This window comes from Pelodiscus sinensis, chromosome 2 (genome assembly GCF_049634645.1).
Source record: "Pelodiscus sinensis isolate JC-2024 chromosome 2, ASM4963464v1, whole genome shotgun sequence".
Taxonomy (NCBI): Eukaryota; Metazoa; Chordata; order Testudines; family Trionychidae; genus Pelodiscus; species Pelodiscus sinensis.
In genome coordinates, this window is record NC_134712.1 from 198957174 (window position 1) to 199245531 (window position 288358).

The 288358-nt window shown below is 42.7% G+C and overlaps 3 protein-coding genes, 1 long non-coding RNA gene and 1 other non-coding gene across 9 annotated transcripts; 3 read left to right on the top strand and 2 right to left on the bottom strand.

The window, feature by feature from the left end:
* Positions 1 to 25477: 25477 nt before the first annotated feature.
* IGF2BP3 (insulin like growth factor 2 mRNA binding protein 3) lies at positions 25478 to 202823 on the top strand. Its single transcript, XM_075922211.1, has 16 exons — positions 25478 to 25781; positions 26390 to 26567; positions 28174 to 28234; positions 56557 to 56605; positions 139098 to 139149; positions 139241 to 139304; positions 152389 to 152673; positions 156888 to 157022; positions 158629 to 158751; positions 163601 to 163736; positions 167892 to 168023; positions 188930 to 189049; positions 191805 to 191879; positions 195644 to 195775; positions 197927 to 198040; positions 200259 to 202823. The coding sequence occupies exons 2-16, from the start codon at positions 26393 to 26395 to the stop codon at positions 200358 to 200360; spliced, it is 1755 nt and encodes a 584-aa protein (XP_075778326.1). The 5' UTR covers positions 25478 to 25781; positions 26390 to 26392; the 3' UTR covers positions 200361 to 202823.
* A 2072-nt stretch (positions 202824 to 204895) lies between these two features.
* On the top strand, positions 204896 to 205087 carry LOC112543914 (U2 spliceosomal RNA). Its single transcript, XR_003087212.1, has one exon. It is a non-coding gene; the product is annotated as a U2 spliceosomal RNA (small nuclear RNA).
* Positions 205088 to 205549: 462 nt separating this feature from the next.
* MALSU1 (mitochondrial assembly of ribosomal large subunit 1) lies at positions 205550 to 219431 on the bottom strand. The gene is made up of 4 exons (XM_025179087.2): positions 219204 to 219431; positions 213399 to 213577; positions 209739 to 209820; positions 205550 to 206266 (listed from the first exon to the last, which is right to left on the bottom strand). The coding sequence occupies exons 1-4, from the start codon at positions 219379 to 219381 to the stop codon at positions 206109 to 206111; spliced, it is 597 nt and encodes a 198-aa protein (XP_025034872.2). The 5' UTR covers positions 219382 to 219431; the 3' UTR covers positions 205550 to 206108.
* A 7953-nt stretch (positions 219432 to 227384) lies between these two features.
* Positions 227385 to 269480, bottom strand: GPNMB (glycoprotein nmb). Of its 2 annotated transcripts, none has more exons than XM_075922212.1 (12): positions 269291 to 269480; positions 261109 to 261261; positions 259891 to 260034; positions 257086 to 257259; positions 254721 to 254879; positions 252647 to 252955; positions 248240 to 248299; positions 244207 to 244329; positions 243100 to 243202; positions 240960 to 241165; positions 235839 to 235926; positions 227385 to 231432 (listed from the first exon to the last, which is right to left on the bottom strand). In XM_075922212.1, exons 1-12 carry the CDS (start codon positions 269370 to 269372, stop codon positions 231279 to 231281), a joined length of 1755 nt encoding a protein of 584 aa, XP_075778327.1. In that variant the 5' UTR covers positions 269373 to 269480; the 3' UTR covers positions 227385 to 231278. The 2 variants fall into 2 exon arrangements, with proteins under 2 accessions (XP_075778327.1, XP_006138417.2); XM_006138355.4 differs by having other exon boundaries at positions 235839 to 235932; positions 269291 to 269479.
* A 1419-nt stretch (positions 269481 to 270899) lies between these two features.
* LOC106733019 (uncharacterized) lies at positions 270900 to 284179 on the top strand. 4 transcript variants are annotated; one of them, XR_003087199.2, is made up of 5 exons: positions 270900 to 271027; positions 273861 to 273983; positions 274949 to 275071; positions 282942 to 283050; positions 283826 to 284179. It is a non-coding gene; the product is annotated as an uncharacterized LOC106733019 (long non-coding RNA). The 4 variants fall into 4 exon arrangements; XR_012901089.1 differs by having other exon boundaries at positions 273861 to 273979; XR_012901090.1 differs by lacking the exon at positions 274949 to 275071.
* Positions 284180 to 288358: the final 4179 nt, after the last annotated feature.

The following is a 288358-nucleotide window of genomic DNA, read 5'->3' on the forward strand; positions in this document are numbered from 1 at the left end:
ACCGGACCCTCTCCACATCTATGGGCCATCCATTTGCAACTCCCCGAAAAAGAGTGGGGAAACCTTAAACACCAGAATGGCCATATTGGGTCAGATAATGATCCATCTAACCTAGTATCCTGTCCTCTGACAGTGGCTAGTGCCAGATGTTTAACTCTTTTGTCAAACATAGTAGAATTATCTAGTGTAGATACAGCAGCATATAGTCCCAATTTGTGAAAGCGGTGTAAAAGTATAAACTACATGCATATTACTGGTAGGAGCTAATCCCCAGAAGCCCCGTGTTTTCAAAAATACAGAAAAATATGTAATATGGTAATTTCCAGCTGTATGATATTACTGCACAGCTTATCAGAATTAATAACTTGCTTTTCAATGTTGGCTTTATTGAACGTCTAAGGCTAGCTAGCACTCTAGAGACCCTGTGCATCATTTACACTGGGTTGGGATTCAGTTGTTTAGCAGACGAGGAAATACTGTAACAAATGCAATGACTAATATTTAATATTAAGAAAGGGAGAAAATGGAGGTCTTAAATGAGGTGGGCAGGCAGATGACCATAGAGAAGTTGTTTCAGGCACTGTAATGGAGCAGGCACGAGTGAGATGAAAGAAAGGTACTGCCAGATACATGGGCAGGGCAAGAATAGCCTCATCCTTTCCTTGTGGCACCTCACACAAATGTAAAGTCTTCTTGTCTATTTCTCACTGCTCCACTGTGGCCTGATTAACACATTGGCTCCTCTCCCTCAATGATCAGGTACTCGCTTTGAGGGCAATACGTACAGATGTAGTTGCCCTAATTCTCCCTGCCTCTCCCATTATGGAGACAGAGAATGTGCAGGGGGAGTATTTTTACTTTAGTTATGAGTGACTCAGCACTGAACTGCCACTGTTTAGTGCTCTACATGTCATCACTGGAATAATTTTATCCCCTGCCTCAGCCTCTCATTAAGAAATAAGAGCAAAGTATGTCCCATCCCTAAATTGAATGTAAACTTTATCACAAATTCAAATTAAAGCCAGCTTTAGCTTGTATTCTCCTTATCTAAGCATCTGGCAACACTGACAGCTTTCTTCTCTCTAACTGATGCACCTGGCCTCCCACCTCACCAAAAAAGAATAAAAAGTCCTTATCAAACACTGCACACTAGTCAGAGATGTGCTGTGACAACAACCAATAGTGTTGCTCCATCCATTTCCCCTGAAAACATCATCGGGCTTTTACCGCGGTTCTGTGGAAGCAGAGGATGCAGGGAAACTGTTGCAAGTTCTGCTGGCCCACTGGAGATATTGGCTTTGAATGTTGGGAGACCCTGCAAAGTGGATGCTAGCAGATACAAACAAAGAGAAGCTGAAAACTATCTGGGAATTATATTTATGTAACGTGACAGTTCCCTCCCAAATGGAGTATTTGGACCTAAATCCACTTTAATCCAAAATACTTGTGATTTGTCCTTTTCATATGTATTCATTTTTTTTTAATTGTATCCTTTGGTATACAGGCAGTCCCCGGGTTACGTACAAGATAGGGACTGTAGGTTTGTTCTTAAGTTGAATCTGTATGTAAGTCGGAACTGGCGTCCAGATTCAGACACTGCTGAAACTGATCAGTTTCAACAGTGGCTGAATCTGGACGCCAGTTCTGACTTACCTACAGATTCAACTTAAGAACCCCAGGCATCCCCAAGTCAGCTGCTGCTGAAACTGATCAGCGGCTGATTCCAGGAAGCCCGGGGCAGGGGCTTCCTGTAGTCAGCCACTGGTCATTTTCAGCAGCTGCTGAGTAGGGGACACCTGGGGCAGAGCAGCTGGGGTGCTGCTGGGTTGGTCCAGTGGCACCCAGAGCGGCGCTACGGGACCAACCGGCAGCGCCCCAGCTGCTGTACCACAGGCGTCCGGAGCAAAGCCGCGGAGCACGGGGGCAGCGGGACAGCCCAGACGCGCCGTGGCTATCCTGCTGCCCTCGGGCTCCGTGGCTTTGCTCTGCTTTGCTCCCCGTCCCCCTGGTCTGCAGACCAGGGGGACGGGGAGCAAAGCGGCGGAACACGTGGGCAGCGGGACAACCCAGACGCGCCGTGGCTATCCTGCTGCCCTCGGGCTCCGCGGCTTTGCTCTGCTCTGCTCCCCGTCCCCCAGGTCTGCAGACCAGGGGGAGGGGGAGCAGAGCAGAGCAGAGTAGAGCAGAGCGGCGGAACGCGCGGCCAGCTGACAGCCCAGACGCGTCTGGGCTGTCAGCTGGCCGCGTGCTCCGCTCTGCTTCCCCCCCCCCCCATGGTTTGCAGACCAGGGGGAGGGGAAGCAGAGCGGAGCAGAGCAGAGCGGCAGAACGCGCGGCCAGCTGACAGCCCAGACGCATCTGGGCTGTCAGCTGGCCGCGTGCTCCGCTCTGCTCCCCCCCCCCTGCAGATCAGGGGGAGGGGGAGCAGAGCGGAGCACAGCAGAGCGGCGGAACGCGCGGCCAGCTGACAGCCCAGACGCGTCTGGGCTGTCAGCTGGCCGCGTGCTCCGCTCTGCTCCCCCTCCCCCTGGTCTGCAGACCAGGGGGAGGGGGAGCAGAGCAGAGCGGAGCAGAGCGGCAGAACGCGCGGCCAGCTGACAGCCCAGACACGTCTGGGCTGTCAGCTGGCCGCGCGTTCTGCCGCTCTGCTCCGCTCCGCTCTGCTCCCCCTCCCCCTGGTCTGCAGAGCGGGGGGGGGAGCAGAGCGGAGCGCGCGGCCAGCTGACAGCCGGGCTGTCAGCTGGCCGCGCGTTCCGCCGCCGCTTTGCTTCCTCTCCCTGGTCTGCTCGAGACCAGGGAGAGGAAGTGCCCCGTTCGTAACTGCGGATCCGACATAAGTCGGATCCGCGTAACTCGGGGACTGCCTGTATATGGTTGTGACTATTTTCTTCCACTATTTGATCTGAGGAAGTGGGTCTGGCCCACGAAAGCTCATCTAATAAACCATCTTGTTAGTCTTTAAAGTGCTACATAGTCCTGTATTTTGTGTTAGTCTGTAACTTTAAAAACAACTTTTAAAAATGAGTAGACCTGTGGCACTTAAGAGACTAACAAAAGATATTATGAGCTTTCGTGGGCAAAACCCACTTCTTCCTGGGTAATGTTGGCTATGTCTATTTCTAGACTACGGGGTTTTTCCAGGATACCCTGCGCTCCCCAGGCAATTGCCCTATCCTCTAGAACCCATCTCACCTCCCTACCTTAAGGACATCCCTTATCCTGCCTTTCCAATACCACAGCCTGCTCCATCCCTGGGGAAATGTTTTTTCAGAGGTATCCTGGAAAAACTCCTCCGCATCCAGGGAATGCGTCTGCTCTTCCACTTTTTTTGGGGGGAAGAACAGACGTGCTCTTTTGGAAGCCCTGTCTTCCTCCTCCCTCAAGGAAGAAAGACTCTTCCGAAAGAGGGTTGTTTTTTTTCCAAAATTTGTCCCAGTGTAGACGAGCCAAATTTTGGAAAAGCCTCTTCTGAAAAAAATATCGGAAAAAGGTACACAAATTGCGGAGCACAATTTGCATACCTTTTTCCAGTAAAGCCCCATCATGTAGATATAGCCTAAATCACAGAAGTCCAAAGCGGTTAAAATACCCCATCTGTAAATGGGGATACTAACTTACTTCAAAACTGAGATGTAGGGATGTGTGCTATAGCCATACAGTATAGTAAGTCTTTTTGAGGAACTGGAGTGGGGAACTATGGGTAGGAGCTGCTTGTCTTCCAGTCCCTCTCAAACATCCCACTGAAAATGCTGAAAAGGGAGAATTGCAGTTGACTTCAGATTGTTATGACATGTGCACATCATGCATTGCAGGTTAATAAAAGAAAGGAATCCCTTCTAGTAATCCAGGCTATGTCTACACTATGGAGTTTTTTTTCCGGGATACTTAAATTCTGCCGTATCCAGGGAATGCATCTGCTCTTCCAAAAAAAATTTCGTAAGAGCAGACGCGCTCTTTCAGAAGCCCTGTATTCCTCATTTTATGAGGAATAAAGGCTGTTCTGAAAGAGGAGGTTTTTCTGACATTTGGCCCCGTGTAGACGGGCCAAATGTCAGAAAAGCCTCTTCTGAAAAAAGAATCGGAAAAAGGTACGCAAATTGCATTTTGTGTACCTTTTTCCAATCCTCCCCTCCCCAGCAGTGTAGACATAGCCCTAGGGGCTCAGACTGATAAACACATATGACTCATGAGTAGTCCACTGACTTCAGTGGGACGTCTGTGCATAGTGTGTTTGTAGGACATACATAAGGAAAAATTATACCGAGAAGTTTCAAACTGTAAAAGAGCAGCTCCGAGCTTTTATGCTTCTCCTTGTATAGTCTCCTTTTTTCACTTATTCTATAAAAAGTAGAAAGAGAACAGCAGTCATTTGAAAGTGTTTCTAGAAAGATATGTCTTTACATTCTACAGGGAGAATTATTGTTTAGATTTAATTCGTGCCTTCTCCCTAACATACTCCCTTTGGTTGGCGATGAAAAAGCAGTGGTTGTCAGGGCAAGATTTGGATCAAAAGGAATAGCGCCAATATTCCAGGCTATAATGGGGGGAAAAAAACACTCCTGGCTACTGTGGCACCTTAAAGATGTATTTGGTCTTAAACTTTTCTGAGTAAAAACCATCTGACAAGTGGATTTTACCCATGAAAGCTGATGTCCATCTAAATCTGTTAGTCTTTAAGGTGCCACAGGACTCCTCGGTGTTTTTACAGATACAGACTAACACAGCTCTGAGTCTTGGCTACAGCTGCTATCAGAACAGCCCATGGCAGCCATACCACGACACTTAGCAACTACCCCTGTGGTTGTGTCAGGACAGCTAACAATAATCTGGGCCCTGTCCCAGCCAGGAAATGAGAGAGTCTGTCACCCACACCATTTAGGGCTGAATGTAGCGGTGATAGAGGCAAGTGTCAGTCATAAAATGGAGGTAGTCAGTCTTTCCTATTCGCCTCACTCTGAGCAGTTGAGGTACCAGAATGGAATCCTGCCCACATAAGAAATCCTTTGGGACTGAAGAGCAACTAGGACATTAATCCAATACCTTTCCCTGCACTCTCTGAGAAAGAAATTGAATTTACCTACAATTGTCTCCTTTTGTTTTCCACATCTGCCCTTTAGCTTCGCACAAGCCACTCTCCTCACAGTCCCCCTGGTAGATGCCTGAGGCACAGACCCTTACTCCTGGAATCCACACACTGTGTTAGTATTAGTAACAACACCAAAGGCAGTTAAAGAATCAGAATGGCCATTGGATTTTTGTTCAGTGCCACAAGTCAGTCCACCAATAAGACTCCATGCTCAAGAATAAACCAGGCTAGTAGGAGCCAGAAACAGAAGATTCCAATAACTGCCAAAGGTGCCATCGAACACCCTCTTCAGTGTCTTCTCCTCAGAAAGAAAGGCGAGAAACATTTGCAGTTGTCAAGATAATACTTAGGTAGCCATTTCTTACCAGCTGCTCAGTTAAGGGCTGCTGCCACTTTGCCTTCCAAAAGAGAAGCCCTGATAATCTCTGCACAGAGTCTTCCCACAATTTTTTTACCAAGCAGGAAGATCATAAAGGTCAAAATGTCAAGTCTTAACCTAGACCTGCCAAGATCTTCCAGAACTTCACAGAGTGCAATAGATCAGACGTAAGCAGGGAAGACTGCTTTTGTACCTCCTCCCAAGCATGGTAATGCCCTGCTGCCACAAAAAGGGTCAATGCAATCTGCATCAGAATAATCTTACATACAAAGTGGCTAGAAAATTCCCCCTGTGAGAGAAATGGAGGGAAATGTTCTTATTTAGAGATGGGGAAGGGAAAGAAACAGATGGGGTTGGGTAACAGGGTGGATGTAGGGGAAGAAGAATTGAGCGCGATTTAAGAGTGACAGGGAGGATAATGGAATTTGACATTTATGAAGGGAGGAAGGAGACGGTAGAGGAGGAGATCAATGTTTGCTGTGCTGAGAGCGGACGTTGGGACATTGGGGGCGGGGAGGGTTGGAGACTTGAGACTGAAGGGAGGAGTTGGGAAGATCAGAGGTAGGTTGGGACGTCCCCAATACCGCTGTAGGCATGAGAAAAGAGGACGTTTCCAAAGGTTAAAGTAAACAGGGGACTGAGGGATCTGAACAGATTGTCGAGAGGGGTATGGGAGCATTTGAAGAAGCTGGAGAAGCAGAACCAGAGTGGCAGGTTTGTAGAAATGTTGGTGGTGCCCAGCACAGGCCCAAGTCCCCCCATCCCAACCTATCTCAGGCTCTGAGAGGAAGCCTGAGTGTGGCAGGGGTCAGGGGTGCAGGCTCTGGGACAGAGTTTAGGTGCTGGATGCAGGCTGTGGGCTAGGCAGGGATTGAGGTGCAGGAGGGAGTTCAGGCTCTGGGAGGGAGTTTGGATGTGGGAGAAGGTCTGGGGTACAGGCTCTAGAATGGCTTTTAGAGGCTGTGGCAGGGGATTGCAGTATGGGAGGGGCTCTGGGAGGGCGTTTGGATGCTGGACACAGGCTCTGGGCTGGGGTAGAGGGTGGGGATGCAGGAAGGAGTGAGGGCTGAAGGCTCTGGCTGGGAGTTTAGGGGCAGAAGGGATTGAAGAGGCAGGGGTGGAGGTGGAACTTAGCTGAGGCACTCCCCTCTGGCAGTGGCTCCTAGGCAGTAGGGCAGAAAAGTCTCAACGTGCTGCTGCCTGCAGACACTGTTCCTGCAGTGCCCACTGGCCACAGGAGCACTCAGGGGCAGGGGCAGTGCATGGAGACACTCCTCCCAGAAGCACAGGGATATGCTGGCAGCCATGTGCAGAGCGAGAGCAGGCAGGAAGCTGTTCTAGCCCCATTGCAGTGAGGTGGTGGCAGGGCCCCCAGGCCCTTTTAAATCACCCAGGGGTGGCAAGTGGGGCTGTGGGATGCATGAGGGGAGGTGCACAGGAGCAACAGGCTGGGCCGGGGGAGAGACCCAGTCCCAGACCTTTACTGGAGAAGGGGCCCCAGGCCAGGAATATTCCTGGAGCCCAGGCACCATGGGTCTATACAACTTGCCTCCCCTGCCCAGGAGAGTTCAAGATCATAGCAATCTGAAGACAGGAATGGTAAATCATGGAGATTTTGGACTCTTCTTTGTTCACTGGGTATTTTGGAAAAGCGACTGGCTGCGATTATGCAAATGAAGCACGGGAAATTCAAATCCACGCTTCATTTGCAATTTCGTTTGTCCTCGAAAGAGAAATGCAATACTCTTTGGCTACGTCTACACTGCAGGCTTCTTGTGAAAGAACTTGAAGAGCATCTACACTGCACATGCATTCTTAAGCAAGTAAATGTACAGTAAAGCGTCAGAACAGAGGGCTTCTTGTGCAAGAGTTTTTCCTCTCCCCATGAGGAATAAGCCCTCTTGTGCAAGAGCTCTTGCGCAAGAAGGCAGTGTGGACGGGCAACAGGGGTTTCTTGCGCAAGAAACTCCTGGGGCTAAAATGGCCACCAGAGCTTTCTTGCGCAAGACAGCGTCCACACTGCCATGGACGCTCTTGTGCAAAAGCACATCTCTTGCACAAAAGCACGTGGCATTGTGGACGCGCTCTTGTGCAAGACATTTTGTGCAAGAACTCTTACTCAAAACAGTTCTTGCGCAAGAAGCCTGCTGTGTAGACGTAGCCGTTGAGATTAAGGGAAAAGATGAGAGCAGAAAATGAGGCTACATCTAGACTGCAGACTTCTTTTGGAAGAAGCTTTTTTCAGAAGAGATCTTCTGGAAAAACTCCTTCCTAAAGAGACCATCCACACTGCAAATGTGAATTGAAAAAGCGATCTGCTTTTTCGAAAGAGAGCGTCCAGACTGAATGGATGTGCTCTCACATGTAAGATGTGATTACTATGGACGGAATGGTCATCAGGGCACCTGTGCTTTTTCCTCTTTCCTCTTCTTCTGAAAGAACTCCCTCTTCCCCATCCACATGCGCCTTTTTGAGAAAGAGCTGTTTCGGAAAAAGTCTTCTTCCTTGTAGCACGAGGATTACCAATGCCGGAAAAGCTCCTGTTCTTTTGATTTTCTTGTGGAAGAACGCAATTGCAATGTGGACATTCCTCAAGTTTTGTCAGAAAAATGGCCGTTTTTCCGACAAAACTCTGTGTGTAGACATACTCTGAGGCAGAAAATGAGGAGGTGAAAAAAGAATAGACTGAGGAATAAGAATCTGAGAGTAAGAGAGGTCTCTCAGGGTAAGAAACGCTCCAGCTAGAAGGAATCAATTTTTCCTGGAAGAAACTGGCACGATCCTAGATAAACAGGTAAGTATCACAGATATCGAGTACAGAGGAGGATGTCAAAAGCAGAGAAGAGTTGTATGGGGTTGAAACTACAGGAGTCAGACAGGAAAAGCGAAGGTGCTAAAGCAGCAAGATGACAAAGGGGAAAGCACAATTTGTTTTTACTGCAAATCGCATACTGTCCCTTGCTTTCATGGGGAGGAGTCTGTAACTAGAAGAGAAAGTCAGTGGAATTGGATGCAAGAGGAAAATGAAGGAGGTCTTAGGGCTGCTGTTGTTTGTGGGTCAGATCTATGAAGCTCAGGAAAAGAAGTCAGGGCCATCTCCAGGAAACCATTCTCAAAATGAAGGTCCCTTCTCTTACAAGCCACCCAGCACACGTTGTGTACCTACATGTGTTCTACAATGGAATCCCACCTAAATCTCCATTTGCAGCCAGGCCAGCCTACTGCAGCAGCAGCAGAAGTCCTGAGCCCTTTAAATCACCACTGGAGCGCCGTGCCATGCACTCCAGGCAGCTTTGAGGGCTGGGGGCAGCATTCCACGTTTTGGGTGGTGCTGAGAGTTGGTTGCCCTAACCCCACCCCTTCCACCTGAGGCCCCACCCCTTTCAGGAGTGCAGCACAGGCCTCTCCACACCTTGCCCAGAGGGGCAGAGAGGCTGTTGGCTCCCCTGTTTGCTGCATTGCCCATTGGGGCAGGAACAGACTTCTTAGTCTGTGTTTGTATAGCGTGTATATAGCATATCTCATTTAACAGTCAAGTGTGGTTGGTAGCCCATTTTCACGGCTAATCATTGCAGGTATAATGGAGGCCTATTCTGAGAGTGCCTGCCTATACCATACTCACTAAGCCATGAAAAACCCCTCCTCAGGTCCACCAGTGCCTGTTTTCTCTAGCTCTCCTTATCCCCATTTATCTTTCCAAATTTCCTCTCTTCTTAAGTTCACCCCCATCTCCTGCCTCTAAGATCAATCCCTCTCTAAAGCCTCACTGTCCCTATCACTTCCCCATTATCATGGTGGAAGGAAAGGGAGAACATTCAGCTGAGGCCTTCCCTGGCTTTTGCTCTCAGTTAGTTCAAGTAATAGGGCAGGGCAAACTATTTTTCAGAAAAGGACGAGTTGCAAAGAAGTACAAGAGCACTCCCTGGAGTTAGGAGGCTGCACCATAGCAGTCTCCAACATTTGCGCACATAATTTATCAAGCCAACTGCTGTGAAGACGTGTTTGGTATTATTACAGCTGCAGCTAAATTAAGGTGTAGGTTTTGCCCTGTAATGCTCTAAACAGTTTGGATTCTTTGTGCCATGGAGGATTTGCGCCTCCCTTTGTAGGATACACCATACTTCAGTGGCAATTAGCTGAGATGATGTGATGGGGCCCAAAGTCCCTGAGGATCAGAACTCCTCAGTGTGGACTCCTCTAATTTGGAAAGCTTGCCCAAGTCTGCTGGAGACCACAGTTCAGGATCTGGTGAAATACTGGGAGCTTCTCTGGTGGGATGGATGTTTTATGGGACTGATGGGTTAATGAGGGTTCCTGAACAGGTAGAAGGGAAGTACTTTGTTTGTGCAGGTGGGAAATCTTTAATGCTTTGGTATAACACCAGTACTGAATACAATACATCTTATACTTTCTTGCAGACTTCACATCTTAATAAATAAGTGTTATGCTTATGCCCCACTCCCTCACTAATTGCCACTCAGCCTCTCTTCAGCACTATGAACCCTGTCAGCTAACATCTCCTCTTAGACCCCACTTTCTTATTACAGAAAGCAGATCCCTAACAAACCTACTTTAAAGTTTTCAGCTGTACCTTGGCTCTTATATAGTATATTGAATGCTATCAGTTGGACAGGTAGCTAACCCAAGGCCACCACAGTGGGGTGAATTTTTCATTTTATTTCATGTTCTTTCCCACTGGCCAAAAACACAAGGTTCTACCAATAGGGTGGTCAGCTAGGGCATCTCTACCCTGGGGAGTTTATTTCAAAATAACAAGGCAAGCATCCACATTACCAAGCCTGTCATTTTGAAATAATGGGCTTGTTATTTTGAAATAACTCCTGCTTTTGAAAAGGAATAAGCTTATTGCAGAATAGTTATTTTGGGAGTTAATATTTTGAAGTAACCTGGTAGTGTACACATAGCCCTAGGGTGCTACACTACAGAAAGTGCCCATGTCCCCCTGCAGGTTTATATACCCTTCTCCTCTTGGCCTTACTGATTCCTTAATCTTTCTCTCCTATTCTGCTGTGCACAGCTGTAGCAAGGCCCTGGTGGTCAAAGGGCAGCCAACAATGGCCCTCCCACCCATTGCTGGCTGCCCTTCTGCCTCCCAGTCTGTGAAGGAGAACAAAATAACTTTCTGCTCCCTATTGCTATAGGGCCCCCACATGCTGCTTTGAATCCCTGCTCAGTGCTATTAGGAGTGTAGTAGGCGTTGTTGCCCACAGAAAGAAAAAAAATCTAGAAGGGATGAGAGGAAGGTGGGAAAGGATGCTTAGAAGTTATTGGAAGGGGGCAGACAGTTTAGAGAGAGAGCCTGAAAGGGAAATCCTGAAACGCATCATCTGTATGTGCTCTGGTAAGAGACCCGTATTTATTTCCTGGTCTCAGACAATAGAATTAATATCCCCAGTCACCCTCCATGTATCTATTACACAAGCTTAGGGGCATGGAGGAACCCTGTTTAAAAGGAAAAAAAAAAAGATAGTGAGCTGTTGGAGGACAGGAATGTTACCCAGTAAAGAGGAAAGAATATAAATTACATAAGAATGGCCACATTACTGGGTCAGACCAAATACTGGAACTGGGGCTGCTACTGCATCTTCTGGCTTGAAGCAGTTTCCATTATATATAGGGTTTATAGTTTGGTTCATTGACTGTCAGCATCTCCACTATAAAAACTGTTCCAGCACCCCTGCATCCAGCCTGGTATCCTGTCTTTTGCCAATGGCAGGTGCTTCAGAGAGAATGAACAGAACAGTCAATCATCAAGTGATTCATCCCCTGTCCTCCATTCTCAGCTGCTAGCAAATAGAGGCTGAGGACACTTCAGACCATGGTTTTGCATCACTGCTCATCCTGGCTAATAGACATCGATGGACCTATCCTCCATGGCTACACGTCTATACTGCGCTCTCTTGCGCAAGAAAATATTCAAATGAGGCAAAGCGGTAAATATTGTCGTGCCTCATTTGCATACTTAATGAGCCACCATGTTTGCACAAAAAGGAACTGTGTAGATGGCTCCTTTTTGCACAAACATGGTGGCTCATTAAGTATGCAAATGAGGCACAGCAATATTCACCACTTCACCTCATTTGCATATTTTATCACGCAAGAGAACACAGTATAGACCTAGCCCCAGAGTTCATTTAGTTTTTTAGTGATCTGGGCCTTCAAAACATCCTCTGGCAAAGAGTTCCACTTGTTGACTGTATGTCAGGTAAAGATACGCATCCTTTTGTTTAAATAGGCAGAGGCTTTAAAACAATTTGGTGATACCTAGTTCCTGTGTTATGAGGAGTAAATAACACTTATTTACTTTCTCCACTGTCATGATTTATATCTCTCCTTAGTTGTTTCTTTTCCAAGTTAAAAAGTCCCAATCTTATTAATCTTTGCTCATATAGAAGCTGTTCCATACCCTAATCATTTTTACTGTCCTGTCTCCAGTCCCAATATATCTTTTTTGAGTTGGAGTAATCACATCTATATACAGTATTCAAGATATAGACAGACCATGGATTTATATAAGGGCAATATGATATTTTCAGTTTTATTATCAATCTCTTTCCTAATTATTCCCAACATTTTTTGACTGGTGTTGCACATTGGGTGGATGCAGGAGTGGTCCGAGGCCAGCTGCGGCAGCTGGCGCCCCAGGTGAAAGGCACAATCGGCGCCCCCGCCTGCACGGCCGTCAATGGCCATGACGTAATCACGTGGCACCCCAGGATGGGTGTTTTCAGAGAACTATCCAATTCTAAGATCTTTCTTGGTTGTAACAGCTACTTTAGACCAAATCATTTTATATGTATAGTTGGGGTTATTTTTCAATGTGCATTACTTTGCACGTGTCAACACTGTGAGAAGGGAGAAATAAGAAAGATTGGAGAGTGGATAGCAAAACTTGAGAGGCAAAAATCAGCAAGGGTCAAATATTAATAGACGGGTGGAAGAAGAGAAATGGAAGATGAAATACAATAAGTGTAAGGAAAATAATAGAATGGAGTGAGATCTGGCAGAAGGGTGAAAAGGATAAGAAAAAATTAAATCACATCTTTCACATTAATATTTAGTTTATATTTGCATGAATGCATACATGTCACAGTACAAAGGGCCATCTGTGCTGAACAACAAATAGATTCTTTTACCTGAGAGTCTACTTGAATAGGGATAGTACAGTATAGAGAGAAACAAAGCGGAGCAAACCTGCACTGGGCTGTGGTAATTTATTGATGTTCATTCCAATCTGTGTATTAGGGGAAGGGCTCATGAAGAGATGATATGTTTTTAAAAATTGTTGACTACTTTCCCTTCACCTTGTCTGGGTAGCAGGAAAATGCTTCAAAAATACTTTCTGAGAGTACCATTACACAAAGTTTGGTTTGCCCAGAACAGGGAACAAATGCATGACATTTGCCCCTCTGCCTCCTATAAGGAAGGGAAAGAAATAACATTCTTCCCTCCTCCCCCAACTTTTTAGGGCCTGCCAACAAAGAGAAAAGAACTTTTCCCCAACCCCTGCTTGAGAGCAAGGAAAAGAGAAACTCCAAGCACATGCTTTAAAAAACCACCCCTATTTAAATACCAATATTGCTTGTTAATCGTGCATGCAAAATAAACGCATAAAACAATCACAGCGGTCTGGGATGGTTTAGATTGTCCCTCACCTCAGGCTTGGGGCTCCTCTTGTGTGGTTGGTTAGCGGGGAGAAAATATTAGCAATTCCTCTTCTTCTGAGGCTTGGGAATGGGGACGTCTCTTGTATCTACCTGGTCTTATGTGACTGCTGCAAATGCACCTCACATAAATTGCGATTTTGCAACAGCCACTGGAGAACAACCACTCCCTCCAGCCCCCACTCCTTTTGCCCTTGTTTAAACAGCGAGGGCCCCAAGAAGTGATTTGTCTCCTCTCCTCTGTCATAGCATAAGGAGTCAGGGTTGGGAGAAAGGAGATAACAGAGCATTTCTATTGGGTGGGAAGGGACAGTTGGCAGCTCAGTGGGGGAGGGGAGGGTTTTAGGCAGCTGAAAGAGAGAGAGGGTAATGCACTGGGAATATACACATCTCTATTGAACCGCACTTGCAGACCACTGGAGATCTGCATCTCACAGTACTTAAACTATTCATGCTGCCACTAGTTAACAGAGGGTTTAAAGTTTCCTCAGCTATAATTATAGGATGATTTTTTTTTCAAACTTATGTCATTTGAGAATAAAGTGTGGCAAACTTGGTTTTAAACAAGCAGGTTTTGAAGTTATAAGGTCACATTTGTTATGAATATAAACAAAAAAATGTTTTTGGGCTCCAGTAGAACAACTCCCCATTTAACAATCTCCCATTTTCAACCAAACATTTGCCTTTGTGATTAAACTGAACATGATATTTCAGTTACAAAAAGGATTTTTTTGGGGGGTGAGGGGGAGGGGAAACAAGATTTTGGAATGTAAACTTTCTGGAAATTTTGTCTCTCTCTGATAGTGGTGTCAATCTCATTTTACTAGTAACTAGTGCTAGTTCTAGCTTCTACCCTCTGCATGTTTCCCTCCTGGGTTTTGGTGCCTTTCCAATAAAAATGATTACATTGTTAGATGCCCACAGTTTTGCATAATTTAACTCTGCCTTTCCCACCCCTCACACCAGCAGATGAGCAGCAGAAGAAAGTGACTTTCTTGTTTCCCAAAGCTAGAAGTCTAACAATTAAGAGATACCAGAATACAGTTGTATTTTAAAAGCAGAGGCAGAAAAGAGTCAGCTCTTAAGTAAAAAACAAACAAAAAAGCCTCCCAGTTAATTTTGTGCACTGTATCATCATCATAAATGCACCATTTACACAAATGGATTTAGATTAGAAGTCCAATATATGTTCTTTAAGGGAAATGTATTCCACCACTGCCCTTAAGTTACGTGCTAGATTGATAAATCGGAGGAACTTGTTTTATGAGCATGTGACTGTCATTAAATCTATTGGGTTAAATAACTGATTCCTATCCAACCTCCATTCTGTAGATTCCACAGTATGAAACTGACAGCTATAGTTTTATAGATAAAATGGTGTATATGTGGCCATCTGTCACCCATAGCAACAGTGTAGGTCTCTGACTAGTAGAAAAAAAATAAAAGCAGTAACTTTACACTTACTGTAAAACAGAATACAGGCTAAAATGATTTGTTCTAAAGTTTTCCAAAGGACAGTTCTATCTCAGATAGGGTTGCCAGATGGTTTCAACAAAAATACCGGACACACTTGACATTACATCACAATTGACATTACATATTATTTAGAAAATACTGGACATTTATATTTTCTCCATTTGTTTCCCGAACAGAAAGCTCAAATACTGGACTATCTGGTTCAAAACTGGACACCTGGCAACCCTACCTACAGCATGCAGAGTTGGGGTGCATACAAGGTCAAATACCTCTAATACTCATCAGTCTAAAAGGCATTTATTTCCTTTTCCTTCCACTATCCTTTGGTACAGCCAAACACATTGCACAGTATTAGCTAGTGTATTTCTTAACACTATTCAACAGATTTGCTAGAATATGGGTGAAATTTGTCAGAAAGTACTGTGACATTTATTATAAAGCAAACAAATATTTGTGAGACTATTTTCTTTTACAGTAAAGAGACAAGACCAGTGACAGCTTAGTAAGGTAAAATAGATTAATTTTCTTATATTAATGCAAATTTCAGTTGTATCCAGCTGAAAATGTGTCAGTACTTAATTGTACTGAAACTAATAGGTAACTAAGCATTAAAGTCTTTTCTGTATGGTGTGGAAAATAAAGATGTTAAACTGTCACCTGATTGCAGTGATAACCATAACTGATGGCCACTCAGAAAACTTAATTTGTGGCCATGTTTAAACCATTTCGCTAATTTTACAGGTACACTGCAAAGGAAAAAGAACTATAGCAAAGTAGGCAGAGATCAGTTTGAAAATCTTAAGTGCAGTGTCTCAATATTTAATTTCAACAAATGCCTCCTCTCACATAGCAACATCATATCATTATTCTATTTCATTGACAGTATGAGAGAATGCGTAATATTTTGGTTCTAAGAAAGCTTTATATCCTCAACATGTATGATGACTAAAGAGGGCAATAACGAAAAGTCTATAAAAACAACCCACAGCAAAAAAGGAGGAAATAATGCTTAACAGAAATGGTGGATGTTCATGGAATTATGTCTGTAAAAAGTCAAATTAAATACTACTAGTAAAATAACTTACTCTAATGTAACAAACATTTAACTAGACAGAAGAGGGAAATAGAAAAACCTCAATCTAGTAACCTCCCCTCTCAAACTCTAATAAAAATCTAAAACCAAAACAAAAAAAACTGCTTTAGTTTAGGAAAACAGTAGTACTAAAAAAGGAAAAAAAATAGTGTAGATTAAAAAAATGTTGCATATTGAGCTATGTACATGTAACCTTAGACTCTGGATTAGTGATTTGGTAAGACGACTATTGACTGCTAAACACCATTTGACCCACAACTTCAAAATTGCAAGCAAGCCCTATCTTGTTTTATCATCTCACAACAAACCATGAATGACTTACCCAAATTGAGCATGTGTGTACACTAATTCAGTGTTGCATTGTGGGTAACAAAAAAGTTAGGCTGCCATTTTTATTTTTAGAAGATGAAAACCCAGATGCTCTTTGATAATTTTTATGGTGGTTTCATTTATAATCTTCCCATCTCTTTTAATCACTCAAAAGTTTGAGAAAGTTATTATTTTAGGATAACGTTTTCATGCTTATTTTCTGCTTTAAAAATGACAAGTTGGAGGTATGTGTGTGTATATATATGCGCACATATAGGGAAGGAGTGGCACTAATTAAAAAATGGTATCCTCTCAGCCCCAATAATTAAGATAGCTAAAATCTGATACTTGACAATTAACTAGTTCTTGCTGGAGTACATCCATGAACAAGCAGTCCTGTGGCACCTTAGAGACTAACAAATTTATTAGGTCATGAGCTTTTATGGGTAAAACACATTTCATCAGAACAAGTTTGTATTAAAAAAACAAAACAAAACCCACAATCTAGAAGTTAGTTGTGAACATCTGAAAGTTACTTACTGGACAGGGAAGACAATGTCACTAATTCTGAGAATTTGCACTTAAACAAAGATAGTGTTTGTGCTTTTTTCAATAGTGAGCATTTAAAAATGAACAATAATAGCTACAGAGTAGAACTTCAGTTAGTCAATATGTTCTTTGGTGAGGAACTGAGTAGGCACCTGTTGGCCTCTGACTTATTTGAGGCTGCTTTCTCTTATCAGTTAACACTTTTGTCCTATTCCTACTATTTTTAGTTACCACTCTCAGCCCCACTACTTTCCCTCAGCAAAACAAAAACACAAAAACTCAACATGACCAAAAAATTCCCAACTCTCTATAGAAATATATTTATATAAAACAGACTATACATACTCAAAAGATTTAACACAACATTAAGAACTCAGAATTAAAACTTACAAGATCAGGATATGAACGAACTCAAAGAACTAACTTAATTTGATCATGTTATTAAATGTAGTGTTTTCTGTACCTGTTTTTTCTTAACTATGTAGCTTAATGAATGTATTTTGATATTTTAAATCTTAGAAGGATATGCACTTGGGTTACCTTCACAAAACCCTGTGAACTCTAACCTCAGTTATCTGATTTATAGTTTAAATTAGGCAACTTTAACACTGTATTAAATGATGTTATTTTGCATTTAACTTACATTAGTACAGAAGTCAACATTTTAATTTCCTATTTTGAAAAAAGATCAAGATCTTAGTTTGCCCATGATCTTATGATTTTAGCTCATTTTGATTTTAGATTTGACTATTATTTAACATTTCAATCGAAACAGCTATGCCTCTACAAAATAGTGATATAAAAACAGATTTTCTGAACCTTCTTGATGCTATTATTGAATGTTAAAATGAGTAATATCCAATGTTTCAACAGCATCATTCAAGGTCTTGCTTTAAGACAAAAACAAAGAATAAAAATAAACTGAAGTATTAGTATGACTTTGTAAAAATTAAGTTGTTTTAGCATTGTTAAGTTACATCAAATAATGTAGACACTATTCTGCATTTAAACTGCCACACATAAAAAATGGTCACTGAATGTTTACATATAGGTTGAAGTTTTGTAACAGGTCTGATGCAACAAAACTGATTTCCCCCCTGGCCTCTGTGACCCCTATTATATTACTTTTAATGTGCCTTCAGTGACCTTATTTTTAAAAGTGTGAATCACAAACCCCATACAAGTTCACCATGCAATAACAAAATACAATGAATACAGTATTAAACTTCTAGCCTTGTCTAAAAATAGTTTAGTTTTTCTCTGTATTTTATTGTTGCTCACAGTTCCAACTTTAGTTCACAGGAGTCTTTAAATATGAAAGACACATGGGTAAGCTGTTTCATTACTTATACTTTAGAACATAGGTTTCATCTCTTAGATTAGACATTTTAAAACAGCCTTTAAGACAACACAACTTGGATGTAAATTAGAGGTTTTGAAATAAAAATTAATAAGTTCAGGAGTAGCAGTATTTTCCCTTACCATATTAAGTTATAATTTGTGGAAATACATGTAATTATGATGATACAGGACACTTTTTGATTATGGGACTTTTTCCTTCAGTGACAAAGAATTATATTGTTGAAACATTGGTTATCAGTCTAATGAAAAAAAATCTTTGTAGAAGTCTTAGTTACTTGGTTGGACCAGATGAAGTTTCTGAACATCTGGAAACATAAATAAATTTATTCTGACTACTTAACACTTTCAGTTCCATAACTGAGTAAAAAGGATGGTCTATGTAGTTTCATTATATATTATTGTGCAAATTATTTTATGTTTACAGTGGTTATATGTCTACATCATTTGTAGCTGGATTTTCTTAACATATTTTAAATAGCAACCAAAAAAGCTAACCAGTTACTGAGGAAATAGTTATGATATAGGTTACATGAAAAACAGACAACTGAGGACAATTTGTTTATAACTAGGCAAAGAACAGTGAAGTGACAAAAAATTACTAAGGGTATATAAGCATTGCTGTCTTCAGGAGGAACCAATAATATTGCAACTCAGTTTTTCTAGTGTATTTAGATTACCACATATCCTATTATGTATAATTTCAGCTCTTCTGCTAAATTGTGGTAAGAATTGAAGAGCAACACAATTGGATTGCAATTTAAATTACTTTATGATTTTGAGAAAAATAAAAAGCAGGAAGTAATGAAACCCTAATGCATTTTTTAAAAGTTATTGATCAAATCTTTAAGGTGTAAAATCATAAGTAACTAATTTTATCTTGTAAAGAACTATTTTGTTATTATTTCCTGGAAATGTTTACAGTTCAGTCCAATGAAATACAACTGGTAAAAGAGAGAAACAAAATCTAAACTAAATATTAATGAACTGAAATACTCTTCTCTATCTCAGTCTACAGATCAGTTACTTATAAGACATAGGACTAATTGAAAACATTTTATTAGTACTGTAAATCCTAGAAAACTTCCCAACATTAGTAAGTTTACCATTTCTTTTGTTGACCTCCCAGAACAGAGTACTATTACAGGTGTAAGTCTTCTGGAGTTTTGTCAAAGACTGGCACTACATCAAATTTTTCCCACAAATCATGAGCTACATTTTGAAAATCTTACCAAAAGAAATTTAATCTATAGCTGTTGGTTGTTTAGACAGAAAGAACAGACCAAGATTCAATCATAAAGCAGTATTAAAAAAATAAATGTAAGGCTCCCTTCCTATAAGCTATGGATATTGAACAATATAAGGGCTATGTTCATCAGGTACCTCTGATGCTGAAGGATAGCTGAAAACATCAGAATGTGTTTTGCTTTACTAATATGATAGTGCAGAGCAGCTTCCCATTGTTCTCTCCAGTGGGATTTCATGCTTGGGTTGCTGTCCCATTTTATTTCATTAGTTAATACATTTTTTCCCTTGGCAACAGATCAAATGAGTAACAAATAAGAAACATACTTTGACTTCTCCCAAATGAAAAAAAAATATTTAAATTAGGACAATCATTTTTATTGTCTGTGAAATAGATACTTAATTTTCAGTTCTTGATTTCTTATAAAGGGTTCAAATACCCTTTATTATAGAGAGGAAGCCATATAAACTATTATTATTGTCACTTGATCAAATATATCTTTGCATTTTCCTGATTTTTTTAATAGATGTGTGTTACATGAGGTTTATAGTTTCAGAGATATATTTTCAATACAATCACTATCTTCCCTCCTATGTAGTATCTATAAATTACCTACAAAATGTTAAATATTAACACACTAAACATTTTAAAGTAATTTTGAAACTCAAACTTTAAATCCATTTGTGCCATGCAAATTAATCTTGTGTGCATATCTACATGTATATTTACATGTAAACAATGTTGTATGATTAGGCTACATTTATATTATGTAAACACACAAATATAATGAGGTTTTCATTTTACAAGATCTATTTTGGGAATGTCTAAATTAGTAAATAGAGGAAACAAGTTGCTGTATAAAAATATTCTTCCATGAAATGTAAGAGCAAGTTATTTAATTTTCCATCAAAATATATTGCACTATGACTACATTGCAATTATTTCTTTCAGATGATATTGAAATATTTATTTTGTTTCTACCATTATATTAAATTGTCTTTACACTCTTCAACAGTTCTTCTTAGCATTACAAATAAAGAGAAAAATAACTTAACTTTTTGGTATATCAATCCACAGGAGTTAATCTCCATATATTTTTATTCAGTGAAAAATATAAACAGATTTCTTTGTTATAATTATTTTACCCTAATCACTAAAGCTTGAGATAATTGAAAATTATCTACCTCGTTATTAGTAAATAGAGCACAGTACTGGTTTTGTTCATTCACTTATTGTTATGGATTCAAGATTAAAACTTCAATAAAATAGTTAACTACATAAATGTACTTCTGTAAATAGTCTAAAGAATTTCAATACTGTTGTAACTTTGCTAATAGTTAACACCAAGAAAGTGTTACAATGTATTTCATCCCAGTTCACTACGTACGATATGACCAGTTTCTACTATTTATCTGGATTTCATATTTATTTAATTTAGGTAATTTTCTTACATGTTTTTAAATAGCTATTTATACTAGTATAAAATACATCATTTAGCTCTCACTGGAGGTTTTCATTCAGTCTTACTAGCAACGCAAATCAGTATGACAGGTAATGTGACCAGTGTGATTATTCCAGTTAAAACTGGGAAAAAGCTTGTGTATGCTTATATGCTTGATGATTTTGGAATGCAAGTACTAGCAATATTGATCAGATATTGGACTGTTATGTAATGGAATGATAACATGAACTGCAGCATTTTGTTGAGTGCACTTTTTCAGTCTCTCTGCTGCCCATCTTGAAGAGACTTCTGTCATTTGTTTTCTAGCTGGATTTGTTTTTATCTTAACACCCGACAATTTTTTGCAAAATTTTACAAAATTAGGCTGCATCCTCCATCCTAGAACTAGCTGTTCAGCCATAAAACTGCAGCAACCTTACCTATCCTGTAACTGTTTCAAACTAACAAAAAAAAAAAAGAAAAAAAAGAAAAAGGTTTTATAAAAGTATTGTATCCACTAAAAATAATTATGTACTGTGCTGTTAGTCTCTTTCGGATTTTTTAAAGTATTTTAACATTTAGCTATGGAAACTGGGGAAAGATACCGGTTCCATTAGAAGCGTTTGAATATTAGCATTAGGCATTTTAAAAGTATTCTAAATACTATCTTAACGGCTAACGCAGTCAAAATGTAAAAGAGAGGCACACGACAACGGCGAGAAGCGTCACTGCTTTGTGTTGCAGCGTGGTACAAACTTACACGTTTACAAAGCCCCCAGCCCCAGCCGAACCCTCCATCAGACATGAGGGTGAACGAATCGCAGGGAGATCTACACATTGTGTCGCTGCATCCTACCCAGTAACACTTTGTTTCCTTTTTTTTTTTTTTTTAAGGGGCCCAACGGAACAATCAGAGGAAAGAAACAAAAAACACTCAAGACAGGAAAGGGGACTGTTTTCGCGCCACAACCCCTACAGCTGCAGGGAATGCGCGCAAGAGGCCAATGAATGGGGAGAAGCGCAAACAAATCAGGCAGCCAGTGGCCCCAGCACAAACGAGGCTGGGAAAGCTGGTAGGTGCAGCTCTTAGCCAATAGGATGCAGCGCTCGCTCACAGCCTCAGAGTCATCGCTGTGAGCTCAATGCCCTGCTTACTACGATTACTACGGCTGCTCCCTCCCAGGCGCCCTGCGCTTGTTGCTAAACTGCAACCTTGCGCCTTTGCTCTACTACGTGCTGAGTTTGCTCAACTGGCTTTTGTAGCTGGAGGCGGGCAGTTTCCAGCTGGCAAAGAACTTCTGCACGATCCAATCCGTTGTCCTTATAATTAATTGGATCGTAACAATAAGGTTGTTTAATATTTATATATAGCATATATGTCTTCTGCAGCTCGATTCGTCTGTTTCCGTGTGAAATAATGTGGTGCTGCGGCAGGCAGTGAGAGATTCCCCTCCCCTCTTCAACTGCCTTTGGGGGTGTCCTCTTCGTCTAGGGTGTTAGCTTCATGCACGACTCAGTTATGCATCCATGTTCAAGCCAATTAAAGCTCGCTGCAAGCTGTAGGAAGCTTTAGTTGAGGCAAAGACAAGGCAGGGCCTTGAAAAGGGTGGAGGTGTTCAGAAGGGGGAGGGAAGAATGAGAAGGCACCAGAATGCTGACCCATTGAATTATATTTCTAACACTTGCTAATTGTGGTTTAGAGTCAGTACAGTCTTCTTCCCCCTCTCCCTAAAATTCTATGCACCTATGTTTCCTTATTTGGGGCCTAATGAAAAAAAACCCGAATCCCCTTCAATGACCTTTCAACTTGTTGCATTATATAAGACACTGTTATATTCCTAAAACAAGCACATAACCTATTCTTCACACGATTATGGATGCCAGATATAATCTTATATTCTAACATTTACCTAATGTAAATTGAACTCTGTCTAAACAGTTAAGAGTTTACTAGATCATTTGCAGGCCCTTGAAATACCTTTCTCCAATATCATTTCTATTTTTTATAACAGAGCTCAATATAGTCCTCAGTGTTTCTTTTAAAATAAAAGATTAAACAATGATCTATAATTATCTACAGAATACATACACACCTGTATCTTAAAAAAATTAACACCACCCAGTGACAGAAAAGTGTTAAAAAAATCCACATCTCATGGCAAATGCTATTGCTTCATATAAATCTATTGTGGGTACTAGTATTATGAGGAAAATAATTTCCCCAACAGACTTGTTTTCTTGATATCTATAAAAGGTAGCACGTGTTTTGTCATTGAGGGAGGGGACTCTTTAGATAAATGATTACACTTTCTGCAAGTGATAAAAGTTTAGTACAGATACTTTTACCTTTCATTTTCCTAATAAAATATTGTTTTGAAAGGCAATTGTACCAATTAAACGTTAGTCTTGTTCAGTTTCCCCATATGCGATAAAATTCAGTAACTTACATTTTTCTGTACATACTTTAAAAACATGAAAATTAACAGCTCAAATGCTTTGAATTTGGTAAAACTAGATCCAAACATTTTTAGCATAACAGATTTGCTAAATGTATAGTTAACTACGAAAATCATACAATATTTAATTTGGGCTTAATAAATAACACATCAAATTATGAGTTCTGTCAAAATATGGTCAATTAAATTTTAGGGTGCTAAATTAAATTTGTGTATGGTAATCAGAAGAGTCCCATTTATCTAATAGCACAAACAATGATTTATGTTAATGTTTAGGATTTAATTTTAAAAACACTAGCCAATTCACTTCTTTGTATTACAAATAAAACAATACAATATAGTTCTGTATAAACACGTTAAGCAGTTTTTGCCCTTTGTTATAAAAATATATTTTCAGTACATGTGGCTGATGTTAATATGCAGGCTCCCCCTCCTAACATTAGACAATTAAATATTTATCAGTTGTTGGACAACTAGTGTGTATAGACAGACACATTTCCACCTCTGACTTTAAAAAAAAAAAAAGTGGGCAGCAAAACAGATTAGCAAGTTAGAAAATTAAATAAAATGTACAGATACTACATTTTAACAGTGTAAAGAGAAAATATTTGCACTGTGATTTTTAGACCACACATGTAGAAAAGAGCACATGGTGATGAATGATAAATTCAGTACAAATCCAAGTTATAAAGAAAACTAGCCAATTTTAGAGAACGCTAACTACTGTATAGTTTTGATTAACAGATAATTTAAAAAACTCCTAAAATGCATCTGTTTTTAATCAGACTATACAAGATAATATAATAAAATACAAGCTCATTTAAGAAAAATGTCTCTTCCAGAGCATAGTGCTGTAAACTGGTACTGTTGCATGAAGATTAGCTACACTAATGAACTATTTGTCCATTTTCTACAAAATGGAAATTGTTTAAAATCTAAAAGAGTGGCACACACAAATTCCTTTTATCAACTACAAGTAAAAGTCATAAAATTAACATTAAACATTGATTAAAATTATACAGACTACTTTCTTGATAAGCACTAGTAAAATTATGCATACTAGCTTATGACAAATTATTCCTTGAAAGTTACTGAATGTAACAATCCACATGTGTTTTTCACATTAATATTCCCATTTTAAAAAATGCCACATTTAATTATTCCACTCTATGCTAACTCTTCAATAACTATCTTTGCTGTGCCTTTTGTAAATTAATGTCTAGTAATACATACTGACTGTGGTGTCCAAAGTACAAACAACAAAAAAATTGTCAACATTCATCAACAACATATTTTCAGGTTAAATTAAGTTACATATATTTACTTAGTTTGTAGACATGAAGTATAAAACCAAGATATTTCTGTTTATGAATATTTCCATATAAAATACAGCTCATGTATATTTTCATTCACTGTTAACTAATACACACATTGAACTATTTTCCATGGAATGCCTATTAAAATCTACCATGGAATAAATGAAACCTTCAACTAAAGTGCATTGAATTATTAAACAAAACCTACTATTTTGCTATATTAAATACAGTGCTGGCTTTCATTTCCATATCCTTTCTTCATCTTCAGGCAACATTTTGTTTGCACTGGAAAGGCTCCACATACCCAAACCCCTCCCTTCCACAAGCCCACCATTGTACTCTTTACAAATGTTGAAAATTATGAATGGTTCTTTAAACCAAAAGGGGGAGGGGGATATCGCAAAATCGGAGGGTAACGCTGGTTGGCCAGTCTTCACATTTTCTAAGATCAGATCCACCATTAACTAGATTAAAAGAAAGGAGGACACATTTTTTTCCTTTTAGTAGAAAGGAGAAGAGCATGTTATTCTCACTCTGGACTCTCCCACTTCTTAATCATTTTCCAACTGTCCTGCGTCCCACCCCTTTGTCCTCTTCTCCGTACAGCTCCATTCCACATACATTGCAACTCATACTAATCAACCCACCAGAAACATTACCAGATGGGGGGCTCCTTCTAGGCTGGAAAGACCCTCATTTCCCCCTTCCCGCTCCCCTCCCTCATTCAGTCCCTTGTCTTTCCCCAGCGCTCAGCCAATTGCAAACAAGAAACCAGAAAGCCACCAAACATGAAATCGCAGGCAAAGGTGCTGCGCATGGAGAGATCGCTCAGGGAAGTGCTAATAAGAATATTACCCCCGCAGTTTTCCTAAGTACCCCTCCCCTCCTCGCTGGTGAGTCACCCTCGCCAAGGGCTCGAGCCAGCTTGCAGGGAGAGCAGAGTTTGCACGAACGACCCCTAAGAATAATACTGGTGGCTTCGCATCACGGGGGAAGGGTGGGGGGCGTGGGCATTATAATGGCATGTTTCCCTCCTTCCTGGAATCCCCTCGGCGATTGCCCCCGCCCCGAGAGAGCGTGCGTCTTCTCCTCCCGCAGCTGTTTGTGCTCGCTCGCTGCTTGCCGAAGAGACAGAGTTGGCCGCAGCAAAGCGAGGCCGGGCGTTATTTGCGAGTGGGCGTGTGCTCGGGGGAAGGGCCGAGCCGCCGGCCGCAGCCTGGAACAGGGGCTGAGAGGGAACACGCGCTCGGGGCCAGCGCCCATCAAACTCCCGATCTCCCTCTTTCTAGTCCCCAGCCCTCTTCAACTTGTCCCTGTGTGCTGTGCGCAGCCCGCCTCTGCCTCCTCCCCCGGCCTGTCCCTCACCCAATCTCTCCGCCTCCTCCGGTGAGTGTGTGTGTGTGAGAGCCGCCGAGCTACGGCCGCTATCTAATTGAGGAGCTGGGATTCCTCACGTGAGAAGTTGATTTGTAGTTTGAACACGTGGCTCATTCAAAAAGCCGGAATATTCAAGTAATTTTCTTCCTCCCCCCTCTTGGTTTTTTTTTTTAATTGAGAGGCGGCGCCTCCATGCACGTAGTGTGACATTTTCGTAGCCCGCCTGCTGTCGCCGTTGCCAAACGGGCTTGGGGGCAAGACAAAAAAAGTAGTTTATCTCCCCCTCCTCCTCCTTTCTCAGCCCGCCATCCTAGTCCCCACGCTGGGTGTTTCCCCCTGGCCTCCCCTCCGCGCCCGGCTCACGCAGCATTCACTCCGGATTCCGATTTGGAGACAGTTTTTTTTTTTTTTACCCCGGGAGAGAGCAAGCAAGGGAGGGTGGGAGGGACTCAGGCTGCAGATCTGATTTTTTTTCCACCTCGCTCTCTCTCGCTCGCTCTCCTCCATCGCATTTTATTTTCTCCCCCCCCTCCCCTCCTCACCTTATTTTTGCAAGCCCGGGCTGTAATTTGTTGCGCGTGTGTGGATTGTGGGTGTTTTTTTTTTAAACGAGCAAGACCATGAACAAGCTGTACATCGGCAACCTCGGCGAGAGCGTGAGCCCGCTGGACCTGGAAAGTCTCTTTAAGGAGTCCAAGATCCCCTTCACGGGCCAGTTTCTGGTGAAGACGGGATACGCGTTCGTCGACTGCCCCGATGATAACTGGGCTATGAAGGCCATCGAGGCACTTTCAGGTGAGTCTCTTCAGGAACCCCCCCCCCATCTCATTGCCCCCCGGCAGCTCCTCTTCCCTCACCCACAGAACCCCCCTTATCTCGCCGCTTCCACGCCGGGGAGACCCCGCAATCTGTCCCTGCCTTGCCAAGGGGGTGGGGGCGAGGTGGGTGCGCTGGGGGCTGCAAGGCAGGAGCTGGGGGGGGCTGCGGCCCCCGGGCACGGCGGCAGGTAGCGGGCACGCCGGGGTGTGACATCCCGCTGCTTTCTGGCCTCCGCAGCTCGGGGCTTGCGTTGCAGCCGGGGGGCCATAGGAGGGGGCCGGGGTGCGCTAGGCTGGCTCTGGCGGCGCGGGAGGTGGCCAAGGCGGCGTTTTCCCCCCCATCGCTTCCAAGAGGCCGGGGCAGAGGCACCAGCCTGGGCCCAGACACCTACCACGCCGGGGCTCCCATAGTCCTTCCCCCGCCCCGACGGACAATCCTGGCTTCCCTGCGAGCGCCCGGGGACGCGGGGGACTTTGCAGCAAGGGGAGGCCGGGCCGTGCAATGGTTTCGGGGGGCCACGCCAAGGTTAGGGTGCGGAGGGGAAACAGCCCTTCTTCCGGCATAGTGCGCAGGGGCGGCGGGCGAGCCCTGCTCTGTGCACACAGCGCGCACCCATAGGCGCTCCCTGCCCAGCGTGTCGCCCCGGCAGCCGGGCTGCGGGCTTGGCAGAAGCCGCCTTCTGGGTGCACTTGGAAGGAGTTGGCTGGCGAAGCTCCCGGCCCCACGCGGGGTGTTGCACGGAGCCGACGCATGCTCCAGCCTTCCCTGCAGCACTGGAGAGTAACCCAAACTCGGGAGAGTAAAGGCCCCCACCCCGGGGTGAGGAGCTGGCAGGGCTCGGCGCTGGAGGGCTGCATTCCTTCGGGATTATTTATTTCGCTTTCCCTTTGCCTGCCTCTCCCGCACCCCCCGTCACTTGCAGCAGCCAGGCCGCCTCTCTGTCTCTACATCCTGTTTTTGTGAAAAAAGCAATGTAGCCTGCTTGACTCGGTTTGCAGAGGCTTGAGGAGGGGAAGCTCCTGGGGCTTTGAGGCCCCCTCTAAAATCCTGTCTTTTCATCCATCCCTCCTCCAGAAAATGCCATGAAGTTTAAATCGAGGCCTGTCGCCCTGTGGGACGCGTTGGAGGTAGCCGAGGGAGGGAGGGGTGCCCAGAATAGGCAAGTAGGGGAGACACAAGCGTTTTCACACAACCCTGAAGCATTCCCAGTGTCTTCTCTCTTTGAGCTCCAGGGCTTTGATCAGCTCATCCCAGCGAAATTTGTATCTGTATTACAGATCACTTCGAGAAAATGGGTCAAATACACGTAGAGGTACCTTTTAAAACAGCGTCTTTCACTTACCCTTTCGGCCAATTATTGTGCTAAAGGACGTATTAAAAGTGAAGTCTCTTGGCTTGTGGTTGCAATTTGCCACTATACTGTTGTTACACCAGTTATTAATAAATAAGCGAATGTGTTGCACTTTTAATTTCCTGTGCTGTTTTAAAACACCACATATTCAATTTGAGAAGAGGGGGGCAATGAGAGAGTCCTTCAAACACATTTAAAAACACTTTCCCCTAATTTTGTTTTTATTTTCAGGTAAAGTGGAACTGCATGGTAAACTCATAGAAGTTGAACATTCAGTCCCTAAAAGACAAAGGTAAATATTTTTTTTCTTGCCCTTGTCTGCTACAGCAAAATCAAAACAAAATGCTTAAGTTATGTTTGTTTCCTTGTGGATAAATGAACTACTTTATTAAATTAGAAAACCACTATTGATATCAGAAATAAATCCAGAATAATCTCTTTATATTTTTAACATATTAGTCTGCAGCCTATAGAAGCCAACCTCTTCATGGAGGAAGCAGGTTGTGATTGAAAGACTAATAATTATTACCAATGATAAATTCCTGAGAAGTGTTAAATTTTGTACATTTGCAGGAAGTGAAATGGGATGTTTTGAGCTGTGTAACAGGCAAGCACGTGAGCTTTGAACAAAGCATCTTGCAAATATACTTGTATAGATATAGTTTTTTGATCCTGCCATGCTGGAGGCTGCAGCATTTTATAGTTAAGTAGTGTAAGTTTCGTCTAGATTTAAGGAGGAATTTTCTTTACTGTTTTGATCTGGCATGTACAGACATATGAGGGAATGCTGATTTCTTTTTAGTAAAGGCATGATTTATGCACCCTTTTTTAATGTATGTGTAATTTTTGAAAAGTGAGTACTTCAGGGCTCAGTAGCATGTAGGTTGTGGGCCTGATATAAAGAACCAACACTCAGATTCTTGCAGCAAAGCAGATTAATAATTATTTACGGACTGTAGTGTTGTGTTCTCCTTCTCTCCGCCCCCCCCCCCCCAAGAAATATTTAGATTATAGTGTGCTCTAAGTTTTCTAGAGAGTATTAACAAAATAGATTAAACTTTGCATTTACTTGTCCCTACTCTTCATTATACAAACAGCCATACTTCCTAGATAAAATAACTTTATTTAAAAAGTGCTCCTAACACATCCGTTATACTTTTACGAAAGTATAAATTTCTAAAACAGTTTTTTAAAAATGTGTGTATAAATACTAGTGGCTTTATTGTTGAGATTCTGATTGTGGGATTCATCTTTATTTAGCAGTGAAGGGAAGCTTCACTTAAGAATGTATGGTTGTTGGGTTTTTAGTTGGTTTAATGCTAGTAGGAAAATCTTTAAATGTGTGTTTATGTTGTCTGGTTAGTTTTGTTTGATCATTTTTTAATGTAGTATTATATGCAATGTTATGCAATTTGAATGTGTCAACAGCAAGTTACAGTAGCATATTTTTAGCTTTTTGAATGTATAATTTTAGTTAAGTACTTTCTTGTATACTTAAAAGGTTATTGGGGCTAACAGAAGAAAATGCAATGGCAAATGCAGGAATTCATCAGTCTCAAAAGTACATTCTAGTTTTTGTAATATATGCCAACATTGCAATTAAGTTGTAAACAGAAATTTATTAATCTGAAATACATAGAGTACACTGATACATACACTATATTAAAAAATGATTTTATGATCACAGATGTAGCTTAAAAAACTTTCTGTACCATTTTTTTATGTGTTTAAATGCATATTTCCCTGATATTAATAGAATTCAGCTGCAAATATAAAAAAACATTGTTCTTTGTGTTGGGGTTAGGCATGTTTTCATATTTGTGAACTAGCACTCTCTCTTCTAAAACTCATTTTTTTTTTTTTGGTATGTAATTCTGTAAATTGTCAGAAACAACGTATAATACTGAGACTGAACTTAAGGTTCCAAAATATGTTGCAGAGGTACAGGTACACTCCTATTTTTATATTTATGAATATTTAGTTACCAAAAATTTCCCACTGCAATTAATGTTCGTTAAACATCATACAAACATGCTGTGTCTGGTCAGAGTATCTCTGAATTTTTTTCATAGAAAATTTGATTGCATTTCTCATAATTGTAAATAGATTTCTGCAGGTGAGAATTTTTATTTTCAAGTAAGTCAGTAACATTCATACAAAAGTAGTTTTCTTTCCTTTCAAAGCTGTGTAGTACTTCCTTTGCACCAGCTCAACAAGTTTGTTCCCCGCCCCCCCCACCATCCTTCAGTGGATCTTTCTAAGTATTGTCTACTTGTTGTGTTTCCAGAGTTACTAGATGACTTTAAAAAGTTAAGTCTTAAATGTTGAGCTACATCAGTAATTTAGGGGAAAGGAAAGTTATTTACATGTGTTCAAAAGTATGGATGTAAAAGAGAGATTTTTAAAAAGCCTATATATCTATATGTGGTAAATATGGCAGATATAGTTACAATGAGGCAGTGTAGTCACAATTCTGTGGAGAATCCTGTGTAGGGGTGTTCAAAAGACCTATCCAGTTTGTTAGTAGGTTGAAAGTGTAGGGTTAGTTTTCTGTGGAGCCCAACTTCTACCATTGTGGGGCATTTGGTTAAATAGATGTTACAGTAAAGAAAATTATGTGAGCTATAGGTCATATCCTTTTAGCATACATAGCTATACAGTATGATAAAATTATTTCTGCATAAGAATAACAGCAAAAGTTGTTTGTAATGCATTTACATTGTTCAGTGTATACTGATGTATTGACCTCTATCACTATGTAGTGGCCGAGTGGGAAGTTTGTACTTAATTTTTTAAAATATGCATTTTTGCATTTGTCTACATTTTCCTCCCCACCTTCTGGGGTTGGAGAGACTGTGAAAAAAGGGTGAAGATAGGGAGCTGGTAATGCATAACCTAATCATGGAAAGGAAGGTCAAGAGATGGTGTCAGTTAGGGTTGTCATAATATTGTGTTGAGTCCAGAAGGCTAGTCATTGTGAAGTGTGATTTGTTATTCCAAGTGAAATTCTTAGACTTAGTAGTCACTGTGTTTCAACCTTTGTTGTACATTCCATTCTGAAGTGAGCACACCCACATTTGCAAAAGTTACTTTTATACCTGCTGTGAAAGGCAGGCTGGGAATATGGTACTGTAGAGTGCCTATTGGAGCGTTAAGACAGATCATGGTTACATTCCAACTGTAGGTAGTGTGTGCGGTGAGCTGGTAAAGGTTTACTTGCAAGAAGAGTGGAGATTTTTGTGTGTGAGGTGTCTACTGTTGAATAAGCCAAAAGTTGATCTCTGTTTTACTACTGAAATCTCAAGGGAATGTGAAAGGGCAATGTGGAATTTTTGCATTCAGACCTTATGAATCATGGAAGACTGTTGCAGTACTTCATAGAACTTTAGGTCACTTCATTCAAAACTTGGAGAAGGCATTGTAACAATTTTGAGTGCTAGTCCTGCTTCCCAAGAGAATGCAAAGCATTGTGAATTCTGATAATCACCTCACATTAATTTGGTGTTGAGCAGCAAAAATGCAGCAAGATTGATATACATGTACACTTACGTTGGAGCCCTGCAGTGACCCCCTTTCTGTGATTCAAAAGCAGCTGGTATCTAGTGGGGCAATGTACATGCTGCAATCTGATTATTCAGATAGCACTGATGTCACTGGTGTGATGTTCAGATTCATGGCAGGGGGAGGGTAGGAAGCTGACACTAGCCACTTGAGGACTGAACATTGAGTCAGTCCTTTAAAATTTCTGAGAACATTCTTAAATCCCTGTAAAATGTGTTGATCTTACTTTACTTAAAATTGTTTTGTTTTTTTTTGCTTGCTGTGACTTCCTTTTTAGAAGCTTAAAACGCTTAGTTTACACTTCCAACTCAGATGATATGATACTAGTGAGGCATTTTCATAGCTTGGAGGTTAGATACTGTTCCTAACAGTTTGTTTTGTTTTTAAAAACAAATTAATTATCTTTTCTTTTCTTTTTTAATTTTTTGGTATTGGGAGAGAACTGATGAGGTACAAAAGGTAGATCACATTGCATTTTAATCAGTCATTTTGACCACTTGTTACAGGAAATCTAAATACGTTTCTAATTATACTTCATCTAAAGTCCCAATATGAAGTTTGGTTTGAAAAGAAATATACTTTTTTAATATAATTGCTTAGTGAGATGCATATAAGCTTCTGTCAATTGTGGATTAAAATTTGTATAGTTTTAACATGGATGTGGTAGGTGTGTTGGGAGGGAGGGAATGAATGATTTATGTTTCAAATGCTAATGGGTGATTGAGCTGTATGTGGTTATTATTTGTGAAGTGATCACATTTTTAAGTTAGGGAACAGAATACTTATGGATTTTGAGAGAGCATGTGAATATAAGGCAGGGTATGATCACCATGCTAATGTCACATGGTGTTAGTACACTACATAAAATAGCAAAATACAGAACATTATTTTTATGGACATATTCATGATCTGTTAGGCACAGTGTCGTGTTAGGTGGAGCAGATGTAGCTGAATCTCACTCATTTTGAGCTATGATAGATAATCTGTTGGAAGAATTAAGACTCAAAATTCTGCTTAACAACTCTGGTTCTTTGTGTATCATCTACATTTGTTTTTGCAGATATGAACAGTAGTGTGTTTTTTTAAGGGAATCTAATTATTAATAGTAGAAAACACAAATTTGGTCAGTTGTGGCTCTTAAACTTGTAGTATGTAGCTATAGTGAATAGAGATTATATACCCAGGTTGTGGAGAATTATATTGCGAGGAGCTACAGAAATGCAGTTTCCTACAATAATAAGATGAAAGAACCCCTTTTGTAGCAGTCTCTTAAAGTGGGGTGAAGTATAAAAAGCACATGGCTCTTAAAGTTAAGCTTTAAAGGGTTTTTTCTCTCTAAGCGGCATATAGACTCATTACTCTGAAGGCATGCTAAATGTCAATCGTTTTAAGTGAAGCATAATTGAAGGACTGTAAAACATGGTCAGGGCGTGGTTAATCAGACTTTTTCTATTTCATAATTAAAACCCTTGAAAACTACTGCAGTGAGTTCTACATGGGGGTACATTTTAGATGTTCCAGAAGCTGAAATTATTGCAGAATATTAGTGCTTGCATAGAGAGCAAGTTATTTCAGCACTACAGTCTTTCCTCAATTCCAATTAAACTCCACCCAGAAACTAGGTGGTTTGTTGTGACCTATAAATCCTTAAATTATTCGGGACTAAACTACCCAAGAAATTACTTCTCTTTTTGTGATACCTCTCCTGGTTGCAATCAGTGATGCTAATGTACCTGCAGTTTAGAAGATGAAGGGTGCCTGGTGGCAGAATATTTTCTGTGGCAGATCCTCAACTGTGGAAGTTGCTCCCCTCCCTGGCTCAAAGATTACTTCATTTTCTTTTTGGCCTTTTGCAAGGCATTGTGTGGAGATAAAGAGATATCAGAGGTCGTGTCATGGTTTGCAATTTGGGCAAATATGACATGTTGGGTGTAGAAGATTATTGGGGTGTATACACTGCAGTAAACACTTCTGGGTGGCCCAGGTTGGCTGGCCGTGTCAGATAAATCAGGCTCATACGTATGTAAAATTGCAGTATAGACGCTTGGGCTCAGGCTGTAGCCTATGCTCTGGGACAGTCCCTCTTGTAGATCCCAGAGCAAGGGAGGACTGTCCCAGAGTCCAGCATGCAGCCTGAAATAAGATGTTGACATCACAGTCTTACAACCTTGCAAACCAGGCCTTATGAGCCCAAGTCAGCTGACATGGGCTAGCCATGAATATTCAGTTGCAGTGTAGATGTATCTTTGGTATGTTTTATATACTTAAAACTTTGTTATGTAAGAATACTTAGACTGAGAATTAGCCATTCTAAAAAAGGTAAATAAATGAAAATTGAAACTGGCTACAAAATATTTGATATTATGAAGCAGAAATAAGGACATTGCTTTTCATTTTTTTCTGATAATAAGACCTAGGAATATTTGAATGCATGACAAATATTTATAAAAAGTTTACATTTCTATAATACTTCCTCAAAAACCCTCAAGGTACTCTCAGTTTTATGGTTTCTTAATTTCTATATGCATAAAAATCTATTCATGTTTCTGAGTCAGTTAATTGTCTACCACTTTATGCAGATTTGACAGTTAACTGTTGTTGAAAACTGGTATACAAATGTGACTTTTGTTCCTGCCTCATTGCTGAAGGAATGAATTTTTTTTAGAAAACTGGCCTTGTCAAGTGGAATATTTAGGAATTATGTTTATACTTGAGCCTCACGGGTCTCTTTGTGTATCTTGCCAGTTGTCAAGCATATGTATTTGTCTTGCCTTCTGTTCTGTGGTTGTTTCTGTTTGTGAACCTTCCTCTTCCTATCTGAATAGGGCAGAAGATTTCAAAGAGCTGCAGCATATAATAGAATTTAATATAGTCTTGCATTGAAGCTTATGCTGGAGATGGAGGTGATAGTAAGTAGTTCCATACTTACCTGTGTCTCTGACTTCCAATTCACCTGTTCACTGAGGCAACTGCTGTTTCCTTCTCTAAATTCATCTACTGAAATGACCAGTTTGGCTTCTAAATACTGCTTGGACAGTAAAACTTCTGTTTTACTTTTGGCAGGTTAAGACACTTGCCACAGCTTTTAAAATCCATTTAACCAGACTTTTTTTTCTTCAGTCCACTTAATTAGTTAGTCAAGATTTGAATCAGCTAACTAATAAACACAGGAAATCTTAATGTGTACTTACTTAAGGTGTTTGTGTTATGAATCTGTTACTGGAGGCTGCTAGAGATAACCTGCATTATGGGTTTTACACCTATTATGCTTTAGTGGCAAGTGAGTTATGTTCCTCTGTATAAGGGGATATTCATCATGTTTACAATAGAAAATTTATAGTATAAGCTAAAATAAGTTATATTTTTGTCACTTTGCTTAAGCTATTTCCCCTTCAAAATGGATGTGACAAAAATCTGAACTACTGAATGTAAGTTACCTTGTGTTCTGTGTAGTTTTTTTTTTAGGAATCTTCCATATTCCCCTTTGTTTGCATGCCTACTGGTTTTAAAGGTCACTTTTTCATTTTAGAGGGTATTAGTTGAGTAAAATCCCTCTAAAAATGGCCTTTTGTAAAGATATATATGGCTATATGAAATTGCTCAAAATAAGATGGTCTCTTCAAAATAAGTATTTGGTTCTAATACTTGTAATTGGACTTTGGGTGGAGAAGTAGATGTGTTAATGTATGCTCTTGTCAAATTATTATATATGTTACACAAAATATAATTCCTTTTTTATTAGAAACGGAAGTATTTCCACATTCAGACACATGAAAGAATTTAAATAAATGAGAACTTCAATTTCTCATTTAATATTTGTTTTGGTGTGAGATGTTTGTGATTACAGTATTTCAAAGCAATCAGACAATATGCAAAACAATGTTTCAGATAAAATGCCTTTTAATCGAGGTGACATCATAATAAACCACTTGCTATTATTTAAGTAGAAAATGGTTTAGTGTCTAAAGAATTTATCAAAATTTCCTTTCTTCAGTATTAGTACAATTGTAGTTGAATATTCACTTTTGAAAGATTAATTTTCATGCTCAGTTGAACTTGTGGAATGCTATTTTAATATCAGTAAGCCTACTTTGCGTCCAATACATATTTTCCCTCTGGAAATAGCTAATTTTTTATTGTTTATGAAAGTAACACCTATTTACCAATTATGTATGTGTAGGTAAAACTCAGAAGTGGTATTTGCTAATGGTGAATTCAGAGAATTCGTATACTGCATTACCGAGTTCGTCTACTGCATTGTCAAGTACAAACTGAAAGTCTGGTTATGGCAAACCTGCACTTATGGTGTTCCATGAGCAACAAGATTTCATTGTCATTTTATATCTACAAAACTTGGTTTTAGTTTTGTTCAGTTTAAATGTTCAGAAAGGCATTTATCTGAAATGTTCGCATAAATACTTTAAAGCTGAGTTTATTTCTTTGTAACAGTTCTGTATTTATGGTATCCAAAAGGAATTTTAATCTAGCAAGGCTAGAGGACCAGTTGAAGGAAAGTGTGAGATACACAAACACTATATAACAACTTTCTCATAATGAGATCTGATCTTGCAAACCTTTTTTTCCAGCTGTGTAGTCTTCATGTGACTTTGAAGGCTTTTAGAGGAGTATGAATTGTGTCCTATCTTGGGGACTATAACTGCACAAGAAACCCAGGAAAAGTAGCCAGAGTTTTAATTGTGTTTGGTCCCCACAGTTGCCTGCTTCTTTAGAAAAAATAAAAGTTTAAACTGTTGTGGACGTTTATTTTCAGGGTAGAGCTGTTTGCTTACAAATCTTTAGTGTTCATGCTTTGAATGTGTTTTGGATGTGAAAGCAACATGATGGTTTGCTCCTTGTGAACAAACATTTCTCTTTCTCTTCCTTTTAGAATTAAGAACTATTCCAAATTAACATTATTTACAAGAAAAGAATTTTTAGTCCGTTAACTGACTTTCCTTAGCTACTAAACTTAAAACATGCTGATATCAAATACTTTTGTAATTTATCCTTCATTTTTCAGGTGAGTATAGCTACTCACCTGAGTAAAGAATGTAAGTATAATTCTGGTGGAAACTGATGGTGGCTGTTGCAGCCCTGAAATAGCAGAAGGAAACTTAAAAAAAATCCCTTATCTTTTAGAATCATATTACTCACTTTGAAGTTGTCTTCCAAATGTCTAGTTGCTAATATCGCATGTACTGTCCACAGTCTGACTTCTTGCTGTATGTGTTGCTTTGCTGCTGTACAGTACAGAACACTTAAGCTTATGCCATCCTTCTCTTCCACTGAGTTGATTCAGATATCTTGACAATGACAGTACATACGCTGTGTGAGCTTGATTTAAAAAACAATATTCCAGCATGTGGAGAAAGCTCTTCAGTGTGTGGTCTTTTTGTTAGTGTAAATTTTGTTAGATTTTCTTAAAGCTTAACAAGTGAAAACAATTCAATATTAAAAGTATTTTGCAGCAATGCTAGTCTCTTAAAAATAAGATATTGTGTTTAAACCAGTTCATGTGACCTGCTTCACAGAAGTGATTTCTTAATGAATGTTAAGATATTTTCTCCAATTGTATAATTCAGTGACAAAGAGAAAATTTGCCATCCTTAATCAAACAAGATTCTGTTGAAGTCACCAGAAGCTTTTCTTGATTAAGGATCGTAGAATTTGGCCCTAAAAGAAACCATTTTATTTAGAATTTGCATTTGATTATATTTCATCATATATGTGCAGAAGTTCTTAACCTAGAATACTTGTAAGGGAACTAGTCATCTTTCTGCCAGGTTGGTACTTAAGTAAATATGTACCGATTTAGATTTTTATGCCCTATGAATTGCATGGTACCATAAACTAAGTATGTAATTGAATTGTCTGAATATTGGATAAAAGTTAAAACGAGGGGATCCAGAAGTGTAAGTCTGTATAGCAGAAAACAAAAGTTACAAATACTGACTTCATTATATGTCAAATCAGACAGATGGGAAATACAGCAAGCATTTTGGTTGCCTTTTTAATAAATCATGGCATTATTTTCTTAATTTATGTTTTGTCTACCAAACTGATAATTCTCTCAACTCCTGATGAGTTGAATCCCGCTTCTCAAAGAGTCAATAGCAGAGTGATATAAAGAGATCTCAAATTGTGAAGTCTCACTTTTACAAAACAAACATTTACTAGTATACTAAGTATTATTAAAGCAACAGTAATCTACAATTTTCTGAAATACAGAAGTATTACACAGTACAAGTGTGTATTACTGGTTCATTTACTCATCAAATACCCAAATTTGGTGATCCTCAGAAGTCTTTTTAGCCATTGATGGAAATTTGTAAAGTTCTGCTTTACTTCTCAATAATCTCATTTTAGATTGGCTATTTTGTGCTTGTTGGCATAAGTCTACCTGCCTTTAAAAAAAAAACAAAAACAAAACAAAACAAAACACAACCCCCAAACATTTTTGGTGGGTTTGACCAATATTCAGTTTGTCTAAATATCTATGTTGTGGTATTTGGCTACTGTGGTGCAGTGTTTATTTTGCTGTTGAAACATTCTGCAAACCTTGCATTAAGTACAGAAATGGAAAGTGCCCTCTAGTATAATTTGTGTGCACGCATGTGAGTCTGCAGTTAGAGTACCGCTAAAATTGAGCCATTGTCATCTGCATGGGACAGTATTACTAAGATACGCTTCAAACATAAAGCAGTTGAATAAGTAACAGCAAAGTGCTTGGCAAAATAATAATTATGGCAGCTGTTCTAGAACTAAGATTAGTATGTTGACCCTTTTAACTACATAGATATTGACTAGTAAAGGTAACTTTATGCATGTGGCTTAGTACAGAAATGTGTTTTTTATATACTCTATTTTTCTTTGACTTCCTCTCTGACCAGTATCTTTCTTGAACATTGTTTTTTGTTCCTGCTTCCCCATTACATCATTGTATATACACAGTTCATTTATTGCACATCTTAATACTGCTGCACACGTGGGATTAAATACAGTAATTTAGCATCAGGGATGCTACTTTTCAATGCATGATCAGTAGTAGAGGTCTGTTTTACTACCAGGACTACAGGCAAATTTCTGCTGTATACCAGTGCTATGTTTTGAGTAGAAGCTTTTCAAAATGGCTATTGAAATTAACATTAAGCTATTTTGACTTTCATTAGCTGTTGAGAGTTGCTTGAAATCATGTGCGGGGTCCTGTGTCAATGAGGATACTTGTTGACTAAAACTGACTTGGATCATTATAATTTTGGGTGAGACCTCAGGGAAGGTGGGCATGTAAGATGCTGTCCAAAATTTAATGATGCTTCAGCGCATAAAGTTCCTGCAATCCTGAAAATTTAGTGAGACACAAATGGCTTAGAATGGCGTCTAATTTTTTGAAGTCTGCTATGAGTGCCCTGTCATAGGCAATATTTAAACTTAAGGTAGATAAAGCTCTTCTGATGTATTTAGTTAAGGAGAATCTTGTCTAGTTCTAAAGGACTGATTAGAAGACCTGCCTATATCTTCCTTCTTTAACATCAGTTCTATACACTTTACTTACACTCTATAGATAACATGAATTCTGTTCTTTAAGCCACTTATTTTGAGATCACTTTCTCTGTATTGAGGTTGAAAACTATAGTTCTTATTACTGCTAATTTGATTGATTGATATTGCCTTGTCAGTACATGGTATGAGTAGGCATTCATTGTTTTGAAATACTGTAAATATAAATATTTAGTTATTTTTTATGATGCAAACTAATGTAAAAATTGGATAGTAACTCCTCGTAAATACCGATAGCCTCATGTCTGGATTTTGAATGTTATTAGATTCTAATATAGCATTCCTCATGATGATCTTGGGTAATCCTGTATTTTAGTGCTCTCTTGCCTTTTCATAGTTAATAGTTTGAAAAGGCACTTGATTTTATTTAGGTCCTAACTTTTTTGTATTAGGGTGAACAGCTGATTGTCAAGATTTTAAGTGTGTTGTATTTACATTATTGTGCAAATTTCTGTCTCATGAAAGATGAGTGGAATTGTATCTTGTGGTATGGAAAGTAAGCAGTTTATCATCTTTCTATGGAAATAACACATTTTGTTAATAATGGATCTACTGAAATTATAATGTGACAAGACTATATTGTGTTGTTGGAAATTATATCTTCTCTATGTGGTAGCTAAGATCAATTTCAGTGTTCCTTTGATGTTATCTTTGAGGGCAACACAGGTAGAAATGTATCATTCCTCTGAGTAGCGTAGTTGTCAGGATAGTAGAAACATACGGTAACTTTTGGTGTGGTTCTCTGATTGTACAGTAGAATGCATGTCCTAGGGTTATGCTGTACTGTAACATGAAAAATCCTTACTTTTTTACCAGTGCAGTATCTGTTCTTTTAAAAGTTATTTGTTATAATGTCTTCAAAACATTTGTTTTCAGGCAAGTAGAAAAAGAAATAGCTTGTTTGAAAGTTTATGGTTTGGAGCTTAAATTATCTTTGTCTAAGTAACTCTTTAAACTCCATGGTAACTTTTCCTAGTCTTGTGAAGCCAATGGATGAAAATCTTTACCTTGTAAAATAAAATTCACAGCTTTTGTGCGTTTAAAAAAAATACCACACTTATATAATTTGTATATATGTAATCTTACTGTAATATATAATGTTTTGGAGCGACATCTTAAATATTATGTAGAATGATGTACGACTAAAATATCAGAATTAAACTTTTGTGATAAGTTCAGCTTATTGCCAGTGGAATGGCATATGTTAGTGACACTTTCTGTAAGGCTTGATGTAGATTTTCAGTGAACATCTTTACAATGTCTGTGAGTTAGAATATTGTTTAAATCAGTGGCATAAACAAAGCTTATGAAAATGCAGCATAAAAAGTAGAGCACTAAGTTACAATAACTTTTGTCATATCTGAAAAATACTATTTCTAAAAATAGTTTTACATGCTTACTGAAGTAAGCTACCTTATGTATTACCTTAAAGAAATATATTTGGGGGACATGATTTAAACACAACTTTTGTGCCAGTGCAGTTAAAGCAGTAAGACACATCTTTCTTGCCACAGTGTAGGCACAGATAAGTGTTACTTCTTTTAGACTGATTAAATCTTATTCCCCTATAAGAAGGGGGAATAGTTAATATTGGTATAAATGCATCCATGCTAGGAGTTGTACTGGTATAAATTATTTAGGGAAAGCGTGTTGTGTCGGGGATTCCTCCTTGGCTTATATGCAATGTGCCTTAAGTGGGGCCAGATTTGGTCTACTAGTTGGATTGATAGCTTCCCTTTGTCAGCGACTGACATGATGAAGTGTGAAAACTTAAAAAAACAACAAATGCTCTAGCAACACCTTAAAGACTAACAATACATGTAGATGGAATCATGAGCTCGTGTGGATACAAATCACTTGTTCAGATACAAAGAAATGTGAAGGGAACACTCATCCATGTGCTGAGGGACGTCTAATACAAAAGGTTAACATTGATACCAGATATTGTGTTGGGGCCAGGCCTTATTGTATAAAGATTTTATACGTATTCCATATATTTAGAAGTGCAAAATTGTTAGATATTGGTCAACTTGCTGAAGAAGAGAGTGTATTCTCTATTTTTAAGATGATAGGGAGTTTATTTCCAATCTGAAAGCTCTTGTTCTTTTGCCCCTTTTTGTAGGAAAAAGGAGGCAATTTTTTTTAAATCATACTCTTTAAGTAATAGAGGGATTATAGATATGGAACTAATTCCAATAGAATGTTGTTAATCTGCCCTTCCCATAATTCAAACACAATCCAGGTGAGGTTTCTAACCAGAAAAAACATTTAATGGGCATTTAAGGTAAAAATGACACTGTTGTTTTAAAAACTTGTAGGTAGTTTTTTGATAAGCAATCCTTAACTATTTACTATTTAAAACTTAGTCTAGAGAATTATTATTTTTGCTTAATTTTATATGCTCCTTTTGAAAGTATTCTGTAGTTGGGAGGTAGCAAAGAGACATGATTTAAGTTAATTTAAAAATAGATTTCAGTTTGGTGATACAATTGAATTTGGCCCTATAAGCTGTTGCTATTTCCTCTTACAGCTATTTAGCAAATTATTGTAGAAATACTAACATCTACAGAACAATTATTAAAGCATTATCAACTAATAACTAAAGTTGCCAAAATATATGAACCATTTATGATGCATTGGCTTGTCTTAATATTATTTGCTTACTGAATTTTGTAAAGTAGCAAATAAAATAGTTCTCTTACTGGTTAGTGTGAATTCGTAATTTTCTGCTGTGCTGAATAGTTTGAATGCAAATAAATCTCTGGGTAAAACTTGTTTTAAAAAACTCAAACTTGATAATGGGAATCTTCCTGTTAAGTTTACTAGGCAATCTCTTCTGTTTTGCAGGAGAAGTGAAGTATAAATTTACTTAGACTTGTTCCTGTATAGTGTCCTAGATCTAACAGTAGTCTACATCATTGTTTATTTTTTCTTCTTGGAAAGTTAGAGAGTATGGGTGAGAAGGACAGGGGGATATTTAACTACTACCAAATATAGCTTAGACAGTTAATCTCTTCTAGAAAGAAAATATTGTATAGAAATATTAAACTGTGACTTCTGTACAAATGTGTAACCATTAAATCATTGTCCAAATATAGTATATTTTAAAATGCACCACTAGCATAAATTAGTATGAAGTTACTCTTGTAGTTAGAGGGAGGTTTTTTATTTAAAAAATAATGTGTGTAAGGTGTATCCATACAACTACACTTCCACAGCTTGTCTCCATTGGTCAAAACTTTCAGTTGCCAGAGGTGATTAGATATGGATAGAACCTAAAATAGTCATTATTCATGTGACAGTACTTTAAATACAGTGTTTGAAGAACTAAGTGCTCTTATACATTCAGTTTTTTTTGTGGGTAATACTTCCGTGTTTAAAAACAATACTTCCAAGCATTAAAAGTGTTCAGATTTTTATCATCTAGTCAAAGAAAGTAATCTGAATCGGGGGCTTCCTAATCAAATTAGAACTTTTCTCCTGTATCAGAGGTAAAAATAGCATTAATTGCACGTTTTCCAAATTGCCATTGTAAACACAGTACTCTCACAAATGTGAATTTCAACTTACAGTTAAGCTTTCCTGAATGTTCACCAACTTCTGTTATAACACTAAGATTTGTTTATCTTATGTGTTTTCCCACACTCTGTATAGTCAAGTAGAGTCCTCTGGTCTTCCATCATGGGGCTCATTCCAGTATCAGGGTCTTATTTTTCCCTCTTTGTTACTGTCCATCATATAGCAAGATGTGAGAGATTTTTTTTTTCTTCTGGAAAAGGAAAACAAGCGTGTAGAACAGTAATACTCAAACTGCAATGGTTCTGTAACCAAATTAGTTATCAGCATTACTAAAAGAACCTCAGTAGTATGAATTCATTCTCTCATTTACTGAAGTATTATATATTCATATTTAAACAGCATGATGTAATCAAATATTATTTTATTAATTATGATTGGTTAATGTACTAAAAGCATCCTCGTCAGTTAATAATTAAATCAGTGTTTTAATGTCATGTGATGCAAAGAATTGCAGCCCCACACACATTGAGAGGTGGCTTGTGGCTCCCAAGTTTCAGTCAGACTATCACTGATGTATAAAAACAAACCTCCAACTACGGAACAATTGTGTGTGTGGGGGGAGGGGGCGCGTTTTGGGACAAGTGTGCTACTTTATATAGACCTGTTTATTTCAAGGTCTAACTCTAAAAGTTTGAATCAAATTTGTATTAGCAAAGGAGATAGATCAGGATAACTTTACTTGCTAACTTTATGCTGTGGAACCTGAAGAACAGATCAGCAGAGTGTAATCAATTTTCATGATTTTACTCTAAGACTCACAGTACTGTTTTTTTCAAAGCCTTGGATACTGGCATCCTGTGGCTTGTGTGAATTTAAGATTCCATTGAAAAAAGTTTCTAGCCCTTAAAATTGTGGAGAGAACCTTGAAAATGTAACCTTAAGGGTTAAAAAACAAGAAGGCAAATGTATTTAAGCTCATCTCATGACTTTTGAATATATCTGGTAATACTTAGAAGAGAAGCACTCACTGATGGTTCAGCAGTCTTCGGGGCAGTTCAGTGACTCATCCTTCCTGGGTTAACTCTACATCATCTCTCCTTCTCCTCCTCCCTCTTTTTTTTTTTTTTGCCAGTTTTTACCACTATTGTCAATGAGTTAGATCAATGCATGCTTACTTCAACGAGGAGCTACTAGACATAGTCAAAACATCTATTTCATAAATATTCCCAGAAGTTATGGCATGTGTGCTGCCCTTTAGCTAGAAGCTGAATGTGAAGTAACTGTTAGACTTTTAAAATTACAGGCATTAGTGCGTGTATTTGCCCACAAATTGCTTTAATATATGCTTAGATGACTCTTCTTTTTCCCTCTTGTAGTGTAAAAAGAATAGAACTTGCTAGTGAATATTGTAAATGCCTCCAAACTGGCTACTGTTTCCAGTAGAGACTCTATATACACAAGTTTCAGCTTGGACCTGTTTTTTATGGCTGACTGGTGAAAACTGGTTTGTAATGGAAACGCTGATATCCTCAACATCAGCAGCACTGGTAGGCACTCAAATATTGGAGGAAGTAGAAGAGTTAATAACAATGTTGGTGTTTAAAAAAAAACAAGGGGAGGGGGAGGAAGAGGGTAGAGAAGATTAACGTGTTGTTTTTAAGGAGTTTGACATCTAGGCTGTTCAGATAATTCATAAACTATTCTTTTACATGTTTGAAAGTGTCTTTCTGCTTGGAAAAGGAGGTGTTTGGTTCTTTAGGTGGATATCTTACAGTGATCCGGATACTAGTTGGTGGGGAGTGAGAGGAAAAGTAGCAAATGCTTGTATTATTTCAATACAATGGCTCAAGAAAATGAGCTTAATGGTGCTGTTGTTTGAGTGGGGGTGGAACAGGGAGAAACAGTAACTTTCAGTAAACTTGCAGCTTCTATGAAAGTGTAGTGAATGGGAATAAGGGTGAGCTGTAGAGTACAGGTTGGATAAAAGATTTTAAAATGGGATTTTTTTGTTCAAATCATCAATAAAATACAAAATTTCTCATTTAAAAGTAAGTTACAATTCAATCTTATCACAAACATGCCAGCCCTACTTAGTCTCATAAAAATGAATTAATGCCTCTGGTCTGTCCAGCTTAACTACCAGCTCTTGTTTCTTGACAGTTCTGGGCTCTCAATTTCTGTTGGTCTCCTGAGAAACGTGCCGATACGGACTGAATAGGATTGTTTTTGTTCTGTGCTTATGTGGTGGTGAACTTGGATCAAGTATAGCAGAGTTAGGTAAGACATTGTCTACAACCAGAGACAATATATAGACATTTATGGAGGCAGAATAGGAAGGAGCGTTGGAGTGAACTGGAAAGAAAAAGGAAGACACACAGTTTCCTATATTCTCCCACGTTTTTGCCACAGAAAAACTGTTATGACTTCTGGGTGTAAAAGAAACCCTATTTGGCAATATTTCGAAGAAATTCATTCTCTGGGTATAAAAAGAAAACATGTCAAGTGTAAGCAGTGCAAGAAGATGGTGCAGGACCTAGCTGTAAGAATCAAACAACATAAGGAAAACTTCTTATTGGGAGAAAATGATATGGCTATATCTGAAGAGCCATTTGGATCAACTTTGCAGTGCCTCATTCTTCAAGACTCTCTGTGCCTTTTAGAATAAATAAGATTTAACAAGTAAATTCCTAAGCTGTTTGTTACGTTGGATGTTGCTAGAAAAAAAAATCAGCTTAGTTGATCTTTATGGCTTGTATAATTAGTTAACTAGGGTTAGAATCTATCACCCAAGTATACAATACAGAACGCTGCAGTAAGAGCTACCTAGAGTTGCCATTTGCCACTAACTGTGGCTTTCATGGCCAGAGAGCCTGATCACGTCATTCTGTTGCACAGCAGGAAAATCTTTTTTTAATATATATAGAGAGAGACAAGCCTCTCTCTCCATCACAGACCATAATGGTGATGGCATAAGTTTATTCCCTATTTTACTTCAGCATAACCCAGCTTTCCAAAAGGAACTCCATCGTATATATGTTTTCAATAGGTCTTAGCCCTCCTCTTTTTCCACTCAAGCTCATCTGAGGTGGGTTTTGCCCACAAAAGCTCATGATACTATATGTGTTTGTTAGTCTCTAAGATGCCACAGGACTACTCGTTCTAAAATTAATTACACTTTAAGCACGGTCTTAGCTTGTTTTGATAACTTGGAATCATATCTGCATCAAAATGACAGTGGAAGTGGGAAGATGAGAGCAAGTTGTAGAAGTTTTAAGGATACCGTATATTTAGTGTTCTGAGGACTTGGATCAGAGATAATAAAATTTGAAAATTATAAGGACAGCCATGAGCTAGCAACTCAGGAGACTGCTGCAATTGCAAGTGCGAAACATGTAACATTTAGGGATGTAAGTGACTATTCGAATAGTCTCATTGGGTAGTTGAGTCATTACTTGACTAGTTGCTTGCCCCCCACACTTGTTGCCTCTATCGGAGAGGCAGTAAAGTGGGGGAACAGGAGCTGGTGCTGGGGAGAGCTGGCTTAAAAGCCAGTTCCTCCCTCCCCCCAGCCTTGTCTCCACAGAAGGAGACAGGGGAGGCAGAGGTGCAGCAGGGGGACTCAGCTGATTCCCAGCTCAGCCCAGTCCCCCTGCTGCACCTCTGCCTTCTAAACGTATTAAGAGTCATCAATGTTTAAAAGGCAGAGCTGCAGCAGGGTTAGCTCCAAAGGCCGGGAGCTAACCCCACTGTGGCTCTGCAATTTCCCCACTTATTGATAAATTCCATCCACTACTTGATTAGCTCATTAAACACAATTTAACATCCCTAGTAACATGTAAGAATTTGTTTAATAAAAGTGTGTGTGAGTTCTTACTATTCCTAATGTACTGCTGCTGTACCTGCAACTTGACACCAAGTTTATGTTGGTGTAAATGTTGTAAAATGCTATCCTTAGGTGTGAATTAACATATTTTAGTAATCAGATTTGCACTATTGTCTGAAGAAATATGTGAAGAAGTATAAAGGGGAAACTTGATTTAAATCAATCATTTTGTTTTAGCGATTTAAATCGCCTTGGTTTAAATAGGGATGTGAATGAGTAGTCGGCTACCTGATAAAGCAGGAGCTTATTGGGTAGTATCGACTATCACACATACACCACATCCTCCCCGCAACTGCTCTGCACTCTTAAAGGGCCTATGATTTGAGTGTCCACTATGAGCTATTTTGAACAAGTTGATCAATAATAACTTCTACATTTCATGCATTCCAGCAACTCCCACCCTCAAAAATCTAGTCTATAAAGCAGAAGGCATGAGAGAGGCGTTGCCTTTCACACACCCAAAGATTTCTCTCTTCTAATATAAATCTACACTGAAACTACATTTCTCTGCTAGGGTCAAGTAGTGTGACTGGTAAATTGTGACATAAGAATGGAGATATATAACCTTAGCCATACATGTACTTCATAGTTATTCTTAAAGTCTTTGATAGAGATCCACACACATTTAGGTATTGTGTACATCTGAGGTGTGGGGGAAATGATCTCTCTCTCTCTCTCTCTCTCATAAAGAAGAGGGGTAATGTCTCTTCAGGTGGTAACATAATGGCCACATTTTCATCTTGAGTGCTGCATATATAGGTATACATCTGTCCAAAACTGCCTCTGTAGTTAGGTTTGTATGTGCAGAAGGAAAATGAGAGATACATGATGCATCATGTCTGAGGGCTTGTCAATACTGGCAAGTTTTGTTGCCATAAAACCCTTCTTGGGGTACGTCTAGACTACATGCCTCTGGCGACAGAGGCATGTAGATTAGGCTACCCGACAGAGTAAAATGAAGCGGCGATTTAAATAATCGCCGCTTCATTTAAATTTACATGGCTGCCGCGTTGAGCCGACAAACAGCTGATCAGCTCTTTGTCGGCTCAGCGCGATAGTCTGGACGCTCCCCTGCCGACATGAAAGGGAGTTGTCGACAACCCAGGTATGCCTCCTGGGATGAGGCATACCTGGGTTGTCGACAACTCCCTTTGATGTCGGCAGGGGAGCATCCAGACTATCGCGCTGAGCCGACAAAGAGCTGATCAGCTGTTTGTCGGCTCAACGCGGCAGCCATGTAAATTTAAATGAAGCGGCGATTATTTAAATCGCCGCTTCATTTTACTCTGTCGGGTAGCCTAATCTACATGCCTCTGTCGCCAGAGGCATGTAGTCTAGACGTACCCTTGGTGACACAATCTGGAGAGCATTCACATTGCAACGTGACAAAAGTCTCCCCAAATGCCCAGTTTTGGTGACAAAAAACTTCTACCTCCGTTTGATATTTGTGTGTGTGTGTGTGTGTGTGTGTGTCTGTGTCTGTCTGTGTCTTCCCCTCACCCTCTACTGTTAAGTCATGCACTGTGTACTACAGTAGTGTGTTTTTTTTTTTTTTTTTTGGTCACGTTCATTGAACTCCAGAATGTTTCCCACAATGCCTGATGAGTCACTCTGGCCAGCGCTTTGCACTCTGCTGCTCTGCAGCCATGTAAACAGATACGCCATTCTCATCTGTAAACTCTGGTAACTTTTAAAATACATTTCCTGCTGTCTGGCTTATTGTGTAGTGAGCACCCAGGAGATTTTGAATTTTATCAGTGTATGGGATGAAGAATCGGTGCACAGCTTTGTGTGACCCTTTATGTGAACCGGTATGATCGAGACACTCTATAGGTTGAACCTCCCTAGTTCAGCACCCTCGGGATCTGAGCGGTCCCAGATGAGGGAATTTGCTAGATCAGGGAAGGTCTCCTGCTGGCTGGGCTATACAGCTGCCCTGGACTCGCTGCCATAACCGTGGCTCCAGCAGGCCTGGCATAACTCAGCTGTGGCCCCACTGCTGGCCAGCATGTGGCCCCAATTGGGCTGCCGACCTGCTGTGGCCCCAGCTCCGCTGCCACAGCCCAAAACAGGCTTCCCTTGTGGGGCAGCCACAGCCAGGTTGCCATGGCTCTGTCCCCACTGCTGGGCCAGCACGCAGCCGCCATCGGGTTGCCACAGCACAACCTCAATGCTGGGTCAGCATGCACAAGTTGTTCTGCCCCACCTTGCTACCACCAGCTTTACCTTGCCTGGGGCTTTCAGCTGCTTGCCCTCCTGTCCAAGAACTCTCTCATTCAACAACATCCATGGTGCAGTTGCCGGACGGACGAGAGTGTCCCGGTTTAGGGAGGTGCAACCTGAACGATGCAGTGCCAGGATCAAGGAACTCCAGCAGGCATAGGAGAAGGTAAAGGAGGCAAACAGCGGTCTGGTGGCTCACCCAAAACGTGCTGCTTTGATCAACTAGACTCAGTCCTGGGTGGGGGCCCTATGTCCACAGCCAAGGAACCTGTGGATACTTCCTGTAGCACAGTCAGAAACAGGACTTAACCTAGAGGCTCTCACATTGTCATCTGCATCCAAGACTACTTCCTCTGGTACTCAGTGCTTAAGTACCTCTGCTGCAGTGTATGACGTCCTGAACGCACTGAACACAATATGGGAGAGAAGTCTGGAACCCGTGATTTCTCACAGCCTCACTCTCCATCTCTCACAGATGGAGTGTGCAGCAAGGGCTGACGCTGGAATGGTGCACAAGTAACCTGGAAGCCCTTGGAGGACTGGGGAGCAAATAGGTGGCTGAGAGCATGTTTTACACATTCCCAAAATGCCTAGTGTTACATGGCACATTCCCCCAGTACTCAGTGACTGAAGGTGGTGCCAGGCACTGTGGGATGCTTACCCACGTTGTTGTATTCTTTCTGTCGATGGGTGTTAACCGTGTGGCCATGATATGTTGAAGGAGGGTGGCAGTGTAAACATGATTTGGTGACTTTCTTTTTGGCAACTTATGAATGTAGACAGCACTTTTGTTGCCAGCTCTTTCCAGTGTAGACATAAGCCTGAGATAAGAATCAGATCCTCCAATTTAAATCTTGCATGCTTTGCATTTTTAATGATTTCCCTTTGTTGAAAATTTAAAACCCTTCCTGTTCTGCATATAGTGATGCATGGAAGGGTGTTAAACAGGGGGTAGGGTGGGGTGCAGAAGTGTGCCATCTGTGTGTGTAACACAGCTTGTTTTGTAGGCCTCCATTTGTGAGAGTGATAATATTAGCCTGAATTGCAGCAGTAGGATTTGCAGTTCAAGGTTGTCTTCTACAGTAAAATAAAAATAAAATGGTGTATCTGTATTTTGATATAAGCTATTTATACTTAGCAACTATCTCTCTTTGGGCAGTTTGATTAAACTTGTTCATCTAGCATTTTGAGGGGAAATACTTAATTGTTTCAGGAAAAAAATCTTCATCTGAAATACTAGTAATAGTATAATGTAGGCAGCTTAAGTATTAGAAGCCTGTTCCCCAGTATTTCCTCTTCTAGCAAGCATGTTGGTTGGTTTTACAAGCTTACGGCCCAAATTAAGGTAAAATATGGTAGTTATTCCTCTTAATGTGTGTTTCTTTAGAATGCATTAGAATTTGCTTAGCTTTTTATAGAAATAATGTGAAAACTTCACTAGCCATTTGTCAACTCTAAACATAGTTTCCAGGGTAACAATCTCAAGTGTGTGTATTTTTAAAAGCTACCCAGTGTAATTCTCCTTTTAGCAAAGAGAGATGAAAACAAAATTTGGTTTTTAAAATATTTTTTCCCCTCAGAATTTCTCATTAAGAGCAAATGAACTACTATGGCCATAATTTTATTTGGATCTCATAGGTGACTTAAAATCAGAGTATTTATTCAATGTCTTTGTTAAAATGATTTTGTTTCTTGTGTGTTTCTTATCTGGTTAAAATTTAATCCTTTTTTTTTTTTTTTTAAATCGTTCCAGTCTCTCAAAATCACTTACTCAACTTAACTGGCAAACAAGTTGACTGTAATGAACGTTAGTTATTCCTTTGCTAGCTTAAACCCTCTCTTCCCACATTGTGATGCTACATTGGTTAGTGTTTGGTGTGACCACTTTATATTTGCTACACAGAAAATATCGTGTGTTCTTGTGAATAACTAATTTTTGTAACTGCTGAATGTGGCCCTGATTCTCCCTCTCAATCAGGAGTAAATCTGTCATAGTGGCTGAAATGATCATGGGCAAAGCATAGGTGCTGTAATGAGTAGCCTTTAAAAGAACTCTACAGAGTGAATTAAAATGGTTATTAATGCAGTTTTTTGTTTTAGGATTAAACAGCAGGTGTAATAAATAATAAAATAAATATGTTTTTCCTGAAAGCAGCAACCTGAAAGCAGCAAAATCATTTGAAATCTGATTCGTTGACAGGAATTTGCTATATGGGTAGGTGAGTGGTTAGCTTGACAATCATTGTGTCTGGAGAATCCAGTTTGAATATCTGGGTAGCTTTTTATCTACTTCAGTCCATCATTACACCACATGCTATTTGTAACAAATCTCAACTTTACATTTTAAAATACCGTTATTCATTGTCTTTTACCAAGTTCAATTTAAGTCATTAGTCAGCATATGAAGACATGGGAGGTTGCCATTTACCAGTTCTAAGTAAGCATATCTGAAATGAAATATCTTTGCATTCTTCACAAAGTTCTTACCTGTATAAATCAAGATGACTTATTTTCAGCTTTGTTTGAAGCTGAAGCTGTTGCAGGTGAGTTGAAGTAAAAGTGTAGATAGTCTAGCCTTCTGTGACTATTTGTGACCCTTTCAAATGTATGAAGTGATTTCTGTCCTATGTGAAAACCATTTTGTGTATTCTTATTCTGTATGGCTGTTGATCAGATTGAGTAGATGAGCACTGTACTATAGCTACAAACACACAACATAATTTACAAAACAGTTCAGATACAAACTCTTTGGGATAGTGAATTCATCGCTTTTTGGTGGAAGGGGTTTGTAAAAAGCTATGTGGACAATAGCAGTATATAGCACAGTCTTTTTTTAGTTGCTATAAAATGCTGGATATAAAGATTAGGAATCCTGAGCAAAAGATGGATATGTTTTTGGTATTCCCTGTAAACACATTTGCACATCAACATCTTAATCTTCCCTTCTCCCCTTCCTCTGGAAAAAAAAATTCTGTGAACTTGTTTTGGCCAGATACTACTCATTTCATCATACAGGAATGAGAATGCTGGAATTTTATTTAAGATAGAAAGCTGTGCATGACCAGAGTTTGAGCACCTTCACCACACAATTAGTTCTTGAGAAATGATAAAAGCCAATCATTTTGGTATTTCCTTTCCTTGCCAATCTCTTAGTGCTACCCTAAACCTATAGAATTCTCCTTGGCCACAAGCACTGTGGGGTCACAAAACATGTTTTGAATATACTCTCATTCATGAGTTTGTTCTAAGCTATAGAAAAATAGCTTTATAAATTTAGTAATCTGTATTGCACTCCTTTAAAGAAATGAAGTGCAATTTTCTGTCTGAGCACAGTGAAATCTGGGTAAGCATATAAAATTGATGTGGGCGCAGGATAAATCTGTTAAAAACCTTCTTCAACTCACCATTGATCTTTGTATTTGGATCCAGTTTCCAACTCTGCACCGAAAGTACAATTGAAATAAAACTATTAAAAGTTATCCTCCTCTTTTCTTCAGCTGCAGTTTTAGAGCAAGTCTAGTGCAGGAAGTAAAATACATATATATTTCATCTTGTCCAGTAGAGGGCTGTTGTGTGTATTTTGAGAGAGAGAAATGAAGGCAGTTTACATATGTCTAACTTTTGAAAAGTAACTGAACATTATTTAGAATCAGATTCATACAATCAGATTGCAATAAATATGTAACTCAAGTGAACAAGAGAAAATTGGTCACACTGACTACATTGATTCTTAAAGCTCTATTAAGATGCTCATGCACTCTTAATGTCAGGTTATCAGCAAAAATTTCATTCAATAAGCAAAACCTTAGTGTCATTTCTTTAAGTTATGGGTGACTTGCAATTGGCCTAATTTTTATAAATTATTAATAAACATAACAAAAGTAATTGAGCAAGACCAAAGAGCACAATCACATTGTAGTATTAAGCCTAGCATGCTATACATTGCCAAAGAGAGCAGTAGCAGTTAGAAGGTGTGGATTTTCATGAGCTAACAGTTAGTGAAATAGACAGTGTCTCTGGAATGAGGTTTAGATTTCCATCCTCCCAGGATTGAGGCATCTTTTTTTAAATGGGAATTGCACACTAGGGATGTGACAGGTTTACTGGTAAACATCAACCTTAATGAGTGATGCTTTCCAGTTCCTGTTAACTGGTGGGGGCTGGAGTAAGGATGCAAAGTGATTAGTCGACTATCCGATAAGCATATGCTTATTGGATAGTTGACTTGACTAGTCACTTCCCCCTCTCCCCCTGCTGCCTCTATTGAAGAGAGGCAGCAAGGTGGGGAACAGGAGCCGGTGCTTGGAAGGGACTGGCTTAAAAGCTGGCTCCCCCCAGCACTGTCTCCGGGGGGAGCAGGGGTACAGAGGGAAAGTGGTGGTGCTTCTGCCTTTGAAATGTAGCAAGAGCAGGACTCTTGCTATATTTCAAAAGTAAAGCGCATGGGGCCAGCGGGGGACTGCTTGAGTCTGCAATGCCCTGCACTGGTTGCTTTTGAAATGTACAAGAGCCCCGCCCAGAGCTCTTGCATATTTCAGAAGCAAACATGGGCATAGACCAGCTGCTTGCTCTGTGCATGCTTTGTACATTTCAAAGCGGGAGGGGGGCAGCTCTTGTACATTTCAAAAGCAGGGAGCATGGCAAACTGCTTGAGTCCCCTGCTGGCCCTGTGTTTGCCATGGTGCTTCTGCCTTTGAAATGTAGCAAGAACCAGCAGGGCTCTTGCTACATTTCAAAGGCAGAGGGGCCTTTATTGACTAATCAAATAGTTGATGCAAATTGCATCGACTATTCAATTAGTTGATTGATCTAAATTTAACATCCTTAGGCTCTCCCATCTTTGATCCCTTAACCTGTTTAACATGTTTACCAAGTTAACAAATTAAATGGGATATTACTTCCCTATTCCACATATTATACACTCTAAGTGCATATTTTCTAAGAATAGAATCCTGCTCTCATAAAAGCTAAAATCAGTAATTGGGAATTGTCCCTTACTATGTACAGTATTAACAGATTTTGCATGTAATATAATTCATGCTGCTTTCTCAGATGTTACTGAAGTAAAGTTTCATGGTGATCCTGCTTGGGTATGTGTATGCAGATCTGATTAATGTAATTAAGTAATATTTTATTGGCATGACCAGTTGTACGATATTAAAGTACAACAGCGGTGGTAGGTGCTATCCTGTCCAAATATGAACAGCCTAGGGCATCAGGCATTCATCATGGGTGTACATTCTTGATCCCTCATGAGCTGCTATAAGGCATGATAAAGCATTGCTCTCCCACTTTTTTTTCCATATTGCTTTTTGGTAAAAAGCCTCAGATGTTTTTACTTAAAAGAAATAATCTTTGCACTCTTTCTACATTGTAGTAGAAAGTGTCTGCGTCTTTTCTGTCACGTTAGCTCTTGATGGCTCTGGGTTTGGACTGAAATTTCTGTGTTCTAATTGCATCTACTACAAAACAGTAATCGGAAAGGATTCCCCCACCCTGACCTTTGTACTTATATTTTTGTGATTTGGGAAGAAAAGCTAGATGATGTAAAAGCATTTTTGGCATTCCCACAAATTATAGGGGATCTAGTCATTTTCTAATGTCTTTTTTTTAAAATGCTTATATCTATGTGCTAATAAGTCAACTTTTTTTGTCTCTAGTCACTTTAAAAATTGAGACTTGGTACAAGAGGTCATGAATAAAGAGAGAAAATGAGTTTTATTATGTGTCTTGTGCTTTGAGATGAAATTGAAGAAACACGATTTTCTTGCTAGATGAAATAGGAGAAGGGAATTGGGGACATGAAATTCAGCAGCTGATATGCATTCATAATTATTGCCTAGTTTTTTATCTGGTGTTGAGCTCTTTCAGTTAAGCCTGTTGATAGCATGTGGTGTGTCTTGTCAGTACATTTAGATCCTTTTGTTGCAAGTGGTGACACTCACTTAGAACACTTTAGTGAATTTTAATTGGAATCTACAAATGAGCAAGATTATAATAACATACTTTGAACCACACTGAATGGCATTTAGACTGGTACTTTACCTTGAAATGTTCTAATGCTTCATACTGTGATTACAGACTTGACTGTAAATATACATTCATTGAGTTTTAAAGTTGGGGTGATGACTGAGAGAATAGTTTGAGAATGCAGGACAGGATAGGACAAATGTGGACTTTTTAATCTCTTAATGAAAAGCCTTTAACGTGAAAGTTGCCAGTTTGCAAAGATGTTCCAAAAAGATTCATACTTTTCACATTGCTCCTTGGGCTAAAGTAGCTCCAGACTATTGCCAGTAGATTTTTTTAATTTCCAATATTTCTAAATTCAGGAGTCTGATTTATTTTTTAATTCACTTATTTTACTGAAGACCACTTTTATTTTGTCCACTTGATTGTGAGCTCCACCATGAAGTGATCAAATGTGTGTTGACCTAGTTAAGAAAGTTGGCATATATAAAATCCTTATACAACTACATTGCAGTAGGTATCTATTCATCTTCTCCATTAACTTTTGAGATGATAGCTGCTATGTTAGTCAATTTAATTGCCTATCAGAAATGGTTTATATGGAAGTGAGCTGTACAGCTAGAATACTGGGGCTAGGAATTAGCTACTGAGGAGAATGTTCATACACCAAACATGCTAAGGATACAACTGGAGTTTGGTTTAAGACAAAAGTCCTTTTTAGACTCAGTATTTCAAGATGCAAAAACTAGCCTGGAGTGGTGAGGGGGAGAGAAATCCATTCTAGCAGAAATGGTCACAGAGAAAAAGAATGCCTTCCATGCTATTGTTAAGCAAGTCTGTTCATCATAATACACTACTTGCCAGTCTGTTTTAATTGTTACTTTTTTGCAAAACCATACAGTTTTTACACTGATCACATTCTTCATAAATAAACTTTGAACTTTTAAAGCATTGAAAAAGCAAAATTGTATGTGCTTCAACCAACTATATTGTGTATTCTGAGACAAAGTTTCTTCAGCTATTTTTAGCCACCTAAGACTTAAAGCTCGTGAGGGATATAGAGTGAGACTAAGTGATACTTTTTATAGTACAGTGTTATCAAATGTAGTAATATTTTTTTTACAATGCTAGCTTACACATGCACACACACACTACCTGAGTACAGCTAGCACTGTGTTAAATCTACACACATTCTTAAGAATCCCAGGGGCTATGTGGCATCTCTGGCATTTATTTGTTCTCTTGCTTTGGGGGAAGGAAGGAGACAAAGGATTTGGCTGTGAATCTAGTCAGAATATCACTGGACTTCACTATTGTTCTAAAAACTAAATATTTTGACTGAAAACTAAGATCCATTTGAAATGAAAATATAATTAACTAATTTGTTGATTTCTACTGTGGAAGCAAAAAAAGTCAGGAATTCAGGTGTTAAAATGTGATCAATTAGGCAAGTCTTTAAATCTCAAACCAAACCTATTTATTCTGTGTGTTTTTTGCAGAGGCTGTACAATACAGTAAATATTTGAAATTTCTTCTTGAAAGTGTCCTGGTATTTAAAAAAAAAATTCTCAAAAAGAGTGAGGGGTGACAAACTAGTATTTTTGTCTATGCTTTTGTGTATAGAGAGCTAGATACTTGTGTGTCTTGAGAGGTTTAAATGAAAATAGCTTTCCACTACATGTTTCTATGAAATATCATAGCTGCCAAATGTAAAACAAGTATTACTGTAACAGTTTGGACTTAATAGGGTTTTGATCAAATTTCCTCCCTTTGTTCTTAATTGTTTTGCCTTTGAGTTTTGTGGATCTGGTTCTGCCTAATTTGTTAGAAAATATGCTTAAATGTACATTTTTTTGCTGTTAATATTTTTCTGTTAACTATTTTCTTTAATTTGTCTGCAGGAGTCGAAAACTTCAAATCAGAAACATCCCACCTCACTTGCAATGGGAGGTATGAATTCACATTTTTAAATTAAGACATCCGTATCAAAAGCTTTTTCTCTTCTCCATATGACTTCATCCCTTCCCCCATCCTTCGTTGGCTTCATACATGCTGCATTTTGTTTTTGGGGGGGGGAGGGGAAATCTTTTGAAAGTGTGAACAATAGTGCCTTCTAAGCAGTTCAGATAACTGCGTTCATTTCTTCTCTCTGAGTTAACATAAAAAATGTTGAAATAGATTCTTAGATGCATGCAGACTTCCTGATTGTCTCCTTGACTGAAGGTTTGTCTGTTCCAGTATTTTCTGGTATAGGAATTCAGTAATCTTATGAAAGTTTAGATTTAAATACTTTGGTAAAAACCTTTTAATAGCAAAACTTCAATATTAGGTCTTTGTCTTTCAAATATTTTTTTTCTTTTCCATCAGTAGCATCATTATGGTAATTCTACAAATGGGAACTGTAGTTTTCTAATACAATTAAAACATTCACCCTGTCACCAATCCATTTCCATAATAATTGCATATGATGCCAATGGATAACGTTTTACAATAGGTTGTCCTGAGGAGATACCCATCAGCTAATCTAGGACAGAGGGATACTTGAGAAACACTTACTTTTTTTTTGTTTTGTAGGAAACTGTAGTAAGTCGTCATGCAAGCAAATGGAGACATGGGGGTAGAAAGAATAGTATTTATAACGTCTTCATCTGATGAAGCAGGTTGACCAGGCCTGTTGGGTTGTGTCTCTGCAGCTACTTCATCTACAAAACATATACTAGGTTTTGCCCTGGATTAGAAGAATGCAAACACAGCTCTCTCCAGTTCAGGTTCCACACTTAGTGCTTTGTGTGTGTGATCAACACAGCCCTGTTCACCTAACCCCTCCTTCTGGTTTTCATTGTCAAATCTGGAAGTTGCAAAATAAAATATGGCCCAACATTTTGATTTTAAAACGTGTCATTATCCACTGATAAGATTTGCAGACAAATCAACTCAAACTGAGGGCGTAGTAAATAACAAGGAGGATAGGGCACTGATACAGAGCAATCTGGATCTCTTGGGAGACTGGATGCAAACAAATATGGAGTTTAATACAGCTAAACATAAATGTACGTGTCTATGAACAAGATGGGGTGTTCTCTCGAAGATTTGAGGCTTGTAATAGATATCAACTGAACTTGATCTGCTAGAAGAGGTCACGTGATCTATAGGTGGACAAACAGGAATCTTGTGTAGGAATAGGGAGGTTATATTATCTTTGTATTTGGCACTGATTTTGCTGCTGCTGGAACACTGGAGTCCAAGGCTAGTGTTGAAAAATTGGAGAAGTTTCAGAGAAGAACTGAGATTTAAGGATTGGAGAATCTGCAGGACAGTGATAGACTCTAAGAGCTTGAAGCATTTATTTTAAGAAAGAGAAGGCTATGGGATGACTTGGGGGGAACAGATACCCAATAAAAATGGGCTCGTCAGTTTAGCAGAGAGAGAAGCTTTGACATACTGCATTGGCTAGAAGTTGAAGCTAGACAAATTCAAACGGGAAATAAGATGTAAGTTTTTAACAGTGAGTAATTAACAATATGAACAACTTACCAAAGGTCAAGAGAGATTTTCCATTACTGTCCACTTTAGAATCAAAATCACAGGTGCCAGAACTAGAGACGCTGGGGGTGCTGCTGCACCACCTGACTTGAAGAGGTTTCCATCATAAATACGGATTGCAGTTTTGTTTAATGGGTCTTACCATTCCCGCAATACAAATAGTTCCAGCACCCCGATCAAGATTGCTTGTTATTGTAAAAGAGATGCTCGAGGAATTACTTTGGGGAAGCTCTGTGGCCTATGTTAATGCAGGAGGTCAGACTATAGAAGATGATTGCAATGGTCCTTTCCGGCCATGAAATCTGTGAATCAGAATATCCATCATAGGTCGCTCCTCTGTTTCTGCCAGTAGCCATCTGGGTACCTTCGTGTGTTATACTACCTCTATCATTGTGGTGACGGCTTTCCATTTAAAGGCATTAGCAACAGTGAATTCACTAGTGCAGGGGTGGGCTGATGGGAGCTGCGATGGTAGGGTAGTGCACAAAGTCCCCTCCCTCCTTATTCCCGCATATGGTGTAGAGAGTCACACGGAGCAGCCAGCTGCTTTGAGCAGTCTGGGGCTATGGTACCATTGGGCTGCTCACCTGAAGCCACCAGTGTTTAACACCTCTCGGCCAGAGCCTGCCTTTGGCACCCCACCCCCTCCGACATGCTAACTCCCTGCCTCAGATCACCAGCTGAACCCTCTGTGGAACCCGCTCTCGCTCCTCCCTGCGTTGCAGCTCCCTCCCTGACACTGCACCGCATCCTGCATCCTTCCCTTGAGCCAGAATCCTCTCGTGGACCCAGGTCCTGCAGTCTAATCCCCTGCCCCATGTTCCAACCCTCTCCTTCACCCAAACTCCTTCTCAGACCTCACATCCTCTCCTGCACCTCAGTCCTGTACCCTGAGCTCCCTTCTGCACTAGGGATGTGACAGGTTACTGGGTAATGCTTACCGGTTCCAGTTACCCGTTAAATGGTGGGGGCTGGGGCCAGCAGGGCTGGAGTGGCCTCCCCACCTGCTTCCCTTTTAACCAGTTAACTAATTAAACAGGATTTTACAGCCCTATTCTGCACTCAACTTCTATCCCAGACCCTACAACCCTCCACAGAAAAGTGCAGCTCTTGGCCACTTGCCAACATCTTAAAAATTATTGCTCACCTTTGTTCTAATGGACTTTATGGATTCTCTGACACTGCTATTTTGAGGGTAAAAACTCTGCCTGGGAGGGAAGGTAGGGTTTTTGGCTTTGAATGTGTGTCAGTGTTCTGAGGTTTTTTAGTAGCTTGTTGTTGTTGTTGTTGTTGTTGGTAATACTTACTAAGTAGAAGGTGGTGTCAGTATTGTCATTTTTCAGTGTCAAAACTTTTCCCCGATTTCTGAACTTTGTCATGCTGGTTGTGTCCAGTTCCTTGAAATGCTTTTATGTACCTCCATCTATTCATTGATCTCTGATTCTGGAAAAAGATAGATGTTGAACCACTCTGGTCCAGCAACATCCATGGTCTGACATGATTTTAGTTAGCTAGATGTCCACTTACCATGGATGTGGCCAAGTTTCCTGTGGTCTCATAAAGTGTGTTTACAGCCACCAGTCCTGGCTCTCTGTGTTCTGTGCTGTTACTTAGCTCTAATTTATCTCAAATGTCTACTAAGAGCCCAGTAAACAGTGAAAGTGTGGTAATGCTGCTGGAGAATATTAACCTCCCGCGGTTCAACAAATTCTCTGGTTAGGCACCAGTTGGTCCCATTACCGTCGATATTTCTAACATCACTGATAGATATCTTTCCTCTTTTTCCCTCAACTTCTAGTATACTTGATACCCCAAAATGTTTGTAACTGTTCTATGAGGGCATTTTGGGTGCATTTCAGTTAAGGTGAGCTGCTTTCTGTATGGGTTGCATCTTCCCAAAAGGTTCCTAAGGCCAGATCTACATAACGAACTAATATCTGTATAACTTCATCACCCAGGGATGTTAAAAATATACATAGCTGAGCAATGAAATTACAAGTTGTACCTCCCTGAACTGGGTCTCTCTGTAGGACCACAGATGTTCTTGGACCAGGGAGCCCAGGTATAGGGAGGTTGTGCCACGTAGCGGGGTGTGTGTGTGTGTGTGAAGACTCAGCTGGGAGCCAGGGTGTAAAGGGGAGGGTGGCGCAGAGGGAGTTCTGGGCTCTGCAGCTAGGCAGCAGCGGAATTCTGGGCCCGGCTGCAGAGCTTAAGGGCCCACAGCAGCAGGCAAAGAGCTGTGGCCCTGGCCATGGAGCTCGTGGTAGCAGTAGCAGCAACCATGGAGTTGGGGGACAGCAGCTGCGGAGCTCTGGCCCCAGTGGCAGCCAGGGACCTCTATCCCTGGCTGTGGAGCTCTGACTTCAGCAGCAGCAGTAGCTGGGCAGGAAGGAGCAGGGCTAGGCTAGATCCTTACTGGGAAGTAGCAGGACAGCACAGGCCGTGTTGGGAGGGTCCTCCCCTGTTCTAGCAAATCTCCTTGTTTGGGACTGGTCAGGTCCCAAGGATGCTGGACAAGGGAGGTCCATGGGAGGGGAGGGGTAATACTGGTTGTAGACAGCCTTTGGTCTAAGGAAGAGCTTCTTCTCTTGTCATAGAATCTGTTTCACAGGGAGGTGGATTAACTATGACCAGGAAGAAGCTCTCCCATTGACAAGCATATGAGCATGTTCCCTAATTGTAGTGCTATATGTGAAGACAAGCCCTGAATGTCCAGTGACTTTAAACCCTGCCTATTTAACATCTCTTATTCACATGTTGAGACGCCGAAATCCTCCGTGTCTGTCTGGCTGTGTGTGTGTAGAAGCAGAAGCATGCAGGAGAGATACTTGAAGGCTTTGTCTACACTGCAGGGTTATTGCGCAAGAAACCTTTTGCGGAAGAGTTCTTGTGCAAAAACTTCTTGTGCAAAAGTGCATCCAGACCTCAGAGCACATTGCACAAGTGATGTGCTTTTGCACAAAAGAGTGTTTACACTGCATAGGCATTCTAGCGCAAGAAAGCTCTGATGGGCATTCACTGAATGGCCATCAGAACACCTGTGCTTTTTCCAATAGGGGTGTTTTGCACAAAAACCCCTCTGTAGCGTCCACACTTGCCTGTTTGCGCAAGAGCTGTAGCACAAAAAGGAGTTATTCCTCGTGGGGAGAGGAATAACTCTACCAGCAAAAGCCCTCTGTTCTGTCGATCTTCTTGCACAAAAACACGCTTGAGGTGTGGACACTCTGCTGGTGTTTGCACAAAAACAACTGTTTTTGCTCAAAAACCTTATAGTGTAGACATAGCCTAGAGGTATTTCCAGAACATGTCTATTATGTGTTCTATATCATTAATGGCCAATATGCTCCTTTTCAGTGCTTGCTAGAAGCTTTTTTTATGGGACTGAACTTGCCCTACCTTTGTGCAAAGCTTGTACGTTGCAGAGTGGTTCTCAATTGCCATGTAGTAAGCAATCATTGTTTCTCTTGATTAACCTCCCTGTCACTGCAGTCTGTTTAGATCTGACGACAATATCCCTGTGTCATGAGGGAGGTCACTTTTTGGGTCTCATTAAGGTAAATTTTTTAAATAGTAGAAGAAGATAGGGCTAAGCCTTCGCTTTAGATTATTGTAGTCCATGGGAGCCAACCTAGTGCTAAAAGCCCTTGCCAAGAGCGCCCTTTGAGTTCTGTTGAAAGGGTTTTGGATTTGTTACACTTGAAACTGCTTTTCTTGTGGCCACTTGCTTGGAGAGGAGAGTAAGAAGACTTTAAACCAGGGTTGGGGAACGCTTTTTGAATCAGGCTGCTGACCAATAGAAAAATCAGTTGGGGCCGCACATAAGTGAGAAGCTGGAGGCGTGTTGGAGCACCAGCACGGGCTCCCTAATGCTGAAGGAGAACCCTGAACCTCAGGGGGCAGAACCAGGCAAGCCAGGGGCTGCATCTGGTCCCTTGGGCTTAAGGTTTCCCACCCTTATTTTAAACTCCTTTGTCTTCATAAGGGCAAGTCTTTGCATGACTTTTTTTCTGTAGGTAGCCCTGTATGCTGTGGGCCACAAGTATCCATTGTTTCTGATGAAGATGGTCATTGCTATTCAAGTACCTGTTCTTTGAGCTGGCATAATGGAAAATGGATCCGTTTTACCTATTATTTTTTCTTCTCACAGTTGTTCTGTGCTAATCTATTTATTTTACCGTGCATATGTTGCATTGGTAGAGTTGGGGCTGTTTTAGTTCTTAGGGTTATTTTAACATGAAAATATATTGCTGGTGAAGTTTCTAACCAGTCAGCCCTTGTAGAAAGAAGGTGACAATATACAAAATCTTTGCTTTTTCCTATCTCCATAAGCTGGTGAGAGAACTCAATCGACTGCTTGCAGTGGCATAGAGGGACTTGGAGAAATGAAGTTACAAGGTAAAAAATTAATATTAGTGTGTGAATTGGTCTGTTTGTAACAAAGTTGTTTTAAGGAGGTTATTACCCTATATTGTTTTCTGTACTAAAGTCTTTTTTCAGCTCCCTTGAAAGGAAGGAATCCTGAGGGATTTTAAAAATAGGGCTGCATTTTACATGAGGAAACCCAGTCCAGTGTACTGCTGTATTGAATGGTTAGTGTACTCGTGTAGTACACTGGCGTCTTGTAGTTGGCTGTTGGTAAGTTGTATTGCGGTGATACCTAGACCCGTCAAGGATCAGGGCCCATTGGACTTAGATGTCCTTTCCCATACACCTCCATACGCCTAAAAACACACAAACTTAATTGTTTACATGCAGGTCACTGGAGTTGTGTAATTGGTTTTGTGCTAGGGAGATTTGGAAGAAGGCTCTATGAATTTATGCATTTAGGCAAACACTTGAAAATGGCTTAAATGAAGGTCATGTCTCTTTATTGTCTGAATGTAATGGCGTTACATTGTTTGAGGCCGCAATCTGCCCAAATTCAGGTCTCTGCAGGGAAGATCCTAGTTTTGCCTCCTCACTACACCAGGTTGGACATAGATCAAGTTAGAGAACTCACCAAAGATATGCAATTATTTAACCTGAATATATGCATGTTTGTATTGTGGTAGCATCTTCAGACTTCAACAAGTCAGGCACCTTTGTGCTAGACTATGTAGAAATTAGGATTGTTAGAAATCGTTTAATTTAGTAATCATGTAACTGCATCAATTCTTAGTGGTTATGTGATTTAGGAATGTTAAATATCGGTTAATTGACTACTCAATTAACCTAATGAATTCTTCTCGACTATTCTGTAGGTCCCAGGGGTGGGGCCAGTAGCCAGTACACTCCGACCCCATTCCCGAGGAGCCCTCTGCCTGGGATGCCAGGCAGAAGCTGGTCTGCGAGGGCAGCCATTTCAAAATTCAGCTCCCCTTGCATACTGGCTGACGTGATGCTGCTTCTGATACAGAGGCAGCAGCGTAGGGTGGTAGAAGCCCCTTTCTGGGGCTGGTCTGAATTCCCAGACCCTGTGCAGGCTGGAACTGAGCTGGACTGCTTGCTTGGCTGGCTGCTAAGACACTTTGTAAGACCATAAGAATGGCCATACTGGGTCAGATCAACAGTCCATCCAGCCCAGTATCCGGTCTGCCAACAGTGGCCAATACCAGATGCCACAGAGGGAGGGAACACAACAGGTAATCATCACATGATCCCTCTCCTGTCACCCATTTCCAGACAAACGGAGGCTTGGGACCCCATTCCTAACCATCCTGGCTAATAACCATTGATGGACCTAACCTCCATGTATCCATTTAGCTTTTTTTGAGCCCTGTTAAAGTCCTAGCCTTCACCACATCCTCTGGCAAGGAGTTGCACAGATGGATTGTGCACTTAGTGAAGAAAAACTTTCTTTTTTTGTTTTAAACCTGCTGCCTATTAATTTGGTGACCCCTGGTTTTTATATTGTGGGAATAAGTAAATAACTTTTCCTTATTCGCTATTTTCACACCAGTCATGATTTTATAGACCTGTATCATATCCCCCCTTAGTCTCCTCTTTTCTAAGCTGAAAAGTCCAAGTCTTTTTAATCTCTCTTTATATGGGACCTGTTCCAAACATCTAATCATTTTTGTTGCCCTTTTCTGAACATTTTCCAGTGACAATATATCTTTTTTGAGATGAGGTGACCACATCTGTACTATTATTCAAGAGGCATTAAGATATTTTCTGTCTTATTCTCTATCCCTTTTTAAGTGATTCCTAGCATTCTACAGGCGGTCCCCGAGTTACACGGATCCGACTTACGTCGGATCCGCAGTTACGAACTGGGCCCGTCTCCCTGGTCTCCAGCAGACCAGGGAGAGGAAGCAAAGTGGCGGAGCATGCGGGCACCGGACCAACCGGCAGCGCCCCAGCTGCTGTACCACAGGCGTCCGGAGCAAAGCCGCGGAGCACGGGGGCAGCGGGACAGTCCAGACACGCCGTGGCTGTCCTGCTGCCCTCGGGCTCCGCGGCTTTGCTCTGCTTTGCTCCCCGCCTCCCTGGTCTGCAGACCACGAGGACGGAGAGCAAAGCTGCGGAACACGTGGGCTGCCCGCGTGCTCCTTGGCTTTGCTCTGCTTTGCTCCCCGTCTCCCTGGTCTGCAGACCAGGGAGACGGGGAGCAAAGCGGTGGAACACGCAGCCAGCGGACAGCCCAGATGTGTCTGGGCTGTCTGCTGCCCGCGTGCTCCTTGGCTTTGCTCTGCTTTGCTCCCCGTCTCCCTGGTCTGTAGACCAGGGAGACGGGGAGCAAAGCAGAGCAAAGCCAAGGAGCACGCGGGCAGCCCACGTGTTCCGCAGCTTTGCTCTCCGTCCCCGTGGTCTGCAGACCAGGGAGGCGGGGAGCAAAGCAGAGCAAAGCCGCGGAGCCCGAGGGCAGCAGGACAGCCACGGCGTGTCGGGGCTGTCCCGCTGCCCCTGTGCTCCGCGGCTTTGCTCCGGACGCCTGTGGTACAGCAGCTGGGGCGCTGCTGGTTGGTCCCGTAGTGCCGCTCTGGGCGCTACTGGACCAACCCGGCAGCACCCCAGCTGCTCTGCCCCAGGCGTCCTGATTCAGCCACTGCTGGTCAGTTTCAGCAGCGGCTGAATCAGGACGCCTTGGGCAGAGCAGCTTGGGTGCTGCTGGGTTGATCCAGTAGCGCCGAGGAGCGGCGGCGCTACTGGACCAACCCAGCAGCAGCCGAGCTGCTCTGCCCCAGGTGTCCCCAAGTCAGCCGCTGCTGAAACTGACCAGTGGCTGACTACAGGAAGCCCCTACCCCGGGCTTCCTGGAATCAGCCGCTGATCAGTTTCAGCAGCAGCTGACTTGGGGATGCCTGGGGTTCTTAAGTTGAATCTGTATGTAAGTCAGAACTGGCATCCAGATTCAGCCGCTGTTGAAACTGATCAGTTTCAGCAGCGGCTGAATCTGGACGCCAGTTCCGACTTACATACAGATTCAAGAACAAACCTACAGTCCCTATCTTGTACATAACCCGGGGACTGCCTGTATTTGCTTTTTTGACTGCTACTGCACACTGAGTGGATGTTTTCAGAGAACTGTTCACAATGACTCCAAGATCTATCTTGAGTAGTTGTAGCTAAATTAGTCCCCATCCTATTGTACATACGGTTGGGATTATTTTTTCCAATGTGAATTACTTTTCATTTATCAACATTAAATTTCATTTGCCATTTTGTTGCCCAATCACTTAGTTTTGTGAGATCTTTTTGAAGCTCTTCTCAGTCTGCTTTGGTCTTAACTATCTTGAGCAGTTTGGTATTGTCTGCAAATTTTGCCACTTCACTGATTACCCCTTTCTCTAGATAATTTTTAAATAAGTTGAATAGGATTGCTCCCAGGACAGACCCTTGGGGGCCCCCACTAGTTATCTCTACTCTGAAAACTTACTGTTTATTCCTACCCTTTGTTTCCTGTCTCTTAACCCAGTTATCAGTCCATGAAAGGACCTTCCCTCTTATCCCATGATAACTTACTTTGCTTAAGAGCCTTTGGTTAGGGACCTTGTCAAAGGCTTTCTGGAAATCTAAGTACACTATATCCACTGGTGTCAAGTATCAGAGGGGTAGCCGTGTTAGTCTGAATCTGCAAAAGCGGCGAGGAGTCCTGTGGCACCTTGTAGACTAACTGCAGTGTAGGAGCATAAGCTATCGTGGGCAAAGACCCACTTCGTCAGATGCATGTAGTGGAAATTTCCAGAGGCAGGTATAAATATGCAGGCTGGAGATGATGAGGTGGATCCAATCAAGGAAGTTGAGGCCCACTTCTAGTAGCTGATCTGGAGGTGTGAATTCCAAGAGAACAGAAGCTGCTTTTGTAGTTAGCGAGCCATTCACAGTCTTTGTTTTAATCCAGAGTTGATTGTGTCAAACTTGAAGATGAACAGTAGCTCAGCAGTTTCTCTTTGAAGTCTGGTCCTGAAGTTTTTTTGCTGCAGGATGGCTACCCCGAGATCTGCAATTGTGTGTCCAGGAAGATTGAAGTGTTCCCCTATAGGTTTTTGTATGTTGCCATTCCTAATATCAGATTTGTGTCCATTGATTCTTTTACGTAGGGACTGTCCAGTTTAGCCGATGTGTGTATATAGCAGTGGGGCATTGTTGGCACATGATGGCATATATTACGTTAGTAGATGTGCAGGAGAATGTACCAGTGACAGTATGGCTGATCTGGTTAGGTCCTGTGATGGTGTTGCTGGTGTATATATGTGGGCAGAGTTGGCACTGAGGTTTGTTGCAAGGATTGGTTCCTGAGTTTGAGTTATTATGGTGCGGTGTGTAGTGGCTGGTGAGAATATGCTTCAGGTTCGCGGGTTGTCTGTGGGCAAGGACCGGCCTACCTCCCAAGGCCTGTGAAAGCGAGGGATCACTGTTCAGGATGGATTGTAGATCACTAATGATGCGTTGGAGAGGTTTTAGCTGGGGACTGTAGGTGATGGCCCGTGGTGTTCTGTTGGTTTCTTTCTTGGGCTTGTCCTGTAGCAGGAGGCTTTTGGGTACACGTCTGGCTCTGTCAATCTGTCTCCTTACTTCCTCGTGTGGGTATTGCAGTTTACAGAATGCTTGTTGAAGATCTTGTAGGTGTAGGTCTCTGTCTGAGGGTTTGGAGCATATGCGGTTGTGTATCAGTGCTTGGCTGTAAACAATGGATCGTGTGGTGTGTCCGGGATGGAAGCTGGAGGCATGCAGGTAAGTGTAGCAGTTGGTAGGTTTTCGGTATAGGGTGGTCACTTATTTGTACCGTGGTGTCCAGGAAATGGACCTCCTGTGTAGATTGGTCCATGCTGAGGTTGATGGTGGGGTGGAAGCTGTTGAAATCATGGTGAAATTCTTCCAGAGTCTCCTTCCCATGGGTCCAGATGATGAAGATGTCATCGATGTAGCGTAGATAGAGAAGGGGTGTAAATGGACGAGAGCTGAGGAAGCGTTGTTCCAGGTCAGCCATAAAAATGTTGGCGTATTGTGGGGCCATGTGGGTACCCGTAGCAGTGCCACTGGTCTGGAGATATATGTTGTCACCAAATCTGAAATAGTTGTATGTGAGGATAAATTCACAGAGTTCAGCCACCAGTTGTGCTGTGGCTTCATCAGGGAAATGATGTGGCATCAGGGAAGTCAGCATCAGCTTATGCTTCTACACTGCAGTTAGTCTATAAGGTGCCACAGGACTCCCTCGCCGCTATATCCACTGGATTCCCCCTTGTCCACGTTACTTAATCCCCTCACAGAACTCTAGCAGGTTAGCAAAGCATTATTTCCCTTTACAGAAACGGTGTTGACTTCCCCCAACAAATTATGTTTATGTGTCTGACAGTTTTATTCTTACTATAGTTTCAACTAATTTGCCCAGTACTGACGTTAGACTTGCCAGTCTCTAATTGTCAGGATCAGTTCTAGAGCCCTTTTAAAATATTGGCATCATGTTAGCTATCTTCTAGGCATTGGGTACGGAAGCTGATTTAAAGGATGGGTTATTAACCACTGTTTATAGTTCCGCAATTTCCCATTTGAGTTCTTTCAGAACTCTTGGGTGAATGCCATCTGGTCCCGGTGACTTGTTACTGTTTATCAATTTGTTCCAAAACCTCCTCTAATGACACCTCAATCTGGGACAATTCCTCAGATTTGTCACTTAAAAAGAATGGCCCAGGTTTGCACATCTCCCCAATATCCTCAGCTATGAAATCTGAAGCAAAGAATTCATTTAGCTTCTCCGCAATGACTTCTTCATAGAGTGCTTCTTTACCATGTTGATCGTCCAAGGACCCTACTGGTTGTTTAGCAGGCTTTCTGCTTCTGATGTACTTAAACATTTTGCTATTACTTTTTTTAGTTTTTGGCTAGCTGTTCTTCAAACTCTTTTTTGGCTTTTCTTATTATATTTTTATACTGAATTTGACACAATTTATGGTCCTTTCTATTTTTCTCACTAGGATTTGGCTTCCACTTTTTAAGATGTCTTTTTATCTGTCACTGCTTCTTTTACTTGGTTGTTAAGCCACGGTGGCCCTTTTTTGGTTCTCTTACTGTGCTTTTTAATTTGGGGTATACCTTTAAGTTGGACCTCTATTATGATGTTTTTTAAAAGTTTCCATGCAGCTTGCAGAGATTTTACTTTTGTTACTGTACCTTTTAATTTCTCTTTAACTTCCCCATTTTTATGTAGTTGCCCTTTCTGAAATTAAATGCTGAGGCTGTTGGGCTGTTAAGTGTTGGGCTGCTGAGGTTTCCCCCCTCCACAACAGGGATGTTAAATTTTATTACATTATAGTCACTATTTCCAAGCGGTCCAGGTATATTTACCTCTTGAACCAGATCCTGTGCTCCACTTATGACTAAATCAAGAATCTTTCCCCTTGTGGGTTCCAGAACCAGCTGCTCAAAGAAGCAGTCATTTAAGGTATCATAAAATTTTATTTCTATCCCGTGCTGTGCTGAGGTGACCCATATCCAGGCAGTATGGGGATAGTTGAAATCCCCCACTATTGAGGGTTTTTTTTATTTTGATACCTCTAATCTCCCTTTGCATTTCATAGTCACTATCTTTGTTCTGATCAGGGAGTCGCTAAATATCCCTACAGCTATATTATTGCTATTGGAGCATGGAATAAATATCCATAGAGATTCTATGGAACATTTAGGCTCATTTAAGATTTTTACTTCATTTGTTTCTACATTTTCTTTCACATATAGTGCCATTCCCCCACAAGCACGACCTGATCATAGAATCATAGAATCATAGAATCCTAGGACTGGAAGGGACCTCGAGAGGTCATCGAGTCCAGCCCCCTGCCCTCAAGGCAGGATCAAGCTCCGTCTACACCATCCCTGACAGATGTCTATCTAACCTGTTCTTAAATATCTCCAGAGAGGGAGATTCCACCACCTCCCTTGGCAATTTATTCCAATATTTGACCACCCTGACAGTTAGGAATTTTTTCCTAATGTCCAATCTAAACCTCCCCTGCTGCACTTTAAGCCCATTACTCCTTGTCCTGTCCTCAGAAACCAAGAGGAACAAATTTTCTCCTTCCTCCTTGTGACACCCTTTTAGATATTTGAAAGCCGCTATCATGTCCCCCCTTAATCTTCTTTTTTCCAAACTAAACAAGCCCAGTTCATGAAGCCTGGCTTCATAGGTCATGTTCTCTAAACCTTTAATCATTCTTGTCGCTCTTCTCTGTACCCTTTCCAATTTTTCCACATCTTTCTTGAAATGTGGCGCCCAGAACTGGACACAGTACTCCAGCTGAGGCCTAACTAGTGCAGAGTAGAGCGGCAGAATGACTTCACGAGTTTTGCTTACAACACACCTGTTAATACAACCTAGAATCATATTTGCTTTTTTTGCAACAGCATCACACTGTTGACTCATATTCAACTTGTGGTCCACTATGACCCCTAGATCCCTTTCCGCCATGCTCCTTCCTAGACAGTCGCTTCCCATCTTGTATGTATGGAACTGATTGTTCCTTCCTAAGTGGAGCACTTTGCATTTCTCTCTATTAAACCTCATCCTGTTTACCTCCGACCATTTCTCTAACTTGCTAAGGTCATTCTGAATTATGTCCCTATCCTCCAAAGAAGTCGCAACCCCACCCAGTTTGGTATCATCTGCAAACTTAATAAGCGTACTCTCTATCCCAATATCTACATCATTGATGAAGATATTGAACAGTACGGGTCCCAAAACAGACCCTTGAGGAACTCCACTTGTTATCCCTTTCCAGCAGGATTTAGAACCGTTAACAACCACTCTCTGACTACGGTTATCTAGCCAATTATGCACCCACCTTATCGTGGCCCTATCTAAGTTATATTTGCCTAGTTTATCAATAAGAATATCATGCGAGACCGTATCAAATGCCTTACTAAAGTCTAGGTATATGACATCCACCGCTTCTCCCTTATCCACAAGGCTCGTTATCTTATCAAAGAAAGCTATCAGATTAGTTTGGCATGACTTGTTCTTCACAAACCCATGCTGGCTATTCCCTATCACTTTATTACCTTCCAAGTGTTTGCATATGATTTCCTTAATTACCTGCTCCATTATCTTCCCTGGGACAGACGTTAAACTGACCGGTCTATAGTTTCCTGGGTTGTTCTTATTCCCCTTTTTATAGATGGGCACAATATTTGCCCTTTTCCAGTCTTCTGGAATCTCCCCTGTCTGCCATGATTTTTCAAAGATCATAGCTAAAGGCTCAGATACCTCCTCTATCAGCTCCTTGAGTATCCTGGGATGCATTTCATCAGGACCTGGTGACTTGCTGACATCTAACTTTCCTAAGTGATTTTTAACTTGTTCTTTGTGTATCCTATCTTCTAAACTTACCCTCTCTCTGCTTGTATTCACTACGTTAGGCACACCTCCAGACTTCTCGGTGAAGACCGAAACACAGAAGTCATTGAGCATCTCTGCCATTTCCAAGTTTCCTGTTACTGCTTCTCCCTCCTCACTAAGCAGTGGGCCTACCCTGTCCTTGGTCTTCCTCTTGCTTTTAATGTATTTATAAAAGGTCTTCTTGTTTCCCTTTATGCCTGTAGCTAATTTGATCTCATTTTGTGCCTTTGCCTTTCTAATCTTGCCCCTGCATTCCCGTGTTGCTTGCCTATATTCATCCTTTGTTATTTGTCCTAATTTCCATTTTTTATGAGACTCCTTTTTTATTTTGAGATCATGCAAGATCTCCTTGTTAAGCCAAGCTGGTCTTTTGCCATATTTTCTATCTTTCCTACACAGCGGAATTGTTTGCTTTTGGGCCCTTAACAACGTCCCTTTGAAATACTTCCAACTCTCCTCAGTTGTTTTTCCCTTCAGTCTTGCTTCCCATGGGACCTTACCTACAAGTTCTCTGAGCTTATCAAAATCTGCCTTCCTGAAATCCATTACCTCAATTGTGCTGGTCTCCCTTCTACCTTTCCTTAAGATCATGAACTCTATTATTTCGTGATCACTGTCCCCTATACTGTCTTCCACTTTCAAGTTCTCAACTAGTTCCTCCCTATTTGTTAAAACCAAATCCAGAACAGCTTCTCCTCTGGTAGCTTTTTCAACCTTCTGAAACAGAAAGTTGTCTCCAATGCAGTCCAGAAACTTATTGGATAGCCTGTGCCTCGCTGTGTTAGTTTCCCAACATATGTCTGGATAGTTGAAGTCCCCCATCACCACCAAATCTTGGGCTTTGGATAGTTTTGTTAATTGTTTAAAAAAGGCCTCATCCACCTCTTCCACCTGGCTAGGTGGCCTGTAGTAGACTCCTAGCATGATATCACCCTCGTTTTTTACCCCTTTTAGCTTAACCCAGAGAGTCTCTACACAGCTATCTCCTACATTCATCTCCACTTCAGTCCAAGTGTGTACATTTTTAATATACAAGGCAACCCCTCCTCCCTTTTTTCCCTGTCTGTCCTTCCTGAGCAAGCCGTACCCTTCCATACCAACATTCCAATCATGCGTCCCATCCCACCAGGTTTCTGTAATACCAATGATATCATAGTTGTATTTATTGGTTAGCAATTCCAGTTCTTCCTGCTTATTACCCATACTTCTCGCATTTGTATATAGGCATCTAAGATACTGATTTGATCTTGCCTCCCTGTTGTGCCCTGACCCTCCTTTCTCCTAGCCTTCCAATATATTTGGTATGTCTATGTCTCATTGATTGTCCTTATTCCACAAAGTTTCTGTGATGCTTGTTATATCAGTATCCTCCTTTATAACTAGGCAGTCTAGTTGACCCATTTTATTATTTAGACTTCTAGCATTTGTGTATAAGCACTTTACAGATTTATCATAATTTATCTGTGTGCCATTTCCTGATGTTACTCTTTTTCATTTGATTGGGTCTCATCTGATTTGACACACATTTCCATCCTCTCCTCTTGACTAGAACATAGAGCATCTCTATTAATAGACTCTCCCCTAAGAGATGTGTCTATCCGATCCATGTGTTCCTCCACACCCGTCGGATTTCCCCTAGCCCTTAGTATAAAAACAGCTCTACAACCTTTTTAATGTGAAGTGCCAGCAGTCTGGTTACATTTTGGTTTTGGTGGAGCCCATACTTTCTGTGTAGGCTTTTCCTATCCCAAAAGTTTCCCCAATTCCTAATGAATCTAAACCCCTCTTCTCTACAGCATTGTATTATCCATGCGTTGAGACTCTGAAGCTTTGCTTGCGTATCTGGCCCTGTGCGTGGAATTGGAAGCATTTCAGAGAATGCTACCATGAAGATCCTGGATTTCAATCTCTTTCCTAGCAGCCTACATTTGGCCTCCGGAGCCTCCTACCCTTCCTATGTCATTGGTACCTACATGTACCACAACCACCGGCTCCTCCCCAGCACTATACATAAATCTATATAGATGTCTCGAGAGATCCACAACTTTCGCACCAGGGAGGGAAATCACCATACGATTCTCCTGGTCATCACAAACTCAGCTATCTATCTTTCTAATGATCGAATCCCCCATTACTAATGCCTGCCTTTTCCTAATGACTGGAGTTCGCTTAGTCGGAGATGTATCTTCAGCGTGAGAGGATACCATACCATCCTATGGAAGGAGGGTCCCAACTATGGGATCATTTCCCTCTGCTCCAGTTGACTGTTCTCTTTTCATCCTCCTTAACAGTATAGGGGCTATCTGACTGGAGGTGGGACAGTGTCCCAGAAAGCCTCCCTTAGCTCCTCCAATTCAGCCACCCTGGTCTCCAAAGCCCATACATGGTCTCTGAGGGCCAGGAGCTCCTTGTACCGAATGCACACACATGCCACCCCCCTACAGGACAGGTCATAAATAATACATGCTATATTGGGTGCAATAAACAGGATAGCCCCCACTCTGCTGCTGGGCTTCTGCCTGCATTTTCTCCTACAGCTAATTAGGTTATTGATAGGGTTTTAATTTAAATCCGGTAGTTTTGGTTTTAGTATAGTTTAAAAGTTTTAAGGAATGGCAAGTGTACCTCACCCCCTGCAAACTCCCCTTCAAAACTCCATTTCAAAACTTCCTGCTAGCTGCTCCTGGTCGTTATGCTCCCTGGTCACTTGCTCAAGGGCTTTATAAAGCCCTCACCTTTCTGATAACCCTGCCCCCTGGAGTGATTATGAGACCTTTGAGATAAGTGGCTGTTTGTAGTGTGTGTTTGTGTTGGGGGTTGCTTGCTGGTTGCCTGAAAGAAACTATGTGCTGAGCATGTGTGTGTCTGTCTGTTTGGAGAGTCAAGTGCTGAGCTGTTTGTTTGAAGGACTGTGCGCTGTGGCCAGCAGTTGGAAGCTGTGAGCGTCTTAACAAGGATTTGAAATCTAGAACCCTCCGTTCATTGGTCTTTAAATGCAGAGCCTCAGCAGAAGTCGGTCCCGGACTCTAGCGCAAGCTGGGACTGAGCTGGGCTGCTGGCCGGCCTGCTAAAAAAATTTCCTGGCTGGGGAAGCGAATGCGTGAAGTCTATAGCATTAACCTGTAAGCTTTTGCTTATTGATTCATTGACTACACTATTACATCCCTAATGTGATTACTCGATGCCCCCTGGTAGGGTTGCCAGGTGTCCAGTATTCACCTGGACAGTCCGGTATTTTTGGCTCCTGTCCGGTAAAAAAAAAAAAATTCAGAGAATACCAGACACCTAAAATGTCCGGTATTTTCTGAATTTTTCCCTGGACAGGAGGCGAAAATGCCTGGTAACCCTACAAACACTCAGCGCCTGGCCTCCCCCAACTCCCAACACCGCCAGCCCCCATGCTTATCTGGTTCCCCAAGGCTGCCAGCACAAAAATGGCTGCCGGCCAAAAGACCTGGGTCTTAGTGCTCAACAGCTCCTACCCTGCACTCACTTTTAAAGGGGATATGCAGTTTTAATGCTGTGTGGTTTTTTTTTTTTTGTGTGTGTGTGGCTTAAGTCCTTGGAGAGAGGGGTGTGTGTGTGTGTGTGTGTGTGTGTGTGTGTGTGTGTGTGTGTGTGTGTGTGTGTGTTCGTGTTCGTGTTCGTTCGGTATTTTTGTTTCAACCATCTGGCAACCGTACCCCCCGGGGGTGGAGCAAACAGCCAGTGTGCTCCTTGCCCCACTCCTGGGGAGTCATCTGCCACCCCGTACTGTATCAGCGGTGGCAGACAGCTTCCCTGCATGCTTTTCAGTTAAAACTCAGACCCACCGGCTGGGACTGAGCTAGCCTGCTAGTTTGAGTTTTAAATGCAGAGCATGTGGGAGAGGGGGTGGGGTTGTTGTAGTTAATCGGGGTCACTTAACCAACAAGCAATAATGTGGCTGCTAGCTGGATAACTGTTTAACTGATAACATCCCTAGTACAAATATTGGCTCACTCCGGAATCAAGGCAGGAGAATGACTTGTGGCTGAGCATTCAGTTGTCCCAGTTGATGGATTACTCTTGGAAGACTAGGTTAATAAGCGTTAGAAATTAACTAAACAAGATTTTTTTAGAGTCTTTTTTTACCATATGTTAGCATTATGCACTATATAAAAGTCCCTGCCACATGGTTAGCCCTCTTCTCTTTATTTGGAGGTATTAAAATGAATAGCAAAGGATAAGCGTAGTTCCTAAGCTCTTAGAGAAAATCACTTGCCAAATGACCGCTGCAGAACTCTGCTGGTATCAGCAGCAAAATGTAAGATTTTAAGTTATTTTTCATAGTTTTTGAACTATATGTTCTGCTTGCTAGTGGCAAATAAGCAGCTCTCCAGTGCGTGGGGGATCTAAGCCATAAAATTTCTACTGAAACTTTTTAATTTGGATGTTACAAACAAGTTAATTTTTCTTAAATATGAGCCACTGTAAACTTTTATGTTGTCTTTATGACAACTTCAATGCCTGTGTTGCTAGTAGCTTTTCTAGGAAGCAGCAGAAAAATTTCAGGTCCTTGGGTTGCTTGACTACTGCTTTGTAGATAGCAGTAGTGAAACTGTTACGTTTTAGGTCCATTTCACACAGCTTCATGGGAGAGCTATAAATAGCACCCAAAAAAGGAAGCTTAAAAAAAAGACAAATGAGGGGATCCATTTCTCTTGACTCTTCCTTTTGCAGCAGATTGGATCATGGAGAAGAGAAAACTAATTGACCCTTCCCAGCACCTTTTTTGTGGATCTTCATTTTATCGGACATGTACTAGTTACAGGCTGGTGCAAAAACGGAGCTGCTCTGCAGAGTCCACACACAGCAGTTGGGCAGAAATCCCAGTGTGCCCCCTCTTGGGCATGACTTTCCTGCTCATGTAGCAAGGATTGTGACCACCAATTCTGAAGCAATTCCTGAATGTGGAGGGAACCCTTTCTCCCTTCCCCAGTGGAAGAAAGTCTGCTTTCTGTGTGGAGTGCTCTAACTCATTTTCCAGCTCTGGAAGACAGTAACACATGGGGATTCAAGCACAGAACTAACTTGTACACTTCAGTCTTTTCTGGTCCCATTTTATAGTTTTCATCTAAAAAGCCACAGATATTTAATTTGACGCCGGAGTTGTGCACATTAATGACAGGCGAACAGACTTTGTGGTAAGGACAAGACATCTTCCAAGTCTTAGGGGCAAGGCAGAGCCAGCTTCTATTTGATTGCACCTACACATTATGGGGTAGGGTACTATTAAGAGGAGAAATGGAACCGAAGCTAGAGTGGTAGAGAGATCACTCCAGCCAGAGTAGTATTAGTTTTGCTTCCCTGTAGATTTCCCATGTATTGCTTCATTGCCTGTCCAGCCCAAGACCTATCACATTTGCCCCTGCTCTTGAACTGTTGCCAGAGATTTGCTCTGGATAAGTAATATAATATCGTACCTATTTTAGGGATGTGAATGACTGGTCGACTAGTTGACAAGCAAATGTTTATCGGATAGTTGACTAGTTCCCCCTTGCTACTTCTATCAGAAAGAGGCTGTGGGTTGGGGGAGAGGAAAGGGTATTTGAAAGCGGCAGTGCTGTGTGGAGCTTAGGGCCAGACCCTGAGCTCCATGCGGCACTGCTGCTTTGAAACACAGCATGCAGTGCAGGGCTAGCTGGGGTGTCCCCAGAATGCATGTGGCATTTCAAAGTGGTAGTGCTGCATGGAGCCTAGAGTCAGCTGGATACTTCCTTGCTGACCCCTGGCCCTGTGCAGTGCTGCCACTTTGAAATGCAGTGTGCAGCTTGAGTCTGGGCTCCCTGCGGCATTTGAAAGCAGCAGCATCGCAGGGGAGTCCCTAGCTGACTCTGGGTTCCACCTGGTGCTGCTGCTTTGAAATGTTCTGGGGAGCACAGGGCCAGCGGGGGACTGCCCCATTGGCCCCATGCTCCCTGCAGCACTTTCGCCTTGGAAGTGGCAAAATTCAAAGGTGGAAGTGCCCATCAACTAATTGAATAGTCAATGCAAATTGCATTGACTATTATTTTAGTCAATAACTCAATTTAACATCCCTAGCCTATTTTAACAAAGGGGGAAGAACGATCTAGGAAACTACATGCCTTCTGGTTTGAAACAAATTGGAACAAATTTTGAAAGAAAAAGTAGTTATGGGCATAGAGCTAAATGTTAATTAGGGTAGACTACAACATAGCTTTACAAAAGGTAGATTGGGGCAGACCAACTGATCTTCTTGGAGGAAATAATTTTCCTTTTAAGTCAAAGGAAATGCAATAATCTTGTCTACCGAGATTTTTAGAAAGGGATTTGATACAGCTCCACATGGGAAACTATTAGTTTGTTTCATGTGAGAATTGAAAGTTGGCTAAGGAACTGGTAAAAGGGGACATTATAGTAGATCATGCTGAAAAGTGAATTGTGAGACTGGCAGGAGGTTACTAGAAGAGTTCCTCAGGGATTGGTCTTGGGACCAATCTTATTTAATGTTTTCATTTGTGACCTCTGGCACAAAAGGTTGGAGTAAGATTCTAGACTTCTCTTATGGCACCACTTAAAAGATCATGTGTTCCCAAAGCATGGATAAACAACCTCTAAAATGAGAAGAATGTGGACAGAAGTTACTTTAAAAAAAAAAAAAAAAAAAAACCTTCATTGCACTTTCTTGCTTCTGCCTCTGACTCCTTTTCATCCTACAAAAAACTGTAAAATTGTGCATGTTACTTGCCAGATATTGAGCTGCTCATTTATTTAAGGAATTTGTATACTCTGTACTCTGAGTAAGCTAGCTTAAAGTAGGGTAGGGGGATTAGATGACTCCATATAGAATTAATTGGAATCCTGGAAGAACATCTGCAAAAAGGGATATATTTGGCAGGTAAATGGGAATTAAAATTGCTACCTTCTTATCCTATTTATCTATCACAGCTATCTTTCTAGAGAAAAGAGAACTTTTCCAGGCAAGTAAAGCTGCCTTAAATATGACAGTCCAATCCTATTCGGGTTTCTGTTTCAAAGTGTGCTACAGAATTGGTATCTAACATAAACAGTGATGACCAGTGAAAAGGATTTCTTCACAATTAGCCAAAACTACAGGAAGAAATACAGAGATGGTTCCTGTAGCTCTCCGCACAAGGAATATTACATATTCCTTGCCAATGAAAATCTGGCTTTGTGCAACCAACAGACACACACAGTTAAAAATTCATCCTTAAAACTGATGCTAATGACATTTTATTCAGATATATCCGCAGCCTTCCTCAAATCAATTGAAAATCTTGCTATCTCGTGCATTCAAAATGTGATCTTCTTTGGCTTCCACTCTACTAAATGTTATTGCTTACACGTTGTAAGGAGACTGTTTTTTCGGGGAAATTAGGAAAAGCTGTTTGCGTAGGAGTTGTAGATACTAGTAGAAGATTTTGGGTCCAGTCTGACATGCAAGTCTCAGAAAAATAGAACACAGTAAGCCCATACCAGACTGTTCTTTCTTATTGAACAGTAACTTGGTTCCAGTACACAACTTCACCAACATCCCAGAGAGTTGTCTGCATATCTAGTGGGCAGGCTGGTGTACTTTACAGCAAAGTGGGAAAAATTTCACTTAAGTCAGTTGGTCCTAGAAATAAGTCCGGGTTTAAATTCTGAAAATGAATCTAGAATTTCTTGCTATTTTGGATTTAGACATTGCAGAAAATACCCTACTATTAGAAATTCTCAAAGTGTGGTAATGTTATGGAGATGCTAACTCAGAATTCCCTAAATATTTGAGAGAGTTGAAGTTTCACACAGAGATCCTCAAGCTAGGGATACAAAATCCTATTAAATTAGTTAAATGGTTAAACGTTTAAATGGTTAAAGGGTGAGGGGACTGTTCCAGGAACCCCAGACAGGAGCTGCTCTGGGGAGTGCCTCTGCCTGGGGTGCATCATGGGCCTGCCGCAGACCAGGGCTGTTCCAGTTGGGTTGGAGCAGCCCACTGCCTACAGTGGACCTTGCAGTACTGAAGGTATAGCAGTAGCTATTAGCCAGGATAGGTAGGAATGGGGTCCCTAATTTCTGTTTCTCTGGAGGTGGGTGACGGGAGGGATCAGGTAAGGATTACCTGTTGTGATCCCTCCCACTGGGGCATCTGGTATTGGCCACTGTCGGCAGACGGGATGCTGAGGTAGATGGACCTTTGGTCTGATCGAGTATGGCTGTTCTTATGAAGCAACCCCCTGCCTATGACGGGTGGGAGACTGCTTCAGCCCCTACCGGTTAACTGTAACTGGTAAGCCTCACCTATTCAGGCTGAAACAAAAGACAGAACTATGTAGCACTTTAAGACTAACAAGATGGTTTATTAGGTCTGGCCCACGAAAGCTCCTCACCTAATAAACCGTCTTGTTAGTCTTCAAGTGCTACATAGTTCTGTCTTTTGTTTCAGCTAGACCAGACTAACACGGCTACATCTCTATCACTATTAAGGCTGAGGCTACCCGGTTCACTATTAACATTCCTACCTGAAGCCACTTCACTGGGATACTTATTGATCTGAATTTGTCTGGAAAGAGAGGTATCTGCCTGTTGAAATAGGACTGTGCCTCTAAACCTTTCTGCTGATTCTCCTCAAGTAACAGTCATTTGGGTTACCTACAATACATGGTATTAACCAAGTTACTAATTATTGTGGTAGGAAAGTTCATATCCCCTAGTGTAGCTACACCCATATTTGGGTACCTTATTTTTATAGGTGTTGCTACAAAGTAATCAGGTTGGCATTACTGGCAGGTGGGTTAATTCTCATGAACAAGTTGACCAAGTTCTGCCTAGTCATTAGAATATAGAATTAAGGAGTTCTAGGAAATCTTCAGAGAAGGACTCTGTCAAGAAGAGCACCCATAAGATCTAGACCCACTGTAGATAATGTTTCAAATGGGTGAAGTTAGGGAATTTCTTATGTACTAATGCACTTGAACGCCTACCATCATGAGCAGGAAGCTACAGGGGCACATGTACTTCTATATGCAACTTCCAGTCTCTTTAGTAACAAGTGAAAAAATGCATACTGTTATCCTCACACAGCGGATAACCCCACTGAAAACTCCTACAGGGCATCTGATGCCTACAGAAGAAGTTATTCCATATAGACTATTTATTTTGGTCCTGGACATCCAGCACTCTGGTACTCTGAAGAAGTGAGCTGTGCCCACGAAAGCTCATGAGACCATCTACATGTTGTGTTAGTCTTTAAAGTGCTTCCAGACGATTTGTTTTTTTTTAAGTGTATCCTGTACAGATTAACTTGGCTACCCCCTGAAGATACTGTCTACAGTTAAGCAGACAATACAACTAGCCATACAGTGGGCAACATTATGCATAAAGCTTGATGTTTTCCTAACTAACCGTGATAATTTCCCTCTGTAGTGAATCCTTAACCCTCTATGTGAGTGGCTGAGTATTAGAAAAATGTATTCACAAATAATTTACTCCGTTGATGGGCAAGAGGGGAAGCTATTGAATAAACTGTTAAGGAATATCACAACTTGCCTTAGCAGTTGGGATCCGATTGCCTCGTTGTAGTTCCCTAAGAATTGAGTTTGCATTTGTTGCTTGTCACATTGAGCTACTGTGGTGCATGCACATGAACGGAGGGGAAAATATATTCCACATTGCATCCTAAAGCCTGAGTGCTGATAGAATGGGTGGAAAAATACCTGGCATTTTGTAAAAGGGATCTTAAACATGAACAGATCAGGTTAACGGAAAATCTCTGAAGCAGACATGTTAGGGTCTGTGCTAACACAAGCAGGGACCATCACTGTCCCAGAGAGCTTATCCTTGAAAGTTTATTTTTAAATACCTTTTAATGCATCAAAGAATACTTGGCGAGATTAGACTTGTATCTGATTTGCTCAGTTGTGTTACCTGAATCTCTCTGAATTCCATCTTACTACGAAGTGGGTGCCTTTTCTGTGAATGGGGCATTTTTTGACTAATGTCTACAGGTTGTGTCTGTGTCTCATTTTCTTTAGATTAAAAGAATGTTCAAACTTTCTTTTAGCACTGCTTTCCTGGTAGAGATTATGTATCATGTAGATCAGGGCTACTCAATTTTTGAAGCCCTGGGGGCCACAGTGATACTCACAGCACATGCTGAGGGCTGCAACTTAAGTGTGGTTGCATATACATGTAAATGTATATGCAAATAGCTGCTTTCACCCTGATGGGCATGAATACAGAGATTAAGCCTTAAGTCATGGTGCCAGACCCAAATGTGGCCAGTGTGAGCCAGTCAGCACCTCCAGGTTCTGTCCACGAGACTAAGCAGCCAGCACTTCCCACAATACCCCAGCACTCCTGGCACCGCCTCCCTGGGGGCTAGAAATGCCAACACCCTGTACCCATCTGTTCCAGCCAGCCCATCTGCTTGTGTCTTTCACTGCTTACCACCTGGGAAATGCCTGTGTTGAGCCCTGTGTAAACCCAAACTGCGCCGTGGGTCACGGGTCGCATGTTGAGTAGCCCTCATGTAACTCATGTACCGCCTCTCGAAGTGTGAAGGAAAGGGCTTTGTCTTCTCTTTTGACTCTAGAACATCAGTAACTTTTGTTTTCCAAACTAGAATGTTTAATAAAATGTAATGGTTGCAAACAGTTGCTGTAGAATATTGGTTAAGCCCAAATGTAGCTCACTTGTGAGTTTTTGTTCTTGTAACAGCACCCCCCTCTGATCTGGAGAGTTCATGACTGCCGTATCTACCCCTTTTCCTTCCTCCTGTTGACTACTTGGACTCTTGTATTCTGGATGGGGGATATGCAGTGTAGAGAAAAGGTGTTGTATTTGTTAATTTCTCAAAACATTCCTTTCTCATTTGACTTGTGTTTTGTATTTGTATACTTTCAGGTTTATTTGGTCAGGGTAATTGTACCTCTCTGAGTTGTATGTTGACAAGGACAGCACAAAAATGCTAGATGAGCCATTACAAATTGAATTGACACTTGCATTCCAAATTTCTTGGTGGGGACAGGGATGAAGCAGTTAAAATGATGTTTTTACAAATAATAAATATCAAAATCCTGATTGCAGGCATTGTCTACATCAGTGGTTCTCAAATTTTCTAGCCCTTGGCCCTCCTGTCTCAATGCAAACCTTTCTGTGGACCACCAGTTGCTAATGAAAACTTGCCATTAATTACATAGTTATGCCTGAGCCATTTTGGTACTGCTGCAGCTAGGGAGAATGGTTTAATTTAATCAGTAAGAAAGGAAATATTAACTTAAATTATTAAACCGGTTAAGCCCTTTAACTTTCTCATGTTAGTTTATCAAACTTGATTTTGAATAAAGTAAAATATTAATTTATGTCCAGCAGAAAAGGTCCCCGTGTTTTTTTTTATGGCAGGGGTGGGGGAGCCTTTTCTGGGTCGGGGACCACTGAACCACAGAAAAATCATTTGAGGACCACACAAATAAGAAGCAAAAAAACCCAAAACCTCACTCCTCCAAAAAAACAAAACAAAACAAAAAACCATCCTCACTGATGTGGCCCCAACTTATAGGCCAGACTTACTCTTCTTGGGTTCCAGGATTAGTAGTAGATTTTGTGGATCCCCCTAGGCTCTGGTGTTAGGACAAAAATAATGGGGGTGGTTCAGTGTGTGGGACAGGGCTGCCAGTGAGAGGGATGGGGGTATAGGATCTGGTTGAGAGGCAGGGTGTAGGAGGAGGTGAATGTGCGAAGTCTGGATGGAAAAAAGGGGGCAGAAGTGGGCTGGGGGTAGGATGTCTGGCTAGGGGGGAGGGTGCAGGAGCGGGTTGGGGGTGTGATGTGGGCTCCCCACTGTGGGTGGAAGGAGGGGAGCTGAGCGCGAGTCATGGACCACCTGGAAGTTGGCTGTGGAGTGCAGTTTGAGAGCCACTGGTCTACACTGTTTCAAGTGTAGCTGCGGCAGCACTTCAGACAAAGTGTGGCCAAGGCATGGGGGAGATACCTAGTACGGTATATAAACCACCTCCACACTGGGGAGAGGTAGTCGGCAACAGTGCTTGGAATGCAGTTCCCAGCACTGTAGCCTGGTTCACACTGACACTTTACAGCTTTGTTACTTGGGGGGGAAGAGGGGCCGTGAAGTGTTTTTTCACACCCTTGAGCCGGAAAGTTACAGCGCTGTAAAGTGCCAAGACTTAAGAAGGGACTTAGCAGAAGAATCTTAACACCCAGTTTAAAGGATGTCACTCCAAAGCCTCCATATTCTCCCCAGTAGCCTGCAGTCACTTGCACATCAAGAACGCTCTAGACATATTTGACCCCTAATGTTTGTCTGCCCACAGATGACCACAGTTCAGCTTACATGACAGCGCCAAGTGCTTGGGAGGTACATTTGTAAGGCAGTATTATCAGCCTTCTAAAAGTAGTTTTAATATCACCATATTTACAGTTTTCATTCTTATCATAGCACACTGGGAATCTGTCATTCTAAAGCTTGCCTTGTCCTCTTATTGGGACCAGCTGAAAAATAACTATAATGGTATGTGTGGTACTGCTCTAGTAAAATGACTGACTCTTGCAAAAGCATTTATAAACTAATTTCCTCCAAGTGTAAGATACTTAAAGTTGCCTTTCAAAATCTATATTCTGCGTAAATATAATGAAATTAAATTACGTGTCAGAGTGTAACTTCTAAGCTCTCTAGTCTAGGGTCAGTATTAGAAACCAGTTCTCCTACCTCAGCAGACAGCCAACAGCTGCAGATGCGTTTTCTCCCCTCTGCTGCTGTCTTCTAGTTCCACTTTCCTCACCAGCTTACATGGAGCAGATAAACAATCACTGGCAGTAATTAACTTTGTTGATGCCAAGTGAAGCTTGTAAGCCTGTGCAGTATTAAGGAACTAGATTGACTGAGCAGAGCAACAAAGAGGTACACTGAGGTCTAGAGATTCTCCACCTTGGCTTGGCCATGTGACCTGCTGGCTGATTTTGAAGAAGTATGAACTGATACTATTTCTAAAGATTGCCAAAGTAGGGTTTTGACCCACTTGCTTCTCTGTATGGAGAGAGCAGAAGTAAAGCTCCTCAGACACACAGAGTAGTCTGGGGCTCTGAAGCTGGCTGTATTGAGTTCTCAGTGTGTAATGAAGAGGGGACAAATGTGGGTCTCTGGAGTATGAGTTGGACTGTTGGATTTTTGGCCCATGTTGGAAGAGTGAAGACAGATTAACATTTTCTGCACATAGCATAGAAAGGAATCAGTGTTTCCTTTACTTCTGAAGGAACTGAAAATTTGCCCTTGCTAAGGGTATTTATTAAAGCGCAATACACATGTGCTGGGGCAACAGGCAGGTTGGTCAGAGGTTTCTAGCTTGAATATTGCTTGAATTAGTTTCCCTTTCCAGTTTTATTTTTTATGTAAGCTGTGTTTAAAGTTAATCTTTGGATCCCTGCATGGATACAAAATTTGGTAACCGCATCAGGATCTGCAAAAATGAGCTGTGGATACAAAGCAAATATCCACAAATTTGAAGGGTTCTAGGTTTTAAAAAAAATTGTATCTACATTTGCATTCATACCCACAAAAATGAGCCGCAGATATCTATGGATTTGCAGGGCTCGTCTAATCTTGCTGAGCAGTGCTTGTGAATCCAGTAGCTAGTAATGTCAAAATATCAGAACATTGGGGTGATGTGGGGTAGTGCTTAGTATTTGTTAAAATGTTAGTACTTGAGATATTTTATAATATTTTGTAACACGCTTTATGAATTAGTTTATATAAAGCAGAGGGAGAAAGAGCCGAAGTAAAGGGTGGGGGTTTTCAGTAGAGAGATTTTTAGGCGAAGGAGAATTCAATAGCAAAGGTAGTGTCATGACAGAAAAAAATAAATTACTTCTAAATGAAGCTTGAGCTCACAGCTTAATCCATTACATTATTATTAAAATTTATCCACACAACACTGACCTGTGCAGCTAAATGGAATGCCAAATGCACATAGGTAGTATTACCTTATAGTCAATCAGTCGGGTTAGGTATAGAAAGACTTCTGTTCTGTTCTTTCTAGTGCAGGCGGCACCCAGTTTGCATCAGTCCCAAACCAGCTTAGATTGTTTGTGCTGCAGTGTGCATGGTGTCCTGCGTTACTGGACCTATTCACCTAAGACACAGCTGAAGCCTTTATAATAAAGGTTAAAAAAGACCTTGAATGATTGAGGAGCCAAATTAGCGTGCAGTTGAATGCAAACCTAATCTTATTGTGCTTTCCTTGATCTTTATGGACTCAAGTGGTTGTAGCAGAGTATCATTCAACTCAGCTTAGGTACTCATTTCAACCTTTCTCTTTCTCTCACTCTCGCTCTCCCTTCTCCCTTCTCCCATCCAGACAATTATTAGAAGGGATGTTTGCCTGGTTTGGATGACAGTCTGAGTAATGCTCTGTAGCACCCTTTACCATTAGCCAGATGAACCTGGTGGGTTCGCTAGCCATTCCCCAGTGTCCTCATAGTCGAACATTACTATCTTCAGGATTCACAGATGCTGCTCAGCAAGATTGATTTTTACAGTGCTTAAATGTGAACCAAAATTGGAAAGGGAGACTCTTATTTTTGACTAACAGATTTATTGGGGTATAAGGTTCCATAGGAAAAACCCACTTGAGCATATTATTATTATTATTATTATTTTATTATTTTATTATAATTAATAATAATAAAGCGGTTAGTCTCTAAGGTGCTACAGGACTCCTCAATGTTTTTGCAGATACAGACCAACACAGCTACGTCTCTAAGTCTTAGTTTTTAATGATCAGCAGTTCAATGTTTTGAGTTGTGCTTGTTTCACAGAATGAAGTTGGACTTGAATTCAAAGTGGGCATTAGTTGGGGGGGGAGTATCCCTGTGCTGGATGGTCCAATTTTGTGGATACTCAAATATTATGGCGTGCCTTGGGGGTTTTATCGCTTAGGGTAATTCTGAAGATGGTGATCATAGTGAAGGTGTGTATGAAAGAATAAGCACCCTTTGTAGCTTGCTGAAAGTGGGGAAAAAAGTAGACATTGAATAAATATGTTGTTAAAACACTTTTGGACACCATGAGAGGATTATTCGTATAAATGTGGTGAATGCAAGGCTTACTGCTGTAACTAGGTATTTTTGCGCCTGGGGCAAAATATTAATTATGTGCCCCCTCTCCTTAGGTTAGGACCCGTTGCACTTTTTACTTTTACAGCTTATTATTTTTACTTACTGCGTCTTTGCACCTCAATTTATGATGCACCCACGGCAAGTGCCTCGCTTACCACACTCTTATGGTGGCCCTGACAAGGCTCTTTCAAGTCTAGGTTTAATGTTGCCATTGTGACACTGTAATGATATAAGCAAGGAAAGTCCTAACAAGCAGAAATCTTTGTTTTTTAGGGGCTAGAATGATTTTTAAAAGTACAAGCACTTTTTTTTTTTAACATTCAAGCTTTACCCCAAATCCTCAAAGTAGCTACCAAGCCTGTCCAAAGAGTTTTGTGAGGCCCAAGGTGGTTGGCTGTGTCACGCAGCCAGGTGTCTCCCAGCCTGGGCAGTGAGCGAATGGCCAGGTGGGCGGATGTTGGGTAGTATGGGGCCCTGAAGGCATGCCTTGCTTGCTTTGCCCTAAGGCAAGGGTGGGCAAAAGGAACTCCGAGGCCGAATCCAGCCCATCAAGCGGGTGGATCTGGCCCGCAGGGGAGCGCTTGAAACCTTCTCCGCTCTGACCCCGCCCTGTGCGCAAGTGGCATCCTTCCACCCTGCCAGGATCATGTCTTCGCACACTCAACCGCCTCCAGGCACATCAGGGTCTGGGGGCAGGGGAGGTGTGTGAAGCTTTCTTCACCCTGCTCTGGCCCTGCAAGGAGCCTGTGGCACACTCCCCCCCAACCACCTGATTGGCCTGGGGTGGGGAATGTGCCAGGCCTCTTCCAGGGCATGGGTGCCTAGTCGGTGGGGGCAAAGGGACTCTCCCACCCCCAGACCAATCATGATCTGGGGGTGGGCAGCCCTGCGCCTTCTGGGGTGGCCTGGGGCTACTTCAAAAATTTTTGACGTGGCCCCCGTGCAAAAATTATTGCCCACCCCTGCCCTAAGGCCAGGCCTGGTAGCTGCTCCTAAAATGATCAGAAGTCTGTGTTTAACAATTAATAGTGATACTCTAAATAACCATTTGATTGAGTTAGCATTGTTACTGGCAGCAGGTAATCCACCCTTGTCATGTAGCTATAGGTTTAGGAAGACAGCGCTGCAGTGGTTCACTTTGGGTAGATGATTTTTATTTGTTACTTATATTACAGTTATTCACAGAAGATGAATTGTGCTGAGCACAGTCTAGATAAGGTAAGGAGACAGGCTTGCATTTCTGAAACCATAAGGACTAAAACACATACTTTTTGGTTTCAGAGAAACCAAAGGTAGTATCCCTAAAGAAGTGCTGGTATGGCTTGTATGAAACCATATTGCTCTGTCTCTTTCAGCATGCATTATTGAAGGCATGGGTAGGTGATAATTATTTGAGCAGGTGGCCTGTGTGGAAATGGGGGATTTAATTATTGTCATTGAAATTATTAGATGCTGCATCCAATGTCCAAATAGAGAAATGTATTCTCTTGGCTGTGATTGGCTAAAATCTTAAAATAGTAACTAATGAAAGCTAAGCATAACTATTCCAAGACAAAGACTATACATCTTGGAAAATCACACACAGTCATTTTCTTTATCCTGAAAATATCCCCTTAAAGAAATAATTGTGTTTAGTGCTTAAAAGCCATTTATGATTCCGTGCAATACATTACTAGTAATTAATAAGTATTTGATCCTGCTTTTTCCTATGTCTTCCACATTTTCTCTTGATTTGGTGTAAATACAGAAATTCTGCTTACAGTGAGCCCTCGCTACTTCGCGGTTCGACCATCGCGGATTCACGACTTCGTGGACTTTTTTCATTACGTATGTTCTGTACATTAAAGGGTGGTTTGTTAACAGTACTACGTAAAGGGAGGGTTTTAAAAGTCTGAATATACATGTTAAATAAATACGTAAATATGGTGTCCCTACTTCGCGGATTTTCAGCTATCGCGGTCGGGTTTGGAACCTATCTACCGCGATAAACGAGGGTTCACTGTATATAAAAAAAATTCTCAATCTTGCAAGATAAAGGAGGACACAACCCCATGGTTCTGTAACTTTCACAAATATTTTCTCAAGATGTTAGTTAATCACAGTGAACTAATGTGATGAACAATTTTTTATCATGATTAACTTTTTAGTCTCAATTAAAAACAATTTAAATAGCATTGTTAAACAATAGAATACCAATTGAAATGTATTACCTTTTTGGATGTTCTTTCTACATTTTCCAAAACATGTATTTTGGTTACAACACAGAATACAAAGTATATAGTACTCACTTCAGTTTATTTTGATTGGAAAATATTTGTGCTGTAAAAATAATAAACAAAAGAAATGGTATTTTTCAGTTCACCTCTGATGGACAGGAGGAGTGCTGGCCAGCATTCAGGTTGACAAAAGGGTTAAACTCAGGTAGGTAGGGGGTGCGGGCAGGCAACCAGGAGAACCAATGGCAGAAACTGTTGAAATTTGAATTGAAAAGATATACCTGCCTGCTGTTCCGTTTATGGGAATTAAGCTAGGAGCTGAGGGAAGCAAGATGAAATGCAACAAGCAGAACTACCATGCCTACATGCCTGTTGATATGCCTTTTAGTAGTTAAATTCCTGGACTGTCATTGCTTATTCAAAGCACTGTTAAATGGCTTGGAAATCAGGTAGTATTGCATTTTATTAATATAAGCAGAACTGACCAAATGGGGCCTGCACATTGTGTAGTCTTTCCTTAATCTTTGTATTCATGCCCATCAGCGTGAAAGAAGCTATTTGCCTATATATTTGCAACCACACTTGTGGCAGTAGGCATGTGCTGTATCATTGTGGCCCCTGGGGCTTCCAAAGCTGGGTAGCTCTGCTATAGAGGCAAGGTATTTAGGATCTCATGTGGAGTGCTGGAGTGGTGAACATCCCTGACAACCTCATAGAAGTACTGTGGTGCAGTTTCTTTGTTGTGAAAGTGCAATTTACAAATATAGATTTTTTTTTTTTAATTACAATAACATAACGAATGATGTAAAACTTTAGAGCCTACAAGTCCACTCAGTCCTCCTCCTTATTCAGCTAATCACTCAAACAAGTTTGTTTATATTTGTCAGGAGATACTGTGGCCCACTTATCATTTACAATGTCACTCAAAGTTACAACATGCACTTGCGTGGCACTTTTGTAACGGGCAGTGGAAGGTATTTGTGCCAGATGTGCTAAAGGTTTGCATGCCCCTTGATATTTCAGCCACCATTCCAGATGACTTACTTCCTGATGACACACTTTAAAAAAATGCATTAATTTGTATCTGAACCCCTTGGGGCAGAATTATGTGTCTCCTGCTGATTTACCCACATTCTGCCATATATTTCATGTTATAGCTGTGTCGGATGATGGCCTAGCGCATGTTGTTCTTTTTAAGAACACTTTCACCACATATTTGGCAAAACGTAAAGAAGGTACCAGCATGAGATTTCTAAAGAATCAGAAGTGTCTTCCAAAATAGGAGAGCAATGAGGTGTTGGAGTATGCTTTCAGAAGTCTTAAAAGAGCAACACTCTGATGTGGAAGCTACAGAACCCGAACTGCTACAGGGGAAAAATATAAGCTAACAGGCCACCACAGTGGAGAGCAGTGTAACTGATGGAAACTAAGTTGCTGTGGAAGAGAGACAGATGATGTCTGAGTCTTGATACTGAATCTGATGATGCCACAGAAATCACATGAGAAACGATGATGAGTTGAGAAAAGTGGTTTTGTCAGAATCCTTAATTGTTATAATTTGTCCAAATGCAGCTGCATCCATAATTATGGGTATTTCTGGCAGCTACAATTTCTCTGTGAGGGGAGGGGGAGAAGAAAAAGGAAAAAATTGCAGGTAAGAAAAAGCAGATCACACATGGGGACTCAGTTGTCAAAATGTGGGCACCAACACTCCACTTTCACCAGTCAGTCTCAAATTAGTTTATCCTCTTTATCTAGTGGCAGCTGTAACACAGTGATATTCAGAGTCAGGCTCATGAATTGCAGGTTGCTTTTTAATGCATCTCCTGCAGCTCTTTGTAGCACATATTAAAACTAATTTAATTGTTAACCAATCAGGATACGTTTACTACTCTATTAACCAATTGTAGTTGATAAAATAATACTTGGTCAGTCATTTTGCTCTTAGATAAATATATGTAAATATTCCCTGTCTCACCGTTGAAATATGACCATTAGCAATGTAAGCTTCCCCCACCCCTTGCTGCTTCTATCAGAGGCAGCAAGACAGAACGGGGGAGGGGTGAGCAGGAGCTGGTACTGGGGGGAGCTGGCTTAAAAGCTGGTTTTCCCCTCTTTCCCCACCGCCCCTCCCACCGTGAGGGGTGGGAGGGTAGTGCAGACCGGGCATGAGCCGGGAATAAGCTGTCCTGGCTCACACTGGGTCCCTCCTGCTGTGCATCAGCCTTTTAAATGTATTAGAGTCAACATCCCTAATGACCATACTGTGCTACAGTAAATTAGACAACAAATTCACACTATTCTGGCTCTTTTACATAATTGTTGACCACCAATTTGATTTCTGAACCACTGAAACCTGAGTATCGGTTGTTTAACATTATGCTTAAAGGAACACAACCCAGCAGCATTTTGCAACTTTAAAAAACAAGTGTGTGTGTGTGCGGGGGGGGAGGGGGGGAGGAGTTTGCAAACATTAAGTACGTTACCAGCGATGATTTCTCTCCACTTGATGAAGGTGATAGAGTTGCAGAGACTCAAAGTTCAATTTAATTTCCAATAATAACACTAGAATGAAGAAAAGACTTGACATACTACAAGATGTCAGTGCTGGGTCTGGGTGTGCACGTGCGGGTGGGGGCGCAGGAGTCAGAGCGGGGGACTGAAAGGCCTGTGGGGCTGTTACTGGCTGGTGGGGCTCTCCTCTGGTCCAGCTCTAGGGATGTCAACTACACGGGTTAACCGATAAGCATTTGTGGCTTGGTTTATTTTGTCGAGTACATGCATCTCCCCTGCATGGGAGCTGGTTTTTAAACTGGCTCTCCTCACGGACTGGTTTCTGCCTGCCACCCTGAACTGTTGCCTCTAATACAGAGGCACCAATGCAAGGTGGCAGGGGGCTCCCCAGCAGTAGTGCAGGGAGTGTACTGGCTGCTGGCCCTGCCCCAGGGACTATCGAATAGTCATGTAACTGCTAAGATTTCATGCGGTTACATGACTATTCACTTACATATCTAACATGACTATTCACTTACATATCTAACATCCCTAGTGGGCACTTACCTGGGCTGGTAGGCAGCAGCATGGAGAGCCCTAGCCCTGGCCCTAGCTAGCCATTCTCTTCCTGGTGTGACCATGCTCCTGTGGTCATTCTGCAGTACAGCTGCCCGCCACACTTGATGCCCCCAGTGGTCATTCTGCAGTATAACTATCTCTCTTATCAGCCCCTCCCTTTCCATGTTACAGAAAACAATCACATTTCCAGCACATCCCATTTTCTTGGCACAATCAAAACCTTGATTTTGCTTTAAGTTAGGGTAAGAGGAAGCTGAATACCGAATTTGGTGCTCTTACCGTTTAGAAGAAGTTGTTGAACAAACGGTCCATGGATGGACTCAGACAGACAGAGGCACAAACGCTCTAAAGTATAAATATATACATTACATCACTTTTTGTCCAAGTGAATGTGTGACCTGATCTAAAGCTTCTTGCTCTTTAAAAACAACCAAAATGGTTCATGCTGATGATTTATAATAGTGATTGATTTTCTGCTGCTTTAGAAGCTCTGAAATGTTCTTCTTGAGCATGTGACCTTGGAGGGTGTCATTTAGTAGGCTGTGCCTTTACATGTACAAGTCCTATAACTTGAAATCAGTTAATAGAGATTACATGTAAATTGTTGATCTTTTGGGCACTAATGCAGCTAATCTGAGCCTGGTAACCAGAGGAATAGAAAAACATTGAATTACACTAATGATTTTTAAACCATCTTCTGTACTCTATGCAGTGAACTACATTGTTGTATAAATATAAACAGAAATATTGCACACTGTCCTCAAATCTGTGTGTATGAATGCTCAGTTATGCAACTAGATAAATTAGTGAGATAAACCACTACAATTAAACAGATGAAAATCTAACCTTCTGATAATTGGGATGATTCTGATACTTTTGTCTTATAAAGGTCAACATACAGTCATAGGAAACACATAGCTTATCAGTGGAGCAGACCCTCTTCTAGACTTCATGGCTGCCAAAAAATGTTACTCCTTAATCTTGTGTGTACTACATGTAGTACCTAACTTGTTTTGTGTAGTGAAATGAAAATAAAGTATGCTTATTCCTAAGGGTCTGATTTCATGTTATCTTCCTTTTGTCTTTTATGGAAAAGACTGCATGCTTTTTAGTTCCTGAAGAAAACCCAGGAATCGTTTATTGAACTAAATTTTTGGTACTAATGAATAAAGCAAAATGATCACTAACTTTTTTTTCTTCAGAAGGTGCTCTCTAGTAGTATGCACAGAACCATTTGAGCTTCAGTATTGCTCTGTGAATTGGTTGATTAAAACAATCAAGTCACATGCACAGTCCTTGTTACTGTGTTCCAAAAATGTTGCTTAAAAAGGATGTGCAAATGGTTGTATGTGCCAGGAACTGGCAAACTAACAAATTTTGTTACTGGAACGGAATTTGACTTTCTCACTTCTTAAATTTCTCACTTGAGTGGAAGTAAACACATCAAAAATGATCAGCAACTATCATCATGCTATTTAGATTATTTTCAAATGTTTATGCAGCAGAGAACATACTCTGTTGGGCTTTTAATTGCGTTTGGCTAATGTCAAATGACTGGAGTGAGCCAGAGAGGAAACAGCTGTTTTACCTGTAACAGAAGGCTGAGTTGCTTAATGTCCAGCAGAGTTTTCCAACTCAAAATAATATAGTTAATGCCTGTTGTGTTTTTGTGCACTGTTGGCATTCCAGCTAATAATTGCAATAGGTTTCTATAATTTCATTCATTTGGTACTGCTGCCTTTTCTTTTCTTGTTGGCTTATGATGGTTGGTAATTTCACATTATTTTTTGTTATAGTTTTGGAACTATCAAAATGGAGAGTTTGATGAAGTCTTTTAAGGGTACTAACTAGGAAGTCCTTCACACAATGACTTTCTTTTTAATTGTCTAACTGGAGCAAATAAATACTCTTCTTCGTTGCTTCTTGAATGTTCCTTTTTGCGGTAGCCAGTAACTTCTTCACAACCAAGGTGGAAGACCATTTTTTAAGCATAGGTTTCAGGAGGAGCTCTTACTGTTTCAGGAGGAGTTCTTGAACAAACGGATTCACGGATGTATGGACAGATTCATATTTCTAAAATATGTAGTAAATGATACTCAGTAATTTAATTTTTCATTTTTACATCTTAAATTGGAGTAAAGGAAATTAGGGTTATAAAATGATTGAAAACTAAAGCTTATCAATTCCACCATTTCAGCTAGAAAATGCTTTTGAATGTATTTTAAAAATGCTATTCTGGTACCATTGCTGTATGGTCCAGAGGCTTTTTATAATAATAAAGTTTTAGGCTTTTATCATGAAATGAGCAATTTTAAAGGGATAGCATCAGGTTGTATAGTCCCCAAATTTAGTCTGGAAAGAAGAAAAAGTACAGAGGTATTAAGTCAGTTTTTCTTCACATTATGTGGTTTAAAACTTAATGCGCATTTTCATCTCAACATTAATCCTGCTCTGGAAGAAATCTAATGAAGTTGTATTCACAAGAACCTTGAAGTCATCTGCTCAAAGTAGTTCAGTTTCTCTGTCCAATCTGCCTCTTTTGCATTCTAATGAGGTGTTAAGGACCGCTAAAAATACCCTTGAAAATGTATATGTGTATATATAATCAATACACAGTTGGATTGCATATATCATATATGCATTATCATTTTTTTATTGCTTTAAAATCTGATTCTCAAATTGACATTCAAACCATTAGGAAAATAAGTTGACCTTTCATGCTTATCAAGGCTTTCTTGCTGTGTCTCTTGTATAGTAAAAGTTATTAGTGATTATTGTGAAATGTGAGAGGAGGGATACTGGATAATCTAGGGAGTTGGTGTCATAGAAATGTTGCTGATGGGCTAAGCAATCACAGTAAGAATTGGTCATGGAGAGTACCATAGATACATTTGCACAGTTCTCCCACTAGAGTGAGTTAGAACTCCACTCTACAAGAGCTATAGGGAGATAAATTCTTGAATCTTAAAGGCATTTTATTTTACATTTTGATGTCCCATCAAGCTCAGAGTTGTTGCTTTTTTGCCTTGGACAGTCCTTGGAAAGCAAATAACATCATGGTGCCTGTCTCACTGGTACTCGCTCAGAGGTTTCTCCAGTACTAGTTTACTTACTAGTACTGTCAAGTCAATTGGCTCAGCTGAAACATAATTTTATATTATTCCTTGAATCAGACATTTTGTGTGCATGCTTAGACAGGGTTCCATGGTTCCCTATTTGCCTCTGTTACAACTCATTTGGGGGAGGCAGGGGAGATTACTTGGTTTACTACTTGTCCCATGCTCCAGGGGCAGCAAGCAGCTGGAGGGGAAAGGGGAGAGTCCTCGTAATTGTCTGCCTCCCCAATTTTCCAGGAAACACATTGTCACTTCAGAGTCATGCAATATACAGCTTTCCCAGTACTCAAGCCTGAGACTGAGAAACTGGAGCAGGTAACTCAGTCAAACCCTTCAACTTCTCCTTTTGTCCAGAACAATTCCAGTTTGGATATTTTCTAAATTTAACTGGAAGAAATCTGATTTCACAGGCCTAGAAAAAGTAAAACTGTAGAATTAGTTTTATGGTGAGCTCAAGAGGCCGATCCAAAGATCTAATGCCTCAAAATAATTTGATTTTATTCTTGAGGGTTTCTTGTAAAGACACCAGCAGTTAGCTTCCTAGGGAATGTCAAAACTGTTTTAAAAAATCTAAATCAAAACACCACCTTCAATAGCAAATCTCAGAGTGCAGGTCCACAGCTTTGTAGAGGTTTCAGCTAAGCTAGAAATCCAGCTCTGAAGCTCGGGACGGGGGGTAGTTTAGGACTTGAACCAGAATGTCTATTCTATGGGGTGGCTTTCAATCAGAGCACAAGAGGGAATCTGTAGATCAGAGCTCTGAGACTCGCTGACATTCTTCTCCCCTTCCTCAATGTGTTCTTGATTGGGGCTGCTTTGCAGCAGTGTCCCCTATTCCCCTCCCGCCCCACAGACACACGGCATCTGATACACAGCAAGGGGGGCAGGTGGCTCCCCTCAGCACCGGCTCCTGTCCCCAACCTTGCTGCCTTTCATAGAGGTAGTGGCGGGGGTTGGGGTGCCACAGAGAGCATGGGGCTAGTGGGGACTGCTTGAGTTCCTGCTTGCCCTGTGCTTCCTGCACTTTTGTGTTGGAAATGTACAAGAGCCCTGCGGGTCTCTTGTACATTTCAAAAACAGAAGCACCATAAGCAGGAGTGAGGACTGCTTGAGTCCCCGCTCGTGCCATTTACTGCTGTGCCTCTGTACCTCTTGCTACCCGCAGAGATGGTGTTAGGGCGCGGTGGGAGGAGGGGAGAACCAGCTTTACTGGTTCCCCCCAGCACTGGCTCTTGCTCCCTCCCCACTGCTGCTGCTCTCTGATAGAGGCAGCAAGGTGGAGGGGAGCGACTAGTCGAGTTGACTTTTGGATAAGCATCTGCAACCAGTGGGACTCCGTGGCCTACTGGGGCTCTGTGTGGCCTGACACTCATTTTGTTTACCTTTGCCCAGGTGCAAGGTTGCCAGATTCCACTGTTTTCTGTCCACGTAGTTTTTTCCTACTGATAAGCACGTGAAATGAGGTGTGTGCACTGATTGCGTACATTGACTGTGAGAGCCATGTGTTTCCTCCGCATTGTCAAAGCGCTGCGATAGTTCCGTTGACACCCCTCCCAAGTTCTAGTTATGCAAGCGCAACTAGAAAAAACTACTTTATCTTGGGAGACCGTCTTGGTTACAATATTCTTGTGGGCTCCTGAAATGGAGGGCCACTCATGCAGCCCGCTTACTAGCTTAGGTTGCCCATTGCTGGTCAATACTGCTGCAGAAACCTGTTTAAGCAGGAAGGACTTCATTTAAAGGAATGTTGACCAACTTTTTTTTTTAAACTTCTACTAGTAACACTTCAGATAATTAAAACTCATTTTTAAATAATTCTCTTATTCCTGTTTTTGAATATCAGTCAGATTGAACAGTGACATTAGACTGGTCTGTTTTGCTTGTTAGCTCACCATGTACTGACTTCACAGAATTGCTGAGTAGAAATATCTATCCTCTCCGTTGAAAGTAAAACAATTTCCATGAAAACTGATGTAGTGCTGTTTTCTGAAAGAAATTTTGAGCCTGAAAATCAAGTTTTTAAAAAAGAATAGATTTGCATTAAGACATGCTCATATTTCATAATGATATTTTAATATTAAAATTAATTTTTCTGGATTAAATATATATAAACGCTTTTCATGTGGGGGAGCAAGAAGGTAATCCTAATTCTAATTTGATTCCTTAGTGAAAATGTGCTCCTTTTTTTAAATTTAATTTATTTTTTTTTAAAACCAGTAACAAATGAGTATTCTTCCTGATGCATATCCTGCCTCTCGTGATAACTGGAAACGTACTGTTAAAAAGTTTTTCTGTTTTTTCTGTCATTACAATTACTTGGATCTTGTTTAATGTTAATTTAGATTTCGGTGAGCTCTGCTTTTTACACTAGGATTTACCACAGTGTTTGTGGTGCATGTACGTGAAACTGAATATTAAAATGTGAATGGCCGTTTTGGATAGCTGACTGACCTGAATCTTCAGACCTAAACACTAATCATATCACTTTGAGAAACTTGGAAATTTTTTTTCACATAATCAGAGCTGGAAGTGTATGATAGAAATGTTTAGGACCACAAGGACTAACTATACTGTGGATAATAAATTAGCGTTAAAACATAACCTTTGTTCATTTCCATGCTGAGTAGTTAGCAAGCTATAACGTCCATAAACTTCTTCAGCTTTTTTTCATAACTGTGCATGCTTGATTCCTTGTGGGTTTAATAAAGTAGGACTTGCATTAATAATTGCCAGCTTTCTTCATCAGGCTTTACTGAAATGTAAAGTAGCACAAGCATTATTTTGCATAGCAATTGGCTTTCAGTACCCGGTTTCATCTTGACTGATTTAAAAATGACTGATTTCTCAATTCAGTTTCTAGTGAAGTGATCGCACCAGATATAATAATACCTAGCTCTCTCATGTCACTCTTCAGTCATAGCTTTCAGGAGAAGTAGGCATCCTTATTCCCACTTTTACAGATTGGGAAACCAAGGGACAGCTGGTCACTCAGCAAGCCATTGGAAAAGTCCAAAATAGACTATAGTATAAATGGGTATCCGTTATGTCCAGGAAGCATATAGCCAGCACTTCCCTCTCTTCTCAATCTGCTGTGTGTGGAAGCAGAGCTATGTGAGAAATGTTAAGTATTCTTTGTTCCAGAGGAATAGCCATGTTAGTCTCTTTCAGCAAAAACAAAGCTAATCTTATAGCTTTCTTTGATAGGATAACGAGCCTTGTAGATAAGGGAGAAGCGGTGGATGTCATATACCTAGACTTTAGTAAGGCATTTGATACGGTCTCGCATGATATTCTTATTGATAAACTAGGCAAATATAACTTAGGGCCACGATAAGGTGGGTGCATAATTGGCTGGATAACCGTAGTCAGAGAGTTGTTGTTAACGGTGCTAAATCCTGCTGGAAAGGGATAACAAGTGGAGTTCTGCAAGGGTCTGTTTTGGGACCCGTACTGTTCAATATCTTCATCAATGATGTAGATCAATATCTTCATCAATGGTCTGTTTTGGGATAGAGAGTACGCTTATTAAGTTTGCAGATGATACCAAACTGGGTAGGGTTGCAACCTCTTTGGAGGATAGGGACATAATTCAAAATGACCTTAGCAAGTTAGAGAAATGGTCAGAGGTAAACAGGATGAGGTTTAATAAAGAGAAATGCAAAGTGCTCCACTTAGGAAGGAACAATCAGTTCCATACATACAAGATGGGAAGCGACTGTCTAGGAAGGAGCATGGCGGAAAGGGATCTAGGGGTCATAGTGGACCACAAGTTGAATGAGTCAACAGTGTGATGCTCCTGCAAAAAAAGCAAATATGATTCTAGGTTGTATCAACAGGTGTGTTGTAAGCAAAACTCGTGAAGTCATTCTGCCGCTCTACTCTGCACTAGTTAGGCCTCAGCTGGAGTACTGTGTCCAGTTCTGGGCGCCACATTTCAAGAAAGATGTGGAGAAATTGGAAAGGGTACAGAGAAGAGCGACAAGAATGATTAAAGGTTTAGAGAACATGACCTATGAAGCCAGGCTTCATGAACTAGGCTTGTTTAGTTTGGAAAAAAGAAGATTAAGGGGGGACATGATAGCGGTTTTCAAATATCTAAAAGGGTGTCACAAGGGAGAAGGCGAAAATTTGTTCCTCTTGGTTTCTGAGGACAGGACAAGGAGTAATGGGCTTAAAGTGCAGCAGGGGAGGTTTAGATTGGACATTAGGAAAAAATTCCTAACTGTCAGGGTGGTCAAATATTGGAATAAATTGCCAAGGGAGGTGGTGGAATCTCCCTCTCTGGAGATATTTAAGAACAGGTTAGATAGACATCTGTCAGGGATGGTGTAGACAGAGCTTGGTCCTGCCTTGAGGGCAGGGGGCTGGACTCGATGACCTCTTGAGGTCCCTTCCAGTCCTATGATTCCATGAAAGAGTTCTGTGGTACCTTAAACACTAACAACTTTATTCGATAGTAAGCTTTTGTGGGCTGGAACCCAGCATTCCCTTTAATTTTTTATGTTAATGTATGGAATGAATTGTGTTGTGCCCTGATATGGAGATATGCCACATATCATCTCCATATTGGTGTGCATAACAAAATTCATTCTGCGCATGGACAATCTGTGGTGGAGGTGGGACCAAGGGTTCAGCGTGTGGGAGGGGGATGAGGGTTCTAGCTGGGGGTTGAGGACTTTAGGCATTTTGGATGCAGGAGAGACCTCCAGCCTGGGGCCAAGGAGTTTGGAGTGCATGAGCAGCCTAAGGACAGGAGGGGGCATCGTTCAGGGCCTGGGCTGGAGTTAAGGTATAGGAGGGGGCTCAGGGTTGGGATGTGGGGTCTAAGAGGGAGCTAGGATGGTGGAGCAGGTTCAGGGTTGCGTGACTAGTTTGGGGTGCAGGGTTTTGGAGGGATTTAGGGACATAGGGTGCAAAAGCGGACTTGGGGTTGGGGGCAGGGATGTTTACATGGGGCAGCTCCTGTTTGGTATGTATGGGAGGGAACAGGTGACTCCGTGCTTCGCATACTGCCCTGCGCTTACTCAGTGGCTCCCGTTGTGCTGATTGGCCATGACTCCCAGCCAATGGGAGCTGCGGGGGCAGTGCCTTGAGGCAGGGATGGCGTAGGGATAGAGCTTCCCAGTGACAGGGCTCCAGTAGCATGAGGGAAGGAATGGCAGCATGCAGAGCAACTCCCTCCCCTCCCACCCCGTACCATGTAGGGCTGTCCCAGAGCACAGGGGCATGAGGCTGTAACCCCTAGAGCCCTTTTTGTAATTGGGCCCTGCTGCTGGGTCTGGAGGAGTGTGCATCTCCCCGGCTGGGAGCTTCCACGGTTGGCAGCCTCCGTGCAGTAGTCTTGAGCTCTGCAAATGAGCCCAATTCAGTAAGGGTGGATTTGGCCCATTCCCAACAGTCAATGACAAGGTGTGAATACCAAAAGAGGAAAAATTACTTTTTGTAGTGAACTAGCCACACCCAGTCTCTATTCATATCCAGTTGGATGGTGTCAAGTTTGCATATGAATTCCAGCTCTGCAGTTCCATGTTGACATCTGTTTTTGAAATTTTCTTTGAATATTTTTTTAATGAAGTCGGGCAACTTTGAAGTCTGTTACTGAATGTCCATGGAGGTTGAAGTGTTCTTGTACTGGTTTATTAAATGTTGCCATTCTTGATGTCCATTTATTCTTTTATGTAGAGTCAGTCTGGTTTGGTCATTATAGATGGCAGAGGGGCATTGCTGGTACATGGTGGCATGTATCACATAAATAAATGTGCTGGTGTGGTTTGGCCCTATGATGGTGTCACTTCAATAGATGTGTGGACTGATTTGGCAGCTGGGTTTTTTGCAGGGATTGGTTCCTGAATGGGAGTTTCTATCAGTAGTTGCTGGTGATCATGGACTCCTTCCTCTTTTGCTGGTCACCCATCTCTGGAGGAAAAAAGGCAAATGTATAATACCAAGTTGACTCTTTTTCCATGTTTTTGAAGGCATTGCAAACCGCACAGCAGTCTGAGGGCTGTCTGTCTGTAGTGCGATGTTTCCATGTTGCCACTGGACTCTGTCTCATCAGGTCATAACTTATTCTAGGCCATCACCATGTCATATGATGCCTGCATTGGACTTTTTCACTACCTTGTAATGACTTGTGAGCTGGCAGAACTGTGGTAACTAACGTAGCAACATCTATTACATTTTTTCCTTCTTTCTGTCTTTGCTAGCAACTTTACTCATCCTTAGCTATCTCTTGTTGGTTTTTATGACTTGTGGATATCTGGCAGCATCCTTTGTAGAGGGGTTGCTTTTCAGTTCCTTCTCTGAGTGACTCCTCCCTCCTGTTACCACCACTTTCCTCTTGCCGATGAAAATACATACCAAGCAATTCTCAGTGGGAAAGAAAGGGTTTTACTTCCAGACGTCAGCCAGAAAATAGGATGTTTAAAATTAAGTGGAATGTGTAGGAGGCCAAAAACATGTATAAATAAATTTCACAAATCAAAGGTTTGTTTGTTTCCAGTGTTCATTTAATCAAAATCAGGGCCATCCGTTGGGGTTGCGGGGCCTGAAACAACCCTCTACCCCTTCCCGCCCCTGCTTTGCCCTGTCTCCATTCCAAACGTTTCTTCTGTCTCATCACTTTTTCCTGCTCTGCCCCTACACAACCCCGATTGCACGCCTTCCCTGAAGTCCACTCCCTCAAGAGACGCTACTCAGAGCAACCTGGACTTGCTGCGCTACCTTGAGCTTGGCTCCCAGCTGTGTTGCTCAGAGCAGTTAAAGGTGTTACTTTGCTATGACGCGTGTGTGTGTGTGTGTGTGTGTGTGTGTGTGTGTGTGAGAGAGTGAGAGATATATATCTGTGGGCTTTACCTCCATGAATCTGTGCGTTCTCACCCTTCTTCCCCACCTATAAAAAAGATGTTTGTGTCTTGGAGGAAGAAAACATCATCTGGTGAAACACCCTTGTTTGTAGAAAGATCCAGTTTATTCAAACTGGCTAATGAATATGAGGGAAGGAGTCTGTCTCTCTCTCTCTCTCTCTCTCTCTCTCTCTCAAAGTGCATTCTACAGAAAACTTTTAACATGCCTACATGAGGCAGTAGAAAGAATAAATGACAAAATTTACAAAAAATATACCATTAATGGTTTCCCATAGTCTTCCTCTACTCCAGATTATAGTGCCTTGTTCCTAAGCCATTGCTTTATGTGGAGAGGGAAACTATGTATAGGCTTCTTATGGCTTTTTAGTTTTTGCTTTCAGGGAGAACTTAAAACCTTTAATGGTAACTGCATTTGCAAATTCAGACTACTAAGGAGATTAGAAAAGTTCAATTATTAAAAAAAAAAATGCCCCCAAGCCCACAAACTAAGTTCTTACATATCTCTAATTAAGTTAATGTAAAAACTGCATAGCTAGTGTTGGGATTGTATAAAAATTATTTTTTTGAAATCTAGTTTGTCTGGAACACTTGTTATAAAATTAGTGCGAAATTTAATATTACTCAGTTAATGACTCAAGGGGATACAGTCAAACCAAAAAGTTAAAAGTTGTTTCAGGAAATACACTTGCTCTAGACTCTCCAGGCAAACTTGATACCAGTTGTCAATTTAAAAATGTTTTCTCTTTCCTGCTGCTCTATGAAAGACCACACAAATGGGATTGCTGACTCCAAAGAAAAGTGAAACTCTCCACACAAAAAGTACTGGCAAATGAATAATTTAAAGAAAAAAACCAAAACAAAAAAAGCATATGCCAACTTAACAGGGACAAAGAGCTGACTTGATGATGTTGAAAATAGTTTAGCTTGTCTTTCCTCCTCAGTAACCAATAATTCTCTGTCCCAAGAAGAAACAGTTCCCTACAGATAGGTAACGATACTACAAAAAAATGCAGAGGAAAAAAGTAAGTTAACCTACGCTGTTAACTGGCCTCCTAAGGAACTGCTTTCTGCACTGCCGCCTCTTCTCCCTGCAAAGTAAAAAATGGTCATTTTATCAAATGTTGTCTGGATTATCTGAACCAGGTGGGTAACAACCTTGCCTTAAATGCTACAGAAAACACAAAATACTTCAGATGTCTGGATCTTTATTGACATTTTTTGTAAGCCGGTGCTGAAACGCTTATCTTTTAGGTCATTGAATCATATGAGTTAATCTAAATGTTACTGGTGTATCTGGCAGTTGAGTGTAAGCACTGGATTTTGAGTAGCTTTATTTTTGGATTCGTGTGAATTGAGTTGCACTATATTTCAGTGTTTAAAAACCAAAGTTGACACATACTCATTTGATTACAATGGGGTTTAGGAACGTGTTAAATCATAACCACAGGATTACAGTTGCTGGGGTCCAGTTGGAAGATTTTTGAGTTGTTCTCAGTTTATGGACACATCTCAAAGATTGGTCTTTATGTAACTGCCTCTACATTGCATCAGAGGGACAAGGAGAGTGAGTTGGTAATGTTCATTGGATCAGTTTTCGCTCATGAAAGAGACAAGGTTTCAGATCTGGGATAGGTACTCACTGTGTCAAAGATACAGGGCTGCCTTTACCGAAAAACAAAACATTGAACTGCATAGGGAACCATAAAATGTGGGCACCAAATTGCCCCAAATGTTAGGGTGCCCTGTGAAGGTGGGTGCTGCTTATGAGCCCTTGTGGCCTGCCTATCCACGCCTCTCCAACAGGCTCTTCCCTGCCTCCACTTACCAAGTGGCAGCAAGTGGAGCAAGCACAGGTCAAAGGACTGTGGCCACAAGCAGGAGACAGCTGCACAGCCGGCACCTGGAGAAAAATGGCAGTTTCCCCTTCAAAGTGCCCCTTCTCTCTGGCCAGCATTGTGACCACCCTCTGCTCTTCCACAGTTCTCCAGCCAGCACCTGTGCTTCCCATCTGCTACCCTAAGGCTGTCAGATGAGCCTCCCTGCCCTTCTGTCCCCCCCGCCCAGAGAGGAATTGGTTCCCTTGCCCTTTACCCCCACAGAAAAATGTGTGCCGGTGCTGGGTTGCATAGGACACCAGCATTGGTAGGGATTCCCTGCACAGATAAAAACATATACTGTATGTACCATACAAGTTTTACCTTAAAAAATCAAGACCTAATCATTTTTGGTGATGTTTAGTCATGTACCAGAACTATTTACCATAAAACACTTTTTTCCTTTAAAAGACATTCACTATAAATGTTTACAATATTTTCTACTTTAATTTAAGATTACATATATATGGTGGGTTTATAAAGAGTTAATAAATGACTAAAAATAGCTGTAACATGGTCATGAATAGTATGTTGCAGATGGTTATACAGTGAGACAGGGATACTCAACTTTGGAAGCCCCGAGGGCCACAGTGATACTCAAAGCACATGCCAAGGGCCGCAAGTTAACTGTGGTTGCACATACATGCAAATATATATGCAAGTAGCTTCTTTCACATTGACGGGCATAAATAAAAATATTAAGACAAGACTGCATAACACACAGGCCCCATTTAAGTCAGTTCTAGTGATATTAATAAAATGCAATATTTACCCGATTTCCACCCATATGACAGCACTGACAATGAGCAATGACAGTCCAGGAATTGAACTAATAAAACGCATCTCAACAGAAGACCATTATACTGACTTGCCGTTGTGGAGTGTCTTCCTAGCCTCATGCTGAGTAGTCCTGATCCAGGGCTTATAAACAATTTATTGACCTGTTGTACTCTAACACTTTATAACAATAAGTGAGTATAAAAAGGTTAAAACATTATTTATAAATGAAATCTGAATTCCATTCTAGATATAAAGTGAGCCATAAATCATATATATTTTATATAATACATACCACTTCTTTAAGCAACGATCTTAACTTAAATTTATACTCTGTGAAGGATAACAAGAAAGGTTTCTACAGGCATGTTAGCAAGAAGGTGGTGATCAAAATGGGTGTGGGACCCCTAGTGGATGAGGGCAGTAACCTAGTGACAGATGATGTGGGGAAAGCTGAAGTACTCAATGCTTTCTTTGCCTCTGTCTTCACGGACAAGCTCAGTTCCCAGACTAATGCTCTAAGTGATGCAATATGGGACGAAGGTAGACAGCCCTTAGTGGGGAAAGAACAGGTTAGGAACTATTTAGAAAAGCTAAACATACATAAATCCATGGGTCTGGACTTAATACATCCGAGAGTACTGAGGGAGTTGGCAAATGTCACTGAGGAGCCTTCGGCCATTATCTTTGAAAAGTCGTAGAGATCGGGAGAGTTCCCGGATGATTGGAAAAAGGCAAATATCGTGCCCATCTTTAAGAAAGGGAAGAAGGACGATCCAGGGAACTATATGTCAGTCAGTCTTTCGTCAGTCCCTGGAAAAATCATGGAGGGGATCGTCAAGGAATCCATTTTGAAGCACTTGGAAGAGAGGAAGGTGGTCAGGAATAGTCAGCATGGATTCATGAAGGGCAAGTCATGCCTGACCAATCTGATTAGTTTCTATGATGAAGTAACTGGCTCTGTGGATATGGAGAAGTCAGTGGATGTGATCTACCTTGACTTTAGCAAGGTTTTTGATATGGTCTCTCACAATATTCTTGCCAGTCAGTTAAGGGAATGTGGATTGGATAAATGGATGGTAAGATGAATAGAAAGCTGGCTGGAAGGTCGGGCCCAGCGGGTAGTGATCAACGGCTCAATGTCAAGATGGCAGTCGGTTTCTAGCAAAGTGCCCCAAGGTTTGGTTCTGGGACCAGTTTTGTTCAACATCTTTATCCCCTCATCCAGGTCATTAATAGATTGCACCTCCAGCAAGTTTACAGATGACACTAAGCTATGGGGGAGAGGTAGACATGCTGGAGGGAAGGGATAGAGTCCAGAGTGACTTAGACAAATTGGAGGATTGGGCCACAAGAAATCTGATGAGGTTCAACAAGGACAAGTGTAGAGTCCTGTACTTGGAATGAAAGAATCCCAAGCATTGTTACAGGCTGGGGACCAACTGGCTAAGAAGCAGTTCTGTAGAGAAGGCCCTGGGGGTTACAGTGGATGAGAAGCTGGATATGAGTCAACAGTGTGCCCTTGTAGCCAAGAAGGCTAATGGCATACTAGGTTGCATTAAGAGGAGCATTGCCAATCAATCCAGAGATGTGATTATTCCTCTTCACTCTGCTCTGGTGAGGCCACATCTGGAGTATTGTGTCCAGTTCTGGGCCCCCAATTACAGGAAGGATGTGGATGCATTGGAGAGGGTCCAGCGGAGGGCAACCAAAATGATTAGGGGGCTGGAGCATATGACCTACAAGTAGAGGCTGAGGGAGTTGGGTCAATTTAGTCTGCAGAAGCGAAGAGTGAGGGGGGATTTGATAGCAGCCTTCAACTTCCTGAAGGGAGGTTCCAAAGAGGCTGCAGAAAGGCTGTTCTCAGTAGTGACGGATGGCAGAACAAGGAGCAATGGTCTCAAGTTGTGGTGGGAGACGTCCAGATTGGATATTAGGAAAAATTATTTCACTAGGAGGGTAGTGAAGCACTGGAATGGGTTACCTAGGCAAGTAGTGGAGTCTCCATCCCTAGAGGTGTTTAAGTCCCGGCTTGACAAAGCCCTGGCTGGGTTGATTTAATTGGGATTGGTTCTGCCTTGGGCAGGGGGCTGGACTTGATGACCTTCTAAGTTCTCTTCCAGTTCTATGATTCTGTGACTCTGACCCTCTAATTCTCTTAATCCTGTTTTTTCCCCCCTGTTGTCTTGTTCACTCCTTTTTCTCCTCTAGACAGATTACCAAAGTTCAGGTTACTATCCAGGGTTGTGACTGTTGACTGCTGGAAGGCATGACAGTTAGAACTCACCTATTGATTGTGGCTTTTTGAGGCATGTTTTTTTGGTAGTGTGCTGTCTGACAGTGTAGCAGCCTGATTTGAAGAACTGCATGTGTGTGATTGCTTATAAAACAGGCACACTCCACTTTGCATTTCATTTGCATGTAAAATTATTATGACTGTGCAGACCAACGGGCAACTGCTTGTGAATGTGGTTATCTTTTAGACTTTCTAAGGGAGAAGCTGCAGTATGGGGAATCTACACAGATGCAGCCTTATAGGCTAGTTATTTTATTAAAACTCAAGAACATCCTGTAACTTTCAAATTGTTCTCTCCCTGTGTTAACGCCTGTAAATTTACCATGAGTGTTATGATCATTGGTGAATTTTTCTAATACAATTTTTTTTTTCATTCTCTTAGAGCAGGAGTCGGCAACCTATGGCACATGATCCAATTCTTCACTGGCACGTGAGGCCGGAGCTCAGCCCTGCCCCATCTCCCCTGTGCAGCCGGGAGCCTGTGCCAGTGTTTGCTTAATGTGTGCACCCACATGGCAACACAAAAAAAGTCTAATCTAAGCCCGCCCACCACTGCAGCAGCACTCACTTTCCTCCTGCTCTGGTGGCCAGGGTCACAGGGGCCAGCTGTTGCTGGGACTGAGGCCACATTGGGGGGTGACTGCTGCCAGTGTTTTGGGCACAGACCATGTGGAGGGCAGGAGGGTTGCTGCCACAGCATATTGAAGATGCGGCTGTGTGGGTTGCTGCTGGAGGTGGGGTTGAAGCCACGGGTGGGTGGGTTGCTGCTGCCAGGGATTGGAGCTGCAGGCAGGCAGGCAGGTTGGAGACGGGGACGGGCCTATGGCCGCATTGGGGGGTGGCTGGTTGGACGGCATCCTGCAGATTGCTGAGCCCTGATTCAGAGGCTTATGTGCTGCTTAAAGTATCAAACTATGAGCCCGAGGTCAGAGAACTCGGCAAAGCAAGGCCAAGAATAACACTAAACAGTAAGATCTGCATCTTTATTTATTAATGAAGCTACTGTAAGTAGAACTATTATTGACTTTAAAAAGTATCACCGGCACTCAGACCCATATGTACAGGTGAATAAGTTAAATATCAGCACACCAACTGTGGAAGGTTGCTGACCCCTGTCCTAGAGTTAAGTGACAATTTGAACTTGGATTTTTAAAAAAGACATTTCCAGCCCTCATGGTTGCAGAGAAGAGCTTGCATATATGAACCTTGCAGGCTTAAAACCCAGAAGGTATATACAACTCCCAACACATCTGGCTTAAGAAGTCTTCGAGTTTAGAAATTAAAAAAAAAAAAATTGTGATGTCTTCACCATTGATTGATTGATAATTTTTGAACATTTGGTATCCACAATATTGTCTAAGTATAAGGTAGCCAAACCTACACCTAGGGTGTTGGTACCCCTCCCTTCTAGTTGTTGGTAGTGTCATGTGTAGTGTGTACTCACAGATGAATGCTGTAGATTTTCCAGGATCTGTTATTTACAGGTTCTAGCCTCCTGTGGCTTCCCATAAGCATTCACATTCTTATAGTAGCTGAGGATTCCATTAGGGCATCCAGAAATAAGAGGCAAATACCTTAGGCTTACTATATGTTTGTGCTGGAGTTTCCTGCAGGGGTAGCTATTCTCTCTTGTAGAACTAATGGACAAAAACTAGAATTGTAGATCTGGCAGCATAGGTGACAAGACAGGGCTACAAAGAAATACATGGGTGGAATGTTCGATGCTGGCCTGCCTTCCTGTCTCATCTTTGTGTCTGCTGCTGATCCTTTGTAAGCAACAATATGCATCTTTTGTCCAGCTATTAGGTACTTAAGTCCTTCCCACCCCTTGAAGCCCTTATTTCTTGCCTCAGCCTGGAGCCTGCACCCCAACCCCCTGCTGCAGAAGTGTATGGGGATGGGGAAGAGTAAGCCATGGAGGGAGGGGGAAATGTAGTACAGTAAACTTCCGATAATCTGGCACCTTTGGGACCTAGAGGGTACCGGATTATCAGATATGCCGGACTATCGGAAGGGGGGGTTGTGAGGGGTCTGGGGTGGGGGAGGGATGCCACCCCAGATCCCTCATAGCCCCCCCTTCTGATAGTCCGGCTCTGTCCCAGGCGTCCCTGATTCAGCCGCTGCTGAAACTGACCAGCCGGGGGTCAAACTCTGGGCTCTATGTGGCGCTGCAGCTTTGAAATACCGAGTGCAGCCCAGGGTCCTCAGCTGGTGCTGGGCTGCATGTGGCGTTTCAAAGTGGCAGTGCAGTGTGGAGCCCACGGTCAAATGGGGACTGCCCTGCTGATCATGGGCTCCCTGTGGTGCTGTCGCTTTGAAATGCCGCAGGGAGCACAGGGCTAGCGAGGAGGTGCTTGAGTCCCCCACTGGCCCCTTGCTCGTTGTAGTGCTTTCACCTTTGAAGTGTAGCAACAGGCCTGAGGCTGTTGCTACACTTCAAAGGCAGAGGTGCGCTTATCTATTAATTGCATCGACTATTAGATTAGCTGATAATCTAAATTTAACATTCCTGAAAGGGAATCATTCCTAGTTGTTGGCATTGCAAGGGTTATTGGTAAAGCCTCTGTCTGGTCTGCTACCACAGTACAGTGAAAACTTGCTGTCAAAACAAAGTATTTAAAAGCTGAATTGTATATTGATATTCATTGAAGAAAAAAGTCTGATGTTGAACCTGATCAGCCTTTTACAGGAATACCTTTCCTGGGTTGAATACAAATGACTGGTGGTCTGTTTTTAAAGTAGAAAGTTGACTGTATGAATTCTGGTCAACATTTCCACTGTGTAAGCCAAATGGGGCCTCTCTTTGTGCATAATTTATTTTTGGCTGGTGTAAATGAACGAGATGCAACTGTGACTACTCTTTTGTAAATACTTGGCCACCACAGCTTGTGTGCCATGTGGTCATGCATCACAAGCCAATCTCAAGGTAAATGCTGGGTCATGCGTGAGTCTACATCTGAAATGCTAAAAGTCTTAACTTCCTTACATGCTTCTGTACGAGATTTCATCCACAGCTACCTTCTGCGTTCTCATGCAGCTGATACTATGAGTACTGAATGACTGAAAAGCGTGGCCAAAAAAACCCTGTCATGATTGTGTAGATCCTGAAATGGAAAAGACTTATGTGAAGTTTTGTAGGATTCGTGGATTTCTTTAAAAGAGCTATGCTATCCTCAGACATTTGCAGGGCATTTTGTCTCTTATCATATCATCATTACACTTAAATTTCTCTTGAAATTTGGGTTGTTTTTTTATTTTTCTTTCAGCCCATAGTGTTTCAGTGCCAGTAATGCTCACCTAAGGCAGACTGTGTTCTGCATGGGTTTTCCTCTGGTATGAAAGTAGCACTGAGTTCCAGCGATTCCTTGCAACACTTATTCCCTGTCTCTGCTATATTAGTAGATTCCAGAGCCAGAAGGGACCATTGTGATCATCAGTCTGTATCATAGGAGTTAATGTTACACTGAGGGCAGACTATTAAAGAGATTAAATAGTCTGTTTGGGTATCACGGTAAACAGTGCCTGAGACGCAGGGACTCATCTCCACCTATAAATAGGCTTATGCTTTGTCACCCTTTTACTTCTGCCTATTGCTAATACAGGAATATTTGTTTTTAGAACTCGAATTAATTTAATTTGAAATTGCCACAAATCCTTGTACTCTGATTTGTCTTAAAGTTCTCAGTTGGCCTCTGTGTGTTTGTCCAAAGGTAAAACAGTGTACACACATATATCTAAATAACCTTTTGTGATCCCATCAGAAGAGAACTCATGCTGCGGACCCTATGCTTTGTCGTACTGTTTAAGGGTTCCTATCCATTTGCAACTCTATTAAAATAATATCTGAGCTTCTCTGTATCACAATTAGCAGGGTACCTCTTACCCATGATTTCTAACTTCTTAATTATGACAAATTTAAGAGAGACTAGTGTTTTCTATTACATGTGTTAATATTGTCCCCTTTTTTAATAATGGCATTTCTGTTACACTTCTCTGAAATGACTTATCTGGCTTGTAGGCTCTTTGCCACAGTGAGAATATTGCAAATTTAAGTTGCCAGTTCTGATTCCTGGCTTACGTGACACTGATTTTTGTGACAACACTTTCATCTTGGGTTATCCCAAGTCTTCTAATACTCAACACAGCCACAGTTCTGGAACATGTAATACCAAACGTCTGTTAGCAAACACTTTTGTTTGGCTTTGTTTCTAATCATAAACTCTCAGAACACTGCCCAAACATGCTCCAAATTCAGCATGTGTTTTAATTTCAGTTCTGCCACATACACACTTACAGTTTGGACTCTGCAGACTGTGAGATCTACTTACAGAACCATAAATTGTTCTATCATCAAAAGGTTTTGAAAACAAGTACTATTTTGTTTTGTGTTTTAAACTGTGGTCTTTGTAAAGTTTTTGCTCTTGTAGCTTCAGTGGTGGTGGTGAATGTATGCAGCCACCTGTTAAGCTTTCTAAAAAACAAAAAAACAAAAAACACCACACCTCAAGGCTCAAAAGTGATGGCACTATTTTCATTATCAATTTATCCATTAGTAAGACTTTCAAACCATCATTGTGTACTCTATCGATATGTTTTTTTTTTTAGTCCTGGCGGGCTTCTTCACAGCCTGAGTCCTAATTCAGAAAATTCTTTGAGCAGAATTCAGTAGAAAGCCACCTTTTGTTTTTCTTAACTAGTCAGGGAATTGTTAATCCAGACGAACTATCCAGGAAACCCATCTTTGCAGATTTGTCAAATGTTGCACATCTTCTATAATGGTTTTTTGTTCAGTTACCTGGTATGCAGTTGTGTGTGCAGATTAAATATGCAGTTGCATATATCTTTATCCAGACAGTTGCATACATCTTAAACAACAACAAAAAGATTTGGTTTAGATTTGATCTACCTAAGAGCCAGCAGATCTATTTTAGCAGTTGGCCATTACAAGATTTACAAATAAGACTCAGTAGAGGGTTCAGACCACAACTTTCAAACTCACATACCTAAAATTCAGATCCTAAATTCGTAGTTGGCAATTAAATAAAATTGGCTTAATTTTTTTTCAGAGGTGCTGTGCACTTGCCGCTCCCAATGATTACAATGGGATTTGTAATGCTTCGCCCTTTTTAACTGCCTGAATGTGAATATTTAGGAGCCTAACTTTAGGCACCCATGCCTGAAAACCTTTGATTTTATTCCTAATAGCATGATAGCATATTACCATTGTATTCTAGCCATTATACATTTATGTGATATCTAGTAGAAAGAGATAGAAATGTAGCCGTGTTAGTCTGGGGTAGCTGAAGCAAAATGCAGGACAATGTAGCACTTTAAAGACTAACAAGATGGTTTATTAGATGATGAGCTTTCGTGGGCCAGACCCACTTCCTCAGATCAAATAGTGGAAGAAAATAGTCACAATAGTAGAAAGAGGGATACATAATGCATTAGTCTTTTTCTGTTGTGTATGCCAGCATTGAATAAGTATACAGGCAGTCCCCGACTTATGCGGATCTGATTTACATCGGATCCGCACTTACGAACGGGGCTTTTCTCACCCCGGAGCTCACGGGCGGCGGGTCACCACCCGTGTCCTCCGGGGCGAGAAAAGCTTCTCCCGGTCTCCCTGGTCTGCTGGGGGATCCAGCAGCTTTGCTGGACCCCCCCAGCAGACCAGGGGGACAGGAGCAAAGCCACCCAGGTGGCGGGGGTCCCACCGCCTGGGCGGCTTTGCTCCCGGGCAAACGAGCAAAGCCGCCCAGGCGGCGGCTTTGCTCGGGTGTCCCTGGTCTGCTGGGGGGGGGGGGGGGGTCCAAGCGGCTTTGCTGGACCCCCCCAGCAGACCAGGGAGACAGGAGCAAAACCACACGGGCGGCGGGGTCCCTCTGGAGCCAGTTCCGACTTACATACAAATTCAACTTAAGAACAAACCTATAGTCCCTATCTTGTACATAACCTGGGGACTGCCTGTACTGTAAATGAGAAATGTTAGAAAGTGTAGTCTGTCTTCTTTCAATTCCTAATTTACTGGTCAGAATCCTAGAATTATATTCTAGAAAAACTTTTTTAGATGGCAGATTCAGCTATTGAACTGTGTTCTTATGGTGTAAAGGCTAGAAAATGTGAGTTTTTAAATGGAAAGGTTTAGTGAAAGCTAGTGTATTCTCTCGCTGTCTCCCTCTCTCTGCCACTAAACACCACTGACTTGGTAACTTCTGTGCCCTTAGGAAAGAACATCTATGCTGCTCTGAGGCGGCTTCTCCTGATTGTGCTTCAGTGGCATTATAAGTGAAGTTCTAGCACCATCTCAACTTTCTCCACCTATCAGTGTTTTGAGATGCTTTATTTTCAAGGAGGATGTTTAATTGTGAAAGTTGGGGAAATTTTTCAGCCTCTCAGTTGGTTTAGCAGAAAATTAGCTTAATTTAAAATGAGGTTGCATTACTGCATAGCAAATTAACAGTTGGGATCTCATATTGTAATTCACTATTCTATAAAGTGCTGAGTTGATTGCAGTTCCTATTTTTAAAGACACGAGAGAGCTGTGGACACGCGTCTGCACAGAAGCACATTTTAAAAAAACTCATTTGACTTTTCTCTTACCATAGCAGCTTCTGGTAATTTTCTTGAAGCCTGATATTTGTTATGTTGCCTAGTACTGGTGTATATCTGTGTGCTGCTTTTTGTAGGATTAGCTGAATTTAAGACCATAACAGAACAGAAATATTTGCAGGTTTGTATTCTTTCAGAGAAAGAGAGACTTTTAAAATTGGATATTTAAAGGCACTTTCCCAATAAAACGATTGTATTACTTGTAAAATATGTAATATGTGTGGATTTGCATAGCTGTTTAATTCAAATATGTGACATTTGAAGTTTGTGCTGACAGTTTTCTTAAAGAACAGGATGATGGACTATGACATCAGTACTTTTTTCTCTGTTGCAGCATGCTTTTCCATACAATCTCAAATTGAAACACCCTTCTTTTTGACAAATATAATGCAAATGTTCCATTTAGTAAGTTTTGCTTGATGGAATTTTTATCATAGTCCAGAAGAGCAGTAACTGGGATGGAACATGTTTCTCATACACAATTGGATTTTTAAAAATACAGATGATTGAAAACATCATGAACTAAATATATTGCATTGTCTTAAATCTGACTGACTAGAAATTGCTTTTTAAAATGCTGTGTAACTTGAACTTTCTATTGAGCTGTGGAGGAGAATAAAATTTGGAGCTTGCAAAATCTCAATTTTATTTATAAAGTTATAGCTAATGTATTGTGATCTATAATGTGCACAGCATATAGTTTGACTTTCTAAAGGATTTTTAATTTTATTGTAAACTTTATGCAAGGTTTTGATGGCTACAGACTTGAACACAAAGCTAACATTTGCTTTGTTGCCAGGATAAGCTGCAAACATAGATAGCTATTTGTTATATAGTTAGTGATATTTAGCAACTAAAATTAACCTGGTAGATATAAAACAAGAGCAAATTTGGTTTTTTCTAACTTTTTAAAATTTATTTACTAGTGGAAATATGGTTCTGTTTATACTTTTAAATACTACAGACAAAATGTTAAGTTTGCTTGTGAAATCCAAATGTGGAAGTCAGGAGAACAAAAGTTTGTAGATAAAGAATTTATTTCTCTGTCTACATGTTGCTTTGACAAGAAGGGCATATTAAGAAAGATAATTTTAAGACTTTTTCATGAGTGCATAAAATGAAACTTTAAATCTATGATCAGTAAAGGGTCAGAACCAAAAAGGGGAACAGGGAGCACAGGTAAAGATAATACCATGCAGCATAATAGAGCATAGGTTGCCAACTTTCTATTTAGAAAAAACCCGGACACCATTGAACCTTTCCTTTCCTGAGGCCCCACACCTGCTCACTCTATTCTCTCTCCCCCACCTCACTTACATGCTCATTTTCACTGCAAGGCCCAAACAGGTGTGTATATTGTTTGGGGAGATATATTATCTGATGTTAGAACATAAGAATGGCCATGCTGGGTCAGACCAAAGGTCCATCTAGCCCATAGTCTGCCATCAGTGACCAATGCCAGATGCTTCAGAGGGAGTGAACACAACAGGTAATCATCATGTAATCCCTCACCTGTCATCCATTTCCAGACAGAGACTAGGGACACCATTCCTACCCATCCTGGCTAGTAGCCATTGATGCACCTAACCTCCATGTATCTATCTAGCTCTTTTTGAACCCTGTTAAAGTCCTAGTTTTCAGTGCTTCCTTTACCACATCCTCTGGCAAGGAGCATTAAAAGTTCACGTTTTATTTGCTACAGGACAACTAGAGCTGGCCGCAAAATAGTCATAGTCAAAAAGAGTAGTTTTTAAAAAATGAAATTGCACAAAGGTTTTTATGGTTCTTTCCGACCCCTCTTCCCATTTTTTTTTTACCATCTCCATGTTTTTGTTCACTAGAGTTATTGTTACTTTTTGTGTGGAATTAGGACTAAACATTATTACAGCTGCAATGGATTCATTAAAGGCTCTCTCCTGAGAGGCAAATACAGATTCATAAAGCCCAACCACAGATATGCACCTTTCCAGATACCTGTATAATATCTGTAGAAACTGACTTCCACGCATACATGAAGATGCACCCATCTATTCATGTGCATGCATCTAACATACACTAACACACACAGTTCCACATTTTTATTACAATTGTTTTGTGCCTAGAGACCCAAACTAAGATTGTTACATTCGTTCTTCTAGAAATACTAGCCAACAACACTAACTTTAAAATAAATAATACATTTCTTTTAGCGGCCCCTTCTCTTTTAAAAATGTTATGAAATGAATATATGCATATTTTGTCAAATATTGTGCACAAGCCAGCAAAAGGAATAAAAATTGAAGTTAGCTGTTATTCACACACGTGCACAAGACAATCCATGCATCTTCCCTACACAAAGAGACAGTCTTTTACACACACACACAATGCATGCATGTGCACATCTGCCTGCACACAGACACTTTTTTATATATATTTTCCAGGGGCTGATTCATTCAACCAGCTGGGTGGAGGATGGGCTGGAGCAGGGGAGAGGGGAGAGTGGGGAGTGAAAGAGGCCAAGGATGTGAGCAGGATGGGAGTGGGGGAGGGTAATGAATCATAGAATACTAGGACTGGAAGGGATCTGGAGAAGTCATCAAGTCCAGTCCCCTGCCCCCATGGCAGGACAAAATACTGTCTAGACCATCCCTGATAGACATTTATCTAATCTACTCTTAAATATCTCCAGAGATGGAGATTCCACAACCTCCCTGGGCAATTTATTCCAGTGTTTGATTACCCTGACAGTTAGGAACTTTTTCCTAATGTCCAACCTATACCTCCCTTGCTGCAGTTTAAGCCCATTGCTTCCTGTCCTATCATCAATGGTCAAGATGAACAAGTTTTCTCCCTCCTCCTTATGACACCCTTTTAGATTTCTGAAAACTGCTATCATGTCCTCCTTTAATCTTCTCTTTTCTAAACTAAACAAACCCAATTCTTTTAGCCTTCCTTCATAGGTCATGTTCTCTAGACCTTTAATCATACTCATTGCTCTTCTCTGGATCCTCTCTAATTTCTCCACATCTTTCTTGAAATGCGGTGCCCAGAACTAGACACAATACTCCAATTGAGGCCTAACCAGCGCAGAGTAGAGCGGAAGAATGACTTCTTGTGTCTTGCTCACAACACACCTGTTAATGCATCCCAGAATCATGTTTGCTTTTTTTGCAACAGCATCACACTGCTGATTCATATTCAGCTTGTGGTCCACTATAACCCCTAGATCCCTTTCTGCCATACTCCTTCCCAGATAGTCGCTTTCCATTCTGTATGTATGAAACTGATTTTTCCTTCCTAAGTGGAGCACTTTGCATTTCTCTTTATTAAACTTCATCCTATTTACCTCAGACCATTTCTCCAATTTGTCCAGGTCATTTTGAATTATAACCCTATCCTCCAGATTAGTCGCAACCCCTCCCAGCTTGGTATCATCTGCAAATTTAATAAGCGTACTTTCTATGCCAATATCTAAATTGTTGATGAAGATATTGAACAGAGTCGGTCTCAAAACAGACCCCTGCAGACCCCACTTGTTATGCCTTTCCAGGAGGATTGTGAACCATTAATAACTACTCTCTGAGTATGGTTATCCAGCCAGTTATGCAGCCACCTTATAGTAGCCCCATCGAAGTTGTATTTACCTAGTTTATTGATAAGAATATCATGCGAGACCATATCAAACGCCTTACTAAAGTCTAGGTATATCACATCCACCGCTTCTCCCTTATCCACAAGACTTGTTATCCCATCAAAGAAAGCTATCAGATTGGTTTGCCATGATTTGTTCTTTGCAAATCCATGCTGACTGCTCCCTATCACCTTGCCACTTTCCAAGTGTTTACAGATGATTTCTTTTCCAAGTGCTTACAGATGAAGGGAAGAGGAGGGCGTATGTGCAGGGGTGGATGGGGGTACAGGGGATGGTTGAAAGCTACAGGTGCATGAGAATGTTGGGGGAGGGCACAGGGCTATATAGTGAAATGATGGGAGTACAGCAGTATATGGAGAGGAATGGGGTAGAAGGATGTGGGTGGGGATGAGGGACATGGGGATGGTGACTTAGGGAGTTGGAGAGAATAGGTGGGAGAGTTGTTGGGGGTGCAAGGTTGAGATGAGTACATGAGGCAGGACAGGATGGAATGGGAAAGGATGCAATGACAGGAGGATGAAGGGGCTGGGAATGAGGATGGACTTAATTGTAAAGTGTATTATTACTGTAAAAAATCACCCTGTTTTTAATTTAAGTAAAACATTCCGATTTAAATTTTTAATCCAGTTATCAAAACCATTGCTTTTTTTTATCACCCTTAGATTTGAAGGGGTGTGTGTCTAACTTCTAAGCACACATCTTGCTTTTTCTTTTTTAATATTTACAACTATTTACAGCTGGTTGTACTTGCATATGGTTGTATGCAAGTACAACCGGCTGGACTCTGCTTCTGGCAGTACTGGGGTCATAGTCTGAAAATGTGGGGAGAGTGTGATGCATTGTCTCAGTTACTGCTTACAAATCTTAAGGCTGGATTTGCTAGCACTCACATTGTTTAACTACTGAACCACAGACTGCATGCTTCTTGAATTTTATTGCACCAGGTTTCTGTCAATACTTGCTGATTGTGATTATTCAGACTACTACTTTTTAAAAATGGTATGTCCCATAGTAATATTGCCCACACACCATTTATTAGTGTTCTTATTTCTCAAATGTGGTTAAACTTCTTTGTGTTCATTCATTTTTGTGCAAGAAGACATGAGGGTAGCACATGAGTATCTTCCGATACTACTCTTTTAAAGGCTTGGTCCAGTAGTGCTTATTCCAGGAAAAATCCCATTGTAGTTACTGCTGCCACAGAGAAGAGAGATGTACTACCGCAGATACCAGTGTGTCTTCTAATAGAGTGAAAAAAGTGAGAGGGGAAAAAGTACTTCTTAATTTAGGATGGGCCTACGTATTCATATAATGTACTGAAATATCTTTGCCTACACTTTGAATCAAAGCTAAATTAAAATGCGCGTGCATTGGCAATTGTTATTTAGCATGCTACTATTTCCTGATTAATGCAGTTGTTTTTATAATATTTCTACTGCAGCCAAAACAAGGAGTTACTTGCCATCTCCGGACAGTTTTATTCTTGAGATCAAGTTCCATTTTCAGCCGCATGTCAGCAACAGCTTTTCATATTTATATAAACTGAGAAGATGCTGGTTTGGTGACCTGAGATTTTTTTTTTTTTCCTTAAAGGAAAAAATTTGAATTAAATTTCTGAGATAGTAACCACATGCCATGTATCACCATACCACTAACGGCTGCTTGGCATTTATCCATTTGACTTCTCATGTTCTATGGTCCTTTTCATCTGATAAGTATATTAAGCAGAGCTTTGTGCCCTTGGTTTTATATTTGAGACAAAAAGTTATTGAAGGCAAGGGAAAAAAGGGGGCCATTCTCAATAGCTGGATGAGGTTGAGGAAATAACTAAAACTGGTACAATCTGGCAAATCAGTATTCACAAAGCTGAACTTCTACCAGTCTAGAAATAGATCAGTATTTGGTTTAGTGGTTCACACTTTGAACAGGGCATGAAAAAAATTAAAAATGTCAGCCTCAGAGTATGGCGATGAAGGGTGTACTGAATCCTCTAGAAAAATCGGCATAAGTAAATCCTAAGATACTAAAATCAGATGCCCGAGATTGGAGACGCCTCCATTGGAAAGGAAAATTATAAAAGCTGTTTAAAAGGAAATACAATTTTACTTGATGTAACCTATAGTATAAATCACAGTATGGATGCTGTTGACTACAAGAAATCCACTATTAGTAGGAAAGCAAACAAAATGCATCTAAATCTAATCAGACCCCCTTCACTTTTCTATCTGGATGTATTGACAGGGAAGAGGATGTTATCAGAATGTTAACCTCTGGGTGGTGGTATCAAAAATGAGCAAAGAGTCTGACCTAATTAAATACCTAGGAACAGCCATACTGGGTCAGATCAATGGTCCATCTAGCCCAGTATCCTGTCTCTAACAGTGACCAATGCCAGATGCCCCAGAGGGAGGGAATATAACAGGTAATCGTCACGTGATCCGACCCCTGTCACCCATTTCCAGAGAAACAGAGGCTGGGGACACCATTCCCACCCATCCTGGCTAATAGCCATTGATGGACCTAACCTCCATGAGTCTATCGAGCACTTTTTTGAATCCTGTTAAAGTCTTAGCCTTCAGCACATCCTCTGGCAAGGAGTTCCAAAGGTTGACTCTGCACAACATTTAATACATTTAGCATTAAACATGAACGTTACTTTTGTGTAATCACGTGAAATTCCTCCTACCTTAATCATGCTTCATCTTCATTGCAAGGTCAGCCGGGTAGATGAGGGCACCATTTTTCTTTCCTGGGGAAAGAAAGGCACTATTCGTGTATCCTTAGGAGAAAGCTCATTTGTTGAATTAATGATGAATGCTGTAGCTGCGCTGCCCAAAAGGTGACAGCAGATATCCTAGTTGTGGATTCCAAGTTGAGATTTGTAGTGTCCATTTACAAATCAAATCTTGGCTTGGCCTGCCATGCTTTCTAAATGAATGGTGCGCTTAGGGCTCTTGTAAAATGGCCACATATCAGAATATATCCACTAATCTGAAAGAGGAGGCTGATGGGGGAGGAATTAAGGGTGTTAGATAACATGTAATAGTCGGATAACTGCATGAATTCTTAGCAGTTAGTGGACTATTCTATAGTCCCCGGGGATAGCAGCCAGTGCGCTTCGGTTCCACTCCTGGGGAGCCCCTTGCCAACCTGCATTGCTGCCTCTGTATCTGTACACCCTGGTGGCACCACCGAGCCAATGCTGGGGGGAACCAGCTTTTAAGATGGCTCCCACTGGCTCCTGCTCCCCTCCTCTTCCCAATGTGAGTAATTGACTAGATTAATTGATAAGCCTAGGCTTATCAGTTAATTGTCTGGTTGACTGCTCAGTCACATCCCTAGGAAGAATTCCTCCTGTCATGTATCAAGCTCATGGGTTCTACGCCAGGGGTGGGCAATAATTTTTCAAGTGGTCATGGACTACCCCGGAAGGGGCGGGGCCTTGGATGGAAGGGGTGGGGCCTTAGAATAATAGGAGTTAAAGGGCTTGCATCTCCCCTGCGGCTCCCAGGCATCACGGTAGCCAGAGACGGGAGCTGCAAGCCCTTTCAGTTCCTGCTATTTAAAGGGCTTGCTGGTCCCGGCCTAACTGCTAGCCTGTTGCCTGGGAGCCGGGGACACACGAGCCCTTTCAAGTACTACTATTTGAAGGGTTTGCATCTTCCCTGGGACTGTTGCCTGTCAGCCATGGGGAAGGCACAAACCTTTTAAATAGAAGCAGTTGAAAGGGCTTGTGTGTCCCTGGCTCCCAGGCAATGGTCTAGCATGGGGCTGGAGCGGTGAATCCTTTTAATTGCTTCGAATGAAAGGGCTTGCATGGCTTTGGCTCCCAGGCAGTGCGCTAGTGGGCGGGGCCTGGAACAGCTGGGTGGGTCAGATCAAAGCCCTAGGCAAGTCAGATTTGACCTGCTGAGTGGCTTTTGCCCACCGCACATTGTGCACCATTAGGTAAGAGTGCAAGAATATAGGAATGGAAAAACCTACTTTCCATTCATGAGGTTTTCCAGAAGGCTAAATATGACCAAAATCATCTCTCCAAATTATAATCTGGACAGTGACTCAAGGGATTGACCTTCCCTATAGCCAGAGCTCATAAAATTTTGGTTTTCACAGATTGCTGTAGCACACTGAGCCATGCTACTTCATCCCAAGCACAAAATCCTTCTCTACCATTGCCGTGCTTCAGTTTTGATGATAATTTGTTCAAAGAAAGGCATGGTCTCCTACAAGCAGAGGTAAAAGTAATTTTGCTATCGCTGTGAACAAGCAGCCAGTTGCTTGCACATGTTTCTCTTAACAGTGAGCTTTAATCCTAAAGAACAGGTGCTCACATTTCTAGCACAGCTTCTGGGCCTGGCAGCAGCACTCGTGTGACTGCCATGAGACAAAGGCAGTAATATACACAGCATATACTCTGTTTTCTAAGGCTGCTGCATCCTACTGAGTAGTATACATTGTGTATATTACTATGTAAAATGCAGCATCCTTGGGGGAGAAAGCGGAGGCCCCTCTGGCTGTATAGGCTTAAGCCTGCCACACCCAAATGATGCCTGTAGATGCTACAATCCATTCTAAATACTTGGCCTAGTCAGCGTATTTACTGCGGCGCCTTGCATGCTGCAAGGACTGCTCTCCCATCGATGCCAGCTACTCTTCTTGTCTTGGTGGAGTACTCATGTTGATGGGAGATCACTCAGACATCAATTTATCATGTCTAAGCAGATGCGATACATCGACCGGTGGATTGATCACTGCAGCCTTGATCCCTGGTGAAGTGGAGATGAGACAAGCCCTAACAAAACAAAGCCAATGTAAGAGGCTTGGTCTTGGCATTAAGCCAGGAGCAGGGAACCTTTTTTGTGTTGGGGACAGACAAAAGTACACACCCCCCATTAATGTGTCCCCTGACTAAAGCAGAAAGACACTCCCCACCATCCCTTCACACACCAGAACCTTGGGGGGGGGGGGGGGGGGGCTGGTCTAGTAGATTTTGTGGGCTCTCCTAGGCTCTGGGGTGGAGCCAAAAATGAAAAGCTCAGTATGTGGGAGGGGGCCATTGGGAAGCAGGCTTAAGGTGTGGGGTCTGGGCAGGAGGGGAGGTTGCAGGAGTGGGTCTGGCGGTGGTTGGCATATCTGAGAGGTTTAAGGATGCTAAATGGTGTTTAATTGGCTAATGGAATAGTCAATGCTACTCGATTAGTCGATTGGGGAGAGGAGGGGTCAACTGCAGAGCCTAAGGGTACGTCTAGACTACATGCCTCTGTCACCAGAGGCATGTAGATTAGGCTACCCGACACAGTAAAATGAAGCGGCGATTTAAATAATCGCTGCTTCATTTAAATTTACACGGCTGCCGCGCTGAGCCGACAAACAGCTGATCAGCTGTTTGTCGGCTCAGCGCGATAGTCTGGACGCTCCTGGGGCCAGGAGCTAACCCTGCTATAGTTCTGCCTTTAAAATATAGTAAGAGCTGCCTAGCTCTATGAAAACAGGAAAAAAAGAGTCTGTAAAGGATAACTTGATATTTTGTCATTACAGGATTTTTCTGTCATATCCCCGTATTAAGAGCTATTGTACGTTTTTCAAAACCAAAAGTACTGAAGACTCGAAAAAAGGCAGTCCACAATAAATGTCCATAACATTATAACTGTTAAAATATTTAAGTCTCAGGGCTATGCCCTTTACACACTTCCAAGAGTCATGCATGACTACATTCTGTAATTTTTGAGGAAAGTGTTGTGTTTTTTTTAAATAAGTTCTAGTTTTCCTATTTAAAATGTCTTATCATCTTTTGTAAAGTCAGTTCCTAGTTTCATAAGGAGAAATGTAAGTAATTTTTTTTCTTGGCATTTAAATACATCTGATTTTGATTAGGTGTCGTGCTGAGCTGCACACGTCTTATGTCTCTTATTTGCAAAAACAAGCTTGAGTCTTCAGTTATCAAATTACAAAGAAACATGCAAGAGGGCACCTTTATTAGGCTATCTCTTGTCTCATAACCTCAAAGTGTCCCACATTGTACTGAGCACAACTGCATCACACCTTCACTGAACAGTCTTTTCCGTTAAGCGCACAGTTTTCATTGTTCCTTCAGAGGCCACATGACCGATTCTTCTAGATTAACTTTCCCTGTCACCTGGCCTAACGTTGGTACTTGGAACATCAGTCACCATTGCCTGTACAAAAAATGCTGCCATGTCCCTAATTTCAAGAGAGTGAGGTGGACAACAAACCTTATTTAATCCCTCAGAGGGACAGCCATGCTCATCTATATCTGCAAAAACAATGAGGGGTCGGTTCCATGGCACCTTGAAGATTAACAGTGTAATCTGTTAGTCTCTAAGGTGCCACAGGACTCCTTGTTCGTATTTAACGCGTGGCAGTGTGCTGCTGCAGTGGTTTGAAACATCATATATATAGTAGCCCAATGTCTGAGAGTCTGTAACTCTGAAATGCTGCCTGTTCCCTCTGGGCGGCACTGTTGTTGAAATGCTGGCTGTTCCCATTTGGTGGCCTGTGCTGCATGGGAAGTGTGGGACCCAAATGGCTGCTTGCGCCGCTTGCTCCCCTGCAGCGGCCCGGCTGAGCGGTGCAGAAGTCAGCCGAGCGCCACAGTGGGAGGTGAAGAGGGGCGGGGTGGTGATGTGCGGTGTGACAGCGGCTCCAGGCCCCGCCCCCTGGCTGTGAAGGTCACGTCACCGCCCCGCCCCCCTTCGCCTCCTGCTGTGGCGCTCAGCTGACTTCTGCACCGCTCAGCCAGGCCGTCACATGGAAGCAAGGGGCGCAAGCGACCGTTTAGGCTCCATGCTCCCCATGCAGCACGAGGAGGGCGGAGCCCAAATGGCTGTTGGGGCTCTGCGGTCCCCTGAGTGAGAGGCAGGAGGGGGAGGAGAAGAGACAGAGAGAGAGGCAGGAGGCAGAGGGGAGCTGAGAGAGGGAGAGAGAGGGGAGGCAGGAGGAGGAGGAGAGAGAGATGGAGCAAGAGACCGGAGGCTCAGGAGGGAAGACCGACGTGGAGGAGAGACTTGAAAATCCTGTCTTATGATGGGCTAATTGCCTAGCGTTCAATAATCACTGTGCTGCTGCTACTGCTGCTTGCCTCCCTCCCTCAATTATGTTACTTTAATTTGATATTTTGTTAAGAAATCACAATTGTGCACTGATGGGCAGATGCTGGTTTAAAACTGATTCTACTTCTACCCTGCTCAACAACCCACTACAGCATGTTCTTTAGTAACTCGGCATTATAATATGAGCAAACGCCGTAGTCCTGTATTTTTTCCAGTTTGCCTGTTGAATCTTTTGGTATGATTCCCCCCCCCCCCCCCCCCCCCCCAAGTTTCCTGCCCTGGAAATGAGGAGAGATTTCCCTAAGACAGGTGAAGCCTTTCCTACCGCTTAATCTCTTGTCTGTTCTCATGTCAATAGGTTTGCCATGAGACTGATTTTTGACTGGAATGCCTAGTTGAGAAAGGGATGCTGAGGGCTCTGGTCAGTACTGTTGATTGAACGTTAAAAGTCCAGTTGGCCAGGCAGCGGAGGTAAGGTGGGCTCCCTATGTGCCCTAGCTATGGACAGTTCCCTGAAGTGGCTGGTGTTTCTTTAGCTCCTATGCAGAGGCAGAGCAGTGTACGTTGTTCCCGCCCTAGGCACTGGCTTTGCATCTCCCATTGACTGGGAATCATAGCCAATGGGAGATGTGGGGGCAGTGGCTGTGGATGGAGGCAGCACACAGAGCCACCTGACCATCCTTTCATGTAGGAGCCAGAAGGAAATGCTGGATGCTTCCGGAAGCTGATGGAGGTAAGCGCTATCCAGAGCTTGCATCCCGCTCCCATGCCCTGGCCTAACCCCCTATATCAACACTAAGCCCACACCCCAACTCCCATCCCTGGGGCGCCTACTGTACCCCAAACCCACAGCCCTTCCTCGGAGCCCACACTCCCAGCTGGAGCCTGCACCCTCCACCCAAACTCCACCTCAGAAGCTTATACTTCCTCCCACACTCTGAACCCCTCAGTTCTAGTTGAGAGCTTGCACTTTCCTTCCCCCTGTACCTCAACCCCTTGTCCCAGTCTGGAACCCACACCCCCAGGCAGAGCCCCTGCTCCCCCCTCCACCCCAGCCTTTTGCGTAGCATGGTGAAAACGAACAAATGTGGGGTGGGTGAGTGAGTGAGGAAAGGAGGAGAGGTGAATTGAGTGGGGGTTGGGACATCAGCAAAGGGGTAGGCTGGGGCAGAGTCTCACAAAGGGGTGGGACAGGGTGACAGGACAAGGGTGTTTAGTGTTCTTTATTCAGAAACTTGTCAGCCCTATTTGGCAACAGCAAAACATTTAGGTGTTCTGTTTGTCAGCTTTTAAAAAGCAAATTTCACTGACTCAGTGAAAAACGAGAGTGAAATGCACACTCAACAAAAAACACACAACTGATGATTTTCATTCCCACTTCCCTTATCTTACATTGGGTGGGTGGTTTCTTAATGTCAACAATTTAACTTGAAAGGTGGCTGTATTGAGATGGGGAGGTTGTTTCTGTGAAACATTTTAGGGCCAGTAGACCTTTAAATTTGTGATTCCCTCATGCTTTGTCCATTTCTAGTCTTAAATGTACTATTCTTATAGGGGAGTTATTGACTACAGACCATGGGGAAAGTTGTTACTGAAAGGAAAGAAATATCATTTTAGAAGAGAGCTTCCTCTTCAGAAATGGTAATGAAACAATCCACTTATCTGAATGCTTCCAGTTTCCATTTCAGGACTGTCGAACTAAAAACAAAGTCGTGTCGTGTCTTCCTCCTCCCCCCCTCCAAAAAAAATACATATTGGAACTTTGAGTTACAGAGCACTCAGATGTTTGCACAAGAGTGTCTTTGTATGTGGGATAAGGATGTAAAAGACTAGTCGACTATCCGATAAGCATTTGCTTATCAGATAGTATTTTGACTAGTCGATATCCTCCCCCCCCCCCCCCCCCCCGCCTTTGCTGGCTCTATAATATAGAGGCAGCAAAGGGGTTCTTCAGAGTGGCAGTGCTGCACAGTGGTGCTGCCATTTTGAAACCCCCAGGCAGCTTTTCAAAGGGGCAGCCACTGCACAGCTCATCCGTGGATCAGCTGTGCGGTGGTGTCCCCTTTAAAATGCTGCCTGTGCACCTTTCACAGGGGCAGCTGTGGAGCCTGGGATCAGCTGGGAACTCCCCAGCTGACCCCAGGCTCCCTGTGCCATTTCCCCAGAACCCGGGATCAGCTGGAGAGTCCCCCCGCTGACCCTGGACTCCATGGCTTTGAAATGCACAAGGGCCCCCACTGGGGACTTTTGTGCACTTCAGAGCAGGCACCCAAGTGCAGCCCAGAATCAGCAGGACTTCCCACTGGCCCTAGGCTGTACTTGGAGTTCCGCATTCCTTCTTTGAAATGTACAAGAGCTCTCACTGGGGCTTTTGTACATTTCAAAGGAGGAATGCGGAAGTGCCTATTGACTAGTCAATTAACTGCATCCTTAATGTGGGGCTCCCCAACTTTCTCCTCAGTTGACAAAACCTAATGTTTGAGCAAAGGCAATTATTGAATCAAATGAACACTTGCCAATAAACACAAGGCCCAGAATCTCTCTTTACAATTAATAGACTTCAGTGGTTTTGAAATGTGACAGATACTGTGTTTCTAGAGCTGCAAATCTGTCTAGCCACTAAAATGTCATTGCCTCCACCTTATGGATGGATGTTTCTGCATGAAAACGTAGTTTAGACTCCATGTTCATTTAATACTTAATTTTCAGATGTTTGAATTTTTGTGTATATTATTGTGAAGTGAGAGAAGCTATTTGTGTAGAGGTGTATTTGTTAATGGTTTTAATCACAATTACATTTTCTGTAAACTAAATGACCCAACACGAGTAGAAACAGGCATTTCTTTTTTTCTAAAGTGAAGTTAGAGAGTGGAATGTATACATTCATAACTTCAGGTTTCATTCTTAATTTGCAGCAACATGCATCATAATTTCTCAAACACTTTGGAATGATTTAAATTTTTGAATAAATTGTACTCTGTAGGCTGTAAGTAGTCAGTATTGAATTATTGGTTGTTTTTGGATACACAAATGGTATAGAGGTAGTGGAATCAATTACCCTTGGAATCAAGTTTCTGGTGTGCAGATACTTGCATTTAGGAATTCAGACATTTTGCTTTATTGTATATATTTTTTACTTCATTTGAGTGTTGATCCCACAGACATTCATGTCAATAAATACATTGACCAGAATGTCTGAATTTTCAGCCCACACTTTAAATCCTTATGCATTTTAAAGTAAAATGACTAAATGCAGTTTGAAAATATATCTTCCCATTGAACTCTGGTTTGTTTTAGTTTACTTTTTTGATATCTCATTGGCAGGGCTCGACAAATCACTGTATCTACTTGCCCGCCCCGTTCACTGGTGGCACGCGCATGCACAATGCAGGTCTTGCACATGTACAATGTGGGGCTGGCGAGTATGTTTCGCCGCCGTTTGTCAAGCCCTGTTCATTGGTATCATTTTGACATCTCAGAACTGGTTTCTTTGGTACTCTTGTTCTAAAATTTCAGTATTGTTGTCTTATTTTTCTTGGGTATGTGGCTGACCTACCTTCTATAGATCTAGGTTTGTCCGACATGGATAATTGAAGATCTTTCTTCAAAGGTACAAAAATAGTTCTAATAAAAGTTTACAATCTCACAGTTAATTAACTATCTAATTGCAAAGGAACACATTTATCAGTAGCCACAGCTACGGATGCTCTTGGGGATAGCTTTTCACAAAAGTGTAAAAGGTACTTCTGTTCTGGAGGGTCAGGTTTTCTCCCATTTGAAGACTTCATGCCATCAGTAGATGTTCTGTTTTTGTTTTTTAGGCTTTTAGCTCAGCTTTGCTATGAACAGGCTTATTCTTATTGCAGAACCTTTTATAATTTGTTTCTGTTTCCAGTCTATTCTCCCAGCTCAGAATTTTTACAAGTACATGATTCACTTGTGCTAATGGTGCTGATCTTAATACAGCATTTCTGATGAGAGTTGCACTGAAATTCTGTCCAACAGCAGCATTGAATGCTTTGCTTTCCTGCCCCATCCTCTTCCTTTCCTCTCTTGGGGTTTAAACTTTAACTATAATCTCCACAACAGAGGACTGGATACAGTTTCTTTTTTCCTATTCAATCAGCTGGGAATAGTGACTACAGAACATCTCTTCTCCAGCCATTAGGTGTGGAGTAGAGTTTGGACAACTAACAGAACTGTCTGTCCCGCATGGCAGTATGCATCACTACCATTAGTGCTCATAATTGCTGCAGTGACAGACAAGCTGTCAGTCAATAAAAATGGTAGCTTGGATGCAAATGATCATAACTTGATTACATTTATAATGTGCAAACAGAATAAAGTCCAGACCAATACTTGGTACTTTCTTAGAAGTCAGTTTTGCAAGGCTGAAAACGGTTGAGTCAGATCAGCTGGGAAGGAAGAGTTTAATCAAATATGTGACTGATGAGTAGAAATTGTTTAAGAACACTTTCCTAGATGCCCAAAACTTCACAGCCTTACAATTGAGGAAGACAGCCTGGTTTAAAAAACATGAGGGGATGGGGATGTGAAGGTCTCACTCACTCTCTCACACACGGAAGTTGGTAGTGAATATATATCAGAAGCTAGGAATTGTAGAAAAAAAAGGAAAAAAGCTATGGCCAGCAAAATTAAGGACAAGGAGGATTTTTACACAGTAAAAGCTTTTTTATTCAGCATGTTGGAGGAACAGAGTGTGCCAGTAAGTGGAAAATGTCTGGTTAACTAGGAGAGAGGGAGTGCAGGGCTGGAATGTGGGAGGAGGTATAGGACATGGGTTCCATGAAGGAGTTTGGGTGTGAGGGGGGGGCTCTGGGCAGGATGTTGGGTCGTGGGAAGGGTTTCATGGTGTCAGATCCTGGGGGACATTCATCTCGGCTCCTGCAAGTAGTAGTGAATCAGAGGCAGCAGTGTGGGGTAGCAGGGGGTCCCCAGGAGTGGGGCTTGGGAGCGCACTGGTTGCTGGCTTCGCCCCCGGAGACTATCGAATAGTTGTGTTACTGATCATATTTGATCCAGTTATACGAATATTCAATTACACGCTATCTAACATCCCTAATGTTCATCCCTTGGATGAATGAACAGGGAAATCTTAACTACCAGTAGAGCAGTTATTTTACCTCCGTATCTTCTTCTGATATGTATAGTTGAAGAAGGATGTTAAATTGGAGAGGATTCAGAGAAGGACTTGAGGATATTTAAAGGATGAGAAAACGTGTTAAAATGATAGACTTAAGCGGTTCATTTATTTAGTGTAACAGAGTTAAGGGGTGACTTGATTAGTGTATATAAGTAACTACATGGGAGCAAAAATTTGATAATGGGCTCTTCAATCTTATGTGATCCAGTGGCTGGAATTTGAAGCTAGTCAAATTCAGATTCAAAATAAGGCATGAATTTATAGACAGTGAGGGTAAATTAGCCATTGGAGCAACTTACCAGTGTTTGTGGTGGATTCTTCATCACTGGTGACTTTTAAAATCAAGATGGGCTGTTTTTCTATAAGATATTCTTTAGGAATCCTTTGGGGGCGAGCTCTATGGTCTGTGATATACAGGAGGTCAGACGAGATGATCACTATGGTCCCTTCTGGCCTTGGAATCTATGAATAAGTAATTTTGCTAGATATTGTATTTTCTTCTGAGTCCTAGTAAAATTGAAACACAAACTGAAGTTAAACCCTTGTGTTTATTATTTTAAAAATACTTACCAGTGACCCAGCATAGGGGGGAGGGTGGGAGTTTGTTACCAAACTCCAGCAGCCACTAAAGGACCATGAGCAAAGAGCCCAAATTCCATGGTGACCAGATGGGCAGGGGGCTGCCTAGTCAGAGCTAGAATAATACTGCAATGGTTTCATGGGTGTTACAGCTCTGGTGAGGGGTGGGGAGAGAAACCACCTCTCTCTTCTTTGCAGACTGTTTCAGACCCAGCTTCCCAACAATGTCCGCTGCTGTCGTAGAGGCTCTAACCTGCCACAGCTGCTGCTGCTTCTTCCCCCATAGGGAAAGCCCCCAGTGTGCATGAATCTGAGGCACCCTTTGCCCATGCCCCAGAGGCGCCATGCTTTAAGAACTTACAGGAAGCGGAAGTGTGCTCTACTCTCACTTACCTCTGTTTCTGCTGTGTTGCTCTACTCATATCCTTGAGCTACATTCCTGAGACCACAGAGACTGAGTGATTGCTGATTGGGCAGCTCACCCCCAGTTCCTTTTTAAGGCTCTTTGTTTCCTGGGGAGAAGTCAAGAAGGAAGCATGGGCTAGTGAATAGGTGTAGAGTAACCATCGTTTCAAAGTGTGGAAATGGGACACATGCAGGAGTCCTGCCCCTTGCTCCTCTTCTTTGCTTCAGGATCCATCCCTTGACCAGAGCTGTCCTGGTAGCCCAGGCTGCTGTGGGGAGCCCTGGATCCTCTACCTGCACTGGACAGCAGGAGGGGAGTTCACAGTTACAGCTCTGGACCTGGGTCTCTGCCCCCCAGGGGAGTGCTGCCTGGGATAGGTGGAGGGTCTGGGATTCCAGAGCACCTCACAGTGGCCTGGGTTCCCTGAGTGGCTCTTAGTACTGCCTGTTTTCTAGCTTCTGACCTGGCTAGTATAGGGGCCCACGGTGAGGTACTCTAAAGCCCGTCTCAGCTCCCCTCGCTTCTCCCCCTCCACAGAAGAGGCTGGTGTTGCCTGTGAGCCTTGGGCAGGCATGGAGTGGTGCTGTAGGAAATCGAGGATAAATTCTGCGCTGGAGTCATTTAGCCTGGGACTGGACCTTGAAATGTACATTTTTGCTCTGCTCTGCCCGATTAGGGATAGGTGGTCACCCACAGAGTGCTGGACTGGGCCTTCTCCTGAGGACCTGCTTGAAGGCCTTGAGAGACCTAGAGTGAGTTGCCATGGGGGTGACCCAGAGCCTGCTTGTGTGACTTCGGGCATGACACTTCAATCTGGTTATCTCCACTGCCCATCTCTAAAATGAGCATATTTTCCTACCTCACAAAGGTGTTACGAGGATAAAGTTCATTAAATGATTGTGAGGAGCTTGGCTACTGACTGATGAGCCTGTACTTTGACAGTCAGGTTTGTACGTACCAAAGCTTTGCGCATTTGCTCAGTGCTAAACACGCAAGTTGTGCGGAGCTCTGATGGATTGATAATTCTGAATGAGTTCTTCCTACCTGGGATAATTTATAAGTCACTCTCTCGCTAATGCTTATTTCCCAATGTATCTTATGCCCAGTCACACTGCACCTCTCTGAGCTAGCAGCAAGGAGTCCTGTGGCACCTTACAGACTAACTGAAGTGTTGGAGCACAAGCTTTCATGGGCAAAGACCCACTTCGTCAGATGCGAAGCGGGTCTTTGCCCACGAAAGCTTATGCTCCAACACTTCAGTTAGTCTACAAGGTGCCACAGGACTCCTCGCTGCTTTCGCAGATTCAGACTAACACGGCTACCCCTCTGATACTTGACTGTCTGAGCTGTACATCAGGAAGGCTTCAGTGTCCTCTTCATTTTGGAGATAAGCTATCTGGAAGCCAAATGTTCCCTAAACATCCATCTAGAGACACTAGACCTTAGCAATGTTTTCTGTTGGGAGGGCAGCTTATGAATGGAGGAAATGTATTTTACAGAAGATTTTGAAATAACTGAGCTTTTTAATATACTTTATGCATGACCCTTGAATTTTGAATGGTAGGGTTTTTTTAATGTTTTGCTTGTAAAGAGAGCTGAGAATTCTTCTTTGTTACTCATGAAGTGGTTGTTAAATACTTGTTCTCTTTAAAAGCCTATCCATTTGAACATGTACAGTACACAGTTGAAAAAATGTCTTTGATATAGTCTGAGTTCTAGTACTTATTTTATCAGTAGAAATTGTGATCTAAACTTGTTCCCCCCTGTAATTAGTGTTCTCTTTTCACATAGGTGTAAATGAGTACTACAGGAAATGATGCATGCTGGAAAAAGTCAAAACTCCTGGGGTAGATTTACTCAGTATCCATCACAGAAGTGATCCTTGTTTCCACAATACAAATATACAGCAGTACTCACAGAAACATTTTTCCTATATGTGGTCTCATTGACTTTTGTTGTGCTTGCCACTCTATAAACTCATTCTCAGTGCTTGTTCCAAAAGATGATTCAAAAGCCAGTTTTGCTGTAGCAATTAATTTCCTGTAGTTGCTGTAGTCTCAAGGTTTCAACTTTACTTTTCTTCTACCATTGCTTTGAAGTTTTTTAAACTAACAAGTTATGCTGTCAAACTGATAATAAGTTTGTTAGTTTAAATAATTTAAAGTGATAACATGACTAAAAAATTCTTTTTTGCACCCATAGAAAATTGTACAGGAGCAAAAGTGGCTATTTTTGCAGCCATGGCACACTTATTCAATTAGCTGCTGTTGACTCAGGAGGCCTTAAACAAGATTTCTATGAAGTATTTAAACTGACATGTAAATATACCAATGCAAAAGATCAATCCTATACAAACAGGAGAGATTTCTTCCCTTGCATTAAACCAAATTGGAAATTGAAACACAGTGGAAAGATACAGTGATGCTATGGTAGATGTTTTTAGGGAGACAGAGTATTCAAATGGAAGTAATGTTTTAGATCTGAAATATGCTCCAATACTATAAAACAAGAGCAGGTCAAAATTTCAGGTTGATGAAAAGTAGCTTTAAAATGCCCAAAGAAATTCAAATTTGGTTTTGATTTTGTTTGTCGAAAACTTTCAAAAACGTTAATGGAAAAAGTTAGAGAAGCAAAATGAACACTTTCTGACCCGCTGTATATCATATTGAAAAGAGGCATGAAATTTGCCAAACTAGATCAAAGCAACATTCTGTCTAAACCTTTATCCCGTCTCTTACAATCACAGATGTTGAATGCCTTTCTAGGAAGGTGTTAAAATGTGATTCAGTTACATAGCACAGTTCGGTGCTTTATTGGCAGTTTAAATACAGCTATGTCAATAGTGCAGAAAATATGCATTTCATCACTCTCCTAAACTCCCACAGAATTTGTCACCTCCCCCACACTTTGTACATTCTCTCACTAGGGCAGCATAAATTGGGAAGTATGAGCAGCACATTTAGCATTGGATCCTAATACTGTTACTGACATCAAATATTGATACTACAGGAATGAGGTGGTGGGAGCAGAAAAGAGAGTTGGCGATTGGTTTCTGTTCTTCCTCATGAGCTCAAATGTGTAGATGTGAATTCACAGTTGTATTAATGCTTTCCACAACAGTCCAGCAGTGAGGTCATATCTCATTTACCTGGACACACTTTCCAAAACTGGGGGAGAGAGGTTTGGGAAAATGGCTTCATCTTTAAAAATAGGGTCCTCCTCTCTGTGCTGCATTTTTTTTATGGTGAGTTCTTAATTCCAGATGGCAGTCTGTTAGTGCACTGAATCATAGACATTGATAGCTGAAGGGGAAAAGAGGTGGGGGAAATAACTAAAATGTAACACATCATAAGGCATTTAGTTGGACAGATCCTGCATTGGATAAATATGTATTTGCCTGGCTTTGTTTTATATTGGATCTCTTTTACTTTAGATAAAAGGTAAAGGGGAGCTGTCAATATGTTCACTTCCTTTTAAATATCCATTTCTTAGATAATCAATTTCTTTTAATTGCAATCCAAGATGCCAAAATCTCAAATTGTATCAGCATTGTGAGGATTGGATCACCGCTTTTAAACAAAATCTAAGCTTACCTTTTTGTCTTGCTTCTAACTAACTGTTCCTTTGGTTTTCACCAAACCCCTGTCCCAGACTGTGGTATGTAAGCAGCGATATTAGGCAGCTTCTGTGCTGATTATTGGATTTTAACTTCCCAGTTTATTTCTCCACGCTGTCTAAGGTGTGAATGCCTTTCTTAAAAAGCAAACAGAAAACCCAGCAACTTGAAGCCCTCGAATTTTGGTATTCTAGGCACTACCTCTTGTAACAATCTCCCTTTTAAAAGATGTTGAATTTTTATATTATGGCTACTATCTGTTGTTAAGGTTTGTATGCACTTAAGTTTTGCCTATTGCTGTGCTGGCAAAAAGCCTCCTAGGCTCAGGATATTATTTGCCACTATATGGGGCAGGGAGCGACTAGTCAACTGGACAGTAAACTATCCGATAAAGCATTTGCTTACGGGATAGTTGACTAGTCGTTCACATCCCAACTGCTGACCACGTTCTCTTTCTCTCCCCACCAGCTTTCATTCTCAACTCGTTTAAAGACACACACAATTTCATTTTCTCCCTTATTATGCCTGCAGCCAAAAAAACCCAAAGGCCCAAACACCAAATCTGAATGGCCAATACCGTATGACCCTCATCCCTTTGAATTGTCCTGATCCTATTGTTTGCCATCTTGATTGTGTCATAAACATGTTGTTTAACAAATTAATGTGACATCTGCACTATTTAATCTTGGTTGCTCTATGTGAGGCAAAAAAAAATCACACATAATGTTGGTAGAATCCAAATGATCAGTGGAAGAAATACGGTGTGCCCTTTCATCCTTTTTTGCTTGTAGTCCTGAGATCTTGAAGCTTATTTGCTTTGCCGTACATGCTATAATAAAAGACCTAGACCTAGAACTAGAACAATAAAAGTTGCGTGAAATACTTATGCTGCTCAGAAAGTGCAGTGTATGTTCAGCTGAACAATTTAGTTAGTAGAGTCCCTTGAATGACTAAATACGCAGAACCTGCATGGGAAATGGAGTATTTGTAAACTCACTTACACTGCTACTCAAGTGAAATTTTCTTGCTAGGCAGCCTGCAAAGCAGTTAGGATTGGGACTCGGTTTGTGTACAGTAGTAGTATAATGAAGTCAGAATTGGCTTTTAGAGTCTGATGAATGAAAGTCCACAGTATAAGGCTGCAGCTTTCTGTGAGACACACATCTGTGCTATAACAAGAGAGGGAGACCAGGTTTAGACAAATGCTGGAACTAGGGCTTCAGGAAAAGGAATGACTTTTTCTTCTAGCTTAGATTAAATATTTATACAAATGAACTTTTCTTTTCAGCTGCTCATCAGAATTGCGGCTGCACCACCAACTTGGCTTTGAATTTTGTTCTGATTGCCCAACAGGGCTGTACATGGAGAGAGTGTTGCAGAAGAGCAGCTTAAACAAAACATGTTTGTTTTACAGCCGAACTAGAGGCTTTGGATTTTAGGGATGAAAATTAAGTGGCCTGGGGGGAGGGGAAGCGGGGGTTTGAGGGATGAGGCAAAACAGAGGAGGAAGTAAATCTGGAAGAGACAGGATGGGAGTAAAAATGAATGTTGATATAAAAACTTCTGGAAGGAAAACAGCACACAAAGATGAGTGAGAAGTAAAAGAGTGGAGTATTATTTTGGAAAGAGTTGTGGTAAAGGGGCTACTTCCCTCTTTCAGCAGACACTCCAGCAACTGCTGCTAATTTTTTCTAGTACAGTTAAACACAGTTTGATTAGGTGTAATCTTTCATTGTTAATCATCCTTAATGCCTTGCTGCTTGAGACTGAAAGGGCTAAGAAAATAAAGATTTACAGGGTGTCTCCTGCTGTAAGTCGTCCCAAGGATACATCCCTTCTGCACTAAAGTCATTGATGTTTGTAGGAGCTGTTGTGTTAAGTCCTCCCATTCCTTGCTATTAAGTCGTGTGCGCATGCCAAAAAAAAAAAAAGTGCAAATGGAAGTCAGCTGCAGGAAAAAAATTCTCCACTTTAAGTTGTTTCAGTACAAATCCAAGTCTTTTTGGAACATAGCTTGGACTTACAGCAAGGATGGCCTGTATAATGAAGACAGTGCCATGATTGCATGTGTCTTTGACCTATCACATTTGCCTCTGTTTTTCTTAAAGGATGTAAGATCTGCTTCCAGTCCTGGGACAGAACTTTTCGGATCTGTTTGATAAAGCAGTTCTTTGGAGAAAAAGGGAACTCAGGTTACAAGTGTGTTGAAACCATGACTGACTTTGTCCCTGCTTGTGGCAGCATAGAAGGAAACAGGGAAAATTGGAATAGAATTAGTGGTGGTAAAGGGGAACTAGGGTGAAGACGGTGCAATGCTGAATGTGCAGAATGGCTGTCTTTATTAATCACAAAAGTGTGGTGTTTCCCAGATGTGACTACTTAGAATGAATAAGAAGTTCCCACTGTGTGGGTTTTTTGTTTTGTTTTGTCTTATTAGTGTTGTGTAGGCAACATTTTGAAAAAATGAAAGGAGTTTTGGGGTTTTCCCTGAAGAATGCAGTTCTTTATAGATTAGCAGTGTCAGTTATGTGCTGTTGCAGTGAAATGCATGAACTGTAACTCTGAAACATCATTTCCCCATCTCCTTCACAGCTGCCCCTCTCTCCAGAAGCTAGTGGCATTCTGAATTCTGGTGTATATTTAAAAATCTTTAGGACAAGACATAAATTTAACGCACACATATATAACTAGTTTGCAAAATAAAGCATCTCCAGTATTTTGTAAAGCACTAGGAATTTCAGTCATGTTCTTATAACAGATGGTTAAAATAAAAACAAAAACAAAAAAATCAAGTGTAAGATGTTGCTGTTTTGAACTAGTGTAAACTGGAGTTGGCTAATGATTAGAGAGTTTAACTGGAACTTTTTAAATTTAAACTGTGAGAACTGAATAGTTACATTATTTGATAGTTCTATCAGTCAGGGATATTACAGTGCTGTTAACATAACATAAAAATAAAATAGCCTTATCAGACAATGGACTTTCTAATCTGCTATCCTATCACAAGTAAAACAGTTAGAAGCTTTTTGAACCAGAGACCTGCTTTGTTTTGCATTTTGTGCAGCATCTAGTACAATGAGACACTGATACTAATAGGTGCACTCAATAGTCCATTTATATCTATTGTGGCAAAGTTAGTGCATAAATTATCTAGGGAAGAGATTCTTTCTCTAACCCCTGGCAGTAGTTTGTTTGTCAGAAGTATGAAGTCAGAAAATCCCATGACACTTTCATATTTACACTAGCTAGAGTTACTATTTTCCATATAAATATCTGATCCTTTTTTTTTAATCCTCTTGATGTCTCAACGTCAGTGTTACTAATACAGGTTGCACCTCTAAAATCTGGGTTTCTCTGGTCCGGCAACATCAGTGGTCGGGCGGGGAGGGGGAGCGGGACGGGCAGGGAGCCTGCACCTGGCTCATCTGGGCTGCAGGGGCAGGGGACGGAGGGAGGAGTTGCCAGAAGCCCGCACATGGCTCAGCTGGGCTGGGAAGGAGCCAGGAGTTGGTGGGCAGCTCAACTGGGCTGTGGGGGGAACCAGGAAGCCCATGGGGGGGGGAGAGGAGGCTGAAATGACCCTCCTCCCCCCGTCCGGAAAAATCCCTCATCCGGGACTAGTCAGGTTCCAGGGTGCCAAACCAGGGAGGTCCAACATGTAGTTGGTTTCACACTTGAACTTACAAATACAATCAGTTTTAAATTTTGGAACCTGAGATGAATTTCAGAGAAGTCTGTTTTTATACAGGATTGTCCCAAAAGGAGTTAGCTTAAATAAAATACACAGACTAAAGTAAATTCTAGTTGTATGAAGGAAGAGTTGAAACGGTTAACTATTATGTAAGAGAAAATGCTGTCAGGAAACTCTTCAATAGTTCTTAAATGAAATAGATGGGAAAATACTGCTATTCAAAGTAGTGCTTCACAGCTAAATTTGGTGAACAATGTACTGCTACTGATGTGTCTGACTAGAAAAGTTGCATTTCAAGTGTTTGCATACATTCTCTAGTTTAATAAACGGTAGAGGAAGGAATAAACTGCAGTTCAAGTCAGAGTTGTTTTACATTGTGTTAAATGTCTGCAGGACATCAGTACATGGGGTTTTTTTGGTACATCTAATTTCTCATTGACACCATAGTTTTGAAGTCTTTTTTTATTTAATTTTGCATATTTAAATGTTTTAGTTTAATTTTGCAAATTTGTTTTAGTTATGGTTGTTAGAGATTTATGGGAATTGTGAGCTATGCTGTTCTGATGCATGTGGATTTTTTCTTGATGCCAAATGGTTTCCCTTCCCTCATCAATTTAATGTTACATATTGAACATTACATGAATATTTGGAGAGAAAATGGTGTGTACGTGACATCTTGTAGGTTGGAGATTTAGTGTTTGTTGCCCAGTGTGAATTGCACACTGCTTAGGCATTGTTTTAATACTTGAAGGCTGTGCCTAGACTGGCCAGTTTTTTCTGGAAAATCAGCCGCTTTTCTGGAAAAACTTGCAAGCTGTCTTCACTGGCCGCTTGAATTTCTGCAAAAGCACTGACTTCCTACTGTAAGAAATCAGTGCTTCTTGCAGAAATGCTATTCTGCTCCCATTCAGGCAAAAGTCCCTTTTGCACAAAGCTTTTGCGCAAAAGAGCCAGTGTAGACAGCTCAGATTTGTTTTCCGCAAAAAAGCCCCGATCGCGAAAATGGCGATCGGGGCTTTTTTGCGGAAAAGCGCGTCTAGATTGGCACGGATGCTTTTCCTCAAAAAGTGCTTTTGCGGATGCTCTGTTCAAAAATGCTTTCAACGGAAAACTTTTACGTTAAAAGCATTTCCGGAAAATAATGCCAATCTAGACGTAGGCGAACAGGATTTATGACTTGAGATAAAATGTTAAAATGTGATGAACCATAATAGTGTGATGGCTCTCTGTACCAATTGCTGCTATACCATCTTTTTCTGATCAGCACATTCTTAATAATAAGAAAATTAAATTTAAAACAACTTGGCTTTAGGAAAAGATCAAGTGATTTCGATATAGAGGAAAAGGTAGTATTGATGGAGATGTCTAACTTTCCCAAATGTATTTGAAAACTGGCTTTGTAGAATGTTATGTTTCTCACCCTTTTCAAAAATTGGCAGTGTTTTTCCCACTATGGTTACAGAGAAGATGATTGCTTCAAATGAAACTTTAGTTATTAGACAAGGAGAGGATTGAATTGAGGTTCTTTCCCTTAATCTTTCTTCATACCTGTTTCTCCCCCTGCCCATCTTCCAAAAAACAAGGCTGTGATTTCTGTATGGTTGTCAAGTAACTGCTGCTTTTGGATCACCCAGGGCTTGTCTACATGGGGAACTTGACCAGAATATCGATTGCAGAATAGCTAATTATTTTTGTAATTCTCCTTATGTAGAAGAGAACTCGGGGGGGTGGGGGGGTGGAAACCCCCCAAATATATGACATTTTAAATGCAGGTCTTGTAGTTGCGCTGGTTAGAATAAAGGAACAAACAGCATGTACCCGTCTCTGAATATCTTCGATACACAAGCTCAAAGTAGAAAGTTCTTTGTATATTATGTGTTCTGCTGTTTACAAGTTTCAGTGTATACTGTAATGACAGGTGGTGCCTTTTTTTGCCAAAAAATGTTGAAACTCAAATTTGCAATTTCTTTTCCCTTTGATAGGTGCTGGATAGCTTGTTAGCTCAATATGGAACAGTGGAGAACTGTGAGCAAGGTACACAAACTCAAATTGCTTTCAGATTTATAGAGGGAAGTGAGTGGGAAGTGAACTTATTTTTTTTCTTCTGTTGCATTTTTCCCTCTAGTGAACACTGACACAGAGACTGCAGTAGTAAATGTAACATATGCCAATAAGGACCAGGCTAGACAGTAAGTATATTTTTGTTCACTTTTTTATAGCTTAACTCATAAATCTGAGTTCAGCATATCTTGCTGTAAAGTAGTATGTATATTTTTCTTCTGTTCAATCACACCTTACTAAAGTTTCTCCTCTTCAACTGACAGTGAATTGAGGTATAAACTAACTTACTCTCCTGCTTGTTCAATATTTGAAATCCAGAAGGCATGTGAATTCAGAACTGGATAAAATTATTGGCCGCAACTCTTCCTCTTCGAAGCTGATCAAAATCCCACTGACTTGAATAAATACCGTAATTTTCAGTCAGCGTTTGTGGGCTTTGGATCAGGCTTGTAAAAACATTATTTAAAAACTCTTAGGGTATGTCTACGCTAGCTCATTAATTCAAGCGAGGTAGGCAAATGAGGCAACCAGAGTTGCAAATGAAGCCTGGGATTTAAATGTCCCGGGCTTTATTTGCATGTTCCCGTCCGGTCGCCATTTTGAAATTTCACTAGCCCGAACTCACTGCCGCACATGTCCTTAGTTCGAATTAACTGTTACTCCTATTGGAATGAGGAGTAACAGTTAATTTGATCTAAAGACTTAGTTCGAATTAACATGTCACTGCCACGTGTAGTCGCGGCAGTGAGTTCAGGCTAGTGAAATTTCAAAATGGCGACCGGACAGGAACATACAAATAAAGCCTGGGCTTCATTGGCAATTCCGGTCGCCTCATTTGCCTACCTAGCTCGGATTAACAAGCTAGCGTAGACATACCCTTAGTAAAAGCTAGAGGCTTTGGTTTTGCCCTTGCATTATCATTATCTTCTGAGGATATGCCCTCTCCTGATTTTTGCAAATTTTGGTTAAAATCTCACCATAAGCTTGAATGTTTTTTGAGTTGGAAAGCTGCTGATGCTTTTAAACAAACACACACTTGAAATGATCCATTTGCCTTATCCTGATTATATGAACTATTTGGCTTTTTACATTTAGCATCTATTGCCTGTTGATTTATTTGCTTATTTATAGCTACAATTTTTGGAGTCTTTGGAACCACAACTGTCATATTTTAATCTTAAATTATTTTTTATAATTTCACTTACTGCATGGAAGAAAATTGTCTGTTATTTTTGTATTAAATTAGTCATAAGAATGTATGTATAATTTTGCCTTTCCAAGATGGATTGGGGAGTGTCTTTCCTGAGACATCTTAGATATTCCATTTTCGTATCTGGGGCATAGGCATGTTCTTTTACTTTCCTCTCTTAACCACGACAGTACAAAAAACATACAGAAATTTTGGGCTCTTCTTACTTGGAAATTCCTGCCACCTTGTGGCTAACTAAAAGCAGCAATTGAGATGCACTCGTACTTCTTGCAGTACTTAACATTATACAATGTTTTTACCAACCCATAATTTGGAAATTCCATTTTGTGCCACAGATTTTTAAAAATGTTCCTGTTTTTTTTTATGCTATCTAAACTTATTTCACATGTGGAACATGTGACATAAGCAGTTTCCCTTTAAGAGGAAGTGCATCAAAGATGCAGAAATTGAGTTTCTACTTGAATTCGCTGTTTAATTTAGTTCTCCATTCAAAACTTTCACATTTTAGGAGTCTATCTTGCCACGAAATTCTATCGTAATGATTTTGTGGTGCTCTTCATGAATGTCAAGCATCAAAAGAATAAGGGATATTGGAATCAAATTTAAACTTTGTCACATGCAGAGCATGGGTATGAGAATATTAGAAAAAATGTGTCAAAATAACCTATGGAATTGGGTAATCCATGCTTTGGATCTGGAAATGGTGACGTGACTTCCTGAATGTTTCTTATTTGTTGCTATTCTTGGAATTAGATGAAACAACTGGCAAGGCAACTGTCTTGCTGCTACAATGCTCCTGTATATATTCTGTATTAAAATACAATTTGTAAAGTTAATCACAAGTAGACATAATGATGAGCTAGCCAAGTCACTAAATCATTGGGAACGAACTTTGTTATGCATTGGGAGAAGACGACAACAAATATTAAAAACAGCTCATTTTGAAGCACATGGACTAGAGCTAAAAGTAAACTTTGGAGAAGGGGCTCAAGTTAGTGTTGGAGATCCACCTGTTGAATATTGAAAAATTGTGTGGAATTTATTTTAGGATAGCTTTTCATACTTGTATTTGACAGAAACCTAAAGAGAATATATTTTGTGGATGATAAGATATGGACTCTCAAATGACAAAAGGAGAGTAGCTTCCTGATAGAAAGTGTAATTAGGACTTAAATTTAGGGACATTAACATGAAGTTATTTTACGAATTGAGTAGTGGGTAAAATTTGTATTGACTAGTCGACAGGCAGCCAGCTAAGTCCCGGCTTGCGCTGGGACCAAATCCCACTGCAGCTCTACAATTTAAAAAGCTGTAGGAGCTGGACAGCCTGCTCCCTGACTCCTACTATGTTTTAAATTGCAGAGTCGCAGCAGGTTTGGTCCTGGACCTGGTGTGAGCACGGACTCTCCATTTAAAATGTTGTAGGACCAGGCAGGCAGCCTGGCTCAGTCGCTGCTCATGCTGGGTCTGACATCAAACCCTACTGCAGTTCTGTAATTTAAAATGGAGTAGGAGCTGGGGGGAAGGCTTCCTGGCTGGCCGTGGAGAGGGACTTCTGCTGGAGCAGCCTCCCTTTTCCCCCATGCTGCTGCCTCTTATAGAGGCAGAAGCATGCGGGGGGAGGCAGTGGGGAGATGGCACTGCCGAGATGGTGCTGGGGGGAACTGGGCTGGCAGGCTTGGAGCTGGCACAGGCACTGTGACCAGAGTCAACCCCTTTAAGGGCTCCAGGGAGGGGGGAGGGAGAGGAGTGTTCTTGACTGAGGCCAGATTGGCCATCAGGGCACCCTGGGAAGGTTGGAGGCCCCCTATTTTGAAATAAGTATCTACACAGCACTTATTTCGAAATTGGTGGTGTTCCTCGTGGAATGAGGTTTACCAATTTCGAAATAAGCCCTCTGCTATTTTGATTTAATTTCAAAATAACGAAATGGCTGTGTAGATGCTAGGATAGTTATTTCAAAATAATGGCAGTTATTCAAAATAACTTTGCTTTGTAGACATACCCTTAGTGAGTAAGCATAAGCTTATCGGGTAGTTGAATGGAGTATCAGCTACTCGCGTCCTCTCCCCCTCCCCCTGCTGCCTCTGTGAGAGGCAGCAAGGTGGGGGAACAGGAGCCGGTGCTGGGAGGGGGAGCCACCTTAAAAGCCAATTTCCCCCCAGCACTGTGTCTGCGATGCTGCCTCCCCCCCTCACCTCTGCCAGAGGCATTGGGGAGATGGGAAGGGAAGAGAAACGGGAGAAACAGGCCGAGAGGGTCTCAAGCAGCTGCTGTTCGTGGTGGCCCTGGCCACCACAAACAAGTTGGTGTCTGAGCAGCCTCTGTTGGCGGCACACAGGTCGGCTGCTGCAAATACTGGGACTGAGCAGTCCCAGCTCACGCTGGTCTGGGACGCTGCGCCTCTGCATTTTAAATGGAGTAAAAGCCCAGCGGCTCTTAGTGCATTTAAAATGCAGAACTGCAGTGCTGGTACTCCCAGAGCCGGGATTGCTCAGGCCCAGCTCGAGCTGGCTCCTGGAGCTGTCCCCGTTGCAGCTGTGCAGAGTAGCCCTTATCGACTAATCGTGTAGTCAGTACAAATTCTGTCGACTACACAATTTGCCAGATAACTGCAATTAAACATCCTTAGTTAGAGGTGTGTGCGTGTTTAAAAAAAAAAAAATTCTTTGAGGCCTCTCTTGTGAAAATTAACTGTTGAAAGGGTATGCATGGCTTTTCTCTTTTATTGACCAATGTTGAGTTTCAGTTGGCTGGTTTTTGAGAGACAGCTGAAGTTGGCTACTTGAAACAGGTTCAGGTAATGGCTGGAAATTTAATGAACTCTGATTTCAGTAATATAATGGTGGTCAGTCTGAATATTAATGATAACTGGGCTTTATGAAGCTGCTTATGGCAATTGGGACACAACAGCTGATACTGGTTTCATGTTAAGGGTATGTTTAGGATAAAAAAAGCTCTTAGGTTGCAAACTGCTGTGAGCAGAGACTTTGTTTTCATATGTATTGAAAAGGGCTTTTTATAGCGGGGCCCCGATCCTGATTGGGATATCTGGGGGCAACTGCAATGCAATGCAATGAAATATAAAGCTAGCATTTAGTAGGGTTGAATAAACAAGCAATGGCTGATGAATAACGCACAAAGCTAGCCACGTTACAGCTGCAGCCCTATTTGCTTGAGTAATAGATGGAATTTTATAGTGCATTGCTTTGTTGAAGTGTGTATTGGCAGCAACATATAGCAGTATGCATGTTGGTAATGCTGTATCACTAGGATGATATTGGACCTGTTCACAGTTGTTTAGAATCTTTAAAAGCATTATTGTATTGAAATAAAATGTGTCTTGGTTTTAGGTCAGAAGTGGTCTTCTGAGGCTGCATTTCGTGTTATCAAAATGTAGGGGGAAATTGCCAAGTTAAGATTTTTTTCTCTTTAGGTTGTGATCAGATAGCTCAGATATGCCTTGGGGTATATCTATACTACAGGGTTTTTGTTTTTTTTGAAAAATGTGGTCTTTTTTCGAAAAAACTTCCCCTGTGTCTAGACTGCTGCCGCATTCTTTCAAAATTAAATCGAAAGAATGTGGCTGTTTTTTTCAACCGCAGTAAACCTCATTTTACGAGGAAAACTGCCTTTTTACAAAAGAGAGCATCCAGACTGCCTGGGTGCTCTCTTTCAAAAAAGCGGCTCGCTTTTTCAAAAGAAGAGGTTGCAGTGTAGACGCTCTCTTTCGAAAGAGGCTTGTAGTCTAAACAAGAGGCTTGGTGTTCTTTGTATTTAACGCTAGCCTGTAGTTAGTGCTGAGAAAGGACTGATGCCTTTTTTTCCTGCCAGAAGAAAATTGTTTCAAGAAAGGCAGTGTTTTGAACTTGGATAATAGCATACTGAGTAAATGCTGGACATCAAATCCTGGGTGGTACAAGAGTGGATAGGGCTGCCGTCAGGGGACTCATTACTTCTTTGCTATGTGCTCCCTGAGAGCAGATCTGGGTGTGCCATTGCTTGTTGATTCCCAAAGGTCGTGTCATTTAGAGTGCCACAGCATTCCAGCTAGTCTCCTCTCTTGTTCTATGTTTATTTGGGGCCATTGGAACAGATGATAAGGACGTGAGAGCTGTCCTTCAGCTCTGTATCTAGCTCATCCTTTATAGCCAGTGCTGTCAAAGGTGTAGCCCAAGGCAAACTTTCCAAAGTGGCGTGCCAAAATTTAACCCACCTGCCTTGGGCCACGCCACTCTCCTGGGAGAGGAGGAAGGGGCTCTCTCCACAATGCACACCGCTTGTTTTCCTGCCCTGGGCTCTACTTCGGCTTTTCCTGTGGGGAGGGGAGGAGCAGCATTCATGCACTTATCCAGAAGCTGGATGCAGCGCAGCACCTCGGGGCTCCCCTCACAGGACACCAGCACTGGCTCCAAAGTTATGGGGGGAGCAATGCTGTATCGCCAGCATGGGCTGGGGTCAGAGTGGCTTCGGGGGACGAGGGATTCAGGGAAATGGGCAGGGTAGATGGGTGAAAGTGGGATGTTCAGCCCTGCTGGAGGCGGGGTCCCAGGTACCCTAGCCTCCTGACAGGGGTCTAGGCACTTAGGGACCAATGTGGCTTGGGGGTAGGGGATCCCCTACATGTTTTCCTCTCCCCTCAGCTGCCATCTGGGCAGCACTCCTCTCTAGGACAATGATTCTCAAACGTTTTGGTCTGTGGACCACCTGGCTCAATGCAAACCTTTCCGCAGATCACAAGTTGCTAATGAAACTCACCATTAATTACAGAATTATGCCTGAGCCATTTTGCTAGTGCGGCAGCTTAGGAGAACAATTTCATTTAAATTATTAAACAGATTAAGCATTTTAACTTTCTTGTGTTAGTTGATCAAACTCCATTTTAAATAAAGTAAAGTATTAATGTTTGTCCAACAGAAAAGGTTTCAGTGTTTTCTTTATTTAGGGAAGGGCTGGGGAACCTGTTTTTGGGTCGGGGGCCACTGACTCACAGAAAAATCAGTTGGGGACCACACAAGTGAGAAACAAAAAAAAACTCCTCACAAAACCCCCAATCTTCACTGATGTGACCCCCCCCTATCCACCCCAACTGAGACACCTCACACCTCTGGCACTTCAGCCCCAGTGGGCTAGGGGATGGGACAGGAAGGACTGAGGTTCAGGGCTTCCCAAAGGACAGATTTACTTTTCTGGTGTTAGTGCATTTTGTGGACTCCTTAGGCTCTGGGTTGGGGACAAAAATGAGGGGTTCAGTGTGCAGGACAGGACTGCCAGCGAGTGGGATAGGGATGGGGGGTGCAAGAGGGCGTGAGGGTGCATGGTATGGGTGGGAGGTAGGATACAGAAGCAGGCTTGGGGGTAAAGTATCTGGCCCTAGGACAGGAAGCAAGAGCAAGGCACCTCTGCCTTTGAAAAGTAGCAAGAGCTTGAGTCCCCTGCTGGCCCTGTGCTCCCGACGTGCGCTTTGTCTCTGGGATTCTTGTGTATTTCAAAAGCAGGGAGCCTGGGGACAGTGGGGGACTGCTTGAGTCCCTCGCTCGCCCCCTGGTCCCCAGTGCTTTTGCTTTTGAAATGTAGCAAGAGTCCTGCTCTTGTTACACTTCAGAGGAGGAAGCACCTCCAGTTCCCTGCTCTGCCCCTGCTCTGCCCCCGCCCCCCCCGAGATGGTGCTCTGGGGGACTGGCTTTTAATCCGGCTCCTGCATCCCCCCTTTGCTGCCTCTCTCTGATAGAGGCAGAAAGTGGGGGGAGGGGAGCGACTAGTTGAGTCACTGGTTCTCTCGCCAATAAGCATGTGCTTATCTGATAGTTGACTAGTCGCTTACATCCCTACCCCACACCCTTGCTTCCCTCTCCCCAGGCTCCTCCCTCCATGCCAGTGGGGCTGGGGTGGGCGGAGCAGCAGCGGAGTGCATGCAGGGGTGGGGCTGTCCTGGCTCTGTGTAGGGATCCTTTGCCACCTGGTAGAGGAGGATGGGGAGCCAGGGCAGCTCTCGGGGACACTGGGGGGCAGACATGAGCGGGGAGCCGGGTCTAGTTGGGGCTTTCTTCACCTTCCCCCTCCCGTGCGCCTGGAAGCTGGAGCTGTTGCTCCAAGCTTTGTGGCTGTGCGGGACTCCCCACTGTGTGGAGAAGGGCCTGAACTCCAGCCACGGGCTGCGCATGCCACTCAAAATCGGCTTGCATGCCGCTTATGGCTCACATGCTGTATGTTGCCAACCCCTGGTGTAGCCAGTATCTGGGTGAGATCAGGGCATGGATGCATTAGCAGGTGGAGGTGATGTTTACATGCTAAGGGAAGCACTCAGAAGTCAGGCTGAGTAGTCGATCTGCCTTTCCGATTGAGGATTTGTTTGGTATTTGTTTCTGATGTTGATATCCATCGGCTGGTTAATGTAGCAGCAGCGACCAGATATGTGGTTTTGGGTTTTCTTTTTGTATTTTTCAGTCTTTTTCTAGCTAGACAATTCTGACTCTTCCTTCCAGATGCTGTAAGCCTACCTACTCTGATTCTTGTGTTTGCCATCTCAAGACAGGAGTCCTGAAACACATTATACCTGGGGCTACATATCTTAAAATAATTCCGGTAACTGATACTGAATGCTCCAGCCCTCTGCAAGCCTATCTCAGTAGCCGCATGTGAGCCCAGTGCTCTGTGACTTGCATTGCTGGCTTATTGATTTCAGGTAGAGTTGAAGGGAGTGATTTTCATCTGCTGTACAAATCCCATAGTGGCTTGGGACCTCCCTACTGAGAGATCACTTCTCCTAGTGCCATATTGATCCACAATCAGCATGGGTTCTGGAGCCCTTTTATGTGAAAGAGGAGCCCATCAGATCATTTACCGCAAGGGGCATTCAACTTCCTACTTTCATCATTTCCCTCCTTGGTCTAAAATCATCCACGTTTGTTGACCCTCAAGGCATGCTACAGAACCCATCTCTTGAATCAGGCTTTTACCAGGGAGGGTCATTTCATGGGTGAATATTTGGAGATGGAGAGGAAGGGCTATTGCTTGGATCTGGTTTTACTGTGGTTGGTTATTTTCTTTGGCTTGGGGATGAATATCTGCTGGCTTTATTTTTTTAACTTACAGTGTATTAATTTTTGGCTACAATGTCTAGACCTTAAAGACACATGCTTTTTCTGAAACATTTGGTGTCACTGCAAAAATTCTTGAAAATGTCAAATACTATTGCAGTACTTGCTGAAAGGGGGTAAAACTAAGGTTGCTATGGGAACCAAACCGTGAAAATCCTGAGTTTTGTGCAATTATAGTCTGTTATATTTCTATAGTGGTTTTTTATGTTGAAAACAACTCATGCAAGAAATACAGGTACTTAAATACAGATTAATATAATTATGCAAAAGAACTCCTGCCATCCAAGACATTCATGCAAATGTGGACATTTTTTCTAATGTTGTAGATATGGGTTGGGCCTGGGAGTGAAATAACTTTCCCATATGGTCTTTGATGCCATCAGAACATCAGTGGATAATTGTTTAATCATAAGACATCAAACCTAGCAGGGGAAGGTGTTGGGTTGAGCGGTTAAGACTATTGTTCAGCCTACTACAGTGTAAGAGACAGAGCGATGGACACGCTTGCTTTGAATGCTAATGAGAAGACTATAACAAGACCTGCCGCTCTTTATTTGCAACCAAGAACTGTCATGAAAACATGATGTGCCTAATATTTCTTTAATTCTAACACAGGAAGCCACTTATTTCTGAGCAAGTTAACTGATTTTATATCTAACAGATTATGATCGATGGTCTCCTCCCTCCTCTTCTCATACTGTTGTAATGCCAGTCGCTGATGGAATACTTGTACTCTGAGCTTCTTGTCCAGTTATCACCCTTTCCCATTCTTGCAGTTAACTGGCATAGATTGTTTTATTTTTTTTAACTTAACCGACTTCATAAAACGAGTTGGGGTGTCACTCCTGGTGTTATTGGGTTCATTGCTCTCTACTTAGCTCTTCTGTCTCATCTTCTCCCCTTTATCTGCACCTCTCCATTTCCACTTTTTAACAGTTGGGTAGTAGATAATTTGTAGGGCAGAGTTTGGTGGGCACCTGTGGTATCTTCTGATACAAGTTTGTCATCAGCCTCCGTGAAACAGGTCTTTCAAGTGAACTGTGCTGAGGATCTTGTAAGATTTGAGCTGAGGCTGACTAAGTAGCATTTGGCCACCTCATTTTTTGCTCTATTGAATTGGTGCATTGCTATGGCACTGGCCACAGAAATGCCAGGTGGAGCTGTTCTAAAGATGTACAGCTCTCACTATTGTCCACTCTGCAAACAAGTGCTAAATATACATGTTGCGAAGGAACAGGGAACATTTTCATCCATCCAGCTCTAAAGAATGAGGTGATGGTAGTTTGACGGAAGAATTCTTCCATGAGTCTATCAGGACCTGTCCTGGTGCTTAGGTCCACTTTACCCTGACTTTCAGGGGGTGTGAATTTTTCACATTTCTGAATGACGTAGTTAGGTTCTTCAAGGGCTTCTCTATGTCCATTACACATTAGAGGTGTGTGTGCTTGCTGTGTGCACTCATGCCAAAAGTTTTTCCCTCAGCAGTATCCGTAAAGGCAGCACTGCCACCCCCTGGAGTGGTGCCCATGTGGCCTGGTATAAGAGGCATTGCCCACTCCTCACACCCTCAGTTCTCTCTTGCCACCAGTGTCCATGCACAGAATGTTTGCTGCTGTTACTGGCATTGCTTAGGCTTCATTCATAGAAACTTTAGTGCTTGTGAGAGTATTTATGCCGCGAGACAGGTTCCAGACCGTATTAGATTTCATCACGGTGAGGTCTTGCGTTTTCCCTGATGACAGCCGAAGCATGCCTGTTCCTGCTAGGGCACATGGCAGCATGCACTCACCTGGTCTGCCATGCCAGGCTCTGCATGCGACCCCTCCAGCAATGACTGGCATCCACCTATTTCCAGGCCAGAGACCACTTGGATAAAAACATCATAATTAGTCCCTCGATGGATCAATCCAGAGAAAGATCCTGGAAGGAGTCATTCAACAGCCATGCTCCCTCCCTTGAGCTGGTGTTGGAGACCTCAGACATCGCCTGAGGAGCACACCTCTGGGTTCTCCAAACCCAGGGGTTGTGGACCTTGCAGGAGGCAATGCTACACATAGAATACATGTCAAAGGATTCAGAGCAGTTCATTTGACCTGCGGGGTCTTCCTGCCACTCCTGTTGGGGGCTGGGGAGGCGGGCGGGGTGAATTTCCTGGGAAACCCGGCCTTGATGTTCTACATTAACATGTTGAGGAGGAAAGGACACTCATCAGCTCTCTTCCAAGAGGTATTCCATCTCTGGGATGCCTGTATCAGCCACAGCATCCATCTGGAAGCTGGTCACCTCCCTGGTGTCAGAATGCTCTGGCACAGTGTTGCTCAACCCCCCCCCCCCTTTTTTAATAAAGTACCCCCTTAAAAAAAAAGTTATAAGTACCCCTACTACCTACAGTTTTCAGACGCACACAATTTTTTTCTACCATTGCAACATATTTCTTTAAACAACTTAATTGTAGCCGGGTGGACAATTAAATTTTGGGTGTAAAAGTTTTCTCCAAATTTCAGTTGTGTTGACGTGTACCCCCCAGACTTCTCTCGAGTACCTCTAAGAGTACTCATACACTGGTTGAGAAACACTGCCCTAGCATATCACCTTTTTAGGGACTTCTCTCATCACAAGTGGTTGCTTAACCCAGAAGTGGTCCACATGATTTTCCAGAGCTGGAGAACTTCTCAAGTAGACCTGTTTGCCACAATAAGCTCCTTTGCAAAATGCCTTCCTCTTGTCCTTGGGCCAAAAGTCTGATGTATGTGTTCCTGCTGATCCCTCTTCTGAGCCACATCCTAGTAAAAATCAAGAAAGACAAAACACTGGTTATCGTGGTTGATTTCTAAATTAGTGGTTACAACTCACCAAAGAGATGTTGGCCAGTTCTTTGAGTTTTTCCACTCAGTGTGCTGTTACTGTTGAAAAGGGTAATGCTATGTTAGCAACTATTAGGAAAAAAGAGTAGAAAATAAATCTGAAAATATTGTAATGACATTATATAGATCTTTGGTGCCACCCACATCTTGAATGCTGTGTCTAGTTCTGGTTGTATCATATGAAAAAGGTTATAGTGGAACTGGAAAAAGGTTCAGAGGAGAGCAGTACAAATGTTCAGTGGTATGGAATACTCTCCCTATGAGGAGAGACTAAAAAGATGAGGGCTGTTCAGTTTTGAAAAGAGCTGACTTAAGGGATGGTATGATCGAGATCTATAAAATGATGAATGGCAGAGCAAAAGCACATGGAGAAGTGTTGTTTATCCTTCCCACAATACAAAAACTAGGGGTCACCCAAAGAAATTAACAAACAGCAGATGTATAGCAAACAAGAACTTCATGCAGTGCACAGTTAACCTATGGAACTCATTTGCATGGAACACTGAGATGGCCAGAATGATGGCTGGGTTAAAAAAAAGAACTAGATACGATAATAGAGAATAAGCCCACCAATGACCACCAAGATGGTCAGGGAAGCAACCCCATGCCCAGGATGACCCTATACTGCCAGAAGCTGTAAGGGGAGGACAGGACAGAGCCCTCCAGCTGTCCTGGTCTGGACACCTCCCCTGATACACTGGTACTGACCACTGTCATCAGAGACAGGATCCTAGGGCTAGATGGACCATTGGTCTGGACCAGTATGACTGCTGTTACGTTGTTTGTTAAATGGATGTTCTATAACACAGTGTTACTTCCACTCTATGCTCTCCTTGTATATGGGACTGAGTGAGAAATGCTGTTGTAACGGCTCTTTCTCCTTTTGCCCCGAAACAATGAGAATGAGGAGGAAAGTGGGAACTAGTGGAGCTTAGTGGGAGAGTTCTGGAGTAGCTAGTTAAGAGAATAGCTACTGGGGGAAGGTGCTTTTGTTTAAAAAACAATCCAGATAGTTACTAGTATTTAAAACACGATTTAGCAATTAGTGCAAATGCATTTCAACAGCTTTCTATTGTGCCAGATAGCTATTGTGTAATCTGTGTACCTGTCTCAGTGGATTTCTTGGCCAATTTTCTTACAGGGTTGCAGCATAATTGGTTGATATGATTGTAAAGGTGTTAAACTGTCTAAAATAGGTGCTGAGTGGTATTTCAACTCCTGTTGGCTAGCTGGGTTTAAAAAACAAATTTTTGTCTTAGGTTTAGTCTACACTGCAAAGGCTTTGCCAGTTTAGTTCTATTAGCATAGCTAATACTAGCAAACCCTCAAGCGTAGACATGGCTTATACTGGCAGAAAGAGTTAATATGTTAATACAGTTAAGCCTCCTGCCTGATTTGAGATAAACTAACAAAAGGAGACATGGCTAATGTCATTCTGGGAGGTGATGCTCCTACCCTGAGAGGAGAAACGTGTCTGCATGTACGGTAGGGGACTGCGCTGATGAAGCTGCGAGGGCTCAGGCTTCAGAGTGTAGGCATACCCTCAAACTAGACAAGAGCATATTTCTTTCTTTGTGAATCATGCTGTGTCTGTGTAACTGTGTATCATGGATCTTGGGTTGTATAAGACCTGATCTACGTTTAAAAATGCAGTCACCATAATTGTGGCACTCAAGTGAGAAAAATCCACCTCTCTGAGCAATGTAGCTATGCTAACCTAAGTCCGGTGTAGACATAGCTAGGTTGGTGGAAGAAAGCTTCTGTTCACTGAAGCACTGTTGCTCAGGGAGGTGGAGATCCTACAGTGTTGGGAAAAGCTACTAGTGCACAGTAGTCTGTCTATACACTATGGGGTTTACAGTGCCGTAGCTATGCTACTGTAGTGTGGATAAGACCTAAGAGTAACTTTCAGTATAGGTATCAGTCTCTAGTTTCATTCATGCAGTTTATAATGAGCAGAAGCCCGTAACTGAAAGATGTTTCATTTCACAAGGACCCATGTGTAATTCTTGTATTTTTCCCCTTCATAACTATACAGAGCAATAGAAAAACTAAACGGATTCCAGCTTGAAAACTATTCCTTAAAAGTTGCATATATCCCAGATGAAATGGCAGCACAACCACCCCCCCAACAGCATCCACAGGGGAGACGTGGATTTGGACAGCGGGGTCCTCCAAGACAAGGGTCTCCTGGTGCGACCACAAGGCAGAAACCGCAGTCGGATGTTCCATTGAGGATGCTGGTTCCCACACAGTTTGTAGGAGCCATTATTGGGAAAGAAGGAGCAACTATCAGAAATATCACAAAGCAGACACAGTCCAAGTAGGTCGTTCTGCAAAATTGTGTTATGAGCTATCGTTTTTCTTTGTCTGTCATCTTGTCATTCTCGCTACAGCCAGCAAAAGTCTTAAGTTCTTTCCCTTCCCTCTTCCCCAAAATAGTTCCCCAAAGTTCTGTGGCATATTTTTTCCTCCTAAACACATAGCCAGTCAATCCCCTCTTTTCTCATGTGTAAACTTAAATGTTCCCCTGGGATTGATTATCCCTTTTCATGTCTTCCAAGATATTTCTGGGGAAAGCTTGGCTTTGCAGATAGAACACATTGCAATTTACTGTTGGATAAAGTGTATGAAACTAGTTCATCAAGTATCTGCCATGTCTTGACTCCTCTTTCTAGAGTACTTGGGCTAGATCTATAATAGAAACTTTTGTTGGTATAATGTTGTCAGGGTTTTTTTATGACACACTGGAACAGAGTCTTTGTGTAGATTCAGTTATACTAGCACAAAGTCCTTCTGTTGGTATAGCATGTTAAGCAGCACCTATAGTGGAAGGTTATTTTTGGTATAACTGTACTGGCAAAAGGGAGTGTGGACTAGCTAAGTAACGTCTCAGTTACATTTCTAGAGATGTTGTTTTGGAGATTCGGTGTTGGTATTTTGTTGAGATTGCCCCTGCAAAGGTGTTGCCTTGCCAACTAAAATGACAGGGTCACTCTAGCAACCTGTTTCATGGCTTATGTAGTAAAAGAGCAAACTAAAAGAACTGTGTTCAACAAACAAATTAACAAGCTGTGTTTCAGAGCCACCTTCTCTCCATGTTTTTTTTTTTTCATATGTTAACATTGGCAGACTTAATTTCATTCAAAGCTGTGAAAGAGCAGTAATAACAATAGAATGGTCTCCAATTTCAGAGGTGTTTTTTCACTTCTTAGGGGGTTAATGGTTAAGTTTTATGTATAGAATGTGCCTTTATCAAAGAGTAGCTTTCAGGAGACTGGAAGGGCTGTAAGTTAGTGATTGTGAAACTATGGTCCATGGACCATTGGTTGCTTGTGGAGTGCTCTCTGGTCACGGCAGTGAAGCACCTGTCAGTCTTTAAATAGGGATGCATCCTCCTAGCTCTAGCCCAATCCAGGGTGCTCTCACGGCTTGTCAAGGCTGTTTTGTTTTCCTGTCTCCTCATGTTTAGTTAGAGTTTAATGTTGTGGCTTTTGTGCCCTCCTCCCTCTGTTTCTTGAGCTATGTTTACACTGCCATATGAGTTGGCATGACTTGAGTTGCTTCTGCCTGTGAAGAAGCCACTGGCCTGAGCATTGATATACATAGTGTTATGTCAACAGGAGAGCTGCTTCTTGTTGGGTGTGGATTAAGTAAGTCAACAGAATAGCTTTTCCCCATTGGCTTAGAGATTCTGCATCGGCTTAGGGAGCTTATAGTGGTGTAGCTACACCAGTCGAGTATGGGTGTGTTTTAACCTTGAGGGATGGATTTTCTAGGGGCTTGGAAGGGAGATGAGCTGCTGATGTGCATTATGTCATGGAGGCCTTGTCGTTTCAAAAATAAGATGGGCATTATTTCACATCAAACCCTGAAATTAGTATTTAACCAGATGTTAATGGAAAAGGCTTATAGTAGCCTAAAATATCGTGTTGTTATTTTTAGTTAAGCGGATTTAAAATACTGAAAGTGGACTGATAAATTCTATTTCTCAGACCAGCAAGAACTAGGAACGTTGCCTAATGAATGTTAAGGACTAAGGCTATGATTTTGGTGCGGACATCACAGCATTCATGTATTATAATGAAGCCTGTGACTCCTTGCAATAGCAGCTCCTGTGGGCCTGGTTTCCCACTCTGGACATCATGACTTGGCCCATGTGGTCGCAATGACATTGAAGTTTGGTGATGGAGTTGGAAGGCGGGATGTGACCATTCTGAGTGGTGCTGTGACCTAGTGCATGGGATTGCAGTACTCAAGAGTTGGGTCTAGCGCTCCGCGGAACAGAAGGTGCTGCTTTCAGGGTGAGTGAGAGGTGGATTTGCTTTCCTCTTCTCACCAAGATGGGTTCACGCACAGATGCTCATTCAGTGACCTTTCTGTGACTTGGGGTTTTCCCTGAACCTCTACTGTGAAAAAGACTAAAAATAGGCTTACTCACGATCTCTGAAAAGGGCAGAAGAGAGCAGTAATGCTGACGCTGGCCGGCAGGTGAGATTTTAGAAGATGCTATCTGCCTTTTCTGTCACTGTGGGGAGGGGTACACCACAGAATTGTCACCTTTCTCTCCTTCTGCCTGACACTTGCTTTTGTGGACTCTGCACAAAATACTGCAATATGAACCAAAACGAAACTTTCATATCCAGAAAGTGTTGACAAACTGGAGGGAGTTTAAAGAACAGCAGCAGCAATGATTTTAGTGCAGGGGTGGAACCTTCTTTCAGTCAGGGGTCACTGCATCACAGAAAATTCAGGCAGGGAACACATGAACATGAGAAGCAAAACAAACAAAACATCTCACTGACTTGGCTCCCAACTGAGAAGAAGAAGAAAAGACACTTCACTTACACTTAGCTCGGTGCTTGAGGACTCTGCTTCCGCTTCAGCCCCACAAGGCGGTGCCAAAGCCTGGGGTCTTGCTGAGGGGCTGGAGAGCGAGCGTGGGCTCAGCTTGCTGCAGAGATTAAAGGAGGGAGCCCTGAACTGTGCCACGGGCCAGACCAAATTAAGCCTGGAGCTGGTACTGGCCCTCAGGCCATAGGTTCCCCACCCGATGTAGGGGTTTGGAAGAATTGACTCAGCCTTCAGAAAAGTGTAGCTGTGCACCAAGGTGAGAGTGATTTGTAGTCTGCAGGTATTTGCAGGCCAGGAATAATTCATATCTTGACTAGAGTTACCCTTTGTTTGTGGTGCAGAATGGAGCCTTGATAGTGGAGCAAGAGGATGTTTAGAGTGGTACAAGGGTTATAACTAGAAGAAAGGGGATGGCACCAAGGGTATGTCTTCACTACCAAGTTCTGTCACCAAAAACTGACTTTTTGGTGACAAAACAGTGAGAGCATTAACACTGCAATGCAACTTTTTTGGGGGAAACACCCAGTTTCAGGGACAAAAATGTTCCACCCCAGGAGAGTGACTTTTTTTTTCTTTTCCCTTCCCTCTGTTGTCACCCAAGAGCCAGTGTAGACTCTGTTGACAGAACTGGCTTCGGCCAGTATCCTACAATGCCTGCCTTGAAGGCCCTGATCTCTGCTACCTTGCAGGCATGCATCCCTCTCCCCTTTCAAAGCTCCAGGAAGTTTCTGACAGCTGAGTGAGCTGCTCCCTTTGGGGAACAAAGAACAAATCATTGGAAGGTTCCTGTTCTGCCCTGCACTAGGAACACAGTGGGAGGCTGGCTGCTGCTGCAGGAGGGGGACAGACTGCTGTGCTGTGTTGACATTGCTCCGCATCAAGAGAGCTCACAGAACTGCTCACAATGCCGTCCTCAGCAGCTGCAGATGCGGTGGGAGAACTCTGAGGGAATCCTAAGAAGTGTAGGGATCAACTCTGCCTTCCCACAACACTACAGTGTGGGATACATGCCCAGAGTGCATTGCTGTGACCCCAATGTGGATATGATCTGTTGACAGAGGGAGCAAGTATATACACCCTCTGGCGATTATTGTTTTGTCGACTGTTGATTGTCGGCATAAGTTTTGTCAACAGAACTTGGTAGTGTAGACATAGCTTGAGAATAGGAACTTTTTAGAGGTGAAACCCACGGAAATGCCATGAACATTAGTAGGATGTAAACTAGTTTTCTTAACAGAAGTGCTAGAATACTCCCATCACTGGGGAGATTAAAAAGTAGGCTAAATGAAGCACTGTAAGGAGGAATTATTCATTTGTGGAGGATGTACTGGGTGACCTAGCAGCTGTTCCCTTTCTAATTTTGTGATAAAGCCAAGTGGAAATTAACACAAATCTCCCCCAAAATATGTTTGGTAGAATCTAGTGGGGAAGGGAAAACCTACCTTCTAAAGTGTTGAGGCATATGCAGCAAAAACATAATGTGTATTTTTTTTCAAGGAAAATAGTTAACTGATGGTTTGAGTTTTATGTGGCGGTGGTAACTGTATTTGTATACTTCACCAAATGAAACCTGGATTTTGGTTTTTTTAAATATCCATATTAACTCAAACTGGATTGATAACTGAGATCCTACATCCACAATAGATCAAACGCTTACAGCTACTGATTTTTTCTTTCTTCAAGAATTGATATTCATCGTAAAGAAAATGCAGGTGCTGCTGAGAAACCAATTACTATCCACTCTACTCCTGAAGGCTGCTCAACAGCTTGTAAAATTATTATGGAGATCATGCAAAAGGAAGCTCAAGATACCAAATTGTAAGTAAAAGTCTAAAGAAAGCAAAATTCCAAATATTGTTTTAATGGTGTTAAAGAAACTTGCTTTGTCAACAGTTGAAGAAGAATCTTTTCTGTGTGGCCAGTAACAGTATTTAACTTTTGGTTTAAAGGATTTAATTTTATTTCCAGTGCTATCCTTTTGGTTTAGTTAAAAAAAAAAAACACAGTTCCAGGTGTTGGTTGCATTTTGGGTTTTTTGTTGGGACAGCCTGCAGTGAAATTCAGGATTTCATGAGCAGTTTTAATGTGGGGAGATTTTGTATGAACTTTCACAAAAAGCTCTATGTAGACCCATTAGTTTTCAACAACAAAATGCTTGCTACTTCAATCTGTGACTTCTGTTGAGTTGCTAAACTACAATTAATGTTATATGATACTTCATAAGATGCACTATTTCAGGGGTGGCCAACCCGTTAAAGGCAAAGAGCCAAAATAATGGTGGACATAGCGCAAAGAGCTAAGGGAAAAAAGTTGTCAAGGAAAAAAAACAAAAAATCACCCAACCAGCTGCCCCTTTAAATGAAAACTCCGGTTTTGCTTTTTAGTCAGATCAGGCTCCCATTGGCTGGCGCCATCGTACTGTGCCATTTTGTTTTGCCACACCGGACGGCTCCCCTACACTTGGTGAGCCCTTTGTAGAGGTGCAGGGGTGGCTTCGCGGGCCGCGGGGTACACTTCGGAAGCTGTACTTTCTGCGATAAAGAGCCGCATGTAGCTCGCTAGCCATGGGTTGGCCACCCCTGCACTATTGGGTTCAGATTTATCTCCAACTAACTGGGAATGGGAATTGTAACGGAGCAGAATTGGCCAGTGACACAAGTCAAAATTTGTGTTTTGTTCTCCAGAAATGAAACATTTTATATAGCAAAATAGACACTAACCCGCTTGCCTTGGTTGGGTTCCATTTCAGATAGCAGGTATCATGATGTTTCTAACTAGTGGGTGTGTCATCTTTATTTAAAAAAAAAAAATACAAACTTGATTAATTTGGCTGCAAAGTATTTTTAAACTGTGGACACACTGAAGACAACAGCAACAGTCTTAATGAAGCAAACTGTGAAAAATACTTCTCAGAACAGTTTTTAAACCTCAGACCTGAACTACACAACTCAATTAAGTCGATACAAGACAGTGTATGTCAGTCTGTCAGTGTACACACTACAGCCTTGCTCCAACAATGTAAGTGCTCTGCTGCAGCAACATAATACTGTACCTCTGTGAGAGGTGTAGGGATTGTGTCAGTGTAGTTAGGGTGATGGTATCTGTGTAGCTGCTGTGTTGCTTACATTAGCTGTTGGTTCTGGCTCTCAGCCTTTCATGCTGCTCCTTTTCAATGGATGGAAGTGCTCCGGTTGAGGATGCACACCACTGAGAGAGGGTAGTGTGGACATCAGCCACCCTAGTAAATACTTAGGGCTACAGTGTAGACATGCTCTCATTTTTAATCTGTTAATTAAACTGTATAAGTTTTTGCAGCAAACAATGAATGAAAAACCTGCAAGTCAAATCACACTTAAAACCTTGCTTCTTTCAACAGCTTTTTGTTAGTAGGCTGTTTATCTGAATTCTGTAACTTCTATTACAGTACAGAAGAAATTCCTTTGAAGATATTAGCACATAACAATTTTGTTGGACGTCTTATTGGCAAAGAAGGAAGAAACTTAAAGAAAATCGAACAGGATACAGATACTAAAATCACAATATCGCCGTAAGTGTTTCTTCAGTTAGCTTGAACTTTCAAATGCTGTGCCTCAGAAATAGCTCCTTGGGTTTTGTAAACCAAACATGCCCCCTCCCCCAAAGGATGCAGCCTCAAGGATTACAGGGAAGGGCCTGGTGCAGAATGGCTTCAGGGAAGCAGAGCAACACAGCAGCCTTTGCTCTGCTGCCATCTCCTTGGCCAGCCCAGTTGGCAGGAAGCGGAGCACTTAGACACCAGCACAGGTTGGCTTGGGAGATGGTGGTGGAGCGGAGCAGGCTGCATAGCTTTGCTTCCCTGCAGCTTCCATTACAGAAGTGAGTGCAGGTGGGCCTGACCCCTGTTGCTGGCCTCAGCCTGCCCATGATTCCGCGTGCTAACTTGAGTATAGAGAATCATCACTTCCATAGGATGGTTAAGGCAGCTGCTGTGCGGTTCGTGTGTGTAAATTGCCTGGGGACACAGGCAGGATTTGGGGGGTTCCTATGGGGTGGGGAGCATGCAGAGACTATCTCCCCTTCCCCACCCAAGCCCCACTGCAGGGTGCCCACTGGTCTACTAGGAGGATTTGTAGACAGGCACTGCCCTAAGGTGAATTGAGTTTCAGGCTTCTGGTGTAAAGGCTGGCGTACCAGCAACTCAGACTCCCATTCCCACTGGGATTTAAGCTGTTAAACTATTCTTGATGAGTCATTGTAAACAAGGGTTGATCTAAAAATAATATTCTAGACTAGGCAAAACCCTAGTTTAGTCCATGTTTTTAAAATGCTGTTCTGAAACTGTATTATGTGCTTTTAAAACAAGGCAAACGTTTTAAAACCGGAGTAGATTTGAACTCTGTATAGAATGAGTTGAAATAACATTCTTATACAGCCTATCTAGGTTGGGCTTTGGAACAAGGGAAAGGAGAAAAGCCAGTGAATAAAAAAGATGAGAATAGTAGTATTTTAGGTAGTAATTCTCTGTTGGGGTTAGGACCCTTTCTGCATGAGCCCATATCAGCTGAACTGCAGTAAGATAACCTGTCTATTGTTCATTTAGACACATGTCTGAGCAAGGGATCTGGTTTCTGCTACTAGATGCTCTCACCCAGGGGTGAAAGTGACTGCTGCAGTGAGGTGAAAGGTTTGAATATTGCTATTCGTGGGTGAGAAGAATGCAAACTTCTTTGCCTGAATAAAGTTTTGAGGAGGTGAGAGCATTAAAGGAGTGGAGGCATCAAAGGAGAGGACAGAAGAGAGAAATGGGTTAGGAAACTGGATATAAAGGAGGGGGGAAACAAGAAGTGTAATGCATAAGGGAGAAAAATAAAGGAAGAAGGGGGATAAATAAGAGAGTGGCTGAGAATTGCTCTAAAGAGGGAGAATTGGAAAACAGCCTTGAAGATGAAAGAACCTGACAGTTTTTTGTAACTGGGACAAAATGTTTGAGAGCAAGGGAAATTACCAAAAGAACAAAAAGATGCTCATGACCATTAAAGTCTTCTTGAAGACAAGAGAACTGGGAGTGAAAGACATTTTGCCTGCTGTGGGGGCAGAGTGGGAAAGCAGACAGAAAAGAGGTAATCTCTCTTCCACCCCCACCCTACCCGAAGACTCCCCAGGTACTGGTGAATTAGTGAGGGCCAGTGCATTTAGGGTGTTTTATAAAATACTATGCTCTCGTGCTTTATCGGTTGAGAGCATAAGATGTTAGACTGGACTGTGTCAGAGTGCTTCACAACTGCTACTGCATGTCCCTTAGAGCGTAAAATGGTAAACCAGAAAGTTCACACCGTTCAGGTGCAATTCTGGGTGAGGGGCGTGTTTAAGGACCGTGGAGTCTGAAGTGTCAGCTCTGCGCCCAGGGGGCTTGGACAGTGGATCTGGACATTCAGATGAAGGAGCCAGATAAAAGGTCTGTGCCCTGAAAATGACCCTTAGATTGGGGAAGTAGTTGGATTCCTTTCAAGCTCCAGAGTCTTGAAACGCCATTGGGATCCAGAGCACAGGGGCTTGGATTCCCCTGACCACAATCCTAATGGGTGGCCACGAAGAGGTAATTCTTAAAGTAGACTCCCTAGGAGTACTAAGGATGTAAAAGGTTAACCAGTTAACTGGCTAACAGGTAAGCCTATCCCTAAATGGGAGTTTCTTCTTTCTCTGCTTCTTTGGACTTTTTCCCGTGCCACATACATAGTCTTGAGTGCAGGTTTCATACCCTGCCAGACCCGCCACAGGCCCTTTCCCTCAGCAACAGACATTCAAGCTGCCTCCACTGCTTGGGAGAAACCTGCATTCCTCTAAACGTAGGGTTCAGGATTTAAAAACAGATCTGAAAACTGGAGAGAGGACAGACTGGAACTTATGAAGGGCTCTTTGAGACCCACAGAAGCCATGTTACCCCCACACATCAGTTCCATCAGTCACCTCTGGTTCAGCAGTCCCTGCAGGTTCTGAGGACTCCTCAGCCCTCCCAGGAAGAAAAGACCCCACTCTCCAGATGGAGAAAAGGAGAAGGGAGTAGTCACATCCTCAATGTGGGTCTCAGGATACCTCATATCGCAATGTGAGTATTGCAGAAGCTTCCATTCCCACTGGTACTGTGACCATGATATCGACTAAGGCTATATTGCATATTGAGAGAGCATCTAGAGCAGGACCAACATCCTGGCCCCTGACTCAGTGGCTCCAAAAGCCAGAACCAAGGCGAAGGCTTTATCTGTACTATCTTCCATCGGCGGAGGTGAAAAACAGCATTCCTATTTTGGTGCAGTCTCTAATACCACCCGATATTTTTATTCCTGAGGAATCATATACAGGGTCCTCAGTATCATCCAGGCTTCTATTTCATGGGAACTTCTGAATCTTCAGAAATCCCAAATGACCGTCATTTAGAAGTCTTGAGACGTACTGTTCTGCAGAACCTAGTCCTCTTGTGGAGCCCACTTAATCTTCCATTGATTTCTTCAGTGGCGATTTATGCGCCAGTATTGACACTGTCCCCACGCAAACTCTTTGAGGATATTGAGGGATACTTCCAGCTGGTACCATTAGAGATTTGCCAGCACCACTTCACTTCACTGTCTAAGCTTAGTAACAGTGGAGGTGCATATCTCTTCAGAGCTTGGTACTGACCTGACAACTGGTACCTATGCTATTGGCCCACTTGATGGATACAGAGCGTCTGTCATAGTTCCTCTTACTTCCAGCCTCCCGTCCTAAAGATTTATGCTGCAGAAGGAGCTCATAGTAAAAACAACACCTGATTGCCTTAGCAGGTAACGGGGTCCTGCCTCATTCCTTTATGCTTCACCACATTTGGTTTACTGGAATCTGTGGGCTCATTAAGGGACCCTTCCTGTGGGGTGCCATCCCAAAAGCCCTCACAAAGACATTGACTGATGCCCTAGGTCCTGCCACCTGGATATCCCCTCCAGAGTAGGAAGCAGTGGAAGAGGAAGAAGCACCACTGTCCCTCATAGCCTCCTCCTCATGAGATGAATCTGTTGTACCTTTCCTGTCATCTTACCCTGATGACTTTGGGGCTTTTCAAGAATTCCTGAGAAGTGAGGCATACACTTTACCTATAAAGGTGATTCAAGAAATCCAGCATTCTTTGGGTGGATATCCTTCACTCATCTCCTCAGGGCAAGATTGCCTGGCCAATCAATGAAGTAAAATCCCTATTTGAACCTAGGGGGAGTTGTTTTCTCCTTCATTTGTCCCTGAAGTCTTCGTTCCTCATAACTGTTTCTTCAGCCAGGAAGACAGAGGAACTTGGAGTTGTAGTGACCGATCCACTGTCTTATTCTACTGAAATAAGGTGACTTTATGTTCACACTGTGGCTTCCTTCCTAAAGTCTCTCCTGAATTCCATAATAATCAAGAGATTCACTAGCCACTGTTTTACTCCAAGCCTCGCTCACATTGGACATTAAGATCTCTTGTCTCTTATCTTGACAGGACCAGGCCCTTTTGGTTTCTCCTAGACTCTTCATTTCTGTTGCAGAACAAATGAGGGGACATCTAGTCTCCTCCCGAAGATGATCCAAATGGGTTCCAGGTTGTGTTGTCATGCTACAGAATCTCAGGGATTAATTCCATTCTAAGAGTTACTGTTCAGTCTATTTATGTACCTGGTCTTCGCTGCACTCTTTTTACAAGCATTATGCCTTTGTGTTTGATTCCAGGACTGATGTGAGCTTTGGTGACACTGTTTTTCATTCATATTGAATCCCCTTCCTCAGCACATTATTCCATCTTAGGGGTACAGAGAGTTTTCTGAGCTGGAGCACCCATAGGGACACTACTTGGAGAAGGCGGTTACTTACCTTGCACCGTAACTTGAGTTTTTCAACATGTGTGTCCTTATTGGAACTCCACTTCCTGCTCTTTCTTCTGTGCCTCAGAATCTCTTTGGATTTTTGTGTTTGAGAAGCAACTGGAGCGGTTGTGCATCTGCCTCTCTCTTTTGGGGCCTGATAGTGTCTGTGGACCCACAGACACTGTGGACAAAGATCTCCAATCAAGAACAGATGGGTGTGTGCATGTCCGAATGTGGGGCACCCAGAGGGGCACATCTCAAAGAACTCAGGTGACTGTACAAGGTAAGTAATCTCTCCTTGCTAGGATCTGAGACTCATTTAAGCAAATCATAAACCTTTGATGCTGAAGCACATTGCACTAATTTTAGTTCAGTCTTTTGTGAGGGAAGCTTCTGTTAGAATCATGTTTGAGTTCTTCTGCAAATTGATTGTGTATGTTGCATTGTTCCAGGGCAGACCTCCGGTTTCAGAGCTCTCCAGCCTTAACTGATAAATTTGGATTGCCATCTACTGTTTGAATGGTAATTAATTACATTTCTGTTCTGTCTGCAGACTGCAGGACTTGACACTCTATAACCCTGAACGGACTATTACAGTTAAAGGCAGTATTGAAACTTGTGCCAAGGCAGAGGAAGAAATAATGAAAAAAATCAGGGAGTCCTATGAAAATGATATTGCTGCTATGAATGTGAGTGTCTTTGTTTTTGGTGTCCTCATTTCTGGACGTTTATTTCTATGAGATTCTTGAAGCCCATATTTATATAATATTGGATCCCTTTTGCATAGGAAAAACTGAGAAAATTTACTTAGATCAAAGAAATTGAATAGTTTTACTTAAACTATTCTTCCTTTGTTGTGAAGACTTGGGAAAAAGTTTTTATTTGTATTTTGAATGTTAATTTGATGCTCTAGTAGTATGAAGTATTTGAAGAAAGTGCTTTCTAGTTTCCTGATGTTGTTCTGTTGTTAACATAAGAACAATATTGCTATGTAGTAACTTTTACTCTGTAAATGAGACTTTTCTTAGTTTTGCATTTTTTTCGTGCATAGGACTGACTTTAATTTGGCAGTAAAAGTATGCCTCTCCTATTTTGGAATGTAAAAAAAGAATGCCTGTCTATAAAGATAGTTGCTTATTATCTAATGCAAAAAAGCATTACCCTGAAATTTGACAGAGTATCAGTTAGAGATCAGTGGCCCACAGAAGACTTGGGTAAACCATCATGCAAAATGTGTAAACGTGGACAAATTGCTAACTTTGAGAACAAAAGAATAGTATAAGCATGTAGGGACAAAATCAGAAAAGGTAAGGAACAAAAGGAGTTACACTCTTAACAAGGGACATGGGGACATAACAGTACATTGTATATAAGGAGCAATAAAAAGAGAAGAGAGAGCGTAGGTTCAAGGAAGGAGAGTTAATAATGGCCGATACCAAGAAGGCATGGTGTTTAATGCTTATTTTGCTTCAGTCTTCACCAAAAAAGGTTGTTGTTCTTTACACAGTGATGACAACAAAGGGGGAAAAACACAAACCAGGAAAGGAATAGAAACTATTCAGAAATATTTATGTAAGTTAGGTGTATTCAAATCTGCAGGACCTGATGAAATTCACCCCTAGTGTACTTAAGGAATTAGCTGAACCAGTCTCAGAACTGCTAGTGATATTATCTTTAAGGACTCATAAAGGGAAGGTGAGAGTCCCAGAGGACTCGAGAAGGCAGGTATGTTTTTAAAAGGCTACAAAGAGGACCCAGGGAACTTTAACCACATTAGCCTAACTTGAATATTTGGAAAGATACTGGAACAAATTTATAAAATGGATTTTAATGACTGAGAGGATAATAGGATAAGTAGTACCCAATATGGATATGTCAAGAACACATCATGCCAAACCAACTTAAATTTTCTTTGATGGAGTTCCTGGCCTACTGAATAAGGAGAAGATGTAGTTGTGACTTTTTTGTGACTTTTTTTTGTCTATGCATGGAATAGATTATATGCACCAATATGGAGATGATGTGTGACAGATCACCTCCATATCCATGCACATGAGAAAATTGATTCTGCACATGGATGATCTGTGGCGGGAATGGGGCCAAGGGGTTTGAAAAGTGGGAGGAGGCTCATGGTTGGGGGGGGGAAGGAGGGCTCTGGCTGGGGGTTCAGGCTCTGGGGTTGGGCTGGAGATGGTAGGTTTGGAGCCAGAAGGTTGGGGTGTAGGGTTGAAGGCTGTGAGGGCACTAGGTCTGGAATGGGGCTGGGGATGAGGGGTTTTGGGTACCGGCTCCCATGAGGGAGAGGAATCTCCCTTCCCCTACCATCTTCTTTCACTGCAGCAGCAGCTCTAGGCCCAGTGAGAGGCACCTCTCTGCCAGCTGTAGCAGCTTCAGTGAGGCTGGGTTGGGCTGGAGGAGGGGTGCCTCTCTGCTGGCTATGGCAATGAGGGGAGAACTTTGAGAAGGTGCCTATCCCCCAGGCATGGTAGCTCCCCACTCTGGGGTGAAGGAAGAGGGATCTCTCCCCCTGACTGGACAACTCCATGTGCGGCAGCCCCTAGTCCCTGCACAAGGCTTATTAGGCAGTTGCCCAGCTTAGAGGGAGCTCTAGTCCAAGGTATGGTACTACTCAAAATTTTCTTTAATGTCTTGGATGATAAGGTGAAGTATGTGTTGATATTTGACACCAAGGCGGGAGGTGTTGTAAGTACTTTGAAGAACTGGATTGAAATTAAAAAAAAAAGAAAAAAGACCTTCATAAATTGGAGAATTATCTGAAATCAATCAGATGAAATGCAAAACTCTACACTTAAGAAGGAAAGCCATCAAATGGACAACTACAACATAGGGAATAATTAGCTAAGCAGTAGTGCTGCTGAAAAGAACCTAGGGCAGTAGTTTTCACCCTGTGGCCCATGGAACCCTGGGAGTCCATATATACCAAACTGTACTATGTCTAAGATTTCCAAAGTGGTCTGCAAATGAAAAAAAAATTGAAAATCACTGATATAGCAGTTATGGTAGATCACAAGTTGAATGCTAATCAGCAGTGTGGTGCATTCACAAAGGCTAGCATGAGGCAGGGGTATATTAACAGAAGTCTCAGACCTAAGACATGGCAGGTAATTTTTCTGCTCTACTATTCATCATTGTTGAATCTTCACCTGCAGTACTATGTCCAGTTCTAGGCACCACCTTTTAGTAAAGATGGTGACAAATTGGGGAGTGTCCAGCAGAGAGCAACCAAAATGATAAAAGGGAATAAGGATAGGTTAAAAGAACCAGAGCTGTTTGTTCTCAAGAAAGAAGACTAGAGAATGATAAATCTTCAGTATGTTACAGCTGTTATAAAGAGAATGGTAGTCGATTGTTCTCCATGTCCACTGAAGATAGGACAAGACATTATCTACTTAATCTACAGCAAGGGAGATTTAGGTTAGATATTAGGAACAACTTTTTTAGCTCTTAAGATAGATAAATTATGGAATAGTAGGTTTCTGAAGGAGGTTGTTGAATCCCCAATTACTGGAGGTTTTTAAGAACAGTTTGGAGAAATTCCTGTCAGGATTGGTCCAAGTATAATTGTTCCTGCATCCGTGCACAGGGTTGGACTAGATGACTTCTTTAAGTCCCTTCTAGCTCTAAATTTTTAAGATTCTATGGACAAATTCATAGATATAAACACTTAACCAAAACATTTTGTGCTGGGTGTCAGGTGGAAAATGTCTTTCAGTTGCCATTGTTTTCCGATTGTCCACAGTGATCAGAAATACCAGAGCTGCGTCTTCATAACCTTCGTAGTGGGTGGGAAGTATGTTGGTTTCTTTTCTAATGGTTTACAGTATTGGATAGATTTTTGTTCAGTCATTCCAAATTGGTTTGTTACATTATAACCACAGTTTTTAGCATGGTCTTTGGCAATAAAGGAAACCCTAGCTGCTAATGTCCCACAGTTTTCTTCTAGTAGTGACCATTAATGGGGTTGCTATAACAGGTTTAATACGTCAAATTGTATTGCAGGAAAATAACTTAGTGGAGGAGAGGGACAGAGGGGAGGAGGAGGAGGGAAACTGGAGCTTGACTGAAGAATCTGGAGCTGTTAGAATTCTACAACACCTCATAGTAGGCATGGTCAAATCACCCAGGAACAGTCTATTCTGGTTGTCCTCAACCTGTGGGCTGCTTGCGGCTCAGTCGGCAAACAGCTGTGGCCAGACTGAGATTCTTACGGGCATACAGGCAGTATATATGTTGTGTGGCTGCAACCCATTTAACACAGAGCTGCTTCCGCAGACCACAGTGATAAATAGTTTGAAAACCACTGATCTAGTGACATACAGCTTCTTTATAGTTAATGTTCATCCTGGGAGCACTGTGGGGAAATTTAACACTTAGCCCTCTGCAGTCCACTTGCAGTTTTAGCGATGTGGGAGGTAAGGAGAATTAGTGGTTATGGGTGAAGCGTCTCTGTTTCTAAAAGGCTATTGAATTTCTATCATCAAGCCAAGCAGGCTATTGTTTTTGTACCTCATTCCTAAGCATGCAATCTAAAGGTCTACCTGTCACTTGGATTTCTTTTCTCCAATCTTGTGGTCTATTTAATTGAAAAATAAAGATGTAGTGAGAGACCTCTGTTGGTCCATCACATTAGAGCCAAGCTTGTAACCCTTTTGCCTAAGTGAGCTATCTGGTTTATAGATCTGAAATCTGGATCCTCAAGAATGAAGTTTTAAAATAGCCTCTTTTGTAAAGATACCAAAGTTTTATTATGTTGTCTGAACTAGGATTTTGATGAAGTTTAACAACTTGCATTGTAAAGTTAAATAATTCTTCTTCTGTTGCAGCTTCAAGCACATTTAATTCCTGGATTAAATCTGAATGCCTTGGGTCTGTTCCCACCTTCTTCTTCAGGAATACCACCTCCCTCAGTCGGTGTTGCCTCTGCTGCTGCTGCTACTTCATATCCACCATTCGGGGTAAGAGAAGTCATCTTACTTTTGGCTATGTTATGTTGGCCAAAGGTTTGACTACTGTTGAAGAGTAACAGTAAATATAAGGTGATTCTGTTAAAGCTTAAAAAAAACATTGCAAAGGACCATGTATGTCAGTATTCTGACAACAGTTTACTGGTAGCAGAGTTCTGCTGTGTTTTTACTTGAGGTAATATGCAGGGTTTATTTGCTAAATGCTTTCAGCTTGGCTGGTTTATCCTGTTACCACATGAAAATTATTTAAGGTGCTTGCAGAAGAGTAAAATGCTCTGTGTGCTTTGATGTTATCTATGATTAAATTATCAGTGAAATAAAAAAGTAAGATTTGGAAAATTATGGAACCCTGTTATCTAATCACATATACAGATTTTCTTGTATATGTTTGCAGAAAAATAAGTGCAAATTTTCTCTCTTAAATGAAATAGAAAAAACACATGGTTGGAGGTTACAAGAAATAAAACAATCTATATGAAACTGTCCCTCCTATTTGGATTCTTACCATGACAAAAATATGGCATTTGATAAATTAGAATTTAATGTAGCAAAAATAAATTTTTCCTTGATTACAACATTTTTGAGTCTGCATAAAACCTACTGTATACAGCAACACTAAATACTGTAGAACCTCAGAGTTACAAACACCAGATTTATGAACTGACCAGTCAAATCATATACCTCCTCATTTGGAACCAGAAGTATGCAATGCAGTAGTAGCAGCTTGCATACACACACACAGTACTGTATTAAATGTACACTACTAATAAAAGGGAAAGCAGCATTTTTTCATAGTAAAGTTTTAAAACTCAAAGTCAATGTTCATTTGTAAACTTTTGAAACTACAACCATAATGGTTTGCGAAGCGTTATGAACAACCTCCATTCCTGAGGTGTTTGTAACTCTGAGAGTCAGTATACAGGCAGTCCCCAGGTTACATGGATCCGACTTACATCGGATCCCTACTTACAAACGGGATGAGGCAACCCCGCACTAGCTGCTTCCCCCCAGCAGACTAGGGAGACGCGAAGCTAGCGCCCCCCCCCCAGCAGACCAGGGAGACGCGGAGCGGCTTTTCTCAGCAGACACCTCAGCTTGAGAATAAAGGACTGAGGGAAGTGAGGTGTGGGAGAATAAAACTGAGCTCTGGAGAAATGTTTGGCTAGAGTTTCCCCTACAATATGAGCCAGTTCCGACTTACATACAAATTCAACTTAAGAACAAACCTACAGTCCCTATCTTGTACGTAACCCGGGGACTGCCTGTACTGCTGTTTTATACAAATCAATCTATTGGAAGGTGTGTTAGGATAGTATAAAACTCTCTGAAAAATGTGTGAGGATTGATGGTGTGTTCTTGTTTGAATTCTTTGCTCTTTAATCATAGAACCATAGAGCTGGAAGAGACCTCAGAAGGTCATCAAGTCCAGCCCCCTGCTTTAGGCAGGACTATTCCCAACTAAATCAACCCAACCAGGGCTTTGTCAAGCCGAGACTTAAACACCTCTAGGGATGGAGACTCCACTACTTTCCTAGGTAACCCATTCTAGTGCTTCACAACCCTCCTAGTGAAATAGTTTTTCCTAATATCCAACCTGGACCTTTCCCACCACAACTTGAGACCATTGCTCCTTGTTCTGCCATCTGTCACTACTGAGAACAGCAGTAGTTAATGTTCTTAGGTGGAGTGTTTGCCTGTTCCATAGTAATATTTTGCATCACATGGACCCTGCAGGAATCATTCTAACAAGGGAAAGTTCTAGTCTGCAAACTCTGGAGTTTTGGAGGCAGGGAGGTGGTAATTTTTGACCACGCCTCTATCACTAGCCTCCATGGTTACCAACTCAGTAACCATGTAACAATCAGTAAAAGATTGTTAGGTTTTCAATATGAACTATAGAACAAGCAATGGGTAAGACTGTATAAAGCCAATAGACCTGACTGAATTCTTCACCATCATCTTCACTGAGAATCATCTAGAGTTAAATTTACTTTTAAATGTATTAATATTGCAAAACACTCAATGGGCAAAATATGCAGGGCTGCCTACTGGCTTTGGATGCCCTGTGTCAAAATCAAGGCTTGGCGGCTGCTTTGCCAGAGGGCTTTCTTGGCAAATCTCTATATCTCTATCGCTGTATTTTCCATACATGCTGTACATGAAACCAAATTCACCATGAGATAAGAACTAATGAGCTTGAACAAATAACTGAATTAAGACTGATTCATAACTACATATTATACTAGGCATTTCTTTAATATTTTTCCCAGAGAAGGAAGCCAAGGACATGTCACTGACAGAATAAATGCCTCACTCATAACCTTGTTGATGGGAATGAATGATTAGTGTAGGGAGGTTCTATACTGAACATAGTTTTTCATGTTAGTAACCTTATCAGGAAAATGTTTCAAAGGAGAGCCTGGGAGGCAGTTTATGCTATATTTATTCCCAACTATCGTACTATTAAAAGCAGTACCTCCATAAAATTTCATTAGCATTGACTATGAAACTAACCCAAAATACTTTTTCGGATCAAAAACTTAGACATGGCATCATTGCTTTGCACAAAAATGTCTTCCATAGAAGCTGTTGATGTGTCTTTTAAAAGTGATGGTTGGTTTGTTTATGCTGGCAATCAGTATTTCTCTTAGCAGTGGTAATTATCAATTTTACTTTTTTTACTTTTCTCCTTTACCTGAACATGCAAGCTGTCATGCTACGCCTGCAAGAAGTCTTTGTCTTGTTCTGTCGTATTCCTCTCTTAGCAATTTCTGTTTTGCTCCCCCCACCCCCTTTTTTTTTTTTTAAACTAAATTGCTACTTCCAATATATTTCTCTTTGAGTGCTGAGTTTGGGAACTTCCAGCTACCTTTTTTTAAGTTGGCAACATCATTACACTTTTGTCCTATTTTTCTCTATTGATCCATCCGTGCCCTTTTGACTCCTCCATTCTAGCACCACAAAACCCCCTCCCTTTAGAATTCTGGCAGGTGTCCAAGTAGAAGATTTCTGCAATAGGACATCAAAATACTGGGAAAGCCCATTAAGAGGCAAGTGCTATTTTATAATAATAATATAGAATTTTTGCAGCTGGGAAGTAGCACAGGCTATGGCATGAGTTTTTAAAACTTGCTTCCCCATCATGCTGCTACACTGTCACAGCCTCTTAAATATGCTGTTGTCCCAACTGTTAGCACAACTGGGAGTCGGATTGCATGGTAAGTAGATATGCAAAAAGCTAAGCAATACATTGGTAGAGACAAAGGGTAGGCAGCTTGGAACGTCAAGTTGGGGATCACTCTTGGAGGTTGAAAATTGGGACTGGCAACAGGAATGGGGTAGGGTGTAGTCTACTTGCATGGGGGTATCTGAACAAGGCTTCCATACCTTTGACCCTTTGGTGCTTTGATAAGTCCTGCTGCTTGAAGTCGGAGTGGTTAGTTACTTTCTGATGGCGAGTGGCAGTGCTGAACTGAGCAGGGGGAGAAGAAGTAAGTCACTAAGGCTACGTCTAGACTGCAAGCCCCTTTCGAAAGAGGCTTTTGAAAAAGATACTTTTGAAAAAACCTCTTTCGAAAAAGAGTATCTAGAATGCAATCAGTACTTTCGAAAAAGCAAGCCGCTTTTTCAGAAGAGAGCACTCAGGCAGTCTGGATGCTCTCTTTCGAAAAAGCAGAGTTTGGATTACATAGCGCTTTTTTCAAAAGAGCACTTTCGAAAAAAGGCATTACAGGCAGTCCCCGGGTTACGTACAAGATAGGGACTGTAGGTTTGTTCTTAAGTTGAATCTGTATGTAAGTCGGAACTGGCATCCAGATTCAGCCGCTGCTGAAACTGACCGCCAATTCTGACTTACATACAGAATCAACTTAAGAACCCCAAGCGTCCCCAAGTCAGCTGCTGCTGAAACTGATCAGCAGCTGATTCCAGGAAGCCTGGGGCAGAGCAACTCTGCCTCAGGCTTCCTGTAGTCAGCGCTGGTCAGTTTCAGCAGAAGCTGACTTGGGGACGCCTGGGGCAGAGCAGCTGGGGTGCTGCTGGGTTGCTCCAGTAGCGCCGCTCCTCGGCACTACTGGAGCAACCCAGCAGCACCCCATCTGCTCTGCCCCAGGTGTCCTGATTCAACCGCTGCTGAAACTGACCAGCAGCGGCTGAATCAGGACCAGAGCAGCTGGGGTGCTGCTGGGTTGCACCAGTAGCACCCAGAGCGGCGCTGCCTAGTCTGCTGGCGGGGAGGGCGTACTAGCTGCGCCCCCCCCACCCCAGCAGACCAGGAAGACTCGGGCGGCGGACCGAGATGCACCGCGGTCCCGCCGCCTGGGTCCTCCGCGGCTTTGCTCCCTGTCTCCCTGGTCTGCTGGAGACCAGCAGACCAGGGAGACGGGGAGCGCCTCTGAGGACGCCGGCAGCGGAGCAGCCCAGGCGCGCCTGGGGTGCCTCGCTGCCTGAGCCCCCCCCCCTTTGCAAAGCGCGGGGAAGCCGGCAGCAGGGCAGTCCAGGCGCGCCTGGGGTGCCTCGCTGCCTGTGCGCCCCCCCCCCCCTCCCCCCGCGGCTTTGCAAAGCGCGGGGAAGCCGGCGGCGGGGCAGTCCAGGCGCGCCTGGGGTGCCTCGCTGCCCGAGCCCCCCCCCCCCCCCCCCCCCGCGGTTTTGCAAAGCGCGGGGAAGCCGGCAGCAGGGCAGTCCAGGCGCGCCTGGGGTGCCTCGCTGCCTGTGCGCGCCCCCCCCCCTCCCCCTGCGGCTTTGCAAAGCGCGGGGAAGCCTGCGGCGGGGCAGTCCAGGCGCACCTGGGGTGCCCTGCCGCCGGCTTCCCCGCGCTTTGCAAAGCCGCGCGGGTGGGGGGGGGGGGCTCGCGCAGCAGGGCTGCCCCGCTGCCCGAGCCTCTGCCCCTCCGCGGCTTTGCTCTGCGTCTTCCTGGTCTGCAGACCAGGAGACGCAGAGCAAAGCCCCAGAGTACATGGGTGGCAGGACCGCGAGGTCCCGTAGTCCGTGTACTCTGGGGCAGCCCCGTTCGTAACTGCGGATCCGACGTAAGTCGGATCCGCGTAAGTCGGGGACTGCCTGTATTCCTCGTAAAACGAGGTTTTCCGCGGTCAAAAAACTTGCTGCATTCTTTCGATTGACTTTCGAAAGAACGCAGCAGCAGTCTAGATGCAGGGGAAGTTTTTTCGAAAAAACCCTGTAGTCTAGACACACCCTTACTTGGCAAAGTCAAGAGCCTTGAATAGAGGCAGCTAACAGGAGTGGCTTGGAAGTAGTTGATCAGGGCGGAGGGCTGTCCTTCCAGATTCAACTCTGTGTGTGTGTGTGTAATTTCACAATGGGCAATAATGGTATTGTAGTGATGGCTTGCAACAGAAGTCTTGGGGTTTTTTTCTTACCTGAGCTGGAAAGGATTCCTGTGCATGAAGTGCAGATAAGTGGCTGTGCTGGAAGAAAAGATCCTTGGATTGGAAAGGCAAGGGGTATATGATTGAGAATCAGACAAGCTGGGTTGTTCCTAGATATCCAGGTTTGGGAAACATCCATACTGCAGATTCCAGAAATTGGTCAGTGTTGGAGACAAGATCCTTGTCTAGATGGACCATTGGTCTGACCCACAATGGCTGTTATTGTATTTAATGCTTTATCCATCTCTCTCTTTCCTCTTGAGTGCATCTACTAGTGGAACAAAACTGGGGCAGAAATGGTGCAGGATTTGGCATAATAATGCATATAGCAGGGGATTAGGCTAGAGGGAACAGGCATTATTGGGTGAGAAGGGAACAGGATCTAGGAAAGGAGGATGAGAACAAATAGGAGCAAGTCAAAGGGGTGAAAATTCAGGGGAGAAAAGAGCAGATGGAGACAAGAGGAAACTCCAAGTAAGTTTTATAGGACAGGAAGAAGGGCACAAAGCTGGGGCACAGGACAGGCACAGAACATACCAAGGGAGGTTAATAAGAACCATAGGGGACAGGACACCACACCAGAGGTGCCTAGAGGAAAGAACCAAGGAGATCAGGAGGCAGCCAGACTTTTTGGCTGCAAGTTTCTGCCTGAACTTTATTTAGAGATCTTAATTAGTAGCATCCAGTTTCAACACGAATTTGAGAATTTGGTGGTTTTGTGCAGCCAGGTGGGGTGGTTATCCCACTGATCTGAAGTCACACCTGGTTTGTTGTTCACAATATCCTCTGCCTACCTGAAAGTTAAAGTAATGTGTATGTAATCTGCCTGCACCAAGGCTATGTTTAAACTACATTCCTCTTTAAAAAGAAGAATGTAAATGAAGCCAATGGAAAATGCAAATGAAGTGCGGATTTACAAATCTCACGCTTCATTTGCATAATTGCATAAAAGCGCTTTTTCGAAAGTTTTTCGGAAAAAAAAAAACAGTCTAGACGGGGTTCTTTAAAAAAAAAAACACACACAAAAAGCTTTTTTGAAAGAACCCGTACTCCTGAAAAAATGAGGTGTACGGGTTCTTTCGAAAAAGGGGTTTTTTCCCTCCAAAAGAACCTCATCTAGACTGTTTCTAGATGTGCTCTCACGTGATTATGTGCTCTCATAGTGCTCTCACATGATTATGCAAATGAAGCGTGAGATTTGTAAATCTGCACTTCATTTGAATTTTTGATCGGCTTCATTTACATTCCTCTTTCGAAAGAGAAATGTAGTTTAGACATTCCCCAAGTGAGCACGCTGCAAGGATTCACTTGGAAGGGAAATTACCTGGTTCCTTTTCCAGGGAAAGTCAGGGAGTCAGATACTTGCTTTTAAAAAAGCAAAGTAGCTTGTGAAATGAATCAGGTAGTGCACATTTGTATTCTTTATGCTGTATTAGCACCTTTACATTTTGGGTTACATTATATCAGTTCAAAATGATGCATACAGCTTTCTTTCCTTTTTTTAAAAAAAAGGCCTTCTCACAAGTGTGCGCCCTCATTAGTGAGTCAGGCTGATAAATTGTGCTTTCTTTTACTCCTGCACTCCTCCTACAGGATGGGAAAGGTTGAGACAACTTTCTGTAGCCAGTGTTACTTTCCTGCAGAAGAGGTGGTGACCAAGAGGGATCTCTCTTCCCACCCCCTCATACACACACTCATCACAGGAGAAGAGCTCTGAGTTGTCAAGCTGAAAGTGATCTCCTGTCTCACTTAAGAATATGTGAGGAAATGCTTGCTGTCCTGTTCCATGAAAATAGCCTGAGGTATTGGGCCTGGGTGAGGGGAAAGTAAACTGCTTCTATTCCTACAGCAACTGAATGTGAAGTTTTACCTGAAGTTTGGCTTTTGAGATACAGGGGTTAAGAGATAAGTTCTTGCAAATAGCATGTTTAAAACCAGTGTCTTGTGCACCTGTTCATTTCATTCACTATAATTCTTCTGAGTTGCATTACAGTACTCTGGTCATTTAGGATATGTTAGTAAACAGCAGATGGTGCTGTTGTGAGAAGTGGTCCTACAGCCAAAACAGGCAGGGTTTTAGATACAGTTGTGGGGAGGATATGCATTTCTCTAGCTTTCTTTACCTCAGTTGGACCTCTGTGCAACGGGGGACCATGCTTGGTTAACATCAGAAAGAGCCAAAGCCAATGAGCAAGTCTTGGTGGACTGATGTGAGGTTGAAAAATCGCCTTCAGTGATTGATTCCAAATGAGTAAACTGTGGATTCTAAGGCTGCAGTTTGCCTGATTTCCTCAACACCCCCCCCCCTTAAGTTCACTCATGCTGCTATTCACGCCTTACAACATAGAAGAAGAATTTGCTTCACTCTGCTGCATTCTGCTCTATCTTGTCTGATCTGTCTACCTCATGGAGCCAAATGAATGGCTCTCTCAACAGCAGGCCTGCTAACCAGGAGGAAGCATTTGGGGGGGTGGGGAGGCAAAGAGGGCAACTGCTGTTGGGCCCCGTGATTCTAAGGGGCATAGGGTTACACATTGCAGAGCCCCAGGCAGTGTAATCCCCGTTCCTACAGGGTGTGTGCCCTCTCCCCTCCCACCTGTCTGTCAGCTTGCCTGCACAGCAGTGCAAAAGTTTCTCATCCCTTTCATGCCTTTGACTCCTTCCATGCTGAAGTGGCTGGGTTCCTGGTGACTGAGTGACAGGAAACACTGTTTCCAGAAATGCTCAGACAGTAGGGGAGAAGGGCTGGCAGTCAGTGGAATGGACAACAGTGAAACTGGCACAGTGAACAACAGAGAGCTGGCAAGCTAGCAGCTTGATTTTTTTTCATTGTGTTGGAACCTCTGGAGCTGTTCTTGGTAGACCCTTTGACAATTTTAAGACTACTCCCATATTTCTAGGAATCACTGGCTAAACACAGACCCTGACCATTGTTAAACAAAAATGCTTCCATAATTCAACTTTGAACCAGTTTGTCCTAAGTTCTCTTTGAGATTCTCTTACTCTGGATCAAGAAATGGATTTTTTTTTAGCTTAATTGGATCTAAGAAACTCTGTGAAAGGAAAAACTTGTTTGGAATAAAATATAATTTCCTGGTGGCCCACTAAATCCTGAGCTGCCAGCTTCAGTGCCCTCTAAACGAAGGACTAGACGGGACCCACTCCTTGGAGCCCATAAGCACCATTCTTTAAGCTGACCAGCAATTGCCTCTACTGTGTGCTCAGCCCCTGCTGTCTTAGTGACGGAAACTAGGCTTCCTGCTTGGTGCAGATTAGAGATGTAAAATGCTAATTAATTTGCTAACTGGTTAAACATATTGTTTAAAAGGGGGTCAAGCAGGGGGGCTGCTCCTACCTGCTGCTGGTCTGGAGCCCCACTTCCTCCCGTCCTCCCTCTGCAGGCAAGATCTGCTCTGGCATCTCAGGCCTGCTGCAGGCAGGGGCTGCTCCATCCCAGGTAGAGCAGCTCCTGTCCGTGGTCATGGTGGGTGTTCTCTCTAAGCTGCGCAGCAGCACAGCTTCACAGGTCATTTATCAGCCTTGCCCATTCAGAGGCTCAGGGTCCATGCATGGAGCTCACCAACAGGGCGGGGCCAATTAATCACCTGTGAAGCTGTGCTGCCACACAGCTTAAAGAGAACACTGTCCATGTCCCCCTCTCCTCCCACGCACCCCAGTTAAATCTTCACATCCCTAATGCAGATACTGACACAATACTTCTGAGCTGTCCCTAACTTTTTAAAGAAATATTTTAGCTATTTTAAAACTTGGTGGAACAATAGACCTTCTGGGATGTTTTCAGAGACTGATCAGAAAACTTGGTTCTTTGCTCCCCAGTTCCTTAGAAGCAGCAGAATTATTACAGACCAAAATCTGTGGCTATTCAGATCCTGAGTGTAAACCAAAGACTTAATAGGCAACTTGCCAAGAGCTCAAGGGACACATTGAACTTGCTTGTAAACTACCATATGTTTTACATCCAAAGAAATTGTCTAGAATAGGTATTTCTGTTGTGGCCGTCAGTACAGTATTTGCTTTAGTATTTAAGCACTAAATACAACTTCATGACCTTATTAAATCAGTTAACAATAGACCTTTTTCACCCTGTTCCATAACTCACTGTTACTTTGATTCCCCCTCACCACTTTTTCTGTCATCTGTCCAAGATTAAAGAATGGTGGCTGGTTCTTAGTCTTCATTGATGAATAGTAACTTTTGTGAAGACATGGGATTTGTCATTTTCTGAAAACAGGCGTGTCTCTGAGGGATGCCCTATTGCAAGGTTGTCAGAACACATAAGGAACTAGCTCAAGCAATCTCAGAACTGCTATCAGTTATTTTGAGAACTCAGGGAGGACAGGTCCCAGAGAACTAGAAAATTCCAAAACCAAACATGATACCTATCTTGAAAAAAAGGGAAAGAGAGCACCTGAGGAATTATAGACCAATCAGTTCATACCCATGACTGACAGAAGTGTCATAGACTAGTGTGGACAGCACTTTGTTGGCAAGAGATGCTCTCCTGGCCACTTAGCTACCACTGTTTATTAGGAGTGATTTAATTATGCTGGTGAGAGAACCAGCATAGGTAAGAGTCCTGCATGGATACAAAATTAGTATCTGCATCTGCAAAAATGATCCATAGATACAAAGTGGACAGACCTGGATTTGCAGGGCTCTAAGCACTGAGTGGCTACACACAAGGCCTTACAGCTGTGCAACTGCAACAATACAGCTGTGCTGCAGTAAGGTCTGTAGTGTAGACAAAGCTTTGGCCTGAAATCAATAAGATGAAGTTCAGGAAAGACAAACACAAATTGCTACATTTACAAAGAAAAAATATCAAGTACATAACTATAGAATGGTGGGGACTAACTAGCTAGGCAGTGGTACTGCTGAAAAAAATCTGGAGGGTATAGTGACTCACATTGACTATGAACCAAGTTCATGATACAGTTGCAAACAAAGCAAGCATCATTCTTAACGGGTGTTGTATGTAAAACACAAGGCAACTGTTTCCTTTTAGTTAGCATTGGTGAGGCCTCAGTTGGATTAGTGTGTCCAGGTCTGATGCCCCCCTCTTGGAAATATGCAGAGTCCAGATAATAGCAACAAAAAATTAAAACTTTTAGAGAAGGCTTTAGGGCTGTTAAAAAGTGGACCATGATAAGTCATTCACCATGCCTTCTGAAGGTAGGTCAAGAAGTAATCTGCAATAAGGAAGATTTAGGTTGGATACTGGGAAAAAATTTCTAACTTGAAGTATTAAGTACTGGGATAGGTTACCAAACGCGGTGCGGAATTCCCATCATAGGAGGTTTTTAATAACAGGTTAGACAAACTCTTGTCAGGGATGGCCTAGGTTTGTTCAGATCTTCCTTGTCACCTCCCTATGATTCTGTGTCTGTTCCTCCTCTGCTTCTGAGAATTACAGTCTTAGCAGCATTCTTGATGGGTGCAGGTCTTTTTGTGCTTTGCAGCAATAAAGGATATCTCTTAATATAATCAGGCTCTAGTCCATTAAGGGCTTTAAAGCTTAGGGCCAAGATCTGGAGTCAGACTGACGCAGTGGAGCGTGTAGAGCACTGGTGTGACTTCCCCCCCCTTAGAACTGGCTGCTGAATAGTATTCAAGTTGGTCTCCATGTGTCTTTCAGTGCCAGGTGTTAAATTAGAGTAGTCTAACCTGGAGGTGAATTCCTTGCTCATTGTGTAGATGAAATGCAATAACCTGGACAACTAGATTATGGAAAAAGGCTTTTCTTATTTGTGGTATGTTCTCTGTGTGACCAAAACGTGTGCATCATCTGATAAAACACACAGATGCTGTACCACCTTAGTGATTGGAAAGTAGCTTCTCTCAGTGGAGAACAAAGTTATGTGTTCCAATTAACTCCTTGATTGTTTCCCTCCTCCTGAAAGCATTACTTCTGTATTACATGGGTTAAGAGTGAGCCAGTTTTTCATCCATGTGGCAATCTCCGAGATTGAATATGAGAGTCAGTATGGTGAGAGGTGAAGTTTTATAGGCATTCAAGTCTTAAAGGATATCTCACCTATGAGAACCCAGTGCCATGCTGAAATGTAGTTTATTTTCACATTAGTAGGAATACTGCCAAGTGTTGGGGAGGTCCTGAGTGCTACTAAGAATCCTATTCTCCCCCACTTCCAGGACTCTTATAATAGATAGGGATGGACACTAAGATATTTGTTTCCAGGATGGAGGCTTGTCTGCAGTTGAAGAGGTGAACAACATACCTACTTTATTTTTTTGACGGCATTCATAATTGAAAATTAATTTGCTCCTTCTATCCTTACCTTGAAGATAGAGAATACTAGCAAATGGTTTTAGAATTGGAGGATAAAGTCTAAATCAGTTCTGGATAAACTAGAAAGCTAGGGAACAGCAGACTTGGGGTTCTAGCTTATTAGGCTACATTGACCATATCACTTTATCTAATATACCAAATAGTGACCTAGGAGGGATTTACAAGAATGTTATAAATCTCAGTGAATGTCACATTGGGCCCATATAGAAACATCTTAAATAAGCTTTTCTTAACGAGCTTCTTGTTTCTAATTTAAGGCTTGAACATTGAATCTTGGTATTTGGGGCTGGGAGAGGGGGATAAACCCAGATTTTTTTCACCAGTGTCAAAAGCTTACTTTGTATAAATGCATCGATTCTTATTGTAAAGGTCTTCCAGGATACTAGATTTAATATTAGTTTCCCCTTACTGCAAACTTTTATTACAAAATAAATAAAAGCATTTACTTGTAGCTGTAGGCCAATGTAATTCTCCAAAGTGCATTGAAAAAGTGTGGTTTAAATTTTAGTTTGGGGCCTGATAGCGGTTGAATAAAACAGTTAATCAGTTTCTTATGAAGTTTTGCGCATTCTGAAGACCAAGTGAGTCACTAGTATTGAAAAATATAAATCTGCTTTGCTTTAGTGAAGGTGAATGAGATTCTGGGAGAGGGGAAATGGCAAAGAAGCACTTAACATAGTGCCTGTTGCACACAGATTCTGTTTGATTAAGTGGATTTGCTCTGTATATTTTTAAAAAAATACTATGCTAGGTTGGAGCCAAACCCTTTGGCTGGGACTGCTTCAGGCAGTCTTAAAATAGTTTTGAAGTATTTCCCTCACAACTGAAAACTGACCCTGGCTGGGAGTGGGTAGCGTGACTTGGTGAGTTTAAAATACATGCCTCATCCTGAGGTAACTGTGTTTCAGCTAATGCTGGGTAGGATTGCCAGATGGTTTAACACGAAATACTGAACACTCTTCCCTCTCTTTCTTTTCCCCACCCAAAAAAACCCCACACTGGGGAAAAAAATTCGGGGTGGGGGGGGACAGAAGAAAAGAGAGAAGGAAAAAAAAAAGATGGCCCCTCTTTAAGAAATGCTTTATTATTGGGGCCCTAACAGGCTGCCAGTGGCTGCCCACTATCTTGTATCCCTGCGCTGGGCCCGACAGCTCCTCTACAGAATGCAGTAAGCACCTGAGATTTTTTTACCTCCTGGCCTGGAAAAAAAGTTAAAAAATACTGGACATTTTAGGTGTCCAGTATTTTCTGATTTTTTTTTTTACCGGCCAGGAGGCGAAAATTCCGGACTGTCTGGTTCACTATCGGGCACCTGGCAGCCCTAATGCTGGGTAAGGAAACCATGTATTGGAGATTCCTAACAGAGGCAGGGCGCAGAAATGATCCAATTCCTTACCTGCAGCTGGCAAGTCTATCACAGTCCTGGGAGAAGGCAGTGGGGCTGACAGTCTCACCAGACTCCTGGGGGTGGGAGCTGCTCTGTGTCCCTGGAAGAGGCAGGTCCTTGGGCAGAAGGGGCAGGGCTGGAGCTAGGCAGCAGTCAATGCTGCCCAGAGAGCACCTTGTCTCCCCTAGGCAGCTCTTATCACTGCCCTAAGTGCATTGTGCAGCGCAGCAAACTTAAGGGGCCTGGGGCGCCGACCACTGCTGCAGTGACTCCCAGACTCTTTTGTATCACCATGCCATGGGGCAGTTGCCCCCTTTTTCCCCTCTGCCACCATCATTGGGCCTGGGAGAAGATCTGAGCCTGTGGGAAGTTAGTAAATAAAAATTCCCCACACCTGTCTGAGTGGTATTGCCACAAGGTTGCGAGTAACAGTGAAATGCTGAAGTTAGTAAGAGGAACAGAAATGGCAAAAAACAAAACAAACCACTATACTCTTTCTATTGAAAGATGGGTAGCTGCTGATGTGCTACATGTGGCTGAAGGAATTGTGCGACAGTTGAGCCTCAGCTCAGTAACCTCTGCAGAAGATAACTGATGCAGCAGAGTTGGAGGAGGAAGTGAAACTGCACTATATATAAACAAACCCCCAAATCAGATCCCTGTCCTGCCCCCGTATGTTTGCAGGGAATATGTTTACAGTTCTTATGGCTTTCGGCTTATTTCATTTTCCCTTCCTTATTCATGGTATATTCTCCAGTATCCCCCAGTTCCATCTTGCCTGGTACCCAATTCCATTCTCCTAGAGCCTTCTCACTTTTGAAGTCTTCATTGGGATGGGTCTCTATTACCCCAACTTGGGAAGGAGGTGGTTATCCTTCCATCCATATTTCAGGGAAGGTGTGTATTTGGTAGACCAGCACCCAAGGCTTAGACATTAAGAATTGCACTTAAGGACTAAGAACAAGACATTTTTGCTATGAATTGGGGAATGTACCAATTGGAAGTGACAGAGAAGAAAGACCTGGGTGTATTGGTTGATCACAGGATGACTGTGGTCAATGTGATGCAGGAGTGGAAAAGGCTAATGCAGTCCTAGGATGCATCAGGCAAGGCATTTCCACTAGGGATATGAATGGATAACCAATCGCCTTAATGGGTGAGGTTAACTGATGAGGACTGGAGCAGCTCCCTGCCTGCCACATAAACTGGCCCATAAATAGGCTTAGGTTTAAAATTAGATGAAGGTTTCTAACCATTAGAGGAGTGAAGTTCTGGAACAGCCTTCCAAGGGGAGTATTAGAGGCAGGAAAAACCTAACTGGCTTCAAGACAACTTGATAAGTTTATGGAGTGGATAGTATGATGAGAATGCCTACAATGGCATGTGACAAATCTGCCAGCAAATACTTCCAATGGCTGGTGGTATGACAGTAGATGAGGAGCACTCGAGTTTTTTACAGAGAATTCTTTCCCAAGTGTGGTCTGCTCCACATGTTCAGAGTCTAACTGATAGCCATATTTGGGGTCAGGAAGGAATTTTCCCTTGGGTCAGATTGGCAGAGACCTGGGTGTTTTCTGTCTTCCTCTGCAGCATGGGGCACAGGACACTTAGATTTAAACAAGTGTAAATGGTGGATTGTCTGTAACTTGAAGTCTTGAAATTGAGGATGTCAGTAACTCTGTCAGAGGTTCGAGATCTGTTACAGGAGTGGGTGGGTGAGGTTCTGTGGCCTGCAGCGTGCAGGTCAGACTAGATGATCATGATGGTCCCTTGTTGCGTTAGTCTGAGCCTATTAGGCCCAGAAAGCCATCCATCCATCCATCCAACCACTCCTCTGTCCAGAGCATCTGCAGAGTATGCAGCAAGAAGGACCTTACTTGGTATCTATATCCACTGAAGGCCTGGTATGGAAGAGTAGCTAATGAGCTTCTGCTGAAGGACTTGGGAGCTCTATAGAGCAATGGCTTCCCAGTTCATATTCAGATTTATGCTATGCTGTGGTCCTTCAGTTAGAAGTCCTCAAGACCACAAGAGGATGTATTTTTAGGCAAGTCTACAGCACTTCTAACTGAAGGACCACTGCATAGTACTTTCTACTAAAGCTGGGAACAGCTCACTCTGGAAGGTGAACTGCAAAGGAAATTATGGAACTTGTCTTGCTTTTTTCATATACAGTAAATACATAAAAATGTCTTGGCTTTTTTTAAACTTTAGAAATAGTAGATTGCCCCCACTTTTGGTACAGGACTTTTTGGAGGGCATCGCATTAGGGTGATACCTGTTCTAAAGCTTTTCTGGCCTTTTAGTTAAGAAGCAAGGAGACACTGAGTATTAGACTGCATGCAATGGAGAATGATTTCATCAAATTTAGTTCTCATGGTGTGAATGTAATTGTCACCCATTTCCAGTGTTACAGGTGTCATGGCTCCTTCCCCACTCTGGCATGATAAATGCAGAAGTGGGGGCCAGCAAGTGTACCCCAAAGCCTTATCTATCAGGCTTTGGTATAAAACTTCCCCCAAAATCTTAAAAACCTAGATCTTGGGAATAAAACTTTTGCTGCCACGACCCAAATGTTGCTAAAGAAACCAGGGGAAAGATCATTTGGGAAATCTCACCCCTAAAATAAAAATCGGGGCACACTATTAACCAATGCCAGGTTAATAAAAAAAAAGGAAAGAACTTTTATTATTACAACAATATTCCTGTTGCAAGCATAATGACTAGATAGGAAGGTAACAAAATATACTCATGGAGAAACTCCATGGGCCTAGAACTTAGTTACAAAGAAAAGCCAAAACATTTTAAAAAGTGCCAGATCTCAGATCCCATACCCAATCCTTAAAATAATAAAACATAACAAAACTACCTAAACTTTACCCTACTTACAGAAAATGAAGAATGGTGTCTTGGAGAGAGAAAGAGACATGCTTGTCCCTCTCTGTAGCTGCAGAGAACTCACTCTCGGAGACACAAAAGAGCCAAATTCCTTTGTCCCAGTTTGAAAGTCCCACCTACATTCCTACTGGTCACTCCACCTGGCTAGGTGTAGTTAACCCCTTAATCCCCAGGCTGCTGGCTAACCCTCATAATCATGACAAGAGGTTCCTGGAAAAACAGCATGACTAAATGGCACGGCACTGAGGAGACTGAATGATTAAATGCCTAATTTGAAAGATCGTTCAAAAATTCCAGTAATTTGCACATGGTGTGGTGTTGGGTGGCTTAGTTATCACATTATGCTCTCATGTATGTCTAATGGAGAATAGCCTTCTAATAAATACAAGTGTTTTTGGTGTGGGGAACTAATAAAAATGCAATTTGAATCTGTTTCCCTGTCATGTCTATGCTATGGTCAGATTTTGGTGGGGAGAAAATGGAAAAAAAGCCCGTGCTTAAAACAAGCTCCCTGCTCAAAAAAAAAAAAAAAAGGGGGGGGGGAGGGGGAGGGCTTATCAACTTATTTGTTGTAGACAAAAATTACTAGTTAGAAGTAATTAAAAGTTGATGGTAACGAGATATGTCTTTTATATGACTGCAGAGTTGAATTTGAAAAACACTGATACTGAGGTGTTAGAACATCACTCATTATAGGGTTCTCTCTTTCATCTCTCTTAGATTCTATCATTTGTTAAAGATTCATGTATATTCTAGGGCACCTCACAAAACAAGTAAACTGGTCTGTGCTTCAAAAAGTATTCAGTCTAAATTTAACATGAGGCAAGTGAGAGTTGTAAGCAGATATGAATAGGGAGAGCGGAGGAGGAGAGGCAGGACAAGAGTGACAGTCAGATGACACTGTTAATCAGCAAAGCATGTAAGATAATCCTTCATTTACCTTAATTCTTTTTGTTGCTCATTCTTCACTTATCATAGGCAAGATGGGCAGAAGTGAGGTTTTAGTAGTGACTTGGATTTAGCCAGAGAAGTAGTGTGACAAATATATTTGAGAAGGGGCAGTGTTGCAGGCATAGGGCAACATGGCAAGAAGGGCATGGAAATACTTATTTAAAAAGGGAATAAAGTGGACTTAGGGAAATGCTTAGGAGACCAAGGCGGAGATGTTGATGAGATGGAGGGCCTTTACAGCAACATCAGGAAGTTTGCCGTTGTCTTCATGCTGTGCTTCAAATCAGTGAAATCACTCAGAGGAATGCTGGAGGTGACTTGCTGAAACAGCTTGACTCATGAGAGAGATTATTTTGGTAGTGGCATTTTGAATGGACTGGAGTGGCGCCAGGTTGGTCCTCAGAAGCCAAAAAGTTGGAGAAGGCAATAGAGTAGATCATGAGGAGGAGAGGTGTGGTGGTTGGGTTGGAAATGGAGGATTGCTGCTAAACTGAGTCCAATTCATGTAATACTTTACAGCAGTGATTCTCAATCAGGGGTACATATACCCCCAGCGGTACTTAGTTGATGTACCATCTGGAAGACCTCTAACGGAGGTATTTGCCTAGATTTACAGCAAGCAACAAGAAAAGTGCTAGCAAAGTAACTAAAATCTCATACAATGACTTTTTTGTACTGTTCTATATACTGAAATGTAAGTTCAAGTTGGACCTCCTTAGTCTGGCTCCTTCGAGACCTGACTATTCCTGAATTAGGGAGTTTGCTGAACCAGAAAAGGTCAATGCCAGTCCCTCTGCTCCCAGCTTCTGGCTCCTGCTCCCCTCCTGGCTACCGGCCCCTCTGCTGTTGGGATGCTAGTGGTTAGCTCCTGCTCCTGGCCACTGGTCCCCCTGCCACCAGCCAGGCTCATGGCCACCAGCCTGGCCCCAGCCAGACTCCTTACCACCAGGCTCCTCGCCCCGGCTGGCCTCCCTGCCGACGGCCTGCCTGTCTCAGGGCTCCCAGATGACAGAGCTCTCTGGTCCAGCAATATTTGCAGTCCTGCTCCAACCCTGAAGCACCCATGGGGTCCTGGACTATAGATGTTGTTGTACCAGAGAGTCCTGGAATAGAGAGGTTCAACCTGCACAGTCTTTATATTCCAGTTAGTTTATTTTATAATTATGTGATAAAATGAGAAAGTAAGACCTTTTTTTGATGTGTTGTGACATTTTTGTATTTTTGTCTGATTTTTTTTTGTAAGCAAATAATTTTCAAGTGAGATGAAATTAGAGGTATACAAGACAAATCAGATTCTTGAAAAGGATACAGTTGTCTGGAAAGATTAGGAGACACTGCTTTAAACAAATAGGTCTAAAATGCTGATTTCTTTCAACAAATTCATACTGCTTCTGAACTACCCATCTTCACTGAAAATGAGATCAGCTAAAGAATTTACATCAGTAACTCCAAGCTATTCTTCACATTACTGTAAAGCTTAATAGATTAATGATGAGTGAATAAAAGGGCATTATCATGAGGTTTTTCATAGGCTCTGATGTGATAATGAGAGAGAGGGAGTTCTGTTTCAAGTAAGTGATTAAACATGTGATCTTACTGATGATTTAAATTGAAATAAGGATTTTAATATTCTGGTTGCTCATGTGTCTGGGAAGAAAAATGTGTAAGTTGTTGGGACCAAATGGCAATTTATTTTCATTTTAATGCTTGTTTTTATTCTCTTTACCTGATCGTTGGAGCTTTGCCTAGAAGTGTCTCCTCTCTACCCAGATTACAGTAAACTTCTGATAATCCGGCACCTTTAGGACCCAGGGGGTGCTGGATTATCAGGTATGTCGGACTATTGGAAGGGGGGGGCTATGAGGGGGTGGGATGGGGGAATGCTACCCCAGACCCCTCATAGCCCCCCCTTCTGATAGTCTGGCTTTGCCCCAGGCGTCCCCAATTCAGCCACTGCTGGTCAGTTTCAGCAGCGGCTGAATCGTAGACACCTGGGCAGAGCAGCTGGGGTGCTGCCGGGTTGGTCCCATAGCACCGCCCTTCGGCGCTGAGAGACCAACCCGGCAGTACCCCAGCTGCTCTTGGGGACACCTGGGACAGAGCAGCTGGGGTGCTGCAGGGTTGGTTCCGCAGCGCCGAGGAGCGGCACTATGGGACCAACCCGGCAGCACCCCAGCTGCTCTGCCCCAGGCGTCCCCGATTCAGCCGCTGCTGAAACTGACCAGAATCAGTCGCTGGTCAGTTTCAGCAGCGGCTGAATCGGGGACGCCTGGGGCAAAGCAGCTGGGGTGCTGCTGGGTTGGTCCCACAGCCCTGAGGGGTAGCGCTATGGGACCAACCCGGCAGCACCCCAACTGCTCTGCCCCCGACTTCCCCGATTCAGCTGCTGATCAGTTTCAGCAGTGGCTGAATCGGGGAAGCCAGGCACAGAACAGCTCCAATTGTCCAGCAGCTGGAGCACTTCCGGGTTCCTGATGGTGCCAGACCATCAGGAGTGCTGGAGCATTGGATGCCGGACCAATGGAGTTTTACTGTATATTAGCTTGTGTTTTATCAACAATGGGAAAGTAAAAATTTACAAGCATGTTCTGATTGTTTGTTTCCATTAAACTTTTGTGTGAATTACATTACTGAAATTTAAATGAGAAAATAAACTGAAATAGCTTTTTTAGTAATGTGATTCTTTGTAGATGACATGCCAGTTAAGATAAAGAACTTCAGGCAGCCGTGTTGAGAACTGTGGGACAGGTATCCAAAAGGCAGAACCACTGTTGTGTATATAGCAAAGTTTAAACCAAATCAACACAGCTAGTCTTGACATGCTGCATTATTGGTACTTCAACTGGTGCTCTCCCACTACTACTCTCATATAGGCACAGCCCTGATGGCTTTATCTCTGGGTTACTTGAAAAGAATGTAGCTATCTGAAAATAGGCTTAATGGTGAACATGTTGAATGAGAGTTAATGAAATTAATTTTGAAATTGGATGGGAATGAGTATTTAGAATAAAATCTGTTTTAAAATGAGATTTACGGATTATCTAATTCTAACAAGCTTTTGAAAACTGATCAACATCTTTAAAAATTGAAGTGGGCAGTTATTTGTGTTCCATTCACACAAAATCCCTGCTCTTGAAGCTGCTAGAGATGGTTGTTTGCAGTGGCATGAGCAAAAATACCCTTGTGTGTTGGACACAGATTTGCAGTAACTAAAAAGTATAATCTCTTTAAAATGAATATAAGGTTAAGTATCTGATTAAAATAAGATAACATAAACCACAGATGTCTGATACCCTATGTTGAGTTGGTATGGTCCTTGCGCTTTTAGAAACTCTTAACCTTTAATTTAATTTACTAGTCAGTTTTGGGACAACTGCCAAGCCACAACTGTTACATAATCTTACACACAAGGGCTCCTTGGCAGTTTTAAAGTTGGTTATTTATAATTTCTGATCACTTCTACACAAAGGAAGCTGTAAAATGTATGGATCTCCAAGGCTTGTTACGCAGTTTGGATGTCAAGGTCAATGTAACTTACCTTCAAAATTAAACAAAGAGGAAATCTAGAAATAGTTCACTTATTTAACCTTCAGTCCATGTATTTTTGCACACTTGCCCCACAGTCTAATCTGCCCACTCATAAACTGGAAAAACGCTAAGGTAGAGTTGATAGGCAAAAATGAAACATCCCTTTTTAAATAATCTCTCTCTTATTGTCTTAAAGTGGAAATGTTGAAATATCAACGTTTTTTTTAAGAGTGAAAGAACCGTCATGGGCTTGGATTTCATGATCTTCAGAAGAGCAGGTCAATTGAACATTTAAAATTTGTAGAGCATATAAGATTTCTCTCATTTTCATACATGTGTGTTCCATACCACATTCCTGTCAGTCTGGTTTGTAATGTTCAAAAACATTCATGGCATATTCTTTCTTCCTTCTCCACAGCAACAGCCTGAGTCTGAAACTGTTCATCTGTTCATCCCAGCCTTGGCGGTTGGCGCCATTATTGGCAAGCAGGGACAGCACATCAAACAACTTTCTCGTTTTGCAGGTGCATCTATTAAGGTACTATTAATTTGACTAGCTTTCTGTCTATTCCACATGATGCTTCCAGCAAGTTTTCACAAGTAACATTCCAGAGAACATGTATTCTCTCCCTTTCCATGCTCCTGTTATGTGGTAACATAATTATATTTGTTTATAAATTAATCTTTAAATGATCTAAGATAATTAGAACCATGTTTCCAAACTTCCCTTAAGCTATAAAGAAAGCTACTCTGGTGGCTTCAACTTCTTTAAAAAAGCCTTCAGTTAAGTCTGATGTGTCCAAGGCTTTCTTGCCACATTAAGGCAAAAAAACAGTGCCTCCGAATTTTCCCTTTTAATTACAAATAAATAGGGAAAACCTGTAACTACTGTGCTATGTCTCCCGGTGCCCAAAAAGGGTTGACTTGATATATTAAGTTCCTGTGGCTCCACTCTGATGGTTGGAAAATCAGTGTTGTGTTTGCTAGGCTCCTGTGGGTGGGCCAGTGTTTTATCACCTGGTTAAATTGTCACGATGACTAAAAGCACTGGAATCTGCTGGATCCTTGTTTGCACTCCGGGCGTAGCCCCAATTCAGCAATCTGTATCTAGCTGCACAGGCACTGACCCCTGAACATAGACAAGGGTGAGTGCGTGTACCAGTTCAACTAATCCAGGGAGAAAGCTTGATTTAGTTCTGTCTAGACAATCCTGACTCACCCATGATCACCTGTAAGATTAGCATCATTGCGTGTCAGTTAGTGTCCTGGTGCTGTTTGGGCTCTCCTGCTGACACGGAGGTGATGTTTTAGTAAAATTCCCTTGAATCCAGGGGTTAATATGGAACTTTGAGTGTTTGTCTATGAAGTTTGATTCAGTGCATTATAAAGTGCATCCAGAAGATGGGGCAATCTGGACTATGTGGTGTGATGTGTAAGTAATATTACAAGTGGAGGCAGTCACAATTAGCAAAGAGCCTCTTTTATGAGCTTTTCCTTACACAGGAAATTGAAGTGCTTTAATAAGGAATTATTGTATTTCTCATGTTGACCATAGTGGTTTTGTTTCCTTGTGTGGGAATGTTGCTTCTCAAATCTCTGTTGACAAGCATAGATGCCAAAGAGTGCATCACACGTCTGCACTCTAGCTTCACCCTTTCTTGTAAGAAGCTTTTATCCAAAGGTAATTTTGAGAGCCTTGCACGCTTGCATTCTTTCTGAGCACAGAGGGCTCTAAATGCAGAAGAGCCAGTGCAGAGTGTGAAGAAACTATGTAGGAGTTCCAGAACTTCTGCTCAGCTCTATAGGGGCTCATTTAGGCCCATGTCGTTGCCAGAGGAGATATCCCGAAGCTGATGGATCATTATTATTCTGGCTGTTTTCCCCATCCCACTTCCAAATGTCACCATGTTAGTGGAGGGTTCTACTGCCCCAGGATTGCAGGCTTTGATGAAAGGAGTCCTTACTTCCATGGATCCCAGCACTTCTCTCTTGTATATAGCAAATATTCTTGGCTTGTGTGTAGGAATGAGGGTTTAGCCAAATTATTGGTAGTGTATCTGTTTTAAAGTGCAGATTGATTGCTGATGGATTCATGCTCTTCACTTGCCACAAATTCCCCGTATCACATAAATTCACCAAATTATAAGCGAAACAATCTCAAACATGTCAGTCTTGGACAAATTATTTTCTCAAGCCATGTTCAATAAGCTAACTGCAAAGGTGCCTTGAAATTTGACGCTGTTTAAATACTTTATGGAAGTGCAAGGATTTGGTCTGGCTGTTGGCACATTTCCTGTTTTGATAGTTCAATGCATGTACTGCAGTTATACCCATATGTAGTTTTAAATAGGTTATCAAAATTAACGTGCAAAGCAAATAGCTACTGTATGTTGAATTTTCTAGTATAGGATATAATGTGAACAATTGTTTACCAAATTTTTACTAACCAAAGTTACATAAAAGTGATACATGGTAGCTAGTAATTTGTCTGAATTAAACCACAGCTGTTAAAAATGAAAAATGTGCCTTGGCAAAGATGAAGTCCTGTAATGTTTAATACATTATCTGCTCAACACTGGCTATGTAATACTAGCTGCAGCAATTGAAATGTCAGTTGTGATAAACAAAGGATCCATCCACAATGTCAGAGGCTGCGTTAAATTATTTAATACTACTGGAGTCTTAAGAACAACATCCACAGAAACCTTACTTTATGATGAAATAAACTGTAGCTTCTGTGGCTCCACTCTGGTGGAGCTTAAATTTTTTTCAGGAGACAAAAACATCTGTGTATCTTAGTCTGGATGAATGTTTGGATATTATCTACTGGATAGGTTGGAGCTTCCTCATCCTGATCCCGAGGGAAAAAGTCTTGCTGATGGCAAAGTCTGTTAGAAAAATGTTCCCCTTTTGATGGGATTTGTGGAGTACATAACGTTAAAGATCTTGGTTGTTAACCATGTCCTTCCCTGGAAAGCTGTCTCTTTATACTGCTCACACACTGCCTATGAGACTTTACCATTGGCTACAGATCTTTTTGAGTGGCTATCCCTTTGTTTCAGTGTCAAGGTTTTTCAGCAGTAAGTTTGCTTGTGACAGCCATTTATTCTGTTAACTAGGACATTTGTTTAAATAAAACAAACCTTAACATGACTAAAGCTTAATGCTTCCAGTGCAATGAATGATTTTACACTTGAGGAAGAATGGAACAGTTCTACTAATATGGAAAAGTTCTTTTCGTTAGGTACCTGTCAAAACCAAGAAGCTGTGTTAATCTGAACTTTGTGTTCCAGATAGCTCCTGCTGAAGGACCTGATGCAAAGCTCAGAATGGTTATCATCACAGGACCACCAGAGGCTCAATTTAAGGTACTGTGTATGAAAGCTTCATCCCATTTGTCAATGTATAGTGGGCTTTGCCTTGCAGGAGGGAATATCAATGAAATACTTAACTGGAAGAGGCGGCACCATTTTATTCAGAATTCTAATTAATAGTGGGTATGCTGTGTACTAGTAGTCATTATCAGTCCCAGGATATTAGCACACAAGGTAGGTACGGTGATATCCTTTATTGAACCAGCTTTTTGGGGAGAGACTAGCTTTTGAGCCACACAATCTAGTAAAACATATTATCTCCTCCATCTTGTGTCTCTAATAAAAAATATATATATATATATATATATATATATATATATATATATATATATATATATATATATATAATATGTATGTATGTTAGTTGGTCAAATACTACTTTGATTTTTTTCTCCCTCCCGCCCCCACCTTTCCTCTGCCAATAAAACCAGGAGGAAAAGAAACTGTTTAAGAACCACAGCCTGTTCTCATTAGAGAGAGTGGAAATTTTGCATTGTTTCCTTGTGATTAGAGTTTGACCTAATAATAAATGCACACAAGAAAAAATAACCATAGGACACTCACAATCTCCTCTATTCAAATGAACCAAGTGCGACGTATGCTGTTCCAGAGGAGCCCTGGATTGCCACACTCAGGATGATGCTCATCTCTTTCCTTGGTCAGATCATCTGAACTGTCGTCCATCCACTGGCACGCCTGTGTTGAGTTTTGCACAAGATGCAGCAAGACAGGGAATACATTATTCTTGTTGCCCCAACTAACTTGGACAATTTTGGTTCCTTAACCTCCTGTGTATGTTGGTGGGACACAGATCCATTATTCCTAGATTTCCCAATCTCCTGATTCAGGAGGATTGCAAGATCAGGCATTCTAACCCAAGCCTGCTTCATCTCAAAGCCTGGTTTTTGTATAAGGATTGCCCTTAAAACAGTCATGTTCTATAGCTGTATAGAACATCCTTTCTAATGGTAGGAAGGATTCATTTCGAATTATGTCACCAGTCGGAGGTGTTTCTCTGAGTACATCAGATTTATTTTTCCAGAAGCCATAGATATGCCTTTCATTCTGGACTATATTCTTTCCTTGAAGGCAGCAGGTTTGTCTGTCAGTTTCTTAGTGGGTACACTTGGTAGCTATCCATTCATAGCATCCACCTTCTTAGAGTTACTTGGTCTTTTCTCACACTGTGAATAGCAGATTGTGGAAAGCTTTATCAGAACCTTTCCAGCTATTAAAAAAAAAAAAAAAAAAACCTGATCCTCAACGATACTTGAACATTGCTCTTTCTGTACTCAGTCAGCCTCTTTTTGAACCATTAAAGTCTTGTTTCGTATTTTTCTTACTCATGACATTTGTATTCCCAGTAGCCATTACCTCAGCCAGGAGGGTTGGTGAGCTTGGAGCATTGCTGACAGATCCTTCTTATCCTATATTCCATAAGGATAAGATTTTCATTAAGTTTACACCCTAAATTCATCCCCAAAATCGTCTGATTCCACCTGAACCAGCCTATTACCTGTGGTCCTTCCAAAACCTCATGCACTTTGAGGACAAAGGCTCCATTCCCTCAACATTGAGCAAGTGTTAATCTTTTACCCGAAGGGAACGAAAACCGTCAGGTAGTTACCATAGCAGAAAAGTAAGGCTGTATCCTTGGAGAATTTCAAAATGGCTATGAAATTCTCTGCTTTGTCTGAGTTGTCTAATCTCCTCTCTCCTATTGGGTTAGAGCTTGAGTAACATCTGTGGAGTCATTTTGAGGTATCTCTACTTGATATTTGTGAGGCAACCTTAATGGAATTCAGCCCCCATGCTTGCTAGACGCTATTCCTTAATATAGGGCTGCTCTGTGTATTTTAGCACAGCAGTCCTCCTTTTGGCCGTGCCATCTTTTGAGCTCCCACCCTTCTCCTATTTGAACATTGTCAGTCCCCCACAGTGAATACACATAGGGACCAATACTTGAAGAGAAAGTTACTTATATTAACAGGAGGGTCTTTGAGATGTGTGGCCCCTTTCTCCATTCCACTATCAGCCCTTCTTCCTATTGTCTTTGGATCATTCTTGAGAAGGAACTGGGGAGGCAGTCAGTGCAGTCTGTCCTTTATGCCTTTGGTTGAAGGCATGAGTAGAGAAAGGGCACGTGCATGGAGAGACTATAGTTTCAAGAACTCTAGCTGGGTGTATGGAGTGCATGAATACCTGCAGTGCAATACATCTTGAAGGACCTCCCATTACTATAAAGTTAAGCAACATCCTCGTTTCTATTTCAGCATCAGCTTGCAGATTAAGGAGAGAGTTTTCATCTCATTTTCAAGTTTTAAAAATTAGGAAGAAATGTATTTCACCCTCCTGGCTGGCACAGTGGGTGTCTGGCAGAGTCCAGTGAAGAATTGCAAAGGGTCACTTGAAGATCACACCGAGAACAGCTCACCTGGTACCCTGAAAGTGAAGAGGGACACCTATAATAGGCAGTCAGCATCATCCACAGCCTCCAAATCAGATTGTCCTCACAAAAAAAGCTGCTCCAGTCAACTCAGGCTCCTCTCCTGTCTCAACCACAATTTACAGCGGTCGAAGGAAACTACAGTGCAGATCAGAACTCTCTAGAAATTCATCAGCCTCCAGCAATTTCATTATCTTCCCTGGATGAAGCAGTTAGCCTTCCTTCTTCTGAGGTCAGGATAAGTCTTCCAGGATTTTTAAAAACACTAGTGGATTTGTCCGTAGATGTCAGCCAGGAGAAATAACACTAGCTTCTAGATACCTACATGCTTCCTTTGAGGTAATTGGACATTCCCATGAATGATGGACAGCTTGACCCAGCCAAAATGATATGGCGTATGCTGGCCTCAGCCTCACCATCAAAATGTGCCTGTTAAAAGGCTTGCATTTTTCTACCAAGACATTAAACCTGCTACTTTTGAAGTGTAGGGATCTCAGGAGAAGTCAAAGGAAGCAGGCCTGCCCAAATCTATCCCTCAGAATGTCTTGAAGAATTTAGATGTCTGTGGAGGGAAGGTGGAGAAGATTCTGCAGATTCTACCCTTTTCTTACAACATTGTTTACCAGGAACCTCAACTGGAAAGTTACTTTCACTAAAATTGCAAATAGCTATTAATATTTATTTAGCTAGAATGAAATGACTTAGAAAAAAGGATCTGAAGCAGATTTGACTGGGGAATGGTCTGGGGAAGAAATCTCAGCCAGTCTGAACAAATGCTGGTCAGGTCAGGTCTGCTATACAGAACCTAAACATCACTGGATCCAGTTTAACTGGTTGATGCTTATCAGTTAACCGACTGGTCCAGAGCAGCTCCCCGCCCGCCTGTGATGTGGCATGGTGGGCCCAGCCCAGGTGAAGCAAACTGCAGCATGGCAGTATCTCCGTTAAGTGGTCGTCTTTCCCTGCGATCCTTTATTGCGGTTCTACTTCTAGAGAGACATTCTAGCAATAATTTAAAGCGCAGCACCATTCTACTGGAAAACAGTAGAATGTTTATTGTTGATAATCACTTGATGGCTTGTCAAGACTTCTTTCAGGGTTGACTATGGTATCTTCTAGTTAGGGATGTGAATACTTCTTTCATTCAAAATAAATTGCCAAGTGCTTCTACAAGAAAAAAATATTTTGCATTTTTACATAGTCTGCGTATTGTATTAATCCGTCTCCTTTTGGGCAGGTTTTAGCTTTTCTAAAAGGTGACTTGATTTCAGAATGATGCTGTCCCTTTAAAAAATATTTGTGTATGTTGCAGGCTCAAGGGAGAATCTATGGAAAACTTAAAGAAGAAAATTTCTTTGGACCTAAAGAAGAAGTGAAACTTGAGGCTCACATAAAAGTGCCATCCTATGCTGCTGGTAGAGTTATTGGTAAAGGAGGCAAAACGGCAAGTAGTCGAACAACCTAAATAACAAGACATGAGAAATCTAATTAAAGGACATGCCAAGTGTAAAATCTTTGCTAGCTAATTCACTTTTTAACTATGTGTGTGTTAATTTTAGGGTGCTATGTGCTATTGAAACTTCTTTAGTTTTTCAGGGTTTTCCTTTCTATAGCTTCCAATTCAGGTTGGTCCAATTTTAATAGAATTACCTCTTTTAAGAAACACACACAGACCCAATTGCATCCACTCAGGTGAACTACTGCATCTGCAGGGATCCATTTGCAGGTTTTGGGGCTTAAAATGGAAATACTGAACGCATTCAGAATAATAAATTCCTAATTAGTAGGGATGTGAATGGGTATCTAGAGTACTGTACATGGTTAACTGATGAACCTGGACTCAACAGTTTACCCTCTCAGTTACAAGCCAGCTCTCTCTCCCCCACCCCTCCCGGACACATAGAGAAGCCAGGGGAGGGGAAAGGCATGAGCATTGGCTCCTGTGGAGCTGTTCTTCTCCCACCTCCACCCACAGAGGTAGCGGCCCGGGAGAGAGGGGATGGGTGGAAGCTGGCTTCCCACGCATGCCTGCTCCTGCCTTCCCTTCCCCAGTAAACCTGTAACGGCCAAAAAATTCAGCGATTACACAAATAAATGCATTTTAACATCTCTACTAATTCTAGGGCTGACACTGTAGTTTTTCTCATTCCAGTAGCCCTATTGATTTCAATAGTATCACTTGAGTAAGGGTTCACAAAGGCCTTAGACCCAGTATGTATCATGCAGATGGAAAATGAAACACTACTGAGGAAAGTTTTCTTGTGTGAAACAAAGAGGAAAATTATGCTTTGGCTGTTGAGACACTCCTTGACCGTGTGGAATTTCATCCTGTCCTAGGAATGATGCTTTACATTGACCTGCTGCCACTGCATAAAATTAATTTTGTGAGGTGCTGAATATCATTGACTCTTTCATAGATTTTTAATCCAGTAGGGACCACTTTGACCTAATCTGACCACCTGGAAAGAAATTACACAATTTTCATTGGCACAGATCCACTTTGTAGCTCAGAAAGGCCTTGAAATTTACACTCCACCTAGTAAACGCAGCTGACGAGTACCTTCACTGCTGCTATCCCATCAGACCCAATGGGAGTTAACATCGTCAGGCCGCCTTTAGCGATTCCAACAGGAATAAACATGGAAGAGAGCTGTCTTTAAAGACATGGGTTCAGAGGGGCCAACAGCTTCCGCAGGCTGGGCAAAGAAGTGTGTGAACCTGCCCTGGAAGAGACAGGGCCTCAAAGGGAAGGGCAGCCAGCCCTCCATGGCACTGGAAACTCTCCCATCCCTCAGAGCTACACAGACCATGGAGCACAGTGCTCCAGCAGCAATTTCAGGAGGACTGGGGCTCTGGCTGCCACCACTGCTGCAGTAGTTCTGGGCCCCTTTGGATTGCCAGGCGCCAGGGCAACTGCCCCCTTGTCTAACAGCCTCCCCCTCCCCCAATCAACAGGTCTGCTTATGTGTATGCTGTAGAAACTTTCTAGGATGATGAGTCTGCAGCTGTCGTTTAATATGTGCATTTTGCCCTATTGTAATGTGCACAGGTCTGTATGGTCCATGGATTGAGAACCCTTGTGTCATCTTTAATATAGCGAATGGTTAGAGCAAATCACTTAGATGCTCATAAAGCATTTGGAGGTGTTTACCTGCTACTTGTCATTATTTGAACACCAATCCAGTAAATTAAAAAAGCTAAATCAGACCATGTGAAAGGTGGAACTATAATCTCCAGGGCAAAAAAACATTGTGTGTGTATATTGTACTGTCTTTGATGTGTCACCTTAGGCTATATTTGTAACTATCCTCTCTTCCTGCTCAAAAAAAGGGTAAAATTTGTGATATGTAATTTAAGATTCTTCATTCTTTGCTGCTTATTTAGGTTCCTAATTTACTGAGTTACTCCAAATCTCTCTTTACATTGGCCTTGCTTTTTTGGGGTGGAGAAAAATGCTTTTTTATAGACAAATATTCAGTAAGGTTGATTTCTAGTTGTATTGGTCCTGTTTTTATCTTTCAGATGACCAAAGCATTGTTTTTAAAATTTGCAGTGAATTAAAGGTGGCTTATTTTTATTTATTATTCATGTATAGGTAAATGAGCTTCAGAATTTGACAAGTGCAGAAGTTGTTGTCCCTCGTGACCAGACGCCTGATGAAAATGATCAGGTTGTTGTGAAAATAACTGGCCATTTCTATGCATGTCAAGTAAGTAGGCTTTGAGCAATTGAGTTTAAATGAATTTTTGTACCTCAAATCTTAAGTTTACACGTACCACACAGACTCCCCGATGAATAATTGCTACTACAGTAGAACCTCAAAGATACAAATACCAGAGTTCCAGACTTACTGGTCAACCAAACACCATCTGGAACCAGAAGTAATCCAACCGCAGTAGAGACGCAAAAAAATAAGAGGGGGGGGAGGGAGGAAAAGGGGAGATAAATACTTTGCTGCCTTGGGTCTTTAATACCAGAGCTTGGAGCGTCAGCCAGGATAGAGGAGCACCGCAGCTCAGGACTTCAGACCGGGAGGGTTCACTTGGGCTGGGAGCTTTAGCCTTGCTCAGTCTCAGCAAGAAACTGGCTCCTGTCTCAGTTTCAGCCCCACAATGGGTGCCAGGGCTCAGGAGTTTAACTACCAGGGAAATGGGGATGGATGCTAATCAAGGCCTGTGTTTCAGTCATTTTTCTAACATTGAATAACATTGTGATAAAATTTGCATACTTCCTTAAATGTGGTTTTTGCTTATTTGTATTGTGGTGGCATCTAGGGGGCCCCATCAGGTGCTAGGCACTTTACCCCATGGCAATAATAACAAAAAGGACCTTGCATGCACCGATGATCTGCCACAGGGATGTCCAAGCTCCCACTGCAGCCACAGTGGCTTTAACATACATGGACCGTGTAGGGACCAACAGAGAAAACTGCTCTCCTCACAGCATGTGCCATTGCTATCTGCTAGCTCAAAGTACAACACTTCTTTCAAAATGGCACTTGGCTTACTGCATAGGAGCACACAGTCGTGCTCCCACCTAGTTTACCTCCTCCATCTGAGCAAGCTGGGGACAAACTCCTAGAATGCCTAGCAGCCTATTGCCCCATATCATCAGTGATTCAGAGAGCCAAGCTGGAGCCAGTGTTACCAGGTATCGGGTTTTCCATCAGAAAGCCTGTTAGAAGTTGGTTGGCATGGGCCTGGCTGGCTCCCTACAGCTCCCTGGAAGCAGGTGCATGTGCCTCAGCTGATTCAGCTCCTAGGTAGAGGGGCAGTCACGTGGCCTCTTCATGCTGTTGCTGCTTCTGCCCTGCCCTGAATGCCAGTTCCAAATGGCCAGCAATCGCAGGCAGTGGGAGCTGCAGAGACAGTGCCCTGGGAGGAGAAGCCAGAGGACATGTTGCATTTGTGGGGAGCTGGCCATAGTTCAACCTCCTGCCCCTGCTTAGAATCCCTCTCACACCCAAACTTTCTCCTGGAGCCTGCATGCTGAGCTCTCTCTCCTGTGTCTCAACCCCCATTTGGAGTCGAACTCCTCGACTTCAGCCGAAAGCCACTTTCTGCACCCCCATTCCCTCCACCGTCATCCCAGAGCCCTCACCCCACATCCCAGCCTGGATCCCCCTTCAATACCTTGAACCCCTCATTTCTGGCCCCATTCCAGAGTCTACATGCCCATCACAGAGCCTGTATCTCCTCCCACACCCCTGAGCCACAGCCCAGAGGCCCCTCATAAATCATCGCTACCCCCACTCCAGAGCCCATATCCCCTCCTGCAACCCAGCCCCGCCTCAGCCTGGAAATCCTTCCAACACTCTGAACCCCTCGATCCCATCTCCTTGCCTGGAGCGCCCACCCTCACTCCCTCTTGCACCCCAAACTTCTGTCCCAGCCAGGTGAAAATGAATAAAGGTGGGAGAGAGAGCAAGTGACAGAGGGAGGAAGGGATGGAATGAGCGAGGGCAGGCCCTTGAGGTGGAGCAAAGGTGTTTGGTTTTGTGCATTTGGAAAGTTGGGAACCCTCGCTGTAGCCTGAGGGCTGGGTGATAGGTGCTTTGAGTGTGTGCTGCAGTCAGAGCTCCGTCCTGCCTCCTGCACCCCACACCTCCCCATCCCCTGGGCCCCTCACACCTTCTGCAGCTGGGGCCAGAGTATTTGTCCTGCCCCATTATGTCACCCTGATTTCTGTGGGGAGATAACACAGGGCTCTAGGTTGACACAGTTTTTATCCACATGGCAGCAATGAGCCATAAAAATGGCCCACAGATACCCAGGGTTTTGCAGGGTTCTATGTCTATGGTAAGTGACAACAGGGAAAAATGACATGGTGGGTGGAAGGGAAAGACAAAGTAATGGGAAAACAAGCAAGTCTAGTATAACAAGTAGTAATTGCAGCCCAACAATGTCTTTTTTGTTTCTTCCCTACAGCTTGCCCAGAGAAAAATTCAGGAAATACTGGCTCAGGTAAGAAGGCAGCAGCAACAACAAAAAACAGCGCAAAGTGGACAGCCTCAGCCAAGACGAAAATAAAGATTTAGGAAATGGCCCATCAGAGACAGATGCCAGACCAAAGACAGACTGTGTAACAGGTTTTAAACACCTGTTGGAGTTATATGCAGAAGCTTCACCAAGCCAGTCACCTGTTTGAGGACCAGGCAACCATTGAACGCTGTCTCTGAGAATGTATTCTTTAGGCTCTCTCAAACTTTTGAAACCCAGCTTTAAAATACGGAACCCTTCACTTCCCTTTTGTTCTATTCTCACAATTTAACATAAACTTGTTAGTCTTTTTTATTGTTCTTATTCTTCCCCAGCAATTTTAGAACTTGGTTTAATGAAGCTTCCTCTTCTGAGTTCACTGGTTTAAAAAAAAAAGAAAAAAAAAAAAAAGAAAAGGCATTGCTCGGATAGGTCCAGTTGTAAAAGACGAAACACAATTGGAGGGTGGGATTTGGGATGGGGCAGGGATGGAGCAAAGGGTATTGACAAGAGTTTAAGTGTTAGTCCCAATGTTAAACAAGTGGCATTTTTTTAAAAATTTGGTTGCATTTTTACATAACACTGCCATGAATAACCTAAGGGAAGTGTTGCATGGTGTTGGCCAGAGCATAAAAAGATAAATATGCATTTTACTAAACTACCTCAGGCATTTAGTACCTCAATGAGAAATTGTTCCTTTTTGCGCTTTTTTTTGTATACTTTATAAAGCTAATAGTTCTTGAGCATTTTATTTTTTTAAAAAAAAATTAAAATTTGATCAGCCACTAGACAGGAGTACTACAGATTTTTTTGGGGGTGGGGGCTGGGGACATAGTACTATACTTCTGGCTACTGGCTGATGGGAGTAAGATGGAAAAAAAAAAGAGGATAACCTCAGATTTTCTGAGGGTTTCACCATCATTTGTTTAAAAAAAATTCAGTGAATGTTCAAAAGATAGCGAAGGATGCCAACATTCTGATAGCAGCAATGCCGTTTATTTTTCTTTGAAGATGGGATGAAAAAGTTTGACGGTACTTTTTTGGGAACAGAACAAGGAAGTGATGGCAAGAGGCTGGGGTTGAGGAAAAAATTAGGAGACTGAATTTTTTTATTACTTTTTGTGCTACTTTGATTGAATGCATGAACCCTTTGTGCCTTTGACCATCACTACCTAATAATGCTACATTTAAACATTTGCAGCCCATTTGGACTTTGCCATTCTGTTCAAAGAGCAAGCTTCATCTTCAGTTTGATAGAATACTTGATCTGCTGGAGTAGGTTTGAGGCTGTATGGTCTCTGCTTCCTGCAGATCGCATCATCCTGCTTTCAGTAACCATGATGGGGGAAGGTCAAATGCTGTTTGATCATGTTTAAAGATAACGAAAGGCTAAGTTTACATATCCAGCCGCTGTTTGTGGGCCACGCTAAGCCACTTGGAAGGTTTTAAACTATATAAAACAACCTCTAGTCTGGCTTATGTAGATGCAGCAGGATTTATGCACATTCTGCACCCAACCATTAAAGGAAGAAAAAAAAATTGTCAAAAGGCAGGGATAACAGGAAAGCTACCAAATTTTTTAATTTCAGAATGTAATTTGAATAATGATTGTGGTAATATTACACATTCAAGTTTCTACAATAAACTTCAGTCTACCTCAGTTTTAAAGATGTGGCGACACATGGTGCATAAAGACTGCTGTGCGTGTGCGCGTGCGCGCCTGTATGTGTGTGGTCTACAGAGCCATGCTATTACCTCTGAACCTTTTTTTGTGTGATGTTTTTGTGCATGAGATGATCAGAATCACCATGCTGCACTGATTTGAGGGGCACAACTAGCAAAAACATTTGTTTCATCATTTTGTTGATCTACCTCTTAGATTCATATTCAAATAGAGGCATTTCACATAGAATAGATAATTTTCCCAAAGATCATTGTTGTACAGATTAGATAATTTTGAAAATGGTCTGAAGTGTTTTTCTGCATCTCTTCTTTACTAATTGGTTTAAAAACCACAAACTTATTTTGTAGTTTTAGCAGAGAAAAATGAGGGGTTTTTTTTTCCTTTTTTGACAGTGACCATCTAGCCTTTAGGAGAATTTTTTCTTGCAATGAATTTAAAGTTACTGAAGTATAAAAAAAGTCATAGCATTTTAATTTTTGTTGAGGCTTAAGTCTAAGTCCAACAGTCTTTTCTTAATATTCGAGAAAGATTTGACTTTAATTTTCCATAAAAGTTACTTTACAAATAGGCAATGCATTTACATCTGCTGATTTAAATACTGTCATCTCTCTCAAATTTCTATACTTAGTGTGGTAAATCATGTTTTTATTTTCAATTGAGACTTGGTAATTTGGAGTATTTGGGAATAGCTAGAAAGTAAATACTGTAAATTATTTCAATATCTGCAAAGTATGGATCATTTTTCATCTGTAATGTGCCCCCCAACGCAGCTCCACTTGCCAGATGCCTCTGAATGGAATAAAGAGTTTAACTCCTATCATCAGATATAACTGTTTTGTTTTGTTTTTAAAGATGTGATATGAATTGCACAGGCATTTCAGTTTGCTCTGAGTTTGTCTTTGTCAATAATTAGATAAGGAATTCTGCAGCAGATTAAATCTTTAAGGTAGGGGTTTTCAAATTTTGAGTTGAAGCTTTGAAGGACGAGTGGCTAGTTGGCTGTGAAATGCTTTGTTGACCCACGTCTCTGCAGGTATGGGCAATTGCAACTCCTTTTGGCTGTTGATCGCTGTTCATGGCCAATGGGAGCTGCTTGAACCAGTGTCCGTGTTCGCACTGCTAGAATTGTTTAGCAAGATTATTTTTCCTCAAACATCTTATTAGGAGTAGGAAAAATTTCCAAACTTCTCCCTGGCGTATAGCAGCCAATACTAATTGGAACACACAGAAAAATGTTAATTCCTGGTATCTTTCACATTACCATAGCTTTCATTTCTGGTAATTTTTAACTCTCCTAAAAAAATCCTTGAAATTCCTGTCTGAGGTCCCATGACAAAGCAAAGCCTTCTTCATTTGAATTATGGAATTTTGTGTCTTGGGTGATGCACTTTGGCCTCAGAGACCAAGTGCCTACTAGTATTTCTGTATATGTAACAACCAAAAATGCCAGGACATGATTTTTAATATATCTTTAGGGGAGGCTTTCTTATGCCTTTCAAACCATTTAAAATGGAAAGACAAAAATGAAAACAAGTGTCTTTCAAGAGTTTAATACACATTCAGTGGGCTACTACTACTTAGTCACGCCCACTCTTTTCACTGATTTACAAATGTAAAAATTTAGCTTTGTGACTTTTGGAAGGGATCTAAGCCTACGTGTTAAAGTAATGATACAGACAAATCTAAAATCATGTAGTTGAGATATGCCAAAAGAGCAATCTGCAATTCATTTGGCTACTCATATATTTCATTGTAACATCTGCTCAATTTGTGTACCAATCTTGTCATCAATTGGAGTATTTCTTGCCTCGTTGGCTTTTAAGAGAATTGTGCATATTTATCACATTACAGAAAATCTGCCAAAGGTGTCTTTATTAGCATTTCTAATAAGAGTTACTATGATAGTCTCTCAAGCTAAACTTCATGTTGTACCAGCATTAATCACTAGCTCCTGGGTTCATGGCCTTTTGTTTTAATCAACAATTAGTTTGAATTGTCTGCTATGTTGGTGTTAGAATAATAGGATTCATAGGATAATGACACATGGTGCTAATGCACATGATCAGCTTGAGGGTATATGACAGTACCTGAACACATTGCAAAATTGCATTGGTATTACAACTACAGCGTAGCCCAACAGTTACATAATTTCTGAATGCAACTGGATCTTGTGTGATTTCTACTTGTTTGCCTGCAATAGAGGCTTTGTGATGCTGTTTGGGGCTACTTAAGATTTCAGTGTCATTTTGTATAGAGTATCTGCTGTAGGGCTCTTTCCTCACCCTTTTGTGTGCTTTTGTGTGTAAAGCTGGGGATGCTTTGTGGAGAGATTACATTTCTACTTGATTTTATTTCACATTAAGAGCAGATTTTATTGGCAAAATAATCTGAAATCGCTTTGGACTGGATATTAGGAAAAGCACTGAGGCACCCAGAAAGCACATTACTACTTACAGTACTTCACAACATGTTATCAATTCTGAACATGAAGGAGCCTCAACTCATTGTTAGTATAGCAGACTGTACCCTAGGTGGAATGTGTGTCTCCAAGAGCACAGTGCTTTTGTTTACAAAGCATCTAATTTAATGCTGATTTGGAGAAAAGCATTTTTTCTTTCTGGATGTGCCCTCTTTAGCCCAGTTTAACAAGACTGGCCACTCTCCTCTTCACTCCTCTCCTCCCTTCTTTCTTAAATCAGTGGCCTTTTCCTACCTAATGACTTCAAGGCATCCCTTTGGAATAAATTTGGCCATGTCTGCTAGGTAAAGCTTCAACATAAGCCAGGGTAGTTTTAAGCATAGTTTTCCAAGCTTCTTCCTAATGCATGTGGGGTTTTTTTCAAGTTCTTGGGCAGGAGCTGTTTGGTTATAGCTTCACTACCTTCTTTACTTTCTCATAAAATCTACTACAGGGCTCATCTACATGCCATGCTAAAGTGTAGTAGCGGTTATCAGTTTAATACCTGATATGTTCTCTGAGAACTTTATATTAAATGGATCTTTGAAGCAGGGGCTCAGAACAGGAGCTTGCTCTGTCCACTCTGCGCATCCACCTGTAGTGCTGAGTTAATGCACAGCAAGCCAGGTTATCAGTTTACAGCACTACAGCCTGCCACCCACAAAAACATTTCAAACAGCAGCACAGGAAAACCTCACCATTCACAAATATGGGGAACCATGGCTCCCTGGGCTTCAAGAGCTGCAGGGACCTCACCATGGTTCCCAGCAGCTGTAGGAAACTCACTGCAGTTCCCCCAGCTTCCACTGCCCTGAACAGGAGACACCTCCCCTTCTCCCCCCAATGAACATGTAAACTTTGAATAGCAATTCTGCAAATTGTGAGGGTCTCCTGTACATGAGCATGCATGCTGGAACTCCTTGAATATGACTCATTAGTACAGTTTTAGCTTTATACTTTAGCTTGCCCTATGCCAACAGTATAAATAAGCCCTCTTAAATACTACTTTGATCAGGTTGTACTTTAACCTTAAATCAAACGAGGTTGAGTTCTGCTCACTAGATATCCATTCCAGTAAATGGTGTCAGACACAGTAAATTAACTTTCAAATCAATGTAATTTTATGTAACACCTTGATTACTAGAGTTTTTCACATACAGTGACAGTAGACAAAAACATTTTTTGCATTAAAACCAAACACTGGCAGGAAGATTCAGGGTCCAGAAGAGTACCTGAAGTTACTTTTTAATTGAGGTTCATGCCATTTCTCCCGTTAAAATAGCTGCGAATCTTCCCTCTAATTCAGTATACTTTCAGCTACAACTGAGATGCTGACTACTTCAGTCACAAGATCCCTTGTGCTTCTAGAAGAACAAGGGGGCTGAAATCACCTCCTCAGTCAATTGCCAACTTGAATCATTGTGCCTATAATTCTAGACAGATGCAAGTAGGTAATCCATGTCCTACAGCCATAATGTTGCAAGCCTTGCCCCTCAAACTGCACAACAGTGGTGGGACATTCAAGCACAGTGGCTCTTTTCTGTCCCCTCTTTCAAAAATTAACCAAGAAATTGCTTGTTTCATTCTTTTAATCTTGAAGTGGTGAGTGCTATATCAGCATTACTTGTAAATCCCTTTTATGAAGGAAAGATTTTGATCATTGCTGCTTGTTAGTGAGTCCAAATATGAAATCATCTGGTAATGATGCTGGAACCATCTGTGCTAACTGGTCGTCATAAGAACGCAAAGTCCATAACTTTTCCAACTCATAAATCTCTCTTGTCTCTGGAAGCATGAAATGGATGACTATGCTACCTGTACAGGACAGAAAGATACAAGAAGTCAAAAAAGGACAACTGCCATGGACAACTGTAGGTTGCTTTTTGCTAGAGGAAATTCCAAGTACAGGTTAAATTTGACATGAAGTACAAATATTTTGTTGACATGAATTAAGCTGCCAATCTTTTTACCTCCATGTATGCTGCACTTTTTACAGGAAAATGTAACTTAATGGGAACACTTCCATATCCATCTTTGTGTAATGCCAATACAATGCATTCATAGAAAACAAAGGGGTGTGTGTGTGTGTGTGTGTGTGTGTGTGTGTGTGTGTGTAAAATGAATATTATACTTTCAATATAAATTGAATAAAAGACCTGTTAGAATACACACATTTTACCACATTGTGTAGGTTTTGAATCTTGTGGAAATTTAAAAGTAGGGATGTTAAATATTAATTAATTGAATAGTTGATTAACCTCATGAGCTCTTATAGGTTACTTGACTATTCTGTAGTTCCCAGGGGTGAGGCTGGCAGCCAGTGTGCTCTGGCCCTACTCCTGATGAGCCCTCTGCCACGCCACGCTGCTGTCTCTTATCAGAGGCAGTAGCGTGGGGTGTCTGGTGGGAGCTGGTTTTGCAAGGGGAGCCAGTTTAAAAGTCAGTTCCTCTTGCAGACTAGCTCCCACCTGGCACCCTGACAGCAATGTGGGTTGGCAGCAGCCCATTTCGGGGGGAGGGACTGAACCAGGCTGGCTGCTTTTCTGGCTCCTAATACACTTTAAATATAGAGCTGCAGATGGGATAGGTCCTGGACCCAGTGTGAGCCAGGTTGCTGGCCATCCTGCTAAACAATTTACTGGCAAGGGAGTGGGGGGGGGGGAAGAATGGCTGTAGTCTATAGCATTAACCTATAAGCTTTTGGTTAATCGACTACACTATTACATCCCTACAATGAAGCTTAAAAGTAATCCTTTAGAATGTTAACTACATTCAGATTAACAAGACCCTAGTAAATTATGTAAAATTGTTTAATCTTTAGGCTTTTCAGTTGGCTTGCAGAAGCATGAAGTAGGAAGAACAGATATAGCATGCTGATCAAACTTCACACCTGAAAATGAAACAGAACCTACCAGCAAAGAAGTTACAGGTTCAGCTGCCTTATAAAAGTTTCAGAGGGGTAGCCATATTAGTTTATCTACAAAAACAGGAAGTCCCGTGGCACCTTAAGATTAACATTTATTGGGGCATAAGTTTTTGTGGACAAAACTCACTATATGCATCTGATAGAGAGTCTTTCCCACAAAAGCTTATGCCCTAATAAATCTGGTCTTTAGCAATTCTCATTCTTGTAAAAGTTGTATGGGAAAATATGCCTTAAGTTTTGAACAAGGTGGATGCAGTGCAAAACCTACATTATATGAAAGTGTACAGTACACATTTTATAAACTAAGCCAATGAGAAATCATGACCTTGTATGCAATGTAGGATTCACATTTCTCAGCGTAAAACACTTAGGGTACGTCTACACTACATGCCTCTGTCGGCAGAGGCATGTAGATTTGTTTATTCAGCAAAGGTAAATGAAGCCACGATTTAAATGATTGCGGCTTCATTTACATTTACATGGCTGCCGCGCTGAGCCGACAAACAGCTGATCAGCTGTTTGTCGGCTCACCGCTAGTCTGGATGTTCCCCCTGTCCACATCAAAGCCCTTTGTCCGCAGCCCCAGTAAACCTCATTCCACGATCAGCTGTTTGTCGGCTCAGCGCGGCAGCCATGTAAATGAAGCCGCGATCATTTAAATCGCGGCTTCATTTACCTTTGCCTACAACCCTAATCTACATGCCTCTGCCGACAGAGGCATGTAGTCTAGACACAGCCTTAGAGGCACATGTCAAAATTTCTGATCACTGATTTTAGAGCTCAAAATCTCATTATATTAGAGCGATAGTGTCCAACACACTAGCCATTAGCCACATGTGGCTATTAGGCCAGTTGAGTGTGACTTTCGCTACAGCAGTAGCCGTAGTGGCTACTGCTTCAGAACTGGTTGGACACCGCAGTATTAGAGTGTTTGTGTAGGATGTGGCTTTAGCGTCCAGCAATAATACTCAAGCCAACTAACTAGCCATCTGTAGAGTTATACTCTAAAATAACAAAAGTTTGTCCAGACTAGGGTTGTAATTATTTCATTGTTGCATACTTTGACATACAGCTTTTAAAATGATAGATCTGGTTCCTCTCCCTTGAACACATTCATCAGAACATTGTACATTAGAGCAGTGGTTACCAACCGCCGGGCCGCGGTCCTCTGGCTGCCTAGCCACAGTGGCTCTGGGGGACGGAGCTGAGGTACACCGCTCTCACGGTAGCTGTTGAGAGAGGCGTGTCCTGCTCTGCCTCTCAGCCAACCAGCACCAGGCAGGGGCAGGATCTCCTCCCAGCCATGAAAGAGCACTTCCTGCATGGCCCTCCTACCGTGCAGGGAAGCACTCTTCCGCAGTTGGGAGGAGACCCCGTGGTGCATAGTCCCAGCACTGCACAGCGAATGGCTCTTTCGTGGCTAGAGGAGACCCCTGCCCAGCAATGGTTGGCTAAGAGGCAGGGCAAGGCAGGACACACACTTCTCCCAACAGCCATAGCGGGAGGGGAGGTGCTGGGTGGTGTACCCCAGCCCTGGCCCCCACGCCATCACAGGCAGCAGCATAGGTAAGGGAGGCAGGGCAAGCACAGGAGGCTCCAGGGGCGGGACTAGTGCTGAAGGGCTCTGGAGTCTGAGCTAGTAATGGGAGGGACACTATGGGGGCAGAGCTGGCAAGGGGGGGAGCGGGGGGCATGGCCGCGAGACTCTGGGGATGGGGCTAATATTGGGGGCTGGTACTAGGGGGGTTGAGTGCAGGGATCTCTGGGATCAGTGGTTGGTGCTGGGGAATAGTGGAGGGGTGGGGACTCTGAGGGCTTGGCTTTTTGCAGACCAGTAATGTTTAATTTCAATATTCATAGTTTGCATAATGATATGCAAATAAAATATTGCCAGTCCACCAAAAGTTTCGCTAGTATCAAAAAGTTTGGGAACTACTGTATTAGAGGAACTGAGAAATGATTTAGTATTAAGAATCTATTAGCCAGCATCTAGTCTGAATTGAGTACTTCAGTACTATTATTCTCTAGAGAAAATCAGCAATTGAATAACATTCTTAGAGAAATGTATAATTACTAAAACACTCTTACATATCTCCTCCTTCCACAACTTTTGATCCTAACACTTGAGAACTAAGAGCTATTTTTAGCTAATGCAGAGTTGTTACTCCACGGTGTTCAATGCCATATTCAATGCCATATTCCTCTGCTGTAAAACTTAACTGGGAGAGAGGCAATAACATTACAATTGGAGCTACAGGGAGGTAAATATTGGGACCTATTTGTAGCAATAAGAATTTACCAGTGAAATGCTGTTTGACCCACAGATCACATGGAACTAGAATCTATTAAATAAATATTTACCAAAATCAATGCACATCCAGTCATCTGTATCTTTCCCTTCAATCAGAACGTGAGGATTATTTTCTTGTTTCATCTGCTTGTACTGTAAAAGAAGCAGCAAATCAGGATGAAGACAGATACTTCCAAATGTCTGTTCTAAAGAAATTAACTTCGAACATCTCACCAGTGAGATGGCCACCAGACAACGATACCCAGCTCTAGTGCCCATAAACTATGTTAATTTTGAGAGAGATTAAAAAAGTCTGGGAAACATGACTTTTCCTTTCAAAGAGCTTCATCTATTTTGTTTATTCAAAGGAATTTAAAAAGATGAAGATCACAGTCTACACCGTACTGCCAGATAATTTCTCTTTTTAGGAGACAAAGACATAGAAGATCCAATGACCAGAAACTGATGGTAGAAAACAAACTGGAAATAAGATGTGTATATATTAGCAATAAGCAAAATTACCCATTGGATCGGCTGACCAAAGAACATGGTAAAATCTCTATCTGCAATCTTTAGTACTAGATGCCTTCCTAAAAAGTAGGTTGTAGTTCAACCAAAAGATCTTGGATTCAAGATAAGAATTACTTTTTCTATGGCTTGTTATGCAAGTAGTCAGGCTGAAGGTTTGCAATGATCCCTTCTGCCCTTAATTTATGAGAACAACTATCTACAAATAGTGCTGAGAAAATAAGCAGAAAGTGGCCGGCTAGGGAGCTTGTACTACATCAAGAGGGAAATAGTATCAAAGGCAGAACTGAATTGGTTTTGACAGTGTACAGGCACCCAAGATAGGAAAGACCCTGTGCTGACAAAGTTAAAAGCTAAACCTGAAGGTAAGATCTTACTTACGGCAGGTCAACACTACTGGGGGAGATTGATATAAGTTACTCAACTTCAATTATGTGAACAGTGTAGTTGAAGTCAATGTGCTTAGCTCTGGTATGTCAACAGGAGATGCTCTCCCATCAGCTCCCCTTGCTCTTCTCATTCAGGAGCTGAACAGAAGTCACTGGGAGAGAGACTAGTGATCAATTTAGTGTGGTTATACTAGACTTGATAAAGGACTCCCTGTGGACTGATTGCTGCCCAAGCATTTACAGGTGGGAGAAAAATGGACCAAACCACCTGCTGGGCCCTCCTGCCCCAAAATTCTCTCAGGTTTGTTAAACCTCATGGTTTGTCCTCAAGACTCATTTTCAGGCACTCTCTCATAGCTGCCCAAATCTCATCTTCAGTTTACCCATGAAAGGGGAACCCAAATCTCCTCCGAGGCTCTCCCCTTTGTCAGGGACTTCTTCCTCCTGGACAGCTTCTTCTAAGTATTACAGAGCTAGAGCTACAGTCATTAGCCATTGGAACAGGAGAAGGCTGCAGTCCTGAAACAAAAAGCCCCCCACTAGGATGGAGAGAGAGGTGAGAGAAGGCTATTAGGTTAAAAAGCACTGGTGTCCGCAAGGGGACATGAAAATGGCAGGACTGACCTATGAGCCTGACCAGGCAGGTGAGAGGATGCAAGGTAAGCATTCCATTTAGTATGCTGACATGTCACTTCTCACTTCCACTCCGGGAGCCTCAAGCTGCCTGCCTATAGCGCTGAAGAGAGTATGGCATGAGCCCTGCCTTAGGGGCACAGAGCAGAGTTCAGCTCTACTCTTGCAGTCTTACCTCTCTCCCTGTTAAAACCCACCACTTTGGAAGGAAAAAACAGGAACCAGCAAGGAGGCGGAAACGAGTAGGATTATAAGGGAGGGAAAGATTCAGAGGGGAAAAAACTAGCATGAAGAGGGCGACAAGTTCAAAGGAACACATATGCTTATGTGACCAATGTCAGACTGAGGAAGGCAGATCAACGGAAATATAGGAAATGAAAAGGAAAACGGGTTAATCTTTTCGATATTTGTGGCTGGGCGAATCAGCAGCCAGGGCAAGTAGTCTGTGTTGCACACGTACATCCATGCCCGACTCTTACAAGGCATGAAACCTCTTCCAACTGCAGTAAATCTTTTAGGTAGACCTGTGGTGTTATAAATCTCTTCAACTCCCCCACCTCCCTTTTTTCCCTCCCAATTCAAAAATCATCAGAATAAAAGCTCCCTGGATTTAGATGTGATGAGTAGATGGGCTGCACCATCTGTGTATTGTAAGAGATTAGTATGTACAATTCTAACTAAAGGAGGGCTGCTGCTCCTCTCTTCCCTCTAGACAGGCACAACACTAACGCCTGTTGAATGTGCAACTTCCATTCAAGAGGAGCTATCTAAATCCTATGGAGTGTGCAAGCTTCACAGGAAGTATGCACTTGGTTTAAGATGATCTAAAAGAGCAGTCGTCACACTGTGGTTAGCAGAATAAAGTATCTTTGAGAACCAGGCACAAGGGGAAGGATCTGGGTGTTATGAGATGGGAAATTTGTAAGATCCAAAAGCAGTATGCAAAATCTTTGCTCCAAAGTCAATGCTTTTAGCTCGCCTCAGAGGCACAGAAGAGTTCTGTTTTATGAAAGAAGCCCAAATAGCTGACCTGTTCTTATGAAAAATCAAATCTTAGACCTCTAGCGCAACATCATTACAGTTCTGTGCAGGTTTTTGTGTAAGACAAGATTGGAAACCTAGGCATGTAGACTCAATGCAGCACAGTGTTAGGAGATGTGTGAGATTCATCTCCCCCACAAAACTGGCAGGTAGTTTGACCTAAATCTTAGACCCCATGAAATCCATCCTTTACTGACCTTATACCCCCTTGGCAGCATAGGCAGAAATTATACCAGCGGCTCTCAAACTGGTAACCTGCCCTGAGCACAACTCTGCGCTGAAGGAGATGGGGGCAGCCACTCAGTACAATAGGTAGTAAATAAGATTCTTACAAACCACCACTGTGCTCATTACAAAGTTAGAATGAGTATGATGTAGATAGCTGCATTCCCAGCTTCAGGGTGGCTTTAGGGCAGAGATTCTCTAGGTGGGCTGCACAGCCACCCGTGTAAGCCGCTGTCAGGCCTGTATTGCTTCCTGCCATACCCCTTCTCTGGAAATGGCAAACTGCATCCAATGAGAGCTGATTGTCCCTAGCCACAGAGCCTCTTTAGGTAAACAGAGCAGCGTGGGGACATAGAAACAATTCCATGAAGCAGCTGGTCTCATCCTCTCTACACCAGAGCTGGATTCTGTTTGTACAAAAAGGGGCAGTCTACTCCAGAGTGCAGACCATGCCTGCCTTTGTAGAAATCTGGTATGTAAGTAATAAAGCCATTTTTGCTTAGGTCCCTCAACTGTATTTTAAACTTTGAACACTCCACAATGTCACAGATGATAGAACAATTATCACTCTACCTTCCAGTTACCATCCTCCCTAGATTCCCATTCCCCAAAACACTGCACTGCAGTCTGCCAGGAAGGATGATGAGAGATCTCCAATCACAACCTATCCTTTATATTTTGTTTCCTTACCTCAGAAAGCAGGTTAGTTTTAACATCACCTATTTGTACCAAGGGTAATGCTGCATCAAAATAGCGAACCTCCCCTTGTCTGGTAGCTGCCTGAGCTTCTAATTAGAGCAAGAAGGAGAATACTCTATTTGCAAAAGCAAGAATTAAACTTATTACAACATACATTTCCAGTTAGCAAATTCCTCAGAATCTCAAGTCAGTAAAGAGTAGAAGTAATTGCCCTACCATTTTAAGCGTGTAGTGTGCCATAGCATGAAGATGTCTTGCAGAGGAACCACTCACAATTATAAAATAATCACTGTATCTCATTTCTGGAGGCAACTGGATAACACAAATGTTGCTAGCATTTTCTTGCCTCAGTAGAGCGGTGACAAAATCAATACTGAACTTGGAAAGAGCATGATCTGAAACAAAGAAAAAGACTAAATTGTGATTTCTTTTTTTAAACATTACAAAAACTGTCAACTTAAACTTACTGGAAAAATATGAAGAGTGAGAAGGAACTAAATTATAATTATGGTGCCTGAGATGATGCTAAGAAAAGGATTGAAATGCAAACTCCAGTTGCCTGAGAGAAACGGAATTCCTGGAAGTTAAACAGGAAACTGAACAGATACTAGACATCAGTTACTTATATAGTACCCATAGCATGCTAGATACTTCTTTGACAACTACAGTAGAACTTCAGAGTTAGCAACAGCAGCATTACAAATTGTCCAGCCAACCATATACTGCATTTGGAACTAGGGATGTAATACAGAAGTCAATTTAACTGATAAGAAAAAGCTTATCATAATTCTATAGACTACACCCAGTAAATTTTTTAGCAGGCTAGTCAGCAGTCAACTAGTCGCTTCCCTCCACTTTCTGTCTCTGTATCAGAGGCAGCGGGGGGGGGGAGGAGGGGGGTTGGAGCCAGCTTAAAAGCCAGTTCCCCCAGCACCATCTCCGCAGAAGCACAGCAGGGACACAATGCAAGTGGGGCCCTTGCTACATTTAAAAGTCCGAGGCAGTGTCATGGGGAATCCTGGGTGAGCAGGGACTCAAGCAGTCCCCGCTTGTTTCTCTTCCCCGTTGCGCCTCTGCCTTTTAAATGTACTAAGAGCTGCAGGCAGAGGTGCAACCAGGATAGCGAGTGCCCGGCTCCACCACTTGACTAACCAAGTAGTTGATGGAACATCCACAGATTACTCAGTTGATTAATTGAAGTTTGACATCTCTACTTCTAAAGCTCCTTGCTCTCATTGCCATACCCTGATGTCACCATTATCTTGTCATTTCCAACAGACTGTAAAGCCCTATCCACATGCCTACCAATTTAACAAAATCAGTTCAGAAACTGACATATTAGTGTAACCCCCTGTGCAGAGACATTTTTAAACCAGTTTTTGTTTCTAAATAGATTTATTCAAATGGTTACAACTTGTGTGGGTAACTAGGCCTGACTAGGTAGGGCAAGGTCTGTTTCTATGTCAGTAAGTTGCAATGCCCCTTCCCCATTGCTGAGTTCATACTCATCACCGCTCAGCCTCAATACAGAGAAAAAGCCAAATGAAGCAGTAATTAATAACATGAAACCTTGTAGATATGAAAGTGATCAGAGGCTTCTAGAACAAATGCATGAACCTGCCAGACACACAATGACTGCTACAGCCAAGGTCTTCTCCAGATGAGGTTTGCTGATACAGCTATCCCAGCAAGCTCTACGGCTGTGTCTAGACTGGCAAGCTTTTGCGCAAAATCTTGCCACCTGTCTACACTGGCCGCAAGTATGTGCAAGAACACTGACTTTGTACTGTACAAAATCAGTGCTGCTTGGGCAAATACTCTGATGCTCCCACTCAAGGATAAGCTCTCTTGCGCAAGTATTCTTGCGCAAGAGGGCCAGTGTAAACAGCCAAGTTAATTTCTTGTGCAAGAAAGCCAGATAGCTAAAATGGCCATCAGAGCTTTCTTGCCAAGAAAGCGTCTACACTGGCACAGATTCTTTTGCACAAAAGCATCCATGCCAATGTAGACGCTCTCTTGCGCAAATACTTTTAACAGGAAAAACTGTTAAGTATTTGCGCAAAATCTTGCCAGTCTAGATGCAGCCTACTCGTGCCGACACTCCTTACTGCCATTATAGCTTATTTCCTGCGGGGAAGAGTACACATACTGGCTGTGTCTACACTTGCATGAATTTCCGGAAATGCTTAAAACGGAATACTATTCCGTTTTCAGTTTTCCCGGAAAAGGAGCGTCTACATTGGCAGGCTGCTTTTCCGGAAAAGTGTCTGTGGCCAATGTAGATGCGCTTTTCCGGAAAAGACTACTGGGCTGTCTACACTGGCCCTTTTCCGGAACAGTGTTCCGGAATAAGGACTTATGCCCGAGCGGTAGCAGAAGAGTTTTTCCGGAATAGTGGCTGATTTTGTACAGCAGAGCATCGTTGCTTTTCCGGAAATTCAAGGGCCAGTGTAGACAGCTCGCAGCTTATTCCGGAAAAGCGGCTGATTTTCCGGAATAAGTGGCCCAGTGTAGAGACAGCCACTGAGTTTTAATGCAAGTATCCATAAGTTTCTACAAGTGTGGAAAGAGTAGTCCCTCTGGCTCACCATGACCCCTTCCCATTGACATATCAACAATAATTTAGGGGAGGCCTGGCTCACATCTGTGGCAAAAGAACATAACTCCTCCTTCAGCAGAGGTGTGTGAAAACTTGGTACAGTACACATACCTCTACCAAAAGCTAGATTGAACTTGGACACTTCACTAGATTGCTCCATTCAAGTTTTGATCCCTTTCCTCCCCCTTTTCTGCCAGTCCCCAGCAGAAATTAGAGTATATAACATGAATACAAATCACCTGCAAAGATTTGGATTCTATAGCTGAAGAGGACCTTTTACTGCAGGAAACAGTTTATTTTTTCCCTTTCCCCGTGTTCTGTTTTAACCCTGTGCCATTGGTTTGCCTACGGGGGATTGATTTTGTGTCACAAAGTCGAGTCATAGGTCAGAGAAGAGGGACTTTTAGTTTTAAAATATATTCTTGATCAAATATGCAGAATCTTTGGGTCTACTGTAACAATATTTTATCTACAGCTCAGTTGGATATTTTTGCTAATCCTTTTATTTTTTATTTAAAAAAACACTTAGGCTGCGTCTAGATTGGCATGATTTTCCGTAAATGCTTTTAACGGAAAAGTTTTCCATTAAAAGTATTTTCAGAACAGAGCGTCTAGATTGGCATGGACGCTTTTCCGCAAAAGCACTTTTTGCGGAAAAACGTCTGTGTCAATCTAGACGCGCTTTTCTGCAAAAAAGCCCTGATCGCCATTTTCGTGATCGGGGCTTTTTTGTGGAAAACAAATCTGAGCTGTCTACACTGGCCCTTTTGCGCAAAAGGGACTTTTGCCTGAACCAGAGCAGAATATTATTTCCGCAAGAAGCACTGATTTCTTACAGTAGAAAGTCAGTGCTTTTGCGGAAATTCAAGAGGCCAGTGTAGACAGCTGGCAAGTTTTTCTGGAAAAGCGGCTGATTTTCCAGAAAAACTGGCCAGTCTAGACACAGCCTTATTGTGAAAAGGTACTGAATTCCTAGCAGTGAAACACTGGGCTTTATTGGAAGAAGGATCTCTTAGGCCAAGTTTAAACTGTCAAGTTACTGTGCAGTAAATCAGCTCCCAGCACTGTAACTCCCGAGGTGTCTGCAATGGCAAGGCATTTCATGCACACTAGCTCTGCAGTTGCTGTGCTCTAGGTAAACCACCTTGGCAAAAAGCATAGAGCTTGCTGCACCCTGGATACAGCACTAGGGGGCCAATGCGGACACTTGTTTATTTCATTGTGACTGACTTGTGGAAATAGACCATAATCCCTCAAGTCCCCTCTTTTCTTTGTTTGGAACTTGGCTGTCTGCCCTGCAGGCATGTGCATATCCCCTTTCAGAGCCCTGTTTTGGACAGCCTGCGTGCTGATTTGCTCCAAGACACACAGCAAACCATTCAGCTGAAATGCTTGTGCTGTTGAACAGAGGCAGGCATGTGAATGAGACTGCCATGCAAGGATTGGGGCAGGGAGCCTGAAATGTCAAGGTTTCCCCCTTCCCCTGCCTCAGGAGGGGTTGATTTCTACCACTAAGTGAACTTACAAGACAGTATGGTGACCTTCCCAAAACAGAGTCTTTCTGTTCCCCTCCCCCGCATACACACACACACACACACACACACACACTCCCTGTCACATACTCTCCCCTCCTCCCAGACTTATGTTGAAAAGCAACTGTTAGGCTGTGTCTACACTGGCAAGTTATTCCGGAAAATCAGCCGCTTTTCCAGAAAAACTTGCCAGCTGTCTACACTGGTCGCTTGAATTTCCGGAAAAGCACTGACTATCTAATGTAAAGTCATCAGTGCTTTTCCGGAAAAACTATGCTGCTCCCGTTCGGGCAAAAGTCTTTTTCCGGAAAACTGTTCCAGAAAAGGGCCAGTGTAGACAGCACAGTAGTGTTTTCCGCAAAAAAGCCCGGATTGTGAAAGTGACGATCGGGGCTTTTTTGCGGAAAAGTGCATCTAGATTAGCCACGGACGCTTTTCTGGAAAAACTGCTTTTCCGGAAAAGCGTCCTGCCACTCTAGACGCGCTTTTCCAAAAATGCTTTTAACTGAAAACTTTTCCGTTAAAAGCATTTTCAGAAAATCATGCCAGTGTAAACGTAGCCTTAATGTAGCAGGATGACCATGGAGCAATAGGATTGGGAAACCTGCATCCTGTGATGCTGACTGCTCCACGTGGCATTGCAAACCCTTCCCGAAGCACCCTGTGGCCAGTTGCACAGTGGGATAGCTACCACAACACACTGCTCTCTGTGCCTAGGGATGTAATTGACTAGTTGCTTCCCCGCTCCCCTTATCAGAGAGAGGCAGCAAGCCAGTTCCCCCAGCACCGTCTCTGCAGGGGGTGGGGAGGCAGAGGCTCAATGTGGAAACAGCGTAAACGGAGAAAGAAACAGTCCCTGCTCATCCCGGGTTCTGACTGCTGTGCTTCTGCCTTTGAAATGCAGCAAGAGTCCCATGGATTCCCCCTTGCCCTGTGTTCCCTGCTGCTGCTCTGCCTTTTAAACTTCGTAAAAGCCTACGTTTAAAAGGCAGAGGTGCAGTCAGGACAGCGAACACCCCATAGCCCTCGTATCGACTGGTTGATAGAAATTCCATCAACTACTCAAGTAGCTGATTAATCAAAATTTAACATCCCTATCTGTGCCACTGGAAGAGCTGCTACCGTGGACATGCTAAGCTAAACCATCAAAAGGAGCACAGTCTGGACACACAATAGTCGTTTCCCTGCAGTGCCCCCTGAGTAACACTGTAACTACCAGAGTTTTACAGCTGCCAGTACAGCCATGGCCTTAGCGATGCTAAATGACAGGCAATAGTACAAATGATCCCACTGAAGATTCTTAGAATGAGAATTAACTTTTAAACAAGAGCCATGCACATCACATGCAGAGTCAAGGACCACCCTTCCTCTGTGTGTGTGTGTAGACAGATGTTAAGATTTACACTCTGGAAAAGGAGGAAGGGAGACAAGCCCTTCCCTCCTCACTTACGGGGTGGGGAGAATAGACTTTTTCAGAGAATTTACACACATCCACTGCAGTGATATAAGATGTTGCTTCCTCTTCCACAGAGAAAATTAGAACAATCTGCACAACCCCTCCCCAAGAGTGTTCCAGCTAGTTTACTCCAAAAGGTGTAGAAGTAGTGACCCTTGCGCGCGTGAACTGGCTCTCTCCGGCCCGACACCCTCACCTGCCTGGATCGGAGCCTAGAGCTGCCTGGAGCACATGGCGCTGGGTAGGGGGTGGAGGGAAAGTCTGGCTCAGCGCAGGCACAACCAATGCTCAACTTGTTAGGCGGAGCCCAACGTCCAGGTGCCTGGTCTCCCCAGGCCAGACACTGCCGAGGGCGCAGGCGGCGGCCAGGGCAGGGGACGGGAAGTTCAGCCCGGAGGGGCGGGGCGGACGCCCCCACCCCGCACATGCCGTACCTGGGGCCCTGTGCTCTCGCTCGGCTCCTCCTCCCGCCCGCAGCTCCGCGCTGGGCCCGCCGCTCAGGGCCCGCCCCGCCGGCCCTGCCCAGCCCGCAGCGCGGCGCACAGCGGGGGCCCGGCCCGGCCCCGCAGGGCGCAGCAGCAGCCCCCGCAGCCAGCGGCTGCCCCGCCACATGTCGCCCGGACGCTGGACAGAACGCGGCTGCCGCGAGCGTTCCAAGCCCCCCCCGCCCCCCTCCCCCGCAACGATTGGCTGCCGTGCCTCCCGCCTCCTACGCTGACTGGCTGCGCGGCGGCGAGCTGACGCAGGCGCAGTGACTGATGCGGGGGGGGGGGGGGTGAGGGCTACTCTGAGCCTGGGCCGTGCGCTGCGCTGTCCATTGCTTATACGAACCCGGGGGGCACTGCAGTGCAGGGGCTTTGACACTCCATAGCCACCGCACCGCTGGTTTTGCCCTGTCACTTATGCAAGTAAAATTGCTTGACATAGGCACTTGATCTCTGGGCCTCTTTCATGACACATTCTGCAGGACGCCCCAGTGCTCGAGAGTGGAGAGTTACATGGGTTGGTGGTGCCTGGGCTTAGGAATATTCCTGTCCTGGAATCCTGCTCCCCCCCCTAAGTTTGGGGCCAGGTCTCTCTTGCCCTGCTTGCTGCCTCCATGTGCCTCCCGGGTGCATGGACTGCTCCCACCTGCCACTCCTATATCATTTAAAAGGCCCCCACTGCCACCATTGGCAGCACAGCAGGGCTACAACAGTTTCCAGACTGCTCTCACTCCCTGCATGGCTGCTGGCGCACCCCGGTGGCCCCTGGACAGGGTGTGCGGGGTCTCCACACACTGCCCTGCCCTGAGCACCACTGCGACCTGTTGCAGAAGTGGCGCTTGCAGGCGACAGCGCAGAGTCCTCTCAACCCTCCTGCATAGAAACCACTACCAAAGGGAGGTACCCCAGATAAACACTGTACCTCTCCCCCTCCCCTGCATCTCCACCTCATCACCTACCACCCTTTCCAGCTCTCAGATTCCCTCCAGAGCCCACACTCTGCACCCCAATCCCGAGAACCCCTAGCCTAGAGCATGCGCCCAGCACCAGTGTTCCCTGGAAGCTGTGCACCTGTGCAGCTGCTCAGAAGAGATTAAAATGCTGTCCTTGATTAGCAGAGCGCCCACAGCTAGATTCTTTATTTCTACTGGTAATGTACATTTACACATGCCTCGAAGCACATAGCAATGTATTCCGCACATGGATGGAAAAGATTAGTGGGAACATTGCCCAGCACCCAAACTCCCTCCAGCAGCCCTAACCCCTGCCCCAGCTCAGAGCCTGCACCCATCGCCCACCCAGGGCCGGCTTTAGGAAGTGCGGGGCCCAATTTGAACAATTTTGACGGGCGCCGCAGCAGACAGCAATTTTGGTTGAGAAAAAAAAAAAACCACGAACACAAAAGTTTCAAAGGGGGCCCCAGGAATTTTGGTCGAGCAGCCAAAAAAAAAAAAAAACCAACGCACACAAAAAATCCCCAGCTACCTCCGCCGCCAAACTCCGGAGGTAGTAGCTAACACACACACACCCCGGAGCACAGGGAAACCCTGCGCTTGACTCACACCTCCTGTGGCACAGGCAGCCGCTGCACTCCTCCTCCGGGGCCTATGCCTTCTCCCACAGTGCTCCTGGCACACTTCCGGCTTCAGGGCACGGGGCCCCTTTAGGCACGTGGCCCGATTCGGGGGAATCAGGCAAATCATTCTGAAGCCAGCCCTGCACCCAACCTGTACCCTACAGCCTGCACTCCAGATAACTTCCCACATCCAAACTCTCTCTCAGAGCCTTCACCCCTCCTCTACCCAAATTCTCTCCCAGAGCTTTAAGCAGGTGAGGAAAAGGGACTTGGACCCATGGTAGGCACCACCAAAATTTCTACAAATCATACACTCCTGCAAGACCCTCAAATGATTTGAAAAAATAAACTGAGCAGAAAGCAAATACATGCCCTCCATCCCCAGCTTTCCTCTTAAAAAAAATCTCAGGATTTATAAACCAATCTCAGGCTTTTGTGGGGGGAACTAACTCATGATTTTTCAACACTTGGGGTTGGCAATGGATCCCCTTTCCCGCCCTCCCACATACTTCTCATTTTGCCCTCTGACTCAGTCCCCTGCTGTTAGCATCCCTCTCTTTCTCATTGTTCTTAGTCTGTGTAGGAGCAGCTGTACTAACAGCTGCAGAAGAACCCAGGCTCATCTGGGTAGAAAGGAAAAAAAGTGAACTGACAATCAGTGACATGTTCCCAGTATTTTACCAGAAATATTACCGTTTTCCTATTATAAAAGCAGTGCTCCAGGAGTGCTGCATGTTGGAGGGGGAAGGATTGGAGAATCTAGTTCTCTAAACTAAAATCTTTTTTTATGGCACATGAAGAAAGAAAGCAAAAACCACTTGCCAAACAGATTAATGTAAAGGACCTGTTGTTTGCAGAAACTAGAGCTCTTTACAATTTGATATATAATCTCTATGCAAGTATCATTTCATCCATCACTGAAATGCAGCTAACTGTGTGGTGAAACACAGCAACTCTTTAAAAGTACAGAGCAACACTACACTATGGTGTAGGTCAGGAAGAAAAAGAATGTGTTTTCCAAGAGAACTAGTAGGGGAGATTTACATAGAATAAAATTTCCAGAGTTGCAGTTTGACCAACACATCAGAATTACCTGCCTTGGACTCTTTAATGATCAGCACTGATTACCATGATGTATGTAGCCTGATATAGGGACAGCTTAAATAATGGAGACCATCAAGCCGTTGCAGTGTACACTATGGTTAGCCAGAGCCCAGTCTGCTGTTTCTTGTGTGAAGTTCAGAGTACAGAATACAAAGTGCAGAATCCTTGGAGGCAAAAATTAGTATTATCTATACTGCCACCATCAAGACCGCTTTTCCATTTATTATCCAAAAGATAGTGCCTTCTGCAGTATTGTGCTGGGGATCATCATCACCCTTCACGCCCACTGGCGTATAGGGCAGCAACAAAGGTCCTCCACTTCTGTCTGTCTCTGGCCAGCCTCTCAATAGTGCCTCAAGTGTAATTCATGCTCTTCATTTCTACTTCAGTGGTCCAGCACCATGTTGTCTTGGGTCATCCTCATTTCCGCTTCCCTTCAGGGGTCCAGTGCACAGCAATCTTCGTGATGAAGCTTCCATCTTTCCTGAGCACGTGCCTAATCCATCTCCAGCATCTTTTCATAATAATCGTAGCCAAATCATCTTGTTTATACCATGCAAGCAGGTCCCGATTTGAAATTATTCTTGGCCAAAAAATAAGGAGGATCCTCCGAAGACTTCTGGTGTGAAAAGTCGACAATTTATTGACGTCATACGCTGTCATCTGCCAGCATTCCGATCCAGTGTTGATAAAACTCAGCTCTGATACAACTTCAGTTTGGTATGGAAGCTGTATTGTGATGACTTCCATACAGCATTCAGACTCATGAAGACATTTCTGGCTTTACTGAGTCTGCTCTGGATATCGCTTCTGACGCCTCCGTCTTGCCTGATAATACTACCCAAGTATGTAAAGCTCTCTGTGATAGGTAGGTCATGGCCATTGATCTTAACTGATGATGGTACCTCAATATTTAGGGTCATGATTTCTGTCTTCTTCTGGCTAACTCTTAATCCGACCTGTTTTCTGAAGGTGCAGAGTCGATATATCTTCTCTTGCATATGATGATGCTTATGGGAGAGCAGCACAAGGTCATCAGCAAAATCAAGGTCCTCTAATGTGGAGAAGACAGTCCATCTGATGCTTCTTGGCTCATCTTCCGTTGTACACAGCATAACACAGTATATGACTAAGTTAAAGAGCGTCGGAGACATGACGCATCCCTGCCTTACTCCAGTCTTAACTTCGAAGCGTAGATCATTGTTCCCCACACTGCATGTGAAATTGTTATAAAAGCTCTTAATGAGCTGTACTACTTCTTGTGGTATTCCATATACTCTCAGAATACGCCAAAGACTATCCCTGTTATAGGCTTTTTCAAAATCAATAAAGTTGATGAACAACTGCCTCTGCCATTCAATGCATTGCTCAATGATGTTACGCAGTACAAAAATTTGATCTACACACCCCCTTCCCTTACGAAATCCAGCTTGTTCTTTCCTCAGTGATTTATCAACAGCATCTACAATCTGCTGAATAATGATCTTAGCAAGGATCTTGCTTGGCACTGAAAGGAGAATGATGCCGCGCCAGTTGTTTCAGTCATTGAGTGCTCCCTTCTTGGGTATCTTAACAATAATTCCATTTGTCCATTCCTCTGGCACCTGCTTCCCTTCCCATATTGCTGTAAAGAGCAATTGGAGAATAGTGGCTGCAAGTTCTGGGTCTGCCTTGAACTGTTCAGCATTAAGATTATTGTGTCCTGGAGCTTTACCATTCCTTAAGGATCTTATTGCCATACTAATTTCTTCCATTTTTGGTGGAGCAGTATTTATGTCAAGGTCTGTTTCCGTTTCTAGAATATTGGCTTCTTCTTCTGATGGTGGCCTGTTTAGAACTTCCTGAAAATATTCTGCCTAACGAGCCTCTTGTTCCCTCTCTGTTGTAAGTAGATTTCCTTGTTTGTCCTGACAGGGACACATGCACTGGCATGATATTTACCGCATACAAGCTTGGTGATTTTAAAAAACATTCCTTGCTCTCTTCAAGTAGTTGCTTCTTCAGCTTATTCTGCTAGTTCCTCTATATGAGCTCTCTTATCAGCTCTCACCAATTTCTTAACTTGCCGGTCTGCTTCTTTGTATTGCTGCAGGAATCTTTCTTTCAGTCTTCCTGATTTAGCATCTGAAACAAAAAACAGGACTATGTAGCACTTTAAAGACTAACAAGATGGTTTATTAGGTGATGAGCTTTTGTGGGCCAGACCCACTTCCTCAGATCAAATAGTGGAAGAAAATGGGCATGACCAAATTTGGCATACCAAAGGATACAATCTGTGAGAGTCTCCTTTAAGATACGTCTATTATCATGCCTTCCATGTGTCTGGCATGATCCATACTTTTTTCTTTGGTTTCTGTTTGAAACCTAGACAGTCCTCTTATTTCTTTGTGCATAATATAAATGTGTTTATGAACTTTATGAATAATAGGTGCCTACCAAATATGCAATTTATAGTCATATAATGCACAGGCAATGCTAATTAATATGCTCAGCATAATGTAGAATGGTCTTGCTAATGCAGGATGAAATCAAACATGACAAAACCCAAATGTCAGCAGTTTATGACAAGAGAAAGTATACCAGACTCCAGACAATGCTGAACTCCCCTATCACATATTTACTGAACCAGAACACATAGGATCAGATGCCATCAGTTATAGAAGAGAGAAAGAAAATTAGTCTTACAGTTATGCGACTTGTTCATAAAGCAAGGTATGTCACTGGGCTGGAGTGAGTGAAAAGACACTTAGAAGAAACAAACTCTGAGATAAAAGGTGTCGTGAAACTGGCAATAATTCCAAGCCACCTCTTCCTTTGAAGGAAACTCCACTCCCACCCCCTCGCTCCCAACCCGATGCTAGTCCCATTAAGTATTGACCTCTGATTGTGTGCTTGTGCTAAAGGAAGTGTTTGTTTCAAAACTGCAGCAGACTTGAGAATGAGATAGTGTCTAGAAACATCTGTTTTTGTTCAGCGCTACATCCGCCTGCATCCAGTTCCTCCAAGAAGTTAAAGGTTAGAGGACACTTTTAAGTTCACTTGTCAAATTATTCCCTGGTGCAATGTGAGAGATTCTTTATCTTTGATCGTTCATTACATTAGCATATAATATTAAGGAATACAAGTTCCATGGGGATGGAAGATTAACACTACAGCACAGGGTGGAGTCACAGAACTACTATAATTGAAAACTGGATGCACAAATCTGTTCCAACTTCAATTTTCAGTCTATTATAACTGTCTCAGACAATGCTTAAAAGAGGTGAATGTTCTTGTGCTTAGCCTCAACCTATAAGCAACTTTTTTGTGTATGAAAACTATTACATCTGGTGAGCCATTTTTTAAAATGTATGCTGCTCTGAAAAATATATGCTTCTGTAACCCTTCTGCCGGGTAGGTCTTGCACCTGGGCTGGAGCTTGTTAATAATGCACTCCCATAACTAAAAGCCAGCTTGGTCAACAATATGTCATACAACTCATTCTTTTTGGCATGTTTGAAAAGCTCTTGTTTCCAAATAAGAGATATATTCATATTTGCTTTCTCTTGCTTTTTGAGACAGAGATATTTGCTAATGGTGAGTCTCCTAAGGTTTGCTTGAGAACTGTACATCTCCTAAAATTTGTTACGACCCACGTGTGTTTTAGTCTCCATCACCTGCCATTTATTTTTTAGGTGCTGAGTTCCTTGATATGCTGGATCTCTTCTAGAAGTGGGTTCTACAGTCATGGTCAGTTGCTGAGAATGCTTGCCTCACTCCTAAGGCTGATAGCAGGGCCGGATTAAGGGGGGGCTAGCTGGGCAGCTGCCTAGCCGGGCAGCTGCCTAACCGGGCAGCTGCCCGGGGCGCCAATCTATGGGAGGCGCCTGATAGCTGCTGTAAGGGGCACTGCATGGCCGGCTGCATGGCGCCCATTAGAGTTGCCATCAGGCGCTGCGTGCCCGGGGGGCTGCACAGCACCCCTTAGAGTGGCAATCAGGTGCCACGTGCCCGATTGCAGCTGTAAGGTGCGCAGCGCGCTGGGGGGCGGGGCCGCACATGAGTCGCACGCCCGCTACCCGGGGCGCAGGAATGGCTCGAGCCGGTCCTGTGTGATAGGGCTTTTGTTCTAGTTATAATGGAATGGAAAAGGTGCAGCAGGAGACTTAGATGCCTACTGGGCCATTTTATTCATATTTTTTAGGAAAACATATTCATGAGTTGAATATGGCATACCTGAGATACGGTATATGTATGATAATTCATGTAAGGTATCATTGGAAAGGTTATGATTTACTGAAAATGATTATCCTGTGTGAATGCATATATCATTTATCTGAAGTTGATTGTGTATCTTTATTTCAACTATATTACTATGGGTGACATCCACCACTGGCACTTCAGGTACAATAATGAGAAAGCCAGACAGGGCTGATAGTCCATCAGGGAGGACAATGGACTGTGTAAAGGCTTGGCCTTCCTGAGGGAACGCTATACTGCCACTGACTCATGGATGCTGTGATACTACAGAGTCAGATGAGCTGGTCACGTGACACTAATCTGCATCTTGGACTGCTAAATTGTTCCCTGAGAGATGGGGGAGGGGCAAATAAAGGATTACCACCCTATGCACACAATCACAGTCTTCAGTTTGCTTCTCCTCCATCTCCCCAGCCAAGGAGATACTGGACAACACCTGGAACTGAGGGTGGTAGTGGAATAGCTGTTGGACCCTGACTAAAATCATGATAGCTGGCTTGAAAGGACTCTACCTAAAATACTATCTAGGATGAGGAATTATGTATAACCAAATCAAGTTTAGTTTGTGTGCCTTGATTTATTTTCTTATTAATCTGCTTTGTTCTGTTAGCTACCTCTTTAACCACTTAAAATACCTCTATTGAAATTAATACATTTATTTCTTGCTCATAATATAACTCAGTTTGTGTAATTTCTAACTGGGAGGGGGCAAGAAGTTGCACATACTTTGATCCACATTGGAAGGAGATGAATTTCATATAATTTTGTGTCTGCTCTGCACTCCAAGGGTGGTGGAAACAGGGGTGCTGTGTTAAGTCTCTTAAATTCAGCATTTCCAGAGCTAATCTCATTGTCTTTATTGTTCTGCAGTTGGGTGCATCCTCCCTGTGTGTGTGCTGCAGGAGGCTTGAGTCTGGCTCTCTAAGACAGGCTTAAAGGGTGCCCAGGCTGCCAGAAAAAGTTCTCCCCATGATATTGCAGTGCATCAGGTGACATCCCAAGAGGTTGAAGCAGTCACACCCACCACCAAAAAGGCAATGAGATGATAGAATGGCACCTTTTGATTAATTTTACATATACCGTGTAACTGCTGGACCCTTTGGAAGATCTCGTAGGAATAGTGACTGTTCTGGTGATCAGTAAATAGGGGACTCATTTGACTAGGTCACTCATTTAAGTACATCGCTTACAAGACAAAGGTAACATCCTACTTGAAATCTCTATATACTTTATTGTCCAATACAGAATCAAATGCCATTAGACAAAAACAAATATGTATTTATTGGCAGTTACAGCAGAGAAGATAGATAATAAAAAAGAGTAAACTTTATTCCCAACCATGAGATGTAAAGGAAGATTCTCAAGGCTGCTCCATATGTACAGGTTAAAGTATAACATTTATGATTTTTCTAAGCATGGCTGAAAGTTGCCTACTGTATAAGAGCAGATGATGTCTCTGAGTTCCTGTATAGCACTAGCATTCTCTGGGAAATGACATCCTGTCTGCTTAGAGCGTAGGTCAGCAGTAGCCCACATCAGCTTTGATACAAAAGTGAAACCATTGCAACAGAAGTGAACTCATACTAGGTTTTTAGTAAAAACTTTCTCCTATTTCAAGTTGAGGAAATGCATAAAAATGACAACTGTCCTCTTTCCTGTAACTAAATCTGTAATTACTTTTATTTAAAACCATAATAGTTATTATGCTCTTTCAATCTGAAAAGCAGGCTCATGTATATATACCATGTATTTCATAAGTCTCTCTGTTAGGCTAAAAGTTGCATTTGCTGACTTTCTGAAAGGAGCATCATCAACCTGCAACTGACCAGTCCTCCCTGTTCAGTGCCATTAGTAGTTTTAGCTCCCACCTGCACTACCAAACAATTCTCAATTTTGTACTAGAAAAATGCAGAGTAAGGGTCCTGTCAGCAGTGCTCCTTGTAAGATGAGCGATGCCTCAGTGCACATAACAAAATTAATTCTGCCCATGGATGGAAAAATTTAGAGGGAACATTGCCTGTCAACACTTTCTACTCCCATTAGTAAATGTTTGAAGGATGGATTCTTAAAATTCATGGGCTAGATTCTTAGCTGCATTTGCTAAACTCAATTCAGCTGAGGAGACAGGAATGGGCAAACAAGACCTTTAGCTTCCTTGAACTCTGGAGTAACTTAGAGCTGCCTAAAAACTGCCTTAACGTATGCTTGGTTGCAGGGATACTGAATGGAACACTTCTTTAGCCCAGGGTCACTGAGTATGGTTGAGTTTGGACTATGCCCTGACATAATCCCTGTGCCAGGTCTGTTGGGTGATAGCAAGCTCCACATCATGTAGGGAATCCCCTCCACCAAAACAATCCCAATGACCCAGTTAAACATGCTTTCAACAGGTATTGGGTTCTGACCCCATAAGTATAGCTATCAAGCAGATACAAATAGTTTAACTAAACTACTCCCAGACTTTGGAAAAGCTTCTAGTTTGGATTAAGAAACAGATGAAAGTTTGGGCCAGTTCTTCCTTTTTTTAAAACTGTTCTTCCATTGGTGTTGGATTGTAATTAAATTAGCACTTAGATATCAAGTTGATGGCTGACTCAAATACCTATGATGAGAAGCTAGACAGTAGTGCATATGTAAAAAAGCAAGAGTTGCGGAAGACTTTTATTTGTGCATGTGTGCGTGTGCGTGTGTGTGTTTAAGTTCAACTTTGTTGGTAAGAGTCTTAGATTTTTCCATTTTATCATCAGAAGGGACCATTATGATAATTTAGTCACACTTCAGCATAACAGAGGCCATAGAACATCACCCAGTAATGTCTGCATCAAGCCCCTAAGATAAGTCATTTAATGTATAAAGAGGGCAAGACCATGAGCAACACATTTTATTTTACTAATATTTGTGAAAGGGCCACGACAGAACCAAAAAATCCTGCATCCTGAAAGTTTTCTAAACAAAGAACCAACCCCATAAGTGTTTGTACAATTATTGATATTCTCAAATTATTAACAAGTGTGCACTGTGGAGGGTAGGAGATATTTTAGGGCATCAGGCAACAGCTGGCAGGTAAAAATCAAAATATAGTTGATCAGTGTTCTCTGTAAGCTGTGTATATGTTCGTGCAGCCGCCCAGGAGAGACTCAAATGCCACCCCGCTGGTTAGCAGAGTGTTTTTAGTTTCTGCTCGTGGTGGACATTCATACATGCCTCAGTGCAATGAAAATTTATTCTGCGCATTAATGGAAAATATTAGAGGAAACACTGATGTTGATATCATCCTTCAGAGACTAAGGCTATGTTTACACTACAGAGTTTTTCCTGGATACCTCTGGTATCCCGGAAAAAATCTGCTGCATCCAGGGAATGCGTCCGCTTTTTTAGAACAGTTTCCAAAAAAGCGGGTGCATTCTTTCGGAAGCCCTGTAGTCCTCATTTTATGAGGAATAAGTGCTCTTCTGAAAGAGGAGGTTTTTCCCACTTTTGGCCCCATGTAGACAGGAAGCCCTTTTTTCCGGAAAAGCGTCTGTGGCCAATGTAGATGCGCTTTTCCGGAAAAGAGCCCCGATCGCCATTTTCGTGATCGGGGCTTTTTTCCGGAAAAGACTACTGGGCTGTCTACACTGGCCCTTTTCCAGAACAGTGTTCCGGAATAAGGACTTATGCCCGAGCGGGAGCAGAATAGTTTTTCCGGAATAGCGGCTGATTTTGTACAGTAGAGCATCGTTGCTTTTCCGGACATTCAAGGGCCAGTGTAGACAGCTCGCAGCTTATTCCGGAAAAGTGGCTGATTTTCCGGAATAAGTGGCCCAGTGTAGACACAGCCTTATATTAAACATAAAGTTATTATACAGAGTTTTGTATTTAGAACATTTCTGGCTGTCTTCTCACCCCACAAGGACAGAACCTTTTCCATAACCCCTCCTCTCCACAGACATGACACTTACTTCTTTTGATACCCCTCTATGATCCATTTATTCAGTGTGTTTTTATTTTTAAGAGATAAGCAGAAAATTGCATCCAGGGCTAAACTCCACACTATGAAAATACAAGAGAGAGTGGCTAAAAGGCAGGGTTTTACTCCACAACTTGAGAAAGGTATCCAAGTGAGATTTGTCATTGAAAGTTAACAGACCGCAGCTGCATTGAGCAAGCAAAAGAACATCACTTTTCTAGATGTTGACAGTTTCTAAACTGCCTCATGGACAAACAGAAACTGGAGAATATTATTCTGGTGTGGGATTTTCATTTATTTAAATAGTAAAAGAAAGAAGATCAGGAGGATCAAGCAGAACTTGGAAGGCTGTTTACAAAGGGTAAGATGAAATTGAAGAGAAAGAGAAAGGAAAAGGCCTTCTCAGATCTCTTTTACTAATAGTTGACTGATACAATTTTTCTCTTGTTACCATCACTCTGTTGGGCCTCATCTTTGCCTGCTCTCTGGAATAAAGCAGCTCCTCCCCACAGAGGTAGGACACACTACTGTAGAGGGCAATGCAAGTTCAGATGGCACAAAATCAGTAGAAACATCAGCTACCAGAGTGGCAGCAATAACACAGTAAGAATTTTAAATTGAACTTTTAGTAGTTGGTTTAAGAGGAACCAAGCAGATTAGGTTCCTTTGTTCACCGGTTGTGCTGGTGTCAAATGATTTAGTTTTATAAAATGACTCAGGGTTGGTGATTATGACTATTCATCACTTGCCACTTCAGAAAGCCCAGACTGAGGAAGGGGAGTAAAATAGCTAGGACACTGGATCAGTGCAATTCTTATTTAAGATCTAAATACTGAGAAGATAAAAAGTATCCTTCTCCCAGACTTCAAATTAACCTAGTTGAATTGCATAAAAATGTCCAGTCTAGAGTGATTTATTATTCAGTATTGTGTGACCCAGATCATAAGCAAGAACAGAAAATAATCACAACTCCATTTTTGAAAAGAGGCCATTTTGCATTTCTAAATAAATTGAGCTACAAAAGGTATGGACCCATCTGTGTATACATGGAGGTTATTCCAACCCTTGTTTTCATACTAAACAGTCATCCATTGAAGAACAGTTCAGACATAAGCCCCGTAATATACACTCTAATATCAGAGATTACACTAGAGATTTAAACAATTCCTGGTTTGCTTTTCAGCAGAGGATCTCTCTCATTGTTCCCAGGGAAGAGAACAGCCTTGACATTGTTGAAGTACACACTCAGCCCCTCCCTGTTCACCGCTTGTTCTGCGCTTCTTTCAATAGGTTTGTACTCTTTGTATCTCCTGCAAGGAACATTGTAAAGATCATAACTGACATGCTTTTCAGTCATGGTGTATATATAACATGGCACTATGACTATAGGAGAGCTAAATATTGATAACACACTTAGGCGCCAACTCTGTGGCTGTTCTGGGGCTGGAGCACCCACTGGGTGTGTCTAGACTACAGGGTTTTGTCGACAAAACTATACCCGCGTCCACACTGCCTTTGAGTTATGTCGACATAACATCGACAAAACTCAGCAATTTTGTCGATGTATGTAAACCTTATTCTACGAGGATTAACGCCTTTTATCAACAGAGTTCTGTCGATAGAAGGCATTATTGCATCTACACTGTCCTTTGCGTCCACACTGTTATGTTGATAAAGCGGCTTGCTTTGTCGACAAAACTGGATGTAGTCTAGACGCTCTTTGTTGACAGAAGCTTTGTCGACAGTATCTGTCGACAAAACTTCTGTCGACAAAACCCTGTAGTCTAGACATACCCACTAAGAAAAATTAGCTGCAGGTAATCCCATCTCTGTCCTCTCCCTGTGAGTGCCTCTTGCCTGATAGCAGCCCCGCTGATCATCTCCTTCCCCTCCATCCCAGTGCCTCCTGCCTGCTGCAAAACAGCTGTTCAGAAGGCTCTGGGAGAGAAGGGGAGGAGCTGGGATGGGCATGCTTGAGGGAGGACCTGGAAAGAGATGTAGAAGAGGTTAGGGTGGGGCAGGAGCAGTAAGAGGCATGGCAGGGACTTGGGAGGAGAGGGAAGGGGTAGGGGTGCAGCTTGCGGGAAGAGGTGGAGTGGTGTCAGGACCTGAGGTGTTGGGGGGTGCACTAGGGGAAGTTGGCACTTATGATGTCATGTCCTCCTCCATCCTCTCCCATGACAGGCAGTAGTGACTAATTCTGAATGACCTTGTAGAGCTGCTAGGTCTAGAGAGGTTATTAAGGAAAATAATAGCATTCCAGAGAGGATTTTGAGTTGTTATGAACTCAGGTCTATGTTTTACTGGAAAGGGAAAGTTACTGTACACCCTGTCTTACCACACTGCATTCTGGGAGAGTAATACTGGAACAGTTTTTATAGTGGGGGTTCTGGAAGCCATTGAGCAAAACTGTATACCCTGTATGTGAAAGAACAGCTTCCAGCCAGGGATCTCAGTGGCAGAGTGAAACCCAGTTAGGACTGGCAGCAGGGAGTGGAGAGCTGGGGCTGGGGGCAGGGAGCCAGCAGTCAGGGCTGAAGCTCAGCAGCTGGAGGCTGGAGGCCAGCAGCAGAGGGACTGGCATTGCCCTCCTCTGATCTAGCTAAGTTCTGGGTTCAGGTCCTGAGTGAGCCAGACCAGCAACATCCAACCTGTACACCCTTCCTCTGAATTCAGTTCGGGGGCATTGGAACAGAGAAGGGCCAAGCAGCAATGGCCCCTCCACTTTTAAAAGTAGGAGGGCTGTGCCCTCCCACTTTTTATCAACAGCAATGGTGAGCAATGGGAGGACAGGGCTGGAGAGTAGTGAGTGGGGGGTGGAGTCTTGGAGGGAGAGGTGGCACATTAGGGGAGGCCTCTGGGAAGGGGCAGTGTGAAGGCAGGGCTGTAGAGGAATGGGTGAGGTGGGAGCCGGGGACTTAGGGAGGAGGGGTGGTGCAAGGGTGGGATCTTGTGGGGGAAATGCGGCATTAGGGCCATGTCCACAGTTTGGGTGTCTATGGGACCTCACCACATTTAGGGCACTTATACTACTCTTGTGGTAGCTATATAATCTGCTTCTAATAGAGTGCCCAGATAAACAAATCCCTGTTCACATAGGATCAAAGAAACTGGACTAGAAACCTGCTAGTAACAACCATGTTTAAACCTAGTCATATTTACTGGTATCAGGGTTCTGCTCTCACAGGGAATGAAAAAGAATATGAACAGTGTGATAAGGGAAGGGCAAATGCAGACAGATGATAATAAAATGTAAGCCTGAAGAACAATGGGAATTAGAAAGAGTGGGAATACTAGCATAAGAACGGCCATACTGGGTCAGACCAAAAGTCCATCTAGCCCAGTATCCTGTCTGTGAACAGTGGCCAGCACCAGGTATCCCAGAAGGAATGAATAGAACAGGTAATCAAATGTTATCCCAGTAGCCCATTCCCATCTTCTGACAAACAGAGGCTAGGAGCAGCATCCCTGCTCATCCTGGCTAATAGCCATTGATGGACCTAAACTCCATGAATCTATCTAGCTCTTTTTTTGAATACTCTTAGCCAGAACTATGCAAATTATGGAGAGGATGAATTTAGCCTCTTTTTTTACTGTAAGCTCCTTGGGACATGGAATGTCATTCACTATGGGTATGTCTACACTACAGCATTATTTAGAAATATCTTATTTTGAAATAGTTAATTCGAAATAAGTTATTTCGAAATAACACGTCTACACACAAAATGCATTTCGAAATAGCGTTTTGCTATTTTGAAATAGCGTGTCCACACTGAGTGGACGCTGAATCACACTTAAGGCCGGCTGGAACCAGGTCTGGCAGGGCACCAGGTCAGGAGTTACTTTGTGTGGCTGCTGCCTGAGGCTATCTGAGGCCTGTGTTTAAAGGGACCCTCCCAGACAGCCGGTTCTCAGCTTTCCCTGCTTGCCTGCCTACCTCGATGAGGGCCAGCAAAGCATTTTGTGTCTGCATGCTCTGGTTGCCCTCACTCGGGACACCACAGCACTCTGCAACATGGAGCCACAGCTGCCCTGGGCACTCTGATGCTTCTCGTGGACGCGTTACTGCAAGCCTGGCTGCACTTTCTGCAGGCTGCCATAAGGGAGGTCCATCGGGGGGCTGTCAGTATCCAGGAGGCCCTGCGGGAGAGCTTCCACCCTGAGGAGCACTAAGAGCCTCCCTGGTCTGCCCCACTGGGGGCTTGTGCCTCATTCCTCCCTCACGTCCTTCCACTTACCCCTCCCTAACCCCCCTTCCTGATGTAAAATAAAATACATGTATTTTCATGAACACAAACTCTCTTTATTTAACAAAACTGGGGGGGGGATGAAACTCTGGTGAAACTGGGGGAAAGGAGGTGGGAGAGGGGAGGGGGAAATCTGGGAGGAGGGAGCTGGAATGGAGAAGCAAGGGGAAGAAGGAGGAGGGGAAGCTCAGGGCTTAGTGTTGGTGGGGAAGGTGAGTCTTGCCAGACCAACTTGATTTTCATGCAAACCTGCTCTGGGTTCGCATGTGGCCTTTGGTGGCCAGGCTGGCAGCTATCCTGCCATAGACAGCCACGTTCCTCCGTCTAGTGTGGAGATCATGTATGTTGGGGGCATCCCCCCCAAACCTGAATAAGGTCCATGATCTCCACCCTGGACCAGGAAGGCATCCGCCTTCTCCAGGTCCTGGCAGGCTCCTGGGAGCTGGCAGACTGCTCCTGGGGAGCGGTGGAGGGCTGGCTGCCAGTGGCTTGCTGGCTCATGTATTGGGGCCACTGGGTCAGGGGCAGTGACTGCTGGCTCTGGGCTGGCAGGCTTGGAGCTGGCACAGGCACTGTGGCCAGAGTCAACCCCTTTAAGGGCTCCGGGGAGGGGGGAAGGAGAGGAGTGTTCTTGGTTGAGGCTGGAGTGGCCACCAGGGCATGCTGGGAAGGCTGGAGGCCCCCTATTTTGATGTGTGTCTACACAGTATTATTTCGAAATAGCTATTTCGAATTTGGAGTTATTCCTCATGGAATGAGGTTTACCAAATTTGAAATAAGCGCTCCGCTATTTCAAATTAATTTTGAAATAGCGGTTTGGCTGTGTAGACGCTAGTAAAGTTATTTCAAAACAACGGCTGTTATTTTGAAATAACTTTGTTGTGTAGACATTCCCTATATGTTTGTACAATGCCTAGCACAATGGGATCTTGACAGGTTAATGTCTGCTACTCCAATATAAATGTTTCTGTTTGTGAATGGCCTGCAAGGGCATTACTATATTTTCAAATGTATTTATTATTTTAAAAGTTATTTGATTAACAATGTTGACGAATAGGTCTTTTCCTGCAGATCATTCATACACATTTTGTAATGACTCAGTATTCTAAACCTAAAACTTAAGCTGTGTTGGTTAGCTTTGATTAGACACATAAGTCACCTGGTATTATTTCTGTTCTCTGATTGGATGAGTACAATTTTTAAACTCATGTTTCCAGTATGACTACTTGTGCTGATGAATTCAAAATTTGTTTTTCTATTATATTCTTTCATAATCACTCCCCATGTGCTGACTTTATGAGCATTCTAGCCAGCAAACTCGTTTGCTGAAATATTTGTGGAAAGCAAACCCCAAAAGGACGCAAACCTCGCCAAAACAAATTCAATTTTTTTATGCCTCTGAATATTTGTGGAATCGTTTTGTGTCAGCTCCATGATCTACTTCTTAACTGCTGGAACTAGCAACTTACCTGTAAAAAAGGAGAGTCACAACGACGACAAACATCACCAAGAAACCTGAGGCAATCAAGAAACCTTCCACTGTCCTTGAAGATGACCCTGGAGCTTAAAGAACAAGTTTGTTTAAAATATCAGCCTCATGTTTTATACGGTGAAATAAAATTTTCTAGCATTCTTTCTGCTGTGTGACTATGGAAGGTGCAGTACAGGCAGTCCCCGACTTACGCGGATCCGACTTACGTCGGATCCGCACTTACGAACGGAGCTTTCTCGCCCCGGAAGTCGGGGCGAGAAAGCCCCGTTCGTAAGCTGCTCCGGTGCCCCTGGTCTGCTGGAGACCGTCTCCAGCAGACCAGGGGCACCGGGCGGGTTCCCGCGCTTCTGAGGCTTTGCCAGAGCAAAGCCTCGGAAGCGCGGGAACCGCTGCTGCTGCCACTTGGGTGCCGGTGCCTGTGGTCTGCTGGGGACCGTCCGCAGCAGACCACAGGCACCGGGACCCAAGCGGCAGCAGCGGGCAGGTTCCCGCGCTTCCGAGGCTTTGCCAGAGCAAAGCCTCAGAAGCGCCGGAACCCCCGCTGTTGCCGCATGAGACCCGGTGCCTGTGGTCTGCTGCGGACGGTCCCCAGCAGACCACAGGCACCCGGACTGAAGCCGCAGCCGCGGGGGGGTCCCGCGCCTCTGAGGCTTTGCCAGAGCAAAGCCTCAGAGGCGCGGGGAACCGCCGCTGCTGCCGCTTCAGTCAAAGCGGCAGCAGCGGCGGTTCCCCGCGCCTCTGAGGCTTTGCTCTGGCAAAGCCTCAGAGGCGCGGGACCCCCCCAGCGGCTGTGGCTTCAGTCCGGGTGCCTGTGGTCTGCTGGGGACCGTCCCCAGCAGACCACAGGCATCCAGACTGGAGCGGCAGCAGCGGCAGTTCCCCGCGCCTCTGAGGCTTTGCTCTGGCAAAGCCTCAGAGGCGCGGGACCCCCCGCGGCTGCGGCTTCAGTCCGGGTGCCTGTGGTCTGCTGGGGACGGTCCCCAGCAGACCACAGGCACCCTGACTGAAGCCGCAGCCGCGGGGGGTCCCGCGCCTCAGAGGCTTTGCCAGAGCAAAGCCTCAGAGGCGCGGCACCCCGCTGCCGCTGCGGCTCTGCTCCCCGTGTCCCTGGTCTGCTGGGGGGGGGGGGGTCGCAGCTAGTGTGCTCCCCCCCCCCCAGCAGACCAGGCTTTTGTTTTGGACTCTGGGGCAGAGCAGCTGGGGCGCTGCTGATTGGTCCTGCAGCGCCCGTGGGCACTACTGGACCAACCCGGCAGCACCCCAGCTGCTCTGCCCCAGGTCCTGATTCAGCCGCTGCTGGTCAGTTTCAGCAGCGGCTGAATCAGGACGTCTGGGGCAGAGCAGATGGGGTGCTGCTGGGTTGGTCCAGTAGCACCCCAGCTGCTCTGCCCCAGGCGTCCCCAAGTCAGCTTCTGCTGAAACTGACCACCGCTGACTACAGGAAGCCCCAGGCAGAGTTGCTCTGCCCCGGGCTTCCTGGAATCAGCTGCTGATCAGTTTCAGCAGCAGCTGACTTGGGGACGCCTGGGGTTCTTAAGTTGATTCTGTATGTAAGTCAGAACTGGCGGTCAGTTTCAGCAGTGTCTGAATCTGGACGCCAGTTCCGACTTACATACAGATTCAACTTAAGAACAAACCTACAGTCCCTATCTTGTACGTAACCCGGGGACTGCCTGTATATTGAACACTCCCTTTATGCTAGACAATAGGGTTCAGCAACATTCATAGACCATAGAATCCAATTAATCTTTGATGCCAATGGTGTTAAACTAACAGTAAAAATGAAGAGAGTGGAGCCTTGTATGCTTCCATATGAAATATATTATTTGCTGACTGCAACATGCAAATAACTTTACAGCGGGAAAAGGAATTAGAGGGCTGTGTGTCATCCCACAAGGTTTGGGGTTATTTTGCTATTTGTTATTATGATACACGTACAATGTAGAGTACAATGTACTTAATCTTTTTATAAACCCAGAGAATGTGAATTAATATGTCGTTGAGGAGTGGAGTTTGAGGGAGGAGAAAGGATAGAATTTTGCTGGTATCTTTTCATTTGCCCTAACCATGTGTTCTAGCGATTCCCTTCTGTGACCTAGGGCTGGACAGTACTTCATCCTGAGAGGACTGAGCGTCTGTAGATGGAGTGGTTGGTGATGGGGATGTGATGCCCTTTCAAGGGGTTGCAATAATGGCAGTGTGGGGCATTAACTCTTGACTCAGCCTGTGATTCCCTCTGTCGCTTTGCGAGCAAACGACCATCACTCACAGTGGCCATAAATTTAGAGCTCATTGCACTTGGATCCAGTCCTAATCCCAGCAGATCCGGCCACAGGAGACACTGAATAAATAAATAGTGTTTCATGCTATTTTTATGATCTATATTAAGCATCTTGATTCTCCGGTCCAGAAACTGCACTTCAATATATGTGGTGAATTCACTGCTGCTGAGTCATGCTCTTGCTTATCATATTCACAATTATGTTTATATAGTTGAGTAAACAAGAGATAAACATTGATTTGAATCTAATTTATTAATCCATAATTGCTAGGGCTGCCAGGTGTCTGGTGTTAAACCGGACAGTCCAGTATTTGAGCTTTGTGTTCAGGAAACAAACTGAGGAAATATAAATGAGAAAATACAAATGTCCAGTATTTTCTAAATAAGATGTAATGTAGATTATAATGTAATGTCAAGTGTGTCCAGTATTTTTGTTGAAACCATCTGGCAACGCTAATAATTGCTATGTAAATATGCAAAACAAGATCTTAAATTAGTGTTAACAGTTGACATAAAATATGCAAACCACATCATCTTTCAGTTTGTTAGAACTGTATAAATATCAGCATAAGCTTGACAGTAAAGGTAGTTTACATGGTTGTCCTTGTTGAGATGGTGCGTATATACGTTCCTGTGTTAATTATGTGTACCTTTAGACCAGATCTGGGCAAAATATGGCCTGTGGGCCGGATTTGGCCCACCAAGCCACCGGATCTGACCCATGGACACTGCAGGGAACCCCAGACAGGCTCCCCTCTTGCCTCGCACCACCCACACACCACTCTGAAACACGGCGGAGGGGCGTTTTTTTTGTTTTTTGTTTTTTTTTTAAACTGTGAATCCAGAGGAGAGGGGAGAAAGCTTTAGGAGCGGCTCCCACCCCCCGCACAATCCCATTGGCCGGTTTCTGGCCACAAACTGGCCAATGGAAGCTGCCTGTTTCAATAACAGGCAGCCACCAGAGCACATGGCTGCAGCCTGTACAGGGTGGGGCAGGCAGGAAGGCTGATTCAGGGACAGCACTGGCTGGTAAGTCTCTTGGCAGAACCTACCTCTGGCACCCCAGTCCCACCCTTCCCCAACCCTCTGCCCCCCACCACACATACCCAAATCATCTGCCACCATCCTGTACCCATATCCCCTACCAGATCTGGCACCCCATCTCCTGCTCCAAATCACAGTCTCCTCTGGCCCTAGCTCACAAACCAAATCCCTGCACCCTAGTCCAGTGCCCCAGATCGCAACTGCCTCCTTATCCCAAGCTCCCTTCTGCACCCAACCTGCATCCCAAATAGGGTTGCCAGGTGTGTGGTATTGAACCGGACAGTTAGGTATTTTCGCCTCCTGTCTGGTAAAAATGTTCAGAAAATACTTTCTGATTTTTTTCCCGGTCAGGAGGTGAAAATCCGGGGCTGTCTGGCTCAATGCGGAGGTAGCCTGGCAACCCTAGTGCTTTACCGGGTTCTGCAGGGGAGCTGTGCAGCCCAATGCAGAGAGGCAAGATGGCAGGCAGTTGCTGACAGCTTGTTAGGGCCAAAAAGCCTCCCATGTGGTTTTTAAACTGGCCACAGTGATTTTTTTTTTTTTGCTTAACAACTCTCGGGGAACGCTTTTTTTCCCCCCCTTTGTTCAACAAACTTTTTCCTGGCATGGTTTAGTAGTTGTTGTTCAGTATTTTTTCTGAAACCATCTGGCAAACCTAATCCCAGACCCTGCACCTTCTCTATTAATATCCTGGAAGAGTGTGGTCCTTGACCACTTTCCAAATTCTAGGAGTGGCTCCCTGTCAAAAATTATTGTCCACCCCTGCTTTAGACTGTTTTGGAAAGTACTATACTACACATCCAAAGAGTATGTATATATTGTGGAACTGCATCCTTTCTAACACTAATTTAAATACATGTAAACTTAGCTGTGATATACAGCACTCCAATTTTGAGAGGGCACAATCCTACAAAGCACCAGGGGCCGGATTTTCAAAAGTATTTAGGTATCTAAAGACGCAGATAGGCACCTAGTAAGGCTTTCAGAAATGCCCATGCCCCTCACTCCTATTTAAATTAACAGGAGTTAAGCACCTACTAGGACTTTTACAAGCACCTAGGAACCTATCTGCATCTATATGCACCTAAATACCTCTTAAAATCTGGGCCAGAGAGCCCTCAGCTGCAGTGTCTCACCACATCAAGTCCACAGTAAATAATATCTGCTGAGAACAGTGTTGTGAACAAACACCAAGGGCTACTTCCTCAGATTACATAAATTGGCCCACAATATTGAAATCACTGGGGAGGCAGTGCGGCCTAGTGGCTGGGACACTAACCTAGGACTTGGAGACCAGGCTACAATTTCCTGCTCCAGCCCAGATTTCCCTGTGTCATGTTGGGTAACGTAGCCTCTCTGTCTCAGCTTCCCTATCTGTAAAATGGGGATAATGGCAATGTTCGACCTTCCAGGGTCATTGTGAGGAGAAACACAGGAAAGACTGTAAGATATATGAATACCTTAGATTGAGTTCTAATCCTGATTTTACCAGGTAACCGTAGGTAAATCACTTTTTCTGTCTGTGCCTCTGATTGCTTTTCACGCTCTTTGTCTCTCTTTTTTCTATTTAGATTAGAAACTCTCTGGGGGCAGGGATTCTCTCTTACTGTGTGTTCGTGCAGTGTCTCATTCAGCGGGGCCCAATCTCAGTTGAGGTCTCTCAGCAGTATCATGCAAATAATTAATAAGAACCGCCCCACCCCATATCCCCATGAAAGAGCTAGGAAGAGAAGCTATTCATGGATCTTCAGTATCGGTTCCATTTGGACTCACCTCCATTTACAGATATAAGGGCACTTGTGAGGGCTTGGCTGGTGTCATCACCCAGGGTAATGTTTACACAGTAGGTTCCAGGCTCATTGAAGGCTCTTCTTATGGTCAGTAAGCACTGATCTGTTACTTCAACAGGGTTACATACCACACCGAGGGACTCCTGGCATGTGGGGTCAGAGACTATTGTACAGGCATCTGTAGGAAGACTGGGGCACGTGTGAGAGAGAAAATGAATGAACAAGGAGGCCAACAGACTTGCTGGGCCCCTGGGAAAAGTAGGAGGGAGCCCTGGCTCTGTGCTCCTGGAAGGGATGGGGCCTCAGGCACAAGATGCCTGTTTGGAGCATGTCATGGCATGGCCCCTCTCCCCTCCAGCCTTTAGTGCTGCCTGGAGTGTGCTTCATAGCACTCTGTTGACGATTTAAAGGGCCTGGGGCTCCAGCCACTGCCGCTGCTCCTGCAGTAGTAGCTAGGGATGTTAAGCAGTGGTTAATTGGCTAAAAGAGTAGTCGATGGAATTTCCACTGACTACTCAATTAGTCGATAAGGAAGGGCAGTTTCAGTGCTCACTCACAGGTCACACCAGATCTCAGCACAACCTACTGCTGCCCCTCTGCATTTTTAAAGGGACAGGAAAGCCGGCATGAGAGAATGCTGGCTGAATCCCGGGTCCCTATAAAAACCCAGAGCAGCGGGGGGGGGGGGGGGGGGGGGGTAGCGAGTAGTTGATAGTGCTGCTATCTGATAAGCTCCTGCTTATTGGGTAGTTGACTAGTCGACTACTTGTTTACATCCTTAGTAGTGGCAGCGGTGGCCAGGAGCCCTGGGCCCTTTTGAATTGCCAAGCCCCAGAGGCAACTGCCCCATTTACTCCCCCTGCATTGTAGGGCCTCTGAAGGAATATCATTACTGATCCAATTCATAGATTCATTGGGCCTAAGTCTCTCTTCTGTGAGACCTGTTTTTATGCTGGTGCAACTCTGCTGCAATCAGTGATGTTAAACCTCAGACTTCCCTGCACCCCTTTCTGACATGACTGCAGGTGGGGGGACTGAAGCCTGAGGCCTGACTCCCTGGGGAAGGGGGAAGCTCAAGTCCCATCATCCCTGCCATGTGGGACCAAAGCTGAAGCCTAATGGCTTCAGCTTCAACCCCTGAAGGTGGGGCACAGGTTTCAGCCCTGGACCCCAGCAAGTCTAAGCCAGCCCTGCTGACCCCATTAAAACAAAATCACAAACCGCTTAGAAGTCCTGACCCACAGTTTGAGAACCTCTGTGTTAGACCAATATAAAACTGGCCCCATAGCCTTACTCTTCCATTAAATTAGCTGTTTGGCATATCCCTCACCATTAAATTACCTGTTTGGCATATCCCTCACCATTTTCTGACTACAGAGGCCTTTGCATTTTCCCCACTTCACTTCTGCAAGTATACATCATTGCAGAACTATGTTTGGCGTCATTCAGACTTAGCTGATATAACAGTACCAGCAATTACACTCATTTGTCAAAGCACAGAAGCACCAGCCCCCTAAGTTGATAAAAATCTATTCATTTCTGGTCACCAGGCATACAATGTAAATCCTTTGGAGATTCTTAAATGTGCTAGTACATGTGGCAGGAATGTCTTGCTAGTTTTAGGATTACTTTCAAAGCGATTATTTCCCAGTTATGTTGCCAAGACTCATCAGCACCTCTCAGTCTCCTCAGATCCTTTCCAGTGGCAAAGAGTATTAATGAAATGCTCTTCGCAGTTAGGGAATTCCCTTGATACAAGTTTTTATTCCAAATGTCAAAAAACTTTTGGCTAGGAAACTTCCTCCCTGTTTGAGCAAGCCACTTCTCCTTTTAGCGTGAGTGCTGAAGTCCTCCATCTTTGCCTGGAGAACAGCGAATTGCTTCTGTCCACCAACTAGTTCTACTAGTTTTTGCTTAGGCATGTCATTTGGGTCTGATGCCAAAGAACCTGGCAACAATTTCTTTTGATCTAAAACTCACAAATGATACTTACATTATTTTAATTTCAGTCAACCCAGCAGTTACCAGTTATTGTTCATGCAGCTGCATATGAATGTGGATAGCATTCTAGTTACGTACAAGTACCTAATTTTTAAAAAAGGGAAATTAGTGAATACACTTACCTCCCTTGGCACGTAACAACAAAATCAATCAGGGAGTTTTCACCTTGAGCCACTGTCACCTGGACATTTGTCATCTGAATAATGTTCACCTGAAGGATTCCCTCTAAGGGAGGAAAGAGCCCCATCAACCAGTTAGGTTACTTAGTCAATGACATGACACAGGTTGGACCTCCCTGGTCCGGTACCCGTGGGACCTGACTGGTCCTGGTTGAGGGATTTTGTCGGACCAGGGGAGGTCATATTTGGCTCCCCTGCTACTGGCCTCGCTCAGCCCTGGACCAGCCACCAGCCTCCTTCCCGGTTCCCCCTTGCCACCAGCCTTGCTGCCTTGCCGGTTCCCCCACCTCCTTCTCTGCTATGCTGGGCAGTCCAGCTCCCTGTGCGCCAGGCTCCTGGCCCCTCTCGGCAGCCCTGCTGTGGTGTGCTGAGCTCCTAGCCCCACTGGGCAGCCCTGCTGTGGCACGCTGAACTCCTGGCCCTGCTGCGTTGTGCGTAACTGCCCAGTTGCGATGTGCCAGGCAGACCAGCTGAGGGGAACCCAGCCACCAGCCCTCCACCAGGACTCTCTGTTCCTGGAACACCTGTGGTCCTTCCGGCTGACAGATGTTGCTGGACCAGGGAGTTCCAGATTACAGAGGTCCAACCTGTACAACTAAAACAGTCCACTTAGAATCATAGGTCTATATTTGAATTATCCTGACTGGGTCTGAACTCTACACATTTAAAACTCAATAAGCGATTTGTTAATGATCAGCTCAGGTCTGGTCTCTTTACTATGCTCCAGCCTACCCCTTCAAAAGTTGTTGGAAATTTTAAGACGTTATAATACACATAATCCTGCACTTTATACTGGATTGTTGCCCTCCTTTCTAATTTGTGACAAACTCGCTCAAATCCTCCACTGGTCATTTCTTTTGAGTTTAACAAGTAGGTAGACCAGATTGTAAAAAATCAAACTATGTCAACTGGTAGAATAGGTCCTTATTGTTTCTTCTTGTGGTGTTAACACAATAGATAGCATGGAAACTGAACAAAGAAAGCAGTCCCTATGCATTCAGTACCATATCAACTGATTTTCCTATTGTCTTTTTTGGTTTAGGCACTTACCTACAATGGAGATAGTCGTTTTATAATGTCCATATCTGTAAATATTGCAGCCTGCATTGGGAATGTATTCCATTACTCCAGCACTGGTGGGAGAGTCCAGATTAGAGGGTGGTTTAGTAGTTACTGTTGGATTGAATGGGGGAAAGAAAGATATTGCTAGTTACGCTGCTTAGAAAATATTTTGCACAATGTATGTTATGGAGGCAAAATTTAAGTGGATTACTTTATTTCACCCCACCAACAAAAGGAAGTGAAATGATTAAAAAAATAGGGTTTTGCCCTTCTGCTAAATGCACAGTGAGTAAATAAGTGATGCAGTTTATCTCAAAGAGATCTCTGCTAAACTGAAAGAAAATCTGCTTGCTCCAGTGTTCTGCAGAGCTGGGCAAGAGGAGGTATTTGGATTTCAAATCCCTAGGCTGGTAGGAGATGCAGAAGTAGCATACATGAGATGGGAAAAGGAATTTGTCTCAGCTCACAGGCGATTAAATATGGAATTCAGCCTTCTACATAGAATGAATTAGCCACTCTTCTCTTTTGTCTTTTCTTCTTTTTTTGAACTGCTGCTACTGTTAATCATGTCTATTCCAGCTCCCCTGCAGGAACTTTCACTATGGGTACGTCTAGACTACATGGCTCCGTCGATGGAGCCATGTAAAGTAGTTTACTCGGCATAGTCAAAGAAGCGGGGATTTAAATAATCCCCGTTTAATTAATATAAAAATGGCCACCACGCTGTGCCAACGATCAGCTGATCTGACACAGTGCGGTAGTCTAGTGACAGTATGCCTCGTGAAACGAGGTTTACCGGAGCAGTTGACATAGGTTTCCTTTGTCAACCACGCAGCGTCTAGATTACCGTGCTGTGTCGGATCAGCTGATCGTCAGCACAGCGTGGTGGCCTTTTTTATTTTAACGAAGTGGGGATTATTTAAATCCCTGCTTCTTTGACTATGCCAAGTAAACTACTTTACATGGCTCCATTGATGGAGCCATGTAGTCTAGACGCACTCTATGTTATCAGACCTGTTCCAGATATATTGTGACATATATAAAAAAAACCTTCCATTGTCTTTGTCTGTTTCTTGTTGCATACAATATAGGTTTTACATTGTACTTGTCCGTGAGATGTGTCATTTTATGCTCATAGGCTACGTCTACACTGGCATGATTTTCTGGAAATGCTTTTAACGGAAAAGTTTTCCGTTAAAAGCATTTTCGGAAAAGAGCGTCTAGATTGGCAGGACGCTTTTCCGCAAAAGCACTTTTTGCGGAAAAGCTTCCATGGCCAATCTAGACGTGCTTTTCCTCAAAAAAGCCCCAATCGCCATTTTCGCGATCGGGGCTTTTTTGCAGAAAACAACTCTCTGCTGTCTACACTGGCCCTTTTGTGCAAAAGTTTTTCGGAAAAAGACCTTTGTTCGAACGGGAGCAGCATAATATTTCCGCAAAAGCACTGACAATCTTACATGAGATCATCAGTGCTTTTGCGGAAATTCAAGCGGCCAGTGTAGACAGCTGGCAAGTTTTTCCGCAAAAGCAGATGATTTTGCGGAAAAACTTGCCAGTCTAGACACAGCCATAGTGTTTATGCTGTTTGGGTATTTGTATATACAAGTGTGCTTTGCTCTGTGATGTGAAGTTCATCCACTGGTTTGAGTTCACAAAGTTGTGTTCATCAAAGCCCTGGTCCACCCATCAGAATCAACTGAAAGACTCCCACTGACTTCAGTGGGGGATGGACTGAGCCCTAAGTTATTACATGGGTCATTCAGGGATATTTGGTATCAGTTAGGCAGAAAGTGGGGCTATCTCCATTTGCATGGCAATGCACCATTCTCTTCCAAGAGGTGTTGAAAACAGTCAATGTGCACATTGTCAGCACTAACTGTATGGGGTAACTATATGGGGAAACTAAGTTTAGTGCTTAAGTTTAGTAGTTTCCTCATATGGGGAAACTAAGTTTAGTGCTTTAGCAGTTCTACTCAGCACAGTGATTAGTTTAGCTAAAGAATACTAAATAAGCCTAACTAGTAAGCTTTCAATAAGCATTTCTTTATTTTTATTCAAATCCAAACAAGCCAGTAGTAGGCTAGAATCACTGCTACAACCTCTTTTCACTGTTCTGATGGTTAAAAGGGACCCCAAAAGCTGCATTAAAAAGCCCCCTAGAGAGTCCCTTTTATAGAGGGCGACTCCTTCTAAGTCAGTGGTCACCAACCAGTAGATTGGGATCTACTGGTAGATTTTGGAGCCTCTGATCTTGACTGGTTTGGCCAAGAGTCTATCAAGTGCAGCACTTCAGCTGCCTCCACCCCTACTGCTGCGCATCTCCTGCCTTTTGCTTTGGAGCTGCCTCCACCCACCCCTGGGAGCCTCCTGCTTGCTGTGCAGGGCAGGGGAGGGAGAAGAGGGGTGCTGATGTCAAGGTGCCCCCCTCCCACCCTGTATCCTATCCCCGCAGAACAGAGAGGGGAAACAACAGGGCTTGGGATGGAGGGAGTCTGCTGGCTGCTTTGGGGAGTGGTGCAGGGCCAGGGCAGGGGTGAGCCCTAGGAGCCACCTGAGGTAAGCAGTTCCAAGCTGCAGCCTACATCCTGAAATCATACCACAGTCATGAACCCCCTCCTGCACTCCATGCATCTGCCCTAGTGCCGGGCACCCCTGCATCCAAACACCCTCCTCAAGCCTGCACCTAGAACCCTCTAGTACCCCAACTGCCTGCCCCAAGCTCAGCTCAGAACCCCTCTTGCACTCCAAATCCCTTAACCCAAGACCAGAGCCTGCACCCCAACCCTCTTCCCCAACCTGGTGAAAGTAAGGGAAGATAGGGAGGAAGGGAGGATGGAGTGATCAGGGGTGAACCTTGGAAAAGGGGCACAAAGGAGGCGGGGACAGGGTATTTGGGTTTCAGGTAGATCTTGGGTTGCACTTAAATTCAAAAAGTGATCTCGTGCTTAAAAAGATTGGAGACCACTGCTCTAAGTGATATAGAGCCAGCACAGAGCAGTGATGGGCAACCAAGGCTAGTGAGTGGGCTGCATGAGTGGCCCTCCTTCATTTCAGTGGGCTGCAAGATTGTTGTAATCATGCTAACTGTGCTTACATACCTACAATTTGCAGGGTGTGTTGATGGAACCACAGCAGCATTTTGTTTGGATTCAGAGGGAGCACATGCCTCTCACAACGTTATGTGCAAGCAGCCCGTGCCTCATTTCACATGCTCTTGCTTTACATGCATGTGTTTTTGTAATACCAGTAGAAGGAAAACTACGTAGACAAAAACCAGCAGACTTCTGGCAATCTTGTGCATGGGCAAGGGTAAACATATAGAACCCCAATGGGCCAAACGTGGCCCTTGGGACATAGGTTGCCCATCACTGACATAAAGGCACTAAGCCACTTCTCTCCTAGCTACTAACATAAGGAATATGTCAGAGGGGAGGCATGACTTAAGAGTCATCTGTTCTGGATATGGCTGACAGAACAGCATCTTCAGGCCAAGGGCAACTGGGGAGGCTTATATAAGAGGAACTGAGGACCAGCCCCCAGATTAAGGAGCCACAAAAGTGGTATGAAGACCTCTTTGCCCCCTTCCCTCTTTGGTGAGTGCCACCCAGCTAGACCAGACATTCTGCGTGCACTATTTGGTCTGTACTTTTTTTTTTCACCCTGCCCCCATCCTCTCCACACTTGCCGCTGTTCTGTGCCAACCAAATTTTTATTTAAGGAAACGGGGATTGGATGTTGTGACTCGATGCTGGGGGTTTGCCACTGATGTCCCAACTGGAAAGGGAGGACAGCGCTCTGTGTCTTAAGGGGGGGCGGTCAGAAGGAAAGGGGAACAAGCTGAGCATGCAGACAAAGCAACAGGCTGCAGACCCTTCCTCAAACTGGTGCTGTGAGGAAACTGTGTGAGGTTAGTAGGAGCAAACGAGCTCCTGACATTGTGAATCAAGCTGTAAAAATAATGGAGAATTATTAGTAGAAAAATGTTTCTTAACAGTCTACCCAGGAAGAGATATAAACTTACAGGCAGGAGTGGTCCACTCAGTTTTGTTTTCACTACTGGTTGAGTTTTGAGTTGTTGCCCCTGTAAAAAGATCATTGTGATAAATGTGAGCGCCAAAAATACAACAGCAGTATAATTACCTTTGATTTGGTTTAAAGGCTCATTCTGGCACAGTGCTGCATTAGTTTGTGTGACTCACACACATTTGTAGGCCATCCAGCAGCAATTCCAGGCCCTTGGGCAGAGCAGCCAGTGGCCCCACGCACACACAAACTGCGCCCGTGTGGACATGTTCCCCTTGACATTTGGGCAATGCTGCACCTGCCGTGGTTGGTGTCCAGCAAGCTGCCAGCTCTGCTGCTGGAGCCCACTTTGCTGGGTTAGGGTTGCCAGGTGTCCGGTATTCACCCAGACAGTTCGTTATTTTTGCCTCCTGGCCGGTAAAAACATTCAGGGTATGTCTGCACTACCACCCTAGTTCGAGCTAGGGTGGTAATGTAGGCAACTGGAGTTGCAAATGAAGCCCGGGATTTGAATTTCCCGGGCTTCATTTGCATATTGCCGGGTGCCGCCATTTTTAAATGTCCGCTAGTGCGGACTCCGTGCCGTGCGGCTACACGCGGCACGGACTAGGTAGTTCAGACTAGGCTTCCTATTCCGAACTACCGTTACTCCTCGGAAGCCTAATCCTTGGAAGCCTAATCCGAACTACCTAGTCCGTGCCGCGTGTAGTCGCGCGACACGGAGTCCGCACTAGCGGACATTTAAAAATGGCGGTGCCCGGCAATATGCAAATGAAGCCCGGGAAATTCAAATCCCGGGCTTCATTTGCAACTCCGGTTGCCTACATTACCACCCTAGTTCGAACTAGGGTGATAGTGTAGACATACCCTCAGAGAATACTGGACACCTAAAACGTCCAGTATTTTCTGATTCTTTCCCTGGCCAGGAGGTGAAAATGCCAGGCACCTGGCAACCCTACAAACACTCAGCACCCGGCCTCCCCCTCCCGAGCCCTCCTCCTGGCTCCCACCACCCCAACCCCCCGACCCTAGCCCCCATGCTTACCCTGGTTCCGCAAGGCTGCTGGTACAAAATGGCTGCCGACCAGAGGGAAACAATGCTCTAATGATTTTTTTTTTGCTCAACAACTTTGGTCTCTCCCCCCCCCCCCCCCTTTTTTTCCTTCAACAGAATTTTTTCCCGGTGTTTTTTGGGGGGGCTGGGGGTAGGGGGTGTTCGGTATTTTTGTTTCAACCATCTGGCAACCCTAGATGGCATAGCCAGGGCTTCCTCATGCTTGCCTGGTGTAATCATGCAAACCCAAAGATCCTTGCATCTCTGAGGCCCCAGCCCTGCTCACTCCATCCCCTGTCCCTCCATTGCTCGCTCTCCCCTACCTCACTCACTTTCACCAGGCTGGGGCAGGAGGTTGAGGTATGGGAGAGGGTGGGAGGGAGTTTGGGTGCAGGAGAGGGTGTGGGCTCTGGAAGAAGGTGCAGGCTCTGTGCTGGAGCAGGAGGCTGGGGTGCTGGAGGGGGTGCTTATCTCGGCACACCACTCAGGCAGTGATTACTAGACAGGGGACCAGCAGGGCTCTGCACACCACTGCCCACAGAACCCCCACAGATCCAACTGGCCACAGTTCCTGGCCAATAGGAGCTGCGGCATTGGCGCTCAGGGTAGGGGAAGCATGTGGAGACCCCCCTACCAGGAGCTGCAGTGATGTGCCATGCTGCACACTGCTCCCAGAAGTGGCTGGCAGTGAGAATGGGCAGGAAGACTGCCTTAGCCGTGCTGCAGTGACAGCAGCAACAGGAGCATCTGGGGGCTCCCAAACCCTTTTAAAGCACCTGGGCCCATGGGCAATTGCCGGCTTTGTCCCCCTTTTCCCTGCCATCAGCAGGCCTGCATATTTGGTTCCTCTCACTAAAAATACCCACATACAACAATCTGATCTACACTAAAAAATTAGGTCAGCTAAACTATGTGGAAAAATCCACACCCATTAGCAGCATAGTTAAGCCAATCTAAGTCCCCTTGTAGATAGCACTAGATCAACAGAAGAATTCTCCTGTCAGCCTAACTGCTGCCTCTAGGGCTACGTCTAGACTTCAAGCCTCTCTCGAAAGAGGCTTTTTCGAAAGATACTTTCGAAAAAGCTTCTTTCGAAAAGAGCATCTAGACTACAATCAGTACTTTTGAAAAAGCAAGTTGCTTTTTCGAAAGAGAGCACCCAGGCAGTCTGGATGCTCTCTTTTGAAAAAGCACAGTTTGCATTAGATAGCACCTTTTTTCGAAAGAGCACTTTCGAGAAAAGGCGTTATTCCTTGTGAAATGAGGAGTACTGCCATCGAAAGAAAAGCCGCGTTCTTTCGATTTAATTTCGAAAGAACGGCTGTAGTCTAGACGCAGGTGAAGTTTTTTAAAACCCCACAGTCTAGACACAGCCTAGGGGAGGTGCATTGCCTATGTCGAGGGGAGACTTCTTCCCATCTGTATAGGCAGTGTCTACACTGAAGTGCTACAGAGGCGCAGCTGCAGCGCTGCGGTTGTCCCACTGTAGTGTTTTACAGTCCCATCTGTCTCTAAGCAAGGGAAGGTAGACCTGCAAAATATGGGCAGATAAAAATGCTTGTTTAAGCATCTCAAATCAATAACAGAATAAATGTGAAAATTACAGATTTAGTTTTGTTCTTAAAGTAGATGCTTATCTATTAATCCACACTGAATTGAAATATAAGGGGGAAATTGTGAAAAATGTTGACCTTTTTTCCCCCCATTTTTTTGTTTGAGAGTCATCATCTGTTTGAAAACATGCTGTTGACCTTTTAAAATTTGACGTGTGCTGACCAGCTCCACTTTATACTGCAATGCCAGTAGCTTTATAACAGTGGTTCCCAATCTTTTTTATACCGTGGACCAGCAAACCCATTCACAAACTTTTAGTGGACTCGTAACATTTTATTTGCATGTTTGCATATTTATTATGCAAATAATGAGTGTGCAAATAAAATGTTACCATTGCCAAAAGCCCTGGCCTCTAGAGCCCCCAGTGCCAGCCCTAACCCCTAGAGCCTGTTTATTCCCCAGCTGCTTTCTTGTCTCCTATCATCAGAATTGGGGAGACTTGTCGGCAGATATACTCTGTGTAGCCAGGGAGAAGTTCACACAGAAAATTGATATTTGCTACAAATTATTTTGGATGATTTACTGGAATGAATTAACTCACAGGGATGTGGGGAAAATTCCAGTGACGTCTTCACTGCCTGCCTGCCCTGATTCTGGCAAGAGCTTGTCTTCCCTGGATGTAGGGCTGCCAGATGGTTTAACCAAAAATACCAAACCACGCCACCCCCAAAAGGAGCCAGGAAAAAAATTCTGTTGAGAAAAAAAGGGGGAAGACCAAAGTTGTTGAGGAAAAAAAAGGACCCCGACAGCAGTTATTAAGCAAAAAAAAAAAAAGTTTTTTAAATAAAAAATCAGCATGGCCCCTTTAAGAAGAGGCTTTTTTGCCAGCAACCATTTTGTTTTTCTGTTCCAGCCACAAGACAAGCCCCTGTGGAACCAGTTATACAGGGGGTGGGAGGTGGGGCGGTTGCTGAGTGTGTCGTAGGGTTACCAGATGTCTGGTATTTTCGCCTCCTACCAGGGAAAATAAAACAGAAAATACCGGACATTTTAGGTGTCCGGTATTTTCTGAATTTTTTTACCAGACAGGAGGCGAAAATACCGGACTGTCCAGGTCAATACCGGACATCTGGCAATCCTACCTGTATTCTTTGGGACAGAGCTGCCCTAGCCCCAGCCGCTGGAGCTGCTGCAGCCTGCCACACAGCTCCTCCAGCCCCAGCTGCTATGCTGCTCCTCTGGCTCCAGCAACTGGAGTAGCAGCTTGCTACCCACCATGCAGCTCCTTCGGCCCCGGCCTCCAGAGCCGCTTCAGCCCAGCAGCCAGCAGTCCGCTTCAGCCCAGCAGCCAGCCAGTGGACTGCGGCCTGGCGGTTGGGAATCGCTGCTTTATAACAGTCAAAGTTGGAGGCAAAACTTTGTGCATATAAAACTGTTATAAGATTATAAATCAGTAACTGAACACTGGGTGATGTCTTGGATAAACTGACAGTCAAAAATCTTACAAGTGTGGCTCTCGCTCATACTCATCTCTTTCTCTGTAAGTGGGCTAAGTGCTGCTACATGGGATAGTAAAGTACTCCCAGTAGGTGTGTGGGTTATATTAGATAAATGAAAATCCCTTTATACCTGTAACTTTGGACTACATATTCATCCTGTTATTGATTCAGACTTTTAAGTGTGTGTTGTGTTTACAAAAGCTGTGTAGCCCTAACTTTGATGATCGGAAAGTTTTTAAAGGTATGTAATTTTTATTAGTTTATTTCCTAATATATTTATTGACTAACAGTCTCTTACCTGGGGAGGTAGGAAGCGGTGGGGTAGGTGTTGCTGGCCCACAAGGTACAGGTATAATAGCCTGGACAGTCAAATTCAGGCTGAAGTTTCCCTGCAGAGTGTAAGTGTGAGTTGAAATAGGGCTGTTAGATATAAATATGCCACTGCCATCTCCATAACCCCATGTGTAGGAGATAGCAGAATTGTTAAGATAGTGGCTGGGATCATGGATCTTGACATCAAATGTAATAGGTGAGTCCTTGATGAAGACAGAATCTGAGGCATTGCGGTCATTCTTCTGGGACAGGTTTACATATAAAGGAATCTTGTCTGCAGGAGAAATTAAAGCAAGTGAATCAGGTATGTACAGATGCAAATAACAGACTGATTCACAGCCCTCAGACTGCAAAGATCACAGTGTAAAACACAAGCCTGCATCATGTTAAGTGTCAGGCTTCATTTCTTTATTACGGGTTTCTTCTTCTCTAACTTGCTTTTTAATAATAAAATGAAACAAAGCAACCAGGGAGAGAGCCATGTACATCTAACGAAGACCCTATATTTATAGTAATCTAGAGGTTCCTGTCCCATTAATATTGTGATATACAGTACCTGCCAGTTAGCGCAACCTGATGCATGGAGAAAACAAAACCTTTGCTTTTCAATAGCATCTTTATCACATCAATTGTGTTTCTAAAGGACCTATTGTACTTTCCTCCCCCTTCCATCAATACAAAAGAGGAGAAAAAAACCTTGAAATGCTATTCGTTAAAGGGGGGAGGGGTTAGTGAATTTGGGTTAGGGGACATTATCTGACATCATCCTGCAACCACTGGAGTCAATGACAAAACTCCTGTGGACTTCAATGGGGCCACCTGTGGTGAAAGATGCCACTCAACATGAGCAAGGGTGTTGGAACGTGGCCCTTCATGAATAAGACTCTTCCCATTTGCCATTGTTTTGTCTTCAACTGTCTAAATGAGAATGAGGTTTAGTGAGCAAGTTTCATATTCAGTGTGCAAGGATCAGACTATCTGTTCCAGTGGTGAAAAAATGATCGCTTGGTTGAACTGCTGCAGTGGGTGCTTTTAGGTTGATGTTGGTGAGGTACTTAAATTTAAGAAGCTTCAGGGGGTAGCCGAGTTAGTCTGTACAGGATAAACTTAAAAAAACAACAAATGGTCTGGTAGCACTTTATAGACTAAAAAACATGTATATGGTATCATGAGCTTTCGTGGGCATAGCCCACTTCTTCAGATGACTGGAGTTGACCGGTCATCTGAAGAAGTGGGCTGTGCCCACAAAAGCTCATGATACCATCTACATGTTTTGTTAGTCTATAAAGTGCTACCAGACAATTTGTTGTTTTTTAAGTTTAAATTTAAGAGACACCTGGGATGAAGGGATAGAACTTATCCCTGGGATAGGTTAGCCAGTCTCATCCAGAGACGAGTGATGAATTTCATCCAGAGAAAGGGTCAGAAAGTCCCTCCAATTTCTTTCCTTTGGAATTTTAGTACTACAGATGCATGTGGAATACAGACAGAATAAAGAACCATTTTGCATTATGTCCATAAATTTCAGCTTAGATTCAGATTCTGTATGAAAGATAAGTTAGTTTACATGCACCACAGATTTCTGCTGCTTATTCAAATATTTCAGAAAAAGAACCATAAGTAGACATTAATCCCAAATTTTATTTGGGACAAATCAATTCAGATGCTGTAACAGAGATAAACAGTATTCTCAATAAGCTTCTGGATAAATATCATTCGTATAATTCATTTCCATGCCTACTTATATATTTTTAGTGTTAATATCTGTACTCAAGGCCAAATTTTGCAACTATTTCTTAACAAGTCTGCTAAGGTGTTCAGGGTATTTACTAGACCCTATAATAACACATTATGGTTATTGTTGCTTGTGCAGTTTGCCCTGGGTATCTACTAGAAATTTCATATGAGAGTTAAAATCATCTGTTGTTCCAGTCCCTTCTTACATCCCTCCCCACTCTCCCAGATAGCACTTTAGTTGCATTTATGAAAAATCTTCACTACAAATACTGCCAAGTTGTGGTTTATTACAGAAGACTCACCTGTCACAACATAGATGACACTTGCTGTTGCAACTGGAACATATGTTCGATGACCTCTTCTGTAAACGGACACCATCATCATCTGCTTGCCAAGGGTGATATTTGTTGTGTTGATGGAAACAAGTGCTGAAGAGCCTCCAGTTTTTTGGTAGTACTGGCCTGTGAACAGCACATGAACTCATATTTTCCTCTTGTGACCAGTGAGAAGTTTTATAAAAAGAAGCAGCATTTCTGTTAAATTGTTCTAAAACAAAAGTGTATTTCATGCTCATCCTTCGTTTGTGTGAAATGTACTTTTCAAGTACATTTCATGTCATTGTTATGTTCCCCGCCCTTAGGTTTTTTTCTGAGTTTCAGCAAAGCAGGCAAAAACATTAGAAACATGTGCCTGCTCCCGTGGATCCAAGAAAGGGCATTTGCCAAAAAACCTTCATCACTCCAATACAACTAAATTAGATTCATGCCTAAAATAATTTTTCAGTCAAATTTAAGAGCCTAAGATTTACAGTGTAGTCAATAGCAGGAATGGGCCAATTATGACACACTCTGCCACTGGAAGTCACAGCCATGAGAGGAACAGAACTGTACTCAGCCAGCTTAGGAGTGCTGAAGCAAAATGCACATTAAACCTTCTTTCCAGAGGTGAAAAAGCCAGTCTAAGGAGCTACAGGTACAAGATCATTCTTAAAAAGTCCCAGAGGGATAACTGTGTTAGTCTGTAACTTTAAAAACAACAAGTAGTCCTTTGGCACCTCAGAGACTAACAAAAATATATCATGAGCCTTTGTGAGCAAAACTCACTTCTTCAGATGACCTTGAGTGGAGAAAAAAGGAAGACTATTAGAATTTATAACAGAAAAAAGAAGGGAGAGGAAAAAATGTACCTAACAAGTACTGGTATATTGACTGGTACATTTTTTCCTCTCCCTTCTTTTTCTGTGATAAATTCTGATAGTCCCCCTTTTTTCTCCACTCAAGCTCATCTGAAGAAGTGGGTATTGCTCTCAAAAGCTCATAGAATACTAGAACTGGAAGAGACTTCGAGAGGTCATTAAGTCCAGTCCCCTGTCCTTACAGCGGGACCAAGCACCATCTAGATCATCCTTGACAGATGTCTATCCAAACTGCTCTTAAATATCTCCAGTGATGGAGATTTCACAACTTCCCTAGAAAATTTATTCCAGTGTTTAACCACCCTGATAGTTAAGAAGTTTTTCCGAATGTCCAACCTATACTTCCCTTGCTGCAGTTAAGCCCATTGCTTCTTATCCTATCATCAATGGCCAAAGAGTACAATTTTTCTCCCTCCTCCTTGTAACACCCTCTTAGATACTTGACAACTGCTATCACGTCCCCTCTCAGTCTTCTCTTTTCTAAAAGAAACAAGCCCAGTTCTTTCAGTCTTCCCTCATAGCTCATGTTTTTTAGACCTTTAATCATTTTTGTTGCTCTTCTCTCGACCTTCTCCAGTTTCTCCACATCTTTCTTGAAATGTGGTGCCCAGAACTGGATATAATACTCCAATTGAGGCCTAATCAGCACAGAGTAGAGTGGAAGAATTATTTCTCATGTCTTGCCCACAACACTCCTGTTAATGCATCCCAGAATCATGGTTTTTTTTGAAACAGTATCACACTGTTGACTTATGTTTAGCTTGTGGCACTATGACCCCTAAATCTCTTTCTGCAGTATTCCTTCCTAAACAATCACTTCCCATTCTGTATGTGTGAAACTGATTGTTCTTTCTTAAGTGGAGTACTTTGCATTTGTCCTTATTAAACTTCATCCTATTTACCCTCATACCATTTCTCGAGTTTGTCCAGATCATTTTGAATTATGACCCTGTACTCCAAAGCACTTGCAGTCCCTCCCAGCATGGTATCATCTGCAAACTTAATAAGCGTATCCTCTATGCCAATATCTAAATCGTTGCTGAAGATATTGAACAGAACCAGTTCCAAAACTATGATACTAAATATATTTTTGTTAGGTGCCACAGGACTACTCAGTGTTTTTAAGATAACTGTGAAACTTCAGATTCTTACTTATTAGTGCTAATCACTAAATTATCTGGCTCTCCCACCCTCTTTGCCCTGAAGATTTCTTTTATATCTGAATTGCAATTGAGACAGAAGGTTTTTTTCAACAGTACATTTTCAGCCTTACAGAACATGTCATGGTAGTACATGACTTCCAAACCTCAGAGGAATTTAACAGAGCAGATGCTATTCTCACTGAGCAGCTTGGAATGTGTTTAGTATTCTCTCACTCAACAACTGCTGAATTCCTCTTTGGGAATTCTAATGCAAGGCATTTAGGGAAACAAGTTTGGACACAAAACCAAGATACATTTTACTGGACGCACCAAGTGTATGAAACAAATAGACAAAGTTCTTCCTTCTCCAGCCAGGATGATGAGGGAAAGGTCTCCCATCTGGGAACACATTATGGTTATTGTTGCTTGTGCAGTTTGCCCAGCCACAGTCATCAATCCACTTAGTCCAGTTGTAGACATACTGATCAGGAAAGTCTGAAGAATCTAGGTGTAGAAATAGATTATTAAGTGCCATATTTATTTATTTTTATGTGTTTTTATTTCAAAGTGGAATGTTTTCCCTTCTTTATTTCTGTGAAACTCATTTATGGGAACAGGGTGCCTCAAGCCTTGTCTACACTTACCAGGAGATTAGCGCTGTGGGGATCAATCTCCCAAGGGTCGATTTAGTGGGTTAGTAAAGACCCGTTAATTTAATCGCTGATCGCACTCTTGTCAACTCTGGTACTCCACCGGATCAAGAAGCATAAGGGGAGTCAACAGGAGAATTTCTTCTGTTGACCACCCACAGTGGTGACGCCACAGTAACTCAGTCTAAGGTACATCAACTCCAACCACATTATTCACGTAGCTGGAGTTGTGTACATTAGTTCGACATTGCCCCCTAGTGTAGATCTGACACATCCATTAACTTATCTTTACAATGACTCAGCGAGGCAGGGAAAGGAAATATTATTTCAATTTCATAGTAGACACTAAGGCACCGCATGCTTAATGGCTTGCTCGAACTCACACAGGAAATCTGTGCTAAAGCTGGACACAGAATGCAGATATCCTGTGTTCCAGTCCAGTGCTTTAACCACAAGACCCATTTTTCCTGGCACAGTATGTAAGTGCAAGCTTACGTTGTGCCCCGAGAAACTGTCTGGACTATTGTACATAACTAAATAACATGGACTGGCTTATGAAAAGATGTGGGAACCACATGCCTATGGATGACTCATGAAGGAACAAGATTGAAGACTTGAGGCGCCAGTCCTGCTTGTACTGAAGTCAATGAAAAATACCTACTAACTTCAGTGGAAATAATCACACCCAAAGAATTTACACCACCAAAGCAGTGCATTAATTACCATGTAAGCCACAATATTGCATTTCAAGCATGTTTGTAAATATGGATGGGTGGAGAGGGCATTTCACTACATCCTAATTCCTCTTTTCTTTCTAATTATAAGCCCAGGTATTTAGTGCTTTCTGTGTTTTTATTCTGATGAAAACATTTAGCTGTTTCCAAGAATTCAGTTGGCTCCCAGGGAAGATGCCAATTTAAGTTGTTGCTCCAAATTCTGCTGCCAGCCCCATGGGAGCATGCAGTTTCATTGAGGTCAGTGGGGTTGCACCTGCATTCTGGACCAATGGGAGTTACAACCATGAACCTCAAAGTAGAATTTGGCTTGCTTCTTATTTTTCTTTCTTTCTTTTTGTCAGAAGAGCCAATTGTGTCATTTTAAATCAAGTGCCATGTAAACTACTAGCACCACTAGAATCCAAAAAATATGTTTCTTCCCTGGAAAAGCTCAAAATGAGTAAGCATGGGACAGGTACCTGACATGCTTGTATTAAACTGCAAAGTCAGTAGATGCTATGCTATTAAAATAGTGAATGACATCTCTTGCAAGAGAAGTAGAAAGTGTTATTTAATATATCTAGACATTGTAACAAATGTCTGTTTCTCTCAAACTGCAGCAAAAACACTGGGTTTGTAACCTTTATTTTCCTCATTAAATGAGGGGTATAAAAAGTTTTTTGTTCTAAAAAGATCTTTTTTCTTGCTTTTTTTTTAAATTTTTGAAATATAAGGAACTAGCAGTTGAGGTCTATTGTTGACTAGGCAAAGTCATTTTTCATAGATTACACTTATAGGAAAGTTCAAGAAATTAAATATATGTAATAGTTTTTTTAGCAATGTGCTTGCAAAAGGGAAGTAAAATAACAGTTTTAAATTTGTGGGATTTGAACTTCAAACATTCTTCATTTTACTGAATAATTACCATACATAGTACATTTGAATCAGAAACTCTTAAAGCTTCCGTTACTCTTTGTGTAACTAATTTGAATTATTTTGAGATTTGTAACAGTAAACATTTTCTTTGCACCAAAATGACAGTTGAATAGGTGACTTGATTTTCAATTTTGTTAGCAAATATGTTTATGAACTCTAATCATAATAGTCAGGTCTTTTTTCTGATGAAAAACAAACATAATTATTTAAACCTTTCACCCAGCATATTACGGTGTAAAAATTAGTGCATTCAGCTAATTTAACTTGTTCATGCAAAATTTGGTATCTATAGTTCATTGCAAAGTATGATTTTATTTTGCACAAAGAAATCAACAAACAAACAAACTCTCTGAAATATATAATAGATAGATGTAAGATGTGTTCTTCCTTGGGAGGTAGCCATATAAAGATGTTTTTTAGTGAACTCTAAACTCTGTATTGAAGATTGTCAGGTTTATAAACTTGGTTAGAAAAACCCATGTTACTGATATAACATGCCTGTAGTCAGTCCAGCGATTGGCCAAACTTGCAAGCTGAGCTAAGCAGCAGTAGTTTTTCTGTGTTCCAGATTAAAACACTCCTTTTTGTAATGGGAGCAATCCATTTTAAAGTTCTTGGCCATTATATGTTGTGGGTGAAGATGGGTAAAAATAAGACAGTCGTCTTCTGAACAAGGTGCTTTTGTATGACACACAAATTATAGATTAATGTAGTGCTCAGCTTAACAGTGAGAGAACTATAGCCTGGAAGCAGAATGTTGATGGTTTCAAGTCCTTAGGCCACAAGTGCACCATGATCACCACCAGTAATATAAAGGTATAGTTGTTACCCACCATTCCTGCAGTTCCTGTCATATATTATGTTGCTGTCATTGTCTTCTTTCTGGCACCTGGGAAACTGTAGGATCACAGCAAAGGTCACATTTGATCCTACAAGAGCTGGGCTGTCAGAGGTCAGTCTGGCTTCCACCTTTCCTCCTAAAGAAATTGAAATGAGATTGTATTTCTACACCAGTCTCTTTTGAGTAGCTATTACTTACATCTGTGTACCATGTAAACAAGAACGTTTAAAATCAATCATACTACTCCTTTTAGAAAGGCTGCAAGAGACAGATCCCCATTGTGTAAACTAGTATCCCTCTATTGGCTGCAAAAAGAGTTACACCTATTTATGCTTGCTGAGATGATCCTAAGTGTCTTTCTCTCTCTTCTTACAACATACTGTGCTGTGTAGTAGTCAACTTCCTGAAGACATCCTTTTGACCCTCCGTTTAACCAGGATGCTCTTAATATCTAACCAGAGCAACAAAATTATAAACTTTTTACTTCAATAGTTTGGAGATCAGTTGGAAATTATGAGTCTGAATTTTTTTAAAGTTCTAAGTGACTTCAGAGCACAAGTCTCGTGTACTTTTCATGGGACGTGTGAAACGCACTTTGCTTTTCAAAAATCCAACCCATACCAATAAATTAGACTTAGTGGACCAGATTCTAAGCTAGTGTAAATCAGTGTAGCTTCATTGCAATGAACTGAAGTCCACGATTCTCTAAACATCCCCCTACTATAAACTAGAAGCTGGGATGTCAAAGCACATTTGTACACAAAAGAAGCAACATATTCCAGAGGACAGCTCTTTTGTCTCTAACAGACGGGGTAGCCTTTAGTCCTGGACTCATAGCCTGTGGGAATAAAACAGTGCCATGCAATGTCCGGGTTCTTCATAGAAAGCGTTGACCTGATCCAGTGACACTCCTTTGGAGTGGAAGATGAAGATCCCAGGCACTTTTCACAAAGAACAGGGGATTTTCCCAGTGTCCTGGCTAATGTTCTTTCCAGGTTTCAATATCGGAGGCAGTGAATTATTACTGAACAGATTTTGTAAGCCATGGGTGCTTCCTCAGACAATGTATTAAGTATTAGTATCTAGCCCATTATTGTACAGAGCAACTTTGGGATACATACAGAACAAAGCATACTATCGATAACTTTCTATTTCTATTCTATTTCTGGGTAAATTTCTCAGCGTTTTAGGGTTGTATATCTAGACTTACCTCTCCAGCAGTTGTTCCATCTAGGATCTCCCTTTTCCCAAAAAGGATAAAGCTTTTCATTCCACTGATTTTGATCAGGAAACCAGCCATGTAATTTCTTATGAGACCTAACATGAGAAGAAGATCTCCCATGGCTCATCACATCGTGAAACTCTAGATAAGAAATATGAGCAACATAAAACATTAATATTTCCACTGCTCCATTCCATAATACTATATTCTGGAACTGAATGCAAAACTCTTAATCAATGAACATGCTTGGAACTTTATCATTATAAACAAAAATTATGTTTTCAAGTCTATTGACAATGGAAATTTCTCTGAATTTAGGCTATGAGCATTTCATCCTTTCCTTCCTTTAGGACATGTACAAGTTATATGAAAGGGTACTGGCAGCGATAAAAATCACACGGATGAATATTTCCAATCCTATCCTTGCTCATTTATATTTTCTCAGAAGTTTCACAAATATTTTCAGTGTATTATAAACCAAAAAAGTTATATGTAAAAATGTTGACAGGTGATTCTTTAAAAAAAAAATAGTCAATGTAATAGTGAGCTATTAAGCCCCAGTTCTGCAATGATTTCTACACAAGTGGACCTATGCATCCATTAACGTCCATGGGTATACCTAGGGACCTGCCTACATGGAATGCTTTGCAGGACTGGGGCTCTATTTAGTCTGATGTTACTGTTATGGACATAAAAGCACAAGCATTTTGGGACAAAATCAGAAAGGCTAAGACATAAGGCTAGAAAGGACATAAAATATAAGTGTGTCTATAAACTTTAGGTGAAGGGGACAGCTGGAAGAAAATGTAGGCCTATTACTTAGCGGGGAAGGAGAGCTACTAATGGACAACACTAAGAAGGCTGAGCTGTTTTGCTTCAGTCTTAACTAAAAACATAGTTGTGACCAGCTGCTTAACACAATTAATATAAAGACCTAGCAGGCGAGGCTTGTCGTTGACCGGGCAAATTCATTTAGCGTAGATTACACTTATAGGAAAGTTCAAGAAATTAAATATAAGTAATAGATTTTTTTATTAATGTGCTTGAAAAAGGGAAGTAAAAGAACAGTTTTACATTTGTAGGATTTCAGCTTCAAACATTCTTCATTTTATTGAATAATTACCATACATAGTACATTTGAATCAAAAACTTGTAAAGCTTCCATTACTCTTTGCGTAACTAATTTAAATGATTTTGTGATTTGTAACAGTAAACATTTTTTCACTAAAATGACAGTTGAATAGGTGACTTGATTTTCAATTTTGTTAGCAAATATTTTTTATGAACTCTAACTATAATAGCCATGACTTTTTTTTCTGATGAAATCAAAACAAAACAAAACAAAACAAAAAAATCTTTCACCCAGTATATTCCAGTGTAAAAATAGTGCATTCAGCTAATTTAAGTGGCAGGATTGTTTATGCAATATTTGGTATCTGTAGGTAATCACGAAGTATGACTTTATTTTGCACAAACAAATCCACAAACAAACAAACTCTTCCAAATATATAATAGATAGGGCAGGAACATAAGCCAGAATAAAGAAAGAGCCAGGTTAAAGAATATTTAGGTAAATATGACTTCAAGTTGGCAGGGCCAGTTGAAATTCACCCTTAGGGTGCTGAAAAAATTAGTGGAACCATTAGTGATTATCTTCAAGAACAGGACAGGTGGGGTCCCGGAAGACTAGAGAAGGCAAGCACCGTACCTATCTTTAAAAATGGGAACAAAAAGGACCACAGGAATTAATACTTGTCAGACTAGTTTCAATACCTGGAAAGATCCCAGAACAAATTATTGAAAAATCAGTTTGCAAGCACCTACAGGATAATAAAGTGATAAGTATTAGCCATCATGAATTGTCATGAATGAATCATGTCAGACCAACCTAATTTGCTTCTTCAACATGGTTACTGGCTTACTGAATAGAAGGGAAGCCATAAATATGATATATCTTGATTTTAGTAAGGCTTTTAACACAGCTCTACATTACATTCACATAAGCAAACTAGGAAAACGTAGACTAGAGGAAATTACTATCAGGTGGGTTGCACAAATGGTTGAAAAACATACGCAAAGAGTAATTATTAATGGTTCACTGTCAAATTGGGAGGTAATATCTAGTGTGAACATAAGAACATAAGAACGGCCGTACTGGGTCAGACCAAAGGTCCATCTAGCCCAGTATCCTGTCTGCCGACAATGGCCAGCACCAGGTGCCCCAGAGAGGGTGGACCGAAGACAACGATCAAGCGATTTGTCTCCTGCCATCCCTCTCCAGCCTCTGACAAACAGAGGCCAAGGACACCATTTTATCCTCTGGCTAATAGCCTTTTACGGACCAAACCTCCATGAAATTATCTAGCTTCTCTTTAAACTCTGTTATAGTCCTAGCCTTCACAGCCTCCTCTGGCAAGGAGTTCCACAGGTTGATTACACACTGTGTGAAGAAGAACTTTCTTTTATTAGTTTTAAACCTGCTCCCCATTAATTTAATTTGGTGTCCTCTAGTTCTTCTATTTAGGGAACTAATAAATATCTTTTCTTTATCAGCTCTCTCCACACCACTCATGATTTTATATACCTCGATCATATCCCCCTCAGTCTCCTCTTTTCTAAACTGAAAAGTCCCAGTCGCTTTAACCTCTCCTCATATGGGACCCGTTCCAAACCCCTAATCATTTTAGTTGCCCTTTTCTGAACCCTTTCCAAGGCCAAAATATCTTTTTTGAGGTGAGGAGACCACATCTGTACACAGTATTCAAAATGTGGGCGTACCATAGTTTTATACAGGGGCAGTAAGATATTCTGGGTCTTATTTTCTATCCCTTTCCTAATAATTCCTAGCATCCTATTTGCCTTTTTGACCGCCGCTGCACACTGCGTGGAAGTTCTCAGAGAACTGTCCACGATAACTCTAAGATCTCTTTCCTGATTTGTTGTAGCCAAATTAGCCCCCATCATACTGTACGTATAGTTGGGGTTATTTTTCCCGATGTGCATTACTTTACACTTATCCACATTAAATTTCATTTGCCATTTTGTTGGCCAGTCACTCAGTTTGGTGAGATCTTCTTGGAGTCCCTCACAGTCTGCTTCTGTCTTGACTATCCTAAACAGTTTTGTATCATTTCTATGGTTTCACAGGGGTCTGTCCAAGGTCTAGTAGTATTCAATATTCAAATTAATGACTTGGACAATAGAATGGTATGCGTCTAAAATTCATCCATGATGCTAAGGTGGGAGGGGTAGCAAGCTCTTTGGAGGACAGGATTAGAATTCAATATGAACTTGATGAATTGGAGAACTGGTCTCCTAGCACTGATCGTGGCCCTGCCTCCTCAGCCATTCCCCCCACCCCCGCCAGGCTTCCGCATGCAACCAGCTGAGGGCTCCCAGTGGGAGCAGGTAATTAATTTCCTCCCCTGCTGCCCCATCCTCTTTGGGAAGTGTAAATTGCTTCACCCCTTTTCATAAGACAGTCTGCCCTCTGCTCAGAGCCCAGCCACACATTCTGGCCCGGGAGTGGGGGCAGAGTACGGCTCCTTCCACTTTTTGTACACAGATTTTCAGGCATATAATCCACTTCTTGTCATAGCCAGAATATGGGCCAGGCTTGAATCCCCGTTTATTCCCCTCGACAGCTGAATAAAGGCTCTTAGACCGTTGCCAGGTTGGAGCCCTCAGCTGGTTGCGTGCTGGGAGGTTCATGTAGTCAAAAGATATGATGTAGACTGTTGATTGTTTATAATAAAGTCCTCATTCAGTGTTAAGCATAATTGTGGTAGGTTTTTTTTGTTTGTTTTGCTCAACAAATTTGTTCAAACAAGGGGAAAGTGCACAACATGCATGAAATACTCTTCTGTCCCTCCCCCCGGGCAGCCGGAAGTGAAAGGAATGCATGCAAGCTGTGTACTTTCCCCTCGCTCCCTGACAGTCCTGGGAAGGGAAATAGGCCAGTAGTGCCCAGGTACTGTGGCTGCAGCCACTTGCCCTCCCTAAAGGGCGCCTGGAGGGGAAGGGCTGGGGCACTCCCAGACTAGTGCGGGGACATCCCAGCCAGCCTTTTTCACCTGCCTAGCTACCTGCTGCTTAGCACGACAGCCTGCAGAAAGCCTTGGGAGCTCGGCTGGGAGCAGAATCTTCTTCTTGCCCGAGTGTTGCACTGGCTTATTTTCACCTTTGGTATACGGTCACCTCCAGCTTATCAGTGTCACCTCAGACCACCATCATGCATTTCGATACGTTTACAGGCAGTCCCCGGGTTACGTACAAGATAGGGATTATAGGTTTGTTCTTAAGTTGAATTTGTATGTAAGTCGGAACTGGCTCCAGATTCAGCTGCTGCCACTGAAACTGACCAGGGGCTGACTACAGGAAGCCGGAGGCAGAGTTGCTCTGCCCCCAGCTTCCTGGAATCAGCCTGATCAGTTTCAACAGCTGCTGAATCTGGAGCCTGGGACAGAACAGCTGGGGCGTTGCCCGGTAGGTTTCCACAGGACCAACCCGGCAGCACCCCAGCTGCTCTACCCGAGGCGTCCCGCAACAAAAGCCTGGTCTGCTGGGGGCGGGGGGGCGCACTAGCTGCGCCCCCTCCCCCCGCAGCAGACCAGGGAGACCCGAGCAAAGGGACCCCGCTGCCCGTGCGGCTTTGCTCCTGTCTCCCTGGTGTGCTGGGGGGAGTGCCCCCCAGCACACCAGGGAGACCGGAGCAAAGCTGCACAGGCAGAGGGATCCCGCCGCCCGTGTGGCTTTGCTCCTTTGCCCCCGAGCAAAGCCGCACAGGCAGCGGGATGCCGCCTGTGCGGCTTTGCTCCTGTCTCCCTGGTCTGCTGGGGGGGTCCAGCGGCTTTGCTGGACCCTCCCAGCAGACCAGGGAGATCGGGAGAAGCTTTTCTCGCCCTGGAGGACACGGGCGGCGACCCGCCACCCGTGAGCTCCGGGGTGAGAAAAGCCCCGTTCGTAAGTGCAGATCCGACATAAGTCGGATCCGCGTAAGTCGGGGACTGCCTGTATAGTGTATCTAGTATAAATGTATATGACACAGGAAAGGGATTCTAAGTAGAAGAAATGTTGGAAGCAAATGGTTAGATATACAACAAAATCATAAGTTCTGAGCATAGATTTAATTAATACAATACTTTTATGTCTTGTGGAGTATTGCTAACCTCAGAATCCTTACAGTACTTTTCAGCAAGTCAGGCTATGACCCATTCATGAGCAAGCACACCACCAGTTTGCATCCTAGATGAAGGATTCCCTTTGTCTCTTTGCACCCCAAGATGTACCGGAATAAGCCTTCGCTTTCATTCATGAATAGGACACACCTGGCTGTTTTATTCTTCCTGAAGAATTCATCTCAGGAATTTCACAGTGTCTTAATTTGCACCTGGCCCAGTGTGCAGCTGAGCATTCATTGTGGAGCACACAATACAGCGATGGCCAGGTACAGAGATAGGTAACAGTTAGCTCCTGATGATCTGCCTAAACTCCAAGACCTTATGAATTTAATTTTCAGTATAGATACATAACTTCTTTGCTATTATCTGTAATACACTTGCTTATGATGGCTAGTGGGCTACTGGCAGTCTGAAGAGACCTCACATGCCACCCTTTGATGATCTATTATGCATGTATCTGACCCAGGGGATTCCCTGAAAAACCTCATGCACTCCTTGTGCAGTTGTGCCCTTGACCAGGTGGCACCATGGGATCCGTGGGACACACATACCCACACATCTCATTGTAATTTGTTTAGAAGAGGCCAGAACATATGTCTCCCCTGGCAAGAAATATTTTACATCCCAAAATTTTAAGACCATCTGTACATTTTCTATTTGCTGTGTGTATTATCATATTTAGCTGAAGAGAAGAAAGTTTCACAGGAACTTCTACTGTGATATTTGCAGAAATTGCTCAGATCACTGGAAATACTGCTGCAGTTGTGCGGTTGGTTCACTTCATAAATAGGTAGACTTCTTTATGGATGGATCACATAGAAAGCCATGAGAGAAGCCCTTAGATTGTTTCCCTTCCCCCCCTGAAGCACACCACCCAGGGCAGGTCACCACATTAGCCTGGGGTCCATGGGTGACTCTGAGCATAGCTCAGCTCCAGCTTCTGGCCTACGGGTGGGGCCTAGAGGCGTAGCGATGGTATTATGCACCCGGGGGCAAAGGCAAAATTTGTGCCACCACTACCATGCGGTGGGGCCCCGGACCTGGCGCACAGCTGATCCTGACCCTGGGAGGAAAGCCCGGGGTACGGGTGGGGTGGGAGGAGGGAGCTTGTACCGCGTTTTCCCCCGCTCCCTAAAGCTTGGGGATGGGCTTCCGCATGCACTAACCCGTTGGGAGAGATAGAAGAGGGTCGGGCTGGGGGTTGCGGAGAGGCGGCTCCAGCCAGTGGCGATGGGTGGCGGAGGAGCAGGCGAGCTGAGGGTTGACAGGATGAGTGGAGGGGGACTAAATTGGCACCCCCCCAACATGACACCCGGGGACAACTGCCCCCCCACTTCTCACTATGCCATTGGAGGGGCCATGGTAGGAAGAGGAGCAGCAGAGGGCAGGGTTCTGTGGCAAGGGAGGGCTACGGTCCACCTCAGCCCCCCCCCCCACTGGGAAGAAGCTGGTGCTGCTAGCAGGGGCTGCACTTCATGGCACCCCACCATGAAGTGTCGCCCTATTGCTGCCATTCTACCACTGCCCAAGGCTACTATGCCCATGTTTAAAAGAGGGCAAAGATGGCCCTCCTGATTCCTCCCTTTCTGGCATCCCAGGCCCCTGGAGTGTGGGGGAGCTCCAATGTTCTATGTGCCCAAGGCCCCAATCAATCTAAATCCATTTCTGCACCTATAGTGGTGTGTTATGTGCTCAAGGGTCCTTTCACTTCCCTGTCATTGAGAAGAGGCACCATGCAGATATAGCTGGAGTATGTGGTGCTGCACAATGCACTCCTCAGGTGAAAACAGCAAAGCAGTGCTGAAGGAGAAGCAACAACTGCTATTTTTCCCACCTGCCTTATTACACATTAAAGTTGCTACCAGACTGGAGTTCCCTTTGGCTAGTTCCATGTGTCCCATTCTCTGTGCTCAGCCAGTGCTGCTAGCCCCTCCCTGCTCTGTGGAGAATTATGCCCTGCACGGTCTTTAAGAGGGAGTAGTCTTTTACCTCAGCATACAGGGCTACAATTGTGCCTGGCCTCTGCAGAGGGGAATAGTATCTGCTCCACAACCGGATCATGGCTTGTATGGTTTTCTATGACAAGCCATCAGCCCTCTGCATAATTTTGGGCATCACAAATTCTAACTCATTAGCTAAAATCCTATGGTATTTCTTCACTGGCTTGTTAATTTGTTTATTGGATATCTAAAAAGTTTCACATGCTTTTGGATTACACAGTCAAGGCATTTTTCAGCCTAGCATCTACTCCGGCACCCGTCCCGCTAAACCACATGCAGGTGAACTGAAGGGTCAGAAAAAAGAGCCTTTTTTCCTTCCACTTAATTATACAAAGTCTTCATAAGCAAGTGTCAGTCATGACCACATTTGGAGCAACTCAGCCCAAAGCAGTCTGTGAGAATGTGATTCTTGTTAATAATGACCCCTTCATTAGTGTTATTGGAAGAGAGGCACTCGTGCTCCTTGCACCCTGCTCCCAACTCAGCTGGGCTCCAGTCCCTGAGCTTGGATGCTATCTCTGGTGGAGAGAAGGGAAGGCGAGGAGAGGGAAAGCTGAGTCTGAGACAATATGTTGCCCCAGGATGTGAGAGGAGGTCAACTGAGGTTCAGTCTCCACCCCTAGGCTGTGTCTAGACTGGCCACTTTTTCCGGAAAAGCAGTTGCTTTTCTAGAAAAACTTGCCAGCTGTCTACACTGGCTGCTTGAATTTCCGCAGAATCACTGACGATCTCATGTAAGATTGGCAGTGCTTTTGCGGAAATACTATGTTGCTCCCGTTCAGGCAAAAGTCTTTTTCTGAAAAACTTTTGCGCAAAAGGGCCAGTGTGGGCAGCAGAGATTTGTTTTCCACAAAAAAGCCCCGATCGCGAGCTGCAGCAACCAAAGCCAACATTCCAAAACAGCTGCATAATTGTGATCCCACGAGTCTCAGCAAATGAAGCCTGGGAGAGCAGGGAGCTGAGGGGACGGAAGCATTGGAAAGAACTCACGTTTGGCAGCAGCATGCAGAACCCCTTCAGCCAGCAGCAGGACTCCAAGAAGGAGGAGGAGGAGGAGGCAGGGACCCTTCATTGGTATGGAAGTGTGTGTGTCTTGTGCCCCCAATTCCTGCACACCTCAACTCTCTTCAGAGAAGTGAGGATAATGTTTATCTGCTACCCTCCTTCTCTGTGATTAAATGGAGAGCCCTAGGGCTCATCATGTGATGGCATTAAGCAGAGATGCATGATTTCTTGTCTTCCACTCAACTCCCTGCTCATGTGCTTCTGACTCACTCCTCTCACTTTTAACATTCACTGGCATTTTTAAGAGACGCACTTCGAAGCATGCCATTCACCCCACAGGCATTCATCTACCAACTTTTCCCCATTTTCAGCTTTTGGTGGTGTTGGTTTTCAAATTAAAGCCATTCCCTTTCAGTTACCTCTCCTCTCAGCCCAAACTGCCATTGTTACTGCAGACACTCCTTCCCCTGCAGTAAACCTCAGAGTGACCCGGGCCACATCTGTGCTGTGTGGTGGGTAACATTTTTGGGCTAAAAGGTGAATATTTCACTCCACTTCACCACCAGGACTTGGGTTCACATTTAGAGAAGCCATTCTTTAAAATATCTTTCCTGCGAATCAGAACACACTCCTGCATCTGAAGTAGCATTTTTTGTGATACATGATGCCACATGGAAGCACTCTATGATGGTGTGCTGACAGGCCCCAAAACATATTCTGTTATTGTTGTTTCCATTAAGTAAAGCTATTATTATAAGCGTGAGTAAGACTGAGCATAAGGCCCAGAGAGTTTCGAATCCATGCCTGCAGGCTACAAACACTTCCACACTGCCATCCAGGAGCAGTGGCAGCCAGCGTGTACTGTGCTACCATGACGCACTGCAGACACAGACCATGGGAAGTCCTGCCTTCAGGGGTCTAACAGGCAATGCATAAGCCTTACATAAGCCCTAGGGGCAATCCAGGAAGCATCTAGGCAACAATGTGGGTTTCCTGTGTCTGTCATGACCTTTCCTGCTCTTGGACTCCTGACTTTGAGCTCAGCTTGATCTGGACCATGCCGCTCGAGACCAGAAATCAGACTTGGACTCTGATGTTGATATTGAACATGCTTAGCACTGGATTACAAACTCCTCTGCTACTCTCAACTTCAGGTTTGTCCCTACTCTGACCATTGGTCCTGAGACTGCCCTTGTCATGATCCTGACAGTCTTCCTGGTCAATCCTATCCCATGGGGAAGGCCTACTCTTTACCCACCATGCCCCAGTAAGTATTAGAAATGCCTGAATGGGCTGACTGCATCCAGGAAGGGCCCCCAATCTTACAAGACCAAGTATTGCAGCTCACAACAGAGAACGAAGCTCTGCACAAATGAAAATGCAGCACTGTGAGCTCAACAGACATAGCACACTGCAGATAACCAGATGGTACAAGAGCAGGTGGCCCGCTCACAGGACGAGAACGCTGCTCTATGGGCATGAACTGCAGTCACATACACAGACCTAGGACCACTAGTCCCCTTCCCAGAATGTTTTATTGGTGCTGCCAAAAATTCAGGGGGTTCTTAATCAATGCCTCTTGCTGTTTCAGCTCCGCCCCATCCCACTGACCAAGCAAACATAGGAGTTATTAATTTCCTCCCGGAGGATGCACTGGACTTATCCTTGCCCCTGCTTGAGCAACTAAGCATGATGCTTTTTGACTGGGATATCTTTTTCCAGGTATGTTAGCTACCTCTGGGGTTTGTTGTTGGGGAAGTAGCTGGGGATTTTTTTTTTTTTTTTTTGCTCAACCAAAGTTCCTGGGGCCCCCGTTGAAACTTTTGTGTGCGTGTTGTTGTTTTTTTGCTCAGTCAAAATTGCTGTGGGGCCTCATTGAAATTGTTCGAATTGGGTCCCACACTTCCTAAAGGCGGCCCTACATGTTGGTATAGTTAATCCACCTTCCTGCTATATTGACAGGAGAAGCTCTTCTGTCAACATGGCACTGTCTACCTGGGAGCTAGGTCAGTATAACCACATCACTCAGGACATGAACTTTTCATTTCTCTGGGGATGTAGTTTTACTGACATAGGTCTGCAGTGCACATGTGGCTTCAGTCTAGATTTTGTGCATTTTCTTCTTCCATTTACTTATGTGGTGAGAAATCAGTGCTTCCATGGACTTCCAGGGAGGAGAAATCCACATACACTGTTGCTACGTCTACACTGGCATGAATTTCCGAAAATGCTTTTAACAGAAAAGTTTTCCGTTAAAAGCATTTTTGGAAAAGCGCGTCTAGATTGGCAGGATGCTTTTCCGCAAAATCACTTTTTGTGGAAAAGCATCCGTGACCAATCTAGATGCAGTTTTCTGCAAAAAAGCCCCGATTGCCTTTTTCGCGATCGGGGCTTTTTTGCGGAAAACAGAACTATGCTGTCTACACTGGCCCTTTTGCGCAAAAGTCTTTCGGAAAAAGACTTTTGCCCGAACGGGAGCAGCATAGTTTTTCCGGAAAAGCACTGATGATTTTACATGAGATCATCAGTGCTTTTCCGGAAATTCAAGCAGCCAGTGTAGACAGCTGGCAAGTTTTTCCACAAAAGCAGATGATTTTGCGGAAAAACTTGCCAGTCTAGACACAGCCTCTGAGAGGAGTGAACACTGAAATGTGTCTGTGCTGCACAGATCTAGGAATGTATGTTGTGTCCTCAGCCCTTGTGCTTCAGAGTAAACATTTTCAAAACGAAACAGAAAATGTTTGGATACTTTTACTCTTTCGTGTGGCCAGCAAAGCTAACAAAGCTAAAAATGATGTGACTGGCCCCCAGCCCTCAGGACTGAAGGGATTGCCTGAAAGCTGGATCACATTTTTTGAAGGCTGATTGATCTAAGACAAAGTCTTCTACTAGCCCACTTCAGCTGACGACTTATTACTTGTACACGTGTAAAGTAATTCCTCTGAACTACACTGCGGAACTGTTTAAATCCATTTTCTTCAGATCAGATTAGTTCACCATTGCAAAGTCTTTCATTCGCTTTATAGATTTCACATGAGAGCTAATCCTGGCTTCCTACTGAGCAGTGGATTGGCAGTCCAAGAGAAGTTCATGTACGACTATAATTTGAATAAAAATTCTATGTCTATATCAGAGTTCAGGAAAAGTTGAGTTAATGAAAATATTTTAAGCATCTAGATAAACAAAGATAATATGAAGTAAGGAAGGTTTTAGGACTTGACCTTACAAAGAGCTGAGAATACAGAGTCCTCAGAATATAATAATTCAGATATTTTTGTTATCATTTTGGGGGCAGTTAACATGATAGTTATGAGTGCAAAAACAGGCTTTATTAGAACTCATTTTCACTGTCAGACCTTTCCTTAAATGTCTTTGTTTAGGTTGACATTTTCCAAGCATGGTCTCGGTCCAAGTGAAGTCTTTCAGAATTTTGTTAATATATATATTTTACTTGAGAAATGCAAAAGAACCAGCAACTTAAGGAACAGCCCAGCACTTTTGAACTCTTAATCTTTTAATAAGCATGAACCCTCCAAGCAACCCCCCCCCCCCAACATTATTTTTAAAAGATGTATGAGTGGCAGGGAGAAGTTTTCTTTCAGTCTCTTTAGAGTTGATAGATGGTAGAAAGATTGTCCATCCCAGGGTGTGTAGTCAGAACAGCAAACTGGTCAGAATTCCTTTGTTCTGCCATTGATGACCCCACTGGCTATCTAGATAACCTTAGGCAAATCAGCTAATCTGCCCATGCCTCAGTTTACCCATTTGTAAAATAACAAAAACTACTAACCATGATTATTTTTCAGTCAAAATACTATTTAAGGGTATGTCTACACTACCCCGCTAGTTCGAACTAGCGGGGTAATGTATGCATACCGCACTTGCTAATGAAGCCCGGGATTTGAATTTCCCGGGCTTCATTAGCATAAGCGGGGAGCCGCCATTTTTAAATCCCCGCTGCTTCGAACCCCGTGTAGCGCGGCTACACGGGGCTCGAACTAGGTAGTTCGGACTAGGGTCCTATTCCGAACTACCGTTACTCCTCGTGAAACGAGGTGTACCGGTAGTTCGGAATAGGCACCCTAGTCCGAACTACCTAGTTCGAGCCCCGTGTAGCCGCGCTACACGGGGTTCGAAGCAGCGGGGATTTAAAAATGGCGGCTCCCCGCTTATGCTAATGAAGCCCGGGAAATTCAAATCCCGGGCTTCATTAGCAAGTGCGGTATGCATACATTACCCTGCTAGTTCGAACTAGCGGGGTAGTGTAGACATACCCAAATATATTACATTTCTAATAGATCAGTGAACTGCAGATTACATGGCTAGACAACCTGTTTCATAGTAGCTGCATGAACAATGGTTACATGTTTTATATTCATATTAACTCAGAGGGCAATTGGCATTCAGTCTGCAGTGCATATAATTACTTTGAAAGTACACAGTTACTGTGATGTCATATACAATTTTATATGCTTCACCGCATCATGTAATAATAACATCTATTCAACCATCTTTTGTTGAAAAAGCCAAGGTTTTGTTACTTTATATCTTTCAGTTCTGCTCAGTGTAATCACATTATTGCTGAAAATGTCACCCTGGCCAATTGCTAAAGGCATTTTTGAAGCAGGAGAGAAATCGCTTTAAAAAGACCAACACTGGAAGAACTGGACTGTGGTAGGTGAGCAGAAATAACTTAGCAAGAGTAAATTGTGTGAATAATCATTTCTGTATTGGGACACAGGCGAGAGAGGTGCTTTCTCAAACAACCAAGATCCACACCATTTAGGTTTTTTGTGTGATATAATAAAAACTGTATGTATTATACTGCGCCTTTTTTTCTTGCACACTCCCACCCATTTGCCATGCTATACCAGTTGTGGGCTATACCAGTTGTGATCTCATGTAAGATTGTCAGTGTTCTTGCGGAAATGCTATGCTGCTCCCGTTTGGGCAAAAGCCCTCTTGCGCAAATGCTTTTGCGCAAGAGGGCCAGTGTAGACAACGTAGTATTGTTTTGCGCAAAAAAGCCCCAAAAGTTGCTGCTTTATCTTTAAGTGATATCTTTTAGTTCAAGAAAGATCTCAGCTTCAATGACACTGTTCATTTACATGCTAGTAGTTAAGTACTTGTCCTTCATATATGTACTTATTTATGTTCTGCTCCCAGTGTGATTGTGAAATCCTCCAATTTTTGTCATAAGATAAGACTCTTTGCATTTCCCATTGCAGTAATGATCTGCTCACTGACAGGACTTACTTGGAGGTGATGGTGGTTATTAAAAATAAATAGCACAGCATGAGCTGTAGCTGATCCATTAACTGTGTAATTGTGCTATCAGGTAGTAGAAAGGCATTGTGTCATTTATGGCTGACCTAGTATCTGGATTCTGATCATTGGCAGTAGTCAGAGGGCATTCTGATCCTCATTTGAAAAAAAAAAAATCACATTTTTTGCTGCTATTAGGGGAAACTACATTCCAGAGTCAGGTTCTGCTAGAAGCACTTCACCATAAAATACCTCACAGTCATCAGAGATCTATTCAACCATTAATTCACATAGAGATTAGCTATTTCATTTTTCTTCTTGTAACTGGACACTAATTGTATGAAACTGACTTACACAGTGTATTTATTTGTCTAACAGAAGCAAAGCAATAAATTTGATCCTCCCACACTTGGCATGGTAGCTGAAGCAGACTGACCAAACACTGAGTGGCCAGATGATGCGAACACCTTTTCACCTCTATGTGATTCCTCCAGGCTAGGAGTAAGATGCTTTATCAGGATAATGTGAAGAAGCTTGCACTGCTGTTTCCTCTGCTGTATGGTTGTCTGGATAAATAAAGAACTCTACATTCCTGGCTTGCTACTTTAGCTCTAAAGTAATGAGCAAAACTGAGGTGGAAGGAAGAATTAGTGATACATAAGACGGGAGAGGGGGCATTATAAAGATAACGTGCAACGACATCACCCATTGATTTATACACAGAATAATTACCCAGGGACACTGCCTGGTGTGCTGAGGAATGCAAATGTTTCCTCTGAGCACCTAACTCAGGGGTCTCAAACTCCCAGCTGGGGATCATCCCCAGCTGCAGCGATTGCACAATCTGCTGTCCATTACTGGGTCCCAAGCCCTACCTCTTCTTGGGATCACCTTGCCCTTTCATCCCCATAGGACCCTGTCCCTTGAGGAGGGGCCCTGCCTAGTGAGGGTAGCAGTTGTGCACTCCTACCTGCTGCCAGGCGTGACTGGTGCTGTAGATCATGCTACTGATTGGCTGGGTGTTTCAGGCTACCATTGTCTATTCATGTTTTTCTCTGTTCCAATAAAATTAATATAAGAACAGCCATACTGGGTCAGACCAATGGTCTGTCTAGCCAAGTATCCTGTCTTCTGACAGTGACCAATGCCAGGTGCCCCAGATGGAATGAACAGAACAGGGCAATTATCAAGTTATCTGTCCCCGTTCATCTAGCTGCAGCTTTTAACATAGAGGTTTTAACATAGAGCATGGGGTTTAACCCAGAGCATGGGGCTGCATCCCTGACTAACTTGGCTAATAGTCATTGATGCACCTATCCGCCCCTGAACTCATCTAATTCTTATTTGATCCCATTTGGCCTTCACAATATCCCCCAGCAATGAGTTCCACAGGTTGACTGTGTTTTATGTACTTGCTTTTGTTTGTTTTAAACCTGCTGCCAATTCATTTAATAGAGTGACCACTAGCTCTTGTGTTATGTGAAGGAGTAAAAAGCACTTTTCTAATTCACTTTCTGTGACATTTGTAATTTTATAGACATCCATCATATCCCTGCTTAGTCATTCCTTTTCTAAGGCTTTTTATATCTCCTTGTATGGAAGCTGCTTCATTCCCTTAATCATTTTTATTCCTCTTCCCTGTATATTTTCCCATTCTAATGTATTCATTTTTAGCTTTTGTGATCAGAACGCCATCTAATATTCAGGCGAGGGTGTACTATGGATTTATATAGCAGCATCTTGATTTTTTTTGTCTTATTATCTATCCCTTTGTAATGCTTCCTAATATTCTGTTAACTTTTTTTGACTGGCACTGCACATTGAATGGATGTTTTCAGAGAAAAAATTAAAAAAATAATGAATAGTCCTTCAGCATCTTAGAGACTAACAAAAAATGTAGATGATATTATGAGCTTTCGTGGGCACAACCCACTTCTTCAGAGAGCTGGCCACAATGACTCAAAGATCTTTCTTGAATAGTAACAGCTTGGTCAGACTCCCCCTCCCCCATCATGCCGTATGTATAGCTAAGATTATGGTTTCCTACTACTGTTCACTTATCAGTACTGATCTTCATCTGCCATTTTGTTGCCAAAACATCCAGTTTAGTTATATACTTTTGCAACTCTTTGCAGTCACCTTTGGACTTAAATATCTTGAGTAATTTTGTATTGTCTGTAGACTTTGCCACTTTTATGAATGTTTTAAACGGCACACGTCCCAGTACCCGTCCTTGGAGGACCCTTGCTATTTATCTCTCTTCATTTATTCCTATCATTTGTTTCCAATCTTTTAATCAGTTATCAATCCATGAGAGGATCTTCCCTCTTATCCCATGACTGCTTACATTGCTTAAGAGCCATTGGTTTGGGTCCTTGTCAAAGTCTTTCTGAAAGTCAAAATATACTAGATCAGCTGAATCACTCTTGGCCACATGCTTGTTGACAACCTCAAGAATTCTAATAGATCCCTTTACAAAAGCTTTGTTGACTCTTCCCAAATACATTGTGGCCATCTCTGTATCTGATCATTGGATTCTTTGCTGTAGGTTCAACCAGTTTGCCCGGTAATGAAGTGAGGCCTGCAATTGCTAGGATCACTTCTGGTGACTTATTACTGTTTAATTTACCAGTGTGTTCCCAAATCTTCTCTACTGACAGCTCAATCTGGGATAGTTCCTGATATGTGATCTTAAAAAAAAAAAAGGCTGAAGTGTGGGACTCTCCCTTAAATCCTCTACAGTGAAGATGGATGGAAAGAATTAATTTAATTTCTCTGCATCAGCTTTATTGTTCTTGAATGCTCCTTAAGCATCTCAGGTATTTAGTGACCCTACTCATTGTTGGCAGGCTTCCTGCTTATGATGTCCTCAACATTCTTTTTGCTCTTAGTTTTTGTGCTCTTTGTTAGTTGCTTTTCAATTTCTTTCTTTTTTTTTTTTTTTTTTGGTCTGCCTAATTATACTTTTACACTTGGTTTACCAGAGTTTATGCTCCATTCTCTTTTCCTCATTAGGATTTGAACTGCAATTTTTAAAGGATGCTCTCTTATGAACAGGTGCCTGGGATATACCACACTGATAATGCCACACTCAGGGCAGACTGCAAGAAATAGAGCATACCACCAATCCCCAAAGCTGGTGGTTTCCTCTATAATTGATTCACAAAACCAGTATTAAAAAGCTTTAGCAGCATCACATTGACTAAGCACAAGCCAGAAACATTCCAGCCCTTGTTTCCCAATCAGGCACCCAGGTCTAATATAGTGAGAGGATATTGAAAAACTATTTTGCGAGGTTCTTGCCAGGTTCTTGCCAGTCCCAAACGATCAGACACATATCCCCAACTCAATATGCATCTCAGATCTTACCCAAATATCATGCTGTGAGCCAATCCTTAGTAAATTAACTAAAGATTTATCAATAAAAAAAAGAAGAGCATTCTAAAGAGTTAATAGATTGTACATATACAAATGATTGCAAGATCCTTTTATAAGATTTGTAGCAGGGATAAAATAGTCTGCCAGCTTGTGAAGCCAAAAATAGCTAAGGATTAAGTATTATTTGACTAGCTCAACAACAAAAAAGATACAATTTGTTAATTACTTTAATAAATAATCATAGGAAGGAGAGGAAAAGTGTAGAAAAGTTTCAAAACCTTTAGCTCATCCAAGTAGGAACTGGAAACAGTTAAAACCACCCAGAACCCTACAGTGGAAATAGGCCACTTGGACCTTTGAAGTTGTTGATTTATCTACGTCTGTACTTAGAGAGCTTTTGTCTCTGTAGCGTCTAAATGCTTTTCACAAATTTTTGGATTATTCAGGAATCTGTAGCAGAGAGTGCTTTGTAATCATTGCAAAAGAAAAAGAAAGCTTGAGGTTATTCACAAATGAAAAAAAAAGTTGCTTGTTCATATTAAACAACTACCAGCACAACAGCACTATTGTTGGATAGCGGAGCTGAAGGGCCAAGGACTAAATATTCTGTTCTGGAAGTTAAGATTGAGGAGTGGAGAGTCTTAGAAATTTCAGATGGGGTAAGAGGGAGGAAGTTGGAGGATGGGGGAGGTCCAAAAAAGGGACTGACACACATTAGGACACTTATATCTGCATATATGGTGCCTATTTTGCTGATAAAGAAAGAATTTCTATCATCGCAGTTATCAATCTATAGCACTAAATTTACTTATAAGGGGAGGGGGAACATCCTCCTTCCTGTATAAAGCTATAGCCCTGATGCAAAAGTAATGGCATTGCCTTTTATTACTGCATTACTAGTGGCACTGATGATGAAAATGCCACCTACTTGACAAAGTGAATGGGGAATCAAGCAAACTCCAGCTTGGAGCAGTTATGATTCAGAAGAATAACTAGAAGACTTTTCATAATCGTATCTGAGTCTCCCCGTACATTCCATGATTTCTGTGCCAAATAACACATCATCCAAAGATCGTACTCTTACAGTGAAATGTGTCCCAATGCAGAGAGCCTGCATAACCTCAGCCATGTGGAATGCAATGCCATCCACAGCCTCAGAAACAACCTGACATTATAATCAAAGAGGCTGATAAAGGAGGTGCTGTTGTCATCATGAATAGATCTGACTATCAAAAGGAGGCTGCCAGACAACTCTCCAGTACCACATTCTACAGGCCACTTTCCACAGATCCCACTGAGGAATGCACTAAGAAACTGCACCATCTGCTCAAGACACCCCCTACACAAGCACAGGAACAGATCAATGCACCCTTAGAACCCCGACCGGGGTTATTCTATCTACTACCCAAGATCCACAAACCTGGAAATCCTGGACACCCATCATCTCGGGCACTGGCACTCTCACTGCAGGACTGTCTAGATATTTGGACTCTCTACTCAGACCCTACGCCAGCAGCACTCCCAACTATCTCCGAGACACCACTGATTTCCTGAGAAAACTACAATGCATTGATCTTCAGGAAAACACCATCCTAGCCACCATGGATGTAGAGGCTCTCTATACCAACATCCCACACATAGATGGAATACAAGCTGTCAGGAATAGTATCCCTGATGATGCCACAGCACAACTGGTGGCTGAGCTCTGTGACTTTATCCTCACACACAACTGTTTCAGATTTGGTGACAATAGATACCTCCAAACCAGTGGCACTGTTATGGGCACCCGCATGGCCCCACAATATGCCAACACTTTTATGGCTGACCCGGAACAGCGCTTCCTCAGCTCTCGTCCACTAGTGCCCCTTCTCTACTTATGCTACATTGATGACATGTTCATCATCTGGACCCATGGGAAGGAGGCTCTAGAAGAATTCCACCGCCATTTCAATAATTTCCACCTCACCATTAACCTCAGCCTGGACCAGTTTACACAAGAGATCCACTTCCTGGACACTATGGTGCAAATAAGTGATGGTAACATAAACACCACCTTAGACCGAAAACCTACTGACCGCTATGCCTACCTTTATGCCTCCAGCTTCCATCCCGGACACACCACATGATCCATTATCTATAGCCAAGCATTAAGGTACAACCGCATTTGCTCCAACCCCTCAGACAGAGAGAAACACCAAGCATTCTTGAAACTACAATACCTGCCCGAGGAAGTGAGGAAACAGATTAACAGAGACAGTCGTTTACCCAGAAGCCTGCTACTACAAGACAAGCCCAACAAAGAAACCAACAGAACACCATTGGCCATCACCTACAGTCCTCAGCTAAAACCTCTCCAACGCATCATCAGTGATCTACAACCCATCTTGGACAATGATCCCTCACTTTCACAGGCCTTGGGAGGCAGGCCAGTCATCACCCACAGACAACCCGCCAACCTGAAGCAAATTCTCACCAGCAACTATACATCACACCACACCACAGTAACTCTTACTTAGGATCCAATCCCTGCAACAAACCTCAGTGCCAAATCTGCCCACATATCTATACCAGCAACACCATCACAGGACCTAACCAGATCAGGCACACCATCACGAGTTCACTCACCTGTACATCTACCAATGTAATATACGCCATCATGTGCCAGCAATGCCCCTCTGCTATATATATCGGCCAAACTGGACAGTCCCTACGCAAAAGAATAAATGGACACAAATTAGATATTAGGAATGGCAATATACAAAAACCTGTAGGAGAACACTTCAATCTCCCTGGACACACAGTAGCAGATCTAAAGATAGCCATCCTGCAGCAAAAAACCTTCAAGAACAGACTTCAAAGAGAAACTGCTGAGCTACAGTTCATCTGCAAATTTGACACCATCAGTTTAGGATTAAACAAAGACTGTGAATGGCTAGCCGACTACAAAAGCAGTTTTTCTTGACTCTTGGTGTTCACACCTCCACATCAGCTGCTAGACATGGGCCTCATCCTCTCTGGCTGAATTGACCTCATTATCTCTAGCCTTACTCTTGATTGGAACTCTTTTCTTATGCCTGTATATTTATACCTGCCTCTGGAATTTCCACTACATGCATCCGATGGAGTGGGTCTTTGCCCACGAAAGCTTATGCTCCAATAAATCTGTTAGTCTATAAGGTGCCACAGGTCTCCTTGTCACTTTTGCACAAATCTTTGTCATCTATTGCGGTCCAAAGGCAGAGCAACTGCACAGGGGACTTCTGCACACTGTGGAGAGTAGAACTGGGAGGACCAACTGGATTCAACTGGCCTAACAACCCATGGTGGTAGCACACAGGGATTATAGCTACTATTCCAACCTCATGCCAGGAGTAGTGGCTGTGAGGCAGAAGCTTGCTCTTCACCCTGACCCCAGAATAAGGACGGAGTGCCATGCCTAGACCTCATGTCAGCCCCTGCAGCATGATTTCATCACCTTATTATGAGAAACGTGATGATGTATCATGTGTTTTAGCTTTGAGCATTTTGCACTGTTGGATTCCCTTGCTTTAGTTAGAGACTTCATAGGCCAATCTCAGAGGCAACGTATGTATAATTTTCACATTGGTTAATTGACAAGGCTATATAAATAAATCTGTATAAAGACAGATGGTGGGAGCACATGTTTCCACTGACAATACTTTACTCTCCAGTGCTGCCTTTTCCTCAAAATCTGTTAGAAGGCATGATTTTGTATTTCCTAAAAACCAGAGAGTGCTTAGGTCAGCAGTCATGCACTTTTGCATGAGGTTTGTGTGGCAAAAGAGCTGAAGGAACATGTGCCTTTGCTAATAAGAAATCAGGGAGAAAAAGCTTTCAGCAGACACATTTCTGTTCCAAGTTACATCATGCATTTTTGGGGGAAACTTTTAAATCAAGATCAGTAGCTTCCACCATGCAGTTGTGTATATTTTATTCATTATGTGCTTGGAAATTATTGAAAGGAAGAAATTCTAGCTTGTTAGTATATTATCTTTTCTGGCAAGTAAACTGTCCCAGTTCATACAAAATTTGAGCTATATAGATTACATATCTCAGTCTCCTGTTAATTTGGTATCCACATATTGATTTGAGTTATTTTATACTCTGATATAATATAGTAGGTTCTCAAACTAAAAGAATTGGGGATGTTGTTTTTTTAAATAGCTTTAGGAATACATCCAGAAAACATATTTTGGGGATTTTTTTTAATGTTCAGCCTTCACAAGCTGTTTTGTAATTAAGAACTAGTAAAGTGTGATGTTAATTAAGTAGTGTATTACTTAATATTTATATCACAGTAATACTTTGAGGCTGCACCCTGGTAGGACCCCACTGTGTTAGGCATTGTACAGACATATACAAAATGACACTCTGCCATAGAGACTCAGCTGTGTAAACTCTGGTTCTAATAATATATGGAGCGTTCTGAAATGTCACTATCATTGTCAGATTGAATTGCACTGTATGGGCTGAGCCTCTACTCTTCCTTTTTCCGTTTTGGTGCCATGGATAATAAACACCATCTTACCTGACACTTGCTTATTATTATCACCCTGATTCTTTGCTGATGTTAATACAATGTTCATATTATGGGCAAATCTTCTGAGTTAGCTCAAGCTGTCATGGCAACCTGGGATTAAGCCAGGTGGTTTGTGGCTCATCTCACAGAGCTGGCAACACTAATGAGAGAGGAAAATGTTGGGGCTAGGGAGCAGAGAGAGATGTCATGCACCTCTCTCAAAGGCAGATAGTATCTCCTCTGATTTTAGGGCAAAGCATGCATCATTTCAGAGGAATCTTTTGATGAAATAATCTCTGAAATTAATGGACCCTGTTCCTATAGCTGTCTGGGAGACAATACTTTTTGCCTAATGCTCACTCTCTCAGGGACCTGGGAGAACTTTATAATGACCTTGTGGCCTTCTAGCAGTGGAATGGGCTTCTAAATATCCACTTTATTTCATTCTCACAGGTCACCATGATCCACAGCTGAAACAGATGGAAAAATATCCCCTGCTAACAGTTTGAGATTTTCAGAAAAGCACATAAGAGATGAACCAAGGCAGAGGATTGGGCCACTGGTATTTGTTTTCAGTTTCTTCTGTTTTATGCTTTGGACACTGTACTCTTGACTTAAATGTTATGCTAAAGTTGACTGTGCTATAAAGAACGTATGAAGTCTTTCACTATGACTGTGTAAAGGGTGAAGAAATAGCCAAATGGTACCAGACCAATCAAAAACTTAAGTTAGTGGAGACACCAATGCCTCTCAGTTTCCAGGTGGAGTTTAAAGTTCTGACTTTGATCTATAAAGAATGACATGGTTTGGATTCTTCCCATGCAATAGCATCTCTTTTGCTATCACTTGATGCACTTGAATAATCAACTCCTTGATTTAAAAGGGAGGAGCCCAGTGGCTAAGCAAGTTTTGTGAGAGATCTCTGAAGCCAGAGCTCAATCTCTTCTTGATTCAAAAGAGCCTAAATTTATTTCTCTTCAGAGCAGCGTTCTGGGTTCATCTGTTGTCTTACTAGTTTGGTGAGATGCAGGAGTTGTTTTCTGAGCCTGGGATGATTAGGGATGAGGTGAATCTGTGAGTCTGCTAGGGAGGCATAGCTTTTGAGGGCTTGTCACACTGGGTGGCACTATCTTTAAAATAACTTTAAAAATCCAGAAGTATTTCAGGGGAGATTCTTATTGGACTGAATGGGAAACAACCGAACATGTTATATGTACAGACTAGAGTGGGGTGAATAGTTATAAAAAAATAGCCTAGTATATGATCAGAAGAATAAATACACTGGTAAGAAGCACTTACCTCCATCAATATTTTAAAAGTTTTGTTTATTTCCTAAGGGAAGCAGACCAAGATTCATGTTCAGCTGCAGAAACTGGTTTGGTGCTCATCTCCAGTGATTGTCATTTTTCCCTACGATCTCATGAAGGCTTGATACAACTCATTAGAAGCTCATCAGTGCTACTCGTATGGGGCCTGTGGCCAGCCTAATAATAACAATCTTCCCCATGTGAAGGACTAAGCAAACTGCTTTCTCCATTGTTCCCCCTCCTGGCTGCCAAAACTGGAGTTTCTTCTATGGATTTCAACAGGGGGTTTGTATTGTGTTTTTTTTAATTAAAAAAATGTGTTGGTTTTTTTTTGCAGCGCTGACCTATTAAGCAGAAAAATAAATACCATGGACCAGCCCTCCACCCTTGCCTTGTCCCTTATGCACTGCTCCAGAAAGCTTAAACTGTTAGCTGGGGATTTTCCTAACATGGGGAAATATCTTAGTAACGTGTAGCTGGCTTTATGCCACTTGTTCCTGGGTCATGCCATCCCCAGCACAGAGGACTTTCAGGAATAGGACAAGAGAACATCATACTCTAAGGCTACGTCTACACTGGCCCCTTCTCCGGAAGAGGCATGCTAATTTCGAACTTTGGAATAGGGAAATCCATGTTTATTTAAATCCCGCGGGGGATATTTAAATCCCCCGCGGATTTCCCTATTCCAAAGTTCGAAATTAGCATGCCTCTTCCGGAGAAGGGGCCAGTGTAGACGTAGCCTAATGGTCTGGGGCTGCCAGCACATGTTGTAATAGCCCAGAGGGCAAAATGGGCCCTGGCTAATCCCAGGACAAAAATCTGGTAGAAAGCTACCTATATCCTTCTCAGGTATACCAGTGTTCTAATATATATACTCACTCCTCTGTGTGTGTGTGTGTGTGTGTGTGTATATATATACACGCACACTAAGAATTAAGTTACATAGCTATAGATTACAACACATGTTTGCAATTATGAAAATATATAATGACTTTAGATGAGAACAATAACAGGGCTCCCTCTGTTCATTAATGTTCCCATCCTGTTGTTGTTGGGGGAAAAAAAAAACCTTCTCAAAGTAGATCATCATAAGAATGGAATGTATCCAATGAACATCTAACTGGGAGGAATTCTCCCAGTGCTGCCAGAATCACTTTTATGGCAGCTGTGATCAAGATTTCTGTTGTGTGTATTTATTTATTGGTTCTGCAGTATTGAATTTAAATACCAAGCAATGGGAACAATGTTAATCTTTGGGGGAAAATATTAGATTACATTCTAAGTGAAAATGTAAATGGGGAGGGAAGAATAATATTAATAAGAGTTCCCAGAACTCTTCAGCACAAATCAGTTTGACAGTCCAGACCTGCACACTGACAGATGTCCACATACATTGCTTTATTGTATTTTCATTGAAGTAAAATCAGCAGCCATATGTGACATATATTTCCTGATGCAAGAATCAACATATGGCTAAACCATGCACAACTTGGGCTATTTCTTATAAAAAAGAATGCCCTGCATAAATAGTACTCTGTAGCTCTACTGTGTGAGGAAGGATGGTCTTGTGATTAAAGCACGGGATCCAGAGTCAGGAGATCTAGGTTTAATGCCCAGTGGTGTCAGATTTCCTGTGTGACCAGAGAGGCAAGACACATCAATGCTTTGTGTCTTCATTTTCCCATGTGTAAAATACAGATGTGGTCTGCAGGATGACAGACTGTAGAGAAATCCTTAGAATGAGAGGAGCCTGCAAATTCTGTCTGGGGGGCATTCATGGGAGGGTAGCAGTAGATTATGAGGACCTGCTAGTTAAAGCTGCATTTGTGTGCAGGTTCAGGAGCTGCAGTAGTCTTGAGAACAGCTCTACAACTGGAGGGAAGGGAAGATCCCATTCCTCTCTTTCCCCGAGGACTGTGCCTAAAGGATGGGGATTTACCTTTTAAAATTCAGTCTATGCAGTGTTGCAATATTATGACTTCGTCACTTGCATGTTGAACAGAGATAAGTCTAAGAAAACAAGTAGGCTATGTCTACACTCACGGCTTCTTGCGGCAGTACGGCCATTCTTGCGCAAGAATCTGTAGCGCGTCCGCACTGCCCGCCCGCTCTTGCGCAAGGAAATTTACAGTACGGCGTGGTGAGAAAGGGCTCCTTGCACAAGAGTTACGCTCTTTTTTATCAGGTGTAAGCCCTCTTGCACAGGAGCTCTTGTGCAAGAGGGCAGTGTGGATGCTCGGCAGGGATTTCTTGCGCAAGAAAGCCCTATGGCTAAAATGGCCATCAGAGCTTTCTTGCTCAAGAGAGTGTCCACACTACCATGGGAACTCTTGTGCAAAAGCACAGCGCACACATGGCAGTGTGGATGTTTTCTTGCGCAAGACTTCTTGCACAAGACCCCTTGCGTAAGATGTTCTTGCGCAAGAAGCTGCCAGTATAGACATAGCCGTACTGTCCCCTTAAAAGCAGACTGATCTGGAATCAGGGCTTTACTCCCTCCACCCAGGAGCACTGATTGCTCATCTAAACCAAAAGCTGACAACCTTCAGAGTGGAGATGCTGCTTTAGAAATAAGATGTGATGGTTGGAGTGGGTGACAAATATTGTGTGCATTAAAGCTTAATAATAAATTGTATTATAATCACACCTCCAAAACAACTCTTCCATTTTAGAAGTAGAATACATACACCAGAACCCAATCTTCCTGCTACTCTAGACTGACTATGGTAAAGATAAAAATTCAAGGGGAAGTTGAAATGTTTTCCTAGAGGAAATGGGGAGGGGACGGATAGGAAACAGAATGCTACGGAGTAGAATCATTGTTTGATGGATCAAGACTAGTCTGCTTTCTCCAGACTCTGACCTTATCAAGCCCTATGATAGCAAAACGCTGGCATAACCTGTACCATTGTATCTGATATGAAATTGAGTCTTTCAATCCTCCAGGGTCTCAGACTCTAAAAGCCAATTAATCCCAGGGTGATGGGATACCAGAGACTTTGTCCTTGGTGTGGTGTTTGCTAAAGGGAAAGAGAGGACAAGCTAGATGACTTATTTAAAGGGAAAAAAAGGCAAGTCATTTCCATATGTTCTAACCTATTCTGGACAGGTGTCTGGGAGAAAATAGTTATCTCCATTGGAGCATGCACTTCACACAGCAGCTTCAGTGCCACCCATCCACAGGCTGTCGTGAATAGGAGCATAAGGAGAGCTGGTTGAGCTGAAGCAGGAAGAGGGAATAACAGGTTACACCAGATAGCTATGTCAGAAGTTCAGATTTATTTTGTTCAGGTGACAGACCCACATTTTAAAATCTGTTTCAATCCTGTCTGGCCTTGTAGAAGAACTGCTGTGATGGGACGGCAACTTTGAACAACTCCAACCTGAAACAAGTTGTGCTAAGTAGCAGCACTGCCCCTCTGTGGTCTCATATAGTGCCGATCCCATTGCTGGCAGTAACTGCCTTGGCGCTGCCTAGAATAATTTATCAATAGTATGTCTGAGCTGGACTGTGACATTACTCTCTGCATGCATATGAATGTGAGCAGTTTTTCCAGGGGATTTCCTGATAATCACCTGTCTCTGCAAACATTGGAGGATAATGCGGAGCAATTCACTTTGAAGACCTGACTCAGGCACCCAGAGAGCTCTCATGGGCCAGGCAGAGGGGTCATCTCCAAGAGGGATTCAATTCCCCTGAAGGTGGACAGGATCAAAGGCCTCAGAAGGATTGAAAGACACACACTTGAGGAGGGCTGATGGTTAAGGAGGAGACTGTTTAGGAACGGAGTGACCCTAGAGATAGGAGTCTGGGGTAAGATAGGCATAAGTAAGCCCATAAGATAAATGCTATATCCAGTTTGTTTTACAATCCCTTTCCTCTTACTGTTATGCTGATTCTACTATTAAGATTAAACACTTTGTTTTAATAAGACTGTGTGGGAACACAGTGTTCACCACTGATCACAACTACCACATGTACTAAGTCTAATAGACTCTGGTGGGTATGCATGGGTGGTACACAGGGTATGGTCACCTCCTGGCCCAGAACTGGTCTAGGGTCACCTACTTGTGGAATTCTGCCTAAAAAGGTGATGTCACAATGCCCAAGACCAGGTGGGGGAGCACTCATCCTGCTGCTTAGTAATGTTAGAGTTGCATGCTTTGCATTGTGTTATAATGGATAGGGTGCCAGACGTGACCTTGCACAGAAATGTAAGGAATATTTCAAAACTTTTCTAAGCCTTTCTAAAAGTTTGTTAGTAGATAAGGAATTTAACATGTAAGGTGCTCAGAGCAACAGCTGTTTTGTCTATGGAAGGAGGAATGCTATCATGTCAGTTCAGTCAGTGTGGACAGCAGTTATTTACTCTAATGTTGTAAATCCTTGATGAGAGGAAGAGTTCAAAAATACCTGAGGCTGAATTCCACATGATTCTAATCTGAAATGCATCTGACGTGCAGAAATATTGTGCACTACTTAAGGAAAACATCATAAATGTATCCCATTGTTATAAAATGGTATTCTGTACAATGGACATCACTAGATACATCAAGATAAAG

What these genes read in the sequence shown, in the direction of transcription:
- MALSU1 (XM_025179087.2), bottom strand. Translation starts at nt 219,381, where the DNA reads ATGTGGCGGGGCAGCCGCTGGCTGCGGGGGCTGCTGCTGCGCCCTGCG. An exon ending in GCGAGAGCACAGGGCCCCAG is followed by an intron (nt 213,578 to 219,203) that starts GTACGGCATGTG and finishes TCTTTGTTTCAG; the next exon opens with ATCATGCTCTTTCCAAGTTC. An exon ending in CACACTACACGCTTAAAATG is followed by an intron (nt 209,821 to 213,398) that starts GTAGGGCAATTA and finishes CTTCTTTTACAG; the next exon opens with TACAAGCAGATGAAACAAGA.
- GPNMB (XM_006138355.4), bottom strand. Translation starts at nt 269,372, where the DNA reads ATGAAGGGTCCCTGCCTCCTCCTCCTCCTCCTTCTTGGAGTCCTGCTG. An exon ending in TGTCATCTATGTTGTGACAG is followed by an intron (nt 252,956 to 254,720) that starts GTGAGTCTTCTG and finishes TTTCTCCTGCAG; the next exon opens with ACAAGATTCCTTTATATGTA. An exon ending in GTGACTCTCCTTTTTTACAG is followed by an intron (nt 231,433 to 235,838) that starts GTAAGTTGCTAG and finishes TGTTCCTTGCAG; the next exon opens with GAGATACAAAGAGTACAAAC.
- IGF2BP3 (XM_075922211.1), top strand. Translation starts at nt 26,393, where the DNA reads ATGAACAAGCTGTACATCGGCAACCTCGGCGAGAGCGTGAGCCCGCTG. An exon ending in GGCCATCGAGGCACTTTCAG is followed by an intron (nt 26,568 to 28,173) that starts GTGAGTCTCTTC and finishes TTTTATTTTCAG; the next exon opens with GTAAAGTGGAACTGCATGGT. An exon ending in CACCAGAGGCTCAATTTAAG is followed by an intron (nt 191,880 to 195,643) that starts GTACTGTGTATG and finishes TGTATGTTGCAG; the next exon opens with GCTCAAGGGAGAATCTATGG.